This window comes from Ptychodera flava, chromosome 11, assembly GCF_041260155.1.
Source record: "Ptychodera flava strain L36383 chromosome 11, AS_Pfla_20210202, whole genome shotgun sequence".
In the NCBI taxonomy this organism is placed as follows: Eukaryota; Metazoa; Hemichordata; class Enteropneusta; family Ptychoderidae; genus Ptychodera; species Ptychodera flava.
Genome location: NC_091938.1, coordinates 6791942 through 7078071, shown reverse-complemented (window position 1 = coordinate 7078071; position 286130 = coordinate 6791942). Strand labels below are relative to the sequence as shown.

The following is a 286130-nucleotide window of genomic DNA, read 5'->3' as shown; positions in this document are numbered from 1 at the left end:
GCGGTTCAGACCACATCAAGAAAAAAACAGGGCCTTGATTCCCTTAACAAGCATTTAATCGGTAATCTCGTCTAGTCCACCGAGATAAGTTGCCGTCGTGATCCGTAAAGTCTAAAAAATAGCCCACACTTTGTACTGCGTCGTTCTATGTAAACAACTCGGGACAATATCTAATATACAGAAAAATTACTAATATATGTTATTGCCAGAGAGACATGCTATGAACTAGTACCTGAATTATCATGCGGTAAGTTTCATAATGGCACGAAAGACTTTACCTTCGATTTATGTTCCCGATTTTCAATTATCATAAAAAATTATGGTTTACTTGTGAAAGTTTAATAACATTAGAGCGCGCATATCAAAGAGATCCGTGCCCCAAAGCTATACCTTTTTTAGTTTCTGACTCATGTGTTGACTACCACGAGATGTATACATCGCGAAAGAAAAAAAATAGACAGGGTCTCTTTTCGTGCGCTACAAAACACGAATTTATAGCGACATGAAATCAACAGCACACAGAGTTGACATCAATAGGCTTTATTCAAATGACACTCCCAGTACACCGCCACCATTGGTGGTGCCAGAGTCGCTAGAATTCTCGTGGCATCGGAACAATGCCCTTATAACAGAAGTGCGAACTTTCTCACAGCTACAGTGAATGTATTTAGGGACGGAAACGGACTATGACGGGCAGATGCGATGTTCGTTAACTTTCTACCTTTCAAATGAGACCACACAGGTCGGCTTTTTTGAGCAAGGACACAGCGTGGGGGAAGAGGTGACGGTCGCCTAGTCGTAAAAAAACATCAAAATTGACTTTTTGAAGAAAATTCAATGGCAACACATTCGTGTGGTATGCTTTTTATCTGTTGATCACAGCTTTGAAGAAGAGAATGTTGGTTACATGAAAAGGGTACGCAAAGGAAGATTTGAATTGATAAAAAGTAGAACCATTGCACAGCAATTATAACTGAAAACAAGCGATTTCTGCAAAATTTCTACCAGGACCGCAATGACAGCCGCGCATGCGTGGAGAGTTGACAACTCATCATGCTTTCATCGCATCGGAGTTTAGCCTCTCGAACACTTGAGATAGAACTGACGAAAGCTACCCGACAGATGTGAACAAAAACGCTGACACGGCCTTTCGACTCTTTAAGTGTATTTTACTAGATATTTATTTGAAAAACGAGAGCAGAGATTTACGGTGTCCCGCCTTGTCAGTAGAGCGCGGCTTTCCCACGATGGTGACGTCAGGGGGCCTGAACTTTTGCCGGACTTCAAGTTCACTCGGCGTCGTAAACTACGCCCGTGTTTATTGTACCCGTCTGTTTGATCATCTACATCCCTGTATATTCTTACAGGGTGCCTGCCATAAACTATTTCCCCTCGGCACGTTGTATCACAGATACTGCACTATACAATACATCTTCCACCCAAACGGAAATGCTTACTTTACATTGAGAGTCCAAAGTCACAATCGTTTCACATAATTTGTCAAGTGTGTTTCATGGCAAAAATTATTCACAGTCTCTTTGACAATCGTAACAAGTTTGTCCATCAAGCTGCAAAACTCGTTTTGTCGATTTTGTGTATAAACATTTGGATAGCCTATATTTTTTTGGCATGTGCCAGCGATATATTTGCACCGTGATATTATGTAAGTAAACGTGGTTTTGGTATACATGCAACAAGTAAACCACAGATACGACGCAAGACTGTATGATAATTGTACAAGAATTTTATCGAAAATTACGCGCTAAATATATGGCGTTTGGCCAATACCATTGTCGTTTTGACCTGCTTTGAACTTGTTTTCCCTAATTTTGTCTTACATGCAAAATTCTGACATTTTCTTTTAAAATGAACAAAACGGTTAAATTCCAAGTAGGAATTTATTTTGTTTACATTAGGAGATTGTATTTTCCCAATGCCTTGACACACAGTTGACAGACTACACTTTGTCCACTGTTGACTATGAACTATTTAGAATTCTTGTCAATCACACAGGCCACGGTACGGGACTCATCGACTGCTTGAAAACAGGCAGAAAATGTGAAAAATGTCATAATTTTCACCGAAATTATAAACATTGACGAAAAACATGTAATGTTGCCATCGATTACTTGCCATCAATTAAAGTACCGGTCGAAGTCGACCTCTTCCATAATTCAACTTTGAAGGTTAAGATGGCAGCGACGTTTCGGCTACGACTGGGTAAATAGCAAGGCATCAGCTAGAGCCAGGCAAATTCACCCAGATACATAAACAAATATAACATTAAATATTTTACGGTGTCTTCCTACAGATTTGCCGTTCGTGAAGTACGTGAATTCGGTTCAGTGCTTTGTCAACGTATCCTTCACATTTATTACACTCTGGACAATACAGATAACAAATATTCATAAAGAGTGTATATCTGTGGTTCTCGTGGGCTGCTTGGGGGGAGACAAGGCCACAAACACGCCAATAACTAAGAGCGAGAGAGACACTTGAGCAATCGTGTTCATGGGCCGGCTTTACGAGGGACATCCGCTTCTCGCCGCCGGCTTTTGATACGGCGCCGTTCCATCAATCGAGCTTCGCGCGTGCGCCGACGTCATCTTCGGAGTGTTTTTCCGACTTCGTTTCCGCGATCGTGCGTAATCGGAAGTCTGTTGACGCGCATTATCCTCCATTCAATTTTAATTTGCTCTGTTTCCATAGAGCGCCCGCAAGATCTTTAATATTCATTTGAGGCATTGAATGCAAGTACCCTGTCTTCAACAAGTTAACAGCTTTGGAATTATCTTCGGAAGAACACCATTATAGTCATCAGTAAAGAAGATTATTGTGAAAATAATTAGATTTGTTGGTTCCCTTTTCATATCATCAGCCGACAATTACGTAATTAAGAGTATAAATGAACGCAGAACACAGAGCCTTGAAGCATTTTATGGGGTACGCCTCGATCAGAATTCTTGATCGTTGGCCATTTGTAAAATTTTATCTTCATCGAATAACGTTTTCGGAAGAATGTTGAAATTTCACTTTTAAACACTTGAATAGTGCATGAATTAGCATTGGCTGACAACTATCCAAAAATCATCTTTGAATATAAAGGGAAACAAATTGTGAATTTTCGACCTTGACACTGACCGCATCAGATGCTAAATTGCAATGGCATCAAGGTAAGCTGGGGTATAATATGGCATTTCGTGAAAGGATTACGCATTACATCAAGAGTTCGTACCAGTGAAAACCGGAAGAAATATTATTTTAGTATTTTCCTGACGTACAGTTTCAAACGGTTTACCGTCGTTTTGGCGGATTTTCCCCTATCCTATCTCCTTGAGTACTATGGTACGTCAGGGATTTGTGTGTAAATATTTCCTCTGATAAGGGCCATAACTATGATCTTTTCGACCCCAGACTCACGTAGGTAACGTGCTCACTCCACTTTCCCGACCCAAGGGAGTCATTCAATGAAGTGTGACTCAGTCGAGAAAATGTGTTTTTAGCGACTGTAAAGCGCCCTCTTGTGCCGATATACAAACAGTGTTTCATCCTGGTGTAGCGCTCTATAAGAACAGCTCATGAGATCTCTGTAATATGAAATGAAATGACAGCTTTTGTTTCAATTATAGCCGTAACGTTGATATTATTTTACTTAATTTTGATAGACAACTAAATTGATACTTTGCTTCAACTTTTGATACGTCAAAAATGAATAAAACGATTTCACGTACTTTACCTATACGCCGACGCCGGGGATAGGAAAAAAATCGTGCAGATATAGATGCAATATTATAAGGCGTGACACTTACTGTACAAAGCTATAATCGAAACAGCAGCGAAAATTTGGCGTTTCTATTAAAGACGGAAACCAATAAACACAGTGTCGTGAAGTTTGTCTGCCTGTCAGTTTCTCCTACGTCAAGCAATCAATAAATCAATAAATCAATAAATCTATCTATCTATCTATCTATCTATCTATCTATCTATCTATCTCTCTATCTCTCTCTCTCCCTCTCTCTCTCTCTCTCTCTCTCTATCTATCTATCTATCTATCTATCTATCTATCTATCTATCTATCTCTCTATCTATCTATCTATCTATCTATCTATCTATCTATCTATCTATCTATCTCTCTATCTCTCTATCTATCTATCTATCTATCTATCTATCTATCTATCTATCTATCTATCTATCTATCTATATATCCGTCCGCCAAGCCACCAATCCAGCCTTCCTGATCTTCCGTCTATCTATCTATTCCTATGAGGGACAGATGAGATGACAACGACTACAACGATGACGATGATGACGATGATGATGACGATGATGATGATGATAGTGATGATGATGATGATAATGATGATGATGATGATGATGATGATGATGATGATGATGATGATGATGATGATGACGATGATGATGATGACGATGATGATGATGATGATGATGATGATGATGATGATGATGATGATGATGATAACATGTAGTAAAGTGATTATCAAGTGATTATGTTGGTTAAATATTTATATTTAATAGGACGCAACCATCAACTTGTAAAAACCTAGAATATGACGAATCATGACTGCAGTGCAGCCGGATAGCCATCATTACTGACACTAAACAAAATGAAATAGGGAGAGTCGTATGTCTTCATTTCGAATGTGATATATACACTCCCAGCATATATTACCCCCTCCCTCCCCCACTCCTTTGCTCATTTGCGTTCATGGGTTTCTGTATATGTCCTTTACACGTCTAAACAATTCAGGGCAGACTAATCAAAGATGGTACAGAACGAGCTCTCTACTCTCCCAGTTTTGATAGTCACCCAAACCAGTCACCCCGTTTTCCCTAGCGATAGGAACGAGGGACATATGCATGAAAAATGTTTTTGTTCAAAATATTTCAATGGCCTTGTATCGGTCAGTATTGGTTGGAGGAAAACCCTACTAAAAATGGGTTTAGACGTCAGATCCCGCGGAAACGGACTCTATTGTATGATTGCCCTGTGCGTTACACAGCAGGCTGCACGCAGCTGTAGCGGGAGGGAATCCCTGCTCTGACGTCATAAGTAATGACCACTTAAGGCAACATCGATTCATAAAATTAATTTCACCTCTGAGGTGGACTGTTCCCACGAAAATTAGGTTTATGTTTTAGGATACACAATGCTTTGAATTTACGACCCTTTTATGTGTTTGTTTTGCTTGAGTTAAATGGTTCTTTGGAGATAAAGTCGCGGACGTGTCACTAAAAATCCACACTGACCTAGAGGACCCTGAGGATATATGGGTATTCCCTGGTATTGACTTCAGAAATGGCCGATACAAGTTCCGTTCGTCAGGAACATCGCTTTGACGAGCAAAAGCTGCACCGTTACCTCATTGAGAACGTTCCTGAATTTCCGAAGACAAATTCGCAGTTGGTGATTCGCCAATATAGGTAGGCTACATGTTCTACTCTCTGCTTTATACGTTCGTATCTCTGTGAGTGTCAGCCATCCTCTTTTGAGTTTTATTGGGTTGTTTTACCAAACGTTGCAACAGGGTCAGAACTCATGTCCCTGCCTTCACCATAAATGCAACGTGACACCCCGTGACACCTCTGTGTGCTTGCGGCCAAAGTGATAACTTTTTATGGACATAATCTTGGCTAGATTGCATACCTCATCCGGAAGTCTCACTCAATAAAGACACAACCAAGTAACCCTTGTCACCGGGACAAACGCATACTAACCCTTTTGACCTTTGACCGTAGGCAGTGTCAATGAACTTTGCTACCGGTTGACACAAAAAAACCCAGCTACCGCTGTATATAAAAAGTAGAGAGGATAGTGGTGTTGATGCGGTATCATTCATCAATATTTTCGATAGAACACAAAGATAAAACATTGACTTATGTTGCCATTAATATTTGTCAATAGTTCATCTCCTATAAAGATTATGTTTCTGAACGTAAACAAAAAAGTACAAATGATGCATTTGATCAATATCATCAAAAGACTAACCTTCGATAATCTGTTAATATATATATATATGATTCAGATCTGCACATGTGCATTATGAGACTTTATATTGCGCCCAATGCAGTGGACACTCAAAACTTAACAGGAACTTAGTTGTCATTGTAACAACTTGTGGCGTTGTAATGTTGTTCAGGAACTAGCGCATACTTTTCTAATCGGAATCAGCATATATACTACATAACGAGCATAAATTGCCTCATCTGTATGAGAATATAAATAAATATTACTTCAGCTATGTTCATTGTGATCTAACTTTTGATACTTGTATTGCCTGATTGCTGCGTTCATTGTAAACTAGCCAGTATAATAAACAGTTGCATTATACTATACAGTGGCATTGTCTCCTTTTAACAGTTTTTGAGTATCCTATGTCAATGCCAATGGTCGATACTTTACTCTACAAATAAGTGTGAAAACAGCAAAATCAAGAAATTTACACCTATTATTAATTTTCTATAATGACCCTTGAAATCCAAAGTTTATAAGTGGAAACTCTCCAAAGATTCATATCTTTCTGGACAATATCATTGGGGAAAGTCAACATGAAGCAAGGCACCTGTTACTTGGAGTATACACTCAGTGCACACATCTGAACTTCTTAGCTCACCAAGCAATAGTTGCAATGATGAACATTTGATCTTCAGATTAAAAAAATCAGTCACAGTTTTCTCCAAAAACTCTGTTAGATTTTAAATTTCTTATCTGTTTGATTCAATTAACACATGATATCGACCCAATATAACATATTCAAAAGATGTTACAAAAACAACATTAAATATTTGACCCATGACCCATGTCCATCTGTACAGGAGATGTCTAATTTATATATCAGCTAATAGAGGTCATTGCAGATAACTTGAAATTTCTGTTGGAGGTTTCGTGTGTTCCTGTCATCACTTATTACATATACATTGAATATTGATGAAACTATCTTGCAGATCAGGACAGTCAAATCCAACATTCTATCTCAAGAAAGATGAGACAGAATTCGTCTTAAGGAAGAAACCCCCTGGAAAACTACTACGGGGGGCTCATCAGGCAAGTTGTCACAATCCTTTATTTCAGTGTTTGTTAGGTGGTGAACTTCGACCTTGCTAATTATGCGATTTTCATCTGCTTTTGAACTGGGGTATTCTGATAGGAAAGTTAATAGTCACCAAATGAAGATGTGCAATTGTAATATTATTTTCCTTGATTTCATTTTGAAGTGAAATGTGTTAACTCATGAACTCCTTGTGTTAGTTGAGGAATGTTTGGAGTTTTCTTCACCAGATAGAATGCACCTCAGGGACTCTCAAAGTTTTACAGTGTTCTTTGGGCATACCATGGCCACTTGTAGGGGCTTGTTTTGAAGCTTACGGAGTAAAAAATGTTGTCAAATTCAGGTTTTTTATATTTTAAAGATATACGCAGCCTTTTCAATTGATTTATTTTCATTCTTTATTGAGAAAACGATCAATTTTTTTATTTGTTTCTCAGCTAATGCTTTCATAGCATATATTTTTTTACATGTCACTCACAACCCTGTATATAATTTAATTAAATTCTTCAACCATCCAATAATATTCTGTCTCCTGTCTCTCACACTGTTGCTTGCTTGCAGATTGACAGAGAGTTCAGGATACAAAGCGCCCTCTATAGTGTGGGATATCCGGTACCCAGACAGTACATCTTCTGTAAAGATGCATCCATAATTGGTACGGAGTTCTATGTTATGGAACACATACATGTAAGTTGGTGACCTAATACCCCCGTCTTTTCATCCATTTTGTTTGTGTTATTTGGGACACACTACGACAGACAATAGGTAACAACAAAATCAGCTCTGACTTATGTTCAGTCTCTTGGTTTATATACGGTGAAGCATGTTTGGATGTATACTAATCTCTTGGGATCAGTGGCTTTGCACAGACAGTTTTGGAATCCTCACAAAGCTAAACCTCTTTTTTGAAGAAAACATGCAATTATTCTGCAAAGCTACAGGATATGTGTCATGTTCAATTCTTTATTGGCATTATGAAGACTCAAAAATGCTGTTTGCATGATTCAGTTATTTTCTCACGTCAGCTGTTCCTTTATTGTGTCGTAGTACTCTCTGTTCACAGCATTGATTTTTTAGCTCACATTTGGTATACCAATGTGAGGTTATCGTATAAGCTGAAGTCGGTGGCGTGTGTATGTATGTATGTATGTATGTGTGTGTATGTGTGTGTGTATGTATATATGTATGTATGTTATGTCTGTCAATATCAAAAACTCGCAAACCACTGCACTTTTCATCTTGGTATTTGGTGTGTTGATGCATCCTGGGCTATAGATGGGATTTTGTTCAAATAAAGTTTGCATTGCCCAAAGTGTGCAAATGAGCTTAAAAACTGTGGTGAAAATGGTCAAAAATTAATAATTCAAGAACAGCTGTTTTGATTGCTTTGAAAATTAGCAAGTACCTTAGGTGGACCTTATACATTTTTATGTTTTACATCTTGTGTTTACAAACTACGGTAGGGTCGGATATTCCGCGACTTCTACCTACTGGAAAGCAGTCCAGAAGAACGTCAAGCCCTGTACCATGCAATTAATCAAGTCCATGCACAGTTACGCAAGATTGATTGGCGAAGCCTAGGTCTGGCAGGCTATGGCAAAGTCGGAGGTTACTGTAAGAGACAGGTAAATTATAAAGATTCACGCTCTATGCTTGGTTTAACAAAGAAAGACTACCGGTAGCTACCTCATGTTAACCTTGGCTATACAATATTTTATAGCATAACAAAGGCATGTGAACATTTTCCTCTCATGTTAAAATGGGATTGCCTTCATGTCAGAAAACTTAAGTCCACAATAATTTATAGCACATTAGATATACATGAAGCCACTCATTTACTTCATGCTTGTTATGTATTATTCTTTGATTTTGGAAAAACCCAGTTATCTTGTACATTCAGTCATTGTGTGCTATGAGTCTTCTTTACTCAAAAAATTGTAAATCATCGTATTTTGTTGTAAGCTCTTCTCAGATTGCAAGTGACCACTGCTTGGAGTGTATTTAAATTACAGCAACAAAAGAGAAGTAAATTATTAGGTCTTTTTAGTGCCTGTGTGATCAGTTAAGATTGTGTGGTGTTATGCTACCCATAATGCATCAATCAGTTGCTGATTTTATCAACAATTTGTATAATTTTTTGTCGTGCAAAAGGTTGCAACCTGGACCAAACAATACAAGGCTTCAGAGACATCCAACATAGAATCCATGAACAAACTGATGGAGCTGCTACCCACGGTATTGCCCACTGAGCAAGAACCGACGTCAATCATCCACGGTGACTTCAAAATTGACAATGTGGTCTTCCATCCTACAGAGGTAATAGGCGCACACAGTCTGTTTGAAGGGACAACATCGCTGTCTTTTCAAATTATTGCAGTTATTTTTGTTTCAATTAAGGAATTATTGGTGCTGTTCAGCTTACTTACACATGTTGAATCATAAATTGTCAGAGTTTTTCCCTCCCCATGCATACAGACATAACATGCTGGTGACATAATATTTCTAGTGTGTACCATAAATGATGTCATGGAAGCATTTATTGTTTCATCTTCAAGTACGCAGGGAGTAGAGGCCTGACCACTGACAATTTAGCAGGTTTTAGTGAGCAGAACAACAAGAATAGATGTTAACATAAAACAAACAAATAAACAAACAAACAAAAATAATGTCAACAGATTGACCTTGTCCCTTTCATGATGTCTAATGACAATTTTTTACTGAACAGATTTAGTGAATGAGTGAATGTGTGAATGAGTGTTTGAGCAATGGTTGGATCAGAGGATGCATCGATAAATTTGTGCACAAATTTAAATAATTGATGATTGATTGATTGATTGATTGATCAACCGTTTGTTTGCAAAGTAACACTAAGATAGGATGTTGTATCTGAGAAAGTTTTATGCCAAAAATGAGTGACCCTTATCACTTCCACATCATAACATCTCTTGTTCTACTCCCAGAGCATTTGAGATACACAGTATTCAGCTTGTCAGCTTAGCCTTTACATTTGTAGGCTGCATTGTCATTGTTGAGAGGTGAATTTGGATCAGGGCTAGAATTCCAATTTAAGTAATAACAGAGCATTTTACACATATAGACGCTATACAACACACTCTTTTATCTCTTGGGTTTCTATTTATCAATACATTCACAACTGGTCCTCTCCGCCCAACTGTAGCCCCGAGTCATTGCAGTTTTAGACTGGGAACTTTCCACACTGGGACATCCACTTGCCGACTTCTCCTACAGCTGTCTGCTCTTCTACCAGACTGTTCTTGTTCCGGAGTTAGCTGGATTGGAAGGTATGTTCAAACTGGTGGGCGGACATCTTCCCTCAGGATCAGAGCGACATTTCCACAGCCTGGAATTCAAATGCCATCTTGTTATAACTATGCCACCAAATTCAATATTTGTTGCATTTTCACTTCTTTGTTCGTCTATACTTATACTGGTACAAGATCATATTTTTCTTCACAATAATGGTTTAGATGATAAGTTTGTTGAGCATTTGGCAGATAAATACTTGAAGTTCCCAAATTAATGAAAAATTATTATGTACCTTGACTTCATGCATTCTACATGCTACAAAGTACCTTTAACCTTTTAGAATTTAAAATAGAAAGTACTCTTGGTTTTGTCTTTTAAAACAGAAGATATTTGTCAGTAACTTTCTTTTTCAGATTGGACCTCAAAATTGGTTAACCTTTTTTTCATAATTTTCATATGACAGATGCACTACTTGCTATTATTTTACACTCCCTCCTGCTGGCCCTGACAGGACCTTTTCTCCCTTTTCACATACGTTCTCTGCCAGACACAAAGAATTCTGCTGGAAACTCTGCAGTGGCCAATTTGACAGAGAATTTGCAGTTGCAGAATGTTTAATCAATCTTGTTGATTCATAGAAACAAAAACACTTAAGTGTAAGGTCATGCATGGGTCAAGAAAATGGTCAATTGTTTTCACAGTTGACTATTATCAAGACAATGCAGTAGTATAGTTTCCAAGCTCCTTAAGGTAGAATGCACCTCGGGGACAGATATTCAGACTCTCAAATTTTTACAATTCCTTTCTGACATACCACTTGTAGGGGCTCATTTGAAAGCTCTTGCTGTAAGAAAACTTTTCACCATCTTAGTTTTTCAAAAATCAAACATTCAATTTTTCCTCATAGAATGAACACAGGTTAGGCAGCCATTTTGAATTTCAAATATCAGTAGTTATCAGGTAATTAGTGTCTCTAGTACCAAAATTTGCACAGTGACTCCAGATTTTTATTCTTTATTTGGAAAGAGAATGGTCGAAAGTTTCATCGAGGAAAGTTTGAGCAAAAGTTTTAAGTCTTTCACTTTCAAGGCCCATACTACCTTAATTCCTCTGTCCAAAAAGTTTGAATGTGTAACACAGTTTGAATGTTTATCTCCTTTTTTTCGCAGCACCAGAGGGCTTCCCATCAGAAGAGCAGTACATCAAGTGGTATTGTGATGCAGTGGGAATCAAACCACCAATACCAAACTGGAATGTCTACATGGCCATTAGCCTGTTCAAGTTAGGTGGCATAGCTCAGGTAGGAGAGTAGGGCGCCACCACAGGCAAACCTCAACCTATACTGGTGAGCTTGACACTGGCTATGCCTTTTGCCTAGTGGCGCCTACGTGGATAAATACAGTAACTTCTCTGTCCCATTCTTTCATCAGAAACAACAGCAGTTTTATCTGTTGAATTGGTACATGCACATCAGATATGACTATGCATACATCAGATATGACTGTGCATACACAGAAAAATCAAAACACAGATCCATATAGGCCGGAGAAAAGTTATCCTTTAACAGAAAAATGTACAACAAGCAAAACATGAACTGATGAAAACTGAAATCATAAAATATGTTTATTTTATTGTAGTGTTTCGTGTAAAAAAGCAGATGACAGTCTGAGTATTGTGTGTTCAGATACTTAAGACTGTAATCTCAGAAATATTGAGTGATGATAAAATATTATTTTTCCTCTGCAGGGAGTGTATGCAAGATTTAAATTAGGAATAGCAAGTGCTGTGAAAGAACGTGCAGAAAGAACAGGTGAAATGGTTCGACCACTTGGAGACAAGGCACTGGAAGTACTCTACAGGTAGAGTTCAATGAAAAAATAATCTTGATAAAATTTACTGGAAAGAAAATAAGACGGGTTGTGAACTTCAGCAATAACAAAGTGTAATGAAGGCTGCGCCCTGATACATGTAATGTGTATCATAATTCCTAGGTGTTGTTCGTTGTAATGCACATCATGTATTGAATTGTTGATGGTAATCAAACCTTCCAGTGAGAATGTTGTGTTGTTGCTTTCATTTGAAATTCTCATCTATGTTGATCAAAGGGTGCTTACTGGCTTTTGTTCATCAGCAAGGAATGAGAAATCTGTGTTCCAGCCCAACCTGTAGAGTGCATTCACTGTTAGATGTTAAACACAATCATATTGCACTGCCACTTATATGAGGTCAGGGGTCAGGGGTCACTCCTAATATGAAATGTCAGGTCATTGACAGATAGTGTCTTCACATTGTGCAGGTTTTACCAACCAAAACTTCCATTATCTGTAGCTTCTAATAATTTCAATTTTTTTTTGCAAAACATAATTTCTTGTCCTGATCCAAAAATCATGTTGATATGCCCAGTATCAAGCTCATCAACATAACTGTAATCTCCAATGTTATCATTAACAATGGATGTTTAGTCAGAACTACTTATGCAATTCATCAGTCGACAATATTTTATATTGTACACAACAGATTTTGTGTTGTTTGTGCTTAAACTTTTCTTATTTCAACACAATGTAGGGACAAGAAGAAAATTTACTGAGGATCTGTTGTAGTATAAAGATAATAAAAATATTGTAACAGTTGCAGTTTGTTCCTTTCATATAATGTATATAGTACGATAGATGTCCCACTGGATTCATTAAGTATACAAGCAAGTGACCCATGATTTAGCATCAGCTCATTTTCATATGACACTTGCCAGTCTTTTTTCATGATTTTGATATTGTTACACTTACTCTCCATATGTCACTATTAGGTTAGGATAACTGTATAGTCTATCTTAACCCTAAGTATTCTGTTCTTAATATTCCAGGTCAATAGTTGACCCTGACATTCACATCATCAAATCAGCAGATGACATCATTCCAGTACTTGATCCCTATTCCAAGTCACCCAAGGGACAAGAGATACATGACAGGGTGAAAAAATTTATGGCAGAGCATGTATACCCAGCCGAAGAGGCAAGCACAAATTTTGTAGTGATTTTTTTTCGGAGCATTTTAAAACATCAGTTGCTTTTGTTTCAGTTTGTTGATGTCAACATGGAATTTAAATGTACCGATAATGTCTTTTTGAATATCTTGATCCTATATTCTGTGAGACGCCAAAAGATGAGAGAAAGAGCAGATGTTTGCAAAATAGTCGATCTGATTAAAATCAGATGTAGAGTATGATGACGTCTATACTTACGCAGTATTCTCTTACTGTCGCCTCATACCTCTCACTAGTAGTGAGGCAACAGCAAGACAATACTGCGTAAGTAAAGACGTCACCATATTCTACATCTGATTTTAATCAGATTGCAAGATAGCGGGACACATAGAGTAGAGAATAATATCTTTGAATAATTTTTCATATTTCCATACTACAGGGAACTGTTTGTAAGCGGCGAAACATTCGTGAGACAACATAGTTGATTCAGCATTTTCATCACTTGCATCACACAAAAACCCTTTTAGTTTACAAACTGATATTGAATTTATTTTGACATAGAGTTCTCTTTTCCTTTCAGATCTTTGAAAGAGAACTGGAGAATGCACCTACAAAATGGTTTATTCCTAAAATTTTGGAGGAGCTCAGGGTAGGTTCACCGTTTGTCATCTTAGACATTCCGATGTTAGAATCACCCACCATGAATATTCACATAGAATCCTCAGCGGACTGCTACAGGTAGCCAGACATCTTACTTACAGAATAATAATGGTGCACAGTATGACATGCTATTCACCCTTCTCACCAACAGACGTTGGTACATGGTGTGTCCCCTGTGCTTTACCATAAGGCTGGATCTAGAAAATCCAATCACTCAACAACTGCTGTTTATTTTTCGTTTCATTTTGATAGAGTCAGATGATTGGATTTTTTCTTCTAGGTCAAAGCTAAGTCTGAAGGACTTTGGAATTTATTTTATCAACCAATCAGTGGCCTCTGTCAGCTAGACTATGCTCTAATTGCTGAGGAGTTGGGAAGAAGTCCTATAGCGCCAGTGACATTCAATTGTGCCGCACCAAGTAAGAATCGATAACTCACACTATCATTCTCTTTGCTACGTTTGTGAAATATCAGTCCAAATATATCTAGGTTTCTGGCATTCTTTTGTAGTGTAAATCACATATGTGCAATAACCTTTAACCTTGACTTAGCTCAATGTAGGCATTATTTTATACCAAATGAATTCAATCGTATTTCTGTATTTTTCTAGAATCTGATAACATCGCTAAAAGAATATACCTCGTTGATGCATCAGAATGGTCAAAATTATAAATAAAAATCTCAACACTTTTTCTGTAGTTAGTAATTCTTTGGTATACTAGATACAATTAGAAGGTGGTACAGTAATATCCAAGGTCCATACACTCCCGGAAAGTCCTTGCAAGTCTTTGAATTTTAAAACCTCCTGGAAGGCCCTGGAAAATTGATAATCCACCCTAAATTTTCAAAAATGAAAAGATGATCAGTTGTGATATCATAAAAATGGCATATTGCATATTATATCATACCAGTATATTGATGTAGCAAATACAGCGATCTGATTGGTCGAGACGCGAAAAGAACCGTGGTATATTGGCGATATACCACGGCTGGCATACGCGCAATCTCTCAGCTTGAGGAAAATTCCTTTTATGACGTTCCACGCCAGAATTTCAACATACTGGTACTATTATGATATAATAGCAATAAATCACACCCAGCGACGGTATACCACTCGATTTTGACCAGTTCACTTCATATATGCACTCGCTATCGCTCGTGCATATATGTCGTGAACTGGTCAAAATCTCGTGGTATACCATCGCTGGGTGTGCTTTATTGCTTAATTATATCATACCAGTATATTGATGGTGCAAATACAGCGATCTGATTGGTCGAGACGCGAAAAGAACCGTGGTATATTGGCGATATACCACGGCTGGCATACGCACGAGCTCTCAGCTTGAACAAAAATCCGTTTTTGACGTTCCATGCCAGAATTTCAATATACCGGTACTGTTATGATATAATAGCAATAAATCACACCCAGCGACGGTATACCACGAGATTTTGACCATTTCACTCCATATATGCACTCGCTATCGCTCTTGCATATATGTTATGAGCTGGTCAAAATCTCATGGTATACCGTCGCTGGGTGTGATTTATTGCTTAATTATATATTGCACAAAGGTTATCTGCAAAATGATATTTTAGACCAATGAAGGACCTATGAAGGTCCTTGAAAATTGCTGAAAAAGTCTCTGAAAGTCCTTGAATGTGAAGGTGACTTTGAGTGTATGGACCATGAATATCTTTGCTGTTCAGTATCAAGAACTGTGATATGAAATCAATGCTTTGTGCCATGCATACATACATACATACATACACTGATAGACTTCCTATTTGTCCTGTGTGCTACTGTCCAAAAATAACCAAATCTCATACGTCTTTCCACAGCTGCCCCTGACATTGAGATGTTGAAACACTGCGCAACAGAAGAACAGAAAAAGACGTGGATGGAACCACTCTTAGACGGAACCTTCACATCATGCTTGACAATGACTGGTCAGTGCAAGATAATTAGAAAACTAACCTTGACCACAATTGTCATTCAGATTTGCCAGGACATGTATTTAATTTTCTCAATTCAAGTTGAAAGTGTCAACAATTTTGTCCTTTAACCTTTGACCCCGATAACCTATGGCATCTTATGGGGTTTTTTATACCTGAACAGGGTTCAGTGTTATACAAATAACCAATGTAGCTTTGGTGCTCACACTTGACTATCAGCAAAGTAAGATTCAGATTCAGGCCTGAATGTGCTCAGGTCCGTCCCTTCCAGCATATAATTTCCTTGATGCCCAGTGTCATATATTTTCGTTTCAGAACCTGATGTTGCTTCAAGTGATCCAACAAACCTAGAATGTTCCATAACAAAGGAGGGTGACTATTACGTCATCAATGGCAAAAAATGGTGGATAACAGGTAAAAGAATAGTGTTGCATCATAGATTAATCAGTACTTGCATCAATCACGGTAGTTTTAAGTTAGAATGCGCCACGGGGACAGATATTCAGGCTCTCAATTTTTTCAATATTTTTCTGTTCCACCACTTGTTTTGCTCATTTGAAGCTCTCAGAGTGAAGAAGATTTTCCCCATAATCAAAAGTAGAACATTTTAATTTCGTCCGTAGAGTTGACACAGAGATGGTGGCAATAATGCCATTGCAAAATGTATTTGTTCATAGATTGGGCTCTTGGTAAGATTACAGAGATGACCAGTGTGTTCAAAAATTTTTTCCAAATGGTTGGTAAATTGACATTGATAGATTTTTCATAGGGTGTGAAATTCAAAATTCCTGTCATGGATGACAAAATCTTTCAGTTGGTAAACAGCCAGCCAAAATTAGTAAATGGTCAGTAAATTAGTCTGGTGTCTTGCCCAAAATGAACTCACCAGGCCATATCAGCAAATATGTATAATGAAGTAGATTTATGAGAATGTTGTAATTGTATTTTTGATATCTTTTTACCAAGGTGGAAATGATCCAAGACTCAAGGTTGTCTTTGTAATGGGAAAAACTGGAGATGATTCCCTCCCAAGGTAAAGATACATGTACACTTATGATATTTACTGCTAATGAATTTAACCTGTAACTGTATTTGCTTTTTTAACTTTTCATTCAACTGGGGTATTCTTTTCAAGGGCAGGTAGCTGTAACATTGATGATTTTTTTGCTATTTTGGTCTTTAATTTCAACTAGAGTTTCTTGTTCTGCTCCCCGAAGCATGTTGAAATACACAATATTCAGCTTGTCAACTCAGCCTATACATGTGCAAATTTATTGCTATTGTTGACAAGTAAATGCTGGTCAAGACTACAATTCAAATGTAAACAATAACAGTGCATTTTACACATATGCTGTGTTTGAGTGGAAAAGAAATTGTAGTAGACATTATTAATAAAACAAAAATAGAGAAACAGTCATCAAATGTTACCGCTACTTTTCAGTAAGTTGTATACCAGTATGTGTACAACATGTAATTTTCTGTACACAATGAGAACAATCCTCTATTAGCACAGTGCCATTTGAACTCAGAAGACTTTATCTACACCTGCTACCAAAATTCCCTTGCCCTTGGTTACATTCTTTTAGCATTGTGAATGTGTGCTTATGAAATCAATTGCGTCTTTGGCAGTCTATCTCAATAATTTTGATAATGGTGAGAAGGACTTTGTGACTGATTTGACCACAGCCAAGCAGGCATCGGGCAGATGTGAGAGGAATCATTGAAACTGAACCAACAGCATTTTTCTGACTATTTGTTCTGACAGGCATCAGAGGCACAGTGTGCTAATTGTACCCTTCGACTCACCAGGTTTGAAAAGAGGGCGTTCATTAATGTTTATGGGATATGAAGGTAAGCCAAAGTAATATGAGTAAATTGTACCCCTAATCATTGTATTTCATCTGTTGGCTTTACAAAGTACTGCATAGAGTAAATTTATATCTGTCTATGGCTAAGCTTGAATTCATTGTGTTGCTCTTTGGTCACTCAACTTATTGTGTGAGAATCAGCTAGCATACAGTCAATATTGCCACCAGTTTCAAACAGCGTACTCATATATGCATTTTGTTTTTCTAGTGATATTTTCCCCCCCAAACAGCTTTTGAATGAAAGTAAAAAAAACACTAGATTTAAGAATTAGGTGCACACTGCATCTGTAGTTGTATGAGCTCAACATGCACAGTTTATGAGAATCCCTAACCTTGTACTGTACATATTCATATGTTAAATGTGTCGTGGCTTTACCATTTCTCCAGTAGCGTAAATTGTAGCCAGAACCTGCATTTACATATACCACAATTTCAGCCTGTGTGTTGTTTTGCCTCATTGCAGACGCACCATTTGGTCATGTAGAATTGGAATTTGACAATGTAAAAGTACCAACGACCGACATCTTGCTCGGTAAGTCTTTTTGAAAAAGTGACTGTCTTCATAGGCAACATTCTTGTCAGTTTTTACACCAGTTTATAATAAGCTTAGCTTGAATCCGGCAATCTGATTGGCTGGAGCTGGGGTCTATAGTCTCAACAAGAGGACCTGCGCACTTCGAGCATTTTTGAGCTCATGCAAATTTCAAACTCCAGCTTGGGAGCTCAATGCGCCATAATGTCGAACAAGTATACAGCTTGAGATTGATTTTGATTGTTAAATTTTTGTCTGATGCAGCTCGATGAACCAACAAATGAAGAGTTTGTATAAGCAGCGATGGCGATGTAACAACAACATAATTTTTAAAGTTTTTTGAGTGTTTTTACAAGTACTTTTCTTCAAGTTTGGTGTGTAATCGTGATATCGATGCGTTGCGTTACCGTATTGTATGGAATCAAATGTGCATGCGTGTGCGTTCTGAAACATTCTTTTCAGAGTTTGTGTTCAGGGCACCTGAACCCTCGTATGTGTTCCAACTTCGGTCCCAAATAACGACATTGTCCACTTGTATTTAACTTTAGCATAGTATAATAGGGTTACAAACAGTGCGCTCAGGTATTTGGTTGCAGATATAAGACCTCTGGGGTGAAAATTAGCATATTTTGGTGAAATAATCACCTAGCGAGTGAGGCAAGGTGATTATTTTCCATCAAATATACTAATTTTCACCCCAGAGGTCTTATATCTGCAACCAAATACCTGAACGCACCGTTTATAACCTCTAAATCAATTTTGAAGCCGGTGATAAAGTTTCACATCTTGAACGCCGCTCAAGAAGAAACTGCACAGACACCAATCAATGACTGTAAACTAAAACAGTTTTCCTGGAGGGAATTTTCTCCTTAAAGTAAAACAGGGTTCAGCAGCAATTTTAAATTTCCAATACAGGTATTGGTAAATTTTTGGTAACTTTTCCTTTAGGCCATTTACTTCATGGTGTCCTGTGATTTTAATTGTTGATAATGAAATAGTATGATTTAAAGTTTCCATGGGGATAATTTGAGCATAAATTTAAAACTCTTCGTTCCGAGATGCATATTATTGTACTTTAAAAATTGAGCACTTGTTGTGTTGATCACACATGATTTATTGCTAACGCCACTTGAACTTGTCAAACACCTTGTGTTTTGTCTCTCAGAGATTTTATCTGTACCATACATTCATGGATTAATATTTCTTCCTCTAGGTGAAGGCAGAGGTTTTGAAGTGGTACAGAGTCGACTTGGACCAGCTCGACTTCAACACTGCATGCGGGAGATCGGAGTTGCCGAGAGGGCGCTTGAGTTGATGTGCGACAGGTGTCATAAGAGGTCTCCATTTGGCAAAACACTGGCCAGACAGGTGAGTGTGTTCAACAGCATGGCATTGTACAATTTTCTCTGTGAATTTGATGTCATTTTAGTTTGTGCTACAGGATTTTTCGACTTTGCCTTCTCTTCTCTGTGGTATTGCCTTGGTGATTATTTTTGTCAATTATTTCGATTTACTGATTTCAAAACATCAGCTGTTTCAACTTGTGTGCGTACAATCATGAATTTTGGTATCATAAAACTTAGGAAAAAACTGTTTTCAAATATCAAAAAATCCAGTAAAGGTTATGATCAAGAACTTAAGGCAGAAAATATTAAACACTGGTTCATTCATAGATAAACATGCCCTTGATGTTGAGCAGATAAAAATAATTTAGACTGTCTCGTTCAAAGTATTGTAACTTCCTCATCTCACATGCACTCTCTCCCCTCACCTTGATACCTTCCAGGGTGTGGTACAGCATAGCATAGCAGAGTGTAGGATTGGGATAAACCAGTGCCGCTTGCTAATACTGAGAGCAGCTGATACACTTGATAAATATGGTGCCAAAGCTGCCAGAAAACAGGTACGGATTATGTTTATTGCCACAATATAATTTTAAATACTTGGTCAAACCTTCAAAGAGACGGTGACCATGATTTTCAGGCGTATGCATTTACTTATGCAAAGGTCAATATTAAGTGGTGTTTTTCACACAGTACTCAGGATATGAAACCTAAAGGAAAGTTTACTGACTTCTCAGAAATATTGCTGACAGAAAAGAGACACCAACATCCAGTGTGTAGATTCTGCCCAGATGCTACTCTGCTTTCCATAACTCTTTGCTGGTGTCTAGTAGGATGTGGCAATGCATAAGTAATACCTATATTGGAAGCTGCAAACAAACACAATTGGCAAGAGATTGAACTCCCTTGTTAACTCTATGGGGAAATATTAAATTTTCAATATTTAACAAAGCGAAAACCTTTACTGACACCAAGAGCTTTGAAATGAGTGCACACAAGTGGTAGATCAGAAAAGTTTTGTAAAATGTTGAGAGTCCGAATGTCTGTCTCTGAGGTGAACTCTACCTTAAAGTTGAGGAACCATGGAAAATTTGAATCATCGAAAATCGGACCCAGAATTTTTGGGTTTAGTTGTCAGTCATACGGGGGACTTCCAGATTTGACACTGTGGGGTGCGTCCATGCAGATATCTCAGACATGCAAGGGCCCTTATATTTAAACTAGGTACAAGGATAATACACTCTGGTGTTCATATGCACATTGATTGAATTTGTTTTATAATCTAATATGGCCATTGGCGGCCATTTTGTTTCCATTTTTTTGTTCAATAGACAAGTTATTAGATGAACCATAATTGGAAACTCCTTGATGAAGAGTATAATTTTTTCCAGATTGCCATGGCATTTGTTGCTACGCCGAGAACAGTCAGAAAGGTGATTGACCAAGCTATCCAAATCCACGGAGGGGGCGGAGTCAGTCAGGATTACCCACTATGGAAGATGTTTGCGTGGGCCAGGGCCATGCAGATATTTGACGGACCGGATGAAGTCCATCTCACGGCCATTGCCAAAGCTGAACTGCAGGACCAACAGAAAGCCAAGCTGTAATGGTTGTTTTTCAATATTTTCCTACCCTAACCCCCAAATCGAAGTACTGTGTGCATATGGGAAATTGTTTCATACCTCTCACCTAGAAATGAAGTGCAATTCAGAAAATGCTGCTTTCATCATATTTAAAAAATTATGTACTTTTTTGTATAATTGCCATAAGCCTCTGATTCAATGTGCAAAATTTTGGAAACAAAACTTTGTGAACCATGGTGCTATCCAATATATGTATATCTAGTTCTCTTCAACAGAATTTGGTATAGTTAACATTATATAAACTGAAATATTCAGTGATGTGAAGGCAGCCAGGGCCTCCAACTCAACCAGGTTCCGGAGCTGCTTCAAACTATTGAATATGTCAGACTAAACATTGTATAGCTACATGTAGCAGAATGTTCCTCATCAACGTGCTTCTCACAGCAATGGACAATAGACAATCTATTCAAAATTGTTTTTGATTTCAAGTCAAACTTGAAAGTTCTCCAGTTCTTGCAAACATCAACTCACAGAATTTTATTCAGAGAAAATTCAGAAAACCCTGACTGTGAATCATTATATTTTGTAAAAATCGACATATTTTATCATTGTTTTATAAATTGAGTCAATATTGAATTCTATTTTGAAAATAAAAATAAATATACCAATGATTGTGTACTTGAGACTTCTATTTCACAGTGTGTGAACACTCATTGCATGTTCTAGAATAGGCCAAACCCGGAATTCGAATCGACCACGGTACAAACAAAGCCATGTTCGCAAACGCGCACAGACATACGTGTATTTCCATACGCGTTCAGTACACATGTGGGTTTGTTTGTACCGGCATCACGTGATTATTTGGGCGTACTGAGTGTGTAGAACGGCGTACGCATCGCGTCCTTTTTATTCCGGAGTAGAACCATTGTGAAGCAGTCTTTGAGTGTTGCAAAGAAATTGAACTTGGAACTCTTTGAAAACGGCTAAGCCAACCCCAGATTTGCAAGATTGGGCATATCTACTTCAAATGTCAGATGTGAAAATATTCCTGCAACGTTATGGAGCTGTCACTCATATGTTAATTGTGAAATCAGTCCTGAAATTGGGTATATGAGACTGTAAACATTCCTGGAAAATTGCTGAAAACTCTTGTGGAAAGTCATGGGATTTCAAGGAACTTCCGAAGTGTGCTTCCGAAGTGCACGATGCTGCAAGTTCTTAAAGCCCTGATAGCTGCGAATTTTATGCATTGTTTTCATGATTTTATTTTCAAACCAAAGTTGGTTTGTGTAAATGTGCTAACCAAAGGACGTATATAGAAGTATCACTGCTCGCTTATTTAGATCATGCCTACGCGTTTTAATAGGTTAAATAATAAACGGGTGCCGCATTCATAAAATGGCGCCCCCACAGAAAAGTACAAAAAATGCAGTATTTCCTGCACATACACATCGTGATCATCCAAGAAACAAGCATGATGCCATTTACTTGAATGCACAACACACGATGGCCAACATTTTGTTGTTGTAATCTTTATTTTCTCTGTCACATGATTAGTCTTTTAAAATGGCGGGAAATCTAAAATGTTTATGTTTGAATTTACATGCCACTTTCAACACTTAAGACAGTGTTATACACTTTTTCAGACTTTAATGGGTCTTATTCAAAGAAAAATCTTGGAAAACTGAGGATATTTTGAGATCAGTTTATCACACATTCTCAGCTATTGGGGCTTTAATGAATCAAATCAAGTGTATTTGAAAAATATTGAGAGGTTCATGTTGGAGACATTTGGCCAGCCTTTCAGGTGTAATATTGGATCACATCCTCAATCATGTTATGGTTCAATTGGTGAGTAAAAAGTTACGGTTGTATGCACCTCAAAAGTGAAAGACTTGCACTTTTGCTCAAACTTTCCTCAATGAAACTTTCACACATTCTCTTACCAAATCAAGAATAAAAATCAGGGGTCATTGTGCAAAGTTTGGTTGAGAGAAACAAATTACTCATGATTTACCAATATTTGAAAGTCAAAATGGCCACCAACCAGTATTAACTTAATAGAGAAAAATAAATTTTTGATTTTTAAGAAAAAATAAGAAGGCGAAAACTTATTGTACTCCAAGAGCTTAAAAATGATCCCCAGCAAGTGGTAGACCAGCTCTGCAGACATGCATTAGAAAAATTGAGCATCTTAATTTCTGTCCCCAAGTGGCATTCTACCTTAAGAACACACAGGCAGCATCAGTTGTGCTGTGGTACTTCATTGATTTTGAGCAAGTTTCAGAGAATGCTCTTACAGGAGCTTAGGCCAAAAAAAATAAATTGTGCTGTTCTGATAACATGGTTTTCAAAAATAGGGTAGGTGGGTTGGCAGGAATTTTTTTTTCCGAAATATTTTTTATTTTTAAATATGCATTTTCAGGGGTTAAGGGTGGTAAGATACTGGCCACAACATTTCCAGAAAAATGTATCATACATATTAAAGGAAAAAAAAACCAAAGACATCCTCGTTCAAGCAAAAATCAAATGCAAAGTAACGAACGCATGATTTTACAGGTTTTTTCTTTCTTTTCTTTACTTCCGTAATTATGTAGCTTTTAAAAGTTTAGGGTCGGCAGGTAAAAAAAAAGGTAGGTGCAGTTATCAGAACGGCACAATTTTTTTGTCCAAGTCTTAGGAGTAATGACATGATGGAGAACTTGGACCTGAAACATTTCAGGTGAGCGGCATGGTACAAATGTAACTATCTTTCTAAGGTAAACACAATGCCTTTTTTTTACACAAACATAAACAAGTTTGCAAATTTATCACTTCGGGATGTTTCCAAGATCTGAGCAAACTGGTGACTTCAATGCATGCTAGACTATTGAGGGCGCTGTTCTATCAGCACCCTGCAATTGTAGGCTTTCTCTTCACCACCATGGGACATCAAGGCACACAGAATAAAATGATCAGGTATTGCTGTTGTCCATTGGTCATACCAATACTCTGATAGGTCTGTCACTCACAAACCTGTTTGTGAAACTTTTTTCGAAAAACAGACAAACGCTACTTCACATCAACACACGTTTCTGTAAAATACACATTTCTCACACATACAGACACAGACAGAGACAATAGCTTTGAAGAGCACACAAAACTACGGCTAGTATTTTGTATAGTTAGTTATTTTTACTGGTATTATTGTCCTATTACAAATAATACAATGGTACACAGAAACAAAGTCATAATTTTCAACATGACATCATCAATTGAACAATACATGTCTTTTGTATTGCCATAAAACAATATCAAATTTTCTAATACTGCTTTTTTGTCAATCACATTTCTTGACAAGCATGTTTCCCTTGCATGACTTATACATGATACAATAAAAGGCTCTTTATTTATCTGACAGTCATAAAGGTATCAGACAGAACGCCACAACATGAAGACAAAATCTTCATGATGATGGTTCCACTATCAAAAAGTTAACAAAATGTATTGATTGAAACAAACTTACTTTCCACTTTTTTGTGAGATAGCACCAATGACTTGTTACTTAGAATATACTTAGAGTATTATTACAATCCGACCATAATTTTTCAGGAAGTATTTTTTCCCCTTCAAAACTTTGAAACACCTTGCAATCCTTCTTGAGGTGTTGTAAAGCTCCGGACAAGATGCTCAAGGAATTTGACTAAATGAGACTGCTTTTGCATTGAAATACATTTATATAAAACGTGACATTTCTTTCACCTGACTTGTACATCATGTCGCTTGTTGGATGAACACATTCAATACATGTATGATACAGTGATCTCCATGGCTTGGGAAAGAGAGGGGTGACTGATTACGTATCAATATACAATTGCATATTCTTGTGAAAATGTTCTTTTGTAAGTTATTTAAATATGAATAGATTGCTGGAAAAACAGAGGGGTGGCCAACCCCTCAAAATCCCTTGAAGAGAACCCTGTGAAAGCGTTGCTTAACCCTTTGAGTGCTGTAATTTTTCCCTCCAAAATTTTAGTGCAACATTTTACACTCTCTGAAAAATGGCGGTTTGACCGTAACAGATCATTAAGTGGCGACTGGAACAGGACATTTCACAATGTCAAACAAACTGGTCATTTTCGGTTCATTTTCTGAATGGAACCACCTCGAGTTGCTATTCTCATGATGACTATCTGTATCTTTATTGTCCCTTAATTGTATCTCTTGTACCATTTGAGTGCCGAGAAAAAATCTGGCCCTTACAATGCACAAACGGGATTCGTGCGGCCAGTATCAATGACAAAATAACCATACCAAACGTGTCACATTTGAAACCAACTTGTCTGTCTGTCTACGTGTATGACCAGTGGTTTTTTTGTGTGCATTTCTGTTGTACGCCATAAGGGAGTCCAAACTGCCTGACACCAATAAGAAAGTTACATATTAACATGATATATCAAAGCAACACAGTACGAGAACAAAACTGTTTTCAAAAACAAATTCCACCTACATGAGATAAAAAATATAACTATGATAAATAGAATATTAAAAAATATTAAAAAACATGCAAAGTTATATATTGGCTAACATAAATAGACAGAAAAGTTAAATGTATGATACTCTATTATTTCAATGATGAAATATTTGATACATTGAGGTGAAAGTTCATCCCATACCATAGCTGCCTCTAACCAGTGTTAATAGCATTCACAGTAAACCAGGGAAGTCAGCAGACACTGAAACTGATCAGGTACCAGGAACTGGCCTTGAACTCATTATATGTGCATATCCAAGGAAAACAATGTGGAAGTATGTGCTGCTTTACAGTTTGGCTTTGCTTTGTGTAATCTTGATACGTTTACCAAAGACGATGCACAGTAATTGACCATAAAACATGACCATTAAATGTTGGGGTTTTTTGGGGAAAAAATACAACAGCATAGTTCACTTTAGGTACCATTATCATTTCTTCAGTTGGCCACTGACGTCCCTGCAAAAAAGGTGAACACTGATCATGCATCATTAACTGTTCACAGCTCCAGTCCGGCAATCCATCTAGGCTGGGTGCTGAGAAATGTGGCACACCCCACCTTATGTCAGATATTCCCTCTGCACCAGGCTTTCTTTGTCGTCGTGCTCATCATATTCCTTGACCGTGTCCGGAATGGTGTGCTTGCTGCCAGAAGCGCCCAGACGCTCTTCACTGCCTGGCTGAGACGAGTACATCTGGTCACCGCTGCCCCTCATGAAGGGTGGAGGTCGATGAGCCAGGGCTGGCGTCGCCCCATTGGTGTCGTCATCTGTGAAAGAATAAATAATTGAACTGGTTATTCTCCATTAACCCTTTGAGTGCTGTAATTTTTCCCACCAAAATTTTACTGCAACATTTTACCAATTTTTATGAATTTTTCTGAAATTTTTTGATAATTTTGAACCAAATGGACATCATATTTCATTGGCTACAGTTTTTTATCAAAATTTTGGCAAAAATCTGAGAAAAATTTACCAGAATATATTTTTTAAAGGCCACAAAAATTGACATTGGCACTCAAAGGGTTAAGGCAGAATACACCTTGGGGACAGATATTTGGACTCTTCTGATCCATTGCTTGTTGGTTGCTCATTTTGACACTCTTGGAGTAAGTAAACTTTTCATCATCTCAGTTTTACATATATCAAATATGTAATTTTTCCCCATAGAGTGTGCTAGGGGATGGCAGCCATTTTGAATTTTATATGCCGATAAGTGTGCGGTAATTTATTTCTCTAGTACCAAATTTGCCAGTGACCCCAATTTTTATCCTAAATTTGGTAATACAATGGTTGGAAGTTTCCTTGAGGAAAGTTTGAGCAAAAGTTGAATTATTTCAGTTTTGAAGGGCATGCTACCTTAAAACATGAAACAATACAAATTTGATGTTTCTGCATGTGTTCATCTGGTGCTCTTCTTTGCATGTATATTTCAGCGTAATAACATGATCAATGGTTGCAAAAAACATTACATCATCAAAAACAGTTACAGCTGAGCTCTCAAATTTCTAATTTCTAAATTTACACTAAACAAGCTCATTGATTTTTGATAAGAAACTACACTACTGTCATGTACAAATAGATGAACGCATGATGGGACTGTGCTAAAGCTTCTATGTTCAAATAACTTACTTTGATGTAGCAGGTAACTTCCACAACAAATAAAGAAGGAAAACTTAGAAATCGACATTTTCTTCTCTTTTCTAACACACATCAAAGTTTAATTTTTAAATGTTAATGTGGAAGTCTGAATGATTTAAAACAGTAAACTGAAACCAGGACTGAAAACCTTGGACTTCATGAATTCATCAAACAGCATTTAGAGACAATGCGTAAAAAGGAGACTTATACCAGTATTTCTCAAGAGTATGCGGTTGAAAAATGCATAACTTAGTATGAATAAGATGTTATACATCTCATGGCCATCTGATGCAATGTTGAATGCTTAAGCAATGAAGCACACCCAGCAATGGTATACCACGAGATTTTGACCAGTTCATGACATACATGCACAAGCGATAGCGAGTGCATATATGAAGTGTACTGGTCAAAATCGAGTGTTGATACCGTTGCTGGGTGTGATTTATTGCTATTATATCAGAACAGTATATTGAAATTCCAGGATGAAACATCAAAAAAGGATTTTTGGACTTGCCGAGAGTTCAGAGAGTGCCAACCGTGGTATATCCAGAATATACTTCAGTTCTTTTCATGTCCGACCAATCATATCGCTGCATTTGCGCAATCAATATACTGGTATGATATAATAGACTATAACCAGTGACAGATTACATACTGGAACAAAAGTGCACAGATGCTGCAGAAAGCTTGCTTTATCAATACACATTGACACACGTATACAAACAATGCATATACACATAGACACATACATGTACATATAATACAAACACACATCCATATAATACACTTCAGCTGACTACATGTATATTACTATGAGCTGAAGTCATGTGACCTTCAAACGTTATTATCAGCCATGACTTTGTCATTTCTCGTTATCTCTTAGCAATATCTCAGCGGTTTGTGCTTGTAAGAAGAGCTTTCCTTATTTTTCAGAGCTTCCTTTCCGCACAGAAAAATTTATGATCAGTTTGACATCGGAGAGAGACAGGAGGATGAAGATGTGAAATAAGACTGACAGGAATAGTTGACTGTAGTTTGATGCATTGGAGAAGAGAACCACAAACAGAATAAATGATCACAGACTTCATGTAAAAATCACCAAAAGAGAGCAAAAATAAGATTTGAAAGGAAGAAATTATGTCAGTGGAATTGCCATTATTTTGTTTGCAATGATACTAACCATGTTAAGAATTGATGACGCTTTTATATTGATGTTAGTGGAAACTGTGTACTACGATCCCTCTTTCCTGTATTGTACACAGCAAAACTCACGGTTAGACAAAATGAAACTGTCACCAATCAATCCACACCCCCAACGGTCACTGCTCACTCCAATATGGTACAGTCCTATTACATTACACTGGGTGCAGTCAATTCATTAAATGGGGGGTGGGGGTAGGGGATTGGGGTAACGGGAAGGAGGAGAGCAGGGGTTAAAGCTGTCATGTTACGAGGTCTGAATATGCACAATTACTGCGTTTCGTAGTTACACGTAGCTAAAATAGAAGACAAAGGCTGAGGCTGTTTTTTTAAGCACATTGTAAAATATAAATCTCGAGAATTTATCAAAGCTGGTTTGAGAGGTACTTTTATGATATCAATTAAAGTGGTGGAAAACTCAAATATTGTAACTCAGAACCTTTAAACATGCTCATTGTAACTGAATTGACAAACATTTCATCAGAAATTTGACATGAATACAACAAAATCTGCAACTGTATCTCTTGTATTAAATGAGTAATGGCTTCTCCACGAGGGCTTTTTTATGGGTGAGCCAGTCCGGTTTTTTTGATAAATCTACTCATGTTAATAACTATATAAAAGAATTCATTTGCACAACACAAGGAAATACAAACCAGGTACTGTCATGCAAATTAGCAATCTATTTTTCCAGGGTGTGGGGAACACTGAAGTGAAAGTATTTTGCATTGAATGCCTAAATCCTAACCTTACTGACTATGCCCCTTTCCCTGTACTTGTAATAGGGAACTCCATAAATATTATATGGAATGGGCCACCCCTCTGCTTGTTAGGTGATCTCTTCATATAACCATACAAAAGAATGGATTTTTCACAACAAAAGAATTTGCAAATTATGCATTGTTATGTAAATTGGCCGTCCCTCTGTCGAAACTGTGGAGAACACTGTATATGAATATACAACATGTACAGTCAAAACAGTAAACAAACAACATAACTGAAAACAGTTCAGTGTTCAACGGTACATTTAGAATACTTTACATGCTTTAGCATAGCTCTTGATGATAAAATCTTTTTTTCTCTGCGGCACTGGATTTTTTGAATGTTCTGCTTATGTAGGAAACCCTAAAATTTTAAATTACTCCTAAAATCTTACATTCCTTATAACAGGATGCAGCGCCCACTTTGCATGCATCAGAGTGTTTTCGAAGATGTTGAAACCCGTCGGGACACCAACAAGGTTTTACATGACCACTTACAAGCAAAATACTGGCCGAGTCACAGCAAATACAAGCACGCAAACACAATAAAAGTGTTATTACAGACGAAGCAAAGAAGACCTTTCAAGATATTCTACCCTCTCACTAGATACAGTACTTGGGGTAAAACCAACCCCTTCACGCACAGAGTTGAGTGAAACTTCATTGTGTTGCCTAGTTGGTCTGGATTTGGACACACAAAGCAGGAGTAAATTGTATTTTTAGTAAATTCCTAACTTAAAACATTTTTGCCCACTTCAAATTGTACAAATCCTGGTCAGGCTGCTAATCGCATTGGCAAATAAAACATGCAAATATCATCAGTTTATTTTGATACTCAAATATATATATTTTCTGCATTGGGGAAAGTGATAGGGCTAGGCCACAGACTGAACATCTGTTTTTTTTCTCCAGAGAGTGACATAAACATAGTTTGAATACTGGGGTTGACTATATACTTTTGATGAAATGAAAGAAATTTTGTCTGAGTATATTTGAATTACTGGAATGTAGTGAAAGGGTAGAGTGAAACAACTGAAGGGGGAAAGTTGTAACTTAAAAAAGAGATTACAAGCAAAGCACAGCACGCACATATACAAGCACAGCAGAACAAAAATCGAATGCACAGCACACTGTGTATGTATGTCCTGCAACATAAATTTTCAGTGCACTCTGAATATGTTAGTACACCAACGGCGATTCAAAAAGTATAAAAAAGAACAGATATACTTGGAATCTGCTATTTGACAAGACAGACACAGACAGACAAAGAGCAACAAGCACAACAACATGGCCGAGTACCAAACCATAGATTTGAGATACGTGGGAACTGCAATGTACCCAGAGAACGTTTAGCGTCGTACCTTGCAGCGCTGCTGGTTCTGATGCCCGCCTTTCACCACTGGCTTCGTCCGGCTGATTTCTGTAGATCCAATTCAGTAGAATAATTTGCATGAGAACTCAATTTAAAATTTCAATGAAATCAGAGAAGATCAAGTGGAGACATTATAATCTACCAGGCTGTTGCTTTATTGAGGTAGAGTTGCAATAAACAATTTGATCCACCAATTGTGAAAATTAATGTTAATTAATGTTATCGTTCAATCATTCATATAATTACTTTTCTGTCACAGTAGTTATCTAAGTCAAAACCAAAAAGAGTATTTCAACTAGTCATACTGATTATATATGATAACTTTGACAAACTTACATTTTGAAAAGCCCTAGCAATTAGATTGATGTGAGAACAAGCATGATACTTGCAACGCGGTAGACTGTTGTACTTGTAGAACAAGAAATAGTGCTCATTCCTCTCTGGTTAGTGTGTGTGTGTGTGTGTGTGTGTGTGTGTGTGTGTGTGTGTGTGTGTGTGTGTGTGTGTGTGTGTGTGTGTGTGTGTGTGTCAATGAACTTATAAATGTCAATAAACTTAAAGATTTGCTTTCACTATGTAAGTTAATCTTTACAAATATAACTGACAGGATAATACTATGCCATCAAAGTTTGAAAGAAGATATAACATGGACAAGGGAAGTGAAGATGTTTTTCCAGTTCATACTCACATGAAACTTGTTTCTTCCTGAGCAGGGAATGTCGGAGGCAGACGGTATGGAGGGGGTGCACTGCCTCTAGGCTGTGGCGTACTTGTCATGGGCTGCTCATCAATCGGTCTGTAGCAGAAATACCTTGATGTAAATACTGGTGTACAGAGCCGCAAGCTAACATGATTTGCAAAATTCATTCATACATGCATAACAGACTCTGCATTGCATGTTGTGATACACTTTATCTTCCTTTGTGCCCAATCGTTCCTTTGTTTTGCAAGGATTCTTTATTTGAAGAAACAACCACAGGATTGTTTTGATATTTTATGTGATGACCTGGTGCCTTACCCATCTCTGTCTCTAGGGGGCGTACCGGGCTCAGCCCCTCTGCCTCCCCTGCCACGTGGTGTTGGTGACAGCCGGAATGCTGGCAGAGTAGACAGTGGTTGGGCTCCTTCACGTCGCATGGACATATCTCTCAGGTCCTTTGATGCTTGTCTGATATGAGCATGATGAGTAAGCTGTGTGCTGTGGACATGAAGTAAGAGTTATGTTTGTGGATGTTAATAAATTAACTTCAAATATACATGCAAAATAATCGCTTATGAGACAATATCTTGGGCATCAACATTTATAAAACATCTCAACGTGAAAATCATTGCACTAGCATGTCACATTTGAATTGCACATACAGAGTGTATTGCCGAGAGTTGCTTACATAAAACAAATCTACTGATAATATCTCAGTGTTAATGGTGGATAGGGCCTTGACTTATCTTGCATTATGCACTCAGTAAGCACCAGTAACTCTCTGCAAATAGCTCCATGTACATTAACATGCAACAGATAGATTGAAGTCGTTCAAAGATCAGCTACATTCTGTTGAAATCTTGGATATGATGGTGTACAGTCACCTGTCTGCACTGCAAGATTCAGTCATGTGAGGGCGCTCTAACACCTCTGACTCAACCCGGAGTGCCCTCAAAGGACCGAATCCCACGACCTAACACCAGTCAAACCAAGAACAAAATCACTTTCTGCCGATATTTTGTGATATATTGTTGTCTCAATTATACTTAAGTGTTTCAAATGCACCAAGCTGTGTGACTACTAAATAAAAATCTCAAGTCGGGACAGAGTTTGGATAAAAAGAAAACTTCAAAACTGGTTCTTACGTTGGTGTTACAGCATCTCTCTTCAATCTGTCAAAAGAGACAAAAACAGGAAATATTTTGTAACCTTAAAAGTGAGATTCATGGCTATTATTGTACAAAAGACAGCCTATCTAATTTACAGTATTAATGGGAACATTAACACAGCAAAATTGTACATTTGATGAATATCTCAACTCTAAAACCTCAAGTATCTTCAATTCAATTTATTGCACACCTTACACTCAAACTTTTATGCAATGGCATACGCCTATCCTGGTTTCTAATTATGTGTCTAATGATGCCAATTCTTCAGCCGAACTTGATATCGGGAGCAAAGACATTGTGATCTCCTAGGTGAAAAGACGTGTTATAAATATCTGTAATGGCCCCTTACACTCCTTCTCTGCGTGCACACATGATGTAACTCAGCAGTAGAGCCAGGATAATCGCTAGGACAAGTGGCACTATGACAATGAGGATGAACTCCGTTGTGAGGTCACGCGTTCCTGACGTCAAAGCCGGCGCGATGTACACATCTCCAAGGACGAGGGGTGGCAGCTTATCGCCATCTCCACCATCTCCTTCTTCCTTCACCATCTACAGATGGAAAACATGACGTGGAGAGTGAAGCTTAATTTTTCGACACGAAGATCACAGCCTCATAACATGTGAGGCAGCACATTGAAACACACTTCTGTGTGCTATTTGACTTACCGTTAAAGTCATTTTATAAGACGCGTCTTTTATTATGATGTTGCAAATTTTGAACCAGAATTATTTCTCAAGAGATGGGGTGCGACTTATAATATGTACCTTTTGCATTTTTAAAGGAGGCGTGCCACTAATAACATGGAAATTCTCAGATTATTTTTTTTCAAGGAGTAGGGGGGCTACTGATAGAAGTTTGCCTTTATTGAATAAATAACTTTAAAAGATAATTAAAAGAAAAGTTTGCTTATTGTAGTTCTCTTTTGGAGGATGTAGTTGCCCATGGTTAAGAAATATGTGAAGTGAAACAATTTTATTGAACCCCAAGGAACAACAAAGTTTCAACTTTTGATGAATAAAGCCGACCTCAATGGTGGCTGGTAGTGTGACAGCTGTGCTGGAATAGGGGTGCGACTTATAATGCATATGTTTACCATTTTTTAAAATTTAAGGATTTCATCCTACTCAAGTCAATCAAAGGAAGGTGCGACTTATAATGCAGATGCGTCTTATAAAATTAAAATGACTTTAACGGTAATAAGTAATATACTATCATTGTAAATACAAATGCTTGCAAATGTTGTTACTTTTCACTACACACTATACATAGGGATGTAGAAAATTGCTGGCAGCCAGCAAAAACAACTGGCTGTCAGCTAAAATTTGCCGGCTGTGAAAATTTAGTTTTAATAAAAAATCAGGACATTTTGCACAAACTTAATGTGCACATAATACTACTTGTAATTGCCTGCGCTTTTATTTTTGCCACCAGTATCCAAATATTTCTACATCCCTAAATACATATTTTCACTGTCAGTGCCTGAACACTTCCATGTTCTTCCTTCACTGTAAGGATCATAGATTTCTTCAATCATAGGGAATATACTCAGGACATGTGAAATATTGATAATCTTGGGGGCTCATAAAGTGTATAGCATGGGTTTTCCTTCATTATGACACTTGAATGCAATGTATTTTACCAAGGATAACAATGATTGAAAACAAAAAAAGTTTATCTGTGCATTAATCCAGCAATCCTCAGAATACACTTCTTGAAATAAGAAAATTTACATAACTTACAGCTTTAAAGTAGCACCAATCCACAGTAAATCCTTTGTCCTTGAACTCCATGAAGTCAGCCTGACAAGGGTTCGCTGCTGCAGCCTCAATGGTGTCAGAAAATGGTGTCACTGAACCAACTTGGACCACGACTCTATAAAAGATGAGACACAATCAACAATTGTAGATTTTTGCAAACTGATGAATGTATTCACAAGTTTAGCTGAAACATCATGCATTGATTTGCATCATGCATTGAGGATATCATCCACACTTTACAACATTGTTTTTGTTAAGGTCGGTACCCCGGTAAATTCTACTGGGGTTTTCAAATCATGTTACTGATGTTCCCCTAAGTTTATCAATACAATTTTATAAAAGGGATATCAGAAATTCTTCCCTGTTCCAAAGCATATACCTGCATTCCCTAAACTTAGCAAACACACTGTACATTTCTGCACCGGTTTCTTGTGCAGATATCTGGTAAAACCCCACAAAGTTTGCACATGTCTTCTCCCATGATTTCAATTACACTACTCAGTTATCAAATTGCTGCTGATTGTAAGATTATGAAGATCCTACAATATACATGATTGAAAGACTACCTATCAAGTCAAACCTTCGTCACAAAAACAGTATGATAAGTGGAATTAACAGGGGGTGCATACTTCTTCTGAATGCATATCAATTAGTTCATCAATTGGTGATTTTGAGTCACAGGGGGGCACACACCTCGACCAAATGAACACAAAAGCAACAAGCAATGGTGGTCACAGTCATCACACTTACCCTGCTGGTTGTCCAGGAATAGGTACCCTACCCCCTGCATCAAGGGATGACACTAGACTGACCAATGTCAAGTCTTCAGCTTGTGGCCATATAGATTTCACAGCACTGAGAAGCGCGTTGGTAGACTGCGTATTTGCAGCAGAATCATATGTGTACATATCTTCCACGTCTTTGTTGGTGACATTGACAGTGACGATGTGAGTATCTGGATCTACAAATCAAATTAATAAATCATTTATTTCATTTACAGTTGGTCAATTTTATCTAAATCTCAATGCACCTTGTCGCTGACAATTTCACTGGAAGGACTTGCTGATGGAAGATTTACATATGTGCCATTGCCTGATAGCAACTGACAGAAAATTTCACTGTTTCCACACATCAGATGTCAGATACATAAGATTAAGTCATAAAATTTGATACATTTATTTTACATCAACATCCGATGATAACCATTCAAATATATCTAATTTACAGTCAAGGTGGCTTGGGTTTTACTTTGCTCCATACATTTTTAGAAGAGAACCCCTAAATCTTCCTCGGCTACATGTACATATAAGTTCAACATGTCTTGTTCACATGATTCCACCTCTCTACCTTTAACCCTTTTCCTGCCGAGCACCCTTGTCCGTTATCCTGCCAAGTCAGTAGAAACCGCCCCATAATATGTGCCTGCAAAAGATTGGCTCTCCTGCATGTTATCCTGCCAGGCATTTTGGCAGAAATCGCCCATTTTCAGGGTTGTTTTAGCCGTACTTACACGTGTTAGACTTCGATAATTTCTACATGCCCGTAGACAGGGGAAGGAGCTCAAGGGTTACTGCAGAAAAAAATTGAGGTCACCGGCTTTGTTGCCCCTGGGAGTGCGTCATTTTATTGCCGTTTCATGTTTATTTTTCGGAAAAAACTCCTTCAGTATTAGGCACGTCCGCTAGGCACAAACATCACCTCACTCGTCTGTTAGTCAGAGACCCTGAGGTCGTGCTAGGGGTGCAGCAGCACCGGCAAACCTGTCCTGTTTCCCCAGGGTAGGGTCAATTGAATATGTACCTTCAACGACTTGGCAGTGTAGCACAAAAACTACGTTTTTGCCGTTGTATTAACGACATTGGCAGAGCCATTGAAGCACAGCTCCACGTAGTTTAGCCAGCTCAGTTGGGAGTTGGTTTATGAGTGTTACCGTTCATTACTGACTTAATCGAGTGGTGCTCAGTCAGGTACGGGTTTGTACCGACATGGCTTGGGCTGCAGCTAACCAGTGATAACCAGTCACTACACCCAAGTCTTCAGTTCACTTTTGCGATGCACGGGTGCAACGCAATATGCTTCCATTGTTCTAGCCATCGACGTGTCCACATGCCTGGCAGCCATATTGTACTGCTAGCTGGTTTGCATAACAAAAGCAGCCCCTGCTAACTGCAGGCGGTATCCCGTAGCATTGACCTTATGTCACCTTTTGAATTCTCTGTACACAAACAGCGTACGTAGTTACCAATGCGTCGGCAAGAGGATACGTTTGCCTGCAAACCAGAGCCAATACTGGACGATGGAATAAATAAAAACTCCAAAGCGACGTCCATTGAATGGCACGGCCAAGGCGGTGAAAGACGTTGCCTGGCTTGAACTTGCAGAGCTGAAGCCCAGCTTAGTACGTCGGACACCAGTTTGTAATGGTATTTCCGAGTCGTTCATATCCGTTCCATCGGAGGAACAAGTCGAGCCGTCCCGTCAAAAATACGTTCTCATTTTCAGTCACGCACAACTGAATAAGTGACTTTCGTCTCGCACCATCGGCATATCTGCCAAGTCGTTTGCAAGAGGTAGCCTTCTAGATTAGCATTGCCGAGTTGGTCAAGTTCGGCAGCAATCTCTATAGTGCCAGGCAGCCAAGTACGTCCAACTCCGCCAGAAAACGTCACCATGCTATCCTGCCAAGTCCGCTAAAAAGCGGTAAAAAAAACCAGCCCCCCTCGGGTGTGGGGACTGGCGGACAGGTTTCTGCACCTTTCCCTGTCTATCGACTCCCTGCGAACCCATTTCGAGGGGAAAAGGCGTTCCTTGTCAGAAAACCTCTCCTCAGATGACCCCTAAACGCACAGGGGATAGCCAAACGTAGTGCCGTCGACTTGGCAGGAAAGGGGGTACCCAAAAAGGGCCCGATTTCCACCGGTTGGTAGAATAACGGTCACCAGTGCTTAGATTCTGGCTCACCGAATTTCAAGCGGATTTTCACCGACTTGGCAGGAAAGGGTTAAAGGTTATTGGCGAGTGATTCCAAATGCTAGGCTGCAAGTTCAACATGTTGCTATGTTGCTCAAAGCCACTTCACACACGCATATTTACATCATTGGTTATTGGTGTGTCACTTAGCAGATCATGAACATGACCGTAAATTTATTCAAAATCTAGAATGATGGAAATATTTCCACTTACTTTCATTTGCCATGACAGTTATTGTCATCACCTGCTTTTGCGTTTCGTAACTTTCGGAGTCAAAGGCCACAATCTGTGAAAGAATACACATGGTGCTATATTGCTTTGCTTGAAGTGGAAAATTGGGGGAAATTTCCTATCACAACATAACAGTGACATAAAAGGCAAACCAACTACAGATTTCACAATTGAATCTCAACAGGTTGATGACTTTTGATTTTCGATAGTGTCTGATCATCCAGACAAGCATTTGTGAATATACTGTACAAAATGCTCACTTTTTGCAATGATAATGACACAAATAAGTTGATTTGCATACTCAAACAATGCTCATTAATATACTTTGCATAAATGAATACAAATATTTAGGAAACTGAGAATTAGGTGATATACACAGTCCTAATAATATTTAGTCCTAACATTGTTTGAAATATTTTGTTCTAATCATTGTGGTAGATCATAGTTTATCAGGCCATACAGAGAAAATACAGAGTATTGTGATTCCACTTGTGAACACAGAGAGTACAGAAGATTTGGTGCAGCAGTGTTGTTGACATTTAAAATCAATAGCCAACAATAATAATTCACCTTGGACTCATACACAAAGTTGACAATCAAATGTAGTGGGTGTTTTAACATGCTTTAAACCATGTTAATGTTGGTGATGTACAGATTGAAAATACTGAAAAAGTTACAGTTACTGGAGCTGAAGATTTTTCTTCAGCTTTGCATGTCATTTCTTCAGTGCCTGGAAGTTGTTTCACAAAGAGCGCCATCATTCAATTTAAACAAATAAAAATATGTTTGTTTTGATTGACAAAATAAACACAAACAAACAATCATGCACACATGTTCATTCACAGAAAATCATTCAGAAGTTGAATTTTATACTGACCTCAATAGAGACTTTACCGACATCAGCTTCAGTTGGGGTACCATACAGATATGCAGTGTCCATGGTGGCAGTCTTTTGTGTGTATTTTAACCATTGTGGAAGTCCTGGTTTGCCAGACAGGCTGCATTTGAAGTAAATTGAGTTACTTGGTACTGCAGATGAACAAGGGAAGGAATACTCAAAGTTATTACTTGTAGTCGCTGAACTCTCTTAAAAAGACTTTGAGGATCTTAGTTACAAACAGTGCGGACAAACCACGGATAATAGCAACATGGAAGTTACGAAACACATACTTATTCCATGACGGGGAGATGCTTGAAAAACAGGCACTCAGAGCACTGACTTTTTTTGTGGGCTTAAGAAGATAAGTGAATTAGTTGGAAACTTGTATGTATGAAACCAATGATATGGAGTATGGATTCATTGTACATGGATACAGGTAATGGAATTAAAACCTTTCAAGATAAAACAGGGTGTGCTTACTTGGATTGAAGAAATCACGTCTCATGATGTTGTAATGATAGCTCACACCAACGGTTGCAGTTTCTTTGCCTTGGACTGACATCACCAAGACTCCTGCTAGCAGGCCTACACATCAATAGTTGCAAATAGAAAGTCGTATGTTGTAAATATTCCCACTGACAGGGAACAGATTCATCTAATAACCAAGATGACATCTCAAATGAAATCTAAAATTGACAATGGAATAATTCATTCAAAATAGCTCATAGTAGTTATGACTCCTCATCAAAGGTATAAAGTCACCTGTAATCTAAATATGCCCATATATGGTCAAAGGGGGGTCCTCAGTATTCAAAATGCCCATGTGAGGGCGCTGTTTTTAAAAAGCAGCCAGCCGCGTAAAATCTGTGATTGATTAGATTTTCTCTTTCCATGGTACCTGTGGCAAAATTGGAACAGGTGACAGTATACTTTTAAACTCAAGGAAGTTACAGTACATTATAGAGTAAATTACCAGTACCAGTACTATGTCAGTGGTAGTAACATCTGTACACGTGAAAACATTCACTGAGTGGTTGCCTGGCAGTCATAATGGGATACATGTGCAAAAGCATTTGTATGCCATACCCAAGACTGCTTGTGAAAAATTTGATGTCTGACATCTCTGAGTAATTGCTCCAGACATACTGTACAAGTACTGTCTTATGCTCAGAGATGTTGCCAATTAAGTTGCTAGATCAAGAAGCATTCATATTGGAAGGCTTCTGCAAATCCTGTTGACTATCTTTCAGGACGTTCATAGATAAGTGACATTTGAAAATGCACTGTCCATCACTAATAGTAGGTATATTCTCTCTGGCCATGCTGCTCCCAATCCATGGAAGATTTGTGCCATTGACCTTCATCGCACCCCGATTTTGATAAAACGGGGAATCCACAAGCTGCGTACATTTGTAACTTAATGAGGTTGCTGCAGTTCCATGGCCCTGCAAGGGTAGCTGCAAAATTGTAGCTCTACGGTGAGGCGGTCGGTGAGTTTTGGTTTTTGCGACCTCGCTCACTAGTAGAGCTACAATGCCAAAGGCCCTGTAGCATACAAAATAAGCGCGCCACACATGACGCGGCATTTTCAAGTAAAATTCCACATATTTACTGCATTTGGTCGTACCAATTTATCACTACTGAAGACTTAACACTATACTACACTAACCTTGTCGTTTATGGGGTTTGGTATTAGCACAGACACGTCGATCGCGTTCCATAAACATTGAGCGTGTTTCTGGGAGCCGCCATTACCGGAAGTTGGTAATGGCGGCTCCAAGAAATGTTTTTGGAACGCGATCGACGTATTTGAACAAATACCAAACCCCATACACGACAAGGTTAGTGTAGTATAGTGTTTAATCTTCAGTAGTGATAAATCAGTATGACCAAATGCAGTAAATATATGGGATTTTACATCAAAATGCCGTGCCATGTGCAGCGTGCTTATTTTGTATGCTTCAGGGCCTTCGGCATTGTAGCTCTACTGGTGAGCGAGGTCGCAAAAACCAAAACTCACCGACCGCCTCACCGTAGAGCTACAATTTTGCAGCTACTGCAAGGGTAGGACTGAGGACAAAACTACACTGTGCAGTTTGCAGGAAAACGTTGAGCTACAATTGTGTAGGTTAGTGGTGACATAGCCCTGCGTACGATGCTGTGTGTTCCGCTACAGCTAACCGCCCCGCTCACCACAGCCCTGCAAAGACCCGTACGTAGAGTTGGTGACTTCAAATCCATTTTTGGACTTGACGTAAAAAGCCAAATTACTGCCGAATTCAGCGTTCTTGGGCACAAGTCGTATCCCTGCCTGCCTCAACTGCTTGATCGCTTCCAAAAATGCCAGTCTTTTATTCACCTGTAAATAACCGTCGATGTAGGCAACTCTCTCGCTAGCCCTGCGTACGGTGCTGTGTGTTGGCCGCTACAGCTAACACACAGCATCGTACGCAGGGCTAGCGAGAGAGTTGCCTACATCGACGGTTATTTACGAAAAGTGAATAAAAGACTGGCATTTTTGGAAGCGATCGAGTTGTTGAGGTAGGCAGGGATACGACTTTGGCCCAAGAACGCTGAATTTCGGCAGTAATTTGGCTTTTTACGTCAAGTCCAAAAATGGATTTGAAGTCACCAACTCTACGTACGGGTCTTTGCAGGGCTGTGGTGAGCGGGGCGGTTAGCTGTAGCGGAACACACAGCATCGTACGCAGGGCTAGTGGTGACAGCGAGAGGCGTCCATAATGATTATGAACTCTGGACTATAGAGACTCGTGAAAATATTTTGTGCCAAATTGACCCTGCAGCTCTAATGACAGTATATCAAATCATCCTGTTTCAAGGTATGAAGTTGATTTCCAAACCAGCAACTTTAACTTTTGAACGTAATATCCGACGGAATGTTCGGAATTTTTGTTATCTTTTTGAAGAAAGTGAGTGGACCACACAGTCTTCACTGTCTTCGGTTTACGTTCAGCTCGTGAAATAGAATGCTTACCTAACAAAATCGCTGAAGGCACTCCGTATGCCATCTGTTCGCGTCCTCTACTATCAACAATGCAAATGGATAGATTTTAGATTAAGAATATTGACGATCACGATCGCGGTTGACCTCGATTGCAACGATGAAAGAAACAGGCACACAAAATGGTGGCTTTACCCATAATGCAATAGTCGATGTTTGGTGCCCTCTTTACAGAAGGCGGTACAGTCGTGACTGTCTTTTGTTTTTTTGTTTCGGGGACATTTGACAATGTGTGTTATTATGCTCGTGCATTTCACTTCAGCCACTTAGGGAGCGTTCAGTTTTTACGGCCTGGGGGGGGGCCGGCAAAATCTTGTCGCCAGTGTTCAAAAAATAGAGACCCCCCTGCATTTTTTGTGAAAAAAAGATGACCCCCCCTTTGTCAGACGAAAAAAAATTGATGACCCCCCCCCCCCTGAAAAATAACCAAAACCCATATGTCAAATTTACCCGCATGGTTTGGATTTGAACTCCGGTACGCGGCGCACTTTATTCGATGCCAGTGCACAAACTTCTCAGCCACATCCATTGAACGTCTGTTAATTAGGACGACTGTAAGGCAATTTTTAACTTCATTTCCATAGACAACTCATGTCCATGGACATTGTATAAAGTAAACTTTATTGGAGTGGTTCGCCAAAGGCAGCCCTTGGTTAAGAGGGTCATGGGCCATTACGTACATACATACATGTTTAAACTCAGACAAGACAAAATGAAAAAGACAAAGTAAACTATTTATGAACCTTTAATATGTTGACCTCATGTATAGATATTTATATTTTATATATATATTATATATACTCTTTCATTGTTGTTTTTTGCAAAACCTTTATTGTACTTTATGATCAAGATCCCAACTGGGATACGATTTCAATAAAGGCTTACTTTACTTTACTTTACGTAAAGTCAACTTTATTCTAGTGGGCCACCAAAGGTGGCACGCCGGTAAAGAGGGTCAATCATGGCTATTGCATAAAGTAGACTTTACTGGACAGGGCCGCTGAAGGCGCGCGGCCTTACCATTATTCAGTGCGTGATCCCAGGGGTCCCTCAAAAATGTTTCTAATACAAGCCGCGGCTTCAATTGGGAATTTTACGGTAAGATTGCCGTGTGGTATTACATAAAGTCAATTTATTGTAGTGGGCCGCCGCAGGCGGCCCGCCGGTAAAGAGGGTCAATCATGGCCATTGCATGAAGTAAACCTAATTGGAGTGGGCCGCCAAAGGCGTCTGCCCGTTAAGAGGGTCATGGGTAATACATAATGTATATTTATTGTAGTGGGCCGCCGAAGGCGGCCCGCCGGTAAAGAGGGTCGATCATGGCCATGGCATAAAGTGAACTTTATTGTTGGTATTATGTTTTGAAATGTGGTGACCCCCCCTTTCCTACCAGTGAAAAAGCGATGACCCCCCCCCCTTTGCGGATTCCAAAATTATGATGAACCCCCCCCCCTGGATTTTGCCGGGGCCTCCCCCGGCCGTAAAAACTGAACGTTACCTTATGCTACGTTTTTCTCACCACGCAAAATCACCGTAGAAACTTTGGGTGCACATTATTTACCTGCGCATCGGGCCGCATATAAAAGGCGCGAATATTTACAGTGTCAAGACACGGTCCCGTTTTGTGGAGGGACCGTGTTCAAGACGACTACCAGTGCATGCAGTAGCTAGCACTGTAGTGAAGAGCGAGTGTCGGTTGAACCAAACGCTCAGACCGTGTCTTCCGCTTCACTGTCTGGTTGAACTGTGGCTGTTAAATCGGATGTGATTCTACCACCTCCAGGGAATTTCGTCAAAGAAGACTTGTACGCCAAAAAGAGATGGCGCGTAGTTCAGTATCTCGCTAATGTATTTTGGTCATGTTCTATGCACGCGTTCCGAGTCTGGTACTGCCGGTAGAATCACAAATATCGGCGACTTTAGATGGAAATGCCAATATGAAAGAAGATCCTATGAAAGAAAGAGTTGTATGTTATACAAGCGAATTCAAGCATACTTATGACTATAGATATTTGAGGTAATCCGTAATCATAATCACTGACACTGCTGTAACTTGACACTCGTGCACGACACATCTATATCATCCATTATGTAGTCTGTTGGCGACATTTGGCACAAGACCACTAATTCATTTCCATAGGCCACCACAGTAGCGTTGAGCTCGATTTTCCTATTTTAAAAACATTCAGCGGCACGAATCCTCTTAACAGGTGTTAGGTCAATGTCAGCTTAACTACTGATTAATTTTTCGTGTGGGCAAGTCCACGGAAATTTTGAGATAGCAATGAAAATAGCGCCCTCAGTGGTGTTTTTGACAAATTTCAGGCTTATTGTTATGATTTCTATTAGCCCTAGAACTCCTCATATTACCACCAAATGCTTCAGCCATTATTCACAACAGTCTGCATTTTGATTCAGGCAGAAAAATATCTTTACAAAAATTCTTGACGTTAAAGCTCAAACTAAACAAGCATCCATGCAGATATCAAAACTTCAAGGTCTGCACTATTTTTCTTCCGAACTATCTTAGTGATCTTGTGCCATTTATTTGTACTTTACGCGTCAACCAGGAGACAATGTTGCAGCTAAGATATCTTGCCCAGTCTATGACCATCATCTATGATTCTGAGTTTCTGAATTTGAATTTTGATGTGAAAAAATACAACAAAAAGATAATGGCCGTGGAGGTTGATTAGCGAAGCAAGAATTGTCCATATATACGTCGTCGTCGTCATCAGCATCATCATCATCGTCATCATAAGTGTGGACTGTTTCAGTGTCATGTCAAGACACAGCTATTATTTTTTGTGTGGCAATATAGTAGCAACGTCCGATTCCACACGAGAGAAATTAGCTGTGCAAAATTTCGTTCGAGGCTGTTTGCTCAGCTATTTTCTCTCGTGTGCGGTCGATTCTTTTGTCCTTGCGAGCAGTTGAGCAAAATATCCAACGTCTTTGATATTTTTGCCTCGCGAGGCAAAAAACTCACCGTGTGCGCCGGAGAAAGTGATTTTCCTCACGTATTTCTTCACTAAAGCGGGCGTGTTGAGATCGTATGACAGTGCAAAATGACCGTCCGTAGCCTGGCTCGTCGTAGCATTGAAAACGAAGTCACTTGTGGTTCAATACTCGGCGAAGGCCGCTTTTCGCATTGGAAAGATAGGTCAATCTATCTTTTTTGTTATATATTTTTAACACAGGCGTAATATGGAGGGGTAGTTTACAGTTTAGAGTTACATGTAAGGGACCGTTCAGTTTTTACGACCGGGGGGCGGCAAAATCCACGGGGGGTCATCGTAATTTTGGAATCCGCAAAGGGGGGGGTCATCGCTTTTTCACTGGTAGGAAAGGGGGGGTCACCACATTTTCAAAAACATAATACTAACAATAAAGTTCACTTTATGCCATGGCCATGATCGACGCTCTTTACCGGCGGGCCGCCTTCGGCAGCCCACTACAATAAATATACATTATGTATTACCCATGACCCTCTTAACGGGCAGACGCCTTTGGCGGCCCACTCCAACTAGGTTTACTTCATGCGATGGCCATGATCAACCCTCTTTACCGGCGGGCCGCATAATATATTATACTTTATGTAATACCCCACGGCAATCTTAATGGCCGCACGCCTTCAGCAGCCCTGTCCAGTAAAGTTTACTTTATGCAATAGCCATGATCGACCCTCTTTACCGGCGGGCCACCTTTGGTGGCCCACTAGAATAAAGTTGACTTTACGTTATGGCCCATGACCCTCTTAACCAGAGGGCTGCCTTTGGCGAACCACTCCAATAAAGTTTACTTTATACAATGTCCATGGACATAAGTTGTCTATGGAAATGAAGTTAAAAATTGCCTTACAGTCGTCCTAATTAACAGACGTTTCAATGGATGTGGCTGAGAAGTTTGTGCACTGGCATCTCTGCTACACGAATAAAGTGTGCCGCGTACCGGAGTTCAAATCCAAACCATGCGGGTAAATTTGACATATGGGTTTTGGTTATTTTTCAGCGGGGGGGGGGGGGGGGGGGTCATCAAATTTTTTCATCTGACAAAGGGGGGTCATCTTTTTTTCACGAAAAATGCAGGGGGGGGGGATCTATATTTTTTTGAACACCGCCGACAAGATTTTGCCGCCCCCCAGGCCGTAAAAACTGAACGCTCCCTAATTCCTATGCTTCGTTCCTACGTTCTGATACGTAGACTTTACGTATGAGAACGTCGAAATGTAGCATCAATTCACAGCATGAACTCTACACTATTAAAACTATCAAGTTCACATCACGCCTGTGATTTTGACTGCAAGATCGATCGTGACGATGCTGTTGTCTATCTATGAAGTACTTCAAAACACAGGCACCGCCGTAGTTGATGGCGCTTTTTCTATCAACTACGGCGGTGCTTATGCTTCAAAATGGCACCTTGAGCCCACATTTTACTTAATTATTTGTATTCTATTGCTGGTATGACTATGAATTTAGTCATGCAGTTTTGATGAGTTCGATATTCAGGATTTCTTGTTCCATGTAATACACGCAGCTCATTGGAATACCGTTTGTCATACGGAACAAGTTCTCATGTCAATTAGTAAATTATATTACCGGTATTCACAAAATGCTTCGCAGAACCCTGCTGAATGAAATAGTTCCCGATTACTAGTATATTGTGCAAGAGCTTTATGCGCTACCAAAATGATTGAGAAATGTCAGATCCAAAATTGCTGAAGTGCATTGACATGATGGGTTAGGGGCCTAGAGGTGAAATTCGATATCCAAAAAGAAAATGCATATACTTTCAGTTTTCTTTGTAAATAATAAAGTTGGTTCGCGAGTCACTTTTTATCTGCAACATATCTCACAAAATGGTTATCCCGCCTGAAAAAAGAGAGCAAGTTGACTAAAATTTGCATATTTCCAAAACAGCAATTGAGGGTAAACCGTTTCACAAAATTAGCTCCGCGACCATGACATGATCTAAGGGATGGACCATTAGATCTTGGGAGGGGGGGTGGTCACAATGAAATTGGAAAATTTTTTTTTGCTATTGTAAATTTCTGAAATTTTTTTTTTTCCAATTGAGATTAGCTGTGCAAATTTTTTTTTTCAGAGTAAATTTTCAGATTTATAATTTTTTTTTTTAGTTCGTCGCTGTCTGAAGATAAAGAGGGCAAAGATGTGGTGCCAAGCACCACAAGCGGCCACGAAGCGGTCACGGGGGGGGGGGGGGTCAGGAGAGGGGTGTCCCCCTGCTGCTGTTGGAGCTTTTGAAAAATAGAGATTAAAATGGTGTTATTGGTGGCACTTGGGGAGTATTTTTGCGGGGGGGGGTAAGGAGGGGGGTGGTCCCCCTCCTGCTGTTGGAGCTTTTGAAAAATAGAGATTAAAATGGTGTTATTTGGTGGCACTTGGGGAGTATTTTTGCGGGGGGAGGCCAGGAGGGGGTGTCCCCCTCCTGCCGTTGGAACTTTTGAAAAATAGAGATTTAAATGGTGTTATTTGATGGCACTTGGGGAGTATTTTTGCGGGGAGTGGTCAGGAGGGGGTGTCCCCCTCCTGCCATTGGAGCTTTTGAAAAATAGAGATTAAAATGGTGTTATTTGGTGGCACTTGGGGAGTATTTTTGCGGGGGGAGGTCAGGAGGGGGGGTGTCCCCCTCCTGCTGTTGGAGCTTTTGAAAAATAGAGATTAAAATGGTGTTATTTGGTGGCACTTGGGGAGTATTTTTGCGGGGGGGGGTGGTCAGGAGGGGGTTTCCCCCTCCTGCTGTTGGAGCTTTTGAAAAAAAGAGATTAAAATGGTGTTATTTGGTGGCACTTGGGGAGTATTTTTGTGGGGGGAGGTCAGGAGGGGGGTGTTTTTAGAGCAATTGATGCACTTTTTTGATCAAAACATCTATTTCGCTGTAGCAGCATGTCCAAATTGATTGGATGTGTATAGATGTGTTGAAATTTCAATATTTGTCTTTTTAGGACAATTTATGCCATTCATGGTCAAAAAATCTGTATTCTCTGAAAGGGCTTGTCCAATTTCTTTGAAATTTGCTACACAAAAACGATTATTCATGCAGATTTATTCAGTATTTGCTATCGAGAAACTTTCAAAGTTCAACCTTTTTGTGTGTTTTTGTGTTGGGATTTGTTGGATAGATGGCATTCTACGTAGTGTATTGTTGAATGTTAAACCATGTGTTGCTGTTGTTTTTTGAGGCTGTTTTTTGAGAAAAAAGAATTGAAAATGCCTTTTTAAAAGCAAAATAATACATAATGACTTGATATGTTGTTTTATTACTATTGACGTGTTTCTACTTGTTCACCCATTCTTGCATTCATCATTGCAATAAAATGCTGTGAAAAAAATGAAACTGATGTGGCCGCATCTGTTTACCTTGATCTTAAAAGGCAAATACAACTTTCAGTCTTGACAACCATACCATAGTTTCAATGTTTTACCTAGTGTACCTGCTTGGTTTGTACGCAGGAAACAAGTAGAAAACAGGCTCTATAATTTCATAATTTTCAAGTGATCAGAATACAAAAGTCCTGAAAAGCTAAGATAATCACAACTTCCAGTATAAGGGATACAGTCACTCTAAATGTATAAATTACAATTAAAAATGTGCCTGGAGGATGTACTAAAAAATACAGAAAGTTGCTTTCTGTCGGTAAAATCTAAAAAAAATTCAAAATTTTAAAGACTTTTGCAGATTTTTTTTTTACGCCTTTGTCTTCTGATTTATTTTTTTTTTATTTTGCAAACTAGTTTGAAGATTTTTTTTTCCTAACTTTTTGCTCTGAAAATTTTTTTTTCTGTTTTTGACCACCCCCCTCCCAAGATCTAATGGTCCGTCCCTAAGCCATTTATGATTGTTGTGTATTTTGTTTCAAATTTACAGAAATAGTTGGAGACTTTGGAATTTTCCCTCAATTTTAAAACGTCCACATCTTGACATTCATTCATTCATTCTGCACCAGTTTTGCGAAAAGCATACCAAGCAACAGATAAAATATAGACACCCTTCTCATATTCAAGTAAATGCAAACTTGGTAAGCTTATTTCTGGATACATCAGTTTATTTCCGAAATCAATGATACAGCATTGAACAAAATTTCCTCTATTGATTTTTGCCTGCATTCATTTGTATTCATTCATGAATCTAGTATTTCAAGTTACAAACTTAGCTGTTTGCGACATTTTTTTCTCGCAATTTTACAACTCCAGTAGTTGTACGAAAGCCGACTAGCGAAGAGAAGTACGGTTTATTGCACGACTCGGACGGCAGAATAATGCTTGTACAACAATGTATGAGTATGATATCCATGCCCGACCGGCCCAGCCCCAAGCTTCGCGTTGCGCGTGCCGAAACACTGAACACATTTTACATAATTCTACCTCTCCCTCATCAGGTCAACGGGTCACTGACGAAGCGCCGATACAACTTTCCCCTCATAAGTAAAAACCCACCCAGAGTCTTGCACAGCGGGCTTACCATGCCATGCATACTTGATAGGCATTTATAGAATTAGAGTCCCAAAACTGATTTCTTGGAAGGCGTTTTTTTCTCTTTCGTACATGTCATGCTTATCACGGTCCCTGGCCGGACGACGGACACATGGGCAGATGCAGCGAGCTAGCTATGCGCGATTTCCACGCATGCTCTAGTGAAAGTTCTTCAAAGGAATATAATAATTGTGGACAGGTATAAGTGACCTTTTCAGTATCTAAACCCGGGAGGATCGTGGATTTAATAACTTTCGCCCGATTTTCATCTTTTATCAAACAAACCCAAAATTTTGGCAAGAATTGAACGCCATCAGGGGGTGACTCACCTCACCGACATAGCGTGGTCACTGTTGACTGTATTTACACTGATTCACGTATATTTTGGATTTTTCCCGTCATATTTAGAATACTATTTAGTATTTTGAGTAAATCATAATGGCTACTAGGTGCACTGGACACGCGAAACTGACGACCATTTGTAATTTGTGAGTGCCGGGGGATACGTCAGCCAAAGACTCGAGCGTCCAACGGCCCGGGGACGGAGAAATCGGCATTAATGTTACCTTATAGAAAATGTTTTAATCCGATCAAGATAATCGATGTTACCTCTACGACTCTCAAGAGAGAGCATCTTAAAGTTCTGTCCTAGAAAATACCGTTTTGTTAGATAATTTGTTCCGTCGATGGAATCGCATTTTTCGTGAAAAATATGAATTTTTAGCATCTAATTCGTGCACCACCGTGTTCTTGACCGTACAGAGAACGCAGGGACCAAAAACCACATCCTTTTGCTATCTGGTATTCGTGAATGGCGGGCCGAATAATCTGGGGCGACAGTGTGTGACCTGCGAATTTTTTATTATCTAGTAGTAACCATAGGAGATTCGATCTCAGATGATGACGATGATGATGATTAAATATTTAAAAATGAAGAAAAATAAAAATATATTTGGACTAAGTAAATTTGTTGTTGTTGTTTTTTTTTATTGTTGTTGTCGTTGTTGATACTATTTGCAGAAAAGAACAAAGTATGCGCTGCCAAAATTCAACACAGCCTGTTGCGATTTGCGTCGGACCAAATTTTGCGTCGGCCCTGAACCCCCCAGGGCCGACTCAGCGTGTCCACATTGGTTTTTTACGTCGGCCCGGCCCAGGTCCGGACCTAAGTCAAAACCAAAGTCGTCAATCTGAACAGGCGGCCTCCGCCTGTTCAGATTGACGACTTTGCGTCGGCCTAGGTCCGGACCTGGGCCGGGGCCGACGTAAAAAACCAATGTGGACACGCTGAGTCGGCCCTGGGCCGACACAGTTTGGTCCCGGTAAGAAGGGGGGGTTCAGGGCCGACGCAAAATTTGGTCCGACGGCCCTGGTCCCAGTTGACCAGGCCTCCGCCATGGATCGAAGTTCAACTAGTCACCCTATTCGCACAAAACAAACGACGTTTGAAACTAAAGTTTACACCTATCGAAAGTTTTCAATCCAGTCTTTACATTTTATATCATCCCATGTACGCAGAACTTCCCACCAACCTTTGTTCGGCAAACGAGACCATGTCATTCGATTCCACAGTGCACGTAATAGACTAGAGAGGCCTTTAAAAAATGTCGCGCACTGGTTTATTTATCCACCGCGGTCTTATATATACCATATGCTCATCCAATAAATAGTGAAGATCTCTCCGATGATTAAAAGGGTGAGTGTAGTCATATTTGCCCTTCTTGTGCGTAAAAACGCAGGAAAATCATGAACAGTAGAAACAGCGTGCCCTTATTCAAATACGCCACAAAGGAAGGGAAAGTTACGTCGGCCCTAATTCTGGTACCGGTAAGTGTGGACACTGGACCAAATTTAATCCCAAAAGGACAATTATTTTGCGTCGGCCCAAATTTCAGTTGGGGTGCCAATGTGAACAAGCATGTATGGCATGTATGAACATCGAGCTTGCGGCGAAGCAAACGCAAATAGAGTTCGAGTTACACGAGGCAACTCGCTTAGCAATGCGACGAGCAACGGGGTAGCAACGCAGTCAGGCGACGCGACCGGAAAAGTTACATGAGGCAACTCGTTCGGCAATTTGCAAAAGTTTATGGTGCTCATGCTTGAAGAGCGGACTGTGTTTTGTGGGGGCCCATTATCAAGACGTTCTCAAAACCACAAAAATTATAATATTTCAAACAGTCGAAACTCCTACAAAATAATTTTACAGATACTGATAGCATTAATGAAGGACATTTTCGAAAATCTTTTAGATTTGTCTGTGATAATCGACAGAAAAAAACCTCCAACAATAAAATAATTGTACAGTTAGAAATATTGTCCGATATTCTTATAGAATACGTTTGTCATGTCGAGACGGCTTCACAGACATGCTAGATTGGTAACATAGGGTAGGGACAGAATTAATAGAAGCAGGGTGGTGCGGTTAACCCTTTGAGTGCTGTAATTTTTCCCACCAAAATTTTGATGCAGAATTTTCCCTATTTTTAGGATTGTTTCTGTACTTTTTTATAATTTTGGACTAAATTGATATTAATCTGCAATGACTGCGATTTGTGAACAAAATTTTGTCAAAAAAATACAAAGAAATGTCAGGATTTGAAAAGTATTTTTGCTATATTTCACACATTTGACAAAAATTGACTTTGGCGCTCAAAGGGTTAAGTATTAACTGGTTGCGTGGAAAATGGTGACTCTCCTCCAAACTTTTGCATAAGAAGTAGTGGCCTGCCTCTAAATTCATGACCCTATTATTTTCTAATAATTATTAATACTTTACTTTATTGCTCAACAACACACTCAGGGAGTGTGGTACGGCAAAAATTACAAAAAGATGCAGACTTCAACAAACACTGGACGAAGCTGCTGCTGGGGAGGAACTAAAGTACAAGAAATAAATTTGACAAGAGGTAGTTTATCTGTGTGAGTACAGATATACATGAACTTTACTCTGTCATTCAAATCAAGAAAGCCAGGATTATACAAACTTGTGGATGGAAACAATATCTCGATAAGTTCAGTGTTTTGGACATTCTATTAAAAAGTGAAATTCATCCTCAATAAAGTCTTTCAATATTTGCAGAATCTTTCATTTGCAGGAACTTTTGGAATTGACCTGTTACCCAATTCTATTTGAAGGTGTGATCCGAAATGCTAAGTTTCGTTAGCCACCTCCTATGGGTAAAAGACTTTATATCTAACAAGTAACTTTCAATTTCAAAATTTGTCTTAAATAGTTCATAAGTTCGGAGCTTATTCTTATGCATTCCACACTTCCTTGTATCATTATGAATATTTCTCAGCCATGTTTGTTCATAAATTTCACATAAACTATCTTATACATTATTAACTGTGGAATTGATATTGCAAATAGAAGTCCACATATCACTCCCACTGTAAGAGTTCAATATGCTTTGTCTATAATTGTACCAATCTGAATTCAACCTAGAGGATGTATAAGCAGACCTCAGTAAGATGTCATCTGATAAAACCAATCTATGCCAGTATTTGAGCATGTGCTTTATCACCATAAAGTGAGTTGGATATCTACCTAGCTCTCCAACAACACCATCAGATGCTGCATGTTTCAAGACACCAAGGATAAATCTATAATAAGGTATACCTACATCATTGAGAAAGTTACACTTGCATTAATTTCATGTCCCCATATTTTGCCGCCATATGTCATAATAGGTACAATTAAACTATCAAAGAGTGATAATGCAACTTTTACAGAAAGTGGACCATTTTGAAGGCTCTTTAACGAAGGCTGAAAAGAGCTTTCATTGCCTTCAATTTAAGATTGCGAAAATTTCCTTTTATTTTACCATTTGGGGTAATGACAAAACCAAGGTAACAGTACTCTTTCACTAAGTCAAGAGTAACTCCATTGTAAGTGAGTGTAACTCCTTTTTATAAGATGATTACTTTTGTTGAAAACAATAACTTTTGTTTTCTTAATGTTAATAGATAATTTCAATTCACGACAAAAACTATGAAGTTTATCTTAACAGCTTTGTAAGCCTGTTTCAGATTCTGAAATCAATAAAAGATCATCAGCATACATTAGACAACTGATTAGGAATTTACCAAGCTTGATAGGACAGTTCTCACTGGAACCAGATGTAGTGGAAAGATCATTTATAAAAATATTACACAAAGTTGGACTTAAATTACACCCTAGCTTAACTCCTAACTTGGAGTAAAACTCTTCAGTAAAGCAGTAGTTACTTTTCTCATAATACTTAATGTTGTTGTACATGGACTTAATTAAGCTATAAAAATTACCATTAATGCCATATTTCTGTAATTTCCAAAGTAAACCTGTACGCAAAACTCTGTCAAATGCTTCCTGAAAGTCTACAAAACAACAATAAAGATACCTTTGACTGTAACTACAGCTTGACTGAGAAAATTTCACATGGACATGCTGATCTATGGCGAAACGCAAAATTAAAAGATTTTCTGCAGTTCTCTTCTTTGCTCTGAAACCAGACTGAAATGGAGAAAGAATACCATTGCTATTGGGAAAGTTAATATGCCTGTTATTCAACACAGGGGTAAACAGTTTTGCAAGGCAACTATTTATAGAAATCCTTCTGTAATTTGATGGATCACAGATCACCTGATTTGAACACAAGGGACCAAATATGCTTTTTTCTAAGCATTTGGAAATGTTCCTGATCTAAGAATTACATTGAATAATAATAATAATAATAATAATAATAATAATAATAATAATAATAATTCTTTATTTGCACTATATTCCACCGGCCCTGTGTGCCATAGTTAGAACTCAGAGTAAACATTTGGTCAAAGGTACATTACTATAAATGGAAAGAAAAGCAGTACAATTACAAAGAAAGGACTTCATGTCTTCTTTTGTAAGCAAAATATATAAATTTACTGAGATTACAGATAACATCTTTTCGATTTATTTGTAACAAGTGTATGAATTTCTCTACTGTAGGTAGAACATGGTAGATTAGGGTTATATTTTTTCCGAATATCAATATACAGAGGGCAAACAAACAGAAATGGAATTCATTTTCTAAAGTTTGATTGTCACAGGAACACACCCTTTCATCTCTTGTACGACCCTCATGTCGTCCTTTTATAAATTTAATGAGTAGGATGATATACAGAATTATGTCAATGCCATTTTATAGACGGGTTTCGTTGAGATATACAAATATTTTTCTATACAAAGCGATGTCTTGTACAATGAATAAGATGCAAGCCTGTTGAAATTGCTTACAAGACCGTGCCATGTATGAAAGTCTAGGTCTTTAAAACGTTGTTTAAAACACTTTTAGAAAGACATTTTCATGTCCCACACCCTGGTAAATAGTTTTGCAAGGCAACTATTTATAGAAATCCCTCTGTAATTTGATGGATCACATGTATCACCTGATTTGAACACAGGGACAAAATATGTTTTTTTTCTAAACATTTGGAAATTTTCCTGATTTAAGGATGACATTAAATAATGAACACAGTGGAGTAAGTGTGGAAGAACCGCCATATTCTAGCATTTCATTTAAAATACCATCCACACCTGGGGATTTCCATGATTTTAATTTAAGGAAAGCTTTTATTGATTCTGATTCTTTTAATGTGGAATTAAGAATAAAGCTCACGTCATATTCATTGGCCGCTTCCATTTTTGTTAATTGAGATAGGATACGTTTAGAAACGAGTGAAACGCGGCCGGCAGTATGTGCACTCAGCTTCAAGTACGATGCCGTTGCGCTTTTTGACTTTCCGTGAAAGTCACTTTGGTTTTTCTTTTTTCTAAATAATCAAATTCTTATATCTTTACTCCTATATAGTAAAATCTTTTCAGGTTGCACGATTGTAATCTCGTTCCTTATTTTGCCCGTTCTCTCGCTATAGGTTGAAGAACGGCGTGATTTTGAGGCTCCAGGTTCTCTACAATTTCAGAAATATGGTGGTATACAAATTGTGTGATAAAAATCCCGAAATTTGACTAAAAAATGCGATTCTTTAAACTCCCGTTTCAGTCTCGCGAGAGAGATGAAAGTTTAAATATTCCATCAGTTGTCGGCACCCCCGTTGGAGGTTCCGGTGGTAAATGGTTAATTAAAGCGATTTTTGCAAAACAAAATTGAAGTCGCTAACCCCTTATTTGTATGTCATTAAATTTATAATATTTTCATGCGCTAATTTCTTCGATTTTCTGCAGAATTTGCACTTTTCTATATTTTTGTAAAGTATATAACCTGATTAGAGTCGATTTCTGACTGGAGTATGAGCGAGTGAGAAAGCGGGAGAAGGGGAACATTGAGGGTCAGAGAGTGAAGTGTCTGACGTGGAGTGGAGTGGATTTGTGACGTAAGCGGCACATGAAATGAAAGTTTTAAAGTTTTTGTTTATTATTTCTCTTTTTGAAGTCAGAATTAAAATCAAGAGTCTGGTGAAAATTCATGTCCGACAAAAACAATACTTAGATCAAATTTATCAACATTTATATTTTGAATTCAAAATGTCCGGTATTCATTGTGTGAATTCTGAGGGATAAAAATTTTCAATTTTCATTAAAAATCATTTAGCACTTTGTGCAAGTTATAAAGACTGTGAAGGTTTTGAGCATCTAAAAATCTATACCCGAAGATATGAAAACCTTGCAACCGAATCTGTGGAATATTTTCTTTGACAATATTATCAGTGTGTCTCAAACAAAATTAAAAAAATCAACGTTCCGTTTGTATCCCTCACAAGGAAATTTGTATCAGTCAGGCTTGAGCGTTAAAGTGATAGACGCCAACTGTGAACATATATTTGCACGGCTGCAACATTGATCTTAAAGAAGAATAAATTGCCTTTCCAATGACACAAAACAAGTGAGATTATGATAAAAAATAAGCTCAGCAGATGACTAAGACAGATTTGACGAAAACGCATGTTGGTCGCAAAATCGTGATTTTGCGGTAACCTTCAAAACACCACCGTAACAGCTATTGCATCCCTATTTTTTCTGTTAAAATTTCATTTCGTATTCTAAGGATCCCAAGGCTTCTGAAAAATACAGGTTTGTTTGTCCTGTTGGGGTGCACGTAGACTCCCTCTAGCCCACGGCCTAGAACAGGTTATCGAAACACTGGTCACGCGTACGCGCGTGATTGGCCAGTACGCATTACGAGGCGCGTGGCAGGTCGCGTGTCCCATGCGTCGAGTCACCCAGTAAACTCGATCTTCAATTTACGATTGCTTTGCCGTGCCAGACTCGATGCAGTGCCAGCTCAGACAGACATCGTCGATCGCTGTCTGATTTTGAGATATTTTAGGTATCAGAATCGATACAATGTTGCGTTGAACAAAAGGAAATTTGATACAATGTATGATTTGGAACGTTGACCTCGCTTTGTGCCTCCAGTTCTGCAGGCTATTTATGCGAGCTGGAACTAGCTTTATGATTGATCTTTGATGAAACTTTGAATAATTTTTTTCCAATACAAAAAAAGGTAAATCTCTGATTTATGTATGCTTGATTATTCATATTAAAATATTTGATAAGACTAGGGTTGTTATTAAAGGATTGTGACAAGAGATTGGATTTTTGAATTTCACTGAAATGCTGACTCACAATACACTGTCGTCTATGAGAGAACTCACCGGCCAACTAAAAATTAATAGTTTAAAATATTATATTTTCTCATAAGTATTGGAAATAATAAATTGTAAATATCAAATATATTTTTTCATAATTATTAAGAATAATCAATCGTAATTATGAAATATTGATATCACATAACCGAGTATTCATCAGAGTTGCGTTCTTTAGGAGGAGGAGAACTCAACGCTAGCCGGCCTCAGGGCCGGATATGCGCGCCGGGCGGCCGATTATGTCATACACAATTGCATACACACAGCGTTTTTATCGAGTTCTCCTCCTCCTCCTAAAGGAAGCGCAACCCGGATGAAATACGAACTCAGTTATGTGATATCAATATTTCATCATTACGATTTATTATTTTTAAGTGTGAAAAAATATAATAGTTTAAACTATTAATTTTCAGTTGGCATGTTGAGAAATATGATAATTTTTTTTGCCAATATAAACGATAAAACTAACAACATCTGTGCATTTATAGATATTTGATAATTGATATACACTTTATACCATCGGTCACATATGTTTTTTTTTTTCTCTTGTATTTGTTTATAATTTTTACAGTAGACAAGATACAGAGTGTTGCTATCATATTTACTGAACAATTTTCAAGATAAATGCAGCAGGTTTTTGATCCTTTTTATGAATCATATAAAATCATGACAATAAGTGATGAATTACTATTAATTATCAATAATTATTCTGAACTTGTATTTGTTTATTATTTTTACAGTAGGCAAGATACAGAGTGTTGCTATCATATTCACTGAACAATTTTCAAGATAAAATGCAGCAGGTTTTTGATCCTTTTTGTGAATCATATAAAATCATGACAATAAGTGATGAATTACTATTAATTATCAATAATTATTCTGAAATGCATAGTAGATGCCACAAAGTTGAATTTATATTGTTTTTGCAATGTGCGTGTGTTTGAGAGAGAGAGAGAGAGAGAGAGAGAGAGAGAGAGAGAGAGAGAGAGAGAGACTTTCTGTGAACGTATGCTTACATGTATTTTGCGGTATCTGCTAAAGTGCGGGCTGCGGGTTGCGGGCTGCGGGTTTTTAGAATTATGGCTAGATTTCTAATATATGTAATATGGCATTTAGTATATAAGAAATAAAACCTTTAGAAGGTGTCTATTGTCAATAATCATGATCAGGTCTATCGTACAGTATCCCTTTTCCTGCCAAGTCCATATTTCACCATCAGGTCAAGATGGTTAAAATTAATGAAACACAACTATATGGTGTATTTTAACGTAATACTGTACATTTGAAGGCCGTTGAAAACATAAATGCTGTAAACTTGATTTTTTGGACTAAAGATGCTATAACAGACCAAACCAAATGGGTGAAAATACGTCATGTTTCTTATGTTTCTGAAAAAAATCAAAATCTGCTAAACTAAAAACGGCGATTCCAAGGACCGATTTATTTATTCCGAGCTGCCTGGCCATTACAAATAATTAGGGATCTGAAATCACTTTTCTTTCTTGCCATGGATGTGAGTGAGAAATAATACCAGACTGACAAAAAAAAAAAAAAATTCGCGCCTCGGAAATGTCGCCACAGTTATCTGATCACACTATTTGTGTGGATTTAGTCGCTTTAATACTTACTTTACTTTACTTACTTTATTGCTCAACAACACACTCAAGGAGTGCGTAAGGCAAAAATTACAAAACTCCGCAAACACTGGATGAAGCTGCTGCTGGGGGAGGAACTACGTACAAGAATAAATTATAAATTTATATAAATGAATAAATTATTGTACTTGGGCCTCAGCCCAAGTACATTTGTTTTCATTCCGTGGGAAAAAACTCTGTAAGGTATAACCATTTCTTGCTGAGACCAGGGAGGGCAAAATGTCTTGGCTTCATCTTTCTTGGCATAATAAATGGCGTAATGATGCTAACTTAATGGAAGTGCTGCTCTCAGCCAGTCATGAATAAGTGAGATGTGAATATAAATGCTTCTCTATCTGAGTTTTTGCCACAAAATCTTCTGAATATAATCAAAATGTGCATCGAAATGCAACAATTAATGCACCCTCCGTTTCCTAAGCGATGGCACGACCCTTGCTACACCCACTGGACGAGCCAAAGTGGGAGGTGTAATTTCAGTTTGGTCGAACAGGAGGGCTCGAGACCAGAATTTAACATTTAAACTTGAAACATGTTTAATCACTGACAAGATGTGGACTAGTGTTAATCAAAGTGAAAGTTTGAAAAGGAAAGGTTTTATATCCCGGACACAATGAAAAACATTACGACTGGAAACTGTACCCCCAGTTGAGAATAGTAATGCCCACAGCGATGGAGAACACTTATCCTTGAGCTGAGAAAACCAGACCATCATTTCGAAATAGAGCTGCAGATTCGAGAAGCTCGTTCAAAATAGCTAGGTACACCCTAGGGGTGGTTTCGAGTTTTGAGGGCAAATTTCGCCTCCTTCATATAGAAATCGTACGTTTGTTTTTCCAGGAGAACACACCATTTGACACAAAATTTGCATGTAAAGGGGTCGCCATTAAGTACGTGGTCAAATCTGGCATAAGAAACAATATGAAATGTTGGGTAAAGCCAGTCCAAAATAAACTGATTTGAACTTTTGTGTTTTGTAATTTATACCACTGCAGTAACACTACCTTTTTTTGACAACATCACACAATGTAATACGTTTTGAAACTGAATACTCCGACGTATTCTGTGTCTCCTTTGCTAAAAAATACGGTATGCCGATTACCATGTAAGGAGATGATAACGTCAAGACGGGTGTCTGTAAATGTGGTAACTAGCCATAACGATCAGTAACGACCAGAAACGAGCAGTAACGAGCAATAACGACCTAGAACTAGACAGAACGAGCCAATAACGATCCGTAACGAGCCAAAAAAATTTGATCTGTCCCTAAATTAAACTAAAAGCGCAGTTCCCGCCAAACTTAGAAACCACGCCCTCTATGACGTTTGGTATTGCCAAAAACTTCTGCAACAGTGCTCTTAGAGTAAGCAATAACGAGCTAGAAATAGAAAGTACGAGCCAATAACGAGCAATAAAGAGCAAAATAAAAATGATCTGTCCATAAAGTGAACTACAACCGCACTTCCCGCCTGTCCTTGAAATCCTGCCCTCTACGACATGCTTTGTACAATCTCGAAACCTCTGCGGCAGTGCTCAGTAAACACGTGGCGTACGAGTGAAGCCTGATAAACATTTTTCGAATAAAAAGAAAAATTCACATTCATTTAGGTATTGTTGATATAAAAAAGACAGAAGGGTCAATTCCCAGAGAGCTTTTAAACTTGAGCGCGCGTAGTATCCGTTTTGCATTCATGAAACCACATTTGCCTGAACTCTGACCGGCAATCAAGGTAAGGGACTGGAGAAAGATTATGAGGGGAGGGCCCCATTTTAAAAATTAAATCCGGAGTCTGTTGGACAAACCATTGATAAATTCCCCAACAAAACAAGCGATATCCCTACATTTGTATATGTTTGATAACTGATATATGTACTTTATAAAAATTTGGAGGTAAGAAGTGCATGTGTGTGCATGAAATATGATTTTTCTCTAATTTTACTCAAGCTGTTGAGCTACTATATGGCAATCTGTGAGAAAAGCATGGACTCTTTATGCGATACAATACTGACTATGTCTTTGCATTTGTAAATGTTTGTCAAATACAATGTGGTGTTTTGAAGTGAAGATGTGGGATTTAAAATTGATATGTGAATTTCGGGCCGAAAGTACAACCTCACTTCACATGGTAATCCAGGGATAAACTAGAAACAATTTTTCCCTTACAAAACCACAGGGAAAAGAAATCAGTCCCTTGGGGTGGGAAGGGAGGGTTTTTGTGCAACTGTTTACTTTATTTGATTTTATTTTGATTATTTTCAAAGGATAAAGCTATTCTTTAAAAGTTTCACGGTATGGTTTTTTGAGCACGTAAATTGATGTATGTTACTATTTTTCATAGAAACACGTTTGAAGTTCACAATTCACTATTTTGTCCTCAGCGTCATGTTGAAAAACATCAGCCCTCCCGTCATATAATTTCTTCTCTGTCCCTTAGCATGAGTAATCCATTGGGGAAAAGATCATATTTTGGGGGCTCTTTATTGCCCCTTATTGGCTCGTTCTATCTTGTTCTGGCCCCTTATTGCTCGTTATTGCTCGATACTGCTTGTTTCTGGTCGTTATTGACCGTAATTGCCACGCTGCAGCTCGTTACTGGTAACGGGCCGCACCATGTCCAAACATGCCGTAGAGGGCGGGATTTCCAGGATTGGCGGGAACTGCGCTTGTAAATTAATGTATGGACAGATCATATTTTTTTGGCTCGTTATGGCTCGTTATTGGCTCGTTCTGTCTAGTTCTAGGTCGTTATTGCTCGTTACTGCTCGTTTCTGGTCGTTACTAGTCGTTATGGCTAGTTACAACATTTACAGACACCCCGTCAAGACAGATTTGTAGTGCGTTTGGTCCTGGATGGTGCACGAAGTTTTGTCGAGGTAGCTTGTGTATTTATTTCCTAAATGGGAGAGATTAGGGTCGATCTAAACGAAGGCCGAAGAATGTTATGATACTCTAAGCGAGCTGAACTCTAACGCGAATGGTTGGATAATTTGGAGGATGTCTAGAACCGGGGTCTAGAATGATCTCGTCTCATTAAGATTATTTGGCGGTCAGTATTGAATTTCAACTGCATCACAAGTTTGCGAAATGAGTATTCCGTCGAACGGTCAACGAACGATGGTGTTTTAGAAATCTGGAGACATGGCACATCGCATTTTTATTTTAGTATTTTATATTTTACAAAAGATTTAAGAAGCAATGATTTTGTCGAAAATTCTGAAAAAAATATAGGAAGATTTGATCGCGAACACATTTTCACTTGGGGTCAACTAGCCCTGCGTACGATGCTGTGTGTTCCGCTACAGCTAATCGCCCCGCTCACCACAGCCCTGCAAAGACCCGTACGTAGGGTCGGTGACTTCAAATCCATTTTGGGACTTCACGTAAAAAGCCAAATTACTGCCGAAATTCAGCGTTCTTGGGCCCAAGTCGTATCCCAGCCTACCTCAGCTACTCGATCGCTTCCAAAAATGACAGTCTTTTATTCACTTCTCGTAAATAACCGTCGATGTCGGCAACTCTCTCGCTAGCCCTGCGTACGATGCGTGTCAGCTGTAGCACATAGCATCGTACGCAGTGCTAGGCAGGGTCAACCGGATGCGCTATTTTGCGGGTTGCGGGTTGCGGGCATGAAAAAATGTGTGTTTTTTGATATCATTTTCGCCCTTCTCACACTTATGATTAGTTCAACCGCCGATAAAAGCACAATTTTCAAAATCGTTTTCAACGCCGTTTCAAATAATTTTATTGTGGTGAACACGATTATAGTCCTAGGAAACTTTTCAAAGTCACGCTGGATCAAATGCTTGAAGGGGGCATACCGGCATGGAGCGACTATCATACTGCAGGTGCATGTCATACGTTCATGATATTAGGAGATAAATTATTGAGAGCTGCAGAACACAAACTCATCCAAAAATATTCCAATTAGATCGATTCCTGAAAATAAGGCAACGCACCGGCGTGTTTTTCCCACTGAATTCTCGCGTAAAATGTTAGCAGAATGTCGTTCTCTGAGGTCGCGACCTCGCTTGAACCGAAACGGCAAAGTAAACTAAGTCCTTTGTTGTACGTCTTTTTCTTTTTAAAGATTTCATGAAAAATACACGGCATTTACAATACACATCACTTCTACGCTTTTTTAAGTCAAATCTTTCCTTATGCATTGCATTTAACTAGGCATTGTTTAATTTTCTGTATGAGTTGCCCTGGAACCGAATTGTGAATGGATGCATTACAGAGAATTTACTTCCTATGGCCTGATACTAGAAATGTAACAATTTTCATTCCGCGATAAGTGGCGACATTTCCGAGGCGCGATTTTTTTTTTTTGTCAGTCTGGTATTACGTATATTCTCACTCACATCCATGGCAAGAAAGAAAAGTGATTCAGATCCCTAATTATTTGTAATGGCCAGGCAGCTCGGAATAAATAAATTGGTCCTCGGAATCGCCGCTTTTAGTTTAGCGGCAGATTTTGATTTTTTTCAGAAACATGACGTATTTTCACCCATTTGGTTTGGTCTGTTATAGCATCTTTAGTCCAAAAAATCAAGTTTACAGCATTGATGTTTTCAACAGCCTTCAAATATACAGTATTACGTTAAAATACACCATATAGTTGTGTTTCATTAATTTTAACCATCTTGACCTGATGGTGAAATATGGACTTCGCAGGAAAAGGGATACTGTACGATAGACCTGATCATGATTACTGATAATAGACACCTCCTAAAGGTTTTATTTCTTACATACTAAATGCCATATTACATATATTAGAAATCTAGCCATAATTCTAAAAACCCGCAGCCCGCAACCCGCACTTTAGCAGATACCGGGGTCAACATGGGGTCGCAGCCATGTTGCCTCAAAACTTATTTCTGTCTGCACTCAAAACTCAAAAATGTCGGATATGAACCTGAAAAATCGATGCAATTTCGTCAAAATTCGGCGAAATTTCAGCCTATAGACAAAATTTCATCTAGGTAAGGTAAATTTACTGAAATTTGATCGACAAATAATCCTGAGCTTGAACGTAACAGCTCGCCTTCTCCGGGAAGTCAAGCATCCAGCTGTCCATACACAGTTGCCCATATGGCCAGGTTTATGAGATTGTTTTCAAGCGAGCGAGCCAATAGAGCTAGAGGTCTGATTTTTGGTATATAGGAATAACTTAGCAATACAATTATTTTGACAAAATGTCACGTGACCTCAATGACCTTTGACCTCAAATAGATATATTTGTCCACAACTCAGTAACCACAAGTGCTACACCCTTCATATTTGGTATGATGGGACACCTTATGACACCACATATTGTACCTCATTAATTATGCGCATATCTAATTTTGAGCAAGCCAATAGAGCTGAATGTCCGATTTTTGGTATATAGGGATAACTATAGGGTAGAATTCTAAATATGCCCATCTAAATATTAGACATCTACCATCGAGAACAAAAGAAATTTGCTGTAATTTGAATATTTAAGGAGTTTAAGCAATTTCCACTATAGATAAAGAACCCCTGCCTCAAACTCCACAAAAGTTGCTAGACATATTTTGCCGTTGTCATGCCATTGCTTCGTTTAATAACCAGTTAATCAAATGCCTAATTGACAGGAGGAAATTCAAGACCATATTTGAATAGTAGTATATATTGTCCTCAAAATTACTCTATCACGGCCCAAGTACTCATTGCCTTCAGCAATACTGCCTTGTTATTATTATTATTATTATTATCGCGGAATGAAAATTGTTACATTTCTAGTATCAGGCCATAAGGCGAGGAAAAGTAAATTCTTTGTAATGCATCCATTCACAATTCGGTTCTAGGGCAACACATGCAGAAAATTAAACAATGCCTACTTAAATGCAATGTGTAAGGACAAATTTGACTTAAAAAGCGTAGAAATGATGTGTATTTAAATGCCGTGTATTTTTCATGAAATCTTCAAAAAGCAAAAGACGTACAACAAAGGACTTAGTTTACTTTGCCGTTTCGGTTCAACCGAGGTTAACGACATTCTACTAACATTTTACGCGAGAATTTCAGCGGGAAAAACACGCCGGTGCGTTGACTTATTTTCAGGAATCGATCTAATAGGAATATTTTTGGATGAGTTTGTGTTCTGCAGCTCTTAATAATTGTGTATCTCCTAATATCATGAACGTATTCTATGACTTGCACCTGCAGTATGATAGTCGCTCCATGCATTTGATCCAGCGTGACTATGAAAAGTTTCCTAGGACTATAATCGTGTTCACCACAATAAAATAATTTTAAACGTCATTGAAAACGATTTTGAAAATTGTGCTTTTAATCTAAGTGTGAGAAGGGCATGGCATTCTATGAAAAAGTAACAAATTATTAGGCGTGTCGAGTTTCAACGAACTGAAGTTCATCTCCCAAGTCATCTGTGCTGTCAACAATCCGAAACTTACTTTTCAAACTATCCATCCTAATCATAACATAAAAAGTTAATATAGCGAGTTGTTGTGTAATCTGTCTTGTGTTCATATTATTACTCATCCGTGTACAATCATATCATTTCGAAAGCTTCGACTGGCAGTGCGCTGTGCAACGGCGAATGTTGGATGGGAAATGGACTATTCTGACGTTGGTGGCGCTTTACCAGATGTAAGCTAAAATAACGGCATTAGGCCAAAGTAAGTAAATTCTTTGTTTTGCGTCCACTCAAAATCCTAAAAGGTACGCGGGTAAGCGGCTAAAAAACACACACAGAAAATTTAACACAAAATCTGTTTGCCTTTATTGGACAATTTTTCACAACACATTAATACTCCTCTCACAGTGTGACACACTGTATGATCGCTGTATGCATTTTCATAACAAATGGATCAAAATAAACAGTCATTCTTTGACGTTTGCTTTTCTCTTATTAGTTTTAGATTTCTTTCTTGTGCATTCAAAGTGTCACAGCTCAATACCATTGCACAGCAACTTGACAGCCTTGACAGTTTGATGAATGGGTACACTATAACAGTATACAGTAGCAGTCTGTTGTCCTCAAGTTCTTGTACGTTTTTTTTCAAGTTTCTTGTAATGCCTATGCTCTGATGGAATGTCATAGTTTTGCTGAAGGGTGTCTGTTTTGAAAGAAAACACCAAACAGAAATGGGTAGCCTCTGCATTCAATTTTAGAAAGATGGGGCATCAGGGAGAACAAGACATTGGTGATATAATTGACAAAAGTATTCCCTGAAGCTTCCTCTGGACCATCCGTAAAACCAACACCTTTCCTTTCCATCAAATAAAAGAAAGCATTTCGCAATTGTCAGTCTCCACACACAGACTCATCAGACCCAAATTTAGGTGGAAGTTTCACATCTATATTCCTTGCACTTTCAAAGTACCACACCCCAGATTGATTGAAAAGATGAAGTATCATGGCATAAATGGAAATATTCTACAGTGGGTCAAAGCATGAATGACAAATACAAAACAGCGAGTGGTCATAAATGGAGCATCATCTGAATGGAGAATACGTCACAAGTGGTGTCCCAAAGGGTTCAGTTTTTGGACCAATACTCTACATCAATCATACTGGCGGTGAAATTAGTTCTGAACTCAAAAATTTACTGAGAATACCGAGACATATCATCCCTTGCGAAAATGTAGTGATCCTGAAATTCTACGAGCTGATTTGGACAAGCTACAAAAAATGAGTTAATACTGGCGGACGCATATTGGCAACCCCTTCAATAAATACTCAATGAACAATATTCACTGGGACGTACAACTGAAGAAAATGATCTACTTCATTCTACCTTAAAACCTTCAAGCAAATGTGATACGTTTGAAAAAAGCAAACAGAATGTTGATCTCATCAAACGATCATTGTCGATCAAATAAAAAAATGTCATTCTTCGTCTTTACAAGCAACTTGTTAGACCACAGCGCGAGCATGCAGTACAAGCTTGGTCACCATGGCTACAAAAGGACATAAAAATCTTAGCACGGCAAATAACACCTAAACTGCAACACTACAATCATCAAAATAGACTTAAACAGCTTGGTTTAATAACACTTGAACAAAGAAGAATTCGCGGCGACATGATTCAAAGCTAGAATTAGTTATCAAAGGCCATGACCACTGTAACCTTTCACTTGATTTAGCAGCCGACTCCAGAACTTGAGGACACTGTCCCAAACTTCATAAACTAACCGTTCGACTTAACAAAAGAAAGTACTTTTTCAGCAAGAGTTGTGGACACCTGGAATGAATTACCAGCCGATGTCATTAATGCAGAAAGTGGGACCTCCTTCAAGAGCAGCTACGACCGCCTACTACAAGTTCGAACTTTCACAGAAGGATTCTAATATACTTTCCCATACCCAAACTGAACAAAAAAGTACGTAAAGGCCTTTCGTTTACAGGACTGATCACTGGTTTAGTTTTTTGTTCAAGTTAAAATGGACGAATTAACTGAATTTTTGGCAAACCTAAAAGACCAATAAATTAGGATAGGCCTCACCACTTTCCGATATTTCCGTCTGCCATACTCTCTGAGTCGTGGTACTCAAGTCCAATCGGCCGACTGAATCTCTCTCTGTTAAAGTTCCGATTGCTCGCAATGACCATGCCTTCAAGTTGCCGTGCAAAGGGTTCCTATTTTTTAACTTCGATTATTTCCCTGCTTTCATCCATTTTTTATCGTGACGGCAAAGCCACAACAGGCAAAGCCACAACAGACAGCGAGAACGTGAGGCCCCTACGTGAGAGGTTGAGAGTATCAACAGGGGTAAATGTGTAGAGGGTACTGTTTCACGTCACCGCATGGTCCATCAGTGAAATCTGACTGCCGTTAAGGAGTGTTTCATCGCAAAGTTAAAAGCCACGACTTGTTTTTGCGACAAAATAGCGCTACCAACGGCGAAATTTTGAAAGGAAAGTTTGTGTTTTTTTTGTGAAAAATCTCCGAAAACCTAGGCGCGCGCGGACGCAAAACAAAGAATTTACTTACTTTGGCCTTATTCAAGAAGTTCACGGCTTTTATTCCATAAACAAACACATCTAGATACTATTTTAGCATTTATTCTAACTACTAGCGAAAATGATACCAAAAAACATACATTTTTTCATGCCCGCAACCCGCATCCCGCAACCCGCAAAATAGCGCATCCGGTATTTTGCAGCCTTTATTTTCTTGACAATGATTATTTGAAGTTTGTATTTGTATATAACTTTTACAGTAGGCAAGATACAGAGTGTTGTCATCACATTTACTGAACAATTTTCAAGCAAAAATGCGACAGGTTTTTGATCCTTTTTGTGAATCATATAAATTCATGACAATAAGTGATGAATTACTATCAATTATTAATAATAATTCTGAAATGCATAGTAGATCCCAGTATTTAAAAATTGTACTTAAATTGTTTTTGAAATGTGTGTGTTTGAGAGAGAGAGAGAGAGAGAGAGAGAGAGAGAGAGAGAGAGAGAGAGAGAGAGAGAGAGAGAGAGAGAGAGAGACTTTCTGTGAATGTGTGCTTATATTTTGAAGCCTTTATTTTCTTGAAAATGATTATTTAAATCTTAAATCTTCAAATTAACAAATAAATATTATTTGGTATTACAATTACTTTGATATGCAAAAATGAAAAATATTAGCAGCAAAATCATTCAATCTGTAAATTTATCTGTGTTTATTCAATCATCTAGTTGAATAAAATATTGAGGCAAAAAGAACGCAGCTATTGCTAATAATTGCCACAGAGTTTTAGAACTCGCAATTCCCATTTCAGAGTGTACCTGTTTTCAATAATTTTCCCTTGTTAAAGGGGTAAATAATATTTTGTTTTCCCTTTTCCAAGTGTCGTATTTTCGAAAGTTTTGTATGGGCTGGTTCATCGGTTGTTAGGCCTAGGGGTGTCAGGTTGTACCGCGGGCGTTTTACGTCCTTGATCTCCTGCGCGCGTTATGCTCGTAAGAGATCGACTCGTCCTCTATTATCAACTTCGTCCTGATTCGTTGAAAGTTACAAATCGCGCCGGTTCCTAGGTGACGATGCAAATCACATCCATGGAATGTTCTTTTGCTCACGTCATTTTCGTCATTCATTCGAAGCAGCGATGTCCTCACCAAACAGTACTTACGAAGCAATTACTCTAAAAATCATTATTTTGTTCATATTAATGGAAATTACGACAAGAAACGTCGATCGTAAGTTGAAGTGCACTATATTGTTCTGTGACGCATTTTATTTTAGTGACCCGAATTTACGTCTCCAATTGTTTCATGTGTGCAAGCTGGTTTGTGTTTTTCACCACCACAGAAAGGAACTCCGGAAGGCGAGCTAGAACGTAGTTGAACTCAGCACGATCGTGACGTAGCTGTACGTCCATAGCTGTGGTGTTTTCAGACGGGTTTCCTGCCTTTTACGGGCTGAAAACCAGACTGTAAAAGGCAGGAATCCCGTCTGAAAATACCATAACTATGGACCTACAGCTAGATCGTGACGAGTATGCAGCTAGATCGTGACGAGTATGTCTATGAAGTATTCCAAATGGCATCTTCAACCCACGTTTTACTTATATTTATTAAAGCAAATAACTGGTATGACTATCAATTTCGTCATGCTGTTTTTGCGTGTTCGATATTCACGATTTCGTGTTTCATGCAATACACGCAGAGGTATATCGCATGTCATCCTGAACAAGTTCTCATGTAATGAAGTGTTTTTTATTAACGCAAGGAAACGACACGGAGACAGGTTTGGCCGAAATCCAGGGGCGATGGCACATCCAGGCGTTGTTACCGCCTTCCCCCGAGGCCACTGGCAGATTTGAATGGCCTCGGGGGAGGGCAGCCTGTTACCAAGATGCACGCACTGTCGCGGCGCGGCGGGGGCGTCTAGGCGTCGCGACGGCGGTACGGGGCCGGGGTCCCTCACGGGATCCCACCGCACGTCGGGTAACGTGTTACCGGGTGCCCACTACAGGTCCATGACAGTAACCCCATGGTCATGGACCTTTATGTCGAAATACAGAAAAGTACAGTTCTCTTTGTGTGTGATCGGCTTATCCTGCAGAGCAACGAAATTAAGTTTTTTTTTCAGTGGAGAGTGGGTGGGAGTTTGCGAGGTGAACTTGAGCGTGGCAAGAGTTAATGGCCGATGTGCGCGTGCAGGGTCGAGTGCACTGATATGTGGGTAATGACTCAGGTGGTGCACGCGGATTAGGTTACGTCTAGTCTATGGTACACACAGTGATTGGTAAGACAGAGCGATGCGTGGTGACCTAGTATACGCACCCATGGTCCCGGTCCCGGTCTCGTTCTCCGTGTCCTTCCCCAACGTTAACATGATTATAGCCAAGCCATAATCACCCACTATTCGTGACGGAGAACTCTTTCGGTGCAAGTGTCATGTCGGGGCATAGCTCCTTTTGGCAATTGGCAACGCGTTCCTTGTGGTAATTGGTTATTTTTCCGAAATTCATTTTTGCTAGTACACGATAACAACAAACCGGCGATCAGTGAGTCAAATACGAGTGAACCGCGGCGGGCGATTTGTGCACTTAGATGGGCCGTGCTTAAATTTAGGTACGATGCCATTGCGCTGTTTTGACCCGTGAAAGTATCTTAAATATTTCCCATTGCCAAATAATCAAACTCTTCTGACTTTCAGGGGTTAATTATGTTTTGTTTTCCCTTTTCAAATATCCGTATTTTCGAAAGAGTTTTGTTTTGTATGCTCTCGGATCATTGGACTGGTTCACGGGTTGTTAGGGGAAGCAGGGTTTATCAGGGTGACCGTGTTCTCACCTTTGAGACCCGACCCTGCGTCCGTTAGGCGCTAAGAGAATCGACGCGTCCTTTATTGACAGCTTCGTCCTGATTCGCTGAAAGTTATAAATCGCCCCACGCAATGACAGTTCCTAGGTGACGATGCAAATTGCATCCATGGAACGTTCTGTTGCCACACGCACTGTACTGATTCACGATTCTGCAGATCCGTCGATTGTTTTAGACAGCATTCATTCGAAACAGCGATGTCCTCATCAAACAGTGCTTGCAAAGCAATCGCTCTGAAAATCATTATTTTGTTCGTCTTCATGGAATTTTCGACAAGAAACGCCAATCGTAAGTGGATGTGCAAGAGATTGTTCTGTGATGCATTTTTCGAGATGGACGCGGATTTACGTCCCTGATTATTTCTTGTTTATAAGCTGGTTTGTGTTTCCGACCCAACGCAAACACAGGACACAAAGCAAGATGCTGTGTATTGTGAAAATACTTCATAGTAGGCGACGTCGGCCCATATTTTTTCTGATTTGCTGCTATATGAATACCTTATTACTATGGTTCATTGTACAGTTGTTCCGTGTTTTGTCTTCACTATTTCACGTTCCTTACGAATTTAATCAGGCAAGTACCGACACAGGCGGTTGTAATAGTACTCCTGTGTTTCATCCATCAAAAACTTCGCAAGTGAACACTCCACACACATTAAAATGAAATAATTTTAGTTTTCCCAATTATAACTCTTTATAGCAATCAATGTTTATGAATTTTTGTTCACTTCACTTATGCGTGTTTCACATGTAGGTTGTGTGTGTTGTTTGATTGTTATATAGGCCTAGCAATCAAACTAGGAGAAACGGGGGAAACTATTACATGTTTCTTTTGAAAGATTTATTTATTTATTTATTATTTATTTATTTATTTATTACGTGTTTCTTTTGAAAGATTTATTTATTTATTATTTATTTATTTATTTATTTATTTATTTATCTATTTATTTATTTATTTTATATAGTTATTTATTTATTTATTTATTTATTTATTTAAAGGATCTCCTGCAGTGTCTGTATCAAAGGAGGCAGTGGTTGATTCCCGAAGCAATTGTTTACAGAAGGTAAAGGACTCATTCACTATGCAACTCTCCACTTAGTTTAGCCATAGACCCTTGAGAAATGGTTTAGCTTACATGTAATAAGTTGATCTCTTATCATAAATCTCCAAAAAAATGATTGGGTGACAAAATATAATTTTTGATTGACATATATGAGAATATAGTTTGCTATTCAGAATTTGAGTGCATACATGTGATCCTACAGATAATAACAATTTCTTCCTTGACAGCAGCCCATTGAGTGCCAAAAGGTTAATATTTTTTCAAGGGAACAATTAGAAACTGTCTGTCAATGATGACAAGTATCAAACAAAGTATCAAAGTGGATCTCTTTGTCGCTTGATTGATATAATTGTGTATTTTTGAGTAAGTCTGTTCTCAGCTTAGCAGCAACATAGCTGTAATGCTTGGTAGTATTTTCATGATATGTTGTTTAAACAACAAGTTCATATTAACTCTTTTCTTAATCATCTTTAAAAACAAAAACAGTCTGCACAATGTAACAAGTTCAGTATGCAGTTTCATCATCGACAAAGAAGTTTGGTTTGATGTTATCAACAATAACATAGAATGCTACAAACATATAAACAGTATTACAAATTTAATTACCAAGCATTTCTTAAAGGCAGAGCCTCCCTTTAAAAGGACGCCAAGGTATGGCGGCGTTCATTGTGTAAGTGGACACCAAACAGGCAACACGCGGGCACACGCTCCAGAAAATGCCACTTTTTAGTTTTCCCCGCCGCAAAAACCCAGACAGACTGCCAAGCGGTCAGCGTGAAGTTGCTGCTGATCGAACTCTGTGGTTATATTCAAAGTCTAACGCGACTGGAAGACAATGTTTTAGGAAATTCGAGCGTTTGTGGTGGGAATCAATGACCGTTGACTATTTGAACTGACCGTCAATCAAAAGCTTGCATAAACTCTGTTTGCAGGATTAGCAACATGTGACAAAAGGTTGAGATGAGTTTGTGTAATTAATGTTATAGAAATCAAACATCATACTGGCCATGTGTTTGACTGGGAGGAGAACTCCACTAATGCGAGAACCAGGGATTGAAAAGTGCCGCTTTAAAGACACAAAGTCACTCTCTTTGTGACTTCTTTGTGATATCAAGAAATCATGGTATACTTGCATAAAGCTCTCCAAATGTACAAAATGACTGCAATATACAAAAGTGTCAAAAGTTACCCCATTGCTGAAAGTAAACAGAAAATCTGTTTACTTTCAGCAATTGCTGAAAATTAATTTTAGTTAATTTTAATTACTTTTTAATTAATTAAGATTCCATTGCAAAAGCTTACATGAGGCCTAAACTTTATGTAACAGTGTATGGTCAGCCATGCATGTAAATATTAGTACACAGAACTAGATTGTTTGTAAAGATCGTAAAATGTTTCACTGAGTGTTTAAAACATAATCTTGTCTGGCTGCAAACAAGTTGTGTACAGTTGAACAGTGTTTCAGTATGTTTCAAGAAGTCAAAAACACAATCTGCTTTTCATATGAAACAAAATTTGTGAAAAAATGCTCAAAAAAGAATGACTGTGTCTCTTTAATAGTTTTGGTAGCAGGACAACACATTTTACTCAAAGACCAAGCAAAAATACTGATAAATGCACCACAAAGTACAGTACACAGAGCTTTCATTATGGAGGATTATTGGTAATCAGTGTTCGCGGTGACTTTTTTCTCCTCGCGTACGGCATACGCATTAGTCTGCTAAAATTGCGTAATGGCTGGATTTGAGTGCGTAATTTCACTTCCGCACTCGATTGTTGAAAAAACTGACAGCAAAATACAATGTGCCGTTGAATAAACCTACACTACATATTCGGATTGTACGATGTAACATAATATGAAAACAGTTTAACGAACAACTCGAACAATGTTGAAACGTAACAGCGAAGGGTATACATGCAACCGTCACAACACATCGGGCAACCCAAAAGTTAGAGTTATGGCAGCTTATCCAGACGGTTTCTGGACGTTTCGTCACCAAGTCGTTTCGGCCCAAGATGTTTCGGCCATCCAATTTCAGGCCCCAAGTCCGAGTCGTTTCGGCACCGCAACCCAAGACGTTTCGACACCGCTGAAGGCTACCTTTGGGAACTAGTGCTGGAGCGTAATGTTACAAATCAAAGTACTAAAAAGTATAGTGTCAACTAACATTCACGTACATGCTTAATCTTTGTGAGAACATGGGAAGAGACCGTAAGAAATATCATTTTCAAATCTGTGACACAAGTTTATCGATATCAATAGCCGCCGACACGGAAAAAGTTTGAAAGCGGTGAGGAAACAGCACGGCAAAATTCACACAAAATGCACATAAAGTACTGGTCAGACCGCAAAGGTCACGCTTACGAATATGACGGATCAGTCAATTACTAAATAGTTTGAAAAAAAAATCGAAACACAGATGCCGAAACGTTGGGTTGCGGTGCCGAAGTGACTTGGGACCGGAAATTGAGAGGCCGAAACGACTTGGTGCCTGAACGACCAGTTACCATCCGCATCCAGACACTTCTGCAGTGTTCAAAATTTATCGGGATTCCGACGCGCTCTACCAATGAATCATTTTTTTCACGGACTCGTAGAGCAAAGTTGAAAGAAATTAAAACAGATTTGTCTGCTTCGACGCCACGCTGCATGTGTGCTTGATCAAAATTTGGGAACCAGTCTGCACGATAACCCGGCTTTTGAGGTGTGGCCGGTACCAGCGATTGATTGGGTATTGGAGGGTGATTGGCATGTGCGACATCATGTCAGAAACCATTTTCTTCATGGTGGGTTCACCCACTAAGCTATACATAGCAATTAATATTCGTTATCATACGAAGATATTCTACAATAATTTGATATTGTTTGTAATTTATTCAATAATAATAATTATTTTCTTGATGATTTGAAAACGTTGACAACCTCAATATGCACGTGTTCTATGACAGTTAAATTTCCCACCCTGTGCATAAATGGTTGACACTTCGACGAGAGTTGACCGATGTCGATGCTATAACATCAAAACAGAAGAACAGAAACTCACATGGTTCTTAAAGTTACGGATCAAATTTAAAGCTAATTATCTTTCTACGGTAGAAATGAAGATGGGTACAAAAATGGCTTTCCTAGAATACACCTAGATTGAAAGGTCTGAATGTCGCGATCACATGAACTTCCCGACCGGTCCAACTACCCGTCGACTGCCGTACTGACTGTCAAGATTCGATGTCTAAACATCAAAGAGCTGCTGTGTACCAGACCCCAAAGAGTACTACCATATTTACAGAAAGCTACAAAATATGCGTCTGTTTTTACTCACTATGACTGAATCCTGTCTCAAAGCTGTTGTCATCAATATATATTTGGAGCGCAAATTTCCTGACGGGCAGTGTTTGGATGCCGGATACGATCATCGTTGTATGGACAATACCATCAATGATCGTTGACACTCGATGAAAAATCGACGGCTGGGACTATTATTTTGTTTGGTTTCATAGCGAGTAATGGGCTCTGGTACAGAGAATCCGACTGATTACAGATATTAGAAGGTAAAGTTCCTGTCGGGCAGTGACGGGCAGCAGTATGACCCCTTCTCATCGAACGCTTGAAACACTGCCTGCGATCGCAGACCAGTTGAGGCATCGACAGAAATTTTAGTTGTCAGGATTTTTTTCAACAAATACGCTGATACGGGCTACCACAAGTTTACCTCTGAATGCAGTAATTTTAGCAACCAATACTACATTAATAAAGAAATGGGCTCATACACCGACGAGTTATTCCGTATTGTGCAATTTCCGTGCGTTTCGAGTGTCGCGCCAGTCAAGCTAGGATTCATGAGCGAATAATACACGACAGCTCATTATGCATGACCTCATTATGTCTAGACTCTAAACCAATAGGCACAGCTCTGAGATGTCATATGATATTATTCATGAGCATTTGTTTACAACATATGCGATTTTCGCGCCACGTCGTTAGCCTTGGTTTTCTTGATTATTTACGCCTATTTTACCTTATTAAGGCATAGCTGATGAGTCATACTTTGAGGGCAATAATAATCGGCTAATCTGCATTCAAGAAAGTGGTAAGGGATTGGCTAGTACCGCGCTTCGCGCCCTAATGACTGGAATTTGACGTGTGTCAATCAATAGTTTTCACTGAAAGTTACTCAAAATCGTGTCAATCAGAGCAATTACCGACGAAGGGGCAAGCCCCGATGACTAACATGAAGCTGTATGTTGCCAGGAGTAAACCATTGCCGATTGGAGAGGTTTGCATTCCTCTGACGGTACTTACGTTGGAACATAATCGGCTTGAAAATTTAGGGTTTTTCATTGTTTCGCTCAAAAGTTTACAGTGCTGAGAACACATTTTAACGAACAACAGTAAAAATTAATCATTTTTAAATAATGAGTAATACCTCAAGGCCTTATTTTTCGTACTAAATTGTCTACATGATTTTTAGACCAAAAATTACAAAGTTTCAAAGAGAGGTCCTGTCAACCCCACAGAAAATGTACCCTCCATATCTTCGTGCAGTGAGGTCACCAGCCGAGCGAGCGGGACTCTAGCACCCGTTTACAGTATTGTGGAAGCTATGCCAAAATTGACACTTGCAGCCTTTTCAAGCAGCGTCGTCCTCAACAGCAGGATTATGCCACAAAATTGACAAAATTTTCATATTTTGCCCTATATTCACACACGTGAATTCGCTCCATTTCAGCCGACGATCGCGTGCCTAGTGGCCCAGATGATTTATTTTTACGTTTATATTGACAATGGGGTACGTTTAATCTGCATAGTTTGGCGATTGACTCTTTAGACCAAAAATTACAAGTTTTGAAAGTTGAGTTCGTTCAAAATCAAGTAATTTTAGCTACCCGATTGAAAATTGATAAAATTATATTTTAAAATATGTATATTGCCAAAAAATTTGTCGACAATATTCTTCAGACCTATAGCCGACACTTACCATCTCAAAAACAGTAAAAATATACCTTACTTTATGAGAAAACCGCATCTTTATTTTGGGATATTGCTGGCTTTGTTTTCTTTTAATGACGCCACTGAAAGACGCCATTTTTGCCGATATTACCCGTCATGCAATGGTACCGGAAAAAAGCCCGGTCGTCGTGCAGACTGAACAGCGAGACGCGATGATCGTGCACGGTTGGCATTTATATAATTTGTCGCAACATTTCTGTCAATCACTCACTTTCAGAAACTATCGCTCGCCTGAAAATTAGCAACGTAATTCATAGGCACAGCTGACATGATAACGTGCCTAACGTGATAACGTGTGGACTACGATGCCGATTTGTCAGACAACGCCCAGAGAATCCGAAACTTTCCACACAAAATGAGTGATTGACAGAAATGTATTGCAACAAATTTCATCTGGTTGTCGCCTAAGCTCAGTCGTGGGGAGTGCTTTCGGTGTTATCCTTCGCGTATAGAAAACGCATAACGATGAAAAAAATGCGTAGAGAGTCAATTTCAATGCGTAAATACGCACGATTTTTGCGTAAACGCGAACTCTGGTAATGCATTTTATTTTCAAAATTTTCCAATTACAGAGACCAGCACCACCAATCAAACAGAGCATCATACCTAGAGACATCACTAGGCTTTTCAAGCAAGAACCTGCTCAATCAAGGAAACCTAGTGGTTCTAGGAAAGTGGTTGCTGGGCCAGATACAACGAGGCCATCGTCTTCTGGTAAACCAGTTATTCGTGATTCAGAATTTCTACATTCTGAGGAGGCCCTTTGGATAAAAAGCCGTGCCAAAACCACTGCAAATGACAGACCAGATGAGAAGGCAGAGTCATCAAGACCTCCTTCAGGAACCACCAAGAAGAGACCAGTGCCTAGGCCTGCGGAAACGGCGCCAACTTCTGCGAAGCCTGTAGTCCAAAGAGATTCAGAATTTCTGCATTCTGAGGATGCTCTTTGGATAAGAAGTCGTGCCCATGCCAGTGCCAAGGACAACCAAGACAGAGAGTGCAGGTCCTCAAAACCCCGCACAAGAGAGGCGGCGACTGCTGAGGGTAAAAAAACAGTGATTAGGCCAGAAGTAGTCAAATCATCAACTTCTGGGAAACCTGTTGTCCAAAGAGACTCAGAATTTTTACATTCTGAAGAGGCACTTTGGATCAAAAGTCGCTGCCCTGCCAGTGCAAAGGAGAAACAAGACGGAAAGCGCAAGTCATCAAGCTCCCGTTCAAAAGAGGTGACAGCTGATGGTAAACCAGTGGTTCGTCCAGGAACAGCAAAACCATCTGCATCAGGCAAAGCTGTCATCCAACATGACTCAGAATTTTTACATTCTGAAGAGGCACTTTGGATCAAAAGTCGCCGCCCTGCCAGTGCAAAGGAGAAACAAGACGGAAAGCGTAAGTCATCAAGCTCCCGTTCAAAAGAGGTGACAGCTGATGGTAAACCAGTGGTTCGTCCAGGAACAGCAAAACCATCTGCATCAGGCAAAGCTGTCATCCAACGTGACTCAGAATTTTTACATTCTGAAGAGGCACTTTGGATCAAAAGTCGCCGCCCTGCCAGTGCAAAGGAGAAACAAGACGGAAAGCGCAAGTCATCAAGCTCCCGTTCAAAAGAGGTGACAGCTGATGGTAAACCAGTGGTTCGTCCAGGAACAGCAAAACCATCTGCGTCAGGCAAAGCTGTCATCCAACGTGACTCAGAATTTTTACATTCTGAAGAGGCACTTTGGATCAAAAGTCGCCGCCCTGCCAGTGCAAAGGAGAAACAAGACGGAAAGCGCAAGTCATCAAGCTCCCGTTCAAAAGAGGTGACAGCTGATGGTAAACCAGTGGTTAGTCCAGGAACAGCAAAACCATCTGCATCAGGCAAAGCTGTCATCCAACGTGACTCAGAATTTTTACATTCAGAGGACGCGCTCTGGATAAAAAGTCGCACCCGAGCCAGAGCAAAAGAAAAATCAGATAGCAAACATTCAAGATCTGATTTAAAAGGAGCATCTGCTGATCGTAAGACAGCTGCTAGGCCAGAACCAGCAAAGCCAGCAACTTCTGGTAAAACTCCAGCAGTTAAGCAAGACACAAAGACAGTGGTTCCGAGACCACTTCCAAAACCACCCACTGCTGGCAGTAAACCAGATGTACAAAATCAAAACAACTCTGCCGAGGCAGCAGCGGGTCACAAACCAAACCTCCAGCACTCATCAGGACATCCACAAGCTAGGCAAGCAACAGTCACTGCTACAACCATCGCCAAAACAGCTGATGTCAACGGCAAGCCCTCCAAGACATCATGTGCCAAAACAGCTGCCTCAAGAGTTCGAAGTGCTTCTCTGCCCGAGGAAAGTGGATCTGCTAATCCAGGTTTGAGCCAAGGGCCACCAGCGGAAACTCCTGCCGCACAGCCTAAACCTAAAAGACATAGGAAAGTCAAGAAACCTGCGATAAAGAAAGCAGAACTGCCACCACAAATGCCAGTGACACCATATATTCCAGTGCGCTACACACCTGGTACAGACTGTAGCAGCAACATGGCCGGCCAACATCCAAGAGTGGCTGACGGAGCAGTTTATTTAAACCGCTACGAGTTTGTTAAGAAACTTGGATATGGCGCATATGGAATGGTGAGTATACCATGTATTATATATGAGCCAAAGTTGCTGTCTTTGAAGATTTTGTATTGTTTGAGAAGTCATTTGTATTTTTTGACTACTTGTGAAATGTGCCAAGAAAGTGGCCCACTAATAAACAAAATACAGAAATGGATCATAACAATTTCTGTTGTATTGACCTAAAATATTTACTACTTTGGTTATCATAGCTACCCTTGCAAATTGCAAAGTTGTATAAACACTGCTTGCAATTGCCCCTTTAATTAACTGCCATGGTTCAGTTCAAACCCAATATTTTAATGTTGTGACTGAAAGTGACCATTGCAACCAACTGTTTTTCAAATTGATCTTTCCTACTCAAGTGTTGCAATAATTATCACTCCAGCAGTTTGTTAAAATGAATCTAATAAAGTCTGTATTCAACATGCTTTTAGTAGTACAACCTAAATTACAAAATTTGAATATTAACTAGCATGACCATTTTCAATGGAATAAATTAATTTTGAAGAAGTTTAAGCTGTTTGTTCTTCTCTACAGTCAAAGAAATCAAATTTTCTTTCAACATATAGTATTCTTGCATGCAGAAATGTCCATCTATTTACATGAACACAAGTTTTGTCACCATGAATTCAGCACTGTTGTAATTTTAGAATCTATATTCTGTTCCTTTCCTGTATGCAACAATTTTCATGCTGGTTTACATCTTTCTGAGAAATACTCATTTATTTTACAATCGTTAGATAACAGAAATGAGTCTGTTCACCCACTTGATAATTCATTTCAGGTTGTCAAGGTATTTGACAGAGAAAGCCAGGAGCATAAGGCAATCAAAATGATTGATCTCGGCACCAAGAAGAGCGAGCACAAGCTGCTCAGAGCCGAGATTAAAGTACTGAACTGGCTCAAAGAGAAAAATACAGTGGACAATGTACACATTGGTAAGATGAGTTGAAGTTTTCCTTTCTGTTCATTTATGTATTTGGGTCAGCTTGTTCTAACTCTTTATACAAAGGAGATCAGAATGGGTTGCATGTGTGCATTATCTACTTTGATTTCTATTTAACAGTGGTATAGTTGTTACATTTACTTCACCCAAACACAAAGAAAAACACATATTATATTTTGATAGTACCCACTCATAGTCACACAATATCACAACTGTGTTCAGAGAATATTAAAATATACCTCCACTTGATGAAAAGGATCAATCATCTCATCATGCGTTCAGGACAAGGACAAGAAACGGAAGTTGATATTTAAAAACAAAATATTAAAAAAATTCTTTAAGACTATAACAGTTACTTAAAGCTATAGGCCTTTAACAGCAGATAAACCAGATTATCTGAAATCCCACTGCTCAATTTGTCACAGAATTATATATAAAGTGTACGAGAATCAGTCATTACTTCTTACACTTATTTATGTATGTATAAAGAAATGTTAAATCTTAAATTTCTATTTTTCAAATATGAGCAAATATGATCAAAGATAATGGTTTTTCTCCATTCTTTCATTTCATATCTCCCTGCAGTGATGATGGAATCAGTGTTCCAATACAAAAACTCTCTCTGTCCTGTCTTGCCACTGTATGCTTACGACCTGCGAACAATGATGAAGAAGTCTAAAGCTCAGACATGGACTCTTCGCATGCTACAAACAGTGGCAAGACAGCTCCTGACGGCACTGATATTCCTGAGCAGTTCTGGTGTCGACATTGTCCACTGTGATATCAAGCCCGAGAACATCATGCTGGCTGATACAAAGAAGTGCGACGTTAAGCTCATTGACTTTGGCCTTGCCCTTCATCGGAGTGAATGTGTAAGAACAAAGTTTAATATTAGACATATCTCATGTGCAGTCAGCACATTTTCAATTAACAGCCTTTCACATCAGTGTGTGTTCAAAACTTTTAATATATGGAATTAACCCTTTGAGTGCTGTAATTTTTCCCACCTAAAATTTAGTGCAACATTTTACCAATTTTTATGAATCTTTCTGAAATAATTTTGATAATTTTGGACCAAATGGACATCACATTTCATTACCTACATTTTTGTATCAAAATCTTGGCAAATATCTGAAAAAATTTACTGGGTTATATTTTGTAAAGGCAACAAAAGTTGACTTTGGTGCTCAAAAGATTAAGGTAGTCATGCGTCGAAAAGTCACAAGTCTAAAACTCTAGGATGAAAGCTTATTGTTTTTATTTGTCAGTTGTTGTTGTTGTTGTTTTGATTTTTATGAGAAGATCAAGTGTGTTAAGCTCACCACAATGAAGTTACACATGATATTGTGTTACTTTACTTCATAATTGCTGTCTGATTGGAATTCGATCTTCTGTCATGAAGATTGAGGTACTCGCTCTGGATTCCACATACTGATCATCATCATGTCACATGATTGTTCTCCTTAGAAAGGATTGAAATACTTCCAGAAAATCTTAACAGATATTGAAATACCGCAATTTGTATAAATGTGGTCTGTACTTTATTTTGTGTATAATCCAGCAAAGTGAATACATTATATGGGTTTATGTATTTCACTTCTTTCTTGGAGATACCAACAAGATCAAACTAACAACATCATTCCCTTTTATATATAGCGGAAAGGCCTACGTCTCCAGACACGCTATTATCGAGCTCCTGAAGTTGTCTTTGGAACCGATTTTGATGCGGCCATAGATGTATGGAGCCTTGGCGTAGTACTGTGTGAACTCTACACTGGAAAGGGACTTTTCCGTGCTAAGGATGAGGTTGGTATATATCTCACCAAGATTAACCCTTTTAGCACTAATTTTTCCCAAAAAATATCAGGGCAACATTTTACCAATTTATGAATTTTCTGTAATTTTACCATGATTTTGAACTCAATGGACATAAATTTTCATGGGCTACACTTTTTGACCAAAATTTTGGGAAAAATCAGAAAAAAATTGTCTATATCTGAAAGAAATTGTTGGCATTATATTTATTATTTATTTATTTATTTATTTATTTATTTATTTATTTATTCGGAAGACCAACAGGAATAAAATCCCAATTACAGGCTCCGCTCGACATAAAAAGAAATACAAGCACAATCACACAAAATAAACAATAAAAACAATATATACAATAAAAACAGACAATTGCGATTCACAAACGAGATCATGTATAAAAATAATTCTTTACACTATTTTTAAAAAGACTAAATCTGTCAAAAATATCGATATTTGGATTATATTTGCAATTTCGTTAAAAGTGGACAGAGCACGTGGAATAAAAGAGTACTTGCGAACATTAATTCTGGTTGCTGGTACCGAAATGGACAGTTAAACCTTAAAGTTCGTTGAACATTCAGTGGGATTTGTGTTAAATAAGAACTGTTAACCACAGAATGAATACATTTGTATAAAAAACAGAGATCAGAAACTTTTCTACGATTAAAAAGGGGAGGTAGTTTGAAAAATGTGCATAATTTTCTATACTCTGAAGAACAGTAAGGTATGTTTTGTTTAAAGCATAAGTATCTGATAAATTTCTTTTGAACACGTTCAACTTTATCAACTAGGTTCTTTTGCCATGGATTCCATATAACAGAACAGAAATCGAGGCAGCTCCGTACCAAAGAAATGTACAAGGCCTTCACTGACTTTACATTATGGAAATCTTGACAATTGCGTTTTAAAAAACCTAGATTGCGCATTGCTTTCTTGACGACAGTATCAATGTGCTCGGAAAAATCCATGGAGCCACAAAGTATGACACCAAGGTCCTTGATTGACGTAAAACGTGTGATTGGAGTTGTATTAATTGAGTAATTAAAAAGAATCATCTTAGTCTTATTAGTAAAACTAATGAAGCCACATTTGTCAATATTAACTTAAGCTTCCATGTTGAACACCAACGGACAACCCTGTCAAGATCATCTTGCAACAATGCGCAATCAGAAATTGACTGGATAGTTTTATAAAGCTTCGAATCATCTGCATATAAAATAACATTTGATGACCGAGCACATGTTGACAGATCATTTACGTATAAAATAAAAAGCAGGGGACCAATAATAGAACCCTGGGTACACCAGATACAACTGGGCACCATTTGGAAAAACTTCCCTCAATGACAGTTCTCTGGGAGCGATCAGACAGATACGACTCAAGCCACTTAATGCAATTTCCGGTATAACCGAAAGAAGAAAGTTTGTGAATAAGTAGTTTATGAGAAATGGAATCGAAAGCTTTACTGAAGTCAAGATAAATTGAATCAGTTTGTAATTTATTGTTGAACGCTGTTGAAATAAAGTCTGTGTAAGTGGCTAGATTGGTCTCGACGCTTCTCCCAAGAACAAAACCGTGTTGATCATTATATTGTATAAAGGGCAACAAAAATCGACTTTGACACTCAAAGGTTTAAGTGTTTCAGTATGTTTACAGAGCTAAACTGAGCTGTCATTCAGCAAACTTTGTGATGTCGGAGCAAACTTGCTCAAAACCGAATTGTCTCCATAGACCATTAATGTTATCAAACCTGTGAATTAAATTTTGTGACAAAAAGTTCATAGGATGCCCTGACCTTCAGAAATCTTGAGTTATGGAATGGATTTACACCCATTCACTACACATGAGATGACGTATATGACAGTTGCAAAGTTATAATTTGTGAACTGGTGTACCGGACAAATGAATATTGTTTCATAATACGAGAAATGCTAGCAGTTCTGGCTATCTTTATCATATTCTGAAACCTCTTACTTTGAGGACATCTTGTTTTCCCACTGAAAAAATTATGCGTTGCCGTGTTTGCCATTGAGGTCAAATGACTTGTAGTGATCAGTCAGCTACTGATATTTGGGGTCAGGAAAGTTTAGTTCATAAGGTTTCTGTACAGGATGCATAATTTTAAACCATAATGGTTCATTCCAAACCCATCATTAGCAATGATGAAGGAGACCTGTCTACAGGTAGCTAACAGATAGCTTACTCCTTCAGTACAATGAACAGGCTTTAATACTATAACTACCTTCAGTATCAGCTAAAGAATATTTTTAATCACTCATTCAACCTTGTGAATTAACTCAAAGAAATTCTCATTTCAGTCTGTACGTAGTCAATTTCAAGAAAATGTTTTTTGAAGTAATAGTTGTTGTAATAATATAAAGATTAACAGGAATTTCAGAGTACTTTTTCCTGATATTTAAATTTCTTCTACATTAACAGAAAGGTCTAGTGGGAGAGTTTGTTGAAGTTCTCGGTGAATGTCCTAAAAAGATTCTGGACAAAGGAAAGTTTACAAATCGGTATTTTGACAAGAAAGACGACGGAGAGTATGAACTGACAAGGTCAGGAACCAATGCGGCTGTAAGTAACATACATTTTATAAAGTCACATTGATTTTGAAGCTTGTCAACATCTTATGGAGAGAATTCTTGATCAATTTTTATTCCTTGTACTTTTCTTTCAGGATCTGAACTGAATGTGGGATATATTTTAGTAAAACATCTGTCAAAATTTCTTGTTAGACCACAAAATTAAAATATTAGAAGCCTTTTTGGATCGCTATACTCTTTCTATACTTTTTGCATCAAAGGATTTGACTCAGCTATAGAAAATTTTATTGTGATGTTTCAGACTGCAGGTTTTTTGAATTAGTTATCTGTTCAAGAACTTTGAACCTTTTAACGTTAACTTCACTATGAAAGCTTTAATGCTGTCCGGTACAAAACAATGTTTTTGTGTCCAAAAAATCTAATATGTTTGCCATTCAGTGAGATATTAAAGTTTCACAAGGTTTACAGACAAGCTTTATAAGCAATGCCATAACCATGAAATGTATGATGTATCACATCATCTCTATCATAGACCAGGATTCAAAGTGTCATAATGACCAGAAGAGAAAGCATACAGATCAAAGCTGATAATGATAGACATAGTGTAGAGAATTAACTATTAATGACACTTACTTGTAGGTTAATCCATTCAGTCGACCCTTGGATAAAATCTTAACTTTTGTGCAGGCTGCCAAGAGTAAGTTCGGTAAAAATCCCTGTGAGAAAGAATTTGATAAATTCTTTGACTTGGTGCAAAGGTTAGTGAGAGTCAGGAATGTTAGTCTTTTAGTAAACTCTTAGATTTTTAAGTACTGAGAAAAACTAAAAAAGATAGCTAGCAGATATATTTTAGGAACTTAGCCTATTAGCAAAGTTATCTGTACATACTGTACACATCTGGTGTATATTAGTTTAAATATTTTGATTAAGCAAAATGTTCACAGTTTGTTAGGAATTTTGTTCTCTCACTTAGTAGTTGATGTCTACCCATCCAGAAAAACCAACCTTTAACAATTTCTGGAGCTTTGTTCAGAAACTTAACAAAGTTAACTATACATTTTGCACAAATGCAAAACGTTTCATAGCATAAAGTATCTGGTCAGTGCAGCTGACAACATTGTATGGCTGTATGTAGTAGCTAGCATTAATGTAAGCAACATTCAATGGGTAATTTTCAGACAGGGGTTAGTCAGCGATCACTTTCTGATTTTGGGAAGCGGCATAAAAGCAATCGTCCCCGGAAGTAAATATTATTTTTCAGTATTTTTATTGGTTTCTATTAAACCAATGTCAGTTTCTGCATTTCAATGACTATATGAGCACCAGAATATAAGTGATACCGTCATTGGTACACATTGAACTTCCTTAGTCAAGGTAAGGTATAGCATATGGCATTTGATTAGAAATGTAAGTTCACCAAATATGATCAATAGTTACTCGATGTAAATTCTACACAACATAAAACTGAAGTCCTAATTTTTTTTTATATCCTTACTGGTATAATTGTAATGGCATGATGAATTAGTCAGTATTGTTGGTTTCCCTGATTTGGGAGTCCTGAAAAACTATATTGAAATTATCACAGTCGATTTGGTTTTTGGTTTCTGGTTCAAAAATACCAAAAAATATTCATTTGGTTTGTTTGACCATATCAAGAGTCACTAATCTATTGTTGCTTTCAATATTTTAATTGTGACATCTGGCAAAGAACAGTGTTTGGTTTGGAGAGCCTGGCCTGAAAATGTTACTTTATTCTCCTGTTAGATTTCACCAAAACTGTGTTTTCAACGTCAATAGTGGTTTGTTTTTTATCTGTTGATATCATAATTAATTCATAGAAAATAGTAATTTGTTTGAAAATTTCAGTGAGTAAATTTGTTTCTGTCATCTTTGAAAACTGTATATGTAAATCAGCCCTTGTCTTTATCGGATTTGCAACTTAAGAACATCAAATTGGATTAATTTTTTGCCAAAATTGCCTTACGAGGAGAGTACTCCCTCTAAACAACACTTATATCCTCCACCTCCACTTAAGTACTCTCCTTTCTGTCTTTGAAATTAAAATACTTGTAGAATATATTTTCATCCATTGTCTTTGTATTGCATCTGAAGGCATTAACATTGGTCAAAAGTTTTCAAAATTGTCTCATAACAGGAGATATCTCTCTGACACAATTTCCTGTCGCTTTGCTTGCCTTTTTTTCCATCTATAAAATATACCTTTCTTAGCTGAAGAAAATTTTACCCAAAAACACCATGCTTGATATACTCTGTCACTATACCAGACAAAGTGTTACAGTTCTATGCAGGCCAAGGGGACAGAGTAATACTGATTTACATATACGGTCCTCTCGACTAATTTCAAATTTGATGGACAGGATGAGCAACTCAATTAACTCTTGCAATGTAAAATCATAGGCCCTAAAGAGAGATTCACGATTGCACATTTCTTAAGGAAACTGTTGTCAGTAATTACATGCTTTGGTACAGTTTTTGCATATTCCAGTATAATTGATCAATTATAATAGAATACATAGTGATTAAGCAGTGACCATTGTGGAACAGTGAACATGTGTTTGCTTGTATGTCAGACCTCACTGTATGCTGTGCTGATATTTTCATATTTCCTTTCCTGTCCATTGTCTTTGTGACGCACGCCAAGCCCTTAGAATATTTTAGTTTTCCGGTGGTACTGTAACATTGACGTGTTATTGTCCAGTTGTTTCTTTCCTTGTGAAAAGTCAACACCATAGATGTGTAAAGAAAAGCCATCTAGGAATGATAATATGTCATATTGCTGTGTTACCTTCTTTGGGTAAGAATTTTTCTTTTACTTCTGTAAACACTTCTACAGGATGTTGGTGTACGATGCTGAAAGTCGCATCAACGCACAGACTGCTTACTCGCATCCTTTCATAAATCCAAAGCATGAGACTCCGGCCTTCCTGGCTCGGCAAAGACGCAGAGAAGGTGCAGCCAGAGCACCAGAATCTCCACCACCAGCTGACTCCCCTAGCAGCCAAGGTATTTTGAGACCATCCGAGTTCTATACCACAGATGTAGTTCTGTTGAGCCATATTTGTCAATGAAAGGGTGAAAAAAGTTTATTGTGTCTGTGACCAGAAGTGTCATACATTTACAAAAACTTCTATCGTTTCATTTGATATTAAATAAGGCCAGAGGAAAAACAATTCTTTCTCGAATTTTTTGGCAAAGCTACAGAAAAGACAAGCAAAACTTTTATATATCTTGTTTTTATGAACCACTAGTTACATTGTTACTGATGACTTGGAGTCTAGATTTTACAAACTGTCTACAATAATGGAGGCGTTACATCCACAGACAGTATTATGAGAACAAATTTTGAGCATTTCCACATGCTCTCAGAAGAAAACAAAAACCTATAAAAATATGTTCATGCATAAAAATATGCACTATAAATTACAATACGGAAGTATATATTTGCCTCATTTTTAAAAAAGTTCCAAATTGGCTAAGGGACTGGTCAGTTTCTTCGGCCTGGGGGGGGGCCGGTGGATTATTTTTTGCCGACGTCAAAAAGTGGCTGACCCCCCCCTATTCCAAATTTTGAAAACAGGGTGACCCCCCCTATTCCAAATTTCTAAAACAGGGTGACCCCCCCCCCCCCGGGCGCGACAAAGGTAAAACAAAAGATGGACATAAATTATATATATATATATATATATATATATATATATATATATAATATATATTATATTTTACATTTTACATATATTTATATTTTAAATAGTCATTCTATGTTTTAGTGAAATTGTTGACATGTCAGTTGTAAGATAGGAATTTCAAAGTGTCAATCTTAAAGTTTAAATACAGTACATTTTGAATGAGCTGTGAATGTATTTCACACTTTCTCTGCTTAACCAGATGTCCTGAACTGTTGTACAGAAATGGATGTCAATCATTAATATCAAAGAGGAAAAAGCAGTGAATCAAAAACTTTGATGGGTGTTAAGACTTGCCAACCATCCAATTAAATCTACTGAGGAGCCATAGAGAGCTTTTTTAGCCAAATCTGATGTGTACAGTGTCTGAGAGGACCTTTTCTTGTGTAACATTGAAACCATAAAAGCACAGCTAATAATGACAAAAACTGCCTTTTTTAACTGTTATTTTGTTCATAAAAAAGCATCTTTCTACAGAAAACCTATGAAACAAAGGAAAATAATTGCATCAATGAGAAGGAAAGATATCTTGTCATTTTTCTATCTCTAAAATAAGTCACTATCAAATATATATTGTGAAATATTTGTGCATGTTGCTTTCTCATACTGAATTCTCACACAGAGAACAGAAAAGTATCAGAAATTTGTCATCCTATTCATATGAAATGCAGATTTCATAATGGTACACTTTCACTAAGCAAACATCAAGATATCTCTGAAAGTATGGCGCCCGAAGGGCGCGCCAAAAAATATGAAACATCCTGATATCTCTGATATATATGCCTTGTATATTAAAGTCATGCACCTGAAGGGCATGCTGAAAGATGTATGATATATTAAAGTAATGAGCTTGAAGAGCACGCTGAAAAATATTGAACATACAGATATCTCTGATGTATGTATGCTTGATATGTTAAAGTTGGGCGTGCTGAAAAATATGACTGATTATTAAAGTTACGCGCCCGAAGGGCACGCCGAAAAATACAACTGAATGATGAATTTTGTGGCTGACACTAGCATTTTAGGCAATGATGAGCCTGTGTCAAAATTCAAAAACACACTGACCCCCCCTATTGGGCATTTCAAAAACATGGTGACCCCCCCCTATCACCAAAGTCAAAAACAGGGTGCCCCCCCCCCCATGAATCCACCGCCCCCCCCCCCCAGGCTGAAGAAAACTGACCAGTCCCTAAAGAAAAAGTGGCAATTCCAAGGTATAATTTATTCATATTCTTGGCTTTAACTACAGTTGCTTTTTGTTCTCAAACTAACATTTTGCCACGGTCATAGTGATAACTTGAATAAAGCATTTTTGTTTTCGTCTTGTCAGAATCGTGAAACTTTTATTTTTTAGAGGTCAACATACAAACACCTTATCAAATGAGTGCAAAATTTGAGTTTAGTTACTGGCCAATGATGTTGACCCATAATTGTAATGAAAGTCAGGTACATATGAAGTTGGAGACATATACTTTTGAACGACACCTGGTGCCTGAACTCTATTGTCGAATAATTTCTTAAACTGCAGATCCCAGCAAGAAGGGAATTGTACCCACCATCAGAAATATCGTTGCCAGTGCACTGTGCAGATCAACGCCTGTGGTGTCTGATGCTGTTAACCGGAACAAGAACACTGAACACGGTGAGATATTGATAACCCTGTCGATTGCAAAAAAGACTTTCACCACCTTTGTTTGCCTCAAAGCCTATTAGCAATGGTGACTTTGGACCTGTACAGGGACATTGGGTGTAAAGATTAAAGATGTTTCATGGACTACTGGTATTTGCAATGTTACCGGTATACACTGTTTCAGCTATTTTGCATCTGTAGACAAATATGTTTTTTTCATAGCCTCGCATCAAGCTGGTGAAAACAGTGTCTTTTCATTTAGTTTGTGTTGTTACTTCTCAGAATGGACAGTTGCTTTTTTTTATTTATTTATTTATTCATTTGAATTCCAATACAGATATGGCATAGTTTAAAACCATATACATCGACACTTACAGGAAGATTTTAGTAAAACCAGATAAAAAGGGGTTACAGCCAGTTAAGGCAAATGCCAAACAACCAGGACAAACCATGAAATCAAAGAAAAATGCACTTTTCTTTTGTTGTATGCACGTATCTTACAATGGATTAATCTTGCCATTTATCTTTCAGTTGCAGATGAAAAGGCAACACTGAAAAAGAGCACGTCCCAGGCTACAGCAGAGCTGTTAGGATCCAGTGCCTCTGAGTTGAAACCTGAGAGCCATGAGAAAAAGATGAAGAGATCAAAAAAAGCCTCTGCCGATGTAGATGATAAGAAAGGTAATCTAAAAATTTACTTTGAGGAGGAAATTGCAGTAAAGTTATAACTAGTTATAATCAGTGTGCACTGTATAGAATTTATATATTTGTGAACTCTTTTGCATCACATACAGGAATATGTCTTGAAACTTGCTTTAAGTCAACACATATGCTTGACTGAAAACTTTCTTGGGTCAGTGGTGCATCATTCTGCCTTAACTCTTGCACTGTCATGGTTTGCCCATACCCATTGGTACCACCAAGTATGAGTCTGTTAACCAGGAGTTGGGATTGAACAGGTTAAAGGACGTACATACTCAAGGGGACAATCAGTTTTAAGAAATTTGAATCTTGCTTTTGGCAAGTGAGGGTCGAGTCATAATCAAACACAGTCATGTTATCTTCATATTTATTTACTGCTTTCATCTAAAATTATTATTGCTGTTCCAAGTTTCCAAATTGCTTCTTATGATCTACTTGTCAACAGATCTATGCCATATCCGCACACATGAAGAGTGTCAGTTATAGATGAGGTGCAATGTATTGGCACAACGGATCATATTGAAAACTTAAACAGTAAATAACTAAACTGAAGACTTTTTTGATAATTTATTTCAGATAAGGGTCAGGGAGAAATCCAGAGGAAAATATCCCCCTCACCAGCTCCTTCTAAAAATGTACCGGAGTCTGGTGATAGGAAGATGCCGGAACATAGAGGTTCAGAACTACACTGTGCTGGCGTTGATACTCATGGTAAACATATACACAGATTGTATTCACTTTGTACCATCAAAGCCAGCATTCCTATTTTTCAAACAAGGAAACTTCTTTAGTGGCATTATATACTTTCTCAAGGATTTGTCTGTCATAGTGTTACGTGCAGAGAAAACGAACAAAAGGGTGAACTCAGCAGTTTCCGTTTAAACAAAATTTATTACGAAAATAAAACCAATTGCTAAGTCAGGGATAGAATACAAGCTTTAAAAGTGTACAGACTACTTATCTCAGCTGGGACGGCAAAGCTCCAGTCTCAGAGTTGTAACAGTCAGTCGGATGAATGAACAGTCCTTTGGCTTGCAGGCTTGAAGTTGCACAAAGTCCACAGTATAAATCCAGCGTTGGCAGTGAAGGTCTTGAAAAGTCTTGAGAATGACTACTGCTGGAGTTTAGTAACACACAAGAGACACGATCCCAAAAGTCTGACTGCGAGCCTGCTGTCCCAGTATTTATACTTGTGTGCTTACATAAGCATATAAGAACAATCTAGAACTTTTATTGACATGCTAATTACTGTTCTAAAATTATCTCTCTTACACAACTAATTAAATTTCTAGGACATTCCAAACATGACTAATTGAATTCAAGGTTGTGAGGTCATTAAGGGCAGTGACCTTGAGAATGTTCTAGACTAATTGAACTCAGGTCATGATGAGTGTGGGGGAAATGACCTACATAACACACCCCCTCTTCAAAAAAAAGAAATTTTTCAAAGAAAAATCTTTCTTTTACAAATGTAATCTTAAAAGTGCGAACAACAATAAGCTCTAAATACGAGAGAGACAGTCTGCAATTAAATTGTCTCTGCCTTTGATATGTCTAATGTCAAGATTAAACTCCTGTAACATTAAACTCCATCTTAGCAATCTCTGATTTTTGCCTTTAAATTTCTGCAGAAAAACAAGAGGGTTGTGATCAATATAAACCACTATTGCCTGATTTGAAGAAGTAACATAAACTTCAAAATGCTGTAAAGCTAATATCAAAGATAAACACTCTTCTTCAATTGTAGAGTAGTTTCTCTGGGATTTGTTAAATTTGCGTGAAAAATAGCAAACAGGATGATCTACACCATGACTATCCTCTTGCAATAAAACAGCACCAGCAGCCGTATCACTAGCATCTACAGCTAATTTGAATGGCAAAGTGAAATCTGGTGCAGACAACACTGGAGCACTTTGCAGTATGGCTTTAAGTGTATCAAATGCCTGTTGGCATTGCTCTGACCAAACAAACTTTACTTTCTTTTTAAGTAAGTTAGTCAAAGGCTCAGTAATTGTGGAGACATTTGGACAGAATTTTCTGTAGTAACCAGCCATACCGAGAAAGCGCATCAGTTGTCCTTTGCAGTTTGGTATGGGAAAACTTGCGATGGCACTGATTTTGGCGTCAACAGGTTTTACCTCACCCTGTCCTACAGTATGTCCGAGGTAAGTCACCCTCGCCCAACCAAACTCAGATTTGGCAAGGTTGACAGTCAACATTGCTTTGCTCAGTCTCTCAAAGAACTTCCGCATGAGCTTGATGTGTTCCTCCCAGGTGTCACTATACAGGACGACGTCGTCAACGTAAGCTGCACATCCGTCTAGCCCGGATATGACGTCGTTGATCATCCGTTGGAACGTTGCCGGAGAGTTCTTCATTCCAAATGGCATCACCTTGTACTGGAACAATCCGTCTGGTGTAACAAAGGCGGATATTTCACGAGCACGATCCGTCAGAGGGACTTGCCAAAATCCCTTCAGTAGGTCAAATTTCGTCACATACTTGGCTTTTCCCACTCGGTCGATGCAGTCATCAATCCTCGGGATTGGGAAAGTGTCTGTCTTTGTCAAAGTGTTGACTTTCCTAAAGTCCGTGCACATACGATAACTGTGGTCTGATTTGGGAACAAGTATGCACGGCGAACTCCAGTTACTTTTACTGGGTTCAATAAAGTCATTGTCCAGCAGGTATTTGACTTCTTCCTGGAGATATTTCGCTTTTGTTGGACTCAGTCTGTATGGATGTTGTTTTACAGGCTTACTGTCCCCAACATCAACGTCGTGGTAGATGACGTTTGTCCTCGTTGGAACATCTTGAAACAGGTGTTTATATTCATGGAGCAGTTCTTTCACCTGTTGTTGTTGTTCTGGCTGGAGATGCGCTAACTTTGTAGACTCCAGCTTCTCCAGGATTTCTGAGTTCTGAAGCTTGACCGAGCCCAGCTTTGAGTGTAGAGTATTATCACTCAAGTCAGTTTCAGTATCACTATCTTCATAATGGTTTGAACTGACTGCACTGACAGGCTTTGTTTTAGTAGGGTTATCCCTATCCAAATATGGCTTAAGCATATTTATGTGACATAGCTGTTTTTGTTTTCGCCTGTCAGGTGTTATTATGATGTAATTTAAATCACTCAATTTCTTATCAATTAGGTAAGGCCCAAAGTAACGAGCATGGAGTGGTTTGCCAGGAATTGAAAGTAGAACAAGAACTTTTTGACCTGGTTCAAACTTCCGTTTTGAGGTGTTTTTATCATATTTGGTTTTCATTGACTGCTGAGATGACTCAAGATTTTCTCTGGCTAATTCACATGCTTTAGAGAGTTTGGTACGAAAATCTGATACATATTGTAAAATATTCAGACAATCATCATCGTCTGATAGGAATTTCTCTTTAACGAGCTTAAGTGGGCCACGGACTGTGTGTCCAAATACAAGCTCAAATGGGCTAAAACCAAGAGACTCTTGAATTGACTCTCTAACAGCAAAGAGCAGAAAATGAATTCCTTCATCCCACTGCTTCTCTGTGTCAAAACAGTAGGTCCTAACCATGTTTTTCAAAGTTTGATGAAATCGCTCAAGAGCACCCTGACTTTCTGGATGATAGGCGGATGACCTGTACTGTTTAATGCCTAGCTGATCCATTACTTGTTGAAAAATACCAGACATAAAGTTGGAGACTTGATCGGACTGGACACATTTAGGGAGGCCGAATAAAGTGAAAAATTTGACTAAAGCTCTCACTATAGTCTTTGCCTTTATGTTTCTCAGTGGTATGGCTTCTGGGAACCGAGTTGATGTACACATAATTGTCAACATGTACTCATTTCCAGATCTTGTTTTTGGTAGGGGCCCAACACAGTCTATTAGAATCCTACTAAATGGTTCTTGAAATGCAGGAATTGGCTGTAAAGGGGCCTTTGGAATGGTCTGATTTGGCTTTCCTACCATTTGACATGTGTGACAAGTTTTACAGAAATGTGCTACATCCTGCCTGAGATTAGGCCAATAAAAGTGACTGAGAATTTTATGATAAGTTTTCCTGACTCCTAAGTGACCAGCCCAGGGCGTTTCATGGGCCAGGCGCAATATTTCAGCACGATAGGGCTTTGGAACCACAATTTGATGTTTTATAGCCCAATCGTCATCAACCAAACGTCTGGAGGTCTCCATTTACGCATGAGAATACCAGATTTTGTATAATAGGAAACAGAGCTATCTGAAGTTTTACCTTCATCATCTACCCTGTCAAACAAAGACAAAATATCTGGGTCTTTGTGTTGTTCTGCAATGAGATTTGATCTAGAAAATGTCTGACTTTGGTCAGCAGAAGTTTTACTGGAAGTTTCAAATCCACGAGGGATAACGGAATGATCCGTGTCAAACACCTGACTGAGAAAGGTGTCATTTAAGTCAACATCTGTGACATTATTTTTGAGAGTATTTTGATTCTCAGAAGTTTTCTTTGACATGGCTCGAGTAATAGCGCATGATGGAAATAAATCGGGTATTTCTTGTTCAATTGGCTCTGGATCCTGATCTAAACTAGGATTATCAGTCACAAGTGGATTAGTAATGACCTTGTCCCTGGCAAGGTCGTTTCCAAGAAGAAGGTGAATCCCTTCAAAAGGCAAAAAAGGCCTAATACCTAAAGTCACAGGTCCAGAAACAAAGTCCGAAGACAAATAGACATTATGGAGAGGAACAGGAATGTAGTCATTACAATCTACCCCCTTAATAAGAACTTTAGAACCTGAAAATGACTTTTCAGAAAACGGCAGGGTATCTGCCAACAAAAGAGACTGGGAAGCCCCGGTATCTCTTAAAATTTTGACAGGGGTAGCGGAAGAGAAATCACTAGAAAGTGATATAAAACCATCATGAATAAATGGTTCGAAAATACCCATAATGCTATCTTGAGAAGAATTGACCTTGACCTCATTAATTGGGGATGAGAGGGGTTTAACCTCAGAAAATGTGTTGCACACATTATTAGACTCTAATTGAGTTGATGAAGAAATAAAGCCGATGGGCTTAGATCCACTTTGACCACTTTGACCTTCACGTTTTCTTTTCAATTTGAAACAATCTGACATTAAATGGCCGTCTTTCTTACAATAATTACAAGAAAGTGTACCAAATTGTTTGCCAGAAGGAGATTGAGACTTGGGATCTGATGATGTGGGAGTGTTACTTGAACTCTGTGAACTGTTGTCATTTGATTTCCTACTCTCCTTTGAGAAATTCTTGGATGAAAAGGAGGAGTTAAATTTACCTGCATTGTTTCTGTAGGAAAAGGACTGGGATGGTTTGCTGAGAAATGAAGATTTGTGTGTCAATGAATAATCATCGGCCAAACGTGCAGCAACCTCTAATGTATCTGCCTTTTGTTCATTGATAAACGTCTTGATGTCACTCCGAATGCACCTTTTGAATTCCTCAATCAAAACAAGTTGTCGTAATTTGTCATAATTCTGACTGACCTTTTCCGAAGAACACCAACGATCAAACAGCTGTTCTTTTGTTCGAGCAAATTCAACATAAGTTTGATCCTTCACCTTCTCACAATCCCTAAATTTCTGACGGTAAGCTTCAGGCACCAACTCATAGCCCTTGAGAATTAATTCCTTCACAGAATCATAATTGAAGCCTGCTCTACTGACAACTGAATGTAAATTTCTCTGGCTTTACCCACCAAAGCACTCTGCAAAAGCATAGACCAGGACTCCTTAGGCCAATTCAGACTCTGAGCAATTTTCTCAAAATGAAGGAAATATTTATCAACATCCTTTTCTTGGAAAGGGGGAACTAACCTGAAATGCTTAGTGATGTCAAACTTGTCTGAAGGGAAGAATTTTCCTGACTGTCCAAGCTCTAAACGTTTTATTTCTACCTGTAATCGCTGTTCTTCTAATCGCAATTCTTTTTCTCTCTGTCTTTCTTCCATTTCTAATCTTTCCTGCCTATCTTTCTCTCTCTGTCTTTCTTCCATTTCTAATTGCATTTGTATTTTTCTTTTTCTAATGCCTGTGTCTCTTTTTCCATTTGTAATTCTAGTTTCTTGATCTCCAAATTTGTCTGCATTTCTAATTCTAATTTTCTGAGTTCAGAGGTAGACTCGGGCTCATAATCTTTCAGGGTGGATTCCTCAAATTGGCCTAAATCAACTAGATGTTTGGCAATACGGTACTGTATTTCCTCTTGCGCATAGATCTTTTGACATCTACTTTAGAAAATTGGCCAGTGCAATGAGGTCGTCTTTTCTGAGGGAATCAAATGTGTCCTGATCAAGGTCATCCATTTCCTCTGGTTTAAATTCCGCCATGATTAAATTTCGCTGAGTTCACAGTATACAGTAGTTTTGAAAAGGCTGTCAAAATGTTGTCAAACGGCTCAAAATATTCGTATCCCGGACGAGCCCCCAATTTTGTTACGAGCAGAGAAAACGAACAAAAGGGTGAACTCAGCAGTTTACGTTTAAACAAAATTTATTACGAAAATAAAACTAATTGCTAAGTCAGGGATAGAGTACAAGTTTTAAAAGTGTACAGACTACTTATCTCAGCTGGGACGGCAAAGCTCCAGTCTCAGAGTTGTGACAGTCAGTCGGGGAATGAACAGTCCTTTGGCTTGCAGGCTTGAAGTTGCACAAAGTCCACAGTATAAATCCAGCGTTGGCAGTGAAGGTCTTGAAAAGTCTTGAGAATGACTACTGCTGGAGTTTAGTAACACACAAGAGACACGATCCCAAAAGTCTGACTGCGAGCCTGCTGTCCCAGTATTTATACTTGTGTGCTTACATAAGCATATAAGAACAATCTAGAACTTTTATTGACATGCTAATTACTGTTCTAAAATTATCTCTCTTACACAACTAATTAAATTTCTAGGACATTCCAAACATGACTAATTGAATTCAAGGTTGTGAGGTCATTAAGGGCAGTGACCTTGAGAATGTTCTAGACTAATTGAACTCAGGTCATGATGAGTGTGGGGGGAAATGACCTACATAACAATAGTAACAACGCCAACTGCAGGTAACTTCAAATATTCTTTAATGTTCTGTTATGGAGAATGTGTGACCGTCAGACACGGTTCTGTTATGGAGAATGTGTGACCGTCAGACACACCCAGATGAACCTGATATTTGACTTCATTTTCAAGCTGTAGATTCCAAATGTTCGTGAATAAATTGATGGGGATTTGATTATTTACTGTAGATAAACACGGCAAATTACGCAGAAAGAGATCCACTGCAAAAGTAACACCTATCATCGCCGCCTCTGACCCAACTCTTGGTAATACCGCTCCAAGGAAAAGGACAAATAAATCAAAGACAGTCAATGAAGACAATGGAAATAAAGGTAAAATCGTACTTTGGTGAGCCATAAACGTACAAGGCTAGTATGCATGCATAATTTGGCATCCTGCAATTTGTACAGATTGAATAAGTTCTGCTTGAATAAGTAGAACTGTTGTTCTCTTACTGGAACATATCACCAGGACTCAATTCATTTTAATCATAAATTTTTTAAAATTCTCTTCATAATTTTTGAGGACAAACCAATAAAGCGATGGAGGGTTGTGTCAAAGAAGCACAGGATGATCTATCTCCTGGCGAAGTACCCATGACTGGAAGGAAGAAGTCGGGTAAGGTTTCTCCTGGTCAGATGGTGTCGCCCAATGCCAGTCCAAGGAAAAGGGTCAGGAAGCCCAAATGTACTGTGGGTGGAAAAGATGACATTGAAGGTATGAGCATCTGCCAATATCAATTCTGTGCTGTGAGCATGAAAAACTCCTAAAGGGACAAAATCTTTATGTTTTAAGCTTTTTAGGACTTTTTTTTGCTATGTATTAAGTTGTTTGTGTCGTTTAACTTTTTAAAACTTGCTGAAATACTGGTCAACTTCACACTGATGGCTCTGCTTGTAGCAAGACAAGATTAAACTTTCAGTGAAACATTTGAGGATCTCTACTGAAAAATCAAGTTCAGTGTAAGATGCTCATTATGCATGGCTGAATATATGCTGTGACATAAAGTTTGTACTTCATGCAATCTTTTCTAAATACTGAAATCTTGATCAGTGGTGACATTGATATAAATAAGTACGACAGCTTTCACTTGTGTTGTGGCAATACTTGTTTGTCATGGGAAACTAAGGTGGAATGGGAATAGATTATTTTGTCTGGAGGTCACAAGCAAAGTCATCTGTTTGCATTCAGCAAACTTGTAATTTTCTACGCTTTTAAATATTCATATACAACATTTTGTCAACTGAGTGACGTTATGCAAGTATACTCCATGTATTCTTGATATCACAAAAAGGTCAAAAAACACGACTTTATCCCTTTAAGGAAACACTGTAATATTTTGAAAATTCTTGACATTTTATAAATCTCAATGCCATACATTAACCATAGCTACAGTTCAAACCATTATTTCCTGGTGTGTTCATTTAGAACAAGAAATGTTTCGGCTATAATGCTTCGTCCTTCACATTGCAGGCAAAGATGAGAATGTGAGACAAGTCACAGCTGGGAAGGGTACAGATGTCATCTCTCGTACCCAGATCCTTGAGGCTGCCAGCATTGCGGCTGACAAAGCAAGAAATATAAAGACAGCTTTGAAGGAACAAGATATCCAAGGTATAGACCATTATTAAGTAAGAATGTTCCTTAGTGAATAGATATTTGACTCTCACATTGCACAGTGACCGCTCATTTTTTTCTCAAGTGTGAAAGAGAATGGTTGAAAGTTGCCTTCAGGAAAGTTTAAATTGAAGTTTAAGTGTTTTACTTTCAAGGCGTATACTACCTTAGATTGTGAATTAAATTTTGTTTTTTGTAATGTAACAAATTTGAAATATTTTCACTTTCATGGTTTGAGCAATAATCAAAACAAAAATGTAAAACAATACAACAATTCTCACTGATCTATTTATCATGATAATGTCTGGAAGGAGTCACAGTATATATGATTATTAACCTTTTTCAAAGCCTTAAATGTAAAAGAAAATCTAAGCCAATTTTTATGAGTGACATAGTACATTGTAGATAGCAAAATCAATGTCCTTTGAAATCCACTTGATGATTTGCAATTCATTGACAACTTTCACTGGCAAACCCATTTCTGAGCATTGAAAGACGCCAAATTGATCTGAACAGGATCAAGGCAGGATTGTGAACAATAGCGAAGATAACTTTGTTGCAAATATGAAAGTGCATCTTTTTCGTATCACAAGGGAGACCCATGGGAATTAATCCCTATTTACAGACTCAAAAGTTCTGTGGAATTTTGCCAAGATGAATCTAACATTCTGTAAAAATGAAATCTCTAGATTAGTTTCAAATTATGAATCGTGTGAAAAAACAGGGATTATTGTTTTGTCAACCAAAGAATAAGATGTAAATTCTCTGTAAATAGGTAAAATTGACTCAACCATGAAGGAGAAAAAGACCTTCATTCCAGTCTCCAGTGTTTATCCTCTTGTCGTGGAAAGCCAAATTGCTCAAGCAGAAATGGAATCATCCACCAAGAGAGTAACGGATTTACTTGCTGAAGCCAAAGGTAAGGAAAGGCACTTCAAAAATCCACACTTAAAAATAATCCACATTTTCACTGAATAAAGTGAATGAAGCAGAACAATTGAGAATTATGAATTATAATAGTTTTGTAAACAGTAAGATTTTACAGTCAAATAGATTTGACATCCCAGGAGTAATGCAGAGTGTTTGTAATGGAAGCTAATCATGAATATTTCAATGTGGGTTCCCCCTTGCTATATCAATACAATCAGATTAGGGGACAGGAGAAATGTTACCAGGGTTCTCAAATCATTTGCCAATGTTCCCCGACCTTAGCAAAAAACACTCATGTTCAAGTAGGAGGGAAATGGTCAATTGGAATCCAAGAACAGGGCCGGAATTCAGATGGTAATGTCTCCACATTGATTGTTCAGATAGTGTTTCCAACTTAATGCGGAGAATCTGGAATAAGACTAATGAACACCCTGTACTTTCACAATAAGTCTTCAAAATATAATTTCAATACTATGAATTTCAGCTCTGAGGGACAAGGCCATAAGGAGAAGGTCACTAGCAAACAGAGCACCAATCACCCCATCTGTTGTACCTTCATGCCAAAGCCAAGAAACCCAGATTTCAACGAAACCTAGAGTTGGATCTGATCACAAGCAAAACAGTGCTGTTAATACTGACTCAGGTAAAATCAGTTTCAAAATGTTTCTCTAAGCTTTGCCAAACTCTAATGTTTATATCAAATCCATTTATTTCTCAGAAATCTGGCCTAGATTAATTTTTAGGCACCTTCATTTAATGTTTTGTTACAGTGTATGGTTTAGGAAAATGTGTTACATCAACTAATCAGAAGACCAAACAGTATGAGTAGTCTAGAGAGACAGTTTCCTTTATGTATGAGTGCCCATATGACATCGATTTAGGCCAGAAAGATAAAAGACTGTTCCCTGGAATCAATGATTATACTATAGCCAAATTGGAATCTTTTTGAAACAGAAGGAAATACATCTGCATTGCAGTTATTTTCATTATGTTTTACTATTAGAGCATTTCTGTTGTCAATATTTTACACTTTTTAAATTTCTTCTGAGAGCCTGTGGAAATCCTCAGAATTTCTGTTTTTTTTATCTCTGGCATTACTGTACTTGTCAACATGTGCATCAAACTTACCTTTTGATGTTTTTAGATGTTAATACTTTGGCGTGTTTTTAATGTCCAGTTATGCGTAGCCTTCCAAGACCATTGTTGCAGGCAAGAAGGCTGCCAAGCCAGCCACCGAGGCCTTTACCCATCCCCAAACATGCTTGGGGTGAGGAGAGCAGAGGGCACGGTGGTGCAAGAAGAAATACACAACTTTATGGTCCGAGCAGAAGAGAAGACGATGCCATTTTTCGTGGAAATTATCCTTGGCATAATGACGTCTTGTGAGAAACAGTGGAAGATGGCGATGTTGATGCACAGGATTTTCCAGATACCCAAAGTCTTACTGAGTTTATAATTTAACTCTATTGTGTATTAATCTTTCAAAGACACTGTACACTTTGGAATAATATTGGTCATGCTGTGATGAATAGAGCATAAATTGATGGTATCTTGTGTGTTTTGTACACGATGATAATTTTCTGTCCATTACAAAGCCTAAAAAACATGTATTATATTATGTATAGATAGGAAAATAAAATATTTATAATAAGTCAAAATGGCTTTTCTGTGATTGTCATTTAGAAAGTGGATGCCTGGCTGTCTTGCTGGCTATTAAATATTGGACGATGGATGCAACCATGTTGAAGTATGACAAGTTCTTTTCCACTTTTTTGTGAAAAGTTGATGCAGAAATGGAGATTTGTGGTTGCATGTTTGGTGAGTGAGTGGAGGTGGTGGAAACGTCAACCCACTGCGGCTTGTCTGGTTTTTTGTGCAAATTCTTCACCTTTGTAGCAGTATTAGTGCTCAAACCTTGGCACATGCTATGAGCAGGGCTCTATGCATTTGACCAATCCATTTTAGCCAATAGCAAAATGTGTATATTAAAAGACATCTTGAATTAATGCTTCTCGACATTGTTTCAGCTTGGATATTCTAGACTTTACTTCAGATATTTAGTACTCATAGTTTTAAGCCGGGACAAGACCTTGCTGCTGAAAATGATATTAAAAAAAAAAACCTTCAAAAGCATGGGGGTTATTTAATTATTGCAAAGCCACAAATTTGGGATCTGATCGAAGGCACCTGTAGATTTAGGGCTTTTTCAGTCCTGTCATTGCAGATTCCATATCAGATCCCAAACTTCGAGGTTTACAATAAATTTTGAGCTACACCTTCAAAGAGTGACCATCTCAAAGTCCCTGATAATTTTTAACTATGTAAATTTTTAAACATTCCAGTGATCTAAACAATGAGCTGCGGTAATCTATTTCTGTCAGCAAGTACACAAGGATATCAAAATATTTCTATGAACTAGGAAAATCGACTTATAAATTGAAATGTCCACATTTTTAAGGAAAACTTCATTCCAAAGTTTATTTTTCACACTTAACATTTTTGACTCTATATTGTTTTAAATATTCACATTTTTATAATGAATAACTTATGATAATGCCCATTGTCTATTAAGTTCTGTAATTCCTTGTGAGGTTTTCTGGGATGCTGAGGTAGAACAACATCCTCAATGACAAACTTGGTCAAAATGGTCTAAGACTACTATTTTTTTGCCTGACATAATGGAGCGAATTCAATAAAGATGATGAAGTTATTTTGCGAGGTTACTGTACATTAGCACTTCATCCAATTTATGTTCAGGTTCTTGTCACATTGCCTGGTAGGCTGTCAATAAGTCATGATTGGAATAAAAAAATGACATATTACGTAAAACATTGACAAGTGCGCTGTTTTGGGCTGACTATTGGGTCACGACGCCCTCTACGACGTCAACTAGCAATGCAGGGCGTGCAAAGCATCCCCGACTGATTATTATTCGACAATAAATATATAAATAGATAACTTATAACTGGTAAATAAATACATTGTGACGATGACAAACGCCGTCGGCACGTGGCTAAGAATTGGTCATGTGATCTGGCACTCCACCACGACACATACACAGTGCTTACAACTAATCAACCAATCACAAACCGGGAAAGGGAGTACTTTTTAACCAATAAAAGGACAGTTTCACACGTGGACATTGCATCGTTCTCGGAGATATTGGTCATGATAGAAATTTATTACATCGCCTCGAACAGTCGCCTTCGACAATTTACAGGATATACCACTTTGGATGCCTTTTAATTGCTCAAGGGCAATTCGTACCCTCTGATTTGCTTGTTTCAAGCAAACCAGCTTAAAGGATAACCCTGAAATTTCTGAATTCTGAAGTTACACTGAGCACATCGTTGCTTAGAAAGCTCACAAGTCTTCGAAATCATCTTTTTCCCATACAGTAAACACGGGTGGCAGTCAATTTGAATGTCAAATAATCGGTAAATGTTTATATGTAATTTGTTTATCTACTATAAAACTTTACACGGTGACTCTGACCGAAAATCTTGATTTGGTAATGGCCATGTCACACCTTGACGATTTAGCCAACGTATGCCAACGTATGAAAAAATTGGCGAATACGCTGGGCGTACGTCGAATACGTTATGGGTAAGTTTACGCTGAAGCACGCTGGTATACGTCCGTAGTAAGCTTACGTCGAGGTCGTCGAAAACTTTTTGGTGCATGCACAAAACTTTTCAATGTATGCCAGCGTATTGCTCATACGTCCCACACACGCGGGCCATAGGTTGTACGTAGGTTGTGTGCTCGCTGACACACATTCTCACACGTTACCTGCAAGTCACTCATACGTCGAAATGCGTCGAGATTATTGTCTAGCGTACCCAAACGTATTTTCAAACTATGAGTACGTTATGAATACGCTCTGTATAGGCCCAAAATTGAAAAATGCATCCTTAGTTCAGTAAGCCGGCGTTTTAGAGAAATTTTGATACGTCTGTATACGCTGGCTAACTCGCCAAGGTGTGACAGGGCCCTAAGAGAACGGATGAAAGTTAGCAAAGGTTCAATCTTTCCCTTTCGGGGCGCACACTACAATTTGTTTCATTTGCTATAATTTTCACAGATTTATCGATGGTCAAGTTTACTGCGTATACCTCAATTTCCGTCATGACATTTTGAGGCAATATATGTGATTTTTTCAGTTCCTCATGTTTGCTTTCTTAACATCCAAACTTAGCGATGATGCAGCTCCGTAGCGATGTTCTCTCAGACTAATATCACAAATTACCGAAGTTGAAGAAGACCGTCTGAAGAGAATATTATGTAAGAAATCGCGGACGATTGTTTCGAGGTCACAATATGTTTTCAGCAAGAAGTGGAAATTTTCCCTGAAGGACAATTAGTTCAATGTTGTCCTAAATTTGTATTGGCCTTTACTTACTCCGTCGTCATACTAGTTAGAAAACTTAAAGCAACCGGACACACTCTCGGAGAAAGCGATGGGGACGGCTCAGGTAAAGTTTCTTATTTCACCATTTTTCCCATAAAGTATCAATTATGACAAAGTTACCATTTATAAAGTACTACAGTCGAGTGCTTTTAGAGCTTTCAATCCCCAAATACGACAAATCTGCTGTCAACATTACAATTATCAAGTTTGTTGTTTTGTAAAAATTGAAGCGTAATTGATTAATAAAAAAGCACGATTGAACTTGAAGGGAACTTGAGAGTTTGAGGTGAAATACGTAATGCAACAGACAAGTGACGTTGATAAAAGCAATGCTGTGACAAGAAGACGCATCAGATCAAGACAGTAGTGAAAGTGTACTCGAAAGATGAAACAAGCAATGATAGAGATCCAATGTTCACCTGATTTTGTAGACGAGCAACTGGGTTCCTCGAAATCTGATGTACATAAACTTTTACGGTAATATTCCCCGAACTCAACATTTGCCATTACGGCAATCCGATCCCCCCCCCCAAAAAATCACACACACAAAACGAAATAATACATCAAACAAAAAAAAGAAAACAAAAAAAATGTGCATCGGACAGAAAAACAAGTGAACAGGCGAAGCCGACAAATAATGTACAGACAGCAGAAAAGAGAAATATATAAAAAATACGACAAACTAGTCGCAAACAAACCAACAAACGTAAATAGACAAAGACATTAACACACAAACAAACTACCAAACAGAATTACTGAAAATATACAACAAATGTATGCAGTGGAGCAATTATGAAATATATAATCAACGAACGTAACGTAATCACCGTTCTAGGAAATGATTCTACTGTCTTACAGATGATGGGACATCGATCCTTTAGCAGAACGATTACGAATACTGCTGATCAGAAGTCTCACCGTATTGCCACACAGTATACATATTTGTCATACAATTTTTGCAGTAAGTCAGTGTGTATGTTTCTGAGCCTGTTTTATTTATTTATTTATTTATTTATTTTTTTATATATTATTGTCTGTTTTCTTCTCTTGTATTATCTGTATCACTGATATTTATGTTTGTAATTGATTTTGAGCCTAGGGCCTACCTGGGCAAACTTAGCCAGTGTGTAAGTCGTTGTTTCCACCAGTAGCAATGTTGATATTCAGTTTAACCTGAATTTGATGACCGTTTTTAATACCGTGGCCGTTCGGTACCTGTGCTATTTTTTATTGGTCGAAGTAAAGGTATCTTTGCTAATGACCATATTCTTGCTTTGCTGGATGTTCTATGGTCACAATAAAATTAAACCTTTAGAATGTGCATGTTATACGGTTAAAAATAGGACTTTTTGAATACTAATGCATGAAAATTCTTTCATACTTTTGTAAAGTTTCAGTGATCTTAGTATTAATTTCCAGAAAAAAATCAACAGGCCCCTCACTGATTGATTATCCGTATTATCATTTTCCCCGACATGTTTCAGCAGTCCTTTATCAATTTTTTTCAAGCCACTTCTGTATCTTGATGGGTCTATCTCTGTGCATTCATCGCGTAGCCCGTTTTATGTGAACAGAGCTCGTCCGACAGTTTGGTCTTGCATTGCCAATTTATCCGATCAGTTTACGTGTCAGCTATGGTTTCATTTGTTAAACTTTACATTCTCTGTCGCCGATATATTAATGTTTAATAATCGATGTAAAAGTTGTTGTCCAATACGCCAGCGGCGACGTTTTACATTTTTGCAAATTGAACACTTCGCTGTTTTTCGCAGTAACTTACCGGCAGGTTTTACCGGCGACTTTCCTGTTTACTATCAATGTATTTCAAGCAAGATATCCGGATTAATCACATCAACATAGCTGCAACACTAAAATTTCACGATGTACATTATGACAAACATGTTTTAACTTTCATCAATCTCCAATGTACCTTGGATAAGTGTTTACGTTGGTCGTATGCCAGGGTCCCATACGATCTTCGAGCTCAGTTCCTACCCCAAAACCAATGATGAAGTATAAGCTTATTACAGGTGTAGTCTCTTGTCAAACTTGGTTCACAGGCACGGCATGTTCCGCAGAACTTCACCTGTTCTTCGGTATTTGGTAAAAGGATCACTCTTACCAGCATTTAGGCCACACCTTTCAAAATTTGGCTCAGAACTCGTTTGTCATGACGCTGTGCTGCAGGCCTATAAATTATTGTTTTCTACTAATTGTTAAGCATGGTATCTCGTTTTTCTGGTTTCAACATGCAAAAGCCGCCCTCAACAGACTCCGCAGCATTACAAATTCCTGAAAAGTCATTCGTTTCTATTCCTCGATGTTTTGCCATTTGTCTATAGTTTCATCGACTTTTGCATTATGACGTTTTTTGTATTCGTTCACTGTTAAAGCTACATTATCAATTCGTTGTGACTCCTTATTCTTGTAATTTTATCGTCTATTTTTATTGCTAACATTATCATGTTTCATGATTATTATGATCAGGATTATATTTCACATGTACTATAGGCATGTTTTAATCCTGTTATTGTTTTTAAAATAACGTTTTCTATAAATGATTGCGATGGGGTCTAATTTTATTTGTCTTAATTTCCCGTTTGTTCTCGTTTATTTACTAATTTTACCATCTGAAATGAGCTACTGTGTCATCGCATTCATTGTTTAATATTCTCTCCGTTTTGATAGATTTAGCTTTTCACTTCCAAATGTGAGTTTTTTACCGGCCCTCACTGTAAATCATTCGTTTGGCAGTGGTCTAAAAATGAAATAAGTATAAGTCGATTATGTTGTGTTTATTAGGAAAACTAACTTATTGTTCCTCTGAATTTTTCGGCGATAAGCGATTGTTTTTTATTTTTTATGAACTAGCAGACTCTCCCACTAATTACATTGTCACATAGAGTGCTCTTAGTAAGCGGTGTTACACGTAAACGAAGGGAAATGCTGACTTTATAGTGAGCAACAAAGGTATGATATGTTAACATGTTGCACATGGTGCTCTCGATTCTCAACGGTTCACGATCGCACCACGGCACAGAAACAAAGTTTATTTACATCATCATCCGGGTATCTGTAATGGGCCCACCCCATGCGTGCGCATCGCTCACCGTGTGCAGCAATGGCGGACGGTCTGGGCTTCTGATATACACACCGGAGTGGCTTTGCTTCATCTAACCGTTGTAGCTGTTGGGGGCATACAGGGAAAACCCGAGTCGTCGTATTCGGAAGCACTTCCAAAGAAGTCAGCGAAAATCGGACGTGTTTACTGGAGGCGGATTGTTTTCCAGGTATGCTCGAACGGAAATTGGCAACACCCTCGAATATATACTCCTTACGTTAACAAGGGTAGATATCTAATCGAGATAGGGGACCGGTAGTAGTACGGTGCTTCAGTAGCAAAAACATTGTGTGCGTACGTACGTCTCGCCCTCGTTGCTCTTACCAGCGCTTTTACTCGCTAACTCTCATTGATTAGTCACTCATGTAAGCTCGTGGTAGTGTAGTATTGCGGTTGTGGAAATCTGATCTGATGGCGGTTTTGCCAAAATATGACCGAACAGATTGATAATTATCGAGCCCCTGTACCACCTCACAGCACCGCCTATATGCGGAAGTCGGACCCTAACAGCGGTGCGGACAGCGACGGTCAGAGATCGGTCAGCGAGAGGGACATTTCTCGCGGTGCCCAGGCTAAAATGACTAAGGACTACGAAAACAAACAAGCAGCCGCTGGTCACGCCGCGCAGTCGGCGGCCGAAGATCCTCGCCTGAGCACGCGGCCCATGATGACTTACCAGACGAAAACGGGATCGAACGTTAGTAAACTCAAACACATGTTCATGTTAAAAGGCGAGGAGCCCCAGGGAAGTGGCTCCAGCAGAACTCGCAGTGGCAGCTGGGCCAGTGGACAGGGGGGTGCCAGGGGCTCGCATGTGACCGGACAAGGTCACCAGAGAGACAGCTACCATGCGTCTACCGAACACGAATCGGCGAAGAGCCAGGAGACAGGCAGCAAACGTCAGCGGGACCAGGACAGTAACAAAAACACACCGCCAAGTGGGAGTTCCGGAAAAGGTGATGCTACTTCCCCAGATGACGTTGACCATCATGCAAGATTTGCAAGTGCAAAGGCGTTGTTTGAAAAAGTTACCAACAGTCCACCGATGAGGAGAAGGACCCTATCAGAAGGAGTTTCTCATCATAGGAAAGTATCAGCCAGCCCTCCTGCTAGCCCCCCAGTAACTAAGAAGCGATACACAGGCGCAGAGCATGCCGCAGCAACCAGACCTCATGATTTATACAGCACTGATGGCTCACAGAATGTGCAGCGCCAAGAAAAGCCGAAGGATCACGGTCCGGAGTGGAAGCAAACCAAACCAGTGAAGATAATCTCACCAGTAATCTCACCAGAGCGATACACAAGCATCACTGGTCTACCTGTCACGTCAGATCCTAATGTTGCAACATCACCTAGCAAAACACACACAACTGCGTTTGATTCCTCCAAGACCGCTACAACCACTGTCACCGATTCAGCGCCGCCTATGCAGGCTGCTGATGCGGACAGTGCACCAGCTCAGAAAGCCATTGTTGCCTCATATCGATCCAAGTTTGAGGAACCGAAGTCAACTTCGCAGCCTGGGGATGGGAAGTACGGAGGTGGATTTAACCGTCCTTCCAAGTACAAAGCCCCATACACACCATCGGAGATTATTGCATTGAACAGACCTGATTTATATCGCAGGTCCATCGATGCCGATGATGATTCTAGTTCGATCAGTAAGGACGGTTCTCTTAAGTCCACCCCGGATTCTTCACCCAGTCGTAAACCAGGTCCAAAGATTGATCCCTCTCAGGTCATTGCAAGTCATTTGCATATATCAGAATCAAGCACAACCTCCTCCTCTGATTCGTCTCCGGCTCACCTTCCGACCTCTGTCACGACAACCAAGAAATCTGATACTATAGGGGATGTTGATGTTCTACCCATTCACAATTTTGAACGTGAGCCTTATCCTGAGGAACTGGGAGATGAGGCTCCACCTTTACCCTCAAGTCCACCCCCCATTGCTCCCAGCGAAGAGAGAACGGAAACTACTCGACAAGAATCCGTGGAGTGCTTAGTCAAAAAGTTCCAAGGAAGTGATGAAAGCCTGGATGATACACCAGAAGAGAGCAATGAGAAATATTTGGTACTCAGAGAAACAAACCGAATTGATCACGGACAAGACTCAACTGATGGACAGATGGCAAGTGAAATACAGCCAACTGAAACTGTTATTTCGAGGTCAGAGGTCAGATTGGCAAGTTCGGCGCCCTCAGAGAGAAGCGATGTGACAATTCCAAAGGATACCTACATTGTAGGAGGGAAGGATATACGCAGACGGAGTGATTCCAATGATGATGAAGATGATCATGGTGGGGACAATGATGATGAGGATGAGGGAAGTGATGTGGCATCTGATTCAGCAGAACCAAGCAGGAGCAGTGGGGAGGAAGTCTCTGATGAGGAGGAAGAGGAAGATGAAGACTACGATCAGGTAGGTGATGACTATTTCAAGTATTTGCGTGCCAAATTACCCAATCGGCATTGCTGTATTTTCTGTGCATACACACCTTTACACTATAATAGTCGTTTCCCTTTCTAGGAATAAGATATTTTTCATTCATTCCCCCAAATTTGCTCTGGTTGTAGAACAGGCGAAACCTTACAAGTTTTTAATCAGTCACAATCAGTGATAAACGTGTACAGTGTTCTCCCCAGAGTAATTACAGAGTGGTGGCCGCCACTCTTTAATTTTTGGTAAACGATAGAAACTTATTACCATAATGATTACATTTATCGTTATGCAAATCAGCCACCACTCTACCAGAAAATCATGGGGAGAACACTGGTGTACATCAAAGTGTTCTCTACTTTTTCCCCCCAATCAGCATTGTTTGACAATACTTCATATAAATCGTTTGTGTTCGTCGATGCTGCCCTTATTTTCAGTAACATTCTGGGTTTGACAGAAGTTTCTTCAATGTAAAATGAATTTCATGTACTGTAAATCATGGTAACGACATTGGAAGAAATTAGCACTGGTTCAGTGTAGAACATGTTTTTTTGTATGATGTGGATAATTTAATTTTTTATCACTTATGTGGGTGGTTTTTTATACTCGATGAAGTAATTTCTTCAAATGCTGTTTATTTTATTTGTACTATGGTAGACGTTTCATTGGTCCAATTACACTGTATATCAGTGTTAGATGTTGAAAAAGCATTTTGTGTCAGTGAAGCATTTTTATTCAGTGTGTAACGGTTGCAACCCAACCTTTGACCCCAATTAGGTAGGCGATGATGCCAACAGTGGAATTTCATTGTCAGTGGATATAGCTTGGCTAGATCTGCATACATATTAGTACCATGTAAAAGTGCTCACCAAGTTAGGCAGGCCCTTGTGTAGTAGCTCACTATTTGGTCATAAATCTGTAGGTCTCTGTATTATGAAATAGAATTGAACATTGTTAGCTTTCTGTTAGTGGAGATCAACATTTTGAGGAGTGTGAGAGTGGTATTTGTTCCGGACAGAGAAAGCATCCCAGAGACTGGGGAAAAAAAGGCTGAGTGGTACTTTTTACTGCTGCTGAAACCAAGCTAAAACCTCTATTACAGTCCCTTCTATATACGCCCACTGAACCCACCCTCGAGTTGTAACTCTTGTCCTTGGGTCTCAGTGGTAAGTACACTCTCAGGGCAACAAAAAATTTCTTGCTCCTTGGTCTTTCGTCTGACTTTATTAGAATATGCAAATTACAGGTAACAAAGTCACCAACTCTATAATATAAGTGGCATTCAGTTTGTTTTTTACAGTTTTGTCAATTTCTTGTGTGCTTGTATGGGCATTCCTGCAGACAGATCAACTAGAGATTACCAGATCTTGGAATTATAACGATATCTGCATAACAAATATGTTATTGTTATTCAAATTGGAAATATTTGCATATCAAACAAATTCCCACAACAAGGAGGTTGCCGCAATGACAGACATGTACAAGTATTCTCTGAATGTACATTGTGTTGACAATAGGTGCAAGGACATGCAACGCCAAGCATCTAGGTATCTGAAGAATTTATTTGGCGTGTGACTTTGAATTGTGGGATTGTTGTAATCAGTGCTTCTGAATTGTTGTGTCACTGTAATAAAATGTTTTTATAGAGAATTGCTGGCTTGGTCTTTTGGGATGGGTATTTTCACCCAACATATCAAGACTTGGGGCATTGTGTCACAGATCAGGTTGCTGATGTGGAAGTCAAAAAGTTTTCTGAAACCTCTCCAGAAATCCAAGCATCTTGGTGAAGGAAATGCCAGTCTGAATGCAAGGCACTCTGAGGCTGTGATCAAAGCAAGGGACAGGTATATCATTTGCGTGACAGTGCTACAGTGAGCCAGAGGTCTGTCACTGGAATATCTACAACTACCATGTGTGAATCGCTAAGGGGGCATTTCTAATTGTCGTACGGTGTTTTAGTGATTTGTAAGTGGGTCCTCTGTTGTCAAGGTTAAAGGTCTCCTAAATGTGATTGATTTTGTGAAGCTACAATACAGGTGACAGCGAGAAGATACGACAAGTCACGGTCACTGTGAATAGCTCCGAAAGATAATCATAGACCCAAGTAGTATAATTCACTGGATATCCCAAGTTTATGAAATGACCACAGCAAAGTAATCAATTAACTGTAACTTACACCTTGCTCAATGAAAGAGTAAAAAAATGATGAAGAGACAAGGGTTATAGCGAGCACAGTGAACTTTGAACTTTTTAACAATTTACTGAAAAAAATTCAAAATACAGATACTATATAATACGGTGTATTTTCAAAGATTGCAGACATGTAGTCAATCATATTTGCTTCTCTCCGTGTCGACAGCTAGAAGAGTTTTAAGTGGGATAATGCATGCTGAGTGCAGTGGTTTAGGATACAAAAAAAGACATCCTTGCAGAGAAGTATTACATTCACATCCTGTATTACTTTGAGAACCCAGACTGAGCCATAATGCATTCAATGGCCTCTTCAGTTATCCTTCCAAAGTCTGTGAAATCCATTTATGCAAACAAATTGGTCTAAATGGAGACTAACCCCACTAATAGAAAACATTTTCTGGCAAATGCGTCCCATCACAAGGTTTCTCTGAGTGTGTATTTCATCGCAATTTATGTCATTTTAAGTAAAAAGTATGTAAGTTTTGTGATGTATTACTGTAGAGAGTGTTTCACACAAATTAACAGTTGAGTAACCGGCAATGTCTCTGAGAAAGGTTACACATTAGCCAGCTGCCAGAAATATCTGAAAATTGTAGGTTGTCTATATTTAATCATTTCTGAAATGTTGACACAATAAATTGCAGACCAAGGGGTCAATTGCTATTAATAGTGTGAGTATGAATGGATCAATGTTTGAAATAAAAGATGGATAAATATTAACCCGGGGTAATCCTTGAAAGCGTTGATGTTATTGTGGTTTCAATTGATCTGTCGCACATGTCTGTGTTGAATTCGTGGAATGATGCCTGGGGTCAGTTTGGACTTTTCTGAGGTAAGATTTCTCAACACTTGATATTCTTGTAGTAAGGGAGTTATCAGGGTGGGTGTTTGGTTGTAGTTCTACGTGATGGGCTGAAACTTTCCAAACTAAGGAAAATCAGATGCAAATTCATGTTTGTCGTTTTTCAAGAAAATCATTTCTATGATTGGCACAGTCGAGGGCGGTGTGAGTGGTAAGTTTGGAAGTGTACATATGTCATCATGCAGAGTATTCCATAGTTATTCCGTGTTCTCCTTGTCAAGTAGTACAGGCACACAACCGGAAATGTCAAATAATAGGTGAAGTTGTAAAAGGGTGATTGGCTTTCTTAGGGACTCCTTGTTTAGCCATCTGCCACGCCCTGCAACCCTTTCAGGACTTTACATTAGGTATGATGAATTCAATAGGTGTACATCACACTTGAATCGCTGTACAAGCATTTGCACTAGGTATTCCAAGCCTAGCATATCAAGCAAGAAGCAGCTTTCCTCATGATCTTTACTGGTTTGATATTAAAGTGCATTTTCATGCAAGTATGTATTTCAGGGACTTTTCATGTGTTTCCTGTAAATGTGAGGCAATAGGTAAACAACCTCTACAATGAAATATAACTTTTGAAATTTTGGCTCAGTATTGTCACAGAGAGTCTGGTGTATCTCATGGACCAAGTTTTCCTTATATATTGTAATTGGTATAAATGTTACATAAATAAAATACCAGAGGAAGGTCAGACAAAAACCACAGTAATTTATTCAAGTCTGGGGATACAGACATTTCTAAAAAATGGCTATTGTGATGTTGATATCAAATCGTGAAACAGATTCAATATTGCATGTGTTAACTTGATGGTCTGTGCTGACATATGCAGACTACTCATGTAGATTTCTGACTATCTTTTGACTGCAATGCATTCATGTCCGTTGCATACACAAGGGACACATACTTGGAGATTTTGTTGCGGGATTGGGACTGCACCAGAAATGTGAGGTCATTGAGAACGTGCCTTGGAATTCATTTTGTAATTGGAGTTTTCCCAATAGCACTGGCATGGGAATATTTCATAACTAAGGTAATTCTCGATCCCCCCGAGGGAATTCTGCCATCGTCTGGCTCTTGTGCTGACTCAATATTTACTCTTCGTGGGACCGGTTAGTCCGGCATAACTGTAATATCGTCACGCAGTGAGGTCACGTGATTGTCATGACTTGGTCAGGCTTTCAGACTCACGATGGATGACTTTCATTGCTGATGAAAACACACACCATCTGAAACATTCTGCTGCAGTGGGATCTGTTTTGAAGACAAACCACTGTGTCAAAGAATAGAAAAGCAATGTAATATCTCTAATCCCAAGGTAAAATCTCTTATCGTGTTTTATGAAAAGTGAAATCCACACTGACCATATGCATTCACAGCTGACACGGGTATTGTTGTTGTTTTCAATCTAGACAAGATGCCATTTGTCCCTCGGGCAATGTCAAGTATATTAGAACTGACAAGTTGGAAATTCCTGTTTCTTGTTAACATCTTGAAATGCACCTCATAATCTTCAAGACACTTCTTCATATAACACAATATCCTTGATACATCTTTCATGCATATAAAAAAACTCCTTGTTGACAAGTTCCTCAGGGAATAGTTTTATGGTACATGTATATCATATTACATGATCATTAAGCAAATACCATATTTAATGACATATTATAGTTTAGGAACACAGTAATTAATGATTTTGAGAATAACTTGTTGGTATCTGAGACATACAAGTTTAATACAAACAAGGATATAGGCGCCATTGAACTGAATTGTTAATATTACTCTCCATGCTATTGCTAAAAATAAAAAGGGCATTTTGAAAATTAGTCAAGTTGTCATTTCCATTGGCAAACTTTCTTGCATTGTCAAAAGACTTAGATTTGCTAGCATATAATACATGTACATGAAAGGTCGTGTTCTCGTAACAATGATGTTTTCTGCACAAAAAGGTAATTTTTACATTGAAAGAATTGTAGTGTATGCACATAACACACCTCTTGCATATCACAAACATGTTTTGATTGTCATCACCTTCTCAGTCATTGCTGTATATCCGTACTTGTTCATAATACTGCATCTCAAGTTAGAAAAATTTAAAGAGAGACTTAGATTGGAAGAGCTTTATAGTGGCAACGTATGAGAGATAAATCCAATGTAAGCGGAGGGAGAGGTTTGACTTTTGCAATGATTGAATCACAGTCCCTCCACAAACGTGTGTGGAGGGACTGTGACTGTATGGCGTACCCTGACTTACAGGTTACTGTAGATACACCTGTAAGCCTAATGACCGTGAAAGAGCAGGTCCTCAGACACAAATGAGATACAGCCAGGTAACAATAGACTGTACATCCCTGACAATCAGTATTATGTAATGTGCATGTACATCACATGCGCATGTACTCATTGGTACTTCAATAATTAAATAATGCAGAGACAATAGTTAAAGGCTAGGCCTTGCTGTAAGATTAGTCCCAGAATGAGTAAATTTGACCAGAGATTTAGTAGGATGTGTGATTGTTTATCTTATCTTGAATGGCACAGCACAAATTACACTCATTTTACAACATTCTATTGATGCCAAAGGTCACTTCAATTCCTTCAGATTTTTAAGAGACACTCAGTTATGAGTGATCAGACGTATACAGATCCAAACAAAAGTGACCTTTCAAGTTTTTAACTTTTTGAAATTATGAAAAATCCTGTTTTGCTAATATTATGTCAACCAAAATGAAATAATCTTTTCATTGAACAGTACATCATGGGTTCTGATTCATTGGCCAGGTGATAATCAGGTGGCTGAAACAATACTATTTCCCTTGTGTGATTTGTGACTCACACAGCCAGTGCAGCAGTGGAAATATTGAAAGATTCCTTCACGAGTCAAGGTTTAATGCAAAGAGTAATACAATAATAATAATACAAAAGAGTGATAAAACATAAATAAATAAACAAACAAATAAATAGATAATATTACACAAAACAAAAGAAATAAGGAAATAAATAGATGTACAAAGAGGTTATAAAAATTAAAAATAAAATCAATCAAACAAACAATAAATAAATAATGAATAATAAATAAATATATAAAATAAATAATAAATAAGGAAAAATATCCATATTCTTCATGTAAATTAAAACAGACAGACAAACAAACAAATAAACAAATAAGTAAATTAATAAATATATATATAGATAAATAAATATACTGGTAAAATCAGAATCATTATATTTTACAGTGTATTTAGTGGTGTACCTTTAACTTTTGTACTTTATTAGTATGTACTGTAGATTGTCATTTTCCATTCAATTTAATGTTGACATTTCATTACTTGATATTGCTAAGCACTGAGTGTTAACTGAAAATGGCTTTGTTTGAATATTTCATCATCTCATTATGCACCACACAGTAGAATACATATACACAGTAGGATGCATAAATTTTTATGATAGCTTTCATTATTTAATTTATTCTCGTAAAAAGATCCAATAAAATGCAGGCTTCCTGTACTCACCATCAAACTATTGAAAGTCATGTTAGTGTTAAGTACATGTAACATGTTGCCACTGAGTATTACGCGCAGTCTGGCAACATCTTTACTAAAATTGTTTTTTCAAACTAGGAAACTAGAGAAAATTGGGTTAATTGATGAACAAAACACTGATGTCCTATAACAGTTTTGTCTTGTCACACATGTGAAAATTAGGTCACATACATTGTAATGGTCTGATGGTGTAACTTTATCTAGGTTGAACCACCCTCATTTGCCCTGAGGTAGTTTTGTGGCATACCTCTGTCCATGTAGCCATGGTTACAAGACGGTCAGCAGTGAATGTAACTTTGCAGTGGATGATTGAGGTTATTACATGTACCCATGTGATGCACGTCATATTCTGTCTGGATTTATGATGTTTTCAAAAAGTGTATTGATACAGTTCTAAGGTCCGGTGGTTTAATATATATGAGAACTCTTCATGAATTACAAAATGGTTACTGTTCACATTTATGACATCAATACCATAAATATACACAGCAGAGAAATAAACATTTGAAATGTAGTACAACACCAAATTTTTTACTCCAAAAGCTTTAAAATGAACCCCCTCCCCAAGTGGTAGATCAGAAAAAAATTTGAGAGTCAGAATATCTGTCCTTGAGGTGCATTCTACTGTAATTTACTGACCTTATTGTCTTCACCTCTGTGTTATATATACACCATGGTCAACCCTACTTTGGGTGAGACAAGTGTTATCATGCACAGATTATCACAAACTTTGAAACCACACCCAGCCCACCTCCTCCCTTTGCCAAAACAAAAAAAATTACAATATTGACATCAGTACATGTACATGTAGCAGATATTGGTGAGCGCTATCAGTGTGACGGAATGTTGTCCAAATGAGAAATTGTGAGTCATCCAGTTGAGGATATTAAAAGTCATAAAAAGTAGCATTTTATTCTGAGGTTTGTATACTCTATTGAAAATCCAGGAAAAATGTGATCTTTTGTTCAATTTCAGTCTGTCCTGTAACTGAACATAAAGGAGGTGAAGGTATTTCTCATTCATACTGTAGTATCATTGAAACTACCCATCCAGCATACATATCAAAATAAGAATAATGATGTCTTTAGGCTAAATGTGTATCATGTGAAAGAAGCAAAAATAGAGAGAGATGAGAACAATTTTTGGATTTTTAGGTCTGTGGAAATGAATCTAGAATTTTTAATTTGCATAATCAGCTCTCTCCATTTTCTCTATTGTAGCAGACTTTTCTGTCGCTGTCATCATGTTTATGTATTCACTGATAGGGTCTTGTTGGTGTTACCATGCATGTAGATACATGTAGATCTTGGGATGTTGCTATCACTAGCTGTCACTCTTATTACCTAAAATGTCCATTTTGTTGGTTATCCCATTGGTCAAAAACAGCACTATCCAGTACTGTACTGTAATGGATACACAAGAACATTTCCTTACATATCTAGACAATGTCATAGTTGACATCAATGAGTTACAAATATCATAATTAATTTTTATATTTTATCACCATGATATAAATGACAGTATATAAAGTTTAAAAGACTTTGTTTGTGCTCCTTGTTGTTCATATAGTTCATGCCTCTAGTATGACCAGTTCTCAGAAATGTATGAATTCTCAAAAAACCTGTTATTAAAAATAAACGTTAATATTTTGCATAAACAGTTGACGGTAACCAAAATGTAGAAAATAACCAACTGTTTCTTTCCTTTCAAAAGAGTGGAAATATGTAAGATAAATGGAGCTCAATACATGTATTATAAGCTTATTTGTACACGACATGAATTATAAGTTAGCAAGTTTCCCAGAAACTTTGGAGAGATTTTGCAGTGTCTAGTCCAGAATAAGTATTATATGAATATTGTGGACAAAATGTAAGCTCTTTTCACATGTGTATATGTGTACAAATGTATGAGTATCTCAAAATTTGTATTTTATTTTTAGGGTGTTGTCTACACAACCACTATGTAGGATATTTTAAGAGGGTCTACAATATGTCATATATAATAAATTAACAGCGTAACCTTTGCAGCGTAGACTCCATGACTAATAAAGGTTCTTAAGCTAATACCAAATGTATTGGCCCGGGTACTATTTTTGTCATATTATAAGGCCATTGCTCAAAAATTGATTTCCTGTGAGAGACCAAATGGCAAAATAAGCACATTGTACGGCATTATTTGTTTAAAGTAGAATGGCCCGATTTAATGTCATCAGAAAGTTCAAGCAGTGATTATTTGCTGTAGAGGATCAGCTGAGCTGAATTGGGTGTGCTTCTGAAGCTGTTTAAAATGCCAGCATGTAGGAAGTATCCATGTGAATTTTCTCAGTACATTTTAATGTTGTCAGGTAAGGGGGCCAGTAGAGCTACACTCCTGCTGATCATACTGGTGATGCAAGAATTGTTTTATTTGAAGATTGTTGTGTCACCAAAGACAGCTTGCAAAAGGCTGAGTAAATTCCTTCCCAGGATGCATTTGTTCCAAAACAAGATTTTGCTACATATTGTGCATTTTATATAAGAAAAAAGCAATCTGATGTTTCACATACCACAGGGTACAGTAATTCTAATATAAACAGACAATTGGGTTACTGTCCTGTAAAACATATTTCACAGTCGTATAAACTTCAAAAGGTGGTAGGTCAGTGAATGGTGAGACATTAATTTAAAAACGCAGAGATTATTTGGCCAATTTAGATACATGCCTGTATGGCCAAGGTTCCTGTCTGTTTTGAAATTTATGTTAGCCAGTATGCATGTTTGTAACTTTCCAGAGAACTGCTAGTAGAAGTTGGTGACTTTTAGCCCCTGGGTCAGAAGCAGAGAGACGGAAAAAATGTGCTGTATAAAGCTGTGTACGTCAGAGAACCGTGAACATTCTGCTATCATGCTGTAGTGGTTTTAAGTGATGTGTGCCAAGTCTTGCATGGTTCATCTGATGAAGTTACATTGTATTCAACACTCTGTACATATTACTGCCGAGCTATTTGATGTTTTTTCCACTTTGTAAACATGACCTGCACTTTCAGTACATGATCAGAGATTCTGAATCTTAATAACTCAAAGAGTGAGGGTGTTATCAGTTGCATGGAATGCCAAGATTTTCACACTCATCAGAATTATGTTCACAAAAGTTCACTTGATATAATGATGGTCATTAAGTTGACGGCAGACCCTTGGCAAAAATTTAAAAGTTTTAGTTGCTCCTACCGGTGTTTTGAAAATTTTAATGATTTTTGTATGGCTTAATTAGCTCTAAGAAATGGATTGAGTTTAATCTTAAAACTTGAAGAATCCAGTGATCTGATCCATATGTGTTTCAAATTACATCACCTACTATGATGTGTTTGTGTCAAGTGACTGAAAAATCCGCTTGATTTTTGTACACTTATCCTGCCATGATATAGGGTACTGTACATCTGTCTCTGAAGAAGATTTCTGCTTTACATGGTACTTGTATTTGAAAAGCAGTTTGACAGTTGGTGTACAAAAAAGAACTGATTAAATCATATAAGCTGACTTGTGCTTTTAACCCTTTTCCTGCCAAGTCCATATTTCACCATCAGGTCAAGATGGTTAAAATTAATGAAACACAACGTATTCCATATGGTGTATTTTAACATAATGCTGTACATTTGAAGGCTGTTGAAAACATAAATACTGTAAACTTGATTTTTTTGGACTAAAGATGCTATAACATACCAAGCCAAGTGGGTGAAAATACTTCATGTTTTGGCTCAATACCGCTTTTTACTGACTTGGCTGATGGGAAAGTGATACAGTTATTACTGTCTGGCAGGAAAAGGGCTTTTAAGGTAGTATGCACCTCGAAAGTGAAAACCTTAAATTTTCACTCAGACTTTCCCAAATTATACTTTCAACCATTATCTTACTAAATCTAAAAATCAGGGATCACCATACAAAATTTGGTACAAGAGAAACAAACTATACAACATTACCGATACTTTAAATTCAAAATGGCTGCCATCCCTGTGTTAACGTTATTGGGAAAAATTAAAATTATCTTTTTTTCAAGAATCAATATCAGTGAAAATTGTAATACCCAGAGCTTTAAAATGAACCCCCACAAGCGGTAGACCAGAAAAGTATTTGCAAAATTGAGTGTGAATATCTACATGTACAGGTATGCCTTAGGCACATTCTACAAACTGTACCTACAAGTGTTTCTTCCCAAGTGGCGGTAAAAATATAAAGGCTTGGTAACTATGTATGTGCACGTACAACATTATGCCCTTTCTTCACTGAGGGAAAGATACTGAGGGAAAACATTGGTTGGGAGAATGACTAGGAACCTTGGCAGTATAATTTACTGGTATATTGGCTAGGCTACATTTTGTAACTAATACTGAGTGTTCAGTTTGATTCTGTGATTTCACACTCATTCCTACGCAATTATGTGGATGGATGGTAGTTCACACGTGTCTCTGAACTTGCACATCTACAGGCTAGACCCTGTGTTTGTACCATATAAATGCATGTATGTCAATGGCAATGACACGAAGTAAATGTACAGCTTTACACCTCAGTTTTTGATATACTGCTACATCAATGACCCAATTGCCTTCATGATTTGTACACATGTATACCTGCACAAATTCTAATTTTGTCTCCAACATCAAGTTGATGGACACGGTTGCGGGCTGATTGACTGCCACTTAGGATTGTTCAGGCCGCATGCATCCGTTTGTTCCAAAATGCTGGCAGCCATGCAAAAGTCGTTACATTTTAAAACTCAATGCATGCAGTGTTCCTTGTGTGAACTTTACTGGAATGCTATTGCACTCATCTTTCATCGTTTTCCATTGGACAGGAAATGCCCGGGTTGATGAAAATGCGAAACTTACGAATTCTTGCATGGTGAATTTCTCCACTTTACATTCCTATCCCACAGCGAAATCATACCCCTGGATCAATTTCCCTAAAATTCTGACTGCATCACAGTGTACAATGTACATCAGATACACATACAGCTTTCAATTATAATTGATCTGATTTCTCTGTCTTGAAATCAGTTTTAGTCTCACGGAAGAGCACTTTAGTAAATGGAAAAGTATGTGACCCTAGCGTGACCTTTTGATAGGGCAGCAGTCACAGCATTCCAGGATCAGAACAGATACATGCACAAATGAAATACAGAGCTTGAGTCTATTTACAAACAAAATGGCAGGTTGAAGGAACTTTTCCAATGCTCAGTATACTCCGGTTCCTCTCTCAGTCTGTCTGTACTATGTATGTATGTGCCTGGTATGTTTGTATGTACATGTACATGTATGTATATACATGTATGTATGAATGAGAGAGAGAGAGCGAGCCACACAGATGCTCATGTCTGGTGGACGGTGTAAAGTTATAGGTACATGTACTAACTTTTACAAAATACACTGTGTACAGTGGGGATTTCCTATCCTTGTTGATAATACGCTTCGACAGCAATGAATATAGGGTGATAGGTAGTGGACAATACACACTCACACGATTCATCTATGTATCTCTGTGTGTATGTCTATCTGTGTGTGCATGCATGCATGTACGGTGTATTTGTCTATCTGTCAGTCTTTCTGTATTTCTGTCCATACATGTACTCATACAATGTTGGTCAGTCCAGCTCCACATTTTATCATAGAAATGCTGAAAAAAAAAACTACAGTAAAAGAAAAAGGAGATCATTAAAGAAAGTATATGTACTGTAAATATTCAATCATTATCATCAACCATCACCTTATGATAGCTCAAGGGTATTTTGTTTTAATATTTTTTGTGTGTGTTGTGTTATTACAGAAAACATAACAGCACATGTGTGTTTGTTTGTTTACTGGAAAACATTTATTTATCAGATTGCTACTGTTAACATCACATTTCAGTTCCCACACACAAACAAATGACCACCTGTTCCTTTTCTCATAATGGTAGATAATCTTGAAAGCAACTGATACACTTGCATCCATGTTTGTTTACAAATGCTATAACTTGTAATACAAATTATTATAAGATTTTATATGTTGACATGAGTGAAACTTCTGAGCTATTTTAAGTCACACTATTCTGAATTGCTGTTGTTTGGTATTTATATTTTAGCAAAGAAAAATAAAAATCACATTAACAGCACATGTATGCAATAACATAAATACGTGAAATACGGTTACCGGTAGTTGAGTACAGAAACTTGGCTTGAGAGGCTGTGGGTGTGGATCATTCCTTGTTAGTAGCATAGCAGTTTTACGATAAATATACCTCTTCTTGTTGAGTTTTAGATTGTAAATGTTTATCCTGTGGATGGCTCTTTTCAAATTTCTTTGATTATACTATCATTTTAAGCTTCGCAAACAGTCCTTAGTTTCGAGACATGCAGTGGGAATGAAGTAGATGTTGGGTTTTTTGTTTTAAAGTGTAGATTACGTCCGAAGTTGCCTTACATGGGGATCAGTATGACAAACAACTGCAGTCACCAGATACTTTTGCTGTGGTGCAGGGCTTGATGTTGTACACATCATCACATGCGAGCTGAATTCACTTTGGAACGAGAGCTTTTCTAGTTTTCAGGTATCACGTTTTTTTGGGGGTATCTTTTATCTCACTTAGCTCCATATTCCTTTACTCTGCATTGGCGCGCTTTTGTCAGGGTTTGTTAAAGAAAACACAGAGATGAAAATTTTACACCCGCTTAAAATGTTTGAAATGTTTGAAAACATGCCCAGTGGGCCGTCTTCCAAGACTGCAGGGTTGCTTTGATGAGGCCAATTTGCTGGATTGGTTGCCCAGCGCCAACATCATCTCATGTCTCTCGCAGTGTGCCTCACATCACATTTCTGCAAATCAACCCCCTTGCTATGAATGCCTATCAATTCTGTCTGGCTTTTTAACCTAAAAACGGAGATCCAATCAGTGTTCCCTCTAAGGTTTTGAGAGGGTGCGCAACAGTGTTCTCCCCAGGATTTTTTGAGAACAGGGCGAAGACGTGGTGTGAACACCACAAGCGACCGCGTCAGCGGTCGCGGGGGGAGGTCAGGAGGGGGGTGTCCCCCCTCCTGCCGTTGGAGCTTTTGAAAAACAGCGATTAAAATGGTGTCATTTGGTGGCACTTGGGGAGTATTTTTTCAGATTTTTTTCGTATAAAAAACTCAAGGAAAGGAGATCTGAGACAGTGTACCATAACTTTTATTACAGTTCACTGATTTCAATTATGAAGATTTCATTTTTTGAAAACGAAAACGTAGCGAGAGACATACATTTATTCATCGATGTCAAAATTATCACCATAACACTCAGGTTTGGGGAGCATTTTTCAGATTTTTTTCGTACAAAAAACTCAAAGGAAAAGAGATCTGAAACAGTGTTCCATAACTTTTATTACAAACGAAAACATAGCGAGTCTAGAGACATACATTTATTCATCGATGGCAAAATTATCACCATAACACTCACGTGTTCTCATCCTGATACAAGTCCGACCGAGCCTAAAATTAGGTTGTTTTGCTTTTGGAAGGAATACACAAACGAAATTCTAACCTCCTATAAAAACTTCAGTGTACTCTGCTGTCCTTGGTTACCCTCAAGCTCCTTGCCATGTTTACTCAGCTAAGTCGGTTACCTAATGCACGGTCCCTATGGAGGGACCGTGGCTAACGTAACGTTACGGACTGAGCCATGCAAATATGGCTGCCTTCGATGAGTTGCACATGGGCTTATGATCTCGGATGACATCACAAACTCGCGAGATTTGCAAGATCGATGAGAATTACGTTTGCAGTCTGCAGGATCGACGCTCACGCTCGCATTTTGCTTGTAAATCACTGTCAACTTTTTTTTCCCCGTACATTTTATTGTTTTATTTTTCAAAAAAATAAATCTTTTTCATTTCTGGCAAGGGGGCGCTCGGAATTTACAAGAGGGCGCCACGCCCCTGTTACCTTATTCAGGGAGAACACTGCCGCAACTTGAGATACGCCTGATTGCCTCACAGGTAGGCCCATTCATTTATATGCTTATTTATTGAGGCACGTCACACCGTACAATGAACGTTTGTGGCAACTGCGCCGCAAATGGGCGCTAAACTCGAAACACGGAAGTAAAATCTACGCTGAGATCGCACATTTGCCCCGAGTTATCGTTTCCAAAACTAATACCGATCGAAATGACTGAGACTAATGTTGCGCAAAACATGAAATTTCACTGCGAGAGCAGTCGGAGACACTGCGCAAGTAGCGCGCAAATAAGCCTTAGCGGGAACACTGGATCCAATACTCCCAGTTGAATTGCTGCTCAGCCGCTCCCCCCTGCACACTTGGGGATACATCAGAAATATCATTTTCAAAGGCTGTTATCATCCCTCTAATCTGCTGTCACAGAGACCAGACATTCATCAGTGACCCCAAAATTTCCATTGAGTTAGGGTAACCCCATCTGTCGCACACAAAGGAGTATGCAGACACAAACAGGATGCACTGTTATTTCCTTCAAATTTGTCGGCTGAGCTTATTAGTCCCCACGGACACCGTCGGGGGGGGGGGGACTATAGGTTTGGTCATGTCCTTGTGTGCGTGCGTGCGTCAGTGCGTGCGTGCGTCCGTTCACGCAGATATCTCAGAGATGTCTGGAGCAATTTCATTCAAACTTGGTACAAGGATAACTTCATATGTCATACAGATGCACGTCGATTTGTTTTGTGATACGATCCAATATGGCTGCCAGGCGGCCATTTTATTACGATTTTTTCATGTACAGAGCCATAACTCAGGCATGTTTCAACTGATTTTATTCAAAGTTGGTACAAGGACATTGACCAATGTCATAGATATGCATGTCAATTTTTTTGCTGATACGATCCAATATGGCCGCCGTGCGGCCATTTTGTTACGATTTTTTCATGTACAGAGCCATAACTCAGACATATCTCAACCGATTTTATTCAAAGTTGGTACAAGGACATTGACCTATGTCATACATATGCACGTCAATTTGTTTTGTGATACAATCCAATATGGCCACCAGGCGGCCATTTTATTACGATTTTTTCATGTACAGAGACGTCATTACTCAGGCATGTTTCAACAGATTTTATTCAAAGTTGGTACAAGGACATTGACCAATGTCATAGCTATGCACATCAATTTGTTTTGTGATACGATCCAATATGGCCACCGTGTGGCCATTTTATCACGTTTTTTCATGTCCAGAACCATAACTCATACATGTATCAAGCGAATTTTAATATTCAAAGTTGTTACAAGGAGATTGACCAATGTCATACATATGCACCTTAATTTGTTTTGTGATACGATCCAATATGGCTGCTGTGCGGCCATTTTGTTATGATTTTTTCATGTACAAAGCCATAACTCAGGCATATCTCAACCGATTTTAATCAAAGTTGGTACAAGGACATTGACCTATGTCATACATATGCACATTGATTTGTTTTGTGATACGATCCAATATGGCTGCCGGGTGGCAATTTTATTACGATTTTTTCATGTCTTGAACTACAACTCAGACATGTATCAAGCGAATTTATTCAAAAGTATTTTATCACAGACCTAATGAAGAGGACTCTATCCTCTCTGAGGACCTGTAATCAAAGTACCCATTAACAAGTGGGGACTGCGTCATCAACGATGAGCTTATTTTGGGTAATTTCTCACCGTAAATTATCCCCAACATTCAGGTCCAATTTATTCACGTGTCGTCTCACTCAGCCATCCAAACTCCTCTGCTCTCTTTGAAATTTCCCCCGGTAGTACATGTATTTGTCAACGAGAAAGGCGCATTTATTGATTGATGTTACTGAAGGGAGTGCTAGCAATGATGTGATGCAGGAAAAAACACAGTGAAAGTGAGGAAATCTACTGTGTGTGATTCAGCATTACTGAGGATTGTACTCATTGCCTATGTCAAGCAGAAAAGCAAATGCACCAAGTCAAAGGTGTAAATACTAAAGAGAGAAATCAATTAGAAGGGAGATTTAGTTCAAATTTGACCTTCCATTTCTCTCGTCCCTTTAACTTGATTTCTTGCATACTGTTTCCAGTCTTGAGGAGTGACCTTCATACTCTGAAAGCAACGTAGTGGCTTTGAATGTGTAATGTACGTGTACATGTTTCTTGACAATGATTGAAGGTGCATGTATAAATTGTCCTGTCAAGGCTTTGGATGTTTGGGCCTTAAATAGTGTTTAATGTGTGCATACATTAATGTGAGAGAAAGATCTCCCGTGTATTTCGACTTCTTTCTGGGTATAATCGGATATATCCAAGCTTCCATGGCTTTGATGTGTTCAACTTTTATTCCAGAATTTATACAACATGGTAACTATACATGTATTTCACAAGTAATTTTGCAGTGTGCCTGTCACTCATTTAGAGAAAGATCCATTTCTAGATAAAACGCTTAGAGAATTTTATTTTTCAATAATAAACATGGACAAATATATATTTGAAATTTTCCTGAAGTAAGAAAAGATTTTCTCCAATGAATCATGTATCTGCCATTGAAAAAACAATAACAGAACATACAAAACAAATAACACAACAAAAAAACATACTCTAAAAAATAGGAAGGGAGACATTCTTGATAGAAATTTTATTTTCAAGAATTTGCATGTTGGACTCGAAGGGTTTATTTTCAGGATAACAACTCTTTGCCTTAGAAATATCAGAGCTGATATTCGTCAGTAACTCAGGAACATGTGGACATTACAAGCCACAGTAGAGGGGGTTTAAGTTCAGGTGTTTATGTCCTGACTGTGACCTCTTTGTCTTTTGCACCTTGACAAATGTGACAGACTCTCTTAAAACAAGCTGTGTACTTGGCAGCTGTCTGTGTACATGCCTGTGATGTGCATATATGTGTGTACTACAATATTGTTACTTGGGATGTCAGCTTGCTTGCTGTCCATAAATATAGCAAATGCCAGGATTTAATTAATTCAGTAGGTCAGGTTGTATAGTGCTGTCATCCGCATCTCCCTGTGTTGAGGTCAGACAATTATGTCGGAAAATAGTTTGATTTTACCAAAGCTTTGTCGTGATGGAGGATGTCTGAAACCTTTCCTACCTAGCCCTATGTGAGCCAACTTTCCTTATAATGTGGGGTTTGACCTGCCTACCGAGAAATGTGTAAGAACAGGTGGAACACTAAGCAACATGCCTTTCTGATATCAAGTCGTTGGTCTTTACTTTGCTAAATCATGAGACAATATATCAAACAAGGATTCCCTTCTCTCCAAAACAAGCATAACATCCATTACAGTAAGCAAATCAAATCCTACCATAGTACATGTAATATATGTACAACTGCTGCTGTTTTTACGGCCACTTCCGCTCGTAGCTTTGCTACTGTAAGTCTGTACAACCAATGAATCTACAAAACATCACAGATGGAACAATAATTGCCCTGTTTCTCACCTTATTTTCCATAGATAGCAAATTTCTTTACTTTTCCCTGCATACAATACTCTTAATTGGATTAGGACCCCCCTGTGGTAAATATTTTTTTATCTGGGGAGTAATTTTCATTACCATTGCAGGAAAAATACTGACCTCTTCCTGGAGCCCATTAGTGGATAAATGGAATTAATGTTCTCTTTTAAAATGGACAATAGAAGTCACTTTTCTGTGGAACTACAAGTATTTCATTTTCATGGTGTTACTTAAGTTGGGCTTCTACTTGTATAGGTATTATTATTTGAATGGCCATATTGAAATTTTCTGTAACCTGCTGTATCACTTTAAATTCTGTTAAGACTTGACAAATGCATTGATTCAGTTTTATCGTATCATGTGATAACTCAAACAAGGTAACTCAACCAGGAAAACTACAGCATGAATGGGAAAAAAAACAAGCCAGAGTGTAGAAATAATGGAAGAACATGAAAATGTAATTTCTGCTTATTTTTGTATTTACAGTGAGAAGGAATATATATATATATATATATATATATATATATATATATATATATATATATATACACATGTATATATACACACACACACACACACACCACACACACATATATAAACACACATACACACACACACACACACACACACATATATATATATATATATATATATATATTATATATATATTTTGTATATATATTTTGTACATATATTTTGCCTAAATTATTTCATATCTATGTACACACGTGTGTGTGTGTGTGTTTACATATGTTTGTACATTTATATATGTATATCAAGTGAGAGAGAGAGAGAGAGAGAGAGAGAGAGAGAATGCCACATGGATGGACATAGTGACTAGGAATACGTGAGTACATTGTATTCATGTACACCATTTGTGTCAGCTGTTACGTTGATACCAAGGAGATTACACGAGATATTTTCATTGATTCGTGTAGTTTTACATGGAGATATAAATTCACTAGTATATCAAGTTATTGCCATCCAGTATGGTATCTCCTTGATGAGTTGATGTACATAACTACATGTAGTACATTGTACAGTTAGAAGTCTCAGCAGCTTTGAAAATCAATCTGAAATTACTTACATGTATAAAAATAGATTTCCTTTTCAATTCCCTTTTGAATTGAAATGACTTTGGAAACTGTGAACATTACTGTTGACAAAAACCATGGGGAAAAAAGAAGAAATGATACTGTTCAGTGACTCATATTGAACCGATACAAGAATTGTTACTGCAAACCTTGAATCGGTTTGCCATGAATCGTATGACTCAGTCATGAGGCAGAGATGGGCTGTTACTGAACTGTAGCAGTAATAATGGATTAAAACTCGTATTTCTGTTATAATGATACATTATATGCAGACTGTCGATCTCAACCATTAGAAGTTCTGTTGTGTGTGAATACTTGTATGAAAATATTTCAAATTTTATGCTGAAATTTATAGGTGGAAAGGTAGAATGTGATAATTGCTGTAAAATTAACTTTATCTTACATTGTTTTTGTTAATTTAAATTATTGTATTAATTCAAGTGTGTGTACATGTGTATGCATGCATGTATATATATATATATATGTATGTATGTATGTATGTATGTATGTATGTATACATGTATGTATATGTGTGTCACTGCTTGTCTACAATCTACCCACTGTTTCAGTATCCCAAACCCTATTTTAGTTTTCTAAAGCACTGAAATAATGAATGATTTCAAGTCTAGTAATTGCAAATTATTGTCTTGCCCTGTACCACATTTCAGAGTGGAGTGACATTCGACCTTGCAGGCTTTTTTAATCATTAATGAAAATACCAGAGCTCCCAGTTGTCATCATTGTAATTTATGCGTTTTTAGGTAGGTGTTATCACTCGTAGAAACCGTTTAATTGATGACTTGTCATGTGTTTAATATTAAGAAAGGCCTGAAAGAATTGTGCGCCATTTTGAGGTAATCATTATGAATGTAGCTTGCAGGTATTCAATGAATGTAAATGGCCTGATATTGGTAATAAAAATTCGCCCATAAAAGTAGCAGGTCATGTAAAATGTGGGCTTGAAAATATAAAATTTACTTCACTGTATATATTACGTGGTCTCAATCACCAAAGATTTGGTCTGTATGTGCGAACTTGTGAAAATGATTACGCCACAGAATTTGATTTTTCCAAGATAATTTACGCCATATTTTATAGACTCACTATATCAGAGTATTTAGTTATAATTGCAATCAATATCATATCTCCCTTTCCCAACAGAAACTAATTGAAAAAAATAAAGCATATCAAAATTACACCTCCAGCTAGACCTATAATTTAAGGAAATGATATATAGTATCCTATGACTAAAGTAAAAAGTTGTGTTCCATGTCTACCCAACTTGCCCGAATATTTTCTGAATATATTCTGAAATGTCACATAGCGATTCAATGTTTACATAATGCATTGAGGTGTTCCAAATTATTTTGCTTATCAAGTGCTCAGAGGAATGTCCTGAAATCAAAGACAGTACGGTGGTATATGGGCGATGACTGTCTGTGCTGAAACACAAGCCCTCAGGACTTTGACACGATTACGTTCAAATTGTCAGTTATTTAGCTGTCTGGCCAGTGTGCATGTGTGGTGTGTGTGTCTATGTGATGGTATTTCTGACTGATTAGTATGCTACATAACAGTTTTTGTACTATAGCGAGCTATTTTATCAAGTGGAAAAGATTAGGACGAATCTTTCTGATTTGACAGGCTGTCTCGCAGTCTAAAGGTCAAAGGTTGATAATAGTACAGCTGGTCAAAGGTCGAGGTTTATCATGTGAAGAGAGGGCAGACTGAGACTGAGAGAGTGTACACTGGTTTTTTTCCGGGATGTTAATTTCAGAAAAAAAGCAAAAAAAAAAGCCAGAGCATGTGATGAAATGTATGATTATTTACGGCATACACAGGGTTGTAAATTTTCTTTTCTGATACATGTACATGTAACTGAGTGCATCTTTATATTGTCTGTGCTATAGATTATCTGACAGGAGAGCTAACTGTCATCATGGTTTGATCGCTGTGTAGGATGTCAGCACTGAGGTTGTAAATTTTGATCTTAACAGTACCTGCATAGCATCCATATCCTTGTCACCACTTTCTCTTGTTTCTTCAGTCTGACTTGTCATCTTGCCCCGACTGTTGTCATGGTGATGTACCTATCTGTCAAATTTTGCTTGAAATTTAGGAAGTGAAGCAGCAATTTGTTTGAGGAATGATACATTGCCATCAGCAAATATAGATGAATTAATATCAATGTAAATTGAAAATATATATAAAAAAAATTGTAAAGAAAGGGGTTGGGGAGATAATAACAAAGTTCTTAAGGACTGTAAGGCAAGAACCGTGACTGCCAAAAGTCCTGTGATTGTACTGTGCATTGTGATATGCAACCTATCGATCTTGTCAAATCATTCATGGGATGCCAATTTGCGATATTGTCACCGGATATGTTTCTGGTTTGTAGTGACTTAACGATATGGATGTTAGTTTGTTACTCTGTGCCAGAGGGACATATCAGTTGACAATTGAACTCGGCTGTTTGTTTGCCTGCACTAGGCTGCAGTATAACATTACCCATGATAACTCTTTAACATCAGTACTCCAGTTTGTACCAGCACAGAGGCTTTGAAGCAGGCAGTTTGAAAATGAAAAAACTTAGGTGTTGTTTTTATAATGTCAGTGATAATGTTCTTTGACAATATGTTAATTTGTAATAATTTTTAAGAAATGCACGGTATGGTTTGCATTCTGTTTTATTACTGAGAAAAAATATGGGAGTATGTACACATATAAAATAGATTTGTCTGAACATGAAAAATCATATCATACATGTGATTCATTCTTGCAATTTTACAAATGTGCTGCTTCATTATTGCCCCCTGCTCAACCCTTTACGTAAAGGAAGATTTCATTTGATTCTGCAGTAACTGGCGTACTGTTGGCAGGTACTTTCCAAGATGGAGTCTGTCCTCTAAGCAAGGACAAAAATGTATTTTTGTGTACTTCAAGTATGTCAGGTGATGATTATTCTGACAACTGTATCGTGCGGAAAAGATGACAGATTTTAGAAAGAAAATTTGTAGATGTGTGAAAACTATACAAAAATACCACAGGTAAGCTGTTTTTGAGAAAACAAATCACAGCTCCTAAACATACATGTACAATATACTTGCGACATGAAAATATGAAATCATGTTTATGTTAAGGCAGGAAGCACCTTGAAAGTGAAAAACTTAAACTGTTGCTCAATTGTTCTTCAATAAACTTTCAACTATTCTCTTACCAAATCAAGAATAAAAATCAGGGGTCATTTCCTAACATTTACTGATATTTGAAATTCATAATGGCTGCCACCCCTGTATTAACTTCATTGGTAATAAAAAATTTTCGATTTTCAAAAAAACTAAAAGATATAAAATTTTTCTGACACCAAGAGCTTTAAAATGAGCCTCAACAAGTGGTAGATCAGAAAAGAATTCTAAAAAAATTTGTGCGTCCAAATATCTGTCACTGTGATGCATTCTACCTTTTGAGAGGGAGGGGTTATGGCAATAGAAGGAAATACTTGTAGATGCTTACTCTCAGGGGGTCTGAAAACAAGATGACAGGTTGTACAAGGCCGCCAGTGGCTATCATTGACTTTTAAGTAGGTCATTGTACTTGAAAAGGGGAACACATCTCCCACTGCGGTGTGAATGGTCACTACAAGGCCGAACTGAACAGCCAAACTGAATGCAAATCACACTTGTTTTGTTGTCAACTTCTCCCAAAGCTTCCATCAGAACAGTAGTCTTTTATTGACCTTTTCTTTCGCAGGTCTGTGGTTCTGTCAATCATATCTGAAATTGGTAATGACTTTCTGCATGAAAAGGCCAATTCACTGATCACATTTACTTATCCATTCATTCAAGTGGAAAGAGCCAATCTCATTGAGATCTGTTGCGTTAGCATTTTTATGTGCTACACTAATGTACTGTATGACACCTGTAGAGAAGTTTTTTTAAATAAACATATGTTTGATTGCTCTAACAATGGTTATAGAAAAAGTTTGGAGAAGTGCTTTTTGCTCTCTTTGAGAAGCAAGCCGTATGCAACAAATGAAAGGTTTTATGTTGGAAAGAATTCCTTTCAAAAGTTGCCAAACGACAACATCCTGGTCTTTCACAGCGATTCTTAGGTAGTGAAAGGCAGTTATATATAAACCTTGTGAGTCATCGCCGACTTTTGATACAGACTTCTCATTTTCGGTGAAATTGCAGCTACGTTTTATAAAATTGAGCGCGTTCAGTTGCCCTAACTATGTGATCTGTTGGAAATTTATTTCCAAGATGTCTGCTCTTATTACAATCAAGTTAGGGTGTTGTTTAATTACATACATAACATTACTGCACAAACATAGCCATGTTTACTGTCCTTTTTAATCATTGACAAATCAATGTAATAATATTAAGTGCATCACAGCTCACAATGGGTTGATGTCACTGAATTTCGTAATAATTTTTCTTCTGAATTTCTTAGAATAAATCCAAGTGCATCAAAAAATATATAATTTCTAAGCTCGTGCTTTAATGAGTATAATTTAAGAAAAATCTCCTCCTTTAATGAGTATAATTTAGGAAAAATCTCTGCTCTAGACTTTCTAGCTGTGAACGCTACGTTTACTGTCAATTTTAATCATTGAAAAATCAATGTAATGACCTAAAGTATGTCACTGCTCACAGTGGGTTGATGTCAGTGAATTTCTTAATAATTTTTCTTTAGAATTTCTTAGAATAAATCGGAGTGCATTGATAAATATAATTTCTGAGCTCATGAGTATGTCTTTGAGAAAAATCTGTGACTTCAGGCTTTCAGAGAATGAAGTTTAAATTTTCAATAATGCCTTTTTTATTGCATTGGTGTTTCCGCTGAGGGCATAGAACAACACAACAACAACAGCAAAAATTGCGATATCAACTACAGTAATAATAACAACATTTTGAGGGCTTAAAAGCACATGTGGCATTTAAATAAGCCATATGTTATAATAATATTAACTAATTCAGCCAGGAAAGTATGGGGAAGTACAGCCATTGGCTCTGGTGATGAAATAAGTTTTTTCGCAGCATAGGTTTTTCAAGTTTGGGTAGAGTTTGTAAGTATAGTTTGGCAATGTGTACAGCAAATGCCTGTCGTAATAAAAAGTCAGAATTGTACTGTGCATAAAATAAAAAGTATTGAGTCATAGGCTGTCATGATGATAATAAACAAAATGGCGTTTCTGAATGGGTGAGCTGCTCTTAAAATAAATACATGTAATTTGATAGATGTGGTTTAGTTGAATTGAAGTATTAGATGTCTGTGTGTGTGTGTGAAAACCAATACAAAAGACATCTAAAGATGATTGTCATAATATTTGACCAACCCAGCACGCTTACCTAATCTAATTATTTCAATATTGGGTGGTATGTCTCGGCAGAGGTTTAATTATTTCCCTGTATTTTGTGCCTGTGTGAAAAAAAAGTGATGTAATATTTTCATCCTGTTGGAGGGGAGCACTATTTTTACATTTTGTATGAGACCATAAATATTTTATAAGACCATAATTTTAGATTGTACTGAGTCAGCTTCTGCTGCACTCACGGTTTTTGCTGCGATGCATCGTGTGCGGAATGACTCAGACGTTTAATGTGAAGCTAGTCATCATATGCACTTTTACATTCTCGTCATGCTGTTGTGAATCCCATGAGTGGGTTTAACCCCACTCCGTCTAGGTCAACACTGCAGCTCGTGTATAGACCTACATGTGAGAAATATCCAGATTTACACAGATATGAATATTGGCTTCTGTATCAGTGCAAGTGTTTTTATTTTTGTCACCAGTACTCGTATATGAAATGTTTGTTTTTCTTGCAAAAATCAATCATTTGATGATTTTTGCTCACTGATAAGACGTGTGAGGCTACTCAAATATAAGACATGTGATTTCAAATATACAATGCATACATGTAGGCATATACAGGGTAACTTTTCCCATTTTGTTTTTAGTAGAGGTACAGATATTTCATACAAATTTGATGTAGAAATAATAACCCCGCCCCTTTGAATATTGAATTTCCAATTGACTATCACTGATTTTAAATTTTGTAGAAATCAGGTTGATGTACTGGCAGCCTTTTTCCAATTTAGAGCCAGACTCTGGCACATGCCGATCACATCAGGATGCATGGAATCACTGCAGTTACATCTGCACTAGGCACATTTTAGCCGCAGGGTTGGCTGGGGTCATGCAGATAAACACTTGCCTTGGGAAGGCAGAGTTTACCAATTTGCTGGTTCCCCATGGTGTGATTTAGGGTCATTTGAAGAAAATTAGAGGGTGTTTAGGACGCTATGATTCCCAGACACATCTAGGTACACCTAGAGAGAGTGTTTGATCTTTCAGCTCAATATTGTATGTCTTTGTGAACTCCACTATCTTTGCATATTCAGCTTTTGCTGGTTGTCAACATTGCGTGCAGGGTGGGGTGGGGGTGGGGTGGGGGCAATGAGGTGTAACCTGGGTATAATGCATGGTTGATATTTGCAGGGCAATACATGTAGGACAGTCATCACTGTCGCACACTCAATCATGTACTGTATGATAGGGAGATTCCGTTCCGCTTCATTCTTATACCTAAAAGCATGTAGACATTTTGATTTGGTGTACAAACAATTACCATATATTTCATACTGACATCTCTGGTGTTTAATATATCATTAGAGAATCCGTAGCAAGGCTAAGTTCTATCTACATTGTCAGTATCCAAATATCACGCTGTGTATTCTGCATATGTAATAAGATGTACCATTTCATTTTAGTTTCCGAAATCAAAATACATGTGGCATATGCTATTATTATAACTAGGGGAGAGCAGACCATGTATCTTTTGGTTGTCCGAACCAGCATCAGCCTGGTAGTTCTGCCAGGTCACCTGGTAGTCCTTTGGTCAATTTTACTGTGTGAATGCCATGGAATTATATTTTAATATTGGCATATGTATTGTCTGTAGGTCTGATGTGAAATACAAGGATGTTTGGTTCTTTGCCTGTTATTACTGATTTTAATAGACATTAGGGTTCTGGTGAAATAACATACTTCTGAAACTATCTGTTGAAACGTGGCTATTTGGTAATGATGGTTGACATGAACTTGTCTCGGTATATTAGAGAACCTTTTGCAAGTTTGTTTCGTGCACCAATGTGATTTATTGATTTTCCAGTTAGAGGAATCTGTCTTACCATAGTTGATCACTAGGAATTTGGAAACCAGGCCAAATACCTAACCACAGTCAGATATTAATACTACAGTTTATACTTATCATCACATGTATGAAAAGTATTGATCAGCAGTATGTTCAGCTGGATTTATATTATGATCAAATACTTAGGTTGGATTGCGGTGGATTCTTTCATTGAGTATTGGAATTTGAAAACTATATTACCATGTCAATACTGTATGTGTAATCAGGATCAAGTTTCAGCAGAATGGTTTTAACCGGTTCACCCCCAATTCTCTGTAAACAGGTCCACAATCAGCATTGATGACAATGGGTTTGGGCCAAACCATCGGTTGTGAAAGGGGTAAAAATTTGTTAGTTGAGTCTAGCTTACCAGGATTGTGAGTGCGTATTGTTGACAGTTAGTGCCAGACAACCTGATCTGTTACCTTGTCCAAGTTTACAAGATTATACCTGTCACGCATGGCCGACGTGATTGACAGATTTATAAAACTTGATAAGTTAATGAAAAAGCTGTTGTACCAAGCAACTAGCGAGTGTCAGAGCATGCGACCTCGTCGTTGACATGGCTTGTAAGGAACTGAATGCATGAATAAATGCTATTTCTATAATCAGTCCGGGTTATGTCCATATAGAGGATAGTAGAGTAGAGCCAATGGCGTACCGTATATGTAATGAAATTAAGGCAAGAACCAATCACGTACTGTATGTGTAACAAGGGTCAAAGGTTAAGTTGGTTCACTTTGTTCAGATCGCGATATGACGTGACAGATCCACCGATCGAGTGAGACTGTTGGCTACCCGGAAGTATCTTAGCTCCAGTCGATAGGCGACGTTCTACCGTGTTAAAAATTGTAAGATTTCTTCAAGAATAGTTTTCTGAGTTTCTTAACCCTTGACCATATTCGACAAAGAGTTATTGGACGTTTTTCGTTCTCTTTTCCAGCTTTCGGTTAACTTCTCGGCGATTGATCTGGCGCGCGTTTTTCTGAGCGAAGGGTCAATCGTACCGGGAAACGCATGGTTATCGAAAAAATCGTGCTCCATCGTGCTCCGATGAACGACTAAAACAGTTGACCCATCTTTGCAAAGCTTGAAACATTCTCCATACTGCAGATGGCAAGGTTAAATTGAAATTTGACCAAAAGTAGGCGATATTTGGCGACAAATAACTTACTGTAGATTTACAAGGGTCAAATGCTGATTTCTAGGAGCCGTACCCGGCCAGGAAATTCATCCAAATAAGTGATTTTCAATGTACTAACCACTTGTGTCGGTCACCATCTCGGCCGCACTGAACATTGTGCGTAACGTCTACATCTAAAAACTACCCAGTGCTAAAAATAAAGGGCGAAATCAAGCCGAAAAGTTCCAAACTCGTTGCAATGTACGAGCCAAGGTTTGCATGGTTAATTATTCATGACGTTAGCGGCGGCAGGTTCGCTGATTGGTCAATCGTAATATCCTCTCTATGGACATAACCCGGACTGATAATCCTGTCAATTCCTTCATTGCTCTAATCGCCTATATTTCACATGAGAAGTATTCTGCATGTACTGTTATGCTGTTTAACCGAGTAAAAAAAAAATTGATCTATGTAATGCTAGACGATTTCTGTATATTGATACATGTACATTATCAAATTATTAATTGACATTATGTTTGACAACATACACATCAACATATACTGTCTTGTCCATTATTTGCCATTTACCTTATAATTTGTTTTGTTTCAGTTAACCAAACAACATATGTTTTGGTAATTGCAGCTTTTGTAATGATAATATTTTGTAATGGTAAGCAGAATACATAACGTTGCAGCATCAAAATACCATGGTCATCAGGTCTTAGATACTAGTTCTAGGTGCATTGTAGGAGCCATAGTGTTTCTGGAAATGTTGAGAAAATTGAAAAATTGTTTCTTATATCACCAACACGTTGCGTGTAAATTCCTGTATTGAGTGGAGAGTGCAGTTGAATATTTCCATCAAAATCAGAGTACTGTTAGTTCCACTACAGTTTACTCATTGTGAGTGATCAAGCCAATTTGCCATACTGCATTGAAATTTCTCTGAACAGAAATATCAATAACCACCATGGACAAATACATACATTGGCAAAAAAATAGTACTGAAGTTGTGACGTTTGATTCTGTAAAGTGCAGATGCCACCTTCGTAATATAAGATCAATATTTCATTCTGGGTTCTGACTTGTGTTCGGCAGCTGTGTTTAGGTATCCATGTACCTTGTGCCATTCTGCGGAAATAAAATGAGTGTATAATTCATTCGTTTCATGTGAGGACATTGCCAGCAAGATTACACATTGTACTGTTGTCGCTGATCCAATTGTAGTGACAAACGGTTCAAGTGTTGCCATTCCAGCCATTCTAAGGAACCGATATTCTCCTGAGATGTAAACACCAGTCGTAATTTGTGCAATAAATGCAAATACTCATATTCTTCACTTGCTTCATTCCAGAATTTCACCTCCCATTTTGCGTGTTTACTCACTTTTCTGGTATATTTGTCCATTTTGCTTGATGTCCACTGATGTTTGATCAACTTTACACTTTAGTGTCACAGGAAATACAGAAACATAGATATCTCATATATATAAAGGGCAAGTGTTTATGATAAAATATAACAAGTACCTACGTAACCAATAAGAAAATAAACAAATAAATAAATAAATGAATAAATAAATAAAAAAATAAAAAATAAAGAAATAAGATAAAGAAATAAATAAATGATATTAAAATGAGTAAGTTCACTTATTTATCACAAGTACCTATGTAACCAAAAAAGGAAATAAATAAATAAACAAATAAAGAAATGAATGAATAAATAAAGAAATAAAGAAATAATAAAAAAATGAATAGATAGCTAAATGGATATAAAAATGAATAAGTTCACTTATTTAGAAATAAATTGTTTGTCTATATGTGTGTGTAGTATATTTGCCTTTTATTAAGACTGGAGACTGAGTGATACCGGTATTAATTTGTAAGTTCACAAAGAGCAAGTAAATCCTAGATAAAAAAAAATCAATAAAGCAGCAATATTTAAACTGAACAGATTTTGCATCAAAATGGTTTCGTGACAATGGAAATGAACCCTGTGTGACCTATTTACCCCAGTTGACCTGTATTGTTCACTGGTCGTAATCAGAATAGGTCATCTCAATCGATTGCTGCCGTTCTCACTATTTATCAAAGGATGTCAAGTTAGATGGTGTCAGTTTTATCGAATGTTAACAGCGCACAGTTTACTGAAGTACCCTGCATGGCACAATGCACACACCCACCCAATGCAGATGTAATACAGGCTGTACGTTGTAGCCCATACAATGTACTACAGTATATTGGCATAGCTACTTAACTAGTAGAATCTGCATATATTAGATCAGGGTGAATAAAACTAGAGTGGTACCTTTAACAGATGCACATATTCTGTGATGGGGATGTGTAATCTTTTATGTATTTGTAGGTCCAGCCAGTATCAGAAAATTCACAGTTTTATAAGGCTAACTCAGTAGACTGAGACTTCTCTGTTTTATCAAAACCATGTAATTAAGCTAGTCATTTACTGGTCAGGCTGACCAGTAAAAAAGAAAATTCATCATCTCTCAAACAAACAAGCAAACAAACAAAACTTCAAACTAACTAATCAATAAACAAACCAACCAACCGACAAACAAACAAACAAAAAAGCAGGCATTTCTGGCACAGATGGAGAAGTGTATTTGCTAATACTATTGATTTTAATATAAAAGGAAGCAGTTTGGTCCCATCGTTGAACCTATTATAATGGTACACAATATATACTGTGGACCAGACCCTATAAGACTGTTCAGAAATGGCACCCAGTTGACATGGGTCTTCTGGCTAAACTGACTGCAAGTGAAAATGATATATTATGATGTGTCTAGACTTAATTTGAGAAGATCAGAATTAGATGTAATGGAGGGGCATGAAAATTGACCAAAAAGTTTCTTTTTTTGGCATTTTCCTTCAAAATATGAAAGAGCAGTATAAAATTGAATTAAGGATTATTTGTTCCGGTAAATCACAGACATTTTTTGATAAATATACAAATTTGATATTCCACTTCCCACAGACTAATACATTACACAGATATATCCATTTCAAGCCATAGTGAAACCAGTCCATCATGACCTTCACAGAGTAAGCTGATTTTACTTTCACCTCAAGTGTCCATGGTTTAGAAAGCGAATGACATGAAAGGTCTCTGCTCCCAGTATGCGTAGTCACATTCATCCACTTGTTCAGTTATCTATCAATCATTTGTCACAGTTTAAAGTGTTTTTTGAATACAGCCTTGAAATACGTGTTTTTAAAACCAGGACAGGGGTTGCTTTGTTGGCTAGTAGAATGTATGCTGTGTTTCTTCTCAGGCTAGTGAATTTGAGGTGTTAGAAAATGAATTTTGAACTGCTTTGACCAACACGAGGTAAAACCAGAGTTTGTTGATGCAGATTTTTTATCGGAAAATTCTTGTATTTGAATTTGTCAGGGAAAGGGAAATTAGCCAGTGTAGGGAACGCTAAATTTATCAGAAAGGAATTTAATTTGTGTGATGAAATTGTCTGTGTGTATATGAACTACGTGCAGATCATGACTTTGGTGTTTCATGTACTAACTTACTGTATCAACAGTTTTATCAGGGAACATTGTAAAATGGTTAGAACAGTGTGCTATCATGGTCAGTGTTCATAACAATATTTACACTAAACGAATATTTGTTGTATGCTCACATGTGATTGAAGATGTGAACTTTGACCTTCTCAACACAGTCGGTTGGTTTTTAGAGCTTTGGAGGATTGGCTTCATTGGACGTAATTTATACCCGTGGGTTTTTCAAAGGGAAAATTCCTTGAGGCATTTCTCGGTACAACTCATCTCTGTACCTGTCAAGGGTCGATGAATCACATGTTTGTCACAGTTACAAAGGATGAATTACTGAATGGCAAAAAAGAGCAATAGCATTATAAGACACGAGAGACTGTTAGGAAATTGACTGGACTGCTTTCCCTTGTTGCTTTACATGTCCCTTGTTAGATTGTGACTCAGCTAAGATGATACCTACTATCTTGTTCTGAGTCTACAAATTATCTGTAGACAAATATCTATATCAAACCCAGGGAGCATTGAAATGAAGTGTAGACTTGCCATGGGTCAGGTGTGACGTTATGTAAACATGACTTTCCAATGTAAAATTTATTTCTGATCGGTGAAACACCTGTCCCTTTGATTTTAAAACAACTACTGCAAAGAAGCTTATGTTGATCATTCGTTTAGATGGTAGCTACATCAGACGTGAAATTTGACGAAATTGATCTACTTGGCTTGTGAAGAGAATACTTTTATATACTATGGTGTGTGGTGGATATATGACATAGAAGTAGATATTCAATATGATGAGGATTTTAGGGAATCATGATGTAAAGACTAATATCTTCATTATGTTGTCATGTGTGATGTCGGTGAAATTCTAAAAATATTCAACTGTAAATTCTCTGGTCTGTCGGTCACTTGTTCAACAATCTTTCAACAATCTTCCAATTTCTGACACCTTTCCAGTTCTGCGTATTACAAGGTCATGACCTCACTTATTCTCATATATGCTAAGTGCTGAGCTAAGCATTAAATAATTCAGACTGCAAGGTAACCGAGATGACGAGCATGCTGTGTGGACGTTTTGAGAATGCTAGGTATTTGGGCTTGGTAATATGCAAGTTGCGGTTTACCTATACCATTGTCATTCTGTGCTACAATGGGCTTTGTACACCTCTTCCGGGTCAAAGGTCACACCTGGTCAGATCTGATGTGCTCCATGTTTTCAAATACAGACAAGACAAGTAATATCAATGATGTATGTGGTTTGGTTCTTTCTTAGGTGATACACAGATCAGTCAGATTGGTCAGTATTAAGGGGTGTCATCAGAATATCATTTTGAGGCCCAATTATAATGCGAATAATGACGACAAAAGAAAAATGGTCAGAAAATATATATGATCTGTCAAAACTGTGAAGTCAGAAAAATAATCAATCAAGTTGATATGATGATAGAATTTCATGAATATTTTATTTCACCAAGTTGAATTTGCTAAATAATTGATGGGTCAGCTGGGATATCCGTGTTTCTACGGGATAAAAAAAAAGGTAGTTTATAATTATACTTTATAAAACATACTTTCAGTTCCTTGTGAAACACATCCTCATGTGAAGACAGGAAACATTGAAAGGAAGGGGTGTTATCATACAGAGTACACTCTCTCGTTTATCTCATTCAAAATGGACGTGTTTTTTTGTCCTGTCATCTCTGTTTCGGTCAGTGTTCATGGAAGTGTCTATCTTTGTCTCAGAATACAAATTAAGACAGAAAGAATCTGACCAAATATGTTTGGCAGGAAGGGTTAGGCTCCTTTATAAATGCAGAGACCAAAGTACAACAATAACAAAAAGGTGCAGCCAGTCAACACTGTGTTACTTTTTATAGATTACATGTGTTCATTCTGCAAAGGTTTATCTGATTAAAAAATTAAACAGTGACAATATACAGTGTATGTATTTGTACAAGTGATCTAGTAATTCTGCGGGATGGTACCAATTATTCCCCAGTACTGTAAAGTTCACGTCTAGATGATGTGTATTGCGAGTTCAGTTTTGTTGTGGACTGAAAAAATATTCAAATAAAAAAAAGAATGAAAATTTACTATACTGGAAGTACACTCTATTGAATACAAAGGTTTACAGAGCTTTTAAACCATGTCATTGCCCTTTTTTGTTTTGAGGGCGCTAAGTCCCTTCAGGGTAGTTTACAAATATGTACATCAACAACCTATATTGTAAGAATCTACTGTGTAAACGAAAAAGAGGAATTATCGTATACTGAACATGGGAGCGTTGTATAGGGTAACATGACAAAGTGTGGCAGATGTTACAGCTTGGGTTGAGTGAATGAAATGAGCTATGTGGCCAGGTTCTGCTTTGCTGGTCACCCATTAAAATCATAAAATTTAATCAGTCTGACAGAAGTAATGAGGAAAACCTTTGGCTAATTATGGAAAGGGTCTTTTGTGACAAGCTTCTATTTTATTGACCTTTGCCCTTCTTGGGCTTTCAAAGGAAGGTAATTATTGAGATTAATTTCAAAAATTATGTTTATTATTTCAACGCATTTAGCAACTTTCCGAAAATGCTTGTTTGATTACATTTAAAGAAGATGTTATAATTGTCAGACTGATGGTTGGATCAATAACTGGAAGGTGTGACTGTTTTAGCAGTAGTAAAAGTCCATGCAGCGGACATGACATGCCTTGATGGGAATTCTGTTTGTATCTTGCTTTGAATCCTGAAGTACAGTAGTCCAAAGGTAATTTTTGAGGTGATATCCTACCAGAGATACATTTAAGTGTTAGGAAGTACCTTGACCATTGAAATTCAACTTGCAAATTCATAAAGTCCACAAATAATCAAAATGCTGATGAATAATATTCATGGTCAGTTAATCTCAAAAGTTTCATTGAACAGTAATCAAAGAACAGGGAGATCAAAACATGAGGCAAGATGTATTTCCAGTCTGTCAGATTTTATTACACAGTAGATCTGAAATGATAAAATAATTCACCTTCATCACTATTTATCTATGTCAGGGTTGATGATGTAATATTGAGTAAGAAACTCTGTTATTGTGCGATAATGCACAGAACAGGCCATGATGAATGACCAAAAATGTTTCCAAAAAAAGTTAAAAGGTGACACGTAGTGTGATAGCTTTTAACAGATGCATTCTGGGAAAGCCTGAAAGGATAAGTCTCTGGATACATAATATACTGAGAAATAGATGTTTGTAAACTGAATAATTGTCAGAAATGAACCAATGCCTGTGCTTCGTAAAATCTCTAAAGCTTCAACATCTTCCTATATGTAACATTATGGTTAATATACAATGTACAACCAACTTTCTGCTTTTGTTCCTTGCTTGCAAACAACACTTACAAAGCCATCCAACTGGGCAATGTATTTCTCATTTCATTCACAAACATTGTACTGCCAGTTTTAATTAATGTCTAACCACTTCTAAATACCTTGATTAAACCTGTTCATTGAAAGAATTAAAGGCTCTATTTGAACCTAAGTTTTGAAGAAGTTCCAAGCTGTGCTATTATACATGTAGGTTATCATGTGAACATAAAATATGGATGGAAGCAATAAGCAGTTTAAAATTGGTTTCATAATTAGGACAGTGCTTTTGAAAGCGGTTACGTACGCATACATTTTCAGTGTCAGTCTGTGAAAGATGATATGTGAAAGGTTCAATGAACTGTCTGTGAATGGATACCTGATCACAATGGGTTGTCCCACATGTCAGAAAACGAAACCGCTTTCATATCAACCTTTCAATTTACTGTCAGTCACGTCTGTATTAAGTTCACTTTTGAATATTTTGAATATTTTAATCGTAGAAAGCTGTCTCGCTTCCACCGTTTCCACTCTTGATGGTTTAATTAACAATATGTAGTGATGTGGTTGTCTGTTTGCTAGAGAAATATCATTTTCGTAATGGCTTCATTACAGCTGACCCATAAACTCGAAAACGTTAATTGTGAATTTGATGCCTTTTATTCGGTGAAATTGGAACTTGAAATTAAGATTTCAATTGAAGATAAGATGTCCCAAGCTATTGTCTGAAGGCTGTTTAAATAATGAAACATAATTATCTTTTCAGTTGACATGCTGCTTGAAGTTTGAATTATTCATGAATTGTATGAGTATTGGCAAAATGATATTTGGTAAATTATTAACATGGGGCAATTCTTTTGAAATATGAACGTGTCAAGCAGTCTTCATATTTTCAAACAGTTCATTGTGCATTTACGCAACAACAATTTGTGTTCAGTTTTCCATCGAATAGTCAGCATATCTGTGTCACTCTCACTTCACCACCAATGGCAAATTTTGTTTGACTGACCTTTGACCCCACTTATGATTGGACCAAACTTTTAATCACTCTGAAGAGTGGCATTTTGTGTCTCTCTTGTAAATTGGCATCCTACGTTAAAAACTGTGATCAGTTAAGTCTAATATTACCGTACATGATGACAATATTCAATGATATGGTACTATTCACACCACTATTGATTTTATCATTGGCACCTACATTTTGTTAAAAATGGTTAATCATGAGGTGTTGTATTACCTTTTGTGATGACAATATTTAATGATATCATCCTATTGACCGCTCTATTGATTTTATCATTCAAAGTTTTCAAGGGAGAATGTTCTCGTTGTAAATGCCTGGTAATTTATTCTCCTGGGGCAATTATTTTATGAGTGGCAATGACAAAGGACTGGCGTTTTATTCTTAGGATCCCGTAATTAGTGTTTAATCACCGGTTAATAAAGACCCAAAATTGCAAAAATAAACCAATAATTATTTCAAAGGCGGGTTACTTTCATCAAAAACCAAGACAAACAGTTCACTGTTTGCATTTATAATTCACGTGTTGTAGCAATTTGTTCACACAAATGTTTGTGTTGGGGCCTCAGAAATTGAGTTGATTTATCAACAAGACTTGTTTCTTTTCAAGGAAAAGTAACTGAAATATTGGTTATAGTGTTTTGTTTTACAGTTCAACAATGTCAGAAATTTATAATTGTAATTATACTTTATTATTCCGATATTGAGTATTTCCAAGATTGCATCAAAATCTTATATGGAATTGAAATTTTAGATTTGGGAATGTGAACATCAATAAGTGTATGTATGTTGATAACAATTAAAATGAATGACACAACTACTTCAGTAGAGTGTAGTTTCAATTTTTTTACACACAATACGAAACATAATGTAATGCACTCTTGTCTTTGAAATGAAACTTTAATTCTATTGAGCACATTGTACTCTGTAGATGGCTCTCAACAAGAATAAACTGTTTTACTGTCAGAACTGCCTTCATCACAGCATAGTGTACATATTAGTAAGACTTTCAACATATGTGTAAGTCAAAATTTCAATGAATAATAAGAGACAGCAGAATACATAAAGAATATACAAAAATATTTATACGTACACAGGTTTCAATCAATGTTGGAGAATCTGTCAGAATTGATATAGCGCCACCTCAAGGCACAAAGTTGTGTTTCTTTTGTTTAGCAATGTGTTCATATGATTCTAACCGCTACATTGCAATGATTGAGGTCTGTATTGCTTGTTGACTGGCTTTAAGAGCAGTATATGATACTGCTGGAATGACTTATTGACAAAATGCATCCAGACAGGTTTAGAAGCAGCTGGATTATATTCTTGTAATGTGCGATATACCTAAATTGAATGTCACTTTGTAGTTAGTCAAATGAAAGCCGACCAATGTCTGGGAGTTTGAGATGCACTGCCTAGGCCACAAAATTGAATTCATTATGACTCTGTTATAGAGGAGAAGTGAATAATAGTTGAAGTACCATTGACCAGGGACAACTGAAGTTTGCAAAGGGATTACTGAATATAAATTGAATAGGTACAAGCTGAATGGCATGGATCACCCCTGCCTGTTACAGTTTCATGTATCATGGAGAAATCTTGTTTGTTTATACAGAATGGAAATGTTTCTCCAAGCATTATACACATATTCTTAACATAGAATACCTATGATGTCATGCTATCGTTTCGATTTTACCAAATGTCCCTGGTGTTCAACCCGCAAACAGCCAAGAAAAACATGTTGATCCTGAGTATAAATTATTTGTTGTTCAGTTCACACACACTGAAATCACCTTGAAAGTGCAGGTATGGCTGTAGGCAATCAAGGCCTTGCGTGGGTTTTTTAAGCTGTTGTTTTGCTTCCTCTCATTAGCTCCCATACATGTTGTGTCTGCAGGTGTTACTAAGTGTTTATCTAGTTCTGATTCCCCCTCACCCCTCAGGCAGCCACATGTGGGTGTATAATCTCTACCCCATGATGGTGCCAATCAGAAATGTCGCTCTGATATGCATCAGAAATTAGATTTCAGGAAACGTTCAGTGAAAATTCTGCCTCCAATGGAGATGGGGTCAGCAATTTACCTTTCATTAACCAGGGACATCTGTATTATTACCTACAGGCTTGTTCATGATTTGGATGTCTGTAGACAGTGATGTCAAACTAGACTGTGTTCTTTAGAGACACTATCATACCCTATCATATTTTATCTTTGTATTTTTGTATCCAATATTGGTCACTTTCATGATTCATATCGCTTTAGCAGAGTCCACATTCTTATATTCAGTTGATAGAATCAATCAGTAGACAAACAAACAAATAACAAACAAATACACATATTATAATAAAAAATAATTCTAACAATAGTGAATGACAGTCAATAACCTCTTCAAACTATAGACTTAAGATGATGTATAAAACATAGTATATGCAGTGTATGAAATTGTGCCTCTGCAAGTGAAAGATACATGTACATATCTCTGTTTGGTTTGGTATTAATTCAGGTTTTATTTTTATGGATTATAGCATGAGTTATTTTCATTTAATGTCAATGTAACAGCTGGTCACAGTGAATCTCTGCAATTTTCCTATGTTAATCCTCTTTCTACCAGGCTCCATGGACAAATTATAGAAATAAATACCACTTAGGAGAAAGAGGATTTAAACTTGTTTTTCCATCCTGCATTCAGTACAGTATAAGAGTACAGCATAGCTGGTTCATAAGAAAAGTGCTGTGTAGGCAAGGCGACACCCAGTGTCAGATTCCTCAGCAGTCAAGATGCTACGGTGATTCATTCTAGTAAAAATCAAATTAGCTTTATTGTAGGGGAGTCATGTCGGATTAAACAATGCACGCTAGAGAAGTACTGCTGTTAGAATCCTCTTTTGAAAAGCCTGGCTTCCAATCCCAATTGAAACTGTCACAAGATATACGTATACCCGGTCCTTGAAAGACGACCAGGCAATGAAGCTTTCAAACACGCATCACAGAGAGCTTTTCAAGCAGAAGAGCACACGAAAGGTCATATCTGGCCATTATCAGCTATTGAGTTGATTTGATGATGGCGTCTTGTTCATCTCACCGTGAAAGATTCTATTGCGTAGGAAAGTTGAAAAAAAATTAAGCTTAGTAGTGATTAGGCCATTAGGATTCAACCGTTTGTTTTGCGGACATTTTCAGACTTAAAATGAATGCAGGCTCTTTGCTAGGAATTCATCTAGTTATGCCTGCCTCGTACAGGCTTGTATCAAGTTCAGTTTAAGTTCCTTGTGTTTCTCAGATGTTGGTGATACAAACCAATTAAAAAGAGTTCAGGTTTTAGAACTGTTGGTGTGATGTCCTCATTTTTTGTTTGGTACATTGTCATTGTGAGACACTCGCACATGGCATATTTCATCATCATGGTCATCCTCGTTATCGTCATCATCATCATCATCATCATCATCATCATTTATCATCATTATGGTCATCCTTGTTATCATCATCATCATCATTTATCATTATCATCATCATCATCATCATCATTTATCATCATCATGGTCATCCTTGTTATCATCATCATCATCATCATCATCATCATCATCATAAAAACCGGTCAGCAGCTTTCTATCATCCACCATTGTAATTATCATCCACATCTATACATCCACGACTATCTTGCCATATTTGGTAAGCTTTTACTTCGTCACCCAGTATTTATGATCTTACGACAGAATGTTTCAGCTTGTGTTCAGAACAGATCAGTGCACCTCCATCAGCAGGATTTTACCTTTCCCCGTCAGCAGAGCTTTTAGAGGAACAGAAAACGGTGTAAGTCACTGAGGAAAATAATCCAGTTGATCAACCCTCATTCTGACATTCTGATGACCTAACACAAGGCAAGACATTACTGGCAAAAATGTTATTATCTCAATAATTGAATCTGTCATGGATTTCCAAAATACTACAGGAGCTTTAGTGGCTATATTTAGACATTTGGAAGGTGTTCATAATCCGTGAAGTGAAAGAGGCGCCTTATGTATAATTTGATTACAACCACAGAACAATGAGTTACGTAATGCATCGAAGCGGTAAATTCCATTACCTCGGGTAAAATTCATCAAAATTTTATGTCGGGAATCAAATTCTCCATGTATGATGGTGGACTGTCATCACCGGAGTCTTATTCCCCTTCTAATTGCACACAGAGTCCAATGTACAAGTCCTGTAACATGTTTCACAAAATGTAGTAAATGTGAAATGAAGTAACGGGTTAGACACCAGTGTTGTGTTTCTGGTTAAAAAAAAACACACACACACACATATATGCAGGACATAAAGTACCATTGACTTAAATAGCTAGTGTTCTCCACAGCTTAGAAAAACACATGGATGGCAAATTTACAAAACAATATATAATTTGCATACTCTTTTATTGTTAAAATGCATTCTTTTGTATTGTTATGAACATATTTTAGAATGCTCCAAAAAAGGGAAGGCCCACCCCTTTCTTGTTGAGAACCCTGATAGTGTGGATGGAATGAGAGAGGAAGGGACAAAGATGCTTTGGTACTTGTGTTTGAGTTCAGTCACCATCTTTAGCTTAAACTGCTGCATTTATACATGTACAGAATGGTTGCAACGTTCATGCATACATGAAGATCTGAGTCAGATTGCCCATGTACATGTATAAAAGGGATACATCCGAAATTGTTCAAATGAAGCGACCAGAGTGGAACCACTTCATTAGGAGCATAATTGCCTCAAATTTTGTAATGTACCGGTACTCACAAGAGAACATGGTTCAGCAAATAATTATCTGAGGTATTTTTTTTCCATGCTAGAGTGCAATTGCCACATCATTAAGGAAAATTAGTTCTGAGCTGTTCAAATGGGAGGAATGAAAAGGGACTGCGACCATTCTTCTACTGGATGTTACCTTAGCAACAAACTATGAAAGGCTATTAGAGCAGAACAGCTGAGTGAGCTTATGAGCAAGGTTGTTGCACCAGATAATGATATAACATGTAGCAACGACATATATATATATATATATATATATATATATATATATATATATATATATATATATATATATATATATATATATATATATATATATATATATATATATATATATATATATATATATATATATATATATATATATGTATTTGTATATATTTGTATGTGTGTGTGTGTGTGTGTGTATATATATATATATATATATATATATATATATATATATATATATATATATATATATATATATATATATATATATATATAATATATATATATATATATATATATATATAAGTTTACAAATTGGCACGACTGTGTTGGCTTGTACTGAGTTACAAATGTCTTGAAATTTTTCTTGCCACAAGTGACTTCAGTGTCCTGCGGCTAGAAAGCAGATTTTACCATGGTCTCCAGAAACTCCAGTGAACTGATGCATTTAATTATTGCAGAGGAGAACTCTCCTTCTTTTGGTATGATCCAGCATACCCATGATTGTTGATTTCTCAGCGAAATCAATGTGACTGGCTGTCTGCATACTAATTACTATGCAATCACCAGAGTATACTAAAATGTGTAAGTTATAATTCACAACTTCAGAATGTCTTGAGTAAGCTAGCCCGTCGAGGGTAACATTTGATGTCAGCCTCAAGGAAATTTCTTTGACTGGCTCTCTCCTTAAGGAATACTAAAAACAACTTTTGTTGAAAACAGGAGCCTTGAGTGCTGTCATGTTTACGTGCGCTGCTTAAAGCCACGATCCCCTATCCCTGTTCTCGCAGTATGTATCTCTTATTGACATTAAGGTAGAATGCATCTGGGGACAGATATTTGGACTATTAAACTTTTACAATTCTTTTCGGATATATCACTTATGGGGGCTAATTTTGAAGCTCTTGGTGTGAGGAAAACTTTCACCATTTTAGTTTTTCAAAAAATGAAAATTTTATTTTTCTCCACAAAGTTAACTCAGGGATGGCAGCCATTTTGAATTTCAAGTATTGGTAAATCTCTGGTAATTTGTCAAGTCAAGTCTTGTCGCCTTTATAAAATGTAACCCAGTCAATATTTGTTAGATTTTTGCTAAAATTTTGATAAAAAGCTGTAGGCAATGAATTGTGGTGTCCATTTGGTCAAGAATTATCAAAAAATTATAGGAAAATTCATAAAAATTGGTAAAATGTTGCACTTAAAGTTTGTTGGGAAAAATTACAGCACTCAAATGGCTAAGCAGCATGTTGTTGTGTGATTGTAACACATGATCTGCACATACAGATGATTCAAGGTATGTGAAGGAGATATTTTCAAATGCTATGTTTGAATGGAAAAAAAAGACCAAACTGTAAAAGTCATGAATTCTTGCAACCGAAAACATAAAAGTTGTCAAAACAAGTTTCTTATCAAAGAGGAGACAATTGAAATGTAGAAGGGTTATCGTGTCTTTATTATCTTATCGATAACATTCAAATTTTACTATACATTGATGATTTGAGTGTCACAGAGTGATCAATAATACATATTCCCACGGTGCACGTCTCTAGACTGAATCCGTTCTACCTGATAATTCTCAGGACCTCGAAAGGTGCTGTGCTGTCAGTTTCCTTTTATGGAGCAAGAATGTTAAGATGTGTAAAATGTGTGTTGTTTAGCAGTAAAGCCATGAAAGTTCGACATGTTGTATTCTTGACGTAATGTTACATTCTTCGTTTACCAGTCATAGACACCTTTTACATCGAGGATATCTAAAAAATTGAAGGCCACTGCAAGTGGTTACTGTAACACCCTATCACTCCTGTGAGTTTTGCTCTCTTAACCTGTTCACCCCCAATCCCCTGTACATAGGTCCACAACCACCATTGATAACAATGGGTTTGGACCAAACCATGGTGGTGAAAAGGTTAAAGTCCATTCAACTTTTTGAAATTTGAGTGCATTTTATTTTCCACTAAGTATCCATGCTTGAGATTGTGCATAGATAGATTTTGACACATTTTGTGTGCACATCAGCTCCCATTTAATTGAAGGCATAAAGACTGCACCATCATGAAGTTATATGGACTCTCAGTCTTCATGATAAACGTTCAAGTAAAACGATGTGAAGTCAGGCACCTGTGATATCAGGCTCACAGAAGAACACCGAAGATGCTTATGGCTTGGCCAAAATTCACCAGAAATGTTCAAATTGACACAGACGTGAAGCACTGGCTGCCTGTATATACGGTGAATTAGTCAGAGGCTTGTAATTACTGTTAGGTGAATCGAATAATTCCTTCGGTGAATACATCCTGGATATTCCCTCCTACAGGTAACCCTGCAAAATCGAAACTCTTGCTCATGAATACTGCCGTCTGTTTTAACAGCTCAGACGTCTCCAATTACTGAAGACTGCAGTTTTAGTTCAGGAAGTTCATTTATAATTCAAGATGGCTTCTTTATGCTCTGAATTCTTATAGCCATTTTCTTGATACTATGAATTCTGATTGATGTGGTAAAAGTTGTTTTGATGTTGCAGCACTAACAAATCATGATGGAAAATGTTGAGAAGAATTTGAATGAAATACACTTGTCCAGGGCTGAATAAGAAATTTTTTTTAACCTCTGGCATTCTCTTGATATTGTTTAAACCGTCGATGGCAGAACTTGGTGTCCCTAAATCATGACAGTTTCTCTGGCTCGTTTCTATTATCTTGCATTCAAATCCATTGCGCCTTTACCTCCAATGACGTTTCTGAAGTCTTTGCGTCAACTCGAGAAGCTTTTGAAAATTTCTTCGCATCAGCCATGCACCTGTCCTGTAGACATCAATATATGCAAATTTATGTAGAATCACAGAGAGGTACCTTGTGTCAGCCAGAGTGGTGTTCAACTTTGGAAAGTTGGTGCTCTCATTTAAATGACACTCAGAGCATGAAACAAGATGATATGTATATTATTGATCAACAGGTTGATGGAGCGCAATCTTGCTTACTAATGGAGGGGCTTAATTGATGAAACAAGAAACTTGATACAGTATTTGCAGAAATGTAACGCACAATTTTACGACAAACTACTGATGATTTCCTAGTTCTCATCCGTAGCATTTTTGTCAGCAGGTAGATGGCGCCGTTTGGTGCACTTTGTGTTATACATCTATTGTCTTATTTCTCATCGAAAGAAGTAGATGTAAATGAGTAATTAGATGTGAAAGGGGTCAAAGACATCTCATTTGCAGCTGATGAACATTCACCATTTTGAAGAGCGCCACCAGTGGCCACATCCTCTGTATGGGTCACGCCAGCAATTTCCTGTCAACTGTCGTTCTGGATTGTCACGTTTTCATTTTTTTTCATATAGACGAATGGAAAACTGAGGAAAGCATATTTTGTAGGAGGCAATATAATGGTGGACTGAATTATAATATTTCAAGGGAGGAAAATTTTGTGCAGTTCCTTTTATTGTTGTCAGTTTTCCCAACTATTATCAAAGCTTTGACGAGAGCAAACCATTTTGCATGTTGAACCCTTGTTTTCACAAAAGCCTTTAAGTCATCATGAAAAAGTTCAGCAAATCTGTGCAGTTTGCTTTTTTTTTGGTGGTTGGGGGGCGGGGGGGGAGTAATGTGTACAGTATGTGACCTGACAAACATTGCTTTCGATAGACAGTATGAAACAAAGTTGAAAACTCTAGCTTAATAAACTACCATACAGAAAATTGAATCCATTTTTTTTCTTAATCCAGAATAAAAATCAAGGTTCACCATGAAAATTTTCGATCACAGAAAAAGGTTTCCTAAAATTCAACATTTTCAAAATGATATAAATGTACTCTGTGTTAAACCCAGTTGGGAAAAATTGGGTTTCACTGCAAGAACTTAATTCACTCCACAGACTTCAAAATAAATTCACATGAGCAGTCTATCAGCAAAGTGTTGTGAAAAATTGAGTCAGAAACCCAATGCGCAATACACCTTGCACTGGGAGTAATATGCATACACATTATAGGATACATATTGACAGCATTTCCACATTCTCTGATATGAAGATGTTTCCATCACACTCCTAAAGTGCGGATACTGCCGGGCCGTCACTTCCCATTCATTATCTGCAACACTCCAGTCCATTGACAGGGGTCTTTTTCTGCTGTTTTTGACGTTTCGATGCTAATATTATAGATATTAGACTCTCAGAGAGACATTTTGGCGTCATCGCCTGCATGGTTGAAATTGTCAATACACGTGGGGGAAATAGGGCACCCAGTGCAGACCGAAACAGCTCTGTCATTTTGAACATCTAACTGAATGCTTTGCCTCAGTCAAAATGAAATGTGATGCATATTTTAAAGTTCCATTTGCTATTAACTTTTCATATATTCAGCAGTATGCTTTCTTGATTTGTAAAATAAAAGTGTTACATTCAGTGCTCCAAACATGTTAAAATGAGTAGTTTTCAGTTTTCACTGTGCATATACAGTGTGTATTGGTTTTAAATGCCCAATGTTTCATATTATTTGACAAAATTTTTATGTGGACTTGATTTTGCGGGTCAACAATAAAATTGCATATATCAGGCAAGGTTTTGTGCTTTCCAAGTAGGATGAGAATATGACAGAACACCATGGTGAGACAGTGCGAGTGTGACGTACCCAGGGTATTTGCGTCAGGACTTGCGGTGTATTCTGCTGCCATCAGCAAGTGCTTGGACAGCAGAATATACTGCAAGCATTAGTCCTCATGCAGAGACCCAGAGTGTGAATCACTTGCACTCTTGTCACGGGGCTCTATTATTATTTCATATGTTAAAACAGAAAAGAAAAAGAAAATGATTCCCAGTATGATGTCTGAAGTTTGGCGGAATGATATGTATCGAGTTCCTTCTCTTGTAATCAGATGTGATGTACGATGATATGATTGACTTCTAATTAGCTTGGTATGCCACAACCCCAGTTCTGATTGGGTAAAATTGTTTAAATTCTTTATAGAGAAAGTAGAAATATACACAACAAAGAAACACAGTTGAACTATTGTTCTTTTGCAAAGGCTGGAGCCTGTCAGAGCTGGTACAATGGCAAGGGACAGAAATACAGATAAGCTGCAGTTTTAAAACATATCAAAGCTTTCAGAAATGTGATTTTCTTGCTCTTAAAAATATATACAGTAAGCTTTGTCATAGCTATATTGTCTTAGAAATCTTCCATGCTGGTGGATGTTTCTCTTGCAAAGTAGACAGCTTGCAGATGATCATTTTCAGTTTGCTTATAAGATACTAGTTGTTTACAAACAAACGTAGTCGAAGTTACGAATGCTCATTAACATGTTATAACATAATGTTTTCTTGGCATTGCACTGCAGTGTAAAATACAGGTGGTACACGTGCACTCTGATGCAAGTAAACTGAGGTACATAATGCAATAATACAATATGCTTGTTTTACTTTCATGGATGAAGAAGTAATGGAAATATTATCTTTTAAAAGTCTTAGCTATAGTTCCAGGAATGAAGAGAAATATAAACCTCCCATTAACAGGAGATATTTGTTCTCTATTTTACACTCATCTTTTAGCCAGTGTTTCGTTACTTCAGTTTCACATCACTGGTTTCAGTTTTAGACTCCAACCCAAACAGTGATGCAATGAATAACTCTACCTGCAATATTATCACGCTGGCATTTTATAAGTAATCAAGAAAAGCTCATGTTTCAATTTTACCTGTTGATGGCTTTTATCGTTACAATTCCCGCAGTCTACACTTTCCACTGGAAATGGGAAAGAAACCCAACAGCTACTCATGTTTCTCATGGCAAGTGGGATCTCTGTTGGATACAGGCAAATTGTATCTGACCGCATTAATTTGTGCTGATAGGTTAGGGTAATCTGGGAAATTTCAAAGGTGCACTTTGTCGTTCGCGTCCTGTAACCAAGAGAGACTGATGGCGTTCTGAGTGAGCAAGTCCTTTCGGTTTTATATGAGTTTCCGTTTGAGGGTCAGGAAATTGATTCCAACTTTGGGTAAACTGAAGCTTGGAAAAAGCGTACATTGAGCGGTGTGTTTTTGAAGAGAATGATGCTTGAGAAGCCTGACAAACTGATGCAGTCAGTGATAAAGAATAATAGCATGCTGAAATATTACTTTTTGTGTCTGGCTGCCGCTATGCTAACTGTTCATCTGTGTTAGGCTGTTCCATTCATCTGAAGGGGTGTGTAGGTCAAGTAAATTATTCGCGAGTCACTGAATATTTTGAAATATTGTGGCATCTAAATTGTATGCCTTTCATAGTTTCAAATCTTTAATAAATGTGTAGTGTAAGGTTGCAATATATGGAAAAAATGTTACATCCCTTTTTGCCCTAAGAGGATGAGTTCACCCAGTTTGTAATGGTTGGTCCCACATAACTACATACATGCATACACCTGGTCAAAAGTGGTGCAGTTGTATATCACAGGTTGTTTAACATGTATGCTGGAATGGTGTTCTCTCAATCTCTTGATAAGTTGCTCACAGGACAGTGAGCTTGTTTGCTCAAGTGTAAAGCCACTGCATGCTGAAGATATCCACGCACAGGTTTAATTGGTTGCACGGACAACTCTTCCTGTGAGCAGTTTTTTTTACATGCAAAACAGTAAGGAGAAAGCTCTGCAGACGGACATCCATTCCCCGTACATCCCACGGTATTTATCCGGTGTTATCTTTCAACAAACACAAGAGGACACAGCCTGGTTGTTAAAAGACTGCTGCTCTCCTCTCAACTGCCGTGTTTAGTTTGCCGCTATCATTCCGGAATGGACCTCGATTTCTATCTCCGTTCAAGCGGAGCTAATAGCCTCATCTGGTTTTAAAGCTGTCATGTATTCCAGCAGTAAGTGTTCACCCAAGACTGATACAACGTCTAAAAGTCGCTCATTCACCCTGTCAACTTCTTTTTACAGTGAACTTTGGAGTCTGACTGCCTGATTTCAGTTATGCTGAGAGATTTTCCATGCCCATTCTTTGATGTGACAGGCTATGCCAGCCTAGCTGTATCTGCCTCTAAGGGTAATATTTCTGTACTGTTTGTAAATCCCTTGCAAACGATTGCGCTCATTGTATGAGTTCTTCTCCCCACCCATTTGTCTTGTGCTGTGCATGCCCATATGTGTATATGTGATGACAAACTGATACGTGTGTTGACAACGTTTACCGCAAAAAAAATTTCATGTTGAATTTCTAGTGTACAGGGATCAGGATACTTCAGTCTTGCTTTATTTGAGCGTTTGAACATTTCAAAAGTTTGTTTTCAAGTGGCCTCTTCACACAGTGGTTGAAAATATTTTCTGATAAATAAGTGATTTTCCCTACATTACATTGCTATATCCTCACAAATAGGGAATGAATCGGTCAAATGTGTGTCTGTATTATAATACATGTATAACACCTGATGGTTACGGCATGCTGGGAATATACTAATTGCCTATAAATCCTTGTTATCGTTACTTTTCAATTCCAAGTGACCGACTTGGAAACAATGAAATTTCCTAATCATATTGCAGTTGCCTATATAAAGGAACAGTACCTGTAATTTCGTGTAATATTTTCATTGAGTATTTCCTAAAAAATAATATATTTCCTTGTTCTCCTATGTAAAATAGAGTATGTTAAAATAGAATGTTGTAGCCTACTGAATGCAATTGTTTACATTATAGTATGCTGTTACGGTTCATGAATGAATTCTAGTCGAGACTAAAATTCTGTTGCCACCAATAATACAGGACAGTATGCTTACATGTACAGGCTGTATGACACTGGGCATTTCACAACGATTTTGGGATTAGGTCATGAAACTATACTTTTCAAATAGAATAAAATAATTGAAAATCCATCAAAAGTTACAGCTAATAGAGCTTTAAAAAACAGTTATTAAACCAGGGAAGAGTGAAAAAGGAGCTTCTTGTTAACAGAGTTGTTTTATGGCATATCACGTGTACTAAAATTTGAAAGAAAGTCGGCAATGGAATGTTTAATGCCACCAATGATATGCAAGGTTCTAACAATTACAATTGTAACAGCTTGCAGAAATGTTCATGGATTAGTTCTCAAAATTCAACATAATTGTTCAAAACAGGGTCAGTGAAAGTTTACATTTAATTTGAAATAACCTTAGTACTTATTACTTGGTATGATGATATTAATATTAACTGTAATTTGTAGATTCTTCACCTTTTATACACGGAGTGATGGTATGGTTTGACGCTTGTACATGACAGTTTTTATTAACCTTGGAAAAGATGAGTGTCATCCTTACGTGTATGTAGACTTTAGATTTTTTTACATGTTCATGACAATTTTTGGTCTAAGAAGAAGAGAATTTTGCAAAATGTATTCCAAAGTGACAGAAGTCTGCCTTCTTCGATTATTCAATAGAAAATTAAAATTATTACTGAAATTCATTCCTCTGAGAGCAACAATGCAATTTAGGGCATGGTACTCAGTATTGGATAAATTATGCAGGCATCATAATTAATTAAACTTCGTTAACTCCTTGTCCTAAAACGGTGACTTCCAATTAGGCAGTAATTACATTGAATCCTTACAAAACTGCGGATTGTGTATCAGAGAATAAGTATCCACGGAATGTCCTTTGGCAGTGTGATTGTCCGCTGTCCCCAATGTTGAGTTTTCTTCTGAAGTCTACACACAGTGGTTAGGAAAAAAAACCAAAAAACCAAAAAACAAAAACAAAAAATTTGTGCTGTTCCGATAACATGGTTTTCAAATAAAAAGGGTAGGTAGGTCGGCAGGAATTTTTTTTTTTCAAAAATATTTTTATTTTTAGATATGCACTTTTCAGGGGTTCAAGATGATCAAACACTGGCCATAACATTCCCAGAAAAACGTATCACACATATAAAAGGAATAAAAACATAAGAGACATCCTCGTTCAAGCAAATGCCAGGCAAAGAACATGTGATTTTACAGGTTTTTTCTCTCTTTTTTTACTTCCGTGTTTACGTAGAGCTAGGGTCGGCACGCAAAAAATAGGGTAGGTCGGGTTATCGGAACAGCATAATTTTTTTTTCTTTGGCCTTACAACAGAACTGTTTTGGTGTACAATGTTTAAAGTTCCATTAGCTTGTAACATTGCTGTACTCTTCATGATTTTTGTTTGTTTTCGAAGTTTTTCATTTTACTCCCAAAGTCAGGTTGAAATGCTTGAAGTTCCACTTGTCCACACAGCCTGTATGCATGTAACACTTTATGTTATCGGTGACGACTGAATATTTGTCCCAGTCTAAAATTCACATGGCAACAATTCCATATGACCCAATGTATTGTGATTGCAAAACCAATGCTCTGTCTTTCAACCTATTTTTAATTAGAGAAGATAAAAATATAACTTGTTTGCTTGAACAAAAATAATGAAAATAGTATCTAAAGTCCCTGTAGAAAATGATCCAATTAAAATGGTTACATTTTCTGTCATTTTTATTTTCCATTCATGGATCAATCATCGACTTGTGTAAAAATTCAACATGTCTTGAAGTGGCCTTCTTTAGCTAGGAAAAGTCAAATATCTGCCGTTCTAAACATGAAATTTGGCTTGTAAATATATGTGGTAACTTGATTTGTATTGGTTTAATGTCTGGCACTGTGATATAAATAGTGAATACCAGTATATATTTATATTGCTCAAGAGAGTCTTATACCTGCTTTAATTTGAATGTATTATTTTGCAAAGCAAGTAAGTGTTCTCCAATGAACACTCACCGTGTCGGCAAGTGATACCTTCGGCGATGAAAATGCAGTTTTTAGGGTTTTTTTCTGTACATGAAATGCTCTCACAGAGATATAACTGTGGTGTGATTGCCTATTCACGAGTGTAGCACTGAGACAGAAATCGTGAATACATATTTACACTGCCCGTAATTTCCTGTCTGGAACGAACCAACCTTTTCTCATGCTCAGGTAATTTGGAGTCGCTTGACTAATGCACATACACTCCGCAGGGTAAATGTGATAAGAAACACCAAACCAAAACTGTACATGTATAATGTATTCTTATGACTTATTTAGCAGTGGATATATGTTGAACAATCTGGGACAGTAGATCCACCTATAGGAGTTCCACCGTATGATTTAGGCATGCAGTGGTGAAGTGTAGACAAAGGTAAAAATACATGATACATTAGAGTGAGGACTGATAATTATTAAAGATGAACAAATATGATTTAAAGTATCCACCTTTCCATGAAAAAGGAAAAGGTGCATTTTAAAGAATTCCTGAATTTCCTTAATTTGAGTACCACATCTATTGAGTACTAGTACATTTAGAATATGTGACATACATTTTGACAGGTTTAATGTCTTCAAACATCTTATACCAAATTGAATTCTTGCATTTCCTGTAAAGACAGTCTGTGTCTCTTGACCTCTAGCCGCATGAAACAGACCGCTTTTTCTGGCAACTTTATACAGGCCCCCGGAGAGACAAACATTTTCTGTTACACAAACATGGCAACTCAATATGTGTTTTGTAACATATCTCATCTAATTTTCTCACTGAAAAACCAAGAAATTTCTCTGTTATCATTTTTCCCTGTCGTACTGCCATCTTCTATAACATTTTCTTGATGGCTGTAGGTTGTGCTGGTTAACCTGTATCCAAGGAACAGTCAGCCAAGCTGTTACCCGGTTGGGTAACTGGTCTGAAACTGTTAACCAGTAACTGCATGTTCAGGTCCCATGCAAATCCTGGAGAGGCTCCTGGAAAGTCTTGGAAAAGTCCTGGAAATGAAAATAAGTCCTTAATAGCCCTGGAAAATTGATAATCTGCCCACAATTTTCTACGATGATGAGACGATCAGTGGTGATACTATAAAAATGATATGTAAAATGATATATGAAAATAAGACATGTTTACAAACGATATAAGAAAAATATATTTACGACATCAAAATGTCCTTGATATTGCTGAAAAAGTCCTGGAAAGTCCTTGAATTTTAAGTCACTTTGAACATATGGATCCTGATGTAGCACATATCAGTGCCTAAATGATGCACACAACACAAGTGTACATTGACAAATTGTGACAGACATTTGGATGAGGTGCATTATGATATGTATGAACTGTTCAGTGTTGTGTGTGAGAGAGAGAGAGAGAGAGAGAGAGAGAGAGAGAGACATGCATTGGCTGAAATGATACGTTAAAGTGAGTGTGGATGGTTATGTATGCATTTCACATCCTCCTATAAAAGGTTTAAGTTCCTTTAGCAAATGTTCAGTCAGTCTGTTTATTTTTGTCCTGTGATAATACCTGCTGACAAGGAATAATGCCGAAAAGATGATTAATTTATCATGAGTCCAGACAAATAAAACCCCATATTATCAGATTTCAATCTCGTTCTTAAGTGGCCTTGTGTTCATAAATTTATATTTGAGGAATTTTTTTCAATGAACGATATGGTGATTTAAATTGATGGTTTGAAGGAATATGATTTGTCTGGATGGGTTGTACCTTTCCAACGCCTGAAATGAAATCTTTCATGTGTTGATAGAGTTCGTGCACATACATGAAAGCATGGCTGTGTGATTGGGTTGCATTATGGTTTACTGAAATAAAGCCTCGATAGTTTTTCGATATGTATTTTCAATTTGCTGACGGGTGAATACACATTTTGCAATTTCTTGTCATGTTAGCTGGGAGGTCGAATTCAACTGGAATCAAACGCAATATTCAGCATGGAAGCCCAAGGGCTGCCGTATACCGCTGTTTTGTTCGTCGTTTAGTGCTTTTGAAGGATCACTTTTACCCTGCAGGTTGATGTTCCATTTATAAAATCACCCCACCATCTACTAGTACACCTCCCCCATGAAATTCACCATAGCCAGTATTGCTGTTTTGACATCCAGTTTTCCCATTCTCATGTTTAAAAAAAAAAATGGTATGACATCTAAAGCAAACAACACATGCTTTGTTTCTATTCATATCAGAAGCAACATGCTTGGTCCTCTCTGGCAGTTGAAGTCCCAGATGTATGTTTTGAACATTATGCATGTAATTGTCAACGGTGCATTATTCCCAGTGTTTGCATTTCATAAATTCTGAAAAGAAAAAGTAACAACTTTGCATTAATTTGTAATTCATCCTTATGCTGCTACTCACAATGTGAGATAGTGAATAGAATTTCGGCGGGTTATTTTTCCATTGTATTTTTGAACATTGTTCAAACCACTTTTCTGGACAACCTTTTGTAATTCAACTGGCAGCATATGTTGCATTCTCTCTCAAGGGAATTGAATGAGCTAAATGTAAATTTTTTTGATTGATAAGTAGACTGAAGTATCCTGATGTGTGTGGTGTATGGTTTGTTAAATTTCTTCTTCTTCCTTTACCTTTCGTGAATGAGGCATTTCACGACTGTCATGTATTTGTGTATGCCGTAGCTTTCAAGCACACATTTGCATGCCCACATGTTGGCTTCATGTGTTTCTCTGCCGCAATGCTTACATTTTTCACCATCCATGAAAATCTGCCCGTATTCCATCAACAGTTCTCCGGCGTCAACATTTTCACAGCCCATCAGCTTAGTGGATCAATGCCAGTAAAAGCCCTGATCTGTGCAGGGGTCACATTTCACTCAGGCAGTCTGCAGTTCCAGTTGAGGTGATTTGATGTGCTGAGACCTAGCAAACGCGTCTGTTCTGATTTGCATTTGATGGACTAGATGAGTTTTGTGTGCCTGTTTTTCGTGACAGAAGCTTTACATCATCAAGCACATATGCTCCCATTCAGCAATCCAGCTTTCTTTGAGTGCTGACACACAGTTGATTGTGGTTACTATTGCATATCACTGATGATGAGGCTTTTCAGGAGAGACAGATTCGACTTGAGAGAAAACTAAGTTCTCTGCCTGACTTCACAAGTTTGCCTTTGGACTTTCGAGGAAAGTGGATGAACTCACGACTGTGAACACAGCACCAGTACCAAATTAAAAACAGTGTCATTATTCTGAAAGTCTGATGGATATGAGAATAAAATGCTGAACGATTGGAACATTGCCTGATAAATCTCTGTGGCTGCACAAAAGCTGAATGTTATTCTGTGTGTTTGCTTACACTGATTGAGAGGAAGATTGCATTCACTTTCAATTTTGGAATATTAGCCAGCGTGAAGCCACCCAATCTAATATTTTCTTTTTAGCAGAACATCAGATGTCGTTAATACAGATAGTTAAAAATACCTAACAATTTGGTGTCCTTCTCTGGAACGTTCACCTCAGTTGCATAATCTTGCGAACAAAGCTTGCGCTTCATCAATAAGGTGCCAAAACAACAGGTGCTGTGTATTAAATATGTAATATGCTGATCCTATCTCAGTAAATCCCATGACGATGTGACATCTTTGATGATATCGGTACAGCGATCATCAGTGTAATCTTGAAGATGTGATCACCTTTGAAACGCTTTAGCGCAGAATAACTACAGGAAATTCAGAGAAAAATATAAGAGGATATACACTGTAAGTTGAAATGTTATCCATGGAGAAAGAACTCACTTGTCTACAGACTACTTAATCTTCTAGTTACCCTGTGAAAAGAAATAGAAAATGAAGAAGAATGATGCCAGGGAGACACAGCAATGGATGGTGACTTGTTGATTGCATTGTAAATTTCACAGAACGACGGTCATTTCCATACTCTGAACAGGTTCACAGCCCTGATTACCTCAGCGATTTGGATGTAGCTGGAAACATTTTGACGACGTCAGATCGTTGATCAGTGTGGTTGTAGTCTGTCTCTCACCTCTGTCTCACATATCTCTCGGCGCCGTCTGGTACGCGTTGGTCATGCAATGCCAATTTGCTGCTGCTGTTGTATCTGTCATGATGGCCCAAATCCAGCCTACTTCCCAGTGATGCCAGAATGTCCAGCCCACATCTTGTATTACATCCTTGACCATAAGGTAAAAGCAGAGAAAAATATTTCAGGTTTCTGCAAAACTTCCTTCTTTGCATTACTTCCTTTGTACGCTCATAAAACATCATATTTTGAAATGTTAGCGGCACATGTGCACATACTTACAAAATCCGATTGAAATCACATGTACAGATTGGCATGCCTTCTACCTATTTGCTTTGTCTTTATGGTATATTTGTTATGGGCTAGGTCTTGCCTACATTGATTTTTTTTGGGGGGGTTTACTGTCATGGGCCTTAAGTGGGTGCCTGGTACCGTGTTGCCTGATGTGCTGTGGGACCCTGCAAGGGATCCCATACTGCTTTCCAGGCCGGCACTAAAAAGAGGACCACAGATGTAAATGGCTGACACTCTGATTAAAAGGTAAATGACTGAGCACATCTCGCTAGAACTGTGATGGTTATTCCTTGGATATTTACCGACTAGACGTACATGTATTCCAGCCAGTGTTGGGATAGGGTGAGTGTCCTGTGGGTAAACATGTAGGAGTGACTGTTGTAGAAGTAGAACTGCACATCTCTACAGCTGATTGTAATCAGATTGATTTGCACATCATGAACTACTTATCACACATCAGTGAGATGTTACTATGCAGTATTGTCATAGAGAATATGGCAACCAGTTAGTATTTGATGGATTTGATGAAATCTTTAAAAAGTCAATAAGCCTGTCATAGCTGACAATTTTTTTGAACAATGTATGGTAATACTAGAACACACTATGACCTGTATATTGAAGAACTTGAGCTTATTGTGCAACACAGTTTAGAAAAATTTCACACTGGTAACTTTTTTGAGAGCAGAGTGCTACTTGCATGAAATACCTATTCAGGTCCTGAGACATTAATATTATATTTATTTCCATTCCCTCAGTATTGCATATTTATGATCAGTCTTTTGTGGCACATACATTTGACAATTTATAAAAAGAGTCCTGTTATATGAGACTATTGTGGTTGGTAATGAAACCTAACATGGCAGTTTAATACGTCTATGGCATTACCAGATATTGCCATCATATTTTAAAATGTCAATAGAAGTTCAGGGGAGCTATTATCTGCGTGGATGGATGTTAATTTGATTTATTGATTACGCAGGGATTTTAATATTTGTTCATCTTCCCCAGTATGCAATGTAGATTCATAGTTCCTGAGTTGATGTTCAGTTCAGCACATGGGTATTCGGTGTTTTGCACGATGATGCAGCTATTTGTGCAAGTTGCATCATCTGGGAGATGTGAAGTGCTGTATGAGAAAGTCGGCAGGCATAGGGAAGATTTTGAAATTCAACAATTGCATAAAGAACAGTGTTTCCTGCCTGTTCAATTAAATTCAACCATTAACAGTTTTAGCACATGTCTGTTGAAAAGTTGCTTTATTTGCACATTGTCACCATTTGCATGGTTTAAAGAGACAAGCGTGGACAAGAATTAACAGGTGTTACCACCACCTCCTCCAAATCTCGGCTTAAAATTACCAATAAACCAGTGTATTGAAATGCATCCTAGCCCTTTTAGCATTGAGGCAGCGTTGGCTGTTTTAAGCTTTTAGAACAATATTAATGTTCGTAAATGAAAAAAAATAAAACCACACACAATCAGCAGAAAAATCGACAAATTGTTGTACCATAAAGGCTCTCCTTAAAGATATTGATATAAACTGATTGTCATAGACATTAACCTTGCTTTGCCCAAAGAGAACCTATAGGATTAGAAAATTTGTCCTCCTGACAAGTAGGGACACTTTCAATATAACCTAACAGCCTGAGTATTGATTCTATTCACTGTGAAGGCAGACCAAACCATTAGCGTAATGAAGCAATTTGAAAACTTACACAAAATGTAATGATCTTCTCACAAGATGCTGTCAGTTATAAAGGGGAACTCGAAAGCAATTTAACGTTCTAACGGTGCATTTTGTCTGGGTTAACTTAGATGGAACATTGAATTCCCTAAGGCTTGCAGTTATGTTTGTTATCTCAGTTGTCCCTGGGTTACAATTTTGGCCAAGTGAATTTTTTTGTTTGTGTTGCTGTGAAGAAAATGGGAGGTAATTTTCTGTTCTGGTAATATTTAAGTGACCACTGGAAGATTGTTCACTATTGAGCGTGATGTCTTTGGTGATTGAGGTGACTATTCTGCTTGAACAGCTCCATTAGAATAGTTTTAAATGAATATTTTCTTTTAAATGTTGCATCTTAAAAAAAGGAACATTGTCGGGAAGATTCTTGGAGTTGCCCCTTGAATCCATGAACTTTTCAGTGTTTTTGCTATTTCCACAAAGTCAAACATTGACTAATTTGCATTGAAATGAGAGATGTTTTCAGAAATGTTATCTGTAAAAAAACAAGGGACCTTTAAAAATCACTCAGGGAGACAGTTTCAATTCCAGGAAATCAATGAACACCTGTTGATTGACCTAGCCATTTTAAGCCATCCGATTAACATGTATCTGTTTGATGGGTTTGATGAATTACTTTCTTGTGCATGTTTCTTGAAATGGTTCTTCCATTTCATAGTAGGGGTAATGTAAAACAAGTATTCAGTTTTTATGACAATCACTCCTGTGTGAATTAGCGAGTGTCAAACTTGAAATACTAGAAAATTGACGCTAAATTTCCCAATTATCACTTTGATTTGCCCAGTGCAAATCTGTGCTAAACCTCAACAGACGTCTTTTAACGAGTTTCTGTCATTAAGATAAAGGATAAATGTGTGTAATCAAGGTGAAAGTGTCAGTCTCATGCCGGTAATTATCAAGACAGAGCCAGTCATAATGTGTACTCTGTATGTCATGGGATTCTTGTAGTGTGTACAGTGCTTGAGATGAATTTACAACACTTCCGTTGATTAGGAAAAGTCTTAATGGTGTGTGTGTTTGAAGTAAGCTAATCAAGCTGTTAGAATATTAAGGTTATCTTTACAAGTATTATGACCAGTGTGTTTTATCCAGTACAGCTGACTCTGACTGACCTTGCCCAAAACCTTGACATTTCCCTCTCCCTCTGCAGTGCTACGCTAATCTCATTTACGCCGACACAGCTCTCCCCACCGACCTTTCTCCCAGACCTGAATTGTAAATCTAAAACAAAAATTTTTCATTTATGTGCATACTTGACGTTTAAGAGTGCTTTGGTAAACCCTATTCAGATTGCCCTTTGGCCTTCACACTATCAAAATCAATTGACTTCGATGATTTATGCTTTAAACATCCCTGGTACACACTTGTGACTTAAATTGCCAAACTGCTGGTAATATCTGAAGCTCATTATGACCAAAATGCATCTGCTCCTGTACACATACCGGTACATTTACCAGTACATTTAGGCTGCATAGCCTCTACCCAGTACAGGAATATTTGTGTCATGCACAGAGCTAGCTGTAAATACCTTGTGCAAAGTTGCAGTGTTTCCACGTAGTAGTCTTTTCCCAAGAGTTTTTAGGGTAGAATGCGCCTCAGGGACAGATATTTGGACTCTTAAACTTTTCCATTTCTTTTCTGAAGTACCACTCGTTGGGGGCTCATTTTGAAGCTCTTTGAGAAAGAAAGAAAAACTTTCACCGTCCTAGATTTTTGAAAATCAAAAGTTGTATTTTTCTCCATGGAGTTTTACACAGGGATTGTGGCCATTTTGAATTTCAAATATCGATAAATGTTTCTCTAGTACCAAAATTTGCACTGTGTCCCCTGATTTTTATTCTTGATTTTGAAATAGAATGGTTGAAAGATTCCTTGAGGAAAGTTTGAGCAAAAGTTTAAGTCTTTCACTTTCGAGGCCCATACTACCTTAAGGATATCACCTCTTGCAAGAGTATTCATGTTATTCTTTCAACATTTATAAACATTTTGCTTCTGTATAGAATTAATTTTGAGTTATTTGCATTTCTCATGGGGCCTTGACATAATGTTGTGAAGCTCACAAATTATTTTCTATCCCATAGTTTCCAGTCATTTCTGTGGCCAGGTTTATCCAAATGTCATCTGCCGTTATTCAAAGATGTTCTATCTTGTTAACGCTTGCCTCCTGTCTTAACAGTAGACCCTCTGTTCATTAGGGCACCGGAAACTTTAGGCAGAGAAATTGCAAAAAGTGAAGGATTATCATGTCTCGTAGGGAAACAGGGACATCCGTAATCCTGCCCAGTAACTCATTTCCATTCCTGAGGAATCAGAAACCATTATCAGGGAAATTCCCTGAGAGGAAAACCCAGCTTTCCAATTAAAAGTAGTACCAGTGTCTTTGCATGTTTGTCGACTGAATGTATTTATATACCTGTTTATCTTCATGGGTATCAAAGATTTTTTGAAAAAAAATGACAATGAGAGTTCAATATACCAGTAATTATGTTTCTGTACTTTCACCATCTACAGAGTAGATCCAATCCAGCATCACGATGCACATTCTGTTCTAATGAAATGCAAATCTCTTTATTACTTTGGGAATTTCTGTCATCTCTTGGTATTAAATGAAAGATAGCATACATTTTCATCACCATTTTACTGGCATATGTATTTTAAGACATTGCTTCCGTTGGGGATAGATAAAATTACACATCAGCTGTTATTTCTGTGTTGGAGATAATACATCTATTTTGGAAGAAAATTACTCTACCGGTACTCTCATCGTGCCTTGAAAGAAATGTTTACCTTTTTGGGTTTTAATATGGGAAAGTCGGTGCCCAGGGAATACAAAACAGGCTGTGTTTGGTAAGAAGTGATAAAAACCATGAACACATGTACGCCATTTTGATCATTAACTTTCACTGTAATGCTCCTGTCCATGTTTACAGTGAAAGGGAATAGTGTATACATAAAGGATGGATCGTAAATCCAACATCTGCTCTGATCTGGGAAAATAGAGACAGTAACCTTGATGCCACATTGCATCTTTCTGCCAATATGGCAGCTTTGTATAGAGTTGTAAAAGTATACATGCATGTGATACATTTTCCCACTTTGAAAAGTTCAATGATTAGAACCATAAAGCGGATAATTTTTGAATGCTGCTACAATATATACAGAGTGTATTGATTTTTCGTTGTGGAACGTTGTCACATGATGCATTGAAGTTCATTATCATTCCAAATCATTTATTGATTGTTGCTTCCTTTACTCAGTAGTAAATGTTTTCTTTTTCCAGTTACTAGATACAGCATTTTGATAAGCAGATGCTCAGATATGCAGTTTGTGCATACAAAAGTTATTATTGAAAATCCTCATCAGTGGGAAGACATTCTTCCATCATAATTTTCAGTTCAAACCTAGATGTGCAGACCGTGATACAATGCACGGTATACTGTAGTGTGAATTCATCTTCAGTATCTTAGCTGACTTTATCACCACATCTGAATGGACCAAATGATTTGGTCAACAATGTGTTTGCAGTAATTATCGCAAAAAAAAAAATTGAAAGAACACCCTTCTGGCTCGGAGAGGTGAAAAGAAACCGGGGATGAGGATAATTATCTCTTGTGTGACACACTCCTTTCTTTTTGAGAGAGAAATGCGGCAGAAAAGCTGTCAACTGCCCTAATTGGATGTCATTAAGGTGAACGCATTTGAGCATGCGTTTTTCTTCTATTATTTGGGAAACGTTCTTCTTTGACCAGCGCATACTTTGGAATTAATGTGGATGCATGAATTAAGTATTATCTAGTTGTTCTATTGCTTTGATTTTTACCATCTGGCATGTGGCTAAGATATCTCAGTTTGCTTGGTATCCTTTTAACAGGCTGATGCAACATGAAACTACAGACTGGTTAAAATGTTTTGCATATTTGCCGTGATACAGCATGTGCTGATAATAAATTCAGAAAGAAGTACTCGTATATGCAGTCGTGTAAATATTGGTTTCTTTTATCACATACGGAAAAATTGTGCGCTACAAAATATTATATTCTGTAACTCTACATATGGAAGGGATTTGAAGCTACAAAATACTTTTATAGAAAATTGTGGCATGCAGAAAGGCTGATACAGACAGCTTGATTTCAATAAAGCTGGCACTGACCTGATCCATTCTGTGTACAAATGTTACTTCTAACAAGCCTATGCATTGTATGTACTTTATATGCACTGGAATGACATTCGTATAAAATGTCATACATCGTAAAAAAAGGAAGACACATCGTATGGAATACTGTTTTATTGTGTTATTTCCCTACTCAGCAGCGTGCCATCCTGCCGGGATATTCCCTGGATATGAAAGTAATAATGTAATCTGGAACAAGCATAGTCGTAACAATCAAACACCCTGTCAAGATGCCGCACAGTGATCCCAATCCTTTGAGAATAAAATAACAGGCACATCTCCTTTCTCTTCATCCTTTTCACATTTTCATGATTTCGCCTACCCATTCAATTTTTTTTAGAATTGGCCAGGCAAACAATTTATTTTTTTGTCAACGCACCATGTGTTGCAGTGAACAAATTTATTACAGATTGAAAATGCAACACAGGAAGTCTAATATGTGCATGTAGCTGAAAAAATTTGATGTCACCTTTGAAAATTGATCTGTCCGTCAATCATACAGAATAGCCTATATTACACCACAGTCTATTAGCAAGTAATCACGTTTGGCTGCTACTATAGAGAGCTAATATCGAAGAGTACTTTCATCAAAAATGAGATTGAGGTTTTGCAGAAGTCTGTTTGCTGTGGTTGTCACCCAACTTGTAATGTCTTTATCTCAAGTAGTGAATGCATCATACAATCGTTGCATGCTTCATAAAGTTAAACGTTAATATTGGAACATTGTTTTTGCTTCTGTTTCCCAGCACTTAATGAAAGTTTGCTCCTTCATGCGATTTCCTGTTGCATCAGTCAGAAATTTTCTTCGATTCTCTGTGATATATTTCTAGCTTTGGATGACCACCTTCAATATATCATTGATATGGTGCTCTATACATGTAAAACTGATGACAAGTTGAAGTTAGAAATTGGACGTTACTCAGTGCTTCATGCTATGACATGCGTCCTCTGTAAAGCGATCATCAGGCAAGTCATGTGTCTGATGTTTGCCATAAGAGGACACCTTGTAGCGTGAAACTGAGTAACGTCCAAGTTTTTTGCTCACGTGTTCACACACGTGAGCATATGTCGCAGCGTTGTCTGTCTGTCTGTCTGTGTGTCTGTCTGTCTGTCTGTCTGTTGAGCCGATATCTCAAAAATGGCTGATCAGATCAGAATCAAATCTGGTACATAGATTGAGTTTGCAAATGGCAAGAACTGATTAGTTTTTGGTGGGTCTGGCTTGCATACTTTTTGCTCATTCGCATAATTAATGATTTAAGAAAAAATGGATATACATTAAAAATGACTACACACAATTTGATGAGATTTGCTACGAATGTTGATAACACCAAGATATATCAGAAGTGGGAACCATTAAGGGGTGACATGAAAGATAGTTGCTAATTTGCATATTTAATGAACTTTCCTAATCAGGGATACATATCTGATTTGACTGGATCAAAATTGACCAAACTTGGTATGTATATTGAAGATACTATGATTTAACATTATTGAAAGTTGTTAAGGTGGTTGGAAAGGCTATTTTTGCACCAATTCTTTTCTCAGAGTTAATGTCAAATTTCAAGTGTTAGAATCAAGATATTTAGTTCAAATTTTCAGGATAACTCCCTTAGTTAATATTTTCTCCAAGAATATAAAAAATTGTATATTTGCAGCCATGATTTTGAAATATGACACCAGTAAATATTAAAATTTAATTTTTCATATTTTTTTTACATATTTGAATTTAATAATAATTGGATAGTATTAATATTACCAAATTAGTAATAAATATGTTGACACTATTTATTGTAAGATTTGTACGGCAGGATTTGTAAATAAAATTTGTTTTTATGATTTTACATGGGTTTCTATATCAAAAAATTATTAAAAATTCTTTCAAATTTCAAAATGTGATTTTTCAAAAAGTACTTTGAATACAGGAAAATTGTGCCGCACAAATCTTATCTGTAACCTTGTTAATAGGCTGTAAAATTCCATGTCCATATCTCATTTCAAAGTTGGATTAAATTGGTATACAATTATGTAGGAAAACTGTTATTCTGTCAAAAATGTTGAAAACAAGCCATATTTGCACCCCTCTTTTGAAGTCATAGAGCAGTTTTTTTGGTTAATCTCACTTTTGACACCTCTTTGACACTCAAAGAATCTAAAAATGCATTTACGATAGCAGTCACTCACTCTGAATGCCAGCACCGCCTTGTCAAACTTTCCTGAAAAACAGCAAATAATGACTTTCCCTTTTCAAACATTTTATTAAAAGCTAGGGGACCTCTACCATAGTTAATACACTAAGGACTCCCCAACTTCTTCTTATTTGGTCAGTTTTTCAGAAGTTTTAACAGGCTATAACTCTGCAATGCCTTTGTGCCCAAATGTCTAGTTTTTTTTATTCCACAGGGAATGTTGACTACTTTTATATTTTAATAGTTTTGTTGAAATTTATAAGTGACGCTCTAGCCTTTCCAACCACCTAAAGCATTTTAACTTCACCCAATTCCCAATTTGCATATTTAATGAACTTTGCTAATTAGGGATATATATTTGAATTGACTGGACCATTGTTGATGAAACTTGCTACATGTATTGAAGTTACTATGATACAACATTCTTGAAAAGTCATTAACCATTTTTACTTCAGCCAATTCTGAATTTTTATATTTAATGGACTTTCTTAATTAGGGATATATATCTGAATTAACTTAAATTTAGTTATTGAAACTTGCTATATACATCAAAGATACTGTGATGTAACATTATTGAAAGCCAAAAGACATTTTTACTTCAGCCAATTCCTAATTTGCATATTAAAGGAATTTTCATAATTAGGGATATATATCTGATTTGACTGGACCAAAGTTGATGAAACTTGCTATACACATTAAAGATACTATGATACAGCATTATTGAAAGTCATTAAGCAATTTTCCTTCAGCCAATTCCTAATTTGCATTTTCAATGATCTTTCCTCTGAGATTCACTTGATCAAAGTTGGCAAAACATGCTATGTACATTGATGATTATACCAGGTTAAAAAAATATCAAAAGTCATTTCACATTTTCATGTCAGCTAATTTATAATTTGCATATCTAATGAGCTTTCACAGTTCGGCATATATGGCTTGAAGGACTTGGCCAAAGGTAATTACACTTGCTATATAAAGTGGTGATACAATGACAGCAGTCAAAGAACTTTAATATTTTCATTTCAGCTAATTACATATTTGTATACTTCATGACCTTTTAGAATTAATCGGTGGTGAATATTGTTCATTATATTGATCATAATACTTTCAATGAAGTTGCAAACATGTGACAAAGGTTCAAATTTACACATAACTGCAATATATAATGAAACACGTGAGCATTTTCAGTTCATATCTGGTGATTTCAACTTGTCATCAATTTTAACCGGATGTGTATGTGTGTGTGCATATATATATATATATATATATATATATATATATATATATATAATATATATATATATATATATATATATATATATATATATATATATATATATATATATATATATATATAGATTAGCAAATTTATAGTTATTAGAAGATTAGAAGACCTGGAGAAGTTGCTTGTTAGGGCAATGCCAACATTTATGTTGCCATAGCGACAGACTTGTACATACTGAGTCCTCACCTCACTTTATTTAATCATGGTGCTTTCAGAATTCCAATTACCGTCTGAACGGGGAGGCTGTGTTTGCCGCTTACACGATCATTCATGCGACTTAAGGACGCCAAATGGCCGCTATTCAGGGACACTTAATCCCCTCTTCATACCACATTATTCGATCTTGTATGTCATGAACGCTCAGATAATGGAACATTTAGTGAAATTTTGCGGTTATTCAAGAAGCAAAATTGTTAGCATTCAACTGAGAGAAGGACCATCGTTTTGGGTTGTTTAGTAAGTAAATCCAGTGACTTTCATGGAAATGTTTCCTTTCAAGCAAAAGTGCGGATGTTGTGTTTCAGTAGAGATTTCACTCTGTGAACTTTTCACTGGGTGTTGCCATGGCAACAGACTTTGTGAACTTAGCTGTGATGGCTGGCAAGTTTCGCAGAAGCTCTTTTGCAGAAACAACAATGTCAACGCTCTAATATTTGCAGGTAAAATACAGCGTCTGGAAACTCAAGTAAAATTTGGGGTATGAAAGAGATGAGTAATGTTATGATGGCGGCAAATCAAGTCAAGAATGATGAAAGATATCCTATTCTAGTCAAAGCAGCTATTCAACAGTGCGTTTATCTGAAGCTTGAATTGCTAAATTTTAGATGTGTACTTTCAGTACCACTGAATGATATGCAGATCATAAATTCAGAAACCATAAAAGGGTGCTGATTCAATTTGGATATGGTTTTCGAAATTTTATAATGCATTCGTTTTTGAAGAATAGGTCTTTTAGAAACCAAGTGGATATACAATTATGTAGGGTTTGATATTCATTGTGTAAGAGATTTAGTAAATGAGAAATGATTGGAGACAATGAGTTGTAGAGACATCAAATATTACACAGCAAGTTAATGTGTTTATGAATCATCATATCATATGCAAATGACATGTAAATAAGGCAGAAATGCTTTTTCATATGCAAATTAATGTGATAAATCCTCCAGTGAAATGACTGTGACATATCATCTTTGCAAATAAATAGACACTTCCAGCTGTTTGCAGATGATTTCTTGCCGATAGGCTGATATCAGAATATGTGCGCCAGTTGAGTGCCCCTACAAATATTTTATCCTGTTATCATAGTCAAAGCTAATTTTTGCAGTCTCTGATATCACATCAGTTTTTACGCAAACAAGGACCAGCGTGGCTCATCTGAGTATAGTATTGCATACATGTTGATGGCATTTACTATTCAAAGCATAACATACGCTCCAATGATAATTTGTAACCGAACTGCTACAGATAGGCTCCTTATTGTTTTCAAATATTGAACTTAACATACTCTCTATGATCAAAGGTATTTTAAACATGCCCAACAGTGTATCGTTAACATAGCATGGTTGCATGCTTATGTTGAAACACATGTATTTGCTGCAATGTTGTGCCAGTATACCCCTTGGCAAAGCATTGCTTTGCAAATTTATTTTTCTTTCAGTTTCAGCCACAACTAATAAATTCACGGCCAAATTGCATGCGTTAACCCTTACTCAGTTACCGTCAGTACGTTATCACTCAGTGGCTGTCAATTGTGCCTTTATCGCTACCCCATTAAAAGTATATCTCAATTTGTACGGCAAACAATGAATCAAAGATTGAGATTTCAATTTGCAAGTGCTTTCACAGAACTTTTCAATCTTCCCAGCTTTTCTCAGATAGCATATGAAGTATAATCAAAATCGCATCAATCGTGCAAGCTTTGAAGTCACTTCAGCAGTCGTCGTATCATCCCAGAAATTATGATGTTTTTTAAACAAAAAAAATGAATGTTTCATTTCCTTTAAGATGTTATCTTTATCAGGTTTGTTCTGAGTGATTTTGATCATATTTCACACTGCTGTTTTGATGGATTATTTTGGGTAGCGAAATGGACACGCAGACATTAATTAGTGTTCCTAGATATTGATTTCTGTTATTTATTTGCAATCTGATTTGTCCTGATTACAACCAACATAGCAATCTAATAACTGCCTTTCAAATTGGGGAAAAAAATCCTTCAAAATAGACATGAATGTGTTCTATGGTAGATGACACAAATGAAAACTTACATGTCAGTAAGTGATAAATTTTGAAATATTTTCCGAAACATCAGAACCAGGGCATCCAAAAATGCATACCTAATGATAAATGAAGGAGCACTAGTCACTAGCATTGTAACATGTGATTTAGTGGGTGCTTTGTCATGGATAGAAAATATTGACACAATAAAGATATTTCCATTCCAGAGTTGAATTCAAAGCTTGTACTAGAGTAACTACAACACACATTTAACAAGATGTCCACACCAACATTTTCGTTTGGGATGAAATATATATCATTCTTCATTGCCTTGTGTCAAGGGTCACTGGCTTAGCAAGCTGCTGTATTAGCACGCATTGACTCGTTCCCTGCCCTATGGGATGCTTTGCTTTGCTATGATGCTATTCCTAGCATATGCATAGCCAGTGACGCCATCAACGCTCTTGACAAACTTGAAGATGAGTAATAGAGTATCCTTAAAAACATTTTATCAAACAATACAATTCCTGTGAACAGTGAACTGTCACTTTCAATGGAAATTGCATTTCAAATCCTACTCCGTGCAAGCTTATTGGCCTCAGCTGTGTTGTGATATTAAATATAAAAAAATTAATAAATACTGGTGATTACAGATGCAATTGATAAACCAAGATGCAATGAATGCTATGTTAAGGGTTACTGTCAACACTTAGAATAGTTTAGACTCTAGGCTTCCTATTGAAATTTTGCATTTGAAGCGTTTGTCGGTTTTGTGGTCAAGGTCAGAACCATAGTGCAAAGTCAGTGCCATCTGTAGCATGGTTTGTAGATGCATGCAAGTCTTTTTTAAGTCTTCGTAGCTGCTTCATGTCACCAAGTGTCAGAATTTGCAGTCTTCAAAAAAATGAAATGTGAAGTGGGCACCCACATATAGATTTCAAAAATGGCTTTTGACATTCTGTAATTATGAAATTATTAGGTACTTCATTACAACATTGTCAATAATTCTCCTCTAGGCTGTCCACAGTCATTTTGGGGATTATGGTTCAATATAGAAACTTCTGTAAACTCTTTTGTCACTCTCACTAAACAAATTTGATTGCGGTGTTTGAAATGAAGACATCAAAGATTTTGCAACAATATTGCTCTTCTACGAGCACTGTGTCACAGAACCCATCAGTTTCTAAGTTTAATCTGCATCCATTGTAGAGCCAGATTAGCTTTAGGTGTCCAGCGGGAAATTCTCGCACAGGGGAATTCCACCGGATCAATCATTCCATTTGCTATTTGCAGTGAACAGTAAATCAAGCCGACTTTACAACTAACAGTTTTGTGACCGGAAAAAATCTCCGGAAAGAACCTTTGCATTCTCCAGTGACAAGACAGTTTGAATAGGATCAGATGCTAAATACCTGTATGACATTTTTGTTAACCTGTGCATTAAGTGTCATGATGGAAATTTGGGTCAATTCTTGATGGGATTTGATGATCACAATGTACGGCATCGACATTTTGTGTAATAGTGAGGACATGATATTCACAACTGCTCGGCTAGGTTTACCAGCCAATTTTAGCAAATTTTTTCTCACTGAAACATGTAAATATAGTATGTGAGCGCTAATCTAGACCATCATTTATTATTTCCAAATGTATAAAAGTTTCTACAAATACTACCTGCAAGCCACAGGCAAGAATAGGAACTATCCATCGAATTGGTAAAATGAACAAAACGACCATGTACCTTTGTAAATGAATACAACATTGTTTCATGCACTGCCCCTTTAAATTTAAAGTGTATATTATGTTAAATACACTTGCATATGTCAGGCAATATTGAGTCCTACCACACCAACTGTTATCTTTTTATAGATTGTGTATTTCTGTGAAAGACACCTGCACAGTAAATAACACAGCAGGGAACACTGGTGGGTGAGAGTAGATTATACTCAGTGGATTATCATAATATACTCATGAGATTTCTAAAAGTGATTGATGTAATTCTTGTTGTATATTCTTCTCACAAGCTTTCCCGTTTTCATAAAGATTAAGCGCCCAACTAGACACGGGACCGTTTTCCTTCAAGTTATTAGAGGATGCCTTAATAATAATTTTTTTAATGTAGGAAAAGTGCATATACCGTTTAATTTTCCAGCTGCCAGGAGTAACTATGTACCAAGTCGTCTACAGCACAGGCAATAGCAAACTTTTCTCATTAGTAATTTACATCACTGTAATCGTTTTGAACAATGGGACAGGCAGACAATTCACTTCATTTCACCAGAATTAAAAATACATGAGTTGGTGCTCTACAAATTTAGGCACTACTCCTACAGCCAAGATTCAAGACTGTTATCAGCAATTTACCCGTCATTAGGCAGAATTGTCAACTGTGTAAAAATGTCCTGAAGAATTAGTTTAAATCTCAAGGGGATTATTGGCTTTTGTAGGGTTGCAGATATATCATCTATTATGAAAGATATTAATTTCATTCCTTTCCTAAACAAAGAAAGTCAGACGTGTTTGCATGCTGGGAGGCAAGTTTAAGCTTTGCATACTGAAAATGCAGTTTGCCCATGCAAACAAACTAAATCTTCAAACTCAGTTGGGATTTCTGCACCTCGTTTTGAAGATGCAACCATTTCTAGTGGGCATGACTCGTAATCTGGAGCGACTGATTTTCTGACAAATGGCCGGTATCCGTGGAAAATGAGTTTGCTTCAAGAGAATGTAGTCCCCTCAAAAGAACGGGATGTAACAATATCGTAATGAACACTGTTGAGACACATGTATAATGCAGTGCACAGTCAAGTTGATGGATGATGAAACAGATCGCCATACCAAAAGCCCAGTTTAGCTCTTGATGCTTCTTCCTGCTTTTTTTCTGCAGGTTTGCAATCAACAGTTTCTTGTTTATCCCCCAAAGTCAAGTTGAAATCCATAGTGCTGAAATATTCAACGTAGCCAGCATGGTGTGGTGTCCCAATGAATTCCAATTGAAAGTGAAATTCACTTGTCAACGAAAAATTGTATTTCTATGTAAATGTGTATCATGTTAGCAAGGTAAATGCTATGTAAATATATACTTTTAAGGTGAAGGAGATGTACATTTTCTTGAACAAATGATGATTGATATTGCAGTAGAAAGTAACAACTTCATGTATATTTCCTTTTTAATTGCAAACTTCTACAACATGATGAAAAAAATTGAAGTTGTTTCATCATCAGCTGAGCATTGTTATTTTCAATGTTCATAATACACACAAACGCCCACCTGTGAAATGACACAAAGCTGATCGTCTTGGCTTTACAAATTTTTGAAATAAATGACCTCGCAAGTGCCCATAGAGTGTCTGGTGTTTCCTCACAACCAAAGCACATGCGGGACCTGTCATTGCAGTGTTTGGCGAAATAAAAGATTAAGGTATATCTGAGTCATTGACCAGAAAGAGGAAAAAGACCAGGAAAATTGTGATGAAGTCTTGATGGCAAATGCACAGTTTGAATATCTGGAAGAGGTTTATGCTCTACAGAGTGAGAGCAGGCCAATCATAAGGTCGTAATCAGTCGGAAAATGCTGCCTACTTTGGGAGAGAGAAAGTTGACTCAATTAATGTCTGACAGTTTGTACTGAACTGAGTGTTGATGCCTTCATGATTTTTGCAGCACCTTACGTGTGTCCCATCATTCAGATATATCAGGGAAAGTGCATTGAGGCATTGGAAAACATGCTAATAGGTGATCTGTTTAGTAACCTTGGCAACTTCATCACTATGAGTCAGCATCACCCATGCTATGTTCCCATGGCAACAGCAGCCAACGTTTTATATTCTTCAGTTCGGTGCTTTTGAATTGTGGCAAATTGGTTGTTGATATTGATGTATTCTTTGTGGTAGACTTTTCTGTAATTGGATATTTTATCCACACCTTAACCTTAATTTGTTAAGACAATAAAAACCTCAATTTGCATATCTTATATTTGCATCATTCTTATGGTCCCCTCAATCAGAACCAAATCCTCCCAAATTTTCAAGCGGAAGGGCACATTCCCCCTTGTGAAAGAAACCACTGCAGGAAAACTTAGTGATAGATTGAGAGCGACTTGACAATTGACAAAAAATCAATAAGTGTAACTGAGATAACATCATTTCAAGTGAAATCAAATGGTCTTAATGTTTTTACCAGCAATCAATATTGGACAACCCTTTTGCTAGTTGCACAGTGTGGTTCAGGATAATTTGTAAATCTCAAATATGGTCAAAGATTTTGTTATTATAGCATCACTGTCTTTTTTGAATAATAATTATTATGTATTTTCCACAAAAGCCAAACAGAAAGTTGATGGAGGTGGATAGAGATCGGTCTCTACACTGAAATTTCCCTCAGCTTTTTCAACTTGTGGGTTTTTTTCCAATGCAATGTGATACCAGCTTAACAACATGAATCAGGTGTGGAGACTATCACTGCCAGAGGCGTACGGGATCTGTGTACCGTGGCCTTCATCAGTGACATTTTCAACTTGTCAGTAACTCCAGGTCTCCAAGCATCCATCTACGGTAATCTGCTGCAGTGGAATAAGCAACAAGCAGAGCATTTGCCCCCCAGTAACTACTCTCCTCGGCTTCTAGACTTACGTAATGTGGCCATGTAAAATGGATCGTTGCTTGTTTGAGACGCCCATGCTATTAGCCTCTCCGTTTCTGAGAAAGAAGTCAAAGTCTAATCGTAATGCTTAGCATTTTTTGCCCCAGTGAATGATAAAGACTTCAGAGGAAAGGATGGCGTTTTCAAATACAGTGTGTGCATGTCTGCATGTATGCATCCATGTTTCTGTCTCCCCTTCTCTCTTGCCAGCCATCAATCTGATTGATAAAATCTGATGTAGAGATAGCTGCATGTTCTTATCCTTATTTGCCTGTTGTATGCAAAGAGTGAAGACTGTAAAGAAGAAGCAAGTCTTTGCTTCAGTTTTGATCAGTTTTGACATCTATCCATCTGTCCATCCACCGATCCATCCATCCTTCCGTCTATCTGTCCGTCCATCCATCTGTCCATCCTTCCATCCTTCTGTCTATCTATCTGTCCATCCATCTTGTCCATCCATATCCATCCATCCATCTGTCCATCAATCCATCTGCCCATCCTTCCATCCATACATCAATCCGTCCATCCATCCTCTATCCATCAATCCATTTATTGACAAATGCCTTTCTGATTTTGAAGTAAAGAACAAGAAGACCAATTATCACATCATCAGAAGCCAGAATACTATGATTTCCCAGGATGCACCTGACTATGGTTGCTTTGTAAAACATGAAATCTTCTTTTTTCTTTATCTTGTAAATATTTTATATCATAAAACCATTAAAACTGGTAGGATTATTTCAGACATGCATTTCATGTACATATGGTTTATTGTCTTTTTATAGTGATGTAGTGCGTGAATGGCAGCCTCAGTAGTACCACTCCTACCCTCAACATCATGATCAGATAGGCATTCAACAAGTTTGGATCAATAAGTATTCCATTTCAAGGAGAACCTTTCTCACAGATGACAGTGCCCCTGTCCTCTTACCATTCCTCATCTTGAGATCTTGATGTGCGTTGTCCTGGCAACCATCCAGTTGCTTGTCTGGCTGTGCGTATTTAACTTTCCTCCTTTGTAACCGTGACGACCTTTCCTGTGAAGGATGAGATGAAGATGCAGCAGTGTGTGTTGTTCTCTTTTCATATCATTGTATCAAGATTAAGAAAAAAAACTAATACAAAATGATGGGCCTCCAGTCTGTACAAAAAAGGAAAAAAAACATAAGAAGACAAGAAACACACTCATATATGATTGATGCTTGCTTATTGTACAGCAGATCATATGATAAAGTTTTGTAGTCCCATGATGTCACTTTTATTCAAATGTTACAAAATCAATCTTGCTTGCCGAGTGAGGTAAGGAAGGGCACCAGTCTTATTGCTGAAACGAAGGCCAATAACCTGTTTAACCATTGTATAATAATGAGAACTAATTATTGTCACTGGTCAAATTCAGATACAAGACTGGAAATTTGGATTTCTTGAGAACTTGGAAATTTAGTAAGCCTGTTAACTTCATCAGTGATGCTCTTTCCTATGCAAATATATCGTTTGGATTAATATTATTTTGGTTGCCAACCAGAACAGTATAGAGAAACATGGTCTGAAAATAGATTCTGATTGACTAACGGTATTTCAAAAGAAAGGGAGTTGTGCCCTATGATAAGCTACTACAGTAAGATTGGACTGTAAAAAAATCTTTCTGTTGGTGTGTTTACCGGTACTGGCTTTTCTTTGGTCCCAGTGATTTCTGTCAAGTTCTATTGATGACTATTTTGCTCATAACATGAATGGCCTGTTCTGAAAATGGAAAACGATATTTGTCACAGCACAACTATGACCTCTTGTGCCATTAATAATACTTTACGGTGCAGGATTTTTCAATATCAGGTCTGTTGGCAATCCTATTTGTCATAACTTTGAAGGTAAAATTTCTTCTGGACTGCAAATTGTCAATAAAAAGTGGCAATTTCAAACCACGGCTAACATCATATTTCACGATGCTTGTGAATTTTTCTGTATTATAAAATGGTTACTCCGCATTAATAGTTTCATGACTGATTTGGCGCATAAGCAGGAGTAGGTTTTCCCCCTGCTCTGTAGCTGGAGATAGATTTTTCCCATGCTGTCAAATAGCATAATTCATTCTCCTTATAAATCTGAGAAAAAAGAACAGCCAAGCAGGATTTTAAGAGGAGTTCAGTTGCATAGAACACACGTCAGCTATCAACCATACTCAGTGAAGTTTCATCATCTGAGTTACTTCTCATCACGCACTGAGAAACAAGTTCAGCATGATAAGGCAGGGGTAGTTTCTTTATAAGCTGTCTCCAGTGCTGCATTCATCTGTGTATTTTTCAAAAATTCATTCCCATGAACTACGAAACGAGATAGTAGTAAACTTGAAGTAGGGCTGAAATGGGTTACAAATATTTCACTGAAAATTTCAGGAGGAAAATCGAATAAGCTGTAGGAATTGAAAACTGACTTGAACATGCAAGTCTTTTAGTTTTATTCCGTGGTTGCCAAGAAACCAGATTCCATTTGATTTTATACATGTATAAAGTTCCTAGAACTGGTTTTACCTTTAACTTTTAGTATTTAAGACCCAGACAACCTAACTGTGGCATTGGCTCAGTACTTTTTCCATGCATAACATATTGCCCGTAATCGTCTTCACACTATAAAATACAACCTTGTGTCCAATTGAAAATGAGTTCTATCGATATTAGGAATTCTTACAATTTTGATGACTTGAGGACAAGCCTATAAAAAAGTATCAAAACAGTAATATATTAACCTGTGTGCCTTATCTGGTGGTGAATTACTATTCAGTGTGGGTCATGGAGTGGATACTGATCAATGGTTTTACATCAGTCTTGCTCAACATACACACCTACGTCAGTCACACCAGCTATGTGTCCTATTCATTAACAAAAATGTCTATGAAAATATTACGGGATATTCATGCAAATTAGGCAAGGCTGTGGTTTTTCGATCATGTCCGTAGAATGTCGTTTACATGCTTGATTGTTTGAAAACTACAGCTGATGGCCAGGCTACTAGCAGCCTACCATTCCAATATCAGTTGAAACTGGAACCTGCCTGTTCCTCCACAAGTCAACTTTCAAACAATATATAACAATATGTTATTTGTATGATATGTATTGATTTACATTATTTGTAATGTTCACATTTTGAGAATGGCCTGTACTGGTACATCCCAAGAAATCTAAAAATAGTTACAGCCACTTTCCTTTCTATAGTTTTTGGATATACAGTTTAGAATTTCAGAAGTGCAGCACGGTATGCCATTTGTAAAACTTTTTTTGCTGCTTGTCAGAATGAAATAATATGGAGGAGACTTCAGTGTGAAGGCACATTCATGCCAATCGAAAAAATGGTCCACCAGGACTCAGCAATTGAAAGTAATGACATCTGTATTATCGATTGTGCTGCTAAAAATATGATGGAAATTGGCAGGCACCTGGTTATAGCGGCTGATTACGTGTGTGGATGGTACTTGACCTGCTGTCTAGAGTTCCCTCAGGGTGTTGCTTCTGGGCTAATGACGCACGTGAGAAAGGTGTACGTACAGCGGATAAAGACAAATTAGAAATGGAATTTGAAAGTTCCCAGTGCTATATTTTGCTGTTTGTCCTAAGCAAGTGCTTTCTTTAGAGCAGAGTGCATGACATGCATGGTAGGGTGTGGTGGTTTTGGCAATAATACAACTCAGTGCGTAAGATGAATTTCTCCTCGGAAGAAAATCATGAGAAGCAGGGGTACATCCTGCATTGATTGATGCGTATCCGACCTGCATCTTCATATGCCAAACTCTAATCCCCCTTTGTTTATGCAGTGTTCGAAATAATCGGTGGCAATGGTGGCATTTGCCACCAAAAACTGTCAATCTGCCACCAAAATTTTTTTCTGGTGGTATTTTTCTGCCACTAAATTTTGGGTCATCATATCATCGATCCTACGGCTGGAATGAAGGAACACTGAATGAACACGCGTTGTCTGACGGCGGAAAAACTCATTAGCAAAAAAACCCAAACTAATTGCGACATTTTGGCATGAATGAAAACATAGCGTGAATCCAAACTTGTGATTGGCTAATCTCCATATCGATGACAGCAGCTTTTGTACACTTGACATGTTGTTGCCCTCTGTGATAGCCGCATATGCAGTCATACGGCACAAGATAAAAGCATGTTGTGACATTTTGAAAACAAAGCCAAACTGCAGCCTGCATGAATTAAATAATAATAAATACTTGCAATTCATTAGCCAGCACAGGGCTCAAAAATTCCTATCGCCCGACGCCCGTGGCTAGTGAATTTTGCGTTCGGGCAAGTAAAATCAATATGCTTCCCGTCCGACGAGCAAGTGCACCAGCGGTTGAATTAACCATGGAGGTAGTAGAGAAGCTCTGGACAATTCAAGCTTGAAAACGTATTTCATTAGGTCTGTGCACGCCTACAATCATTGTAAGTCCTTCAACTCTCAGAAGTTTTTTTTCTGAAAACCCTTGAGAATCCGCCCGACATCGCAAAATGATCGTTCTTGCTGTTGTAAAACACTAAAAGTCGTAAAAATAGAGTTTTGCGACATGTTCTCTCCGACGACACGGAGTGAACTCACTGTTTTGTATGTGTGCCGTAAAGGGTATGCTCTTGACAGTGGTAGCCGTTCTCTTTGTGCAAGTGTATGAGTTGTATGACAGTCGATCGGCTTCACGCGATAGTGTAATTGCACCATGTGCTTGGTAAATGGATGTAAACTTATTCGAAGCCATGGATCTCGGCAATGCTTACTGTTCAACGCAAATCAACACCCAGTTGAAAAAGTACAAGTTCACATCATAGTCGAAACGGGCTCAGTCGACCAAGGAGGCCACATATTGCAGCTACGTATTGCGTGAGTTGCAGACAGTTTCAAATTACGTGACCTTGGTTGTTAGGGATCGGCTCTCACTTAGAGAAAACAAATCTGCACTGAATAGTAACGAAAACGAAACTTGAATCTGCTCTCTTGACGAATACATTTATCAAAATAAAACTTTGAAGGCCTGCTGTGCTCGGTGAGCAAACATGTAAACAGTAAAAGGGTTGCAGATGTACCAGTACATGTGCGTATGCATTGGCAGATAAACACTAGCAGAGCAGTTGTTTGTGATCTCAGCTTGATAATAAAGTGCAGCAGCTAGCCATGCACATTGTAAATCACACAATCTTATTAATCTTATGCAAAGATTTTAATTTGGATTTGGTTGTGGAAAAATTCCAAATTCAAAGATGTTTTCTAGATGGCCAAATCTATAGAAAGGACTAAAGTATTCTCACATTTCTTCTGCGACATTTCAGATTTGGTAATATTCCTTCATTTTAACAAGATATAGTTCATGTTTGAATCTGTTTTTTCACTCTTTGAATTCATTTCATATGGCCAAACTCTTGCTCTCTGTTACAAATTACTGGTACAGTTATTAGAAATTTAGGGCAAGTAATTTTTCCTCTCGGGCAAGTAAAAATGAAATTCACGTGTCCAACGGTTAGTAAGTTTGAAAAAAATTTTTTTGAGGCCTGCAGTATGAGTTGACTTTTTGTGTGTACGTGTGTACCTGTGTACGTGTACGTGTGTATGTGTGTACGTGTACTCACCATATTTTCAAGAATTTATAAATTAGAATGAGTATGTGGCAATGACAAAATGTTGTATTATACCGATCACATGGTGTGTTAAACTGCCACCAGATTTTTCATAATTGCCACCTGATTTTATATCTGGTGGCAAACTTTTGCCACAAGAAATAAAAAAGTATTTCTATCCCTGGTTTATGGTAAGTGATCCCAGCATTCCCCTGACCAGTAAACAGATCTCGCCGCACCAGAAGAGCCAAACCACTTAGTGATAAGTGATGTGTGTGCTGATGGTCTTTAGGAGGCGCCTAGATAATCCTGGAAGAGTCAACCCCCTTCTGGAAAAGTTATTGAAAATCCGGGAAAAATGAAATCATCGCCAATGAATCATGGAAAGTTGATAAAGCTGTTAAGCTATAACCTATGCTGTTGTGCAATTCCAATTACAGTGAAGAAATTTTGACTCGATTACTGCGGACAACCTTGTCCTGGGAAATAGTATTTGAAGCTCAAAGACTGAAAAATCAAGGGGGAAAAATGTACAGTCCTGGAAATTTTTTCAGAGTTCTGCCAAAATTTTGATAAAAAACTGTAGCTAATGAAATGTGACGTCCATTTGGTCCAAAATTATCAAAAAAAATTACAGAAAAATTCATATAAATTGGGAAAATGTTGAATAACAATTTTGGTGGGAAAAAATTACAGCACTCAAAGGGTTTAGCATCAGCTCTATATGTGAAATAATATGTCCTTGAGTGAGAGAGAATGCTATGAGTAAGTGACATGCCAAATAGGCTCAGAGTGCTCACTGATGCCCAATCAAACAATTATATGAGATATCCATTCTTTTGGTATTAAATTGTTTCCATTTGGCCGATTGACTGTTTTGAAATTTCAATAAGGAACGAACAAAGAATGAATCCCAAATATCGGTACTCAGAATTGACCATTGAGATTTACTGGCTTTAATTTGTCTGAAATTAGACACGCCAGGCAGGTGTTATTGTACAGTTCCATCAATGACCACTTAACCCACAATCAAGCTTCTCAACCGAGACATTTTCATTAAGGGGATAAAATCGATTTTACAAGCGTACTGCTGAAAAGACAATAATTAAATTAATTTTTTAGCGTCAAGTGTGTTACATGATTAGAACTGGCTCTTGGAATTTGTCAACTGTTCGAGCCATTGTTCTTTGTTGAAGTTTAGGTTGTTCAAATTTCACAGAATTTAATTTCAGCGCCCTACAATTGTTCAAATATATGAAACCTGATGAGGGGATATTTTTCGTGTGGTTTTATTAGACCCTTTCAAGCTCAAAAATTATTTTATCGGTTTTTTGTACATATTTTGGTGTACTATTCTGAACCAAAGTCAAACTTCAATTCTAGGATTAATTCGACCATGTCAAAGATTACACCCCAATCTGTCTCGTGGTAATTTCTCGTACTCATAAAATTGATCACGATGGGTTTTGTTCCCAAGAAAATCTTCTTTCATAGCATAAATCAGAGCTGGCCTTCTCATTCAGTGAATGCCTGCATCTGGCAATGTTTTCCATACAGTTCAGTCACCCTTTTAACTCAGCTTAGTAAATGCTGTCTCCCTGATGATGAAGCTGTGCTCTGTAACCACAGCAACCGAGTTTTGCCAGTGTTTTGACTCACCCTTTAAATGGTCCATTGATGAAGGTAAAAACCACCCACCGAGAAACAGCATGGATTTTTTTTATGGATAAAAGAGGAAAGAAAAAATATCCCCAATCTGGTGAGAATGATTCAATTGAAGCTACATGTGATGTCATCTGTTTCAATTCTATTCACATCACAGGTCAACCAAATTTTCAAATTCTGATTACTTGTATTTTAAGAAATCAGTGAAAAAAAATATCGTAAAGTTGGCAGCAGTCGTCTCCATCAAAGAGTGGTAATAATTTCTGAAAAGATGTCAAATATGTTGACCAGATGAAGTCATGCCTCGCCTTGGCGGTATGCTCTTTATTTCTTATTCCAATCAACTCTTCATCGAGTTTTGTAATAGTGGAAAAATTAGCAATAGAACTGACAATATTGCGCTGTAGCAAATATGGTCGGACATCACTCCTGTAGAGAAAGGCCCGTTGGCTGAAACTTTTTGTACTGTTTTCAAGATTTTTGTTCTCAAACTAAAATTAGCTCCTAATTGTTCTTACCTAAGAGTGCATATATAGGTATTATGAACTACTAGCTCATACTGCATGTGCAAGTTTAAATTAAAATAATACACAAGTGTCACATAAAAATATGACTATCTCTGTACAAATATAGAAAAAATGATGGACATAGTACATATATAGGGTGGAATCTTCCAACCATTGTTTACAGAAACAACACTGCATCATGCGTTGAACAAGTGGCACCAAATATCCTCCACTGCGACACTGTACTGTTTTTTCTTTGCAATATGACCTTATAGAAAAGTTGTCGCAGATTTTAAAATAAAGCGAAACTGTTGATTTTACTCGCCCACTCAATCAAATTCTGTGTATTAGTGTTACTATCTACTTAGTAACCATGAAGATTATGGACCTCGTATCAAATTAAGTTTGTAACTTGGCAGTGTCAAATCATCTTCTTTGGTACAGTATATCTACAAGTTTTAGGGAACTTGTTAAAGGGATTTTAGAAAGACAGTATTCAACACAAAACTGACACCTGTAGTAAGAATTTTATATATTGTAGTTATTACATAAAACTATAATTTTTGTGAATCCAACCCTATAATATACCCATATATTTAAAAAAGGTGTCAGTACGACTTCGTTTGTGGCCATGACAGTATTATTAATTCATTGCAGATTAATTTAGTATTTCTTCATGATATGTTTGACATTGTGCTGTGGTTAAACTGATTTTATGTTAGGTCATGCAATTGGACAGCAGCCTGTTTTCTATCCCCTGTCAGTGTGTTGCAGTGGTTGTGATGCAATTACTATTTTAAACTGATTCGATCATAATTTCTCATAGAGGTGGTGATGTTGAGGTGATTGTCACCTAGCAACCGCCCCACATTCATGTACAGAAATTCACAGGAATGGGTATATTTGGAATTTGCAAATCATATCTGACAAGTCAGATACTAGTACAGATGGCACTGCTGTATGTACCAGTGAGTAAACTCACCGAAACTAGTAAGCCCAATGATATGAGGAAAATGATTGCATAAACTTTGTGGTCATGCAGTATAGTTTGTAAAATGTGACCAGCATCTGCTTGCAAAAGAGTATTTCTGTACTTTCAGAACATACATGATGATGAGGAAATGGTGATGTCATTGTCAGCTTTCTGCATGAAATCATGAATTCCTCGTACGATCATAAGTTTGTAAAAGGGGATCGCAATTAATCCCTTGAATTCTTCTTCAACCACTCTATTAAGAATGACGGGCAACATCTAAAAATGCCTGCGGAAAGGTTAATAGCCTCGGTAAACAAGTCATTAAGTGCGTCTTGCTGTATAGCGTCAGACTGGCGAGAAATGGAACAAATTGATTGTCATCAATTTCTGTGCCGTACTTCACACAGAAATTGATTGTCATCAATTTCTGTGTAGTACTGCACACAAAAAATCATTACCAGTAGGCTTGTCATCATCATCCACGTATTATCACTTCTAGGATTTAATATTGAATACGAGAATTTTGAAAGCAGCGATACATTGCCGGGTATTTTTTACAATCAGGAGTTGTAGAATTTGTATGAAAACCGTGTAGGCTACTATACATTAAAGACCAGACTCTAAAACATATTTACATTGGCTGTTGTAAAAGCAGAGCAGCTAAGAACAGCCATTAAAGAGCTCGTTTGAAATAAAACTGGGCATGGTTTTTCTGAAAATAATTATCCCACTGAGGGAGAGCGTCTGGTGCTGGGTTGTGGTAATTGCTCAATGACCACAGATGAAAGGATAAGCCAAACGTAGGTTATCTGAGAAATTTCAACTCACCCCTCCTTAGATTTTATACCAACCTGCCGCATCCGGCATAAAACTGAGCTATCAGGATAATTGTTTTGCCGGCAGGATTATTCGTGTCATTGACTTCTGTTTTTTCCCCCTTGTCTGTCATATAATGAACGGTACTACAATGACCCTGACTGTTTAAGGACTTAACAGTGGTTAACAAGCATGACAGGGCAAGCGATATAAAATGTTAACTATACTTTTAAGTACTACAAACTCTGTTAAATGTAGCATTCGTAGTTTGATATGTGTGTGGGGCTGAAAACGGTAAATATCAACTATCGTAATTTTGGAATTGTACAACAATATGTCCAACAACATTGCTTGAAAAATACCATACTTTCAATGAAGGATTAACATCCAATGGTCTATTAACACTTATAAATCCATAGTTCAAAAAACTATTGTCAAATGGAGTGTTAATTACTGTAATCAGTAATCATATCTAAATCATATTTAAATCATATTTAAATGAAAGGTCATCATCCTTTGCGTGCACTTCTGTTCAAATTTCTGACTTATTCAAAGCTAATGTAAAAATATTCATATTTCACACAAAAATTTAAACACCCAATTGGGAATATTTCAGGCAAAAAAATTTCAAATTCTATAAGTTTCAATGGTGTGGGTACTAGCAACTCTGTAATTTCCGATCCTATTCAGTGAAGGAGACACATTGTTTCGATGCAGAACTCCTACCTTGGTTTAGTTAGACAGCAAGTAGCACTGAAATCCGTTGGGAGTCAATTTATTCTTGAAAGTGAGTGTTTTGTGTCATATATGTGTTTCCAGAAAGTGCTATCAGAAGGAGATTTGACTTCTCTGTCATATCCCTGTCAGTATCAGGAAATAGAGCTCGTAGTGTCTGGAAGGAGGAAAGTATCACATTGGTAAAGTGCTTTACAGCGATGCATGTTGCCGGTGATGTGTGACTTCCCCGTCAAGAGATCCCTTCTTACTGGTGATGTTTCCAGTAATAGAAACACGATTATTGTGTAAAAGTGTGAGAAGAGTGGAATTGCGTGTTATTCTACCTCAGGTCTGCTTGAAATGACGATATGATAACACTTGGGTAGTCCTAATCTTACAAGTTATAACATTTGATATTGGGAAGTTTCCTCAAACTGTGCTAAACATGGCACATCAAAATCTTCTCTCTGTGTCAGATGGTAGTTTCAACTTCAATAGAGATTGAGATTGGTCACACACAGCCCAAAGATAATATTCAAGAATGATTTTACAGTAATGAGAACCTAGGGACGTGATCGGAACTTTACACATAGTTCCTACATTCTGTACGAGGGCACTGTAATAAAAAATTGATTGCTCTTATCATCATTCTATATAGTCCACTTGGCTGACTTCAAAGTAGCAGAGTTCAGTAAAATTTTTACGTTTAATATTATTGAAGAATCACTTTTTCTTCTATTTAACTATTCCTGAGAAGAAGTTTAATACTATGACCTATTTGAAGATAGTGGGAAATGACCTGTGAGGGAGATATGACTTATGTCAAAGCTTTACATCAACAGTCTGGTTTCAATATGATCAATGAGTGAATGGAGTATAATATGAAAACAAAACTTTTTAGCCAGCAAAATGTAAGGTTCCAACTTTATTTCATCTTTCAAGTTAGGTCTTTTATGTATAACTAAACATCATTGAAGACATGAATTTCTTTGTTAACTACCCAAACTTCAGTTTATCACAACAGTGAAGGTAGACGTAACAGTTAGTCAAATTCATAGGTTTCCATTTTAAGAAAAATAAGCTAGTCATACAGACAGTAGCAGTTACATTATCGGGTATTGCCGTGTTTTGATGGGTCTCCCTATTTGAAGTATTGTCAAACATGCTGTATTAAAATTGTGTACACTGAATCTACAGTCATGTGGTTCAGTGTGCATTTTGATGGTTTATATAAATCCCAATTAGACTTGCCATGTTACAATATGCGTTTCAGACAAACTGAATTGCTCAGTATAGTTACACACTTGTGCCATGCTAAAACAAGTGGAAGAGACCTTTCATAAAAACAAAGCAGATGATGCAATCGCCCATTGAGGGCGCTCATCACCCTATGCCTTCCCTGTCTGCATGTTTTAAATGATACCGTATGAAGCGTCTAAATTGTATATTTTCCTATTGATTACAGGAGGCTGAAGAGTTAGCATATCTAGGTTTCAAAGAAGAGATTCCTGGACTTCCTGAAGAAGATTTTGACAACAATGAAAACAGAAAAGTCCAGTTTAGTCTTAAGCCCATTTCGGTAAGTGGTGTTGACACACATTATGAAACTTGTCCCCTTGAACTTTCTTTATTTTAGTTTAAATGCAGGATCTGTAATTCAAATGAAATAGGAGAAAGGAAATGAAATTAGTTAAATTTGCTTTTTGTGGAATCAGAAAATTTTATAGAGAAGAGAGAGTTTTAGTCTCTGTCAGTAGTGATCAGCCTACTGTTGATGGTGATATGAAACATTTTTGCGGAAAACGAAGAACGTTTCATAATTCAGCACCCCCTGTTTTGGTAAAACCCTGGGTCCAGCTGTCCTTGTCAGTAATGAGCATGCAAAAATTTTCACAAACCTCCCATGAAGCTTGTTTGTGGTGGTAGCGGAAAATTGCTTCAAGGACTGAGTGAAGTTTGCTGTCACGAGTGGCGCCATCTAGTGGTGATTTTTGAAATTATTAATTTTCCCTCTGGCTAGATTGGTTCTTCAGTCAGAGGTTATGTAGTTGTGATCTGGATTTATTGATATTCTTTTTGAAAGTCCAATCAACTAGAAAGATAATGATGATGGAAAGAGAATCTCCAAATTCATCATCTAATGATTTTCACAACCTTGAAATATTTGCAGTCACAAGAACCATCTTTGTACAAGTCAATCCATATCGGACAGCAAGGGAGATGATAACCCTCCAGAGGGGGAAACTTGAGTGCATTTCTGCCCCAGGGGGCAATGATACTCAATTGTGATGAAGTCAATATTAGATTTATTCCTGTTTTGAGTCACTGGAGTTATGCTACGCAGCTTAATTCTTAATTAATACTTGAGTAGTAGCCCTGTTTTATTTGGCGTGGCATTTCAGAGAAATATGAATCAAAGTTTCATTAACAGCCTCTGTGAATGTAATCATGTTAGCCGCTGGGTCATTTCAGCTTCATGGTTGCCAAGCGATTGAGAAGGGGACTCAAAGCTTGATTAGTGAGAACTACTGATGTCTATTCCAGTAGTTCTGTCCCGTTTGTAAAATACAGTTCGTTGTTTTACACGTTAAGTCTCATCAAAATACCCAGAAATGAAGTTATCAGTGTACTCGTGTCATCCAATGTAAATATTGACTTTTGAACTTTCGTGTAGACTAGAATTCATTTCTAAAAAGTGGTATTGTATATTGTATACAATCTCTTATATTTGCAAATAGTCGTATTTTGTGCTTCAACATACCAACATATTTGTTTCATCGATCAACATTGACAAAAATACGATCATATGTTTAAAGCAGCCATTGTCTCTATGTTTGATTTAAAGTTTCAAAATGCAAAGTACATAAGTTCTGCACAGCCAGAGTGAGTGGGCTGTTGCTATTAACTGTATGACTCCATCAAACATTAATTCCCAATTAATTCTCTGGCTGGTTTTTATCACAACTGGAAGTTGTGATATAGTGGTAGTTTCACCGGTGAAAGATGTCGTCCATTTCCGTAAACGACAAAAAGTCAAAAACCGCTGAACAGTCTACGTTGATATTTGGTACAGATATTCAGACTGGTTTCAAGGTTCCAATTCGGAAAAATGGAGCCAAACGGAGTGGCGGTTAGATAGTTTTGCGAAATTTCTAACCCCCCTTTTTAACTAATTGATTTTAGGGGTCTTTCATATATGTAGTTTTGGAATGTACACCAATCCTGCATTGTGGACTGTTTTATGAGTTGTGAAACAGAAATGAGGGTTTGATGAATGTTAGAAATATGCAGGATGGCTGATTCAGAGTATCAGAGATTTCATGAACTTTTGGTGATAAAATTGATAAAAAACAACATATTTAATGTTTTAGATTTCTCACTTTTGTTAAGACCCTTAACATTTATTACCCGACTTGATGACATAACTAGCTGCTGGACCTGTTTACTGGCGCATTGATTTAAAGACAAAGATAGTTTTATTTTGTGATAAGAACGTGTGATTTCGTAAAACATAGTCTATTAGCCTGGAAATGTGATTGTTGCGAATATTGTTTACCCCACTGACAACAGTGTGGTTTGAAAATGGCCGGAATGGGCTATTACGGAACTTCTTTTTGTGTGTGCATGTGGATCAAAAACGTGTATGGTGTGATCAACCCGTTCAGTGAGAGAACAAAGGACTCTTGGCTTTGATATCGAAATCAAGAACAGAAGACACTACCGTAGGTCAAGACAAAGGTATGGTATAAATTATCATTATTTATATTGGAAAGAAGCTTGGTGACATTTTGTTCGTGTATTGTGCGATAGAGAAGAGTGTGGGCATGATTGTTGTTATATATATGACGTCACGATAGGATGAGAGCGATAGGTGAGGTTGTGGTCGTGAATAGTTTTAAGTTTATTTGCATAAATCACAGAGGGACCGTGTGTAAATGTTGCGTTGAGTGTAACCATTCTCTCAAAGGGCTGTTTTCAGTGAAATGCTGCATGCTGAAGTCTCCTTCTGCAGGCCGCCTCATCAAAATGATATTGATACTATGCAAGAGAAACTTATCACTTTGAGTTGCGGCTTGATAGGGACCGTGGGTGACGTGTAGACAACGTATACACTTTAATTACAAATGGCAAAATATTGACGTCTTTGCATACTATATGTTTTTTCTTCTCATGAAATCATGTCACGATGCCTCCCCAACAGAAAACTATAGCTATAATAAAATGTTGTAAGGTGTTGAAACAATTTACCCTCCTTCCTACAAAGTTGCAATGTATTGAAACACTTTACTCTCCTTTCTACAAAGTTACAAATTCCCTGGTACGTGAAGCAAACATTGTTGCTGTTCGATACTGTGCTACAATACATCATGGGAATACACTGACTGAGGCTGGGCTTGGCTTTGCCTCTAGTCCCGCGTACCGGTCGTCTTTTAGTCCAAGTTTTACCTACCTTGCTTTTATCAAAATTTGGCCTGCAATTAGTCAGTTTGATAGTAAAAACCATTATTTCAAAGGAAACTTTCACAAACAGAGTCATGATACAAGGAAAAAGGAGAAAAACTTGAGGTTTTCTGAAAGGTCAAATCTGGGTCATCTTATGTGACCCTTAAGTACGCAATTATGGTTCAAAAGAAACCACCTAGGGAGGTCCAATAGGTACAATCTTATGGTAATAGTATAATTTCTTGGTGCTTTCCAACTAAATGGCATTTAGCTTGACTGACAGTTTTAAATTAAATTTTATTAACAGTTATGGCAAAGGGAAATTGTCAACAGTAGTTGCAGTAAGCATATCCATTTCAAATCTTTTTTTAGAGCTGCAATTTTTGCATGGTTACTTAACATCAAAGCAACAATTCAAAAGTAAAACAATTAAAATTATCCATTTGGACTATTTCAAACTGCTTTAACTTTTGCAAGAAATGATGTGATTCTGAATGATTTTAATATTTCAGCAGATTCCTCCATTTTAATGATGTAATAGTGAACATCACCAGACATTTCTTGATCATATCAAAATATCAAATGAAAATGTTCCTGGGCTACAATGTTATCATTATCATTAAAACTATTATTACTCTTAAAAACATTTGAATTGAACAATATCATTGTGTCTTGTTTTAAAGGATTTTGCCTAACCCTTTTTGTCTCAAGAAAAATACTTATGCTGAAGATGTTATTGAGCCTGCTTGATCACAACTATGACACAACACCACAATACTTGTATCTACCGGTACACTGCCACTATGCTACCGAATGCTTTCTTCTGCAAGGAAAATTTGTATTTGTGTGGCTAACAAAATTTGACTTCATGACTTAAAGACTGCATAAATGTGGCACATAATTTGAGGAGCTTGTAGTGTATATGTATGATAAGTTGTCATACTGTGAACACTGACTGAATGCTGCAGAAGTATTCTGTATCTGTGGTAATATATTCATATTGCTACCAGTAATAATTCATATTGCTACCAGATTTTTAGAATTGCCACCTAATTATTTCTTGTGGCAAAAGTTTACCACCAGAAATGAAATATTTCTATCCCTTTAATGTCATAAAAACACAGATAATTAATGTAATAAAAACTAAACAAATATTTCTAAAAACTATGTAAAAACTATCATGAACAACATACGAAACATTGTGATCCGTAAAATTAGGAACTCCTGAATGCCGAGAAAGCTGTTGCTACACTTGAGATCATAAAGTGTTTGAAAAATTTTTGAATTTGAAAGGAATATTCATCATTGTGGTTTAACTTTTCATTTGATAAGTGTAAATGTCAAGCACTTTAATGGTCATGTTTTGCTGATATATATTTCTTTAGATGTTTTTTCCATAATTTTTCACTGTTTGTACATTTATAGATGTAATGTCTATTTAATGATTACAAGTATAATTGTAAACTTTCATTGTTGAATGCTTATTGATTATTATAAACTGAATAATTTTTTTCTTGTCTCTGTACAGGATAGTGCTCAAGCTACAAAGTTTGCTACATCAAAAGACCATGAATGGACCTTGTGCAATGAAACCAATGAAAATACAAGTAACATTGTGGCTCAACATACTACTCATGATATGACAAATAAAAGTACAGTCAAGAAAAGCAAACATAGTAACCTGTATCATGTAAATCAAAGTAACCTATGTCATAATTTAAATGTAACCAAAGAAAGTACACTTGAAAGTGACACCTGTAACAACCAACAAAGTAATAGTACCAACAAACATGTAACTGATGTAACCAACAAGGGTGAACAAAGTAACTTGTACCATGTTAACCAACAAAGTAATTTGTGTCCAGATAAAAATGGAGACAATAGAAGTACATATGTTAGCAGTATTAAATAATAATAACAGCAAAGTGTAGTTGATAGCAGCAACAAACATTTTAAACTATATTAAATTCTGGTACGTGGTAGTACACATCAAGGAAGTACACAATTTAGTATTGGATCCAGAGGCAAACAGTGCACATGCAATGCATTAATTTCCCTTTGTATGTCATTACAGAGGCACCTTATGACAAGAGCAGATTTAGATAAAATTCTGCACCCGGGAGATGAACTATATATTTCCATCATTACAGATTTAAAACTGAATGATAAATTTGTTAATGACCTGCTCATGTTCGATGACCTACCACACACTGTCTTCATAAATCCATGGCATTATGGCATCAAAAGGGGTCAAATATATACCTTTGTGATCAGTCACCTCGCAAAAGCTATTTTTGCCATTTATAACTCACACAAGTTTTTACAAAACCAATAAATAATACAGTAACTTGGGTTTTAGGGCTTCATCAACTCCATGTAATTGAATCATGGCAAAAAGCTCCAGGCTTGGAGCTTCCATCACATAATATGGAAGAGCCATCTTCCGATGGTATGGCGTTGTCCACTCACCTATGATCACCAGGCTGTGGATATTTACATAACTATTGTTGAGACTGAGTATCCTTTGCAAACAATGAATCACTTATGATGAACTGTCCACTGTCAGATTCTGTCTGCTGTTTACTACTAACAAAGTGAGAAATTTGACAGTGGACAATTTATTATACGGGATTCATCGTTTATGCAAGGATACTCAGTATCAACAATAGTTATGTAAATACGCACAGCCTGGTTTGAGCCTGGGTGACTGGACAATGCCATACACACCAGAAGATGGTCCTTTCCATATCATATGTTGCAAGCTCCCAAGCTTGAAGCTTTTTTTCCATGCTTCAAATTACATGGACTTGATGAAGCCCTAAAATGAAACTTCCTGAACATATGTAAAATCATCCTTGGTGAACTTCCCCTTTCAATGTATCTACAGTTTGTAACTTTATCATCATTTGCATATCCTTACATTTGCCGCAAGTTTGCTTAGCGTGATGACTTTAGCCGCTTAGATTACTTAACCCTTGGATTACTCTACAATTTTTATAATCATTTTCCATTACAATCAGTGTACATTTGCATTTTTGTTAGTATTTTATTTAGCTTCGATATTTACTTTACACTTACTACCATTACAGTATATTTTATTTACTCATTACATTTCTACCATCAACAACCATTTACAATATATTGCCTGCTTGATTGTTCAGTGTTTATATATTGAATAAAATTGTTTACAGTTAAAATCCATACTTGTCCCATGTCACTTTTCCCAGCTGTCAGCTACAAATACCAGGTGGCTATTCTTTAACATTTGAAGTGCAGGCACAATCAACAACCTCTCCTCTATGTCAGTATGTAGAGCTAACCCATTCAAACTCCCATATGGCCAAGAGTATATGTCCTAGTGAAAACTCTTCTTATAGGTTTGAGATTGCCTGTCTTTGAGTTTGTCTGTATGTATATGATATGATTGTGCGGGTGTGTGTGCTGCAAAAACTCCACAGCCGCAGCACCTACCCATTTAGTATTTAATGTACAGGTGCACCCAGAGATAGAGTTGTTTTACAATGTGCCAGTTGTGATCAAGTGCCATTGGCGCTATTTTTACTTCCAATATTTCCATGCGTCACTCAATTAAAAAAGAGTGCGGTGGAACTCGGGCTAGCAACTATATCCAAATTGAGTTAAATTCTTACCGTGCATATTTTAATGGACTGTGAGATGGTGAGCAGTTACAAATGGTCAATGTTAACATTGAAATTAACAATACCTTCATTGCCTGTGGTGAAATTCATCGAGAGAAATTGACATCTTTTGTATTGCATGTCAATTTCTTGTGAGCAAACATCCTTTTGTTTCTCCATATTCTGTATAATGGTTCACCCGGTGGTGTTTTTTTTTCTGAAGAATAAGACCAAATTTCTTTCAGTGAATTACTTAAGTAAAAAAAAATTACATTAAAAATTTGTTAAAAGAGGTATAAGTATATCCAATTAGTAATGGTGAACCCTATTGAATGGAGTTTTCACGACAGTCAAATTTAATTTAATGCAATTCTCTCCGTCCATTAAGCCAACTTGAAATTATATATGTTCATATTTCTTTCATTTATTTCTAATTGGCGAATGCTGTGTGCACTCAAACAAAGAGTGGGACTCAGAGAGTCGTCTGTCTCAAACTTTAAAGAGCAAGTTGACTTTCTTAACAGCCAGCATTAAATAGGTGGATAAGACAGAGCTAGATTTCAGTGAACATGTGTTAAAAGTCTAGATTCAGAGGTATTATTAGCAAAAATTGAAGATAAAATTGAATTTGAGAAAGTGTAATTCAGATCTGGCTAGCCAAGTTTGTATTCTTTATGTGCCTGCGATGAAGACTTTTGACAAAAGTGGTGTATTTTCAACCCGAATGGCTATAAATTGATATTTAAGGGTATGTAGAAATATTGAACTATGACTGAAGGAAATTTGAATGTACATGTAGTTCTGGAGCAAAAAGTGTTTCCATGAAGAGTTCATGTAGAGGTCAGAGGTCAATACCAGTCACATTGGTATTGCCACCGGACAGTCTCCATTGTCATGTTGATGTTTTACCACCACTGTCATTTAACATGTGTCTTCAAAGCACTGAGTATGGTTTGTTTCTATCAAGTTTCAATCACAATTATTTTATCGACAGTTAAGATAGTTTTATGGCCCTGTCAGTGGTTACCGGTAAATATGTAAGAAATCTATAATTCATAACGCATTAGTATCAATTTTTGCTCTCTGTTGGTTTATTTGTTGTCTTGTTGTGAGGCAAAAATTGTTCAACAAATCGGTCCCGATGTAATCTGTCTTTTTATTTCCGCATGTGTGTGTGAATGTATCATTCTTTTCAGCCTGGCACAGGCAAGGCATGAATGTCACTGCAAACCCCGTCGTCACATGAATAATGTGTTTGACCCCAGACTCCCACACCGGTGCAGGTGTTCCATGCGTTTATCAGCCGGCTCTCTGGGGACCAGTGGATGTGTTTCGGCGCTAATGACACCGGAGGCAGAGAAAGGCATTTTTCTGTCCCTGTACACCCGCTTGCCTCTCAACATCTTAATTAATTTGCGGAGGCAAAATCTAATCATGATATGTTTTCTCTTCGTTAATTGTATCATGATTAGTGGCGATAATGATCGGAGTGGGCTCAGAATTCTTTCATTCATTTCTCTCTTTCGTTAGTTTTGCATCGAGAATCATCAGAGTTGTGTTCATTTAACAAAGTGGTTCAGACGGCAAATGAAATTTGAAAGAAAGCGAATTGATGAACTGTGTCTTTGGCCATTGTGTGTAATCCATACAATATCACATTGACATCATTTGTATTTTATGAGAAAACCATGTTTTGAGGCATGATGCTCTTTTCATTGTTCTTCTATTGTGGGAATTTCAGAGAAAAAAAGATTGCAAAACAGTATTTTTAATCCCCATGACTTTCGTTAATATTTGTAAATTGTAATTAAATAAGTTCAGGACATGATATATACTCTGCACGATCGTAGAAAACAGCATTTTCCAAGGTAAAAATGTGGAAATATTACTAGTAGTATGTTCAATAACTTTCTCTATCTGTCACCTGGAGGAGGAAAGACCGGGGCAAGTCTGTTAACAGCCAGCAAAATTGCCCGCCTAAGATCAATAAACCAATTCAAACATGTTACCGACAGCCTTATTACATATGATCGATCAATGTTTTATTTCCATGCACTTGTTATGTGTAGCAGTGTTCAGTAACGTAACTCTCATTCACCACATCAATCTAACTTTCTTCCCGTGATATTGTATGTAGGAGTTTTGTAATATCTGTGGCTTCAACAGCGGTACTGATAAAATGACTTTTATTCCAAACTGCTGTTCTGCTATTTATCACGTTTTCTGCCGTGAACTATTTGATGGCTGCCATCAAAGTGTGTCGTCCGATCTATTTGAACTATATCATTTCCATCTTTTCGAAACAGCCAGTTCCTGTGTTTTTCCATGTGTTTATATTGCAATAGGCAGTGTCTGTAAGAAATGATTTATTAATGGCTGAGTTTCATTTGTGATGAAATAATTCCCAAGAATCTCAAAGAGGGTGAATTCCCCAAGTTCATGGTCAAGGGATATTCCTGTTCATGTCATGTGATTTATGGCGTGTAACGAATACAGTGTGATTTCTCTGAGCTCCCCTAGGGCCATAAAATATGATCACAATATCAGATATTTTCATTTGTATTTTATTCAAATATTGAACGCAAATACGACGTATTCCTACTGGTCATGAGTATGCATAATAGGGCCAGCAATTTTTGAATTCATGAACAAAAATAGCTCTGTGAGGCCTTGCTTGATGACTTAAAATAAATGAAACTGTGAAAAATTAGAGAGCTATGAGTTTTCCTGTTTTTGGATTTTCTGTGTTGATACTGTCATGCATTATTTGACTGATGTCGCCGTCAATGCTTTACATGTGTATAAATAACATTTGAAATGTACACAGTCTTCCGAAGTAATTATTGATTCAGGAAGCTCACACAAAAGTCTGCATTTTGTCGGTTTTAGCCAAGAGAGAAGTTATTTTTAAGTTTTATTCGCCAAAGTGCATTTAATTAGTTCTGAAGCGGTTTTGCATTTAAATTAGCAGACAGATAAACTGATAGTGTGAAGAAAGGTGTAAATAGAAGCGGCTTGTTTCCCGGGTAACCATCATAAATATTAATGAGGTCAGTTTGGAGGCAGCAATTCTGTAGCAGGGTAAATTCTGGATTTCCATGGAAGAAGATAATGATTAATTGGATATTTTCATTCCAGGAATCATGAACAAAACCAAAATAGTAAAAATCAAACAGAATTTATTGCTTGAAGGTGAAATGTTAGAAAAATTGTAATGATATGATCATCAAATTTATTCATGTTCATCTTGCAATATAAAAAAAGAAATTATATAATTTAAGTGATAAAGAATATCCTAGTTGCAACAACCCATTTAAAATCCTCTATTTTTGTTTTGTTTGACAATTGGTATAATCATAGATTTCTATTTCTATTAATAATCCTACATTTGGAAATTTGACAATGTTAACAATTGCGATATTTTTCGGTAAATTATGCAACAATTGTTATCAATTACATAATTTGCATAAATTGTGAGATAATGAAACATCTGCTGGTATATATGCAAATCAGAAGCAATAAATATCTGATTATGTATGCAAATTAGTAGTGTTGTAAAATTGGCACGCTTGTATTTTTTCCCCCACACTGCCAGGAACTCTATGATTCATAATAATTTGTTACTGACCAGTGTGTGTTTGTTAGGTTAGCTTAACTAATTCATCAACAAACTTGTTCTGCTTGGCCGGCAGCATGTAAACATCAAATCTAACAAGTTGATAATGAAAAGGATCTAAATTCCAAGGTAATTTTTTATAGCAAATTACTGAAAAATGGTCCACCAAAGTTTTTCTGTTTTTGACATTGGCATTCTGTATGTCTCTGAATTAAAGAAACATGGAAAAAAATTGGCTTTTTGTTAAGTTAGGCATTTAAGTTAAGGAAGGAAATAATTAGCAATTTACATTTTGAAAAGATCTTAGATCTACAATTAATTATAGTCTAGTGGAAGAGGTGGGACCAATTTGCATATTTGTGATGTAAGAGACAATGTCTTCTCTTTGCCAAATATTATCTTATGCTGTTTGATGTCACAACACCAACAACAAAGTGGTCTGCAGTTTGTTTTTGTTCAAAACAGTCTCGCTTGGATAAGGCAGTTCATGAAATTTGAAAGGAACAAAATGGGTGTTTCACTTGTTTTAATTGTCACACTCATAAAGATGGTCAGAAATTGTCAATACTTTTGTTTTGTCACTCAAAGCTCTATATGACTATGGAAACAGAGATTAGAGGTTTAATTACAGATGTCCTTTTTCCTGACGTTTGCGATAAAGTGAGATGCCCTGAAACACTACTGAGTATTTTTCATGAGTAGCATATGTACCGGTACTGTGTTCGGTACATCACTGTCTGATCCCTATCTCAAGGGTGCTTTCTTTTATTCTGCTCAAGCACTCTATTATCATGTCCTGGAAATATTTATGTTTTATTAAATATTTGCACTGGTTATAACAAGAGCTCTCAAGAATCAATAGTCTGCTTTGGGTCATTACCTACCCACCCCTATCCAGAAATGTAGCACTCCTCTACAGGCGAAGGAAGCTGTGCTACCCTTCCCTGTTTTTGAAATGGAACATTCCATTCATGGATATGTTTTTTTCGGGCTGGAAGTTGTGTTTAGCCGTTGTGTGCAATGTGCCGTGCAGGCAAGCAGTAGGAATTACAAACTGCCAATGCCGGAATGTGCTGATGGCTAAATAATAACAAACACATTAGCCACGGAATGGAAAGGTCAGTCAGCTGGATTGTTTTCCCGGATTCATGAAACTGTGGAAGGTGGATAAAAAACGACAGATAAAAAAGTTATGCAAGTGTGTTTCGGAGGATACCAGTAGATGTCGGTCATGTTTATGACAACTGGCTTTGTGGTTTCATCTCCGCTTCCACTGCGACGGAAGAGGGTGCACTTCAGCCCCTATGTAGAAGAGGTATGTGTCTCTCCGTGTTTGACTGTCTACCCCTGTCCTTTCATCTCTATCACAGTTTTTCACATTGACTACACATGTACAGGGTACCATTTGTTGGCAGCCCATCTTGTTTTGGGGAGGTCAGATGTTTTGAAGTTTTTTCCTACCATTTTCCTATTCAGAACACAACCTTGAAAAATTGCAAAATCTAATGTGATGTAACTAGGACTTGCCCAGTCTCTGAAGAAGAAATTTTTGTTCTTTTCAAAGCCAGAAATAGTGATAGAAATCCCAGACGAGGTTTCCACAAGAGTGCACTGGCTATACACATGTTCTGGTATAAATAGGTATCGCTCCTGCAAAGCCTGGTGTTTGAATACAGTAATACATCTGCCACAGCCTCCATGTGGGCCTGCAAGTGATATTTTCTGAGTGTGATCGGTGTGTCAGCCGAACACCTGCACCCAAGTGTGACTGCAAACTTAGACGGATGTCCAATTTCGCTAATGATTGTTATTCATATCTCACGTGTCATTAGCGTAGACTTTCGGGATGCACCATCATATCAGGTGTCGCTGTGAAAAAATGAAACTTTGCTCATGCAATTATACCAGTTGACAATTAATATTGTCACCATGATGATAATTATTGCAGTTGTCATAATTTATTCATTAAGTGATCATTTTTGAGGTAAATTAGTTTTTTTCATTGTTTTCATAATGTGAAGGTTATCAGTCGGCTGATTTATGGGGTTTCTAAAGAGGGATGTTGTCATATTTCATTCACTTTCTTGTGAATGTAATCTTATACTGACGTTAATTCCTGCTCATTACACAGACTAACGTCACAGACGTAACTCTGCCCTCTTTTTGACGGCACATGCGTCACCTAGGTCAAATTATTTTCATATCGATGTCATTTCAGAATGAATGAACTTCACTCGAAGGTGTCAGAACAATAGACTAGTAATAATCATACTGCGCTCAATTGTTTGTGAAATTCATCGCTTTTGCCCCATTGTGTAATGTTATGATAAGCTGTGACACAAGTTAATTTAACATGATGGATATAATGAAATGCAAGGTCATTGCTATTATCGAAATTCCAAAGAAATAAGAGAGCAGAGTTGGCTTGTCTTTTTTGAATTCTCACGCTAGAATAACTCTTTCTAATGTGTAATTCATGAATCTTGGATGTTAAATAGTGGAGTTCGAATACAAAAGTTCAAAAAATTGTTTTCTTTTTGGGATGTTATGGCCTGCATACAGTTTGTTATTTAGTAGAATAGTCTCATTTTCTCTCAGCTTGATGGTAAAATATCAACTGGTATAATGACGCATTTAAAAAAGTAAACATGTGCCAATCAGCTGGTAGGAAGGACACTTTTAGCCAGCAAGTTGATTTGGTTAACAATATACACAGAATGGGAGCAACGGACTACATTAGATCATCTATGATGTCTGCAATTGGGGCAAAATTTGTTCAAAAGTGATTTTCTAAACGAGATGAATAGGTTTAAAAGTCCCTTCGAGAATCAACAATTCTGAGGTGTTAAATGGATTTAGCACGCTTGAAGAGGTCCTTTTAATGTTTTGATGGGACAAGTAGTCAATAGAATGGAATATAGCTCAGCTGTACGGTAGAAATTGTAATGTTTTATTTTCTTTATGCATCATATGCATGCAGGAAATACTCACACTCCTAACAAAATCACTAATACCCATCGGCCAGTTTATTGTGCTGATGTTAAAAAAATTAAAAGAAACCAAACAAATCATTTTTTACTACCTATAAATACTTTATTTTAATAGAAACTTCTGAATATTAGCAACAGTGGTATCTGTGGCTTTGTTGAATCTGTGAATGCTGAAGTTTGGATTTGCAGTGTTTACACCACAGTGGTCTGGCCCCGTGCTGCTCTCTTCAGCAGAGTCAGACATTCATACAGGGAAAAGGATTTCAATGGGTTTACTTCAATGCAAGCGTGAATGGACATCCACTGGTACATGCAATTAAACAGGTGTTACATCCTTATTTTTGTCATCAGGATGTGGTAATTCATCCTTTGACGACTGGCAAGGTGAAATCTGAATTTCAATCAGGGGACCAAAGTGAATCATGTTCTTGGCATCTTGAAGAGACAGTGTCTCTGACTTTTTACAGTTTTTTTCCAAAAGGACATGTACATATCCTTTGCTTCTCCCCAAAGTAGGAGACAAAGTAGCAATAACATAGCTGTTTTGAAACCTAGTAAGAATGATCCTATGGTTGACCTCTGTCAGATTTGTTCAAATTGTGGTGAAATTTTCATACTTGTATTTTTTGATCAATTTTGCCCATTTTTGGTCAAAAGATCAGTTTCTAGCTGTGTGAACACAACACATTGCGTAAAATATGCAACGCTGATAATTAAATTCTTGTCTTGTACTAAAATTTAGTTGTCAACAATACCAATGTACACTACATATGTACAATCTATGTTTAAGTGGAACACCATTTTTCGATATAAATTTGAACAGGAAACTTGTTCTACAAAGAGAGCAAAAAGATTGGAAATTCCATAAAAAAATTCAGCTTAGGGATTGGATGTTTTGAACTTACCACCGATGTTGGAATTTTTTTAATCTGGCAAACATTTGGAAAAGTCGCAAAAGTTTAATATGAGTAGAACTGTAATGGTTTAAACACTGTCAGGGAGGTAGACTTTGATGTTGAAAAAAATATGTCAAGTATCAGTTATTGTGAAAAAGTTTAAGTACCATCATATATTCATTATATATTTAGGGTTAAATTTATGATTTTAAACATGTACTTCAAATTTGTCATGTAATGGTTTCTACAGAATGGCTGATTGCATCAAGTTTAATAGTTTGGAACAATTAACTTCAAGTTTAATATCCCCTCAAAAGAGCCGCCTGGGATGATAGAGCTACCGTCGACCGAGGAAATAGCAGTGGTTAATGCGGTTAATGTGGCCCGACATTGTTAGAATACCTGACTGATTAATGGAGAAAAACAAACACATTTATGATTGAGTCAACATTTTAACTCTTGAAGATAATCAATTGCCCCATGTAGACTGTTACAGGAAATGGCCACCTCGATTTGCCGTGCAGGCAGACTTCATGAATTATTCATGTAGCTCAGGAATTAGTATCCGGTCTTTCGGACAAGTTCTTTGAAAGAACTAATCAGCGGATTGCACTGTTAATGCTTAAAGACAGAGAGGTGCAGTAGGAAAGGAAATTTTACACAGTGAGGTTTACAACCTAATTAGCTGTATCTTTTTGCAGTATTTTTTCAACAACAATGTTTGAACTCAAAAGCAACATACCATGGTATATAAAAATGCTTACCGAAGTGTGCTCACAGAACATTTTGGATCTTCAAACATTGGCGATGAGTTTAACAACAAAATTATTTTCAACTTGCAAGTCAATGTGGCTGCCCTGAGTGAGTACATAAAATCTGAGAACAATTGTCGGAATCCATCATCTAGGATTGACATGGTGACATTTTAAAAGACAATATAGCTTAATAACAGGAATCAAAACATTTCTTCAAATGTTAGATTTTATATTTTTGGTGTGCTAAATGCAAAAAAATATAGTTAATGGGGCTTTAACGGGAGCATAGTTATGACTTTTAATAATATTTTTCATTATTTTTGTTCAATGACGCAAATATATTTTCATACTCTTTTCCCAAAAAGTGTGTTGATACACCCAGTATCAGCATTGCGAAAAACAATATGTGCAGTACAATATGCAACACTACTATTGACATGTAATAAACTCTAGTGCTGACTAAAATTCAGGTGGTGATTGCTTAAGTCTGACATTACACTCATACAGGCTGTGATGACAAGTTGACGATGGGGCATGTAAAAACATGCTTGCCTTTTGTGAATAGACCTAGAACATATCTTTCACAAAGACAACAGTAATTTCGGAAAATACGTCAACAGTCACAGCTAATGCAGCTTTTAAGTATTATTCCAGCAGATTTAAGTCTCAAAGACTGTAATTATCTGTACTAAAAGGCTGAGTGCTCTACTTTCATTTATATGTCCTTCTTAAATGAATTTTCAACAAGGACACTAAGGTCAAAGTTGATGAGGTCAGGGGTCACTATAAAGGAGGAAATCTTAATTTTATGAAGTGTATGTACATATATTTGCTAATGGGGTAACCATCATAATGTGCATATAATAAATCATATGATTTGAAATCGTAAGATTCAAAGTGAAATATTAGAATTGCTTGCAAGGGATGGTTCTAATAGACTATCCAACTGGGATTCAAAATCCAGGGACCAAAGTATGAACATATTCATTTTACCAAGAACCGTCCAGTGGTGTTCCAGCATTGTCGCTGTCATACATGTTAAATGCTGGCCATTCTCTTTGATTTATAATATAAGCCGGCCTGCCTTTTGCACAAGCCCAGGACAATCCACATGATTCCCCAGGGTCCATCTCCACCACAACCACAGTATATGTAAATATTATTTCAGTGCTTTATTAAGTCGTTTTGCATTGGCTATCATGCTATTATACTTAAATGGACACCCATTGCTGAGAAACCACACTTCTTCACCAGTGTACCATATAAGCATAATTCTGCACCCACGCACGGTACATATACGGGTACAATGGATGTAGAATTATTCTGTATGTTTGTTTCAGACTTTTAATGTGAAAATGACAATAAAACATAATTTAAAATACAAATTTAATATAATTTTTATCATAACAAAGTCAACATGTAGGTATTTAACAGTCCTTACTTTCCAAATTGTATTCTTTGCACAATATTCAACGGCAAACAGTGAAGGGAAGTTTCTGCCTTCGATACATGTTAGTTGTATCAGTTTTATTAAAGTATTCTGATCCATGCCGGAGTCTTTTCCTTGTATCATCGTCTTGGGAATTCCAATAAAGGAAAAAGACTTACCAGGGATTTATTGTGGATGTTTGCCAATTCCTGCCAATTCTTTTTTCAGACATAATTTACGTTTTAAGACACTAATAGAGCCTGGACCTTTAATTCAAAAAATTTCAACGTCTTTATTTTCAAAAATTGGAAATTTTTATTTTTTCCCGTAGAATTAACACAGGGATGGTAGACATTTTTAATTTCATAGGCAATTTGTTTCTTTAGTACCAAACTTTGTCTGATGACCCCTGATTTGTATTCTTGACTTGGTAGAAGAATGGTTGAAAGTTTCATTGGGGAAAATTTCAGCAGAAGTTGAGGTCCTTGCTCTTGAGCAGCATACTACCTTATCATTTTGCTGTTTCCTTTTCACTGAAAATTTGAAATTACACTGTCAACATCAATTAGGATACTTTTTAAATACCACTGGCCCATATTTGACCTCATATTTCAGAAAAATTTGCGTTTTCAGTGGCTACCTTAAATTTTTGAAGATCAAATGTTCATCTGTAGCACTCATGTTATCTCTCATAATCTTGATTCAGAGAGCATACACATGTACACACACTTAGCATTGAGCATGGCACAATGTAATGGCTTGCCGTCCATACCTTACATCTTATGTGAAAAAAATTCAACGATGATTTGAGTTCAAAAGTTCAATGCAGGATAAAAACATATTCTCCCAGTTTTCCTCAAAACTACCCCTGTACAATCTTGCTGTGAATAGTATCAGTGGCTATGGCAACACATCTTACAAGCTCATCTCTAAGAATGGTTGTCAGATGTCATATTCCCACTGTCACATCTTGAAACCTATTTTCAAGTTCATATGGCCCACCCATAATGTCAGTGTCAAATATTGATTTTTGGCATCAAAATATGATTTATAAAAATGTAATGAAAAGTCAATGCCACTTTAAGCTGTTAAAAATCTTGATTATCAATTGTTACTGTAGGTAGTACGCGAAAGTTACCCAGTCAATGAATCAAATGGCCAATCAGTGACCTTCTTATACTTGTACACATCAAAGTATTTTGAGAGAATTTGTTTGATTAGTATATCTAACTGAGCAACATACTGATATGATATCCACCCATACCCAAAGTTCAAAATGTATTTATGTAATATTAAAGAGCTACTTTTCATGTAATCCAACTTAAGATAACATATACCTTGAAACTGTAAGACTTAAACTTTTGCTCTAACTTACCTCAATGAAATTAGAGATCATTCTGTGCATGTTCTTTGGCCATAACTTTGGTTATTAAAGGTAACACATAGTACCCATTCAGGCTTTTATTTGTCCATATAGCAGTAGCTGTGCCAATTTCAGTCTCCAGGAATTCAGAGAAAATTTGTTCTGATCACCATGCATAACAAGAAACTCAGTAACTGATGAATTAATGGCAAGTTAAATGTTGATGAACAAGTCTATTAACGATAAGATTAGATGAAGTGACGTGGATAGCTTCGTTAAACGTCTGAGAATCCAGCGTTATATTGGTGTCTGTGATTGCGTAGTTCATGAAGAATTATTATCACAGCAACCAGCCATAACTTATCAAATTTGTCAGTGGGCAAGAAGAATTATTGCCGTTGCTACAAGTCATAACTTATCAAATTTGTGAGACGACTGTTCCCAGCAGTACTTTGGTATTGTGTGTAACTAGTACAGGATCCATACGCTGCACTATAATTCGTTGAATTTTAAAGCCTGGAAAAGTCCCTGAAAAAGAAGTTGAGATTTGGAAAATCAGGAAAATCAATAATCCAACTTCGATTTTCAGAGATGGCAAGATGATCAGTAGGATGTCATAAAAATGATATGCTGTAATAATATCTGGAAAATAGTATTTTTGACATCAAAAGTCATTGAAAGTCACTGAAATATTCCATGAAAGTCTTTGAATTTTATGTGACGTTGAGTGTATAGAATGTGAAAGCTACCAATATTGCATTTCTTTTCATTGGTGATGTTCTGTTATTCAGCTTTGAAGACAGATATGCATGCTTTCTGCAGTGATTGTATACTAAAAAAAGTATTTTTAAATATCTCAGCTGCTTCTTTTGTCACAAGATTATGTCAAATATTTGACAAAATTTCAAAAAAATTAGTTGTATTTCAATACATGGAACAGCACAAGCACATTATCACTTTTCACTTAGTTATCAAGGTAGCTTAACAAATTGATGTCTGTTATATCTTAGCATTTAATACAATTCTATCATGGCTAGCATTTATCACTAGTTGTATGCCGTTGGAAAATCTTTTTCCCAACTGTGAAAGTTTTTGAACCAATGCATGATGGGAAAACACACAAATTCAAATTCTACATCATACCATTGGATATTTATTTGTACAAAGTGAGTGTATAATGCAGAGAGCTACTGTACAAAATTCAATTCGTGTTCAGAAATACATTTTCAGAATATTCCTCATTCCATTTTTACGGGTGAGTCAATAAAGAAAATATCCACTCAGACTTTTTGCCAACAATAATGTATTTTTTATTCAGCCGTTTGTGTACCAAATATGAAGACCATAAAATAGTCCACTGTCTGAACACATGTTGGAAAAATAATGTCTAAAGGTTTGAAATTTTTCAGTACTACCTTTATATTATCAGTCAGAATTTAAACAAGAGATCACAAGTTCAGTTCATTCCAGTCGCAAGCAAGGATGTACGTCACTTTTCCGAGAGAGTTATGAAATTTTAACAATCAAAATCACTGGGAGTTTTAACCCCACTGTGAACGGGAACAGTTGACAGCAGTCGTCATGCTCAAATTGCTTATTAGACATGTGAAAAGCTAATCTGATCACAGGGATGCTGTAATCAAATAGCGTAAATCTCACAATGGTCATTTTAGTGAATTATCAGAACAAAAATACTCCAGTTACAACATCATGAAACTGATTTAACAGTCACCCTTTTACATTAAGTGTAGTTTATAAAACGCACGACGCCAGTGTGACATGTGGGATCATAATTCTAAGTCAGAAGAAATTCTTTTTCATTTTGCTGATTTTCTAGGACAGGATTTTAGATCAAATATCACAAATTTATATCAAAACTTCTCTTATCTGAGACGGAGAGTTTTCTGAGGAGAAAGGTAAAATGCACTATTTATAGTTTCTGTTGATTTTTTTGTCCGTCAGCACATGAATTGTCTCAGAAAAAAAATTTACAAACAATTCGATAGCATCTAGTTTTAGCTACTATGGACTATAGTCTATAGAAGCTATTGGGATGGGTATCCGTTCGGCGTCCGTCGTCAGTCTGTATGTATGTACGTATGTATGCTGTGTTTCCTCTGCCACTCTCAAATTCGTAAAATTACTAATTTTTTAGATGATTTACTAATTTTTTTCATTGTTGATTCGTAAATATACGAATGCAAGGAAGCAGCTAGTTGATTGAGAGCTGAAGGCCCCAAACCTCAAAATAGTTCTGTCTAAGCACATGTTGTACTTAATTTGAATTTGATTGAATGATATTCTGTATTGGAACGGTTAAGTTTACTTATGAATTTCAAAATTTATTAAAATTGGTATTTCAGTACCCAATTCGTAAATTTACTAAAAAATTTCAGAAGCCAGAGGAAACACAGGTATGTATGTATGTATGTATGTATGTCCGTTTGTGAGGCGTCCGTCCACTCAAATATCTTGAGAACCGCAGTACTTACTGATTTGATATTTGTTGTGTAGATGAAAAATATGATTTTGAGAGACTATTTTTTTTAACTTTTTGATACTGGTTGAAAATAGGCAAATTAATGCCAAAAAAGGTGTTTTTGGTAAAAAATCTTCTTCTTCATAACCGCTGGTCAGACAGCTTTGTTATTTGGTATACAGGTCCCTAGGGATAACCCAACTTAGATTTGTTCAAATTGTTATGAAATATGAAAATGTGTATTTTTAAGGAATTTTTTGTCATTTTTGGTCAAAGTTTGACTTACATTGTATGTAATTCTTGTACTGTATAAACCCTATCAATTCACCCAGAAAAAATAATTAATATGATTTTAAATAATTGAATTAATTAGGAAATCATCAAAGCCAAAATAATTTTAGTGTGGAATTATCAGAAAGTTCAACTTTTTTTGACAGTTCATAGTGAATTGAGGATTAAAACATGTAAAGGCAACTTTCCTGAATCCCAACTTTGATATATTCTGAACCACCATTTATGTTATCTAAAAGAAATTGCTCATAATAGTTTGTCATGATAGGGTGGTCAAATAAATAGAGATAGAGAAAGTTCTAATTTCCATTTATGGTTGACTAGGTAAGGATAAAATAAGATTACTTTTTGAGGAAAAAAATAGAGTGGTCAATTAAAAGAGTGGTCAAAGTGATAGGGTTTTTATGGTAAAGCTGGGCTGTAAGATTCCTCATGTGCTATTTATAGCAATTATGCAATCTATGTAAACAGTGCAATGAAAGTGTAACATGATTCCTTATAATGCTTTTGATGACCTTGAACTTCTTAAGTTTCAAACATTTGTCTCTTCAGTGTGCTTTCTCTGAGTACGTACAGTCTCAACTTATTCAACAGAACTTACTTACAATGTTAATTTGAAAGTTAAAATGTGCTTGGTTAATAGGATGAAAATACTGATATTAAAAGATAACCAGCTCAAGATTCTTTATAACCTGACAGATATGCTGTTTTTTATGACGTAAATCTTGATTTAAGCAAGTCTTGTTTACTTTTATTAGAATGTAATTAACTCTCGTTTATTTGCTATTATAGACTAATATAGTCTGATGAAATATGCAAATCTGTATTTTTACGGAATTTTTTTCCATTTTTGGTCAGGCCATCCTGAAATGAGCTATCAAAGATATCCAGCTTCTTCATCAATACATACATGTGTCACAAAAGGTTATTCTCTACATAACACAGCAGAGCTCTGTCAACTGTTAAGTCGCTTGTTTTTCAAAACCGCTGGTCAGACAGCTTTAATATTTGGTTTACATATCCCTAGGATGACCTTAGTGAGATAATTTCATACAGTCAGGAAATACTTAATTTTGTATCCATGTCTATAGTAGCTTCAGGGACTTTGGCCCTATGTTTCATTTATGGTAATGCAAACTTTTCAATGGTTCTTTTCTGTGCGCTATTCCACTGCATGATGAAATTATATTTGAGTTGAAACAACCAGTATTGATTTGTGCTGGGCGTATAAGTGCGTAGCAGACAGGATTTGACTGCGTCAGCAAGGCAGGGAGTGAAGGAGTGGGTCGCTGTTGCCATGGTGATTAGTGCAGGCTGAGCCTTTCTTCTGTATATCCACAGATTTTTTTGCACACATCAAAAGCCCAGGTTGCATGCTGCAAACTGGTTGCATATTGCAACAGTGTCAATGTCGTTGATACTTTGAGAAACGATTATGTTTATAAAGAAGCTGATATTATATATTATCTTCCTTATGTGAAGGGGATATTGAAAAATATTGACCTCTTTGAAACTGGTTCATAGTGGTTTGTCTGTTATTATTAGTTTGAAAAAATCTCCCAGTATATAAAAAGGAAGGGTATTTGGATATATTGACCTCATTTTGAATGAGTTCATAGTTAGTTTGTGTGTTATTATTAGCTATCCCAAAGCAGGTATACAATACAGGTCAGCTTTGAGAGGAATCTTTGCCTGAAATTAAATTCGTGCATAAAATCTTTTTTTTTATTGTTATGACCATACTGATTGATAGATATTAAAGTCAACAATTAATTTACTGTTTGTTTGTTGTCATGTTTGACAAGCCAGCCCCTCGCCATTTGCCTGATATATTTAGCACAAGGATCACTTTCACAAGGTAATTTAGCACATCTGGATTTTTATCACAGGGTTCAAAAGTTAAACTAACACAGTACGTGCAGTTGTATTTGTTGGCCCTAAGTTGCATTGATACCTGGCTGAACTGAATTCTGGGTAAACTACTGCTTGTTACTTTGTGTTGAACGTCACTTCTGTTTGCCATAAAAAAAAAATTTCCCAGCAAAATCTCACAATCTTGTCCAGTCCAATTCTTGCAACATTTTGCCGTATCAAACTTTGGCTGATGATCGATGTGAGTTCAAACGAGGGCATAATTTGTTGCCAACAAAATCGATGTTGTGTGATAGCATTTTATTGTTACAGAAACTCAATGACAGTGAAAGATAAATTGCCGAAAATTGGGAAGCATTATTGAAGAAATATCACAAGATTGCTTTGGACGTGATTAAGGCAGCGTATTGTATGTCTGTGATGTCATTTTTAAAACTAATGAGTCTATATTCGGAGTCTTCATTAAAAATAGAAAGTCTGTGAAATGCATTTTGCTAATGGTTTGGATATTGTCATTGTGCTGGAGCTGATCTCATAAAAGCAAATTACAGCCAGCACTATTCTTTTCTGAACGTATTAATCATAAAAATATTGCTGCATGAAAAGGATTTTATTGGAAATGGGGAATATTTTTGTATTCTGTGTAAAGATTGGGCAGCTTTTAATAAAAACTGCGCGATAAAAACCCTTAAATCAGATAATAAACTGACAATATTACTGTAGAATGTTTACCTATGCACGTCTATGCTTTGCAAAAATACTATAGCTTCCCAAGATGTAGGTGAACCTGAATTTTGGCATTTGGAACGAAAGCCTGTATGAAAATCATATGAATTGAATTTAAAGATATACATGTATAAATTGTACTATAAAGAGTGCTGCATAAATTTGTACTGATATTGTTAATTTGTGCCAATTGATAGTGAAAAAGTGTTTGTCATATTTTACTGGACAAGGACTCTTGAAATAACTAATTATCAGTGTTATCGGAGACACTTCTATTCCATTATCAGGATTTTCATCGGTGCTTTCTCAAGCAGCTGTTGTTGATAACATTTTGCAATGAAGATGATGATGATAAAATGATGGAGAGGGGAAGCTGGTGTCACCTGTCAAAGCCATGGCCTTTTCTGAAGTGAATCTTTCATCTCTAAGAGTCTAAGTAATCATTGTGAGCTGTGAGCTAGTGTTGTGTTTCTGGTGGAGAGCATATGAATGTGAGAGACAGATGTAGGTTAACCTCCCCCGCCTTCCAAATACTTCATTACTTCATTTCCATAGGAAGTTGCATGTTCAAGTGGAAGTGCAATTTTACCCTTTTAAATTCACGTCATCTGTGATGGAAATTCCATGGTGGCCAAAGGCTGCCTTGACTCACATGTAGAGCTTGGAATCTCGAGTCTGCATGGACAAACTAACCTTGGGTATTTTCAAGATTTATAGTGAAACTGCATCCTAAATGTACAATTTGGTCCATCAAACCATCTGTTCTATTCATGATGAAAATAGTTGAATCAAAAATAAGACAGGAAATTACTTTCTAGGTGTAGTGAAATTGAATGACAGTGTTGGTTTTTTTGCAGAATTCCTTGCTGACAAGTTGAATTTCAACTTCCGAGATTCATAATATTTTTTTTCTCTTTTGAAGCCATAAAATGACCATGAAAGGCAATTTGATACCAGTAAAAACATGGCATTGGCATATTGTGTTACATGGAAACATACACGCCCATGAAGTAGTTGACAAACATAAAAATAATAAAAAATATTTCTATTTCTAATTTCTATTGTAAACAAAGTGTGTAACTCTAGATATTTATTGAACATTAAACTTGATACCTTTCGTGCCGTGTTTGTTTCATTTGACTGGATCTGAAATGTATCACTGGATTCATTTCATGTGGTCGATTTCAAATTAGTGATATTTGAGACGAAATGCTCATGTCAGTATACTGCCCAGTAACTTCAAACACTTCACCAGGCTACACTCACATTGATAGCTGAGTAATGCCCCAGCATTTAACATGCGGAAACACTGAAAAAAGAAGGTTATCCGTGCCTGCTGTGTTAGAGTAGATCCAACCCTATATTGAGAACAGATGGAGGGAATTTGCAAGATTAGATGACATTGTGTCTAGTTCAAGAGCCATTGAAGATCAGAATTAATGCTCACTTTAAGCCACTTTCTTCCCTCGTTTGTCAGTTTAAGCACTATCCAAATTGAAATCCTATGAAATATACGTAAAAGTTACTAGTATCAGTTTTACATATTGGCCATCTGACTAGATATTATGAGGGGTCACCCAAGTGCTGTCATGTGATAGTGCTCACTGAATATTCCAGGGAAAATGTGTTAACAGAAGGTATGGTGGTAAAAATGAATTTGCAATTATGCAAAATATTTCAACTTTTATTTGGTGCTCTATGGTAATAGAGAAAAATTAATATTGACCTTGTATCTGCCTCATTTCCTCTGAGTCTGTTCATACACACCGATATTGAAATGCCTCTTATATTAAGGCTTCCCTGTGGATCAATAATTTTTGAATTTAATCACCAACGCTGGATTTCAATGTTACGGTCAAGGTAACCACATCATTTATACTTTGAACACTTTTTGCTTTAGATTCTTTGAAGTTGTGTTTTTTCAACCTTTGTAGGTTCACAGGTATTATTCATGGATGAAACCATTCACTCCTAGAGGTGTGGTCTGCAGTTCAAGTATTAAAGCGTCAGGTTTATTTCGTGAAACAAATGAAAATTTGCCTGTTTTTGGCAACTATAAACTCGCAGAAAGACCGTTGAACAAAAAGCAGAAAGGCTGTACTATTACACCATAGCAACAATCTCAATGTCTGTATACGTGTAATTGATCCGATGGAATATTTCAAAAGGAAAATGTCAGTCACAACATGGCATATACTTCATTTATCAGCTTGAATCTTTGATGGAGCAATTCAAAAGACAGTTCATTTATCTTGACTTCATACCATTTCAGTTTTCATTATTGTATACAAAAAAATGGGCAATCAATACTGAAGCCTGCCAGAAAGGGGATATCAATAACTTTATTATTTGAATCGGGAATTGGCTCTAGCTACCTGTTATGCATTTTACAGCACGTTTCACGGTGCATTGGACCGTGTATAACAGCTTCAAAAACACCCCCTGCATTATTTAATTTATCACCGTCACTGCTATGAATATTGCAAAAAAATTTCATGCTACTCGCAGGGGAAATGTTTAATGAGTAAATCGTGTGTTTTTCTATGTTCCTGCTTTTTTTAATCCTCTGTTACGTGTGACCATCTAAGACTTTGCGGCCGTAGGATATCGTGACCACGAATGTATCACTTTGCATATGCAAATGTTCTGTTACATTTCCGTGTTTGCTCGCTCTATTTTCCTTTCCATGAATAGTTCAAAGTCTGCCCAGGGTCTGCATCGAAGTTCAAGGTCAACCCCAAATTAGATTTCATTGGTAATGGGCTTTGATTTGATTGGTTTCCATTGTTGTCAGCAGCTGACCCAAGTCAGTTACTTTAATTTAGCCAGCATTCAACTGATATGACGTTGGAAGTTTCTTTTGAAATTGTTTGGATAAAAAATTGCAGGAAAATTATCTGACAGCTTGATCGAATTTCTATATTCCATTGTATAGAGTTCATTGTTGTTTCAATCTTAGTATATTAGTTTTTCATGTCAGTCAGCCTGTACAGCTGACACTTATTTTGAAGTCATCAAGTTTTCGATTTGGTTGCTAGCTCAATGTGCATAGGTACTTTGGTATTTGCACAGAAACTGGACATTTTAAAGACAGTACTTGATTCCACAGTCGTAAAAGTGTAATGAGTGAGATACAAGATGTCAAATGTGTCCCTGTCTTTTAACCTTCCAAAATTTAGCCTGTGTTTGTATGATACATATGGGGTTAAGTTTTCTGTACAGGTAATTGATGGAATGTTACGAGTCCAGGTGTCCTGGTGAAATTTTTAAACAGTGAAACTGCATGGTTGTTACAGATTTAGTGGACATAGCAAAGGAATACGTGTGTGTGTAATGAACAGAATAAAGTTGCATGGCAAGGTCACGCCATAAATTTCACCCTACAGCTTGCACAATAAATTTGTTTTATCTTTCAATATACATCTTTAAATGCATAGAGGCAATTCTCTCTCCTGTTCAGATATGGAGAGCATGTACGTGAATGGACTATCTGTTGCTCTGATCTTCTTTGTAAAATTGAGCAGAAAAACGGTAATAGAGATCCAACAATTCAGTATGATTTCCCACATTTCCAGGGATGAGGTTACCATGCCAACAAGGACCAGCCTCCATTTGATGTGATTACTCAGATGTACTGAATAAAATTCCTAATTGCAAAACTGAAAGATTTCAATCTGTAACTTGTTCATACAAATTGTGCCTTGTGGATACTTGTGTCTTTACATACATTTATTGCAAATAGGGATCCTCAAGGTCCAGTTGTTAGACAGGTATTAGGTAAAACAAACATTGGTTTGTAGAATACTTTCTAAACTGTCATGTGTGTTTCATTATATTGTAAGACTGATGTGTATTAATAAATATGGTGAAATATTAATGTTTTTACAGGTTTTTTATGTAAATAAGTCATGAACACGAAAGGAAAAATTTTTAATATTTTAATTTATGCAATATTTATCTTATACATGTACAAATCTTAGATGAAGAATATTGAGTCACATGACTTCAGTAAAATCAATGTTTCTGATCTTTTCATTATACTCTCAGAATGAAAAAGGTATAGGGAAAGTGTTTCTGGGATTCGGGAATGAATGATAACCCACATATAAAGAATTATATCATGTCCATGCAAGTAAATAAACAGACATAAAGGAAAAAATGAGAATGAAATAGTTGTCTATAAGCCGATGTTAATATTTTATGTGGCTGTAAACTGTATAACAAACAACTGAATGCGAAAAACATGCTAATCAGTTCAAATTGACTTACCGCAAAAGTAACAAAATCTGTTTTTGCTTTGATTTTAGTTTGCCAAAATGTGACTTTAAAACTGTCTGACACAACTATTGTATAATCACTATATGGAACAAAAATTCAGATTTAATTTTGATTTTTAACCTGGTGTACCATTCATTAAGTTGTTAGTTGTCAACTTGACTTGAAGGTCACATATAAAAATTGGAATAAAGGAGGCATATGAACAAGAAATGCTTATCATCTGGAATACTGGTTTTTGAGATTCCTGTCAAAAGTGATTTATTTGTCATCACATTAAAAAAACCTTTGAGGACCAGTGAATATCTATGAAGTCAGGTGACAGGATAAGATCTCCCGCTCCTAGGATGAAGAGACCTGGTCAAAGATAATCTGTGTGATCTTTTCTGCTTTAATACTGTCTCTGATAGATAGATGGTGATATATCATCAGAACTGGTTTTGCAGTTTGGACGGTTAAACAGCATAGCTTGTGTAGATGCATATCACATTGGTAGATTTCACTTAATTCGTTGTATGTTACAAGCTTTTTCATTGGCCAAAATGCTTGCAACAACTCTTCTGATTGGTTAAATGATGTTCAGTCATATCTTTGCATTTTCCGAGCTAAGACCGCCTTTTGTGTTTCTCTACAAGGTATACCAGAATTTCATGCAGTACTGTAACATGTAGTGCTATTTTTTTCAGGAAAGTTTTTGATTGGAAACCTCGTAAATTAAACTTATTCAATAATAATTGAAATTGTTTTTCATTGCTTTTGATCTAAGGCTGTGTGATATTTGAGAACTGGTCTTAGTATTAAACGTGTGACCTGCCTTGATACTTTCCCAGAGAACATGTGAAACAGCAGGCATGGTTTGAATAAGTGAAATAGTTGTATGATGCCATCAGCAGTCAGGGAGTGTAATACTGTCACAGATACGCTGACACAACATTCACCTATGTCGTTCCAGGTATATTCGACGTATGCACTTGAAGACTATGACAGACGGAATGACGATGTCGATCCAGTTGCTGCCTCGGCGGAGTACGAACTGGAGAAGCGAGTGGACCGGATGGATGTCTTCCCTGTGGAACTGGAAAAAGGTCAGTGTCAGGTTAAGACGGCTCTAGATTAAGATTCAGATCAGCGGGACATTGAGGGCTTTGTATTCTCAAGGGTGAGTAAAATGTGGATGCCCTGGTGATGATGCTGTTTTCGCTCTTAAAATAAATCATTCGTTGAAATGTCAGATTGAGAGATTCTTGTTGGTATTTTATTTTGGTGTAGAAATATTCCAAAAATGTAAATATCAATAATTTTGTAGCTACTGTGCGTTGGGCTACTGTTCTGGTCCCAACAGGCTGAGCCTGCCTTTACTAACATATGGTCTGTGTTGCACAGACTGTGGCATGCCCAAGGTCTGGATGTGAAAACATTTCAACTGTGTATACACTAAGGATTGCATTGCTAGCTCAGGGCTGTCTGGGAAATCAAGTCAGCTAGTACCAGCTATGGTTACACTATTAACCTTAAAATCAGACAGAAGGCCTCATTGTACACTGCTGAAGAGGAGTGTGAAAGAGTCAACTCCATCCCATGCAGTTCAGTTGGTCATAAACACAGGAGATCAGTTAGGCAAAGCAGTGACATTTGGTTTCCTGAACTTGAAGGCTATCTTGTCAGGGAGGAAGACATGTGGAGTCGTTCTCATGAGAAATTTTGCATTTTGTTTATATGAAACTGTCCATGAGAAGCTGTCAAGGTGACATTCCCATAACAAATTTATCATCACAACTTTTGTATTTGTATGTACCACAGTCCCTCCATGATAGAGGGACTGTGCATATGCATGTACGTAAAAGGATGCATAATATATTGGACGCATATTTCATGCTACCATTACGTATACATTCACATGTCAAGATTAATGCTCTTAAAGTATAGGATAAAGCCCAAGTACGAGGGCTCTTCTGGTATATAAAGTCCAACCCAACGATAAAATGTCGAGGCCGCAGGCCGAGACATTTTATCGTAGGGTTGGACTTTATATACCAGAAGAGCCCGAGTATGAGGGTTTTATCCGACTTAAAAACCATCGCCCCTAACTGATATATTTTCGTTTTCAATGTCTTTACGTCAACCGTCCCCTTTGTCAATGTAACATGTTTAGGATATGAATTAAAACTGTTATTTGTGAAATAGCCTTCCAATGTAATGGAACATCCTATAAATGCCTTAGGGCACATTATATAAATGCCCTAGGGCACAGCAGATTTTGTGTTGCAGCTGGTTTCCGCTGTGTTACCAAATTTGAATATTAAAACGTACCAGATGTCTACAGAATATGACATGTTCACTTTTGATTGGACAGTACTTTACTACGGTGCTGTCATTCGTTTCTGGAATTTGGTGACCAAGGCTTTACGAGTAGATAAAACACCCTGAATTGAGCACTCTGATTGGTCAATCAACAATAGATAGTTTTTAAGTTTTGATAATATTTGGTCTTGGCGTTTGGTCTGTCCTGACATTAATTTTAGCTTGACTTTATGGGCAATGATAGCACTGCCTTAGCATGATACGTACAGTTCAGAGCATTCAGATCACCCCCCTATCTGTAAGATTTCTAAGTTTCACATTACAGATTCTCAGTCTGTACAGACCATACTTCCAATGGTTGTCATTGCAAAACGTTCACAGGCTGATTGATTTTCGTCTCATCTGTATTCATTAACCTCATCACCACAGTGGTTTAACCCAATCCTGTTGTTGTGCTATGGCAAAGTTGGACCTTTCCATTGGGAAATGGGGGTGAAGTGGTTAAACCTCAGGTTATTTTAATGATGTGTACCTCATACCATCTACCCCCAAGATAGCAGTAACCATTCCCTCAATACCATCAGTCTAAGCCTTTTCTCTATCACGACTTCAATCTCTAGAGGGCTACCTTTGCTATAGATGTATGATTTGTGACTGATTTTAGTGCAACACTTTTGGATATTATAGTGTAATAGTTACAGTAACAGCCAAATAACATATGCAAATACCATCCTTCAGTAAATTGGTGTCCATACATTTATAATAGATAGAGCTCCCCCCTTCATCCCTTGTTTAGAATGGAAGTTTACCAGACTATGGTTTCCTCATTTGTTTGTTTGTTACTTAACACCTACAGTAGAGCTTCCATTCAAGAACAGCATTACCTCTGTACATTTAGAAAAAAGCTATGGGAACATTCAAGAGACTCGCATGTTTTTCATGAAAAAACTGATCTATGATTTTTCTATTGGGAATGTAGATGTAAATTTTTTTGAGTTTGTTTCTATGGCATCCATTCATGAAATAGCACAGTCTTTGTGGATGTAATTTACTTCATTATTGTGCTTTATTATGGCACACAAAGGAAATACTCGAAAGATTATTAAAACTAATTTTTGTAACATTGAACATTAATGTTTACTTCCAAAAACGCGAAGCACACAACTTTATCAATGTATGTACTGTTTTTCAGACCAAGAAATTACTATCAATCACTCTTATCATTCAGTGTCCATCTTTCCTGTGAAAAAAGGAATGTTTATATTTTAGAATACATCCAGAAATGTTCTGGTGAATTCTGGAGAACCAAGATGCACTTATTCAAGATGCTCTTCTGTGTTGATTGAGACGTGAGCCCTTTGTTTATAATTGCCATACATTCATTGCAGTGATCTGAATCATTCCGGTATAATGATGACATAACAAACACTACCATGCGTATTGATAAGAATAACACTGAAATAAGCTACATGCAATATATTTATTTTCATGCATAAATTCTCGCAGCAACATTTTCACCTCAGGGGAATATGATAGTCCAGTTTTGTGCAAATGAAGTTCATATTTTGTCTAGACAGTTTAGCAGAAACATTTCAAGCATGTTTCGTCGTTGGCTTTGCTATTTTAAGAGTTAAATGTGTATATCCTAATGGCAGACATATGTGGAAATATTACGATGCTTTTGGTGTTACTTATATTCATGTCAGAGGCTGACTACATTTGGAAAGTTACCACAGTAGTCATAATATAAGCTGCCTGAGTTGATTCTTTCGTATACGATTGCAACCAGACTTTCCCACAAAATTTTGACATAAAATTTGACTGCGTTAATTTATAGCTATATGCCAGACAAATTTGTCACTTTAGACAAAAATCAATATTAAAAGTCAACATTATCATATAGGCTTTCATTCATCTTATATGCAAAGAAACCGTAATTTTATGAAGAAAGCTTACAGTTTTTAATATCTTCCCTCCAAGCCAATGTTTACAGTAGCCAGCCTAGAATGTGTGAGGAGGTTATAAAAAGCTTATTATAGCTTCAATAAAATACTGAGCTTTCTGCTTTTTGTTACGACACATGCATAAGTCGTTGTTCCATCGTGTGCACAGAATGGTAATCACGAATAGCCGTTGAGATGCATAGAAAGTATGTGATTGCTGTACTGCAAGTCAGACATTATCTACGTCCCTCTGTGTAGATCAGCTCTCATAAATTGATTCTGCCTCTTGAATATTTTTAAATTTTTAAGTCTTCTGAGCGATAAATACAACTCTCATAGTGTTTAGGCTGTCCCATTGCTGTACTGCTATGCATTGTGGGTATAAAGAAACAATTATGATAATTTCATAAGTATTGTACAGTAAGTGTATGTATATTTAGACTTCCAATATGAACTTTTTTCAGTATAATAACCAATATGCTCAGCATTTATTTCTTCTTGAGAAAATTTTGAGCCCCTCAAGCAAGTTAAAAAATCATGTTATTTGAAGTTGAAATCATATTGAGTCCATTTATATGTTAATTCAGTTCCATCGGGCATTGTGTACATGTACCTTCAATGATCAGTTACTGTGAAGTTGAGTCACTGTCAGGAAGGACTTTGTGGTGCATATTTGACTGAATTTGGAATTAGAAGAAATATTTAGAAATACTGTTAAAAACCACAGAGAAGGACGCTCACTGTGGGGATTTTAATTTCACTCAACTAACCAACACAGCTGCATGACAGACTTGCGCTGCGACTTCGGCTGTACGCCAAGCACCGACACAATAGTACACAAATCAGACCAGACTCTGTGCCTCCTGCCTGGCAAGGAGTAACAGCTAGCATATGGTTGCAAATTTAACTCACCCTATGGGCAACACATTCCTGTAATAGATACATTTTGGTACAATTACCAAAGGATTATTAACGGAACGAAAAATAAAGCCGGACCAAGCTCTAAGGCCCCGTCTACCTTCAGAAATGTGGAGTTCTTATCATGTAATTAGGTCGAGCACGTGCTACATGTGTGCATGCTATTATTCACTTGCATGCCTATTTAGGGCTACATGTACTTTGGATATACTGTTTAACCCCTTTTCTGCTAATGGTTTGGCCTGATCTCATTGTTTCTTTTGGCAAAGAAGGACCTCTGCACAGAGTAATGGGGTGAAAGGGTTAAATGTATAAAATGTCAGCGTAGACTGTAAATTTGGAGTCATGGCTGTCACTAGGCTAGATGCTAAGATGTCATAAATGTGTGATTTTGTATTCGAAATGTTTAAAAAATCTGGCCTTCCAGTGTTCAACCAGTGCATACAACACACACTGCTAGTTCAGTGTAATCCAAACTTTGCATATCACCTGCTTTCTTGTTCCTACCACTAACTATGCATCTGTTTACCAGGTGCAAGAGTGACCATGACTTGCTGTATCAGAAACCTTCCTGTTTTAACCAAATCCGGCCATTTTTGCACACTGTCTGTTCAGTCCCATTGTTTCTTCTCTGCGTGTAAAAGAAACACTTCAAACAGATGGAGCCAAACGTTTTTGTAACAGGCAGGAAGCACCTGTGTCGTAACATATTTGTGGTTCCATGACCAGTTGTTTCATGCAATATGGAAGTCTAGCCATTCTCTACATACAGGGTCTTATACTCCCGGAGGGTCCTTCAATTTGAAAGCCTCCTGGAAAGTTCTGGAAAAGTCCTTGAAAATGAAATTGAGTTCTGGAAAGTTCTGGAAAATTGATAATCCACCCACAATGTTCAAAAACGAGAAGATGATCAGTTGTAAATCATAAAAATGATATATAAAATGGTATATAAAGTGATATCTTGTAAAAAGAATATCTCGAAAATGTTATTTTAGACCTTAAGATGTCCTTGAAAATTGTTCAAAAGGGCCTTGAAAGGCCTGGAATTTTTGGTGACATTGAATGTATTGACCCTGTACATAAATTTAGGTTGAATACCAAGTTTATAGCTAGTAGTATTTGCACAACAAGCTCGGGGTCTCTTTTCTTTCAGTGCACATAATAAAACAATGGATTGTGGTTTTCTTGCAGGTCAAGAGGGTCTGGGTTTGAGTATAATTGGTATGGGCGTAGGTGCTGATGCTGGCCTGGAAAAATTAGGAATTTTTATCAAAACTATTACGGAAAACGGTGCTGCACAAAAGGACGGCAGGTAAGGAGAGTGTGTTTTGATGGGTTGGTCAGTGGTGAACGAAAGGAAGTGTGGAATGATTTATGTGTGCGTGCATGGATGGACAGCTGGATCCGTGTGCAGAATGATGGATGGATGGAAGGAACTGTTACTTGACTGTTGTTTACAGATTCTAAGATCAGTCAAGGGAGGGGGTAACTTTCAATGATGGATGGTTGACTGATTATCAAGATATGGTTGATTTTTTACAAGTTATTTGATTGAGAGATTGATACACACATTCCTCTGTGAGTGATTTGATTAATGAGTTAGTGAGTTAGTATTAGATTGGTTAAAAGGCTTGTTCACTAGACATACCTGGTGATGGGTTCACCACTGAGCCAAGTCAATGATGACAAGAGGGGGATATGTGTTGATAGGCTGTCTAGGTGATCAGCAGACTGGCAGATGGATATCTGTTGATGGTTGGATGTATAGATGGATGGGTGGATGAATGCACGGTTGGATGGATAGATTGCTGGACAGTTTGATGGATAGCTTGACGAGTGATGGCCTGGTAAATATTTGACATGACGGTCAGGTTGATTGCTAGATCATGGATGAATTGAGTGGAAGAGTCAACTTCTTGTCTACTTTTCCTGAATGCTCCCTGAGTAAAGCGAGAAAAAAAGGGGAATTTATCTGGTGGTAAAGATTAAGTGTATTTGATAGGATATGTGTAAAAAGCATTCTATATATTGGAGTATAGAGGGATTTCAAAGATAGACAGACATACAGACAGATGGACAGACAGACAGACAGATAATCACACAGTCAGACTATGGTAAGATAGACAGGTACAGAGATGGAAAAGAAATGAAAAAAAAACACTGATCATTGCAGGTAAGGCAACAAAAATGTGGCATCCAGTGCAGATACAGATGGACAAATAGAGACATTCAGTACGCACAGAGGCACACACACACACATACATACATCCATACACATGCAACTCCTTGAATACCCTTCATTTTGATTGTGTATTGAAGTATGACTACAGAATGTTTTGGTTGAATTTTTCTTACAGTTCAAAAGAATGCACGATCAGTACCTGACACCCCTCCCCTCCCCTCCTCAAATCCAAGCCAACAGCCCTGTCACACCAAAAAATCATCTGTTCATGAGTAAGCTGGATTATTCCAAGTTTAAAGAAAGACAGGGGTGTCACCTCTGAGTTGCTTCAGCATGGAACTGAATCTAATCCCATACTATAGTTAATAACAAGTGCATGTTGTAGGTGAACCAAAATATCATTTTTGTGGCAGTGTTTGGGAGGTGAATTTTCTTGATAAAGCTCAATTCCAACATTGCCTTATTCAAAGAGATTGTTATACTGGATCTGTTTTAGCTGATTTAAATCAAATTTAAACCATCAGTAACATGAGTTTACTGATTTTTGTGAATGTTTGCTTGCAGGATTGCGGTCAACGATCAAATCATAGAAGTTGACGGCAAGAGCCTGGTAGGCGTAACACAAAGCTATGCAGCTCAAGTCTTAAAAAACACCAGTGGTAAAGTCAGGTATGGCTGAAAAGACTTTAGAGTGTAGAATTCAAACCACTAACCCAACACACTCATCACTTGTGTTCGATATTTCACGGCTGTGCTGTCCTTTGCAAGATACAGGCATGCGATGGCAGCGCTTTGCATAGAAACTGTGTCATGATCTCTGCATGGGCCGTATCGCTTTGTCATCGCGTCACCAGTAACGTTTATGTGCCTTGCATGGCTTTACCTGACCATGTGTATCATAGACTTTGGTATCAGTGTACATCGTGGAAAACTGTTATCAACCGAGGCCATTCCGTTTCACAAACCTCGGTACGATTGTACAAATGTACCCTTCATTGCCCAGGATTCTCTCCTGAATACACACAGTACATATGAACTCTGAAAGTACATGTATGATTTTCTATGTTCAAAGAAATTTAGTTTGTATCTTTCAAGCCTACCAGACCAGGTTGCAAGTACAGGGCAGTACATTTTGCAGCATATGATGTATCTTAATGCTTCACATGTGATGCTACATGAAAGTTTATTGTAGGAAAATATTTGTCCATATTTTGCTTTCAATTAATTCATACTATAAAACTATGGAATAATCCAATACTACATGTACCAAACTATGAATATTTTGATCACAACACAAATTAACAATTTATAAAAAAGGAAACAGTGATCTACAGTTAAAGTTTCATTGAAAATTGTTGGAATAATTAATTGATAAACTCATTTCAAATTCATATGAACAAAGTCTATTTTTTCTGCATCTTATTCACTTACAAAATGAGAAAAAAAATTGTAATCTGTAGCAGTGTCTTGGAAGTTCAAAATGCTGAAATGGACTGATGGTGGCGCTCTTTGCTTTGCAGAATGTGTAATTTTCAATGTTGTTGGCAGTGCAGTAATGAAGAACTGATTTCGTGCTGTACCCTTGTTTTTGTATTTTTGTAAATTATTAAATGTGTTTTTTATGTGTTTTTTGTTTTTCAGTCAGCATTCTGTGCAAAAAATGGCTTGTTAATATCTGGGCTGCTAATTTGTAAATGGTGTCCATTGTATGCACTTGTCTGCAAATGGGTTGAAGTAATTGCAGCAACAATGGGCCATTTTCAATATCTTTTAGCAAGAGCATGTCATTTTAATGTTTAAGGAAAATAACTGCAAAGTGAAACTGAGCTATATTGATGTAAATTTGTCTGCTTGTCCCCTACATTTAGGTTACATTGTTGCTCAGTAGCTTTACAGTTTTCAAATGTGATTTCAGCTGCTGCAGTGTTATTGTTCTGACTAGCAAAGTGATAGTAACAGTCTGAAAAGCCTGTTTCAGTTCCTTATCCATCGTATACAGGTAACAAATAGGAGAATTATACATCATTACTTCTTTCGTCATGACTATCCCTTCCAAAGGTTTATCTATTCACCAGATATAATTGAGTTCCAGAGAGACAATTTTAGCTTTGTTGAATTTTTTGCCCCCGTTTTGTGCAGGTTTTTGATCGGCAGGGAGAAAGAGCAAGACGGCACCAGTGAGGTTGCCAGGCTAATACAACAGTCACTGAAGCAAGAAACGAGTCCTCAACCAAGAAAAGATGTGCAGGTAAAAAGAAATTCAATCATAACGGTCTCTCTTCTAACCTGCTGTCCTTCTGTAGAGTAAATGGTCAAGTAGATTAGTAAATCATTGTATAAAATATCCCATACATGTATGTACAAATACCACTGGACAAAATCCCCACTGGAATCCAACAGAATACATGGATGCATATAGGATTTTAGTGAATATTTTGAATAATGTCCCTTATGCATCCTTAGGCTCCTCTAGGAATCCTATGTCAATCCTGTTGGACTCTTTCTGTTCCTGTGGTAATGCCAGAGGATTCCTGAGCGATAGTGCACCAGGGAGTGGACTGTATCCATTGAGGAAGGACTTCAAATGAATATCCATTGTTATACCAATGTTTGCTCTTCCCTTCTGTCACTTCATTCAGCAGCTGGCAGACCATGAGAGTGAATCCGATTCTGATGATGATGAACAGCTCGTACAGGAGACCTTTGAACTGGACGAGAGCAGCGGCAGCGAGAGCCCTGATGATGAACCGGTTTCACCGACTGAAGATATTAACATTCTCAGGTTGAAATTAAAGGAAACTCAGTATAAGAATGCTGTGAACGAGGCTGAGATGGCCAAGCTCAAAATACAGGTGAGAAGTGACCCTTTGAATATGGGGACTAGAATTGCTGCACTCACAAGTTCGTGTTGTCTAACGTTGGCGGTTAATGATGCTTTGCTCTTGTCTGACCTCTTGAATGCTGTTGCTAAAAAAGTAGTATGTTGTGTCACTTGGGCATAATGTTAAGGGATTGTGAAATTGTGTTTTGGTGTCTTAGGCGTAATGGGTTGTAGATTCTATACGTATGCATTTCTGTTCAAAAGGTCTTGCAGGGCTGATGTCCATGTGTTCTGGTAGAGCGTAGTTGCCTAAAAGTTAATGTACAAGTAGTCAATGTAGTGATGTTGCTTCCAGGGCTGCAGTGAAGTACTGTCTGTGCTAGGTCTTGTTCAGAAATGTTGTAGGTTCAAGTGTACAGTATGTGTCAGTGAATAACCATTGGTCGGTGAACGATATTCTTCTTTGATTCACAGTACCTGTTATCTTAATATCATTAAATTATGTCCAGAAAAAAACCCACTTGCTCCGTGGAACGTCATGCTTTGCATCGTTGAAATTAATGGACTTGTCAGGAATTATTTTCATACGGTTGCCAATCAGAATGAAATAATATCATATACATAACTTGTCTTAATGTGTACCAATGGGTACCAATAAATTGCCCATCTTCTTTGCTATAGTTGATTTGTTCACAGACAGAGAATGATTTATTTGTAACATAGGGAAAACAAACCTCAACAATCTCAGCTTATTTTGATTCGTGTGCAGAAGCCAAAGAAAGTTTTAAGGCAAAAATATTATAGAGAAAAATGGTATTGAATGGCGTTGACTGTGGCGCATTTCTAAACATTTGTATGTAATGTATTCATGTGTGGATCTCACTGATTGACACATCCAGCACCTAGACTCACTGACATTACATCTACATAGTCACTGTGATCATCCATAGCACCATAATACACCATCACAGATTGGGTATTTTGTATTTGTTTGTGCATTCTCTCCTCCTCTGCTTCCCATCTGAAGCTTCTCCACATACAGCAAAGGGAGGAAGAACTATTTTCTTCTAAATCTGTGAGTAAACAAAACCTCTCTTCCATGTTCACCCTAACTCGTCACCTTCCACATATAGCAATTAACCCATATGATTCATATCAGATTAACATGATAAAATATCGCTTCTCCGTCATTTCCAGTAACCATGCTCATCTCCCACCTTCCAGTCATATCTGGAACAAAGTGACCTCAGAAAGACATTTGTGTTCCATCTTCCAGTCATGATTGGTTAATCAATCAATTAATCAAACAGTGGACTAACCAATCAGTAATGAGTATTTTATCAAGTAATCAATAAAAAGCAATAGACAAGGTTTTGTTGTGCGATTCTTACAGAAGAAAATACAGTGTGAAAACATTGTCTTGTATCTTTTGATTTTGGATAGTCTTATAAATCCTGTTTGGGAGAGAGTTGTGTTTTGTTGAAGTGAAATAATAATCCAATAATAAGTGTTTGTTGAGATTGATGTGTGATAGAACTGCCACCAATTCCGACAGAATGGCCAACATCTGAAAATAGCAAGGAGGATGTAAGATTACAAAGCACTCGGTATACTTCAAGACATTTTTGGTACCTAGATGCTGACTGGCAATGATTGTAGGAGTAATGTCTCCTCAGTAGTGTTCGTGCTCAATATGACTTGCTGATCACAAAGCCGATGAAATTACCAGAAGCCAATGAGTTACATCAGGGATGTGATATGTGAAACATGACAATTTCAAATGCTTGTGGCAGTTCAATGGTTTGTAATTTTGGTTGGAATCTGTGTGAGTGTCTTCCAACATTGGCAGCTTTTCAATCTAATACCGGATTAAGCAACATTTTTATTCCAGCAGGTAACCTTCATTGTTTATGCTCATGGAAAGTGTTGCTTCACTTTTGATTTTAGCTTTTGCAAGTTTGCAAAAGCCTTTTAGCTGCAGTGCATTGCCGGTCTGGTAAATATCATGTATAGCTTGTTGTGCTACGCACACTTACACGACTGTTGTTGGTATGGAGAATGCCCACATGCTCCTCCCAGATCGACAGTTTCACCAGAAAAATTGTGAAGATAAACGAGTTGTGATTGGTCAAGCAGTGCTGAAGAAATTGTAGTATTAAAACGCCAGATTTGCAACTAAATTAAGTTCGGCAGTGAATATTGTCTGTTAGATCATGTGTGCATATGGATAACACCTTGGAAATTTTTGGTGCATAAAAGTTTTCCATACTGTCTGCTCATGTAAAATTTTAATGCAATTGATCAGACATTCTGTGAACATGTTTTGTTTCTGAATTCACTAGAGCGGGTCCTCAAAAGTGTTACACACTGAAAGTAGGGCAACAACTATACAGGAATGACAGATTGCTTGATAGAATAATTCATGCCAGTTAGTACTACTGTCTGAAAACATCACCACATCTGTTGTGGCTCTCGAAATGGCTGAAGGGGATGTTTGCCAGTGATTACAGCGCCCTCTACTGGCAAGGTACAGATTATGATGACTCTCTTGTTTTTTCCCCCACCATTGTTTTCCAGGTACTGCAGGCCCAAGGATGGGAAGCAGAGGAGAAGAGACTGCAGATGAAACTTGAGGATAGCAATAAAAAGGTGGAGACATTAGAGGCACGTGAAGCACAGAACAAAGCTGAAATTGACATGATGAAAGACCAGCTGGAAGACAGCCAGGGTCAATACATTGCCTTAGAAAAGAAGTATTACAAAGCTAAGAAGCTTATCAAAGAGTTTCAACACAGGTAGGTTAATTGTCAGTTACATTAAGCCTTTCAGGCCAGATTCCCTATATATAGGAGAAATTTTGGTATGTTTCCTGAAAGTTAGACCTAAAAGGGTTAAATGAAAAATTTCAAAGTTTGTTCATTGATCCATTTTCATGATAGAAAAATTGTCACTTTTTTCTAGTGAATTGTAAAAATGGGTGACATCCACTTTTACATGTTTAATGCATTAAATGAAATTCAAAGAAAATTTCATTTGCTATGGCGTTTCTGGAAGATATTCCTTCAATTTTTCCTTTAGTATATGGCAACATCTACCATTTGCCTTTCTTTGCCAAATAAATTTTTATTTTGCCAAAGATAACATACATGTATCTACGCATAGGCTGAGTTGAGCTAGCATGTTTCTATACAACAATTAGATATCATCTATGGCCAAAAACAAGTTAACTTACTACAATGTAGGCTGACTAAATATCTTTACCATACTAATTCAAGATTTTGTATCATATTCTTTCAACTTTGCTTGCCGGCTTACAAACATGTATAAAAATTTGGGCACATATTAAGGCTGTCTGTGCTTGCGCCAGGGGAATGTCTTAACCAAATGTCAATTGGAATTACCAATGACTTGAACAGGTACATTGGTATCTCTTTTTCATTTTATACAGAGAAAAATATGCCAGAATGCAAAAATTCTCGCATGAAAAATTCTGTCATAAGCACTTGATATGGGCATGGCATTATCTCTTCTATGACACAGTGCACTCTGTTTGGTTTCACTTCTGACTCAATTTGTTTTGACATCTTTCCAAACTTTCTCTGTTGATATTACTGATTTCGAACTGATGTTTACACTGTTGACCCTCCCCAGCCAATATTTTTAGTACTGCAAAAGATGGTGATGTGTCATACAGCGTATAACAATGTCTGTGAAAATATACATGAATTAGTTTAAAATATGGACAGATAATGTTATGCTGTTGATTGTCAGCTTCTTGACTAGCTAAATTGCCAGATATGTTGGATGCCATAATGTATTACTGTACACTTTTAGTGCCAGAAGTCAAAGTCTTGTACATGTTCACAAGGTGTTTGGCATATAAGATAACATTGGCAATTTAGGTCAAGGGATTAAACAGCATAACATTAAAAACAACACGTGAATCTTCAGTACTGTTTTAATCAAATTATTATTAAAGAATCTGATGTTGGAAATTATGTACTGAAAAAGCAACAGCTGTACCAAGAGTATCTGATCTAGATAAGCAGTAATGTACCCTAATGGAAGAAAGTAAACTTTACACGACGTAATGTACAAGGTGAAGTCAAGTACATTGTGGAGGGCAAAGTTTGCTTGAATCCATTATGAGCTGGGAGGGATACATTATTGCTTATTTTATAGTTTTGGCAATGGCAGTGAATTTGTAGATGTAGAAAACATTTAGGGCTACAATGCTGGATAATCAAATATGTTATCAGAAATAATCTGATGGGAGGATGTAACAAAATTCACCGGTATTGACAAAGCTTTAATATAATATCATATACAACATGAGGCTTTCCACCATATCATGAGCACAGTGTCTGTTTGGTGAAATGTTTACCAGTAGTTCACAAAATTTTATTTGAGGATGGACTATGCAACCTTTCGTTTGTACTCCTGGCAGGACAGATGTGTTACCATCTATAATTCTTTCTCATTCCTATTTGCACCGTCAACAACCTCACTTCAGATTCACACAGCTGTCTCATATGAATCAAGCATGATAATCATCTTCAGTCGCCATGACGATATTGGTGATGTTGCATCTCAGGTTGACGTTTAACAAGCCAAGTGACTGACATTTGCTGCTGAATGAATTTAATCATATGATTAGACAATTGACAAAAATGAAGAAAATAAAGAAAAACTCGTATAAATTGCACCGTGATAGTTTGAAGGTAACTTGAGTCACAAACAGAACCATAAATTGTGAGCATAACCGTAATCAACAAAATTCAAAAATGAAACTACCTAGAATCAGTCACTTGGCTTCTTTGAAATTCATCAAGCTGTTCTGTGATGTTTAATATTTCGCGCCTCCACAAAACTATCCCATTGTTACGAATGTATCCGTGAGTAAATATCCACTTCTGATCCAGGATAGTTGCATTTACTTGTCAATTTTCCATTTTGTCCCTCTTTTTTTCCCCCAGGGAGCAAGAATTCATTCAGCGGGAAGAGTATTTTATACAGCAGCATGCACAGAGTGATGAGAAGAACAGGAAACACATCGCAATGCTAGAAGCAAAGGTAAGAACACCATATGGAAACTTCTTCCCTCGGGAAAAGAACTTGATGCTTTTCCCCGGAAATTCTACATGAAATTAGATCAGCACAAGTGAAGATTAAGGAATAAATACCGTTAGATACAAAGCTAAATGATTTGCCCTCAGGGGGCATTTACGGATCCCAAACAGTAACAGTCATGTGTTTGTAGGGTATACCAGGAATAAATGGAAAATGTTATTTCTGATAATCTTCACCATTGCTATGAAATCGTCAATTTTAATTGATCATACAATTTGCCAATAGTATTTAATCCCTGCTGAGGCATCTCCATCAATGTTGCTCCGATTTTGTGGTTGAATTTTTGAAAAACGGATTTAAATCACAATTTTGAGCTAAAATGTGCGAGAGTATTTTTGGTTATTAGATATCGGAGTATTAAATGTTCAGTCAAAGACAGAGGAAGAGTATAACATGCCATCCTTGTATTAATGAATACTGAAGCATTTTCAATGTGTTCATGGAAATTTAGAAGTTGAAAGCTATGCATGCTACCAAAAAGGGTCCTAAGATCATCTGATGCAATTTGTGTTCTGCAGACTTCTGAATTACCCCTGCAGCGTGGATCAAATGTATTAAAAGTTTTGTTCAAGAGGGTTGTGGTAGTGAAATACAAACAAAGCCTATGCTAGGCACCCTTTCCATGCTTGAGAAATCCCAGATGGATGAAAAAATTTATCGTCCTAGGAAAATACCAGTGAAAATGCCAGAGCTTATCTGTTCAACCCCCATACCTTGTTAACAGATTGCAGAGCTGGAAAAGACGGTTGAAGTGACGAAAAAATCCGTTGTCATACCAGAGGAGCCGGTAAAGATCATAAAGGTGGAGACAAGAGAAGAGAAAGTTGAAGTGTCAAAGAAGGAAGAATCACAGGAAGAATTAAAACAAGATCTGCCGGAGGAAAAAGAAGACAAAGAAGATGAGAAGGAGAAGGAAGAAGAGGAAGAAGAGGAGGAAGAAGTTGATGTTGCTAAGACTGAGAAAAAGGTGGAAGAGATCAATGAAGTTATTGTATCAACAACGATAACAGAGATAGAGTCAAAGCCTGGTAAGATAATCAGTAAATGAAATATCCAAGGAGACTTTAAATTGTTTGTATTCTTTGAATATTCACAGATTCTGTTTTCAGTGACCTGTCATGGACAAAAAAGTCATAATTTACTCAGTGATCGGATGCTGCGTGGATTTGTGTAAGATTTTCATTTGCTGGCGTACCCTTTTGATTTGGATTGATGTGTAGAATTGAAAGTATCTTTGAGAGCCCAAGTGAGATTATTGGAAAAGTAGCTTCTGTCTGCTAGGCACATAAAAATATACAAAGACATATACAGACTAGCTAGGACACATAAACACACATGCACAAGTTAAAGTCAGCTGAGGACTTAATTTATTTAGAGTGGCATACCGCCAAACTGGCTTCTGTCAACAGTAAATAATTGAACTCCCTAGCAGACTTAACAAGTGTAAGTCTGTCAGTCGTTCCCTTGGATTATGAAGACGTCATTTACAATATGTTGGACTTGGTGTTCACCAGGGTCAGCCTAACACCCAGAGACATTACTGGTTTTGATTTAAATCCTTCACAGATCTTCTTCAAGAAGACGACAGGCAGCCATCTCTGGAAGAAATTCTTGGAGCTGAAGGTTTACAGGAGACACGGGTAGACGAAGATGCAGAGTCACCACTAGGTAAGCAGAATAAAACGTTACCTGAAAATGGTCTCAGTACGATTGGACAAAATGACAAGATCTCCAAGTATTGCTGGCACTTCCCCCCAGAAGTCTGCTACATCGTATCATTAAGCATATTTGTATTTCATAATCACATGTTTCACCTCGAAAAGAAACTTGCCCTCACTTAAGTTAAGAGATGAAACGCTTTTCCCCCTAAAAATCAACAGTTCATATTTATCAAACATGACCTTAAAATTTCTTGGGTAAGCATCACTGTTCACAAGTGTTCACCTTGTACTGTTCTCAGTCAAGTACGTATTTAACTGGTTGTACTGAAATAATAGTGTATGTGTATAATGTTTTGATGGTTTCAACCATCATCACTTTCTCAACTTCACTTTGTGTATTGTCCATCCTGATACTATATCACGGATACTGTATCTAGCTGTCATCACAGTATATATGATATTTTCCAACTGAATGGAAATTTAATCAAACTGTATTGATCAAATTTCAAAACTGATATCTCTCCAGATCTAAAAACATGATATCTAAAGATTTTAGAAAATTTCCATTGAGACGCAATATTAAAGAATTATATTAAATATGCCTGATTGAATGCGAAAATAATACACTTTCAGTGTTATATTTTTACATGCACATAAGTAAATTTGTATAAGATTTATTTTTACTCAATAATGTTCAGGTACCAGCGGTACCCTGTTGAAATTAAATTATTTTGTCTTGAGCCATGAACAGTGCTTGCCAGACAGAATCATTAATATGGACAAAAGCAATGGGTTTTTTTGAGACATACCCAAAGACATGATTTGCATATAATGGAAGATTTTGGCCTCACATCACAAGAGAAAATATCTTCAAATACTGTTATATAACAGCGCCTGTAGCATTTTGAAAATACTGAACAACTACATCCAAAACAAAAATCATGAAATTTCCGAGATAATTTAAAAAAAAAATTACCTGTCTCTCACAAGTTTATAATTCTTGATGATGTAAATAAGAAAGCTGAATTTCAGTGTTAGTGTATGGCTACATAGAGATAAACAATCCAAAATAGTGAAAGTTTGTGAAGTAGCCCGACCTTTTTTTAATGAAAGTTTGCTTCCAGCTAGGTGTAACAATGTCATTAAAGGTAGCTGTGCTTCATTTAAATTACAAAGGTGATATTTGTTCCATTTAGATTAATTTTTTTTTTATTTTAAGTAGAATTATTTTCATCAGCTTTTACATTTACCATGTGCATCCTTGTTGCATACTTATTCCCAGTTTCACTTGATTACGTATTTATTTATTGCACATGTTTTTTATCGTCTTTTTTCGTTTTTACGCCTATTTTTTATTTCTCACCTCGTCGTCCCCATGTTTTTCGTCCTATCTGTACAAACCTTGTTTCTTGTACAAGATTACTTCGAAGAACCAGTGTACCATGGTAAGCGCATTGTCTGGCTTGTTTCAGTTTTCAAGCTCTCAACTCGTCGCTCGCTCACAATTTTTATTCTAGCTGTAACCGTATGTTACTGTTGGTGGTGCATGGCATTGGTGTTGGGTTCAATAAAAGCTGTTTTTTTCAACAAATTGCTGCATTTAACTGCTTAACTTGCAAAGACATGCAATTCTTACTTACTTATTGCCTGACCTCACTCTCTACACCTTCAAACAAGTTCTTCCACTGTCTGGTTTTGTTCTGTACCGGCAACTTAGTTGAAGGGCGCCCTCATGAGGCAGTACAGGTATATGTAGACTTTCCTTACACATGACATAACCTGAATGACCTGACCTTTAATGTACTACTCAACATTAATTCTTTGCAGCAAACTCAACTACATGTGGTCTTTTAGGTGATGATCAAGTTGACATGATGAAAAACTGAAATATGAAGCACAATGTTAATTTTATTTGTGTTCTGTAGGCGGATAAAGCCATGTGTTGTGAAATATACATGTTAAAAACAAATCAGAAAACACAACATCAATGAACCTTTGTACTGGCAACTATTGTTATAGGATTGTACTAGCTACTGTGGGTGCGAGAAGTTGTTACAGTCATTGACTTCGCAACCTGCAAAAAATAAATTACTCAAATCAGAAAAAGAAGTAGTTATACTTGGAGACACCTGGCCAAAGGATCGACCTAGACAGTTCCTATTAGCCTGTTATGATTTTGTCCCAATGGAAGCGACCGTTTGGTATAAGCTGTTGTCTATTTTGTCATGTCAATGTCATTATCGGTGCAGGAATTTCTCAGGGTGTTTTCAACATGAGTGGGGGGACCACTTTTACTGTCCTTTATGTCTTGTGTGTGGGGTGTATATTGGTTGATGGGTAGAATACTTTTTAATTGTCATATGTTCTCTACTCTGTCTCGATTTCTAAACATCCTGAAAGTTTCTTGAAAACTATTAACTGTTTTTTGTCAACTAATATGTATTATCTTTATACGGTGTTTCAAGTTGATGCTATGGTAAATGGGAAAGTTTCTTGAAGTGTGTAATTATCCCGATAAAATCTTGAAATGTTGGTGTGGGATGTAGCTTCTGACAACAGAGATTTTGATCATTGGAAGTTGGTATCTTCTGGATAGCATGGTCTGTTTGATGTCAGTTCTCTCAATTTAACATTCAAGACACGTCGTTGTCTGCCTGTCCCCTTGCATACAATACATACACATACCAGCTGAAGTGTTTGACTTACATGTTGTGTTTGTGTTGTGTTTTTGTTGTGTCTTCTAACAGTCTCACAGACATCTTCAATCGGTCTACATTTTCACGTTGATCTTGAATGCCGAGTGGGGGAGGGGGATGTCGGATAAATGATGCCTGCATTGATGACAAGGCAATTTCACCAAGAGGTACAGAAAACAGAAACAGAAATTCTTCTGTGCCACTTGATATAAACTGCCGGGATATGTCATTAGCTGTGGTTTTTATCAGGTGATGTGTCGGGTGATACAACAAACTGATGTGTTTGTAAAGATTAATTTTGTCACTGGAACAAAAAGCCAACGTCATCGGCAACTACATAGACCTAAATATTTCAGATATATGTGCGTGTATTTGAAACTTTCAACTATACAGCAGCAATTATAATGCATACAAGATGACAGTCTAAGTGAACCTTACAAAGTAAGAGGAGACAAAAAGTAATTGTTAATTGCCTAAAATGTACCAAGTCTGTTGTGTTGTTCTTTGACACGTCAGTATTGTTGCCTTACACCCACATCTTGCTAGTTGGGTTTAGTATGCAAATTTCAACATTTTCTGAAAAGAATACAAAATACCTGGAGTAGCTGAAAACAATCCTCTCCTCCCCTCAACTTGATAAAGTCAACTTGATAAAGTTCTCCATCATACTTGCTTCAGTCTTATCTTCAGTCAGCCAAGTCAGTTTCTGTGAAAATTTGGAATGAAAAAGAAGATGCATTTTTAGTGATCAAAGTAATTAAAGAAAACTGTAATATTGTCAATCAGTGACAACAATATGTTATCTCGGTGTTACAGTCACTCTGATCTCTTGAAACTTGCAGCATCTTGCATTCCTAGTTTCTGTACACCATTCTGTTTAATCACTTTTTTCCTTTGTAAGTCCCACCGTGACACTGTTTGCTGCGCACTCTTCTACAATGTACTATCAATAACTGTATCTTCTAATCATGTGTATCTATTCAAAGATCTCTACTATACGCTAACTTTTCACTATTCCTAAATCACAATCACTCTACTGATTTTGTATTTATATCAACTTTAATTTAATGATACTATCAATCGGTCATTAAGTTCACTTCAAATATGCCTGCATATTGAACCTTGAGTGTTTGACAAGACTGCCAAGAGACAGTAAGAGTTATTCAAAGCAAATGTACTACAATGTTATATTCTATTATTATGATTGAATTTTATTTCCATGTCTGGGTACTATAATGTAGGTTAGCAATAAAGTTTATCCAGTGAAAAGACATATATGAATGAGGCAAATTGATGTGAAACTATGACTTAATCAAACATTAATAAAAAATTTTACTACTTAGTGTAGGAATTACATCCTGCTGAGCTGGTAGTCAAAATAAATGTATTGTAATTTGCAAAACTCTCAGATAAATGCAAACTCTCTTGTGTTTGAAATTTTAGAATAAACTGCAAAGGACTTTGTGATTGCAAAATATATTTTAAATATCATCCAAATAATACTCATTTGATATCATTGCCATTTTCTTCCCAATACACTCTGATCATGACCTTTGACCCAAACTCAGATCCCGTGGTTCAATCTTTCAGTGCAGCCAATTTTTCATCGACACAGAGTCCTCTGTGCTCTATATACCCATGTATTTATTTAAATTCAAATTGTAGCCACCCACTTTCATATCAGTTTCTATGCCGTTTCCTGCTTTCTGACGACATGTGTGTCTTTACTTATTATAATAGGCTTGATTTGTGGCTCACAGTAAATGCTAAATCCGCAGTCCCAGATAAAATATACCATAAAATCTAGCACTTATGAAGGACAGTCTTGATAATTCTAAGAAGCATCATCAATATCTACGTTAAAAACGAATAAATATTATGTAATCCTTTAATTTAATTTCCCAATCTCCATAACCCTGTATCCCCTATTTACAAAATACTTGGACGATACCAGTAACTACAAAGAAGAGACCCAACCATTCTAAAGGGGGGTTGCAAAGTCACTAATTGGCTTTCTGCTACATTTCAGCCGTTCCTGTGACGGTGGTAGCCCCGGAGACCAACAGCCAAGAGGTCAATGGTGACCTCAACGAGGACGAAGAAAACGAGATAAGCGATGATGAATCTTCTGGAGGCGAAGGATTCTATTCCGTGAATGTTGAAGAAGAAGAGGATGATGATGTCCATGAACAGGATTTAGAAGACAGATTAGAAGGAATAAGTACTGTGAGTGGTTATGCCTAATGCATGGTATATTGATCTTATCCACAACACCCTTCTCCTACAATTACCATCAGGTTCAGAAGATGGGGTCATTTCTGGTAAATTTAAAGGGCCAGTGGTGCAACTTTTGTTTTATTTTTCACTATTTGCTTTTCTAATGGCAATTACAGTTTCTTATACTGGCCCCAAAGCATGTTGGGATACACAGTATCCAGCTTGTCAACTCAGCCTGTACATGTGTGGACTGCATTGTTATTGTTGACAAATGAATTCTGGTCCACACTAGAATTCAAATGTAAACAATAACAGTGCATTTTATGTATAGATACTGTGTTGACAAGATAAATAGATCGTATTTCAACATGCTTTGGGGAGTAGAGTAAGAACTTGAAATTGCCATACAGAGGCAAAAACAGTTAAAAAAATAATTACAAATTACAGCTACTGGTCTTTTCAAAGAACACCCAGATTTTTAATCCAGCAGGGTACCCTCTGACTGTTGTACTGGTGACAATTTAGAACTTTGTGAATCAACTGGAATCTCCAGAAATTTCTTTACATCATCCCCAGTACTCCATATTCACCAAATACACAAAGTTTTCTTCCAACAAAAGAGAATTTCCGTGAGTCAGTGATGCTTCAATGTACCTCAGAGGGCAAACTAACCCAATTGTCATATTTTTGTATTTTATCGCGTTAAATACTGATAATGCCATCGTCTTCTCGGTGAAGTGCAGGACTTGATGGAGAAAAACCAATACAAAATGTATGATTTTTGCTTTCTGCAAGGGCAGCTCCATGTATAATATGGATTTCTTGATGGTTATTTTCATCAGGATACTGATTTCAGTACTTTGATACCTGAAACACAGAGGCTGGACGTCAGTCTTGAGAAATCAAAAGCTCAGCTCGTCAGTGTCAGTGCCTTGGCCGAGAGGCGTAGACCGACGAGAAGGAAATCTGAGGAATCCTCTAGTGGCAATATATGGGCCGATAGCCCGCCCTCACAGGTAGCTACTGTACTTGTAGCGAGCTAGAAGTGTTATGTGGTGTCTGGCTCACGTTGCATGGCGCATTCTGCAGTAAACTCAAAAGTGTCGTAGATGTCGTAGTGTAGCTGTGTTTGTAATCACCACCGTAGAAGTTTAAAATGTTCATGTTGCTGTAGTCTACATATTTAATGTTGCACAGCATTTCTTTCCATCCACAGCAATCGGCTTGTTAGTCCCCACGGACACCGTCCGGGGGGACTTATAGGTTTGGTCATGTCCGTGCGTGCGTGCGTGCGTGCGTGTGTGCGTCCGTCCGTGCGTCCGTCCGTTCACGCAGATATCTCAGAGATGCAAGGAGCGATTTCATTCAAACTTGGTACAAGGATTACTTCATATGTCATACAGATGCACGTCGATTTGTTTTGTGATACGATCCAATATGGCCGCCAGGCGGCCATTTTATTACGATATTTTCATGTACAGAGCCATAACTCAGACATGTTTCAACTGATTTTATTCAAAGTTGGTACAAGGACATTGACCAGTGTCATAGATATGCATGTCGATTTGTTTTGTGATACGATCCATATGGCCGCCAGGCAGCCATTTTATTAAAATTTTTTCATGTACAGAGCCATAACTCAGACATGTTTCAACCAATTTTATTCAAAGTTGGTACAAGGACATTGACCAATGTCATAGATATGCAAGTTTATTTGTTTTGTGATCGGATCTAATATGGCCGCCTGGCGGCCATTTTATTATGATTTTTTCATGTACAGAGCCATAACTCAGACATGTTTCAACCGATTTTATTCAAAGTTGGTACAAGGACATTGACCAATGTCATAGATATGCATGTAAATTTGTTTTGTGATACGATCCAATATGGCCGCCAGGTGGCCATTTTATTACAATTTTTTTCATGTACAGAGCCATAACTCAGACATGTTTCAACCAATTTATTCAAAGTTGGTAAAAGGACATTGATCAATGTCATAGATATGCATGTCGATTTGTTTTGTGATACGATCCAATATGGCCGCCAGGCGGCCATTTTATTACAATTTTTTCATGTATAGAGCCAAAACTCAGGCATATCTCAACCGATTTTATTCCAAGTTGGTACAAGGACATTGACCTATGTCATACATATGTACCTCTATTTGTTTTGTGATACGATCCAATATGGCCGCTAGGCAGCCATTTTATTACGATGTTTTCATGTACAGAGCCATAATACTCAGACATGTATCAAGCGAATTTATTCAAAGTTGGTACAAGGAGATTGACTACTGTCATACATATGCATGTCAATTTGTTATGTGCGGCCATTTTGTTACGATTTTTTCATGTACAGAGCCATAATACTCAGGCATATCTCAACCGATTTTATTCAAAGTTGGTACAAGGACATTAACCTATGTCATACATATGTAGGTCTTTCTTGTATGTAGGTCATTCTTGGCCATTGAGCGCTATCTGTAACAAAGTATTTTTATCACAGACCTAATTAATGAGAGGACTCTATCCTCTCTGAGGACATGTAATCAAAGTACCCATTAACAAGTGGGGACTGTGTCATCAACGATGACTTGTTCTTTGTATCAATAGAAGGTAGACTGCATATGTTTAGTTTATAAAGCCCTGTGCTTGGCATGTTGCATAGAATATAATTGTGTAGACAATCATTAGCACAGCCACTGTCATTTGCTTCATGCAGTGTTTGTTGTAAATTTGTTCGGTGCAATATTTTGCTGCTTCTTTGAATTCTGTTCTTGCTGATTGTGTGTTCTTGCTCTTAATTTTAGCTCTGTGTGACAGACTTTGTATCCGTGGCTTGTCAGGAAAATCATAGAACAAACTTTTTGCATTGGTGCCTGCAACATTTAATGTAGAAGTATACATATGTATCTTCGTTACAAGATCTACACTACAGATATGCTGTTGCTCATTATCTGTATCTATCATCTCTTCTCAAAGGCTGGTCACCGTTTAGCTTTTGTCTCAGAAAGTCTGTTTTTTCACGAAACCATATTTCATGAGAGTTCATTGTCGCTGTCATGGTAACAGTATTGCAGCAGTGTAGTGTTGTTGCTTTTTGCTGTAATGTTGTAAAGTTCATTTGTATCTTGCTCATAAACAATTATAATAAATTTAATGAAGATTTCATCACATCATATATCATCGTTGGTTCTGTGTTAGTCTGTGTGTTTATCAGCAGCTTGAGAGAATAATCTCTGAAATATTGAGTCCCATCCCAGTGTCATGTCTTCACCCATAACCACATTTTAACACCAGCCCCCACACCTTTCTCTTACCATTCTTGCTCCGTCAGAAGCCTAATAAATCTGCAACTAACCCGAGGGGAATTCGAATCACTGTCTTTCATGTAGGTGACTTTTTTCACGCTGCTAATGTTTATTGTACTGTCATGCTGATATTGTTGTGCTGTATCTGTGCCGTAAAGTTTGTGTTCTTTTGCTGTAGCAATTTTTAGTATATTTCGTCATGTGAATATTCGCCTCAATAATTAATTGAAAATATGCAGTGTTTTTATCCTTATGCATGAAAATGCTGGAAAGTTCCTCTTGTTGAATTCCCTGGCAATTTTAATGAACAGATACATGTAGCCGTCGTTAGATTTCTCTAAGTTTATATTCTCAAGCCTTACATGGACAAACATTTTAAAGATGATACAGTAGAAAAATTGGTCAGTTTAAACCAAAACAGTATGCCTGAAAATTTATTAAAGTTCTTTTTATTGGTGCAAATTTTTCAACTTACAGGCACAATCCAACCCATGAAAAGAGACAAAAGTTGTCAAGAGTCCAGTGTGACTTTAATTTGCATAAAAAACCAAACGTCAAATTTCCCATTTCCATATTATTCTCATTCAGTTTCAAAGTAACAGACACAAAGTAGGTATTAAAGGCAGGGGAATCGATCCCAGGGATCGAGTTTGTTCTAGTCTAGGAGAGGATTATGAAGGTGTCATAGCCTTTTGTTTTCCATTGAAATTGTGATGTAGTAAGTAAATTTCCTGGCAAGACAATCTGATGCCGGACCCAGGCCTTTAGGAGTGTGTGTCATTAGGACAATAACTTTGCTACAGATAATATCTAGGCATTTGTTTTCATTGTTCTGTTTGCTTGGTGTCTTGTTTTGTTGTTCTTTGTGTTGCTTTAGTTGGTTTGGAATTGTGTGGCATTGTCAGTTTGTTGTATTTTTTTACATACAATCTTTTTAATGTTATTTCAAGAAACGATGGTTTCATTCAACACTCAAACATTTCATCAGCTGAGATACATCACTGCTTGTACCGATAACAGTTATTCTGATATCACAAAGATAGCAAGGGTCTCTCATACTGCAATTTCATATGCCATCATTTCATCCTGGTGATAACAATGTCAAGCTTCACACACGTAGCTATCAACCATCAGGGCACAGCGGCTTACCCTTTGACAACATTATAAGAATTTATATTGAGTTGTGATCTTCTCCAAAATTATGAAAAATAAACCAAAAAAGCGACACAATATGTCTTCCATTGCTCTGACATCATCAGCACGAGAATTTGTACGTAAATATTCATTTTCAGTCTTGTATGATTATAGAAACCATACATTGGTCGAGAGTAATGGCATCAGAATCTGTATGGTTTTGTTGTGTCATTAAGTATCACGGTTCGTATGTGTTTTAGCTAAAAGCACCTGCACAATGGCTGGATAAGCACCTAATGTAGTGCCAAAAAATGTAACTTGTGCTAAAGTAATACTTAGATGCCATTGGTCACAGTAATCTTGCTTTCAGCCAATCACGAGAGACAAAGGTTCCTCCACTAAACAGCATTAATATTCCACTGATCAACTAATGTATGCCATTGAATGTTTGTAAATGTGTCAACTTCAAAGAAGACAGGGAATTAAACTCAATGTGTCAGATGTATACTAATAGTGAATACTTTCTGGAGCTTAATTTGAAGAAATACATTTGTGTTTGTCTGAGATTTTCAAAAGTGCTATAACTACTGGTTTCATGTAGTTTTGGAATTAGAAAAAAAATTCTCCAGACCTTAGATGATGTGACTTACCACTGAGAAACCAATAATGCAGTGTTTTGGTTTGTTCTCATGTCATGATACGTCGGCAAAAGAGAATTTTTCCAACAAGATGAAACAACTGATTTTTTTCCTTTTTGTGTGCATGTTCATTGCAGTGAACGTAACCAATACTTCAGTTGGAAAAATGTATTTCAAAAAGTCCATAAAAGCTCAGTTGTTTGATTTGAGAGTGTGGACAGTTAATCTTTGAGCTGTGTGACCAATACTACAGTATCTTTTCCAAAGATTTCAGAGTCTTGGAATTAAAATGTAGTACCAAGGCTGTATATTGTAGCAATCAGCCCTAGCAGTCAACATTGACATTAACTTTTTTGTTAACGTTTTTCTGCCAACAATGTACAGGCAAAAACAAACCACGTCAACAAAGTGGAGGAAGAGCCAGTCAACATTGCACAGGCGGAGGCAGTCAGGTCACCTCCAGTCAGGAAACCCAGCAAAAAGAACAAAGCGCCTCCGCCGCCAACAACCAACAGCCAACCGCCGCAGCCCAAGGCGTCGCCCAAGATAGGGAAACCGCCGCCGAGTATGTCGCCGTCGGCAGCACCCAGGCGGGTCAAAGAGTCGCCGAAATTGAGCAGAGATGGAAAGCGGTCCACTGATGAGTGAGTTGTTTCTCCTAAAATGTTACTGCAACCGCAGAGCCAGAACACACAGACATACACAGACACAGACAGACACACAGACACAGACACACTCACACACAGAGGACACATAACAATACACAACAAAATCCGAATGTTACACATTGCATTTAACCCTTTGAGCGCCAAAGTCAATTTTTGTCGCCTTTGTAAAATATTCTTCAATCAATTTTTTTTTTCAGATTTTTGCCAAAATTGTGATAAAAAATATAGCCAATGAAATGTGATGTCAACTTGGTCCAAAATGATAAAAATAATTACAGAAAATTCATAACTATTTGTTAAATATTGCACTAAAATTTTGGTGGGAAAAAAATACAGCACTCATAGGGTTAATCTATTTTAGCCCTTTTGCCCAATGACTTGCCTACAGAAGATAGAGACAGATACTTTGTGGAATTTTACTTTTAACAGTGGTTTGAAGATAAGCAGCCCCTTACTTTACATTTCTTAAGGCCTCGTATCTGTCCCGCTTTATTTTTTGAAACTTTTTCACAATTGTTTCATCCAGTTTTTTGCCAACCATTCCGCAAAGTCGATCTGGCAATTACTAGAAACTGCCTCTATTGCAATCTGCACCATTTCTGTGATTTTGTGTATACACTAGTTTACAGACCTAAGCCAATTCAGAAGTGATAAACAGGCAAAAAAATTTCCAATTGTGAGGGAAGAACCTCAAGGACAAATCTGAAAAGACAAAAAACATTCTGTAGATCCACCCAAAGACTTGCATTGCAGTGAATTAACCATGTATGAAGACATCAACAGACAGACCCAAATACATTCAAAGACGTACATCAACACACCTGAATTCATAAACTCCTATATACACAGTACATGTATACACACAGTACATGTATACACACAGTACATGCATACACACAGTACATGTATAATACACATATCAGCAATATCAGTGTCAGTTAAAAGCTTAGATTTGGTAATATACTAAATGGTCTACTAACTGCAATAATCACCATTTTGTCTAAAATTAGAGTCCTAGTTATATAAATATTTGTAGCATATTTTTGTTGTTTGTTACCAATCCTGCATGTGTGTACCTTTCTCCCAGATGTTGTCAAGATACTATCTAATATCAGACTTAGCCTTAAAAGAGTGCACTGCATTGATTGTGAACAGCACTTTTCAAGTTTTGCATTGCATGGCTTAGAAGCTAGGATTAGTTTATGGCATAGCTTTTTGAGGCCTAATGGGAAATTAGTGTAACCTGTTAAAGTCGTCCTGTTGATAATTATGTTTATTGGTTCTAAGTTAGCAATTCCTTCCTTTTGGTGTGTGTAGTAGGTGAACTAATAGAAGAGTGTAATGAACTTTGTTATGGTGAACTTCACTGTGACTTTGCCTGATTCTGAAGGAACACTCCAAAATCTGATGTTTTGAAAAGATTGCAGTTCTGTTTTGGCTCATTTGTCACTATGGCCTGTCTCACGTCAGGTTAAGTACAAAAACAGAACCACCCAACAAGATGCCTCACTGATTACTTATTCACAGACGTGTGCATCATGGGTACTGTCACAAAGAGAATACCTGCCATTATATATATGCGGATGACCTTTGACCGACGTTGACTGACATCTTGCCATTACCTTAAACCCTTTTTACATCGTTTGAGGATTGTGCGAAAGTGTCACCAAAGTGAAACAGAAATAAAATGGCATCATTTCTGGCCATGCGTCGTTACAATGTGGGTAACGGTGTGTTTCCATCGTACCTATAGGTACAAGGTGGAGATTTCTGGAAAGTCATTGCATAGCCAGTAATTGTGACTTGCTATCAGATCACACATAGGATGATACAAATTTTGTGCTGTCTGGTACGGTGGGTATGTGAATAGGTGATCTGGGTCACCTGTAAGACAATGTAGGTTTCTACCCTGTTAAATGAATGTATTCTGAGATGTGTGTATTTTATACCTTGAGGGTAATAAAGGAGTTACTTTATAACAGGGTGTCATTGGTTCAACTGCACATGTACCTACCAAACTACGCTATATTATATTAGTGTTTTCACCGAGATTTTGGAACAGTGACAGAATGGCTATCTACAGAACTTTACTTATACTCTAGAAACAGTTTTGCTGTTCCTTCCCACAATGCCATGGTCTAACAAGGAAAGTGTAGTATTTTCCAACCTTGTAGCCCCCATGGAAATACTGACCAGGGAGTATCAATCAGCAAGGTACTAATGTCAGAGATAGTGGGTAGATCTGGTATATCAGTCATATACTGACATGTATGGGTTAATGTCAATTAATCGGCTTAGTACTGGTATTTCATGGAGTGGGCAAAATGAAGAATTCCTGTTATGTAACCAAATCATCTATCAACTTCATTTCTACCTGTTGTAAACACTTTGTTGTAAGACTTTCTCTTTTATGTTGTCTATCCTTCATACATCACACATTTATTTGTTTGAAAAAGCTACATAACAATTCAACAAAAAAGTAGAAATTCTCGATTTTGGCAAAGTTCAAATATGTTTTTGAAAACTACCAAAGTATGTTGCATTAGTACCATGCATTAAGTTTCATAAATACAATTGATGTTTTTCTCCATAGGTTTGTGCTGTAGACAGTGAAGCCCCACACACATGCCAAATGAACGGTTCTTGTTGTCATGTATTTCCATTGAATATCATGTGATTGTTTTTTACGGCTGACATGACTGTTGCTATAAGATCAAACCAACCTAAAAATAATCAAATGATTCAGGATTTGTCAATCATGGTGTCTGCCGGAAACACTTTTGACTAGATCAAATCAGAAAAGAGTGAATTTGTTTCACAGGTCAGGCAAGGTCAAAGGTCACCCAAGTTTGAATTTTTTGAACGTGTTTTTTCTTTTCTGTGTTTGTATGTGTAACTAAATGTCATGTCCATGTTCTGTGTTCATTCATAGCATGCTTCTGCTCACCCTTTTGTTATGCGTCATATTCCTCTCTCATCTAATTGTCGATTTCATCAGGTTTTTTTTATCCTCCAGTGAGTACGTTTATCATGCTGTTTCTTTCCTCCAGTGGTGAAGCCTCCTCTTCACCAGGTCATAGTATACGCTAACATATTACGTTTCTTTCCTCTTCTCGATCATCTCAAAAAATAGCTACAACCCGTGGAGGCGGAGGTTAGTTTCCATAGCGATTACTTCATTTGCATGATCAAAGCTAATTCACTGTTGCGTTGATTTCCTCGCACCTCACATCGTAAAACTTCATCATTTGCTGTATTTTTAGACTGTATATTGTTTACTGCATCTTATTTTCGACGTACATAAGTGCTTTTACCATGCAAGTTGCCTATCTCCCCCACATTTTTTGCACTGTTCACATATGCATCACATCACAAACCCGCGAAATTTCTTTGAATAGATGAAACTGCTTCTGTGAAATTTGTAAATTTCAACTTGTAGATTTGATCTTCACACGTGTAATTGAGGTGAACAGTGTCATAATCACATTGAAAGTGATGGCAGCTAAAGAAATTCTCTGCTGAATTCAGGACGTAGCGAATGAAAACTCTTACTTAATCTTTAATTCTTTTCATATCTTGTTCATGTAACTCGTATTAGACATCCAGCATTATGTCTTGTTCTCATCAATTTCTAATATTGTGTATATATTTACTTTTAGACTTTGTTGTTTCTTCCTGTGGTGTTAATTTACTTGTAGTATATATGTAACCGGCGGGGTGGGGGTGGGGGTGTGGGTGGGGGTGGTATGTTTTCAGTATTTCATGTCGCTCAGCTTTCTTTTTTTTCCAAATTCTGCACTTTTTGTCCTTTGTTCTCATGTTTTTCTGTACTGTACATATGTGAGAGGACAAATTAAATAGAAAAATAGAGTGGAAACCCATGAGGCCTTCATAGGAAAATAAAAATGCAGGCAATTTGCCCCTCACAAATCATAATATACTGGTGTTAGAATTGCAGGGATCTGTTCCTCCAGTTTAGTCAGTGCTATGTATTACCGATATATTGAGAGCAAAAATACAGCTATCTGATTGGTCAAGATATAAAAACAACAGTACTATATTTGGAGTGTAGCACAGTTTAAACAAGTGCAAGTTCGCTCAGTGTGAAGTACACCAGTGGCTGAGGGTGTACAAAAAGATTCAGCTAGCAACATGCTGCGGGAGAAGCACAATTTTCTTTAAATTATAAATCAGATCTTTAAGTATGTGATGTTTCTTCTTCGGTAAAATCATTGATAATGGTTTTGCAACAGCAGAATGTCAACTTGTAATTTATCTTTTTTCAGTGGTGTAAAGTTTATAAACCTGTTTCACGATGGATGCATGCCTGTGCACCAGATTTCAATTGTGCTTGAAAGAGTGTTTGCTGAAATACTGCTTGTGTGTGGTAAAATTCTGCTTGTCTTTCCTGAAATACTGCCTGTTGGAGCGGTTTCTGTCAGATGAAATCAAAACACGACCGGTTATTGCAGTAGTGTGAAATGTTGTATGCAGTGTATTGTTGTTGCGCAGCATAATCAAGCTGGATAACTTTTAAGGCCGAACAAAAAAAGTTGTGCTGTTCCGATAACCTGACCTACCCTATTTTTACCTGCCGACCCTAAACTTTATAGAGCTACGTAAACACAGAAGTAAAAGAAAGAAAAAGCCCGTAAAATGACGCGTTCGTTACTTGGCATTTGATTTTTGCTGAACAAGGATGTCTTTTATGTTTTTTCCTTTTATATGTATGATACATTTATCTGGAAATGTTGTGGCCAGTGTTTGACAACCCTGAACCCTGAAAAAAATGAAATATTTAGGGAAAAAAAATCCTGCCGACCTACCTACCCTATTTTTGAAAACCATGTTATCGGAACAGCGCAATGTATTTTTTGGGGGCTTACTTAAATTATTGCCTTTTAAAACTAGCAGTTCTTAATGATTTCTCTCCATGCATGAGTGTTTTTCTGATTTTTGAAAAGGAGTAACTGTGTTCTTTTCAATACAGTTGCAGTGTGAAATACATGCGATAATTTGCTAGTTAGAAATGTAGAAATTTATCTGGTCTTGTCTGCTTTGACTTATAAATTCAGTTGCACTGTTGGTGCTGTCTTTCATATTCTTAAGAACTAAATGAGGGCATTGTGTAATCTTTATTTCTAAAACTACATTTTAAAGAGTGAATTAATTGATGCTAAATTGTTGGAAAATGTAATCAGGGACAGGGTGGAAAGTTGCTCATACCAAGGAGTGCAACCGTCCGCAAAAGTAACGAGAACCTGGTTTTGTAGTTGTAGGAAAATTATTGTTATCTCTTGTCCATATCCTTCACAACAGGTGGTAATAACTCCTAGGGATTGGTGTGCGTATGGACCACATGTCACTAAATGTATATATCTGCATAGAATTCAGAAGCTGAGAAACTGTCCAGAGAGATTCTACTTAAAAACTGCTGATTTATGAGTAAATATTACATGAACCATAGTCCCTACATGGTGTGTGGATGGACTGTGCATGAACTATGCAGATGGACAATGTTGCAAAGGGATTTTTCTGTGTCCATGCAAAAGTTCTTTCGGAAGTGTGGGAAATCAAACTGTATTTCAGGCAGTGCAGTATGCAGCCACTGTAAACTACTGTTTCATCTTTTGCAGCACTCATGGTGAATGGATGCAACCTGAAACCATCATGGATGTAAAGATAGGTATTCAGTAACCTTTCATAACTCTCTCTGTATTTCCTCCCTCAGAGATCTAATCGATGACACAGCCTCCGACAGGTCGTCTCCGGCTGGTTCTGTCGTAAGCACGCCAGCGACGATGCCGCCAGCTATGCCGCTGCTGAGACTTCAGTCACCTTCATCGTCTACAAGCAGCGGGGCAGGAGTCACGCTCATATCATCGCGTTCGCTAGAAGGCACGCCAACCAGTCCCTCCAGTACAGCTTCGGTCAAGGTGGAAGGTAGCTCACCACTTTCGCCGCACAAAGCTGATATTCCTACATCTGTTCATATTAGAAATGAGAAAGGTGAGAGGTCACTACATTCTTGTAAAAACATTTTGACTTTGTAATATTCATCCTCAACGATGTAACACAGCAAACTATATCACTTTTAATAAAAGGCATTTTTTTGCTCCAAGAAAACTCAAAATGCTTGACATACGCCGTTTTAGTCTTTAAAGTATTTGTTGTAAAGACTTGTATATGTACTTGTCCTTTGAAGCACGTTGAAAGAGCGCCCTCATAAGACCATCATCCCCCTTACATTGCCTTTGTTTTTGTTTCTTTTTGCCACTGCAATAGGTGCACCAGTACTGATCTCTACCTCAGGTTCTGTCCAGCAGTCAGGGTCCCTAGCAGAAGATTCCTATGGTGCTATGCCGGCCAGTGAATTGGGTGGATTTGGTAAAAGTAAATCCCAGAAGGGAAGCTATACTATCACTGCAAGGCATGAGGTAGGTACAGAGATTTCAGGTGTTCTTCAGGAAACAGGGATTTCCAAAAACAATGACATCAAAGTTAAAATTTTCAATGAAAACTCAGACAAAAGACCCCCACGATTAAACGTGATGTTTCTGTTGTAGCATCACATAAAAGACTTGGTAGGAGTTTGTGCCAATAATGTCTGGGTGAAATATAGATTTCAGAGTTTTTTCCAATATACTACAAATGTATAGGGTAACAAATAGCCATTTGTGATATGGCAAAGTTCCAGATGGGAGACTTTACCACATTGTTAAGATTGCCTTTATTTTCCATCAGTAAAAAGTAAAAATATGACAGGGGATGAAAGAAAAGCTAAGTGTCTTAGTGTCACATTAATGGGAAGAGCATACATGCTATGGAACAGCTGAAGCTACATGTGTGTTAATTGTAGATATGTAGGGTCATAATGTATGAGGAGATCATTGCTGCTCAGATATTAGCGTTTTGAGAGGCTGAGAAACTATGGAAACGTTTTGCTACAATTGACGTAATATTCTCTTTGCCAGTCTGGCAGCTATGGCTGGTAGAGAACGTAAGATAATGAATGTAAACAGGACCTGTGGAGCACTGACATGACCGCATGATTTACTATGAATATTTTTGCTTTGGATCATCAGATACTGAGCCGAGCACTTCTGAAACTCATTTGGCTGTCTCAGCATAGGGATGTACATTCACTCAAAGTCACCAGCTGGGATTGTGCAAATCATGGCATAAAGCTCAAAATTAAGATTTCAAAAATAATTTCAAAACATTCAAGTAAAATACCATGATACTCGTATATATAGCATTGAAATCATTCCGATCAAATTTGTAATTGTCATGACCAGTGTGCAGGGTGATTCCTCAAAATGATTGCTCTTTCAAGTTCAATGCCCTGACTTTCAAGTTCAATGCCCTGACATGTAAGTTGTTTGCAGCGTGTTGACCAAATCAATGTTTTTTGCTACAGGGTGATTCGTCAATCAGGCCACATCATGTTCAAAGTAAGCCAATCACAGAATGGGAGAACACGCAAGTACTTCATTGGTTGATGCTCCACGAGCAGGACCAGCACATGCCGCAATTCAAAGCCAGTAAAATCAACGGAGTACAGCTTTTGCAATTAGATAGTGCCAAACTTAAGGTATTCTTTCATTTTGTTTGTTCTTTGATAACTTTATTGGATTTCAATTCATTGTTGAACAACTTATATCAGAATTACTGTGTAACTTGTCCTGCACCGTGTAGAACCTCTGCGTAGTTATGGTATTACGTCCCCCTAAACTTTCGCCCATCTGCTCTGATTTTATTTTAAAATGATAAAACTCCTCATTTGACCATGGAAGGACTCAAATGTTGAAAAATTACATAACTCGTACTGGACTTATTCAAGTGAAGTTATGTGTACATGGTGTACATTATCGGTACCCCAGTAGACTGAGCCCTGTGTGATAATTAGGCATAGCATATGAGAATGGAGTAACTGCCATGGTATCTGTAGCAAATTTACCAGAGGGACACCAGTGATGCAATTTTTCTAGGTATGAGTCCTTTCGGAATCAAATTACCATCCAACACCTATCACAGTACTATTTGCTAAAACTGTTCAGAAATTGAGAGTATGGGTCGATGAAATACCTGTACCAGGAAATACGACAGTAGATGCTTTGTTAATGTCATTTTCATCTAAAAATAGGTACTGATAGGTACTGGACCAAAAGTTGAGAAATTTCGTCAGAGTTTCCTTTTTCAGATTTCATGTAAGTACTTTTGACACCAAATCTTTTGTTGCATCACTTGCTCTTTCAGTCTTTAGGGGTAACCAACAAGAATGACTTAGCCTTTTTCAAGAAGAAGATAAAAGAAATGAAATCGATAGTCGAGAAGGAGCGGAAACAGCGAGAAAAAGAACTGAAAGTGCAAGAAAAACAGCAAAAGAAAGCTGCTAAGAAGAAATTGACTGGTTAGTCTGCTCTGTTGCCATGGAAACTGTGTGGAGGAGAAAACCTCGTTGCCCTGGAAACTTGCATCATCTGCTTCTTGCCCTCGTTGACACACTCATCATCTCAGTCTCTGCTTTGCGTAGCCCTTTTTTGTCACCATCCCTCTGTACACTGTCTTTCACTGAACTAAAATATTGTACTTCAATAAATCCTGTATGCACAGAACACAAGTATTGCCTTCTTTCAGCGTTTCTTCCACTGTTTTTTTCCAGTTTTTTAATCAACATATCCATAAATGGAAAATGTCTGTTGCTTTCTTTACAAAAACAAACACATGACTCAAGAGTGTACTTGCCATGCTGACATCAGCGCTCTCATCCCCACCTCACACAGCACTCATTGTTTTAGAGATGCAGGGTTTTTTCATTTGTGGTGAAGTGTACGTGTGATGTGAAGATCACAGATATGTTGAAAAAAACACGAAGCAAAAGTCGTGGGGAAAATCGCTGCCAAGAAGCTAAAAAGAAAAGAAATACATGGTTGCATACCATTTTAGCCCAGTATTGGTGAACATGTTTCAAAATCATGACATAGCTTTCCACTTTTTTACCCCAATAGGGACGATCATGCTTAATGTTGGTGTCATTTCATTTTGTAATCTTTTTCATACATGCAGCAAATTAGGTGCAAATCTGAACTTTTAAATGATTGTCAGTGTGCTGACGAGGACAGACGACGCCAATCTTTGTAAAGTAAATGCTATTAATGGAGAATGTTTACAATGTTAATAAATAAACTTAAGGAATGCAAAAAGTATGCAGCATAAAAGCCAATGCGTAGCAACAGATGTGCTTGTATCAATTATAGGGGCAGTACCTGTCATGCCAATTTTACTGTGATTGACATAAATCTGTCGGATGAACAACCAGTCAATATGGTCCATTTTCTTCTCTTCTAGGCGACCCGGAATGACCGCGTGTCCAATTTTTACTTATGAATTTAAGTTTAATGCACAATACTTAGAAATCTCAGCCAAGACTGAAGAATTATATGAAGTAGCTTTTTAACATGTTGGTAAACTAGGGAATTATGGTGACACGTAGAAATTGAAAATGAAACTGGGGATTCCACTAGGCAGGTGATAGCCAGGTATTTGATTCCAAATTGTAATTTAATACTAGCTTTGAATATTGTTTGTAGGAAGGGAACTGTCTGGGTCAAAATCAAGATCATCATGCACTTTAGTCTAAAGGACAGTCCCCCAAGTGAAGAGGACACAACTGTGGACGACGCAATTCCTGGCCCTAGTTTCCTCACGGCAGCTATGTTATGAATTTTTGATCACTTACGGTGTACTGTTTCCAGTGCGTGTGAGGTAAACACACATGTGCTAATTTGGAAAGAAGTGCCTCTACTTGAGGGGGGTTACATTTTTTGCAGCTGGTTTGGACAACGTGAAAACTTAGGGTGTTTCGAATTCCAGAAATTACAGTCAGCTGTAAATTTTGAATGGGATCTCATGGCAGCATGGTACCGACTGAAAATGTAGCACTCACATCTGTTCAGTCATTTAGGAAACTCTATCAATGTATTTTGATGAAAAAAAAACAAAAAACTGATTTAGCAGGTTCGTAAAATGTGAGGAAATCTGAATGAACTTTTTAATGTATACAGTGTATATGCTATGCTAGACAATGGTGATGGAAAATAGTTTTATGAATAGGGTGTAGGTTTGCTAGCTCTGTCGGTCTTTGATGGAGCGAATCATCTTCAAAGGTAGTATATGTATGTGTATGTATGGTGTGTGTGAAACTGGGTTCTGCACATTCCTTGGAAGATAAGAGAGATCTGCACTTTGGAAGACAATCAGGCAGTGAAGCTGCCAACAATAATGATGAAATTGTATGTTATGATGTTCAAGAATGTATAGGAGCAAAATGAAATTATTTGGAATGTCCGAAACTTGGGTGAAATTTTTAAGACTAATTTTTTGTTAACAGACACCGGGAAAAGTGAGTATAATAATTCTGCCCGTTTGAAGGTGATTGAAGTTTTTGCTGTGTTCATTAAACAGATCGCACATAAAATTTGTGGGTTGGAGTTTGTGTATGTGGCTTTCACAATGGCATTGGATGGTGGTTTTCGGTTTTGAAGAGCACGAAAAATGATGGCTCGATTCATGACTGGACCTGTTAGAATTCGGAGCCTTTCTCTGCAATTTGATAATTTCCGTCAATGATACAGTCATCATCTCAGTGCAAAATATATGCAAAATGTCACAAAAATCGAAAGTCATTTTCCATAATTCAGTATGGTACAGTATGTATGTACAGAAAGCTCATTTTTTGTGATGTCATTTGGTATAAACTAAAAGAGAAACTGTGTCAAGAATGGGTAGCATTTCATGTTTCATACCGGTGTTACTTTTTAAGAATTTTAACTATTGTGCATGGATGAATGAACAGTGTTGAAAAGATGATTCAAAAGCTTGGATACATTTATGTACTGCAGAATAGAAGCCTTTTGTCACAAAAGAGTCTGTGGCCATGAAATAGGAACAAATCTGTGACACAATCTATACTTGTATTGTCATTTAAATGAAACATAATGTAACCCTTTTGCAGAAACTCTGCACTCATGTGTAGAATTATGTTCTTGTCAAACATTTCATCCAATGCATATTGACCCATGATGGCAAGACCTGGTGCCGCATACCATGATCTCCAACCTACAAGTTCTTTGTGCAAAGCTATATTTTGCCAAATTTTTACAATGTTTTTGGTGGCCCAGATTCGATTATGTCATCAAGAGAGAATTTAACGTGTTCACAGGGTGATTTTCATCAAATTTAGCCATATTTAGTTCTAGGGAGCCCATGAGGGTGCTCTCTTGAACTTTTGATCTTCCTCACGTTCTTTAAAAATTTCTTTGCATGATTTGTATTTTGCACTTGTCATAAGTTCAATGCAATATGCAGGGTACAATCATTGGTGTCAATTTTCTTTCTAAATGGTTGATCAGCATAGTATATTACGCAGGCGATAAAAATACTTCAATGCCAATGGCATGAACATACTGAAGTTACAGAGAAAAGCATCAAAACGGAAAGAAAAAGAGAGCTTAAGTGCTTTAGCATTTGATGATAACAACCAGGCAGGCAGCAACTGGTGAAAAAATTGCACCAAAATTGCAAAAATTACTTTAATAGTACAGAGTGTATGTCGAGAACAGTGTGAGCAAAGACAGTGTGTTAATTCACGTTAATCTTTGAGACAGTTTTTTTACAATGAGACGTTAACTTGTGAAACAATTTATTTTGAAGTTCGAAGCAAATCTACATTATGTATCAATTTGTAGGTAATAACAAATTTCCACTTATTTCTTGCCGATTTTTTTAGAGAGATCAGCAATATTGTATATGATTGTGTAAATGTTAATGAGTACATAATCATTATTACAGCAAAATTATAATTTATTTAGGGCTCTAGGATTCTAGGAGGTGTAAAGTAACAGATGTTTGTATTGTGCATACAATGTCATTTTGTTCTCAATTTGTATTTTATATGTTCAAAATGCATTTATTTTACTCATGTTTTGTAGAAATTTTTGAATATGTGTATACGCTAATGCAGTTTATTAATTCTCCAGTCACATGTCATGTTCTTCTTCAGCTTGCCATATTTTAATTTGTGATGTATGTAGAATTCCCATTGGTCAAGGGGTCTCTCTTTGTACAACTGGGCTGCAGAATGTAGAAATGATTGTATCTTTTCTTGGAACATTCTAATTTTTGGTGTTTAGCTATAATGACAAAGAAATCAGGTCACGTCGGTCAGTACAGATTGACATCTTATAACCCTCAATCTTACCCTTTTTTTATGTACAATTATTTCTCATCATGATCTCAAATTTTGATCCCAAATAATGATGTCTGTGCTGTGTACAGAATAGTTGGAAAACATCTTCGACAAAATCCAGAACAAATTTCCCGGGGGAACTTGCAGTGAGTTCAGGGAGACAGTAATCGCCTTTGGCTTAAGAAAGAAAACGTACATGGATTGAAGTGAAATGATCACAAATTGAAGATGGCTTAGGCATGTCTTACCAAGACGTTGTAGTGTTTTGCCATGCACCATAGAAACTTTGCAAAAGTTTTAGTGACTATACGGACTATTTAGCAACTATGAGTCAAACCCCCTGCATTCTGGCAGTCTTTGTCATGAAAACCACACAGAATCTGAATTTCCTCACATCTGGCTTTTCAAATAGATAATTGAGTTTATCTTATTGGCTGATAAGGGCATGAAGAATCAAAATTTGTGATGGATGTGTTTTGTGATCATGATCAACTATATAGCAAGGGATGATCAAATTATTATAAGTATTTTTCCTGGCTAATATTGGAAATGATCTTTCAGAAAGAGCTCAAAAAATCTTTCACCTGGCATTCATAATGTTGACTCTTTTGATACAGGAATACATCATGACTCTGTCAATTAGCGATGTCACGTTTTTAACCTCACTTTAAGTGTAACTTTTCTTAAGATCTTCAAAGATAAAGCAGTGGGGATTTTGTCTGTGGGGACTGAGAACTTCCTCAAACTAGGGCAATCCTGTTCTTCAAATTTCACATCTGCATTCTTCTTTGTGTAGAAAACTAAACCTAGCCATCCTCAGAACTTTGTCGTAATATTCCAAAGCAAGGGAACGAGATATACTTTGTGTGAGAAAGTCCGACTCCTTGACAATGCATATAGACTCATTTACTCATGGGCTATCAGTTCAGTTTTTGGAGTGAAAGTGCCAGTATATGTCAGCCTTTCGCTGTCCACATATCTTCGTGATCAAAAATTTATACTTTGATTTTTTTCCAGTTTCACTTTCAAAAGAAAACGACTGTGTAGTGACATGAAATTTAATAACAATCTGTTCACAACAGTACTTTCTTAAATTGTCCAAGTTTTCTAGTCATGTCATGTCCAAAGTTTTGTTATTTTATTCTGGTTTTCAGTTACTTAATTTACATTTGCCAAAACAACTGGTTAATGTTTTGGAGGGGACTGTTTATATTAAGTGTAACTGGGATCCCTACAAAGGGGAAAAAGTCTTATCTTTGTTGTGTGGTGCCCACACATTTGACCTATGCATGTACCGACAATGTAACTATATTTGTGTAGTTTCTATCCTACTTGTCAGTTGTATTCTGCAAATATGTTCCCCTCCCCTGTACATGTCTTCATCAGAGAAGAAAACCATCACAATATTTCACAAGTATTTGTTGAGCTGAATTTAAGAATTTGAGTGAAATTTTCTCAAACCGACTCTCATGTACAAGATATGTCTATTTAATAACCATGGCTGACCTTCACAAGTGTATTAAAATGTTGTCCAAGTGCCATGGAAGTCCACAACTTTGTAAAGCTGTTCTGTTTATGTTTTCCATCATTGACAGTTCAATGATGTTATGACATTTTCATCCTGAGAGTGACACCATCACCATACTTTTATCGAGACTGTAATTATACTCAATCCTTACTCAAATCAAACTTGAAATGAATAAAAAAAGTTTGCTTCCAAATGAATTCATATGTGAGTGTCTATGTTGTTGTTTTTCAGTTTAAAAAATGTTGGTCAATTGATCTTCTAAAACTGATCACTTTCAAGTTGGAAGATTCTAAAGAGTGGAATTATAGCATAGATGTTTCCGTTAGGCTTATAGATGTTCATGACAGAATATTTACAGAGTGCCTCTGCCACTCTATTTTATAGTTTACAGTAATTAACGAGAGGTGATTACTTCACATGTACAGGATACAGAATGACCAGGTAGGTTACAACCAGCAAATGTCCATTGACAGTCTAAAAATGTGAAACATTATAACAAAAACAAATAATACTACTTAGCTATGAGCTCGTCAACTGTGCTTTTCATAATGGCTCAGTTACCGATCTTTGAGAGTACGTACATGTGTATGAGCATGATCATGAGGCAGTCATCTATACCAACAAATGTTAAAACAAAGAATTAAGAAAATGCTAACTGTCCTTCAGTTTTAAGTTTTATTCTTCACCTGTAACAAAGCAATGAAACAATTCCTGATTGTGTGATTGATAAGTTTTGGCTGAATCTATAGCTGGGTTCTGACGTGCCTCAGCAAGAACGCCCTATAGTATTTGAGCACAGGGGGCTCTTCTTGTTTATTTGTGTCTGTTTGTTTGTGTGTATATGTTTGTGTTTGTTTATTTTTAATAAAATAACAGCGAAAAGCTGTTTTGTTAATATTTGTCAATAAAGAGCAGTTTATTTGTTTGTTTGTTTGTTTGTTTGTTTGTTTGTTTGTTGATATGTATTTCCGATGGTTAGGCTTAGGCTTAGGCTTAAGTTAGGGTCAGGGTTAGGGTTAGGCTTAAGTTAGGGTTAGGATTAGGGTTAGACTTACTTCACTCCCTCTATAGTTCGCTGTTTAGAACGGAGCACCGACCCTAGACCTTTAGGACGGAGCACCGACCCTAGACCTACCCCCAAGAGCGCCCCCAAAAAAGACGGCCCGGGGTCGTCCCGACCTGTTCAGACGTGGCTCTCATCAGTGATTAACAAATTTAGGCCTTCCCCTCTGAGTCCTAACCCGCACATCTGAACGGCACTTATTATGCTTCTTCAAGAATGATCAGTACCAAAGACCTCTGCATGACTTTTTGCCCCTTCAGCGATGAATGCCTGAATGAAATTTGTACTACAAGGTAGAATAGTATTATTATTCTCATGGAATAGATCTTTTGTTTAGGATATCGGAGCTTTCGTGGAATATATTTTCCGTAAGAAAAGTATTCTATGTTAGTAATCAAACATTTGCACGTGCTACATTTCTTGAGAATTTTTTTAAAATTGTCCGTAGCATTGCACTGGTTGCACCCCTCCCCCATATCTTTTATATTGAACCTCACTAACTAGACCTAGACCATTACCATGGCAAATTGAATTGTAAACATAACAAATTCACAGTAGGTATAAGGCAAGATTATCAGGGCTGTTCGGACTGTGCTGGGGCACAGGCCAACTGGACGTGAATAGTCTTAAAAATATGATATTATTTTCATAATTATTAAAAATAATAAATCATAATTATGAAATATTGATATCACATAACCGAGTTGGTATTTCATCAGGATTGAGCTTCCTTTCTGCGGAGCAGCACTCGATAAAATCGCTGTATGTGTATGAGTTATGTATGACATGGACGGCCGACCGGCCAGGACGTCCAATAAACTAGGATTTATTATTTTTAATAATTATGAAAATAATATAATATATTTTAGACTTCATTTCCAGTTGGTCTGTTCTGGGGTCATTGATCTGATCATGCTATGACCGTATGATCATTGAGTATACATGTGTAATCACAACGTCACATGTGATATAGCGATTTACCATTAACACGATTGGAACTAATTTGGGATAATTGGATTTTCATATTTTTTAAATTTCTCAAAAATGTTAGGTGCCCTATCGTTGAATATTGCAATATTACAAATTACTTGTAAAAACAAGTGCGTAACGAAAAAAGATAAGTACATGAGGTTACATTTGTAGATGAAATCGACATTACTTCAACATCCAAAAAAAAAAACTTGTCCACTCAACCACCTCCTCACAACTTGAATATTCCAATGCACTCTTGTTTGGTCTGCCACAAGCGTACATTTGTCATCTGCAAAGAGCACAGAACTCAGCTGCTAGACTCATCACACAGACAAGGAAACGAAATCACATCACCCCTATCCTGATGCACCTCCATTGGCTTCCAGTAAAATACAGAATACAGTACAAAATATTACTTCTCGTATACAAATCGCTCCATGGACTTGCCCCCCAATATCTTGCTGAACTCATCAATATTAACTGTCCTCCTAGATCACTGCGCTCAAGTCACGGCCTCACACTTAAAGTACCAAGAACTAGACTCAAATCCTATGGAGATCGCTCCTTCAGTTACGCCGCTGCAATCCTATGGAACCAGCTACCAATCACTGTCCGTACTGCTCCCAGTATCACCTTTTTCAAATCCAGACTCAAAACACTACTTTTCCAGAAAGCGTATAAGTGATTTCCACTCATTGTTCAGCGCCAGTGAGCACTTTATTATAGTGGATACCAGGCGCTATACAAATCATACTTACTGTACTTGGGCCTCAGCCTAAGTACATTTGTTTTCATTCCGTGGGAAAAAACTCTGTAAGGTATAACCATTTCTGGCGGAGACCAGGGAGGGCAAAATGTCTTGGCTTCATCTTTCTTGGCATAATAAATGGCGTAATGATGTTAACTGAATGGAAGTGCTGCTCTCAGCCAGTCTTGAATAAGTGAGATGTGAATATTAATGCTTCTCTATCTGAGTTTTTGCCACAAAATCTTCTGAATATAATCAAAATGTGCATCGAAATGCAACAATTAATGCACCTCCGTTTCCTAGGCGATGGCACGACCCTTGCTACACCCACTGGACCAGCCAAAGTGGAGGGGTAATTTCAGTTTGGTCGAACAAGAGGGCTCGAGACCAGAATTTAACATTTAAACTTGAAACATGTTTAATCGCTGACAAGATGTGGACTAGTGTTAATCGAAGTAAAATTGTGAAAAGGAAAGGTTTTATATCCCGGACACAATGAAAAACATTACGACTGGAAACTGTACCCCAGTTGAGAATAGTAATGCCCACAGCGATGGAGAACACTTATCCTTGAGCTGAGAAAACCAGACCATCATTTCGAAATAGAGCTGCAGATTCGAGAAGCTCGTTCAAAATAGCTAGGTACACCCCATAGGGGTGGTTTCGAGTTTTGAGGGCAAATTTCGCCTCCTTCATATAGAAATCGTACGTTTGTTTTTCCAGGAGAACACACCATTTGACACAAAATTTGCATGTAAAGGGGTCGCCAGTAAGCACGTGGTCAAATCTGGCATAAGAAACAATATGAAATGTTGGTAAAGCCAGTCCAAAATAAACTGATTTGAACTTTTGTGTTTTGCAATTTATACCACTGCAGTAACATTACCTTTTTTTGACAACATCACACAATGTAATACGTTTTGAAACTGAATACTCCCACGTATTCTGTGTCTCCTTTGCTAAAAAATACGGTATGCCGATTACCATGTAAGGAGATGATGACGTCAAGACAGATTTGTAGTGTGTTTGGTCCTGGATGGTGCACGAAGTTTTGTCAAGGTAGCTTGTGTATTTATTTCCTAAATGGGAGAGATTAGGGTCGATCTAAACGAAGGCCGAAGAATGTTATGATCCTCTAAGCGAGCTGAACTCTAACGCGAATGGTTGGATAATTTGGAGGATGTCTAGAATGATCTCGTCTCATTAAGATTATTTGGCGGTCAGTATTGAATTTCAACTGCGTCACAAGTTTGCGAAATGAGTATTCCGTCGAACGGTCAACCAACGATATTTTAGAAATCTGGAGACATGGCACATCGCATTTTTATTTTAATATTTTATATTTTACAAAAGATGTAAGAAGCAATGATTTTGTCGAAAATTCTGAAAAAATATAGGAAGATTTGATCGCGAACACATTTTCACTTTGGGTCAACTAGCTCTGCGTACGATGCTGTGTGTTCCGCTACAGCTAATCGCCCCGCTCACCACAGCCCTGCAAAGACCCGTACGCGTACGTAGGGTTGGTGACTTCAAATCCATTTTGGGACTTGACGTAAAAAGCCAAATTACTGCCGAAATTCAGCGTTCTTGGGCCTAAGTCGTATCCCAGCCTACCTCAGCTACTCGATCGCTTCCAAAAATGACAGTCTTTTATTCACTTCTCGTAAATAACCGTCGATGTCGGCAACTCTCTCGCTAGCCCTGCGTACGATGCTGTGTGTTAGCTGTAGCACATAGCATCGTACGCAGGGCTAGGGGTCAACATGGGGTCGCAGCCATGTTGCCTCAAAACTTATTTCTGTCTGCACTCAAAACTCAAAAATGTCGGATATGAACCTGAAAATCGATGCAATTTTGTCAAACTTCGGCGAAATTTCAGCATATAGACAAAATTTCATCTAGGTAAGGTAAATTTACTGAAATTTGATCGACAAATAATCCTGAGCTTGAACGTGACAGCTCGCCTTCTCCGGGAAGTCAAGCATCCAGCTGCCCATACACAGTTGCCCATATGGCCAGGTTTATGAGATTGTTTTCAAGCGACGGCGGCAGACCGTACGGGGCTCTGGATATAAACCTACCGCCGGTGTAGCTGTAATAACTGTTGCGTTGTTTTTAGTGCCCACGGACGAAGTCCTGGGAGAGTTATAGGTTTGGTCATGTCAGTCCGTCCGTCCGTCCGTTCACGCAGATATCTCAGACATGCCCTGGTCAATTTCTTTCTCACTTTGCACAAGAATAGTACCCAACCCCATACAGATGCACGTCGATTTGTTTCACAATGCGATCGAATTTGGCCGTGTTAGAGGACTTTTTAGTTTACACCTCCATAGACTCCCATGTATAAGGCAGTTCTCCATAGACTTTCATGTATAAGGCCAAAAAAAATAAAAATTTAGTTTCTCATCGTATTCATATTGCCTAAAGGATGCAGTGACACAGTTTTTTGTCCCCACGGATAAAGTCCAGGGGGCTTATAGATTGGGTCATATCCGTCCGTGAGTCCATCAGTGAGTCCATCGGTTCACGCAGATATCTCAGACATTTTGACAAAATATCATGTGACCTTGGTGACCTTTGACCTCAAATATACATTATTGTCCATAACTCAGTAACCACAAGTGCTAAACCTTTCATATTTGGTATGATGGGACACCTTATGACGCCACATATTGTACCTCATTAATTATGCGCATATCTAATTTTGAGCGAGCCAATAGAGCTAGAGGTCTGATTTTTGGTATATAGGGATAAGTTAACAATATAATTTGTTTGACAAAACGTCAAGTGACCTCAATGACCTTTGACCTCAAATATACATATTTGTCCACAACTCAGTAACCACAAGTGCTACACCCTTCATATTTGGTATGATAGGACACCTTATGACACCATATATTGTACCTCATTAATTATGCGTATATCTTATTTTGAGCGAGCCAATAGAGCTAGAGGTCTGATTTTTGGTATATAGGAATAACTTAGCAATACAATTATTATGACAAAATGTGACGTGACCTCAATGACCTTTGACCTCAAATATATATATTTGTCCACAACTCAGTAACCACAAGTGCTACATCCTTCATATTTGGTATGATAAGACACCTAATGACACCACATATTGTACCTTATTAATTATGCGCATATCTAATTTTGAGCGAGCCAATAGAGCTAGAGGTCTGATTTTTGGTATATAGGAATAACTTAGCAATACAATTATTTTGACAAAATGTCATGTGACCTCAATGACCTTTGACCTCAAATATATATATTTGTCCACAACTCAGTAACCACAAGTGCTACACCCTTCATATTTGGTATGATGGGACACCTTATGACACCATATATTGTACCTCATTAATTATTCACATATCTAATTCTGTGCAAGCCAATAGAGCTAGATGTCCGATTTTTGGTATATAGGGATAACTATAGGGTAGAAATCTAAATATGCCCATCTAAATATTAGACATCTACCATCGAGAACAAAAGAAATTTGCTGTAATTTGAATATTTAAGGAGTTTAAGCAATTTCACTATAAATAAAGAACCCCTGCCTCAAACTCCACAAAAGTTGCTAGACATATTTTGCCGTTGTCATGCGATTGCTTCGTTTAATAACCAGTTAATCAAATGCCTAATTGACAGGAGGAAATTCAAGACCATATTTGAATAGTAGTATATATTGTCCTCAAAATTACTCTATCTCGGCCCAAGTACTCATTGCCTTCAGCAATACTGCCTTGTTATTATTATTATTATTTATTATCCAATTATCCCAAATTAGTTCCAATCGTGTTCATTTTCACTGACTCCTTCCCACGTATTAGAAAATCAGAGAAGAAACTTTCATGGCAGATGTGTAATGACACATGGATGTTGTGAAGACAATGAACTCTGATAAATTGTGCAGAAGATGACATGTTGGTCACTGTCAGACAGGGGAGCCTTTAGTATATAACCAGATGTGATTGAACCTCATGGTCATGCCTAAGGGGAGCAGGCACTATTGGTGAAGCGATAGAAGTCAACAACTTTGTAAAGCTGTACTATATCTTTCATCAGGGACAGTTCAAGAATATAATATAATGAGAGTGAACAATTGCCATGCTTTTATAGAGAGTGTTCTCAATCCCCATGCAAATCAAACTTAAATGAATAAAGTGTTTGTGTACAAGTGTGTGAGAAAGGTTATGGCAGTTCTATAGTTATGTGTGTTAAATGATAAACAGTGCATGAAATGTTTTCAAATATAAAAGAGATGAGCTAAGTCGTAAGTGCAAAGTAGACATATACAGTAAGTTATGGAGTTAAATGTTTGTGACTGAACAGTCATAGGGCAGGATACACAGAGGGTGTCTACGCTGTCCAATTGTAAATTTAACTATTAATCATTTAAAGCATTGCTCGAAGGGGGCATATGTTTTCACACTGCACAGAAGAGGTCAATTGATTTCCAAAGAATGTTCACATTGTCAAAAAGGTCCCTGTACAAAATATTAAATGAAGGTGATTCCTAACTCGTATTCTCTCTGCTGTAATTTTCGGTCTGAATACGAGTATCATATGTCTCTTAATAGACAAAAGACAAATTGCTGTAAATTGTGCCAGCAAAGTGGAACATTACAGATGACTGGCAAGTTTTGGCCTAGGTAACTTAAGCAATAGGTGCAAGCAGTATTTTAAATGAAGATTTCTACTTTTGATAGCAGTTCGCCATGTGAGGTTGGATCACAAGATACCCAGACATCTGGTTGTTGTTTGTATTGTTGTTTATACTTGTTAGTCTTGTTTTTGTTGACCAATAAACTTCAACGAACATAACTTTTGTGTTGTTGTTGGTTCAAACGTAATGTGGATGTCATACGGAACGCTACAAGGACACTATCATTATTTTAACCTATGCAACTCTCTGCTAATGTTGTTGTTGTTTGTATTATTGTTTATGTTTATTAGTTGTGTTGTTGTTGTTGTTGTTGACAAATAAAATTCAACGAACATAACTGTTGTGTTGCTGTTGGTTCAAACGTAATGTAGATGTCATAAGAAACGCTACAAGGACACTATCATTATTTGATCTCCCTGTCAACGTACACTTTCTTCATATACTTTTCACTCGATGACTCGTGAATAGAGTGTTGTTATAGAGCTCTGAAATTGGGATGGTGAGCTGGAAGGCGGTTGAGGTTGCATCCCTTGTAAAAGCATATAAAGAGAGTGTACGTGGGCTGGGAGATCAAATAATGATAGTGTCCTTATGACATCCACATTACGTTTGAACCAACAACAACACAACAGTTAAGTTCGTTAAATTTTATTGGTCCACAAAAGCATGACTAATAAGCATAAACAACAATACAAACAACAACAACCAGATGTCTGGGTACCCTGTGGTTTGATAAGTGCCCTAGTGATAGTTTACTGATATTCTAGAAAGCGGACTAAATAAACTTGACTTAATCAATGGAATGTAAATTCACTGCAACATTCATGAAAAGAAATACAATATCTAATTGCAAAGGAACCCTCTTTATCCATTGAGAACCTTGAATAGCTGCCGTAGACATGGTTATATTCTAACATTTTTAGTGTCTGTGGACGAAGTCCACGGGTCTTATGGTTTTGGTTCCGTCCATCCATGCTGATATCTCAGACATACCTGAGCCAATTCCTTTCAAACTTGATACAATGATAATACACTATGTCATACATGTGCACGTCCATTGTTTTATGTGTGGTATGTATAATTAGTGCTCATTTGCATAATTATATTTGAAAAAGAGCTCTGTCTTGAGAGACCGCGCCAAATTTGATGAAACTTTGTGTATAAATGTTGGCCACACTGATCTCTAATAGCACACAATACCATATGTCAGTATGTTGTCAATTAATTGCTAATTTGCATATTTAATGAATTTTCGTTAAATGAATTTAATGAATTTTCATAATTTCGGTAACATATAATCCAATTTGATGAAACTTGGTACGCATGTTCATATACGAATGCTGTAACTATGTGCAAAGCAATTCAGCAAGATCATGACAATTAATTGCTAAATTATGCGTAGAATGACAAAAAGAAGTTAATTTGATGTACATAGAGACTTTTCTCGGCAGCTAGATGGTCTCTTTTTGGGTCCAATATATTCACATAGTTACGGACTGTTTTATCGAAATCACGGCCCCTCCTTTTGTGGAGGGTCCGTGTCGAAATGTTTAGTCACCCAAGGATTAAACACATAACCGTGCAGCCGTGACCCTGCTTCACGTCAATCAGCCATAGTATAAACGTCGAGTATGCAAATATCAGGTAGGATATAGAGTGTCGACAATTGACATCTTTCTCTTTCTCTAGCAACTGACTTTGTTTCAAGCCTTTGGCCACTGAAGACTAATAGATCACATCACTTAAAGCCCCTATAGCTGCAAATGTGTAATAAATCGATCTCAAAATATCCTAAGTTTTCCAAGAGTTTTCTTTGAATAAGACCCAAAAGACCCAAAAAGTGTATAACACTTTTGTAAGTGTCGAAAGTGGCATGTAAATTCAAACATTTTAACATAATTTTAGATTTCCCACCATTCTCAAAAACTAATCATATGACAGAGAAAATAAAGATTACATCGACAAAATGTTGGCCATCGTATGTTGTGCATTCAAGTAAATAGAATCATGCTTGTTTCTGGGATGATCACGATGTGTATGTGCAGGAAATACTGTACTTTTCTGTGGGGCGTCATTTAATGAGTGCGGCACCCGTTTATTATTTAACTTGTTAAAACGTGTAGGTATGGTCCAAATCAGCCAGCAGTGATACTTCTATACACGTCCTTCAGTTAGCACATTTACACGAACCAACTTCGGTATGAACATAAAATCATGAAAATAATGAATAAAATTCGCAGCTATTGGGGCTTTAATCTCAATTCTAATGGCCCACGACGCCGATCTAGACAGGCAACTCATTCCCAAATACATGTAGTATGGTAGCTCAAGACCTACCTATGTTGACTAATTCCTTGACCTTATGCCCTTAGAAAGAACCTGAATTATTAATTGTTAGACACTATCAAGTAGGTTCATGAAAAGTAAAGCAGGCCACAGTTCATATCAGCATCGTATGCACCATTTTCTTTGGTTGGCATGAAGCCACGTTCTAGAAATTGGGCGACTTTAACATTCTTGAGCCTCTTAAGATTCCTACATTTCAATCGGGAACAAATCACTCAAAATTGGCGTCACTTTCATGTTCACGTTTCTTTGTGTTTTTCCTTTCAATGAATTGTTCCTGGCGCAGATGAGGGGCGCCGGGGTAAACGTGTGATATTACAGGTGTTGGTATGTCAGAGGCATTCTCATTTGTTCGAGATCAAAATGGTTTACGGTCTACTTCACTGTTCAATCCGACTAACTATACTTTCAATTTGGCAGAAAATAAGAGAGCGAGTCAAAGCGAGAGAGGATTTCCCATCGGTCTGACGTGTATATTGTTCAAGTTCTGTTGTCAGGGATTAACACACTTACACAGATTCAGGAGCTATTGTTGCCCAGGATTCACATTTCGGACACGCAAAAGTGAATTGATCTTCATCCCCCAAGAGTTCCTGTGTAAAGTTGGTCACAATTAAAGCTACAAGCAACGATGGCGGGGCCCAAGCGGTTGCCATAATTGGAAGTGCTTGCACTGATAATACTCTGTGCAAATTTTGTTTCTTGTAAAGAAGTATTTTTAATATCTCGTCGTTAATATCTCGTCGTTATTATAGTTTTTTTTTTGGTGATATCCAATACGGCATGCCAAACCGTGACCGATCCGTATGCCTTTCGCAAACTTGATAGTACCTGGCACTAAGGATGATATGAACAAAATTTCAGTTCAAATGCTGGGATGGTTCTAGAGAAGAAGATTTTTGAATATTGTTTGCTGGTAATAACAGATATCAACCCCTACCGTAATCTGGCCCTACTACAAAATAATCGCCGGGCAACCCAGATATCAACCTAGCTGGCCCTACTATAAAATCATCGCCGTGCACCCAGTACACTAACATTTAGGTTTCAACTAGTTGTTTTCATAGGTATTGTAATGATCTAATCATCACACATGACAAACTTGAATAACTGATGAATGCACTCGGGACTGTTATTTTTTACTGTAGTGTGATATTGACCGACGATTGCCTAGAATTTTACTGACAATTGCTTAGAGCTTTACCCTTGAATTTAATTGTAACAACTAACAATGAACTGACCGATAATAATCCCTTCTGCACGTGATGCATAGTGAGAATGATCGGTCCCTTGTTTATTTTCGTGATCTTTTGAAGTAACCGTTCATCCTCTTTTAGTGAATGTATTATTCTGACAACTGCTACAGGACGCTCTGTTGATAGATGTACTGACGGGAGCGAACTTCCTGTCTTTCACTTCTGTCGACTGTCTTTTGTAAATTAGAGACGCATACCAAAGTCATCACAATACGCAGATCCTCACTCAATATAAACTGTGCATTTTAGTGTGTTTCATGGAGAACCTGTTGAGACGCCCCCAGATTACGTTCGACCGTGACCCGATGACTATTGTTAGACTAGTGTAAGTGCAGTTCTTGATTAGACTAGAGTGGTTACAAATCTATGGTTGTATAAGAAATTTGATTTTGGAATTTCACCGAAATGTCGATTCACTATGCATTGCGGTCTATGATGAAACTATGAATATTTTTTTTTCAGTACAAAATTAGATAAATCTGTGCATTTATGTATGCTTGATTATTTAGATTATTGTTCTTGATTAGACTAGAGTGGTTACAAGTCTATGGTTGTGTAAGAAATTTGATTTTGGAATTTCACTGAAATGTCAATTTACTATGCAAGGCGGTCTATAATGTGTACGTATTTTGTTGGTGATTTCCTATTCAGGAAATATCACATGGACAATCAAAGTTTTGGCCATAAAATCAGCTTCTGTCAAAAGTGACTCTCCCCCAAGATAGGTTTATAAAAAGTGACCCTCCCCCTTGAACTGTTTTCTAAAAAGTGACCCTCCCTCCCCCTAATTCCCCTGGCCCACCCCTCTTTACGGCCCTGATACGGCTTTTGCTGCCCGAGGTCGTACGGCGGAAGGGTCCGAGCGTGCGACGGCGCATACGCCGTACGACAGAGGGCCGCAAAAGCCGTATCAGGGCAGTAAAGGTTTTATCATATGCCTTATGAAATGGTAAATATGTAGTTTACATAATATTCAACATTGTTTAGGAGATAAAAATGCGTGCGAAATCAAATATTTATCGCCATTTGTGTCAGTTTTTCATAAATAGGATGGCCGCTTCCCGTCGCGGATTGACATACATAATGACGTCATTTGTTTACCCGCAGAATTCTAGAACGCGCAAAGCAACATCCGTGCTGTACGTGACCGACAGAGATCCAGGCTGAAATTGAGGTGTAAGGAACCGTTCAGTTTTTACGGCCGGGGGGGGGGGGCAAAATCTTGTCGCCAGTGCTCAAAAAATGTAGACCCCCTGCATTTTTCGTGAAAAAAGATGACCCCCCCTTTGTCAGACAAAAAAATTTGATGCCCCCCCTGAAAAATAACAAAAACCCATATGTCAAATTTACCCGCACGGTTTGGATTTGAACTCCAGTACATGGCACACTTTATTCGTGTAGCAGAGATGCCATTTCACAAACTTCTCAGCCACATCCATGCAAAAGTCTGTTAATTAGGACGACTGTAAGGCAATTTTTAACTTCATTTCCATAGACAACTTATGTCCATGGACATTGTATAAAGTAAACTTTATTGGAGTGGTTCACCAAAGGCAGCCCTCCGGTTAAGAGGGTCATGGGCCATTACGTAAAGTCAGCTTTATTCTAGAGGGCCACAAAAGGTGGCCCGCCGGTAAAGAGGGTCGATCATGGCCATTGCATAAAGTAAACATTACTGGACAGGGCCGCTGAAGGCGTCCGGCCGTTAAGATGGTCATGGGCTATTACATAAAGTCAATTTATCGTAGTGGGCCGCCGAAGGCGGCCTGCCGGTAAAGAGGGTCGATCATGGCCATTGCATGAAGTAAACCTAATTGGAGTGGGCCACCAAAGGCGTCCGCCCGTAGAGGGTCATGGGCTATTACATAAAGTCAATTTATTGTAGTGGGCCGCCGAAGGCGGCCCGCCGGTAAAGAGGGTCGATCATGGCCGTTGCACGAAGTAAACCTAATTGGAGTGGGCCACCAAAGGCGTCCGCCCGTTAAGAGGGTCATGGGCTATTACATAAAGTCAATTTATTGTGTGGGCCGCCTAAGGCGGCCCGCCGGTAAAGAGGGTTGAAGGGTTGATCATGGCCATTGCATGAAGTAAACCAAATTGGAGTGGACCACCAAAGGCGTCTGCCCGTTAAGAGGGTCATGGGTAATACATAAAGTCAATTTATTGTCGTGGGCCGCCGAAGTCGGCCCGCCGGTAAAGGGGGTCGATCATGGCCATGGCATAAAGTGAACATTATTGTAGGTATTATGTTTTTTGGAAATGTGGTGACCCCCTTTCCTATCAGTCAAAAAGCGATGACCCCCCTTCGCGGATTCCAAAATTAGGATGACCCCCCGGCCGTAAAAACTGAATGGTCCCTAAGAAGGACAAAAGCCTGATGTCAGTTTCTTGTAATTTATACTGAACAGGCACGCACTTAGTATACACAGGATTTCACTGGAATTTTAAGCCGATGTCACCTGCGCGGCTCCACTGTCACCAAGTGCAACTACGATCTGAGCGAGCAGACGTTTTCCTAATCTCGCACTGGCTTTGAGTACGAATGGAACGTTTGCGGATAGCAACGCGCAGTAACCAGAATCGAGATAGTTCAGAAATGCACGCGATTGCCCATATTTGGGCACCGGGCCGGGGCGTGATACTTAAAAAAAATGCACGGATCTATATCTGAGGCGCTTTCTCCCATAGCTTTTCACAGGCACGTGAATGTAGGTATATGATAAAATATATTATTACACCTCACGTATAATTCAGGTACTGTGATTGGCTGAGCCTCACTCACGTGATATAGAACAAAAAGTGATAGAACATGGCTTAGGTGATATAGCCCTGTCGCGTGCAGTGATATAGCCCGCTACCACTTTCTGGAATACCGCGCGTACGTTCTGCGCGTACACATCATCGCGAACATTTGCTGGGTATTTTCTGTAAAGCAATGGCTTTTGAAAAGGTACAAGAAATTAGCTCGACCTGAAGTACACGACCACGTTTAGTACATTAAACGAGAAAATCTTGAACAACACTGTCTTCATTTTTAGACGTTAATTCAACTTCATGTAGCATTGCGATCGAGCAACAAATAGAACGTTTCACTGTGGCGAGTCTCGATCGACACTTGACTGAATTCTTAGCAAGTTTCGAAAACAAGTGTCTGTTCGGTGTAATAAAATTAATAACACACGCTTGCTCGGGCAAGATCACGATTTGTTGCCCGCCCTCGAGTTGGTGCTCATGACGGTAATATTGATGATACCCTCGCCTTCGGCTCGGGCATCATCAATATTACCGTCATGAGCACCATCCCTTGGGCGGGCAACAAATCGTGATCTTGCCCTTGCTGGCGTGTGTTATTATTTAAATATTTGGGCACTGGGCCGGGGCGTGATACGTAAAATAATGCAGAGATGTGAGGGCGCTTCCCCATATCTTCACACAGTCACGTGAATGTAGCTTTATGGTAAACATATACATGGTAAATATATAAACATATATATTGAGTAAAAGTCTTTATCATATATATGGTAAAGACTTAAGAATAAAATCGGGAGTAGCTGTGTACAAAGTTGGTATTAGAAAAACAAGTTACTCGATATTTACCGACGCTTGGAATTCGTCATGGCCGCCATCGTTGTTACCTCTATGTGGGAAACCTCGAATTTCCGATTTTTACAAAATACACCGGTAACATTTTCTCCGTGGGCGTCAAAATGATCCCCCGAAGTGGTCGACCAAAACAGTGATGTAAAAGTTTTAGAGTCTGAATGGATGTTCACGAGGCGCCTTTTACCTTAATGACGGTACTTTAGTCACGCTGATTAGGAGATCCTTACTTTTGACAGCGGTACAGTTTGCTCAAGCCATATAATGTTCTTAGGCCAGGTCATCCTAAAATGTTGACGCATGTAAATTGTTTGGGAATTTAGAATATCTTACGGACGTTTATCCGAACACCTTTGTATTTAGTAAAATAAGGCCTCTGTTCAGTGATCCAAGGCTGTGCACGAACAGTTTAGGAAGGAACTGTCCAAGGAAAATCAGCCCCTCAAGATTTTTCACGAGTAAGCTTAGGCCTACATTAATACCGAGAGTTTGTGAAATACTATAGTGTTATGATATCGTCATTAGCAGATGCATAATTCTAATAATTTTGTAAGCAGTTTTCAGAAACCGAAAATAAAAGAGTTGTGGCATAAAATGTTGAATACGCCCGGTAATTATGCCGCTAGTTCGTATCTGGTGGTACGAGTGAGCCAGCCGTGACTCTGTTTCACGTCATTCAGCCTCAGTATAAGGGACTGGTCAGTTTCTTCGGCCGGGGGGGGGCGGTGGATTATTTTTGTCGACGTCAAAAAGTGGCTGACCCCCCCCCCTATTCCAAATTTTGAAAACAGGGTGACCCCCCCTATTCCAAATTTCGAAAACAGGGTGACCCCCCCCCTGGCGCGCGACATAGGTAAAACAAAAGGTGGACATAAATTATATATATATATATATATATATATATATATATATATATATATATATATATATATATATATATATTTTACATTTTACATATATTTATATTTTAAATAGTCATGCTATATTTTAATGAAATTGTTGACATGTCAGTTGTAAGATAGGAATTTCAAAGTGTCAATCTTAAAGTTTGAATACAGTACATTTTGAATGAGCTGTATTTTGAATGAGCTGTGAATGTATCTCACACTTTCTATGCTTAATCAGATGTCCTGACTGTTGTACAGAAATGGATGTCAATCATTAATATCAAAGAGGAAAAAGCAGTGAATCAAAGACTTTGATGGGTGTTAAGACTTGCCAACCATCCAATTAAATCTCCTGAGGAGCCAAAGAGAGCTTTTTTAGCCAAATCTGATGTGTACAGTGTCTGAGAGGACCTTTTCTTGTAACATTGAAACCATAGAAGCACAGCTAATAATGACAAAAACTGCCTTTTTTAACTGTTATTTTGTTCATAAAAAAAGCATCTTTCTACAGAAAACCTGTGACAAAAAGGAAAATAATTGCATTAATGAGAAGGAAAGATATCTTGTCATTTTTCTATCTCTAAAATAAGTCACTGTATCAAATATGTATTGTGAAATATTTGTGCATGTTGCTTTCTCATACTGAATTCTCATAGAGAGAACAGAAAAGTATCAGGAATTTGTCATCCTTTTCATATGAAATGCAGACTTCATAACGGTACACTTTCACTTAGCAAACATCAAGATATCTCTGATTTATTGGAGTATGGCGCCAGAAGGGCGTGCCGAAAAATATGAAACATCCTGATATCTCTGATATATATGCCTTGTATATTAAAGTCATGCACCTGAAGGGCATGCTGAAAAATGTCTGATATATTAAAGTAATGAGCTTGTAGAGCACACTGAAAAATATGGAACGTACAGATATCTCTGATGTATGTATACTTGATATGTTAAAGTGGGGCGAGCTGAAAAATATGACTGATTATTAAAGTCACGCGCCCGAAGGGCGCGCCGAAAAATACAACGAATGATGAAATTTGTGGCTGACACTAGCATTTTAGGCAATGATGAGCCTGTGTCAAAATTCAAAAACACACTGACCCCCCCCCCTATTGGGCATTTCAAAAACATGGTGACCCCCCCTATCACCAAAGTCAAAAACAGGGTGACCCCCCCCATGAATCCACCGCCCCCCCCAGGCTGAAGAAACTGACCAGTCCTAAATGCCGAGTACGCAAATACCAAGTAGGATATAATGTTAGGGTGTCGAGAATTGATGTCTTTCTCTTTCCTCAGCGATTAACCTCATTTCAAGCCTTTGGAAGCTGAAGACTCTAATAGGTCATATCACCTATTCTCAGTTCTCATGGCCCGCCGATCTGGACAGGCAACTCATTTCCGAATACATATAGACCTACCTATATTACAGTACTAGCCCCACAGTTACGAGTGGTTCGATACATGCATACCACGCGGCGGCCGCTATGTATCGAACCACTCGTAAATGTGACTAGCCCTACGAGTATGGCGGGAGTGTCCGGCTTTTTAGCGGCATAGCCAAAGCTGGACTCTCTCGCCATACTCGTAGGCTACTACCGTACTTGCTTCGTAGCGTTATGGCGTATTATTGTATAAGTGACAAATTTTTTACGTTGACAAATTCCTTGTCATTATGCTCCTTGGAAAGAACCTGAATTATTTCAGTAATTATTAGACTCTGTAAGTAGGTTCATGAAAGGTAAAGCAGGCCACATCATATAATACGTCATTTTCTTTGGTCGGTATGAAGGCACGTTCCAGAAATTGGCTGACTGTAACCACAGTCGCTCGAGAGCTATTCAGCTCTGGGACTATTCGCCCCATAGACGAGTGTACATAAGCGAGAAACAACCTGTTTCCAGACTTGGGTTGTTTCTCGCTTATGTACACTCGTCTATGGGGCGAATAGTCCCAGAGCTGAATAGCTTTCGAGCGACTGTGCTGTAACATTCCTGTGCTGCGTGTGTTTAAGGGCAAAAAATTCCTTCAATCACAGGGCCTCGATCTCCGATGATGATGATGATGATGATGATGATGGTGATGGTGGTGGTGGTAGTGTGCGATGATGATGATTGTGATTAAAATGAAGAAAAATAAAATATATTTGGACTCAGTAAATTTGTGTTGTAATTATTAGGGGCCCAAGCCGACCGGCTGGGCCCCTATTGGTTTTATAGGAGTTCAACTTTCTTCTTCTTCTTCTTCTTCTTCTACTTCTTCTTCTTCTTCTTCCGCTCTTTTTTGTCGACCTAGAACTCAAACACCACTTACCGCAAACTTCTAAAACTTGCAGGGCTAATAGGTACCTATGAGATCTCGTGCACCTGGGTATAGAAATTTTCAATAGTCGCGCGACCTGGCGGCCATCTTGAATTTTCGAAAAATACCGATTTAATTTTAAAAATCTTCTTCTCCAGAACCAACATACAGATTTAGCTGAAATTTTACTCATGGCATCCTTAAAGTGATCTCTTTCAAGTTTGCGAAAGACGTTTGGATCGGTCACGTGATTTGGCCGCCATCTTGGATTTTACGAAAATCGCAATTTAATCATTAAAAATCTTCTTCTCCAGAACAAATACACCGATTTAACTGAAATTTTACTCATGTCATCCTTAGAGTGATCTCTTTCAAGTTTGTGAAAGACGTTTTGATCGGTCACGTGATTTGGCCGCCATCTTGGATTTTACGAAAATCGCAATTTAATCATTAAAAATCTTCTCTCCAGAACCAAACGCCGATTTAACTGAAATTTTGCTCATGTCGTCCTTAGAGTGATCTCTTTCAAGTTTGCGAAAGACGTTTGGATCGGTCACGTGATTTGGCAGCCATCTTGGATTTTACGAAAATCGCAATTTAATCATTAAAAATCTTCTTCTCCAGAACAAACACACCGATTTAACTGAAATTTTACTCATGTCATCCTTAGAGTGATCTCTTTTAAGTTTGCGAAAATCATTGGGATTGGTCACATGATTTGGCCGCCATCTTGGATTTTACGAAAATCGCAATTTAATCATGATGAAAATCTTCTTTTCCAGAACAAACACACCGATTTAACTGAAATTTTACTCATATCATCCTTAGGGTGATCTCTTTTAAGTTTGCGAAAGACATTTGGATCGGTCACATGATTTGGCCACCACATTGGATTTTACGAAAATCGCAATTTAATCATTCAAAAACTTCTTTTCCAGAACTAACACCAAAATCTTTTCGCAAACTTTATAGGCCATACTACTAGATGCTATACATAAATTTCAAGGAAATTGAACTGGCAGTTTTTGAGAAGAAAATTTTTAAAGTATTATTTTTCTGATTTTTCAATGACCTTTGACCTCCCCTATACCTCTGCAGCTAAGCTATACAAATGGCTTATTCCGGCCTATGTAAGAGTCATATCTAATTCTGGGCAATCTAATAGAGCGAGAGGTAAGATTTTTGGTATATAGGATAACTACGAAAAACAATTTTTTAAACAAAATGTCACATGACTTCGATGACCTTTGACCTCAAATATACATATACATCCATAACTTACAAACCACAAGTGCTACATCCTTCATATTTGGTAGGATGGGAGACCTTATGGTGCCATATCCGGTACCTCATTAATTATGCGCATATCTAATTCTGGGCAAGCCAATAGAGCTAGAGGTCTGATTTTTGGTATATAGGGATAACTTAGCAATACAATTTTTTGACAAAATATCACGTGACCTCGATGACCTTTGACCTTGAATATACGTATATGTCCATAACTCAGTAACCACAAGTGCTACACCCTTCATATTTGGTATGATGGGAGACCTTATGACACCACATCCTGTACCTCATTAATTATGTGCATATCTAATTCTGAGCCAGCCAATAGAGCTAGAGGTCTGATTTTTGGTATATAGGGATAACTTAGCAATACAATTTTTTGACAAAATATCACGTGACCTCGATGACCTTTGACCTTGAATATACCTATATGTCCATAACTCAGTAACCACAAGTGCTACAGCCTTCATATTTGGTATGATGGGAGACCTTATGACACCACATCCTGTACCTCATTAATTATGCGCATATCTAATTCTCAGCCAGCCAATAGAGCTAGAGGTCTGATTTTTGGTATATAGGGATAACTTAGCATTACAATTTTTTTGACAAAATATAACGTGACCTCGATGACCTTTGACCTTGAATATACGTATATGTCCATAACTCAGTAACCACAAGTGCTACACCCTTCATATTTGTTAGGATGGGAGACCTTATGACACCACATCCTGTACCTCATTAATTATGCGCATATCTAATTTTGAGCCAGCCAATAGAGCTAGAGATCTTATTTTTGGTATATAGGGATAACTAAGCAATACAATTTTTTTGACAAAATATCACGTGACCTCGATGACCTTTTACCTTGAATATACGTATATGTCCATAACTCAGTAACCACAAGTGCTACACCTTCATATTTGGTAGGATGGGAGACCTTATGACACCACATCCTGTACCTCATTAATTATGCGCATATCTAATTCTGAGCCAGCAAAAAGAGCTAGAGGTCTGATTTTTGGTATATAGGGATAACTTAGCAATACAATTTTTTTGACAAAATGTCACGTGACCTCGATGACCTTTGACCTTGAATATACGTATATGTCAATAACTCAGTAACCACAAGTGCTACAGCCTTCATATTTGGTATGATGGGAGACCTTATGACACCACATCCTGTACCTCATTAATTATGCGCATATCTAATTCTGAGCCAGCCAATAGAGCTAGAGGTCTGATTTTTGGTATATAGGGATAACTTAGCATTACAATTTTTTTTGACAAAATGTCACGTGACCTCGATGACCTTTGCCCTTAAATATGAGTATATGTCCATAACTCAGTAACCACAAGTGCTACATCCTTCATATTTGGCCGCCATATTGGATTTTACGTAAAACACGCAATTCCCACTGACACGTACAGTAACTATGAGATGATGTTCAAAATCATACTTTTCCAAGATCGAATTTTGCACATAATATCATTAGTGCAAGATCTTTCAACCATGTTATCCGCTTGGGCCCCGCCAACGCTGCTTGCAGCTTTAATTAGGGGCCCAAGCCGACCGGCTGGGCCCCTATTGGTTTTATAGGAGTTCAACTTTCTTCTTCTTCTTCTTCTTCTTCTTCTACTTCTTCTTCTTCCGCTCTTTTTTTGTCGACCTAGAACTCAAACACCGCTTACCGCAAACTTCTGAAACTTGCAGGGCTAATAGGTACCTATGAGATCTCGTGCACCTGGGTATAGAAATTTCTAATAGTCGCGCGACCTGGCGGCCATATTGGATTTTCGTAAAATACCAATTTAATTTTAAAAATCTTCTTCTCCAGAACCAACATACAGATTTAGCTGAAATTTTACTCATGGCATCCTTAGAGTGATCTCTTTCAAGTTTGCGAAACCCGTTTGGATCGGTCACGTGATTTGGCCGCCATCTTGGATTTTACGAAAATCGCAATTTAATCATTAAAAATCTTCTTCTCCAGAACCAACACACCGATTTAACTGAAATTTTACTCATGTCATCCTTGGAGTGATCTCTTTCAAGTTTGCGAAAGACGTTTGGATCGGTCACGTGATTTGGCCGCCATCTTGGATTTTACTAAAATCACAATTTAATCATTAAAAATCTTCTTCTCCAGAACCAACCCACCGATTTAACTGAAATTTTACTCATGTCATCCTTGGAGTGATCTCTTTCAAGTTTGCGAAACCCATTGGGATCGGTCACGTGATTTGGCCGCCATCTTGGATTTTACGAAAATCGCAATTTAATCATTAAAAATCTTCTTCTCCAGAACAAACACACCGATTTAACTGAAATTTTACTCATGTCATCCTTGGAGTGATCTCTTTCAAGTTTGCGAAAGACGTTTGGATCGGTCACGTGATTTGGCCGCCATCTTGGATTTTACTAAAATCACAATTTAATCATTAAAATCTTCTTCTCCAGAACCAACTCACCGATTTAACTGAAATTTTACTCATGTCATCCTTGGAGTGATCTCTTTCAAGTTTGCGAAACCCATTTGGATCGGTCACGTGATTTGGCCGCCATCTTGGATTTTACGAAAATCGCAATTTAATCATTAAAATCTTCTTCTCCAGAACCAACACACCGATTTCACTGAAATTTTACTCATGTCATCCTTGGAGTGATCTCTTTCAAGTTTGCGAAGGACGTTTGGATAGGTCACGTGATTTGGCCGCCATCTTGAATTTTACGAAAATCGCAATTTAATCGTTAAAAATCTTCTCCAGAACCAACTCACCGATTTAACTGAAAGTTTACTCATGTCATCCTTAGAGTGATCTCTTTCAAGCTTGCGAAAGACGTTTGGATCGGTCAAGTGATTTGGCCGCCATCTTGGATTTTACGAAAATCGCAATTTAATCATTAAAAATCTTCTTCTCCAGAACCAACTCACAGATTTAACTGAAATTTTACTCATGTCATCCTTAGAGTGATCTCTTTCAAGTTTGCGAATGACGTTTGGATCGGTCACGTGATTTGGCCGCCATCTTGGATTTTACGAAAATCGCAATTTAATCATTAAAATAACTAAGTAACCACAAGTGCTACACCCTTCATATTTGGCATGATGGGAGACCTTATGACACCACATCCTGTACCTCATTAATTATGCGCATATCTTATTCTGAGCCAGCCAATAGAGTTAGAGGTCTTATTTTTGGTATATGGGGATTACTTAGCAATACAATTTTTTTGAAAAAATATCACGTGACCTCGATGACCTTTGACCTTGAATATACGTATATGTCAATAACTCAGTAACCACAAGTGCTACAGCCTTCATATTTGGTATGATGGGAGACCTTATGACACCACATCCTGTACCTCATTAATTATGCGCATATCTAATTTTGAGCCAGCCATAGAGCTAGAGGTCTGATTTTTGGTATATATGGATAACTTAGCAATACAATTTTTTTGACATAATGTCACGTGACCTCGATGACCTTTGACCTTGAATATACGTTTATGTCAATAACTCAGTAACCACAAGTGCTACAGCCTTCATATTTGGTATGATGGGAGACCTTATGACACCACATCCTGTACCTCATTAATTATGCGCATATCTAATTCTGAGCCAGCCAATAGAGCTAGAGGTCTGATTTTTGGTATATGGGGATAACTTAGCAATACAATTTTTTTGACAAAATATCACGTGACCTCGATGACCTTTGACCTTGAATATACGTATATGTCCATAACTCAGTAACCACAAGTGCTACACCCTTCATATTTGGTATGATGGGAGACCTTATGACACCACATCCTGTACCTCATTAATTATGCGCATATCTAATTCTGAGCCAGCCAATAGAGCTAGAGGTCTGATTTTTGGTATATAGGGATAACTTAGCAATACAATTTTTTTGACAAAATATCACGTGACCTCGATGACCTTTGACCTTGAATATACGTATATGTCCCTAACTCAGTAACCACAAGTGCTACAGCCTTCATATTTGGTATGATGGGAGACCTTATGACACCACATCCTGTACCTCATTAATTATGCGCATATCTAATTTTGAGCCACCCAATAGAGCTAGAGGTCTGATTTTTGGATATATGGATAACTTAGCAATACAATTTTTTTGACATAATGTCACGTGACGTCGATGACCTTTGAAATTGAATATACGTTTATGTCAATAACTCAGTAACCACAAGTGCTACAGCCTTCATATTTGGTATGATGGGAGACCTTATGACACCACATCCTGTACCTCATTAATTATGCGCATATCTAATTCTGAGCCAGCCAATAGAGCCAGAGGTCTGATTTTTGGCATATGGGGATAACTTAGCAATACAATGTTTTTGACAAAATATCACGTGACCTCGATGACCTTTGACCTTGAATATACGTATATGTCCCTAACTCATAACCACAAGTGCTACATCCTTCATATTTGGTATGATGGGAGACCTTATGACACCACATCCTGTACCTCATTAATTATGCGCATATCTAATTCTGAGCCAGCCAATAGAGCTAGAGGTCTTATTTTTGGTATATAGGGATAACTTAGCAATACAATTTTTTTGACATAATGTCACTTGACCTCGATGACCTTTGACCTTGAATATACGTATATGTCAATAACTCAGTAACCACAAGTGCTACAGCCTTCATATTTGGTATGATGGGAGACCTTATGACACCACATCCTGTACCTCATTAATTATGCGCATATCTAATTCGGAGCCAGCCAATAGAGCTAGAGGTCTGATTTTTGGTATATAGGGATAACTTAGCATTACAATTTTTTTGACAAAATGTCACGTGACCTCGATGACCTTTGCCCTTAAATATGAGTATATGTCCCTAACTCAGTAACCACAAGTGCTACATCCTTCATATTTGGCCGCCATATTGGATTTTACGTAAAACATGCAATTCCCACTGACATGTACATAACTATGAGATGATGTTCAAAATCATACCTCTCCAAGATCGAATTTTGCACATAATATCATTAGTGCAAGATCTTTCAACCATGTTATCCGCTTGGGCCCCGCCAACGCTGCTTGCAGCTTTAATTAGGGGCCCAAGCCTACCGGCTGGGCCCCTATTGGTTTCGTAGGAGTTCAACTTTCTTCTTCTACTGCTTCTTCTTCCGCTCTTTTTTTGTCGACCTGGAACTTGAACACCGCTTACCGCAAACTTCTGAAACTTGCAGAGCTAATAGGTACCTATGAGATCTCGTGCACCTGGGTATACAAATTTCGATTGGTCACGTGACCTGGCGGCCATATTGGATTTTCCAAAAACTAAAAATGGCTTCTCCAGAAGACCCAGGGGTCTAGTCGATTTGAAATTTTTTGTATAGCAAGCATGGCCTAAGGTCTTATTAATTTGTTAATAAAATCGCATGCGGTCACGTGACCTTGGCCGCCATATTGGATTTTGCGAAAATCGTGATTTAATCTTTAAAAATCTTCTTCTCCAGAACCAAAACACCGATTTGACTGAAATTTCACATGTAACATCTTAAGTGTGATCTCTTTCAAGTTTGCGAAAGGCGTTTTGATCGGTCACGTGGTTTGGCCGCCATATTGGATTTTGCAAAAATCGTGATTTAATCTTTAAAAATCTTCTTCTCCAGAACCAACACACCGATTCGACTGAAATTTGACATGTAGCATCTTAAGTGTGATCTCTTTCAAGTTTGCGAAAGGCGTTTTGATCGGTCACGTGGTCTGGCCGCCATATTGGATTTTTGCGAAAATCGTGATTTAATCTTTAAAAATCTTCTTCTCCAGAACCAACACACCGATTCGACTGAAATTTGACATATAACATCTTAAGTGTGATCTCTTTCAAGTTTGCGAAACGCGTTTTGATCGGTCACTTGGTCTGGCCGCCATATTGGATTTTGCGAAAAATCTGATTTAATTGTTGAAAATCTTCTTCTCCAGAACCAATACACCGATTCGACTGAAATTTGACATGTAACATCTTAAGTGTGATCTCTTTCCAGTTTGCGAAAGGCGTTTTGATCGGTCACATGGTTTGGCCGCCATATTGGATTTTGCGAAAATCGTGATTTAATCTTTAAAAATCTTCTACTCCAGAACCAATACACAGATTCGATTGAAATTGACATGTAACATCTTAAGTGTGATCTCTTTCAAGTTTGCGAAAGGCCTTTTGATCGGTCACGTGGTTTGGCCGCCTATTGGATTTTTCGTAAATCGTGATTTAATCTTTAAAAATCTTCTTCTCCCGAACAAACATCGAATTGACTGAAATTTGCATATACCATCTTTAAGTGATGTGTT

The 286130-nt window shown here is 37.5% G+C and overlaps 4 protein-coding genes across 22 annotated transcripts; 3 read left to right on the top strand and 1 right to left on the bottom strand.

Moving 5' to 3' along the window:
* The first annotated feature begins 5284 nt into the window (after nucleotides 1-5284).
* On the top strand, nucleotides 5285-21923 carry LOC139143392 (acyl-CoA dehydrogenase family member 11-like). The gene is made up of 19 exons (XM_070713686.1): nucleotides 5285-5442; nucleotides 6964-7063; nucleotides 7629-7754; nucleotides 8531-8692; nucleotides 9219-9383; nucleotides 10246-10369; nucleotides 11504-11634; nucleotides 12081-12193; nucleotides 13195-13342; nucleotides 13894-13962; nucleotides 14254-14392; nucleotides 15813-15920; nucleotides 16242-16340; nucleotides 16893-16959; nucleotides 17692-17777; nucleotides 18258-18326; nucleotides 19540-19694; nucleotides 20113-20229; nucleotides 21061-21923. The coding sequence occupies exons 1-19, from the start codon at nucleotides 5318-5320 to the stop codon at nucleotides 21274-21276; spliced, it is 2319 nt and encodes a 772-aa protein (XP_070569787.1). The 5' UTR covers nucleotides 5285-5317; the 3' UTR covers nucleotides 21277-21923.
* Nucleotides 21924-24404: 2481 nt separating this feature from the next.
* On the bottom strand, nucleotides 24405-41610 carry LOC139143391 (alpha-sarcoglycan-like). Of its 2 annotated transcripts, none has more exons than XM_070713684.1 (13): nucleotides 41442-41610; nucleotides 38927-39031; nucleotides 38444-38595; nucleotides 37549-37621; nucleotides 35116-35326; nucleotides 34348-34480; nucleotides 32954-33156; nucleotides 32581-32607; nucleotides 31754-31933; nucleotides 31424-31531; nucleotides 30725-30783; nucleotides 25281-26531; nucleotides 24405-25231 (listed from the first exon to the last, which is right to left on the bottom strand). In XM_070713684.1, exons 1-12 carry the CDS (start codon nucleotides 41473-41475, stop codon nucleotides 26323-26325), a joined length of 1494 nt encoding a protein of 497 aa, XP_070569785.1. In that variant the 5' UTR covers nucleotides 41476-41610; the 3' UTR covers nucleotides 24405-25231; nucleotides 25281-26322. The 2 variants fall into 2 exon arrangements, with proteins under 2 accessions (XP_070569785.1, XP_070569786.1); XM_070713685.1 differs by lacking the exon at nucleotides 24405-25231 and adding an exon at nucleotides 28583-28649 and having other exon boundaries at nucleotides 26359-26531.
* Nucleotides 41611-66834: 25224 nt separating this feature from the next.
* Nucleotides 66835-87027, top strand: LOC139144142 (probable serine/threonine-protein kinase dyrk2). Its single transcript, XM_070714804.1, has 8 exons — nucleotides 66835-67002; nucleotides 71020-71118; nucleotides 76699-78741; nucleotides 79514-79667; nucleotides 80261-80547; nucleotides 81332-81481; nucleotides 83927-84067; nucleotides 86891-87027. The coding sequence occupies exons 1-8, from the start codon at nucleotides 66835-66837 to the stop codon at nucleotides 86909-86911; spliced, it is 3063 nt and encodes a 1020-aa protein (XP_070570905.1). The 3' UTR covers nucleotides 86912-87027.
* Nucleotides 87028-107154: 20127 nt separating this feature from the next.
* On the top strand, nucleotides 107155-260864 carry LOC139143389 (titin homolog). 18 transcript variants are annotated; one of them, XM_070713671.1, is made up of 23 exons: nucleotides 107170-109604; nucleotides 191963-192076; nucleotides 220223-220355; nucleotides 225624-225744; nucleotides 227179-227283; nucleotides 228754-228862; nucleotides 229257-229466; nucleotides 230463-230510; nucleotides 232013-232230; nucleotides 234412-234508; nucleotides 235290-235593; nucleotides 236132-236233; nucleotides 237645-237671; nucleotides 240952-241148; nucleotides 241982-242155; nucleotides 244476-244529; nucleotides 246606-246865; nucleotides 250023-250043; nucleotides 252621-252898; nucleotides 253175-253326; nucleotides 254310-254483; nucleotides 255149-255302; nucleotides 256483-256672. In XM_070713671.1, exons 1-23 carry the CDS (start codon nucleotides 107613-107615, stop codon nucleotides 256530-256532), a joined length of 5094 nt encoding a protein of 1697 aa, XP_070569772.1. In that variant the 5' UTR covers nucleotides 107170-107612; the 3' UTR covers nucleotides 256533-256672. The 18 variants fall into 18 exon arrangements, with proteins under 18 accessions (XP_070569775.1, XP_070569783.1, XP_070569772.1 ...); XM_070713670.1 differs by having other exon boundaries at nucleotides 107173-109604; nucleotides 229254-229466; XM_070713667.1 differs by having other exon boundaries at nucleotides 107177-109604; nucleotides 229254-229466; nucleotides 256241-260864.
* Nucleotides 260865-286130: the final 25266 nt, after the last annotated feature.

Coding starts and splice junctions, on each gene's coding strand:
- LOC139143392 (XM_070713686.1), top strand. CDS start 5,318: ATGGCCGATACAAGTTCCGTTCGTCAGGAACATCGCTTTGACGAGCAA. Junction 13,963..14,253: donor AAATTTTGGAGGAGCTCAGG/GTAGGTTCACCG, acceptor TTTTTCTTCTAG/GTCAAAGCTAAGTCTGAAGG. Junction 18,327..19,539: donor AACGACCGACATCTTGCTCG/GTAAGTCTTTTT, acceptor TTCTTCCTCTAG/GTGAAGGCAGAGGTTTTGAA.
- LOC139143391 (XM_070713684.1), bottom strand. CDS start 41,475: ATGGCATACGGAGTGCCTTCAGCGATTTTGTTAG. Junction 33,157..34,347: donor ATTGGTGCTACTTTAAAGCT/GTAAGTTATGTA, acceptor TTCCATCTGTAG/ATGGTGAAGGAAGAAGGAGA. Junction 31,934..32,580: donor AGAGATGCTGTAACACCAAC/GTAAGAACCAGT, acceptor TCATGTCCACAG/CACACAGCTTACTCATCATG.
- LOC139144142 (XM_070714804.1), top strand. CDS start 66,835: ATGACCATGCCTTCAAGTTGCCGTGCAAAGGGTTCCTATTTTTTAACT. Junction 79,668..80,260: donor AGTGGACAATGTACACATTG/GTAAGATGAGTT, acceptor ATCTCCCTGCAG/TGATGATGGAATCAGTGTTC. Junction 84,068..86,890: donor GGTCAGGAACCAATGCGGCT/GTAAGTAACATA, acceptor ACACTTCTACAG/GATGTTGGTGTACGATGCTG.
- LOC139143389 (XM_070713670.1), top strand. CDS start 107,613: ATGACCGAACAGATTGATAATTATCGAGCCCCTGTACCACCTCACAGC. Junction 235,594..236,131: donor AGAGATAGAGTCAAAGCCTG/GTAAGATAATCA, acceptor AATCCTTCACAG/ATCTTCTTCAAGAAGACGAC. Junction 246,866..250,022: donor GGAAAGCGGTCCACTGATGA/GTGAGTTGTTTC, acceptor CTCAAAAAATAG/CTACAACCCGTGGAGGCGGA.